Source organism: Myotis yumanensis, unplaced genomic scaffold (genome assembly GCF_028538775.1).
Source record: "Myotis yumanensis isolate MYYU_CA2020_CCGP unplaced genomic scaffold, mMyoYum1.0.hap1 SCAF_11, whole genome shotgun sequence".
Classification (NCBI taxonomy): Eukaryota; Metazoa; Chordata; class Mammalia; order Chiroptera; family Vespertilionidae; genus Myotis; species Myotis yumanensis.
In genome coordinates, this window is record NW_027223762.1 from 26,064,652 (window position 1) to 26,353,009 (window position 288,358).

Sequence of the window (288,358 nt, forward strand, 5' to 3'; positions counted from 1 at the left end):
GCTTATTCCCTCTTCAGGCACAAGGCAGAGTTCTTCCCCCTGAGGATGCTGTAGGACAGCCACTGCTGCTCTTTGTGCCACTTCCAGGGCCTACCTCCCCCCTCCAACCCCCCAGTCCTGTGGAGACACTATCAGCGGTTCTCAACCTGTGGGTCGCGACCCCTTTGGCGGTCGAACGACCCTTTCACAGGGGTCGCCTAAGACCATCCTGCATATCAGATATTTCCATTATGATTCATAACAGTAGCAACATTAATGAAGTAGCAACGAAAATAATTTTATGGTTGGGTCACAGCATGAGGAACTGTATTTAAAGGGCCAGAAGGTTGAGAACCACTGCACTAGGTAGTGCCATTTTCAGAGCAGTAATATTTTAACTGCAGCAATTTAATTTGGCCTAAATTCACTCAACATTACAATGTGTCTAGCACTCTGCAAGAGTTTATGAGCTATGATCCCTGCAGATAAGTGGCTTTCCATCTGGCTAGGAAACACAAAGTCAGTGCACCAAACTGGATAAGGATTCCATATAGGAGCGTAGGTCTTTGGGGATGAGAAGACAAGAATGGGCTGGAGGAGTTGGGAAGGCTTCATGGAGAAGCTGGTGTAGTTTTACTGAGTTTCTAGGCACAGGTAGACATCAAATGTGCAGGGATAATTAAGGGAGAGGCTGATATGGGAAGAGGGATCCTACTGTACACATATCCTGAACAAGCAGGACACTCACTGGAATGAATGTATTGGGAAGTGTAAGATGAAGATGGGTGGTAGATTGGCACATTAAAGAGTTCACTGTCTTGTGGCTACAGGGAGCCATGGTAGATTCTTGAATGAGGCAGAGATGTGATAAAAAGCATTGTTCTGGGAAGATAATTTTGGGTAGAGGAGTATGTAATGGTCTAAGAGAGAATGCAATTGTAATATTAGTCAAGGAGTTGATTGGTGGCTCTGGCCGCTATCCTGGGAGCCCAGTTCTGGGTCTGTCCTGGTTCTTTGGCCTGATGAAAATCCTTTATCTTGGGTTGGGTTCCCCTGGTACAATATGAACTCAGCTCAATACACATTTATTCAGACACTTCTTTGTTTGCAATTAGCCTCTGTAGTTAGGCTCTGTAGAGGATATGAAAATAATCAGGACAGGGACCTTCATTTCAAGAAGATTGTAATCTCCTAAAGAGCTGTGCTCCTGGCTGCTGGGTCCTGGCCCTGTGCCAGCCAGGTTTAAGAATTGTCGGTCTATTCTAAATCTATTCATTTATCTATTCTCTGAATCCCTTACTGTGCACAAAACTTATTAAAGGTACTGAGGGGAATTTAAGTCACTAAAAAAATCTCTTCCTGATTTCATGAGCCTCAGAGTCTATATGGAGAAACCTGTGGGCTTGGAATGAGAAAATTAACAATTATCTGTTAAATTATGAGATCTCTAAGTGAAATAGAAGCCAACGCAGGAAGAGAACATTGCGATGAGAAAGGCCAGATGGAGCGGGTGAGACTTCATCTAGCAAGAGGTTAGAATGTGCCCAGAGTAGCACAGTCTAGTAGTAATATGATGAGAGCCACAGATGCCGTTTTAAGTTTTGTAGTAGCCACATTTAAAAAGTAAAAAGAAACCAGTGAAATTAATTTCAATATGTCTTATTTAACCCAATACATCCAAAGAATTATCATTTCAACATGTACTCAATATAAAATTATGAATAAGATATTTTATTCTCTTTTGATATTAATGTTGAGGTCCAGTGTGTATTTTATATATCCTACACATCCCCACCTGGGCCAGCCACATTTCAAATGCTCTGTAGCCACAAGGATTGGACAGCATAGGAGGTGAGTGGATGAGCAATTCCACGCAGCCATTGTTAAAAGACCAACTGAGCCCTATTCAACATTTTAAGAGTTTATTTGAGCAAAACTTTAAATAGAATAGGGCAGCACCAAACTGGAAGTGGTTAGGAGCCCTGTGCTGACAGGAGCCATGGGAAAGGCTTATATAAAGTGTGGAAGCAAAGAAAGGAAATTATTTGATTGGCATAGTTTAAAGTGTAGGTGGTTGTTTTGATGGGTTGTTCTGCACTTAGATTTTGGTTTGATTACATAAGCCACCAATGGCACGAGAGCCACACCTGTCTATTAGCTCTACATGTATGGTCTGGAGGGCGGGGCCTTGGGGAGTGGGCTAGGTGGGCAGAGGGAGGTCTTGGAAAAGTCCTGGGCCTGAGGAAGCGGACATGCTGTAGGAAACTGAGGAATAAAAATAAGTGCAAGTTCCAGGACTTATAGACTTGGTGCAGGCAGGTCCCCACATTTTCTGACACAACAAACAAATTCTAAATGGCTCTGGGAGAAAAGAGGCCCTAAATAGGAATTTCATTTCCAGAGAAAGGGGAGTCCTTAAAACTGTCTGAATAGAAAATAAGGTTATCATTATGCCTTATCATTAGAAGAGAGAAGAATATTAAAAGGACTCAGTTCGGCTTGAATAAAAAAGATAAATTTCAAGTAAACGGGCATACAGTTTATCCATGACTGGATTTGCTGTAATAAAGTCAGCGAGGGAATAAGCTGGGTGATTTACAGGGAGCCTGCTTCTGTAAAATTTACAAACTGCTGTGATAAAATGTCACATTTTATGATGCATTCCACCCAGGCTGTATATATAAAGGGCACTGCAATGGAAAAGTTGCAAAAACAAAGCAGTAGCCTGGCTCCCCAGCTGACTCTGTCTGCTTTTCCAGCAGAATTGGGGATTTATGGAGAGATGACCTAGCCACTCGCCTTTTACGGTTGTGGATTGCAAACTGCCGGTGAAATGGCATCATTTCCTTCAGTTTTTATTTTGCCGCCTCAGGGAATGCTCTCAATAATTTAGACGAGGAAAGCTTGCAGGGGAGGAAAGGTGGGATGAGGGAGGAAACGACCCCTGAGTCCAGGGGTTCTCAATCCAGCGTAGAAGGCAGGTGTGCCCATGAGTGATGTAACACAAATGTAGCAGGTGTGAATTTTTAATACAACCTGTGTCATAAACCTTTACTCTTCTAGGTCAAATTTTATCTGCTCTGAGTCTCCATCTGCCTGTTGGGTGGCAGATTCTCAGTCATTATTGGGGTTCCCTATCTATGAATCCTGGGCTAACTGGATACCCCAAACAGGGAGGGGCTAGCCAGCAGTTTTCAACCTGTGGGTCGCGACCCCTGAAAATACATCCTGCATAACAGATTTTTACATTAAGATTCATAACAGTAGTAAAATTACAGTTATGAAGTAGCAACGAAAATAATTTTATGGTTGGGGGTCACCACAACATGAGGAACTGAAAGGGTCATGGCATTAGGAAGGTTGAGAACCACTGGCGACCCTTGGGACATGTGTTTCCATTTTCACATTGGCTTTTTGCCTACACAGTGGACCTGTACAAAGTGATCCTATCTCTCTGCCTCCCAGTCCTGGTGCTGTGGGGAAGTCACAGAGATGCCCCTCTTGTACCTCCCCCAGTGACCTCATCCAACAGCCCCCACTCTCCTGTCCCCCGACCCATCCAAGGCACTGCCTCTTAGGCCATTGGCATCTCTCCTTAACCCCTGCCTCAAAGGAAACAATATTCCTCAAACTGTTAGCTTCTCTCTCCCCCTCTCAGCTTCATATCCATGCTTCCCCTTCAGCAACCCAGCCCAGTCTTCCTCAATGGGTCTGAAATATAAATTTTGTTTGTGTGTGTGTGTCTGTGTGCATGTGTGCGCATGTATGAGTGCATAAATTTCAACTTGAATCTTGGGGAAAAAAGCAATGTTGGCTCCTTTGTCCTGAGGTGGATGAGAAGAAAATAATATTCACACCAGTAACTCGCTCAATAATTTCATACACTAGGTAGACAAGGGTATATGCTCTAATGGGATTAGCAAAGGGCCTTGGGCTATCAAGGGAGAGAGAGATTACTGTGAACTGGGAGGGCTCCAAGGAAGAGGTGAGATTTGACCAGAGCTGTGAAGGATGGAGAGGTTTGCTCTGAAGGCAAGGTCATTGCAGGTGAAGGGGAAAGCTTGAGCCAGGCCTGCAGTGGGGGGTGGAACCAGGGGGAGAATATTTGGTTTGTGTGTGTGTGAAGTGGAAGGTGGGGAGGAAACAGTGGGGCTAGGGTTTGGAAAGTGAAAGAGGGGTTGGTGGCTGTTGTGGAGGGTGCTAGCTGTGTGAAAAATAACATGGTATATTAAGTACTTAAGTTCATCCTTGGCGGTTCTCAAGTAGTGGAAATAATTTAGCTTATAAAACTGGATGTGTGGGTGAAAACAAGAATGCTTTCTTGATAAATGCCACGGATAAAGAAAATCCAGGCTGTCAGGTAAGGTAAATTGTTCAGAACCAAGGCTTAACCAGCAGGAACATACAAGGAATTTCTTGGTTACATCTGCTTGGTATATATGGTGCTGAGTGGCAGGGGGACCTGCAGGGACTGTTGACCTAGCTTTTGAGGGAATAGAGCTGCTGGTTCAAACTTCCCCTGAGATATGAACCTTTTAGCTGGAGGAGGAAAGCCTCAGTTTCCTTGTCCCACTCTTCCTTGGTCAGAAGGTGCCTGGGGAAATGGCCAGAGAGTAGCCTGGACAAGTCCCCTTTGTGTAATCACAATTGGCTACATCTGGGAAGGGTCCCAAATCCAGACTATTGGGCAGCCCTTCTATGTCTTGGTTCCCTGCATTCAAGTTGTCAGGCTTTGGAAACTGTCCACTAAGGATTTGTCACTTGCAAAAGATATATCTCCCAGATTAAGAGCTTAACTCGATTTCATTCTGGGAATTGAACAAGAATTGACCATAATTTAGCTTATAAAATTGTAGTTTAATGAAAGTATAAGACAACAGGCCTGGAAGAGGCTTTTCACTATCATAAGATGAGAGTTTCTATGGGCTGTTCTGACAGATTTACTGTTGTTTTAACTTAATAAGCTATTTCTGTTTTAGCGTTGTTATTGTTTCCGTGGTTATAGGACACTCTGTATTGTTTTATTGTATTATCCTCCCCCTCAGTTTTATGGTGGCATTTTTCTCTTTGCTTAGCTTGTAAATAGACACATTTCCTCTGATCCTCCCAACTCTTCCAGGCGCATGTAAAACAGAGCAGTTTGTCAGTACATGGGGTGGAATTTGGCCTGGCCCATCCTTTCTTTCTTCCTTCCGGCTCATAAGGGCAGGCTTCTCTTGAAGTCAATATCCTCTTCCCAAATTGTTTTCATTTCTTTCCTCACGCCATCCAAATAAAATCACATTTATATAGTCTTGTGCTTATAAAGCATTTCTAGCTGTAAAATCTGTTGTCAGGTGTGATTCTAGGAGTCGTTCTGGTATTTTTAGGACCTGTGCCTAGCGTGGCTAAGAAGTGCCAAGCCTGCTAACTGAGGTTGAACTTCTTGATTACTTAAATTCCAGGAGAGTATTTTTACTATTATTATTCATATTCTTTTTTTCCTGCTCTCTCAGCACCAGCATTCTTAGCTTCAGGTGACCAACTGATTTATCACCAATATTTTAATTTTAGCCAGTTCTGCTATTTCTTTGAGCCCTAAGTCAGCATCCCAAGTCTCGGCATCATAAATCCGAGAGGAGAAGGTATAGAGCATGGGCCCAGGCACCAAAACAGCTGGTTATGACTCATAGTAATTATTTTGTAAGCACAGAATTGAATTTGCACTAAAAACCAGTCTCCCCGGCCAAGGCTAAAGCAGGTTTCCGGCAATGGTAATGGATCCCAGACAATAAAGAGCTACCCAAAATTTTGAGGAGGGGACAGATATAGTTAATGTATTGTTTTATGAAGTATTTACTGAGGTTTTGAGATACTTCCGGTCTGCAACTGTGTTTTACTTATCCTTGTGTCGCTAGTACAGAACTCAGCACTGAACATCTGGAGGCATGAACACTTTGAGTATTGTTAATGAATAAATGAATGAATATGTGCATGGCACTGATGGTAGAGAGGAGAAATAAGAGGCTGGGAGCATTTTCAAAAGGCCTTTGTAATAGTGTGATAAAGTGACATGGGAGGAAAAAAAAACTGATTTTAAGTTTATTATTAAAACTTGGAAGAATGGAAATAGTAACTATTTAAAAATAAAGAAGTTAGGTAAGGGAGCTGGAATGAGGTGGGAGAGGACACGTCAGCATTTGTGTAGGCATGCTGGGACTGAAGTGCTCCTCGGGCATCCAGATGAACACACAGAGCAGGCAGCTAGAGAAAGATGGGAGATCAGGACAGAGATCAGGGATGGGGGTGAGGATGCTGAAGTTCTCTTCTAATAGGTACTGTTTTCTGTGGGAGAAAATTAGCTATCTGAAGGAGTGCAAAGAAGATTTTTTTAAAAGTCAGAAAAATATGACTTCATGAGAAACCATGGAGTTCTTACATGGGGCTGATGGGTTAGTATAAATGTGCTTCCATGATATAGACAGCTAAATTAGTAATGGTACCATTTCCGATGCTATATACCACTCCCAATGACTACTGTTTAAAAATTCTTCTTTCTGCAAGCAAAGGATGAATCTTCATATGTGATATAGAGATCCACCCATTTATCCACCCGCCCACACACTCATCCATGTCTATCTCCATCCATGCATCCTTCCGTCTATTAGTACTTAGCCACCCATTCTCTGACCCAGGATCTCTCCAACACACATGGGATGGCTATTCTAGGATAAGCTAAGCAACAGAGACTTTGCAGCACCACTAATAAATCTTAACACCCAGTTGCTATTAAAGTGAAATTTTATTTGGAGCAAAATTGGTAAGCATCCTTAAACCCCTAAAATTGATTTTTGGACCTTTCCCCTCTTACTTCTGCAGCCCATGGGGAAATAATGCTGAAGGAGGATATCAGAGCCTTCAGAGATTAGATGTCAGCTCTGAAAATGTTTCATCAGCCTTAGCATTGTGCTGCAGGCACTCTCCTCTTTCTTCTGTCCCTCAGCAATTCCATACTTCCTACTTTGTACCTTGGGTCTAGAATTTGATCATCTTCTTGTTCTTAGGAAATATAGTTATTGGTATCTTTAATATGGGGGGTGATCTGCAAGAAGAGAGTACAATTTGGGTGGGGGTGGTAAGGTGTGTTGTTTTGTGGATAGTTTTTATTCCAGACCCTGGAAAGCGTAATATAGAAAATGTATAGGAATGGAGTCATCAAAGGAACAGGAGGAGAAAACTATTACTTTGGTCTGGGATGGTGGGAGGTCCTTCTCTATCCTTTTCTTCTTACTCCTTTTTCCCCCTACTCTCCTCTTCTACTCCTCTCTGTTTGAGTGAAATCACTGACTCACTCTAGCTCAGTTTTCTTAGGAGTTCAGGGTGATCTATATCCTATCTTTGGTGGGGATGAGGGTTTGGCCAGCTTAGTCTCCATTTCACCTGTGCCCTTGGTCCCTGTCCTGTCACACTAATAAGGGAAGGTCAGGATGCTCAATGCCTATAGCAGGATAGAAAACTCACCTCTCCCCTCCTTATAAGTAATTTTAAGAAACCATTCATGAGGGAAAATTCTGTAAGGGTCATGTCTGCTCTCAGTCTGCCCACATGTGTTTTCCAGTAGCATCAACCTCTCACCACGTCTACTCCCTTTTCCTTCTGCTCCAGATCATACAAAATGTAATACCCACAACTTGTGGTGCTCTTGTGGGAATTTCTCCTTTTGTAACCACTTCTCCCTCTCAAACCCTCATGTTACCATCTCAGTGAAGCTCCTGCCCAAGCCTGGTTTTCTTAGATGATACCTTGGTCTCTAGTCCAACCTCCCCCACCAACAACAAAAAGCTTAAAATAGCTTAGAATAACATCAATAATCCCAGAATTCCATTCTCTGATGATCCTTTTGCAGCTGGCCACCTGTGACTAGTTGGGGGGTGGGGGATATCTTTACTTTATAGAAGGGACTTGGAGTGAGATACTTGGCCTTGAAAGGTTAATAGGCACTGTGGTTGGCTCATGGGGAGATATTTGGGGTAGAAGCTCTTCCTAGAGCTCCTTCAGGCTCTCTGTGATGCCTACTCTGGCAAGGCTGGTCTTTGCACAAGTCAAAGTGGTTAACAACATGGTTTTTGGAATTGAACAAACTGGATTTGAATCTGGCTCTGTCAGTTCCCATCTGTCAGTGACTTTAGATATTTTCTTTTACTTATCTAAGCCTCTGTTTCCACATTAGCAAAATGCTGATGGTACCTACTCATAGGGCTGATGTGAGGGTAAGTGGAAAAGTAACAGTAGTTATTGACGTATGGACACTTAGTGTGTACCATGAACCAGTTTAAGTGAGTTCTATGGGAATTACATCATTTAATCCTTACAACAACTGTATTATTTCATTTGGTAGCTGAGACTCAGAGATGGCTAAGTAACTTGACCAAGGTCACACAGTTAGCAAGTGGCAGAGTTGAGTGTGACTGAGAGTATGATTTCGTAGTCATGCTCTTAACCAGTTCACCACACTACTTTCTAGATTATGAAGGTTCATTCAGCCTCATAATCTGGTTAGCACTCAGTAATTGTCAACTATTATCATACAAACATTGCCCCTAAAGCCTAAATTTATTCGGCTCTTTTCCTCATTTATTCACTTACTCAGTTTCTAGAATGTCTAAGCTCCGTGGGCAGGGATGGGATTTTTGCCTGCTTTATTTACTATTGTACCCCCAGTTCCTAGGACAGTGCTTCATATAGAATATGCATTCAATAAATTTGTAAACAAGTGCATCCATTCATTCATCCATCATCTATTTACAAAGGTGTATTGAGCACCTACTATGTTCCAGACTCTGTGCCAGATGCTGGGATAGGAGAGAGTCTCTGGCCTCAGGGAGCTCATAGTCTAGGCAAGTGAACCAATAACTCAGTTTTAATATGAGGTATATACTGGTGTTACCAAGTGCCTGGGTGAATGAAGAGGACAGATCTCTTTTCATTTGGGATCTGCCTAATTTTTATTTAGTGTTGCCACCTGTTACCTCTCCAAGTCAGTGAATTCCTGTCTATTAGAGTAAACTTATATTCAGCTGGATGAGGTAAAAGGAGGAGCAGGCAGGGGAGGGGCTGGAAGTGTTTTGCTCTGCAGGCTGTGTACTGCACAACTCTAGGGGGGATGGTAGACTCCAAAGAGGATAGTGCCATCATAGTTGTGCAGTGTAGTGGGCCTATGACAGCTGCCTTTAAAGTCATCTCTGAATCATTTCACCAGGAGCTTGGGAGATGGACATGATTTAGATTAAGCCTCCGAGACCACCTCCCAATGCATATTTTTCTTGGTCCCAGTGAACTATTTGGAGAGCCAGGACACAGTCCAATAAGCAGTGTGAACAAATTGCATTGTTAAAGGAATGAATTTCATTGGGATCCCATTGCTATTTTAACCTAGTTAGGCCCGGGCCACTGACATCTTTGACGTCACCAGAACCATAACAATGACCTCCATGTTTCTTTTTATACAACCTTGGGCCCCTTTTATTTGCCACATACCCTCCATTCAATACCATTGTAGGCTAACAAGGTAGGCTGTACATCTAGCCCTTGGCAACCTTGTGGAATTGAAATGAGAAGTTTTGTTTCCTTAACAAGTTTTCTCATGATTCCGCGGATGTCTCCTACTGGAGTTTGGGGGAAGCTTCTAAAACTCAGTACCCTGGGCTGCCAGGGACTCAATACCAGGAGGACCCTGGGGCATTAGCAGAAGACTTTGGAAAACAACAGTGCTTGCCCCCAAAGGGAGGAGGATATTCCAGTAATGGGATTTCAGTCTTGCTGACTAGACAGACTGTGCCCTTTACATTAGAGCTTATAGACTTGTCCTGTTTCTGGGCATGGAGCTTCTCATTAGATTCATACCTGATCCCTCCTCCCAGGATCTAATGCCACCATACAGGGCTTTAAGGTAAACTCAAAGTTTGACCCTCTCCATGGAAAATTGTTTCCTGTCTTCTGTCTTGGGACTGTAAAGGTCAGAATTTCTGGGTATGGTAAAAAATTAAGCTCTAGACTTGGCTCTGCCACTCATTGCCTATGTACATTTTGGACAAGTAAAAAATAGAGTCCCTTTCTGGGTCACAATTTCTCCATCTATAAATGGTATCATCACATAACGTAGGAGGAGGTCCTCCTCTTAGAGCTCTTATTATGATAAAACTAGATAATGAATGAGAAGGTATTTGAAATACTATTTGTGCTATAGGAATGTGAATATTGTTTCATGTTTGCTATTTAGCATAGTTTGGCTTGATCCCTGGGGCTTCTGGACAGAAACAGGTGTAGTTTCCTGACACAAAGGTCTGAGCCACATCCCATGGCAATGTAGACCATGGCATGAAGTACATCTTGAGTTTCCTTTGGAATAAAAAATAATGACCTTTCATTAAATCTGGATTTCTAATGGTCCATATTAGAGTGATACTGGCTTCTGTAAGAAATAAAATCCCTAAGTATCAGTAGCTTAAAATTGTTTCCTGTCTTCTGTCTTGGGGAATGCAGCTTAAAATGCCAGATATTTATTTCTCACTCATTCACTGTGTTTGCTGTCTGGGGGTGGGTTTTCTCCTTGCATTGTTTAGAGACCCAGGCTTCTTCTATCCACTGGATTCACCATCCCCTTAGGGTAGTGGTTTTCTATCTTGGCTGATCACTAGAATCACCTTGGAACTTTAAAAACTGACAACAGAATCCCATCCCAAGATTCTGATTAAATTGGTTTCTGGTGTGACCCTCATGCTGGAATTTTTCCTTTAAAGCCTCAGATGATTCTAATGTGTAGCTAATGAACCACCAGCACATTTTGGCGTCCTCTATTTTTGACCATAAGAAGAAGAAAGAAACACAGAAGAGGGCGCATTTATGTCTGAAAAACCTCGGCTCATTTTTGGTGGACATTGCTTCCGCTCACATTCCATCGGCAAGAGAGGTGGGCCACCCCGAGTGCAAGGTAGGCTGTGAGATACCGTCCCAGGTCGGGTGCTGTTCCCAGCAACGGCTGTGTATAGAAGGGGAGCATTTTGGTCGGTCATTTATCTGTGTTCCAGGGGCTGACAGGTTAACGTCCCCAGACTTGACCTGGGACATGAAGCTTGGAGCTGTTGTCAATTCCAAGAGCCTTTCCTGGAGGTTGGGAGTGAAATGGGAAGACCTAATTGTCTTGGGTTTGGGAGCCGTGGTCACCCAGATTTTTGTGTCCAGTCTGGTATTAGTGGATAGTTGACTGTTGTAATAAAGAGCGCCAACTTTGTAGGCAGGCAAACGTGGTTAAAATCTTCAATTATTGCTTACTTAACTTGTGATTTGGGGCATGTTAATTATCAGCCATAACCTTCACTTTTCTGAAATGTAAAATATATATAATTACATCTGTGTTGAAAGGTTTTTTAATAATACAGAAATGCCTACCTTGCCTTAAATAAGATAATGTCTGTTATGGTGCTGGAAAACGGACAGTCACAGGGCAGGGGTGGGAACACTATAGAATCTTCTCACTGGCAGGAGGAGGAGGGGCTCTCTGACATGGCTGGCAACCAGGGAGTGAGGAGAGAGGTTGTGTTTCACTGCTGACTGAGAAACAGCTTCAGGAACACAGTCCCCTGGTCAGGTTGAATAATAGGTTTCTAACCTCTTGGAAAGTTGAGAATCAGGCTCCTCTTCTCAGTCCAGGGGCATCAAGTGATGAACTGCCACCTCTTTTCTCGACATCTCCCTGGTCCTAATTTCTTCCAGTAAGGAGACCCTACTCCTGAGGTCCTAAGCTGCTTGGGTGAGGGGGTCCCTTTAAGAAACAGGAATGTTTCATCAGGGCCCCAGCTCATCTGCATCCTGGCTGGAGCCATCCCGCTAGGGTTGCTGCAGCTGCTGCCTGGCTGTTGATAAGGGAAGATGGCAGAGATAGCAGGAAGCCTTCTCCTAGTGCCTGCTAATAGCTGGGTGCAGATAACACAGCCTGTCATTTCCTAGTGTGGAGTGTGACAAGACTGGCTTTATGGGACTCAAATTAATTGTGTCTGGTGTGTGGGCCAGGGTGAGGCAGTGGCAGTGGGAGGAGAGAAAGGCTGGGGCAGGACTGTGAAATGGACAAAGGACATTTGGGGAGAGGGGAGCTTTTCCATTTTCTCTCCCCATGGCACTTTCCTCTTCAGCTACCCAGCACTTTTGGATTTCCCCACATGACCTGGATGAGGAGGGGCTGAGGTTACCCCAAGATCTTCAGGATGATTACCTCCTAGAATTCCAAGACTGTGAAGATGAAGGGCTACTGTCTGCCAGCCGATGCCAAGCAGACAGCAGCAGGACTGCATCATTATCCATACCCCTGGGGGGAAATCCTGCACACTTTATGGTTTATCTTATGGGGTCCTTAAACCTTCATCTTTTTGTTTCTCCTGGAATACAAGAATCTGCAGGTGAAGCTTCTGTGGTCCCTTATACATATAGCTGAAAATGACATCAAACCCTTAGTGTGTGCAGTGCACGGTGCTTGACACTTTTTCTAGCGATGGTTCAAGCTTCACAGTGGACAGTTCAGGGTATCTATTTTTATCCTATTTTTACAGATGAAAAAATAGGCCTGGAGGAGGTATGGGAGAGCCCAGGGTCATGCAGCTTGTTAAGAGGTGCTGGACTGTGGCTTCAAAGCTGCCTCCTCCCTGCTCTGATCCCCAGCAGGTTTTCTGAAACACCTTTATAGATGAACAGTGAATTATTATAAGAAACGGGATGCTATTTTATGAGGCAGAATTTTACGGTCTCAAGTCTAAACATATCATCCTAAATCCTTTGGGGAAAAATATTCTGTAGCAGTCATTAGAAAATTGAACCCTAAGGTCCCAACATGCCTACTCTGTCCCCTTGGCCTGAGATGGCTATTCCTAGATGAGACCCATAATTTGCTACAGTTTTCAGCAAGTCTGCTCTCATTTCCCCCCACCTTCTGACCAACAAATACTAAACAGTTTCACTTTGTGTGTTTTCTAAATTATGTTCTCAGCCAGGTTTAAGATGGGACTCAACCAAAATGATGGGGTGTGGTGGCTGTGTGAGCCCTCTGAGATGGAAAGATTGGGATTTCTGGAGAGCATATTCAATATTATAATTACTTTTTTTGTAATAGTCATGGTCCGTAAATTGTGATAATTTTAATACTACCGGCATGCATAAAATGTCTCTGTTTATAAGAAAGAAGCATAAGTTAGAATTTGAAGAAATATAGTAATTCATAATAAGGTGTGAATGATGAACATAAAATGCCTGACCTTTTACAGAATAATTTAATTTTAACATGTGGCTATGACAAAGGAATGATGAGATTTCTACTGTGGAGCAGGTCAATGAAAAAAATGAGGGAGCCAGAGGATTTCTGAGAAGCACCCAAAATCATACTCCACAGAGCCCAAGGAGTTTGAAAGAATATTAGGGAGATTACAGTCATTGGTTCCCCTCTTTTAAAAAAATATGTTTTTATTGATTTCAGAGAGAGAGGAAGGGAGAGGGGTAGAGAGATGGAAACATTGATGAGAGAGAAACATCTGTTGGCTGCCTCCTACTGGCAACCCAGGCATGTGCCCTGACCAGGAATCGAACTGGTGACCTCTTAGTTCATGGGTCAATACTCAACCACTGAGCCACACTGGCTTGGCAGTTCCCCCTCTTGACCCTCCACGTGGTAACTCTTTCTCCATGAACGCTCCTTAGAAAACTGCTGTCAGGTGGCATGTGTTTGTGGTGGGAATTGGAGGGGCTGGTGGTAATGAAGAGCTCTGGAGACCAGACTGTAGATATATATGTATTTTAAAAAATGTATGCCCAGTATGTTCAAGAAGCAGGACTTGTGTGAGAAAGAGAATACCACATTACTTACGTTTAGATTTAATTCAGTGGGGAACTCTTTCTCTGCCTCTGGAGGAAAATTCTGGCAAGCTCCTTAGGAAATACAGTCCAATGGACTCAATCAGTTAGTTACACAGACTCAATTCAGAAATTAGAATACCCAGTCATATATATATATGACAATGAAAAAAATGAGGGAGCCAGAGGATTTAATATATATATATATTAAAGCCCTGAACTTGACCAGCATAAAACATTCCCTTGCCTCACCCCAATACTGGACCTGCCTCACTCTGGAAGTTTTCCAAGTGGGAATGGGGGCCTTGTCTTTTGCTTCTCCTTTGCCTCCTCATCCCCCCACCTTGTTTGCTGCTAATTGGATCCCTCAGGGGTTGGTGTGAGTAGAGGTGAGGGTATAGGACAGTTTTTATTGGGTGACTGTGTTCTTTCTGGGGACTTGGAAAGTAATTAAAATGGTCTTTCTCTGTTGAGGACTCTGTAGGCTCTTTGGGTTTCCCTGCTGGGCTCTGTCCTGCTATTTTGGGTATTCCCTTGGGATTCCTTCCTCAGCTCCTGGACATGGATACACTTTCAGCCTTTCAGCTGAGGTCTCCTCATTTTTATAGGCACCCATGATGATCTTATGACAGTTTTCTTTCCTGGGTGGCACACATGTAGCTCATGGGGAGAGCTCCCATGTTCCTTGGAAGTACAAACTTGTCCAGGACAGCAGCCACTCTCAGCTCCCACCAAGCAGTGGCTCTTTTCTCAACTTCTACATTTCCTGAGCAGAAGTCAGACCTCAGAATTAATAATATTCATGCTCCCATGGTTTTAGCATAATGAGATGCTGTCCTTTCTATTGGAGTGCAGGTTGTTCTTTTTTGGAATTGCAGTTTCCTAAAAGCAGCCTGGATTAGCGAGCAAGAGGCTGGGAGAAGGAAACCTGCGAAACAACAATCCTGTTTAGGAACTATGTTTGACTCCCAGTTTCTCTGTCCCCACACTCTCATCCTCATCTACCATCTTGTTAATATTTATAGTTGCAGTTTGCTGCTTCAATAGCAAAAGCCAGACATGCTCACAGATTGCCTCAGAAAGAAAACTCAATTTAGAAAGGCTTATTCACTAAGGATTTATTAGCTCTTCACACTCTGGAAGCCTGAGTTTTATTTTGACTCAGAGTTAGTTGTGCACCCAAACCAGCTGAATAATTCCACTCTGGAGACAGCAGGCCAGTTGAAGATAAGAGCTTTTCATCTGCCAGAAGCTTCCCCTTTGGCCTATGGAACTGTGTGTGTGTGTGTGTGTGTGTGTGTGTGTGTGGCAGAACTGGGGGAAATCCTGTCCCCAGGCATGCCCCTCCTTACAGACCAAGCCAGATGGTAGGGTAGAGGTAGGACAGACATTTCTACAAATTCCTTGTCCAAGAAGATTAAAGTAAACTATTCAGGTAGTGTAAGCTCTATATGTGGTCAGAGGTTAGAAAAAGGAGAAAAGGTCCCAGTTGAAGAATTAAATACGAATCGGAGTCAGCCTTCCCCAGGTGATCTTAAGGGGCCAGATAACTGTGTGTTAAAAAGTAAGAGCTGGATATGACCTTCCAAAACTCAATCAGGAAGAATAAAAAATCTGAATAGTCTGATAACTAGTGAGGAAATCGAAGCAATAATCAAAAGACTTCCAGCAAACAAAAGCCCTGGCCAGACGACTTTACAGGGGAGTTTTACCAAACATTCAAAGAAGAACTAAAACCTATCCTCCTCAGACTATTCCAAAAAATTTAAGAGGAAGGAACACTTCCAAGCTTTTTCTATGAAGCCAGCAATACCCTAATACCAAAACCAGATAAAGACACTATAAAGAAAGAGAATTACAAGCCACTATCTCTGATGAACATAGATGCAAAGATACTTAACAAAATCCTAGCAAATCTGATCCAACATTACATTAGAAAGATCATACACCATGACCAAGTGGGATTTATTCCAGGGATGCAAGGATGGTACAATATCTGCAAATCAATAAATGTGATGCATCACATAAACAAATTGAGATGTAAAAATCACATAATCATATCAATTGATGCAGAAAAAGCATTTTACAAAACCTAATACCCTTTCTTGATAAAAACTCTCAGCAAAGTAGGAACAGAGGGATCATACCTCAACATAATAAAAGTCTTATATGACAAACCTACAGCCAACATCATACTCAATAGGCAAAAACTAAAACCACTTCCCCTAAAAACAGGAACAGGACAGGGATGCTCACTCTTACCACTCCTGTTTGACATAGTACTGGAAGTGCTAGCCATAGCGATCAGACAAGAAGAAGAAATAAAAGACATCCAAATTGGAAAAGGAGAAGTAAAACTGTCATTATTCACAGATGACATGATATTGTATATAGAAAACCCTAATGACTCCATAAAAAAACGACTAGATTTAATAAATGAATTCAGCAATGTAGAAGGATACAAAATTAACACCCAGAAATCTATGGCTTTTTTTAGACACCAATAAAGAACTCACAGAAAGAGAAACACACAAACAAAAATCCCATTTACCATTGTACCAAAAAAGTTAAGATACCTAGTAATAAACCTAACTGAAAAGGTAAAGGACCTGTACTCAGAAAACTACGGGACATTGAAAAAAGATAGAGGAGGACATAACAAATGGAAGAATATACCGTGTTCATGGTTTAGTAGAATCAACATCATTAAAATGTCTATACTACCCAAAGTAATCTCTAGATTTAATGCAATCCCCATTAAAATACCAATGGCATATTTCACAGACCTAGAACAAACTTTCCAAAAATTCATATGGAATAAAAAAAGACCCCGAATAGTCACAGCAATCTTGAGAAAGGAGAACAAAGTTGGAGGGATCACAATATCAGATATCAAACTATATTACAAAGCCACTGTTCTCAAAACTGCATGGTACTGGCACAAGAACAAACATATAGACCAATGGAACAGAACAGAGAACCCAGAAATCGACCCAAGCTATTATGCTCAATTAATACTTGACAAAGGAGACAAGAGCATACAATGGAGTTAAGACAGTCTCTTCAATAAATGTTGTTGGGAAAATTGGACAGATACATGCAAAAAAATGGAACTAGATCACCAACTTACACCATACACAAAAATAAACTCAAAATGGATAAAGGACTTAAGGTAAGATGGGAAACCATAAAAATCTTAGAAGAATCCATAGGCAGCAAAATATCAGACATATGTTGTAGCAATATCTTTACCAATACAGCTCCTAGGGCAATGGAAACTAAGGAGAAAATAAACAAATGGGACTACATCAAAATAAGAAAGCTCTGCACATCAAAAGAAATCAATAAAACAATAAGAAAGCCCACTGCATGGGAGGACATATTTGCCAATGTTATATCTGATAGGGCCTAATCTCCAAAATTTATAGGGAACTCATACATCCTAACAAAAGGAAGATAATGCAATAAAAAAAATGGGCAAAGAACGTAATAGACACTTTTCAAAAGTGGACATACAGAAGGCCAAGAGACATATGAAAAGATGCTCAAAGTCACTAATCATCTGAGAGATGCAAATAAAAACAACAATGAGATACCATCTCACACCTGTCAGATTGGCTGTTGTCAACACATCAACAAACGACAAGTGCTGGTGAGGATGTGGAGAAAAAGGAACCCTCATGCACTGCTGGTGGGAATGCAGAATAGTGTGGCCACTGTGGAAAACAGTCTGGAGTTTCCTCAAAAAATTAAAAATAGAACTCCCATTTGACCCAGTGATCAGACTTCTAGGAATATATCCCAAGAAATCAGAAACACCAATCAGAAAGAACATATGCACCCCTATGTTCATAGCAGCACAATTTACAATGCTAAGATTTGGAAACAGCCTAAGTGCCCATCAGCAGATGAGTGGATTAAAAAGCGGTGGTACATCTACACAATGTGATACTATGCTGCTATAAAAAAGAAGGAACTTTTACCATTTGCAACAGCATGGATAGACCTGGAGAGCATTATGCTAAGCAAAATAAGCCAGTCAGAGCAAGATAAATATCACATAATCTCCTTCATATGTGGGATATAATGAACAACATAAACTGATGAACAAAAATAGATCCAGAGACAGAGAAGCATCGAACAGACTGTCAAACTTCAGAGGGAAGGCATGGGAGGGGGGTAAGAGATCAAAGGACTTGTATGCATGCATATAAGAGTAACCAATGGACACAGACAGTAGGGGGGTGAGGACACGTGCTGGGGGGTGGGGGTGGCAGGGGAGAGGTCAATGGGGGAAAAAGGAGACATATGTAATACTATATGTAATACTTTTAAAAATAAAGAATTAAAAAAGTAAGAGCTTGTGTTCATAACAGGACTGCTCAGGGTGCACTGGGCTAGTCAGGGAAGGCTCCATGTTGAGACAGGATGTTAACTGGCCTGCAAGCATGGGTTTCATTTGCACAGGCAAAGAGGATGGGGAAACACTTCATGTGAGGACTGTTAGAAAGACTTCTCTTTGCTTTGGATTTGAGCCATGACTTGTCTGCCACTGAAAGGTAAAGCTATAGATTTCAGAGCTATGCTCAGTTTTAGCTGCATATGTCTATACCAGTGATGGCGAACCTATGACACGTGTGTCAGAGGTGACACATGAACTCATTTTTTTTTGGTTGATTTTTCTTTGTTAAATGGAATTTACATATATAAAATAAATATCAAAAATATGTCTTTGTTTTACTATGGTTGCAAATATCAAAAAATTTCTATATGTGACATGGCATCAGAGTTAAGTTAGGGTTTTTCAAAATGCTGACATGCCGAGCTCAAAAGGTTCACCATCACTGGTCTATACCAAGTATCTTATATAATAAAAGCTTAATATGCTAAGTGTCTGATCATCTGGTCGGCCATTCAACCAATCAAAGAGTAATATGCTAAGGCCACTTATCTGCTCACTATGACATGCACTGACCACCAGGGGACAGACACTCTGACCAGTAGGTTAACTTGCTGCCGGGGTCTGGACCGTCAGGACTAAATGAGAAGAGGCAGACACACCCTGGAGCCCTCCTGTGGTCCCTTCCTGGCTGGCCAACCTCCTGCATCCCTCCCCAGGCCCGATCGTGCACCAGTGGGATCCCTTGGCCTGGCCTGCGCCCTCTCGCAATCCAGGCTGAGGGACCTCTCCTACCCGCCACCCCCCGCCCCCCGCATGATTTTCGAGCACTGGGCCTCTAGTTTTGGAATATAAGGGGAAAAAAGGAATAATCAGAAAGCTGTGTCTATCTCCCCCCACTCCCATAAGGCTTAATGACTGAGTAACTAACACAGGTTCAAGGGAAAAGAAAAGTTGTAAGTTATGCATGTCTTTAGTAACTACCATTTCAGGTATTCCCTACATTTTGGGGGAGTGCTTTAACAATCTGAAAAACATCCACACATATGGAAGAAGTCAGATCCAAAGACCCCTAGGGACAAAGCGGGGAGCCTGGCATGAATCCTGTGACTGTCACTCTGTAGGAGGGACAGCAGGGGCATACCCTGGCCAGAATCGATTTTGAGTAATTGTTTTGTGAAAATTGAGGTTGCTGATGTGGCAAAGCCAGGAGAGAAAGGGAGGGAGATGTTGGGAGGGAGCATTGTGTGAAGTTGGCACTCTGAGAAGTCCCTGAAAAGAGGAGGGAGAGGCAGAGCCAACAACGGGAGGTTACTCTGTGGAAGCAATCAGTCTTGCATCTCTATTATGATATGATAGAATAATCAATATCAAGATTCAGGATATTAAGAAAAGGTTAAAAATGTACCTTTTTTCTGTTTAATAAATCAGGGAAGAATTATAGAAAGTTTTCTCTAAAAATTGGTCAACAAGTTCCCTCTCCTGGGGTCTTCTTGTGTTAACAGCCCTCAGCTATTGTGTCATTTGATCATCAGAGCTTGGTGAAATGTTCGAATTCTGTTTTATCTCTAGGGAAACAGGCACAGAGATAAAAGGTAATTTGCTTATTGTCACACAGCTAGTGAGTAGCTGAGGAAGGTGTTCGAACCTACTCCCTAGGGGCCATGTAGCTCACAGCACATTTACGTAGGAAACTCGTTTTTCAGTAATGCACATGACAGAAGTTTTGTTTTATTCTGTGGGTCTGCTGTCAGGCTGCTTGAAATAAAACCATCTGAGGACAGCACTGGCTTGGTTTAATGCAGTGGTTTTCAACCTTCTGGCTCTTTAAAGACTGTTCCTCATGTTGTGACCCAACCATAAAATTATTTTCATTGCTACTTCATAACTGTAATGTTGCTACTGTTTTGAATTGTAATGTAAATATCTGAGATGCAGGATGGTCTTAGGTGACCCCTGTGAAAGGGTCGTTTGACTGTCAAAGGGGTCGCTACCCACAGGTTAGAACCACTGGTTTAATGGGAAGAATCAGTGCCTTGTGCCATCTGATAGTTACTAAAATGTTTCCCAAGGATAGAAAGAGGATGAGATATGATAATTCATAAATAGCACCTTGCACATAAGAATTCACTGTGTTATCTATCATGATGATAATGATGGTGGTAATGAAGATGATTAAACAGCCTCTGCCCAAAAGGATTTCCTCTGACAGACTCTTGATTTCTGCAAAATAATTGGCTAACTAGGATAGATTGTCATCTTTGCATTATTTATTATGAAGCATTTATGAAATGGAGATGGAACAGTGTCTGGTGCTCAGAGCCTTACCTCCACATTCTACTGCTTCCTAGTGGTGCTCCAGGGCTCTCGTTCTATCCAACAGAGGACAAACGGAATTTTATTTTTCTTTTAGTAAATGAGAAGCACTAGAGAGATGTTCTTCTCCTCTCAGAGCTCAGATAACTTGCTGAATGATCTTGTGGAGATTTTCCTTAGGATTACACCCAGGCTCTCCTGTGGAGCGACTAGTGTTCTCTTAGCTAATTAATGATCTTGCTCTCCTTTTGCATGTCCGAGGCCCCTCTTCCCTTGACCTTTCACCCCGCCACTCTCTTTCATATAAGAACATCAGAGGAGAAATTAATTACCAAGTAAATAATACTAAAAGCAATTGCTAGAGAACTTGAGGATTTGTCCTTTAGCTGAGATACTCGGGTTGGCTTCTTGGAGGACATGGCCCCTGAACTGGTGAAGCCTGAACTTGTCCTTAAGGCAGATACATGCAGGCTGTGTGACCTTAGTAGGTTACTTAGTCTTTCTGTGACTCAGTTTCCTCATTTGTAAAATTGGGATAATAATAATACCTACCTCATAAGATGGTTGTAAGGATTAAGTTGGTACATCTTACATGTTGAAAACAGTGCCTGGCATCTAGTAAGTGTTATCGAATAAATATTAGCTATTTTTATTGAAGGCTGGGGGCATTTGGATAGGCAGAGAGGAGGAGCCAGATCTCAGAGGCAGGAGAAAGAATTCAGGTCAAATTTATGCTCCCTCCCAGCCAAGGCTGGAGGCCTGATTCATCCCAGTTCACTAGTGACACGGCCACGGGCAAAACATTTATCCCTTGACTTACCTGAAGGCCTACATGATGCTCCCTGGGTGGCTGTGACCGGAAAACCAGTGTCCTGAAGAGCATAACTTGCTCTTTGGGAATACATGTGGGCCTGGGGAAATGCTGGGCCTGAGGGGGTGACATTTTGTTTCTTACAGGAAACATGGCTTGTTGGAAATTCACAAGACTTGCCTGCTCAGCTTCACTAAAAGGCGCCCCTGAGCCTAGCTGTTGATGCACATTTGAGATTTACAGGGAAGACTTGGTCTGACCCGAGGTTGCAGCTGTTCTTAAGGCATTTATCGATCACCTTCAGTGTGCCACGTTTCTGCATTTACAGAGCTCACAATTTATTAGGTGACACAGTCAAGTAAAGAGGCAATTACATTGTAGTGTGATGGATGCGTTTATGGGGGAGGCATAGGGCACCATGGGAGCAAGTGGGAGGAAACAGCTAATCCAGTCCAGGACTGTGAAAGATGGGACATGTAGATGCAGCCCCAGTGGAGCAGGAGGAATCAGCCTAGAACAGTGGGGCTGGAGGTGAGGGGGAGAGTGTGGGATGGAGAGGGCACACCTGAGGGGCTGTGTGTACTGACCTGCTGATATGGCCCAAGGTTAATATTGCATATGTGTGAGCACGTGTACATGTATGTAAGGGGGGAAGAACAATGGGATGGCGGGGTGTGGGGGAGAAACAAGTTTCGATAGTAAAGAGAGACCTGATTTGGATTAGGAAGAATCCAGTTTTTGCAATATTTTACTGGCTGACTTTAGGCAACTCACTCATCTGTATAGAACTTAATTTCTACATCTGTAGAATGGAGGTAACATAAATTTGGTTTGTTTCCCAAGGCTATTTCACAATAATAGATATGAAAGGGCATACAGTATTATATACTTTTAAGGAATTATCATTGTCATCTTATGGTTTCACTTAGGAAGGCTACCACTGGGGTTATGTGAAAGTGAGTGATTAGAATCATCATCATGAACAACAGCTTTAATACTTTCAATGCTGTTATTAGAAGCAGAGAAATGGAGCCACTCTTTATGGTGCTGGATGGTGTTAGCCTATTTATTATCAGAGTAAATACTCACCTATGTTGTCCATCTCCCTGTTCCATAGCCATTCCCCACTTACATATGCTCAAAGAGTGGTGCCTACAGAATATTCAGAAAAGATGGAGACTCTGTCTGCCTAAATCTCAGTTACAGAACATCAATTCTGGCTGTTACTTTTCCATTTACAGTGATTACTTGGTCAGATGGCTCAGATGATGGTGGGAATATTGTGGACAGTGATAATATGATGCAGCAGAGAACTTCTCAGCTGAGAGGTGATGGGGAGGACTTCAGAGACAGGCTTCAGGGATCAGGTATCAAGGCTGCAATCTGGGGGTCAGAAAAAGCAAGTAGTCTGCTATCCCATCCCAATTTCAAGGGCAATGTGACCTTCACAAGTTACTTTTCTTCCTGTAGCTGTTTTATTTTTTAAAGAAGCAGGAGATAATAATAGGATTGATTTCATAGAGTTGTGAGAATTATTAGGTAAAATCATGACATACCAATATACAATGAATATGTGACAAAGATTTTATGTAACTTATTAATTAACAAGGGAACCAGTAAGATGATATCATGGGCTTAAAGGGAAATTCAAAGAACCACATACGATATAGGCAATGATGCCACAATGAAGTTAAAAATAGGTGCAAACTGAATTTTTCCATAAAGCAATAATAAATTGCATTCCACTGGGCATATTTCATTTGCATTTCAATGGACAAAGTTATTGTATTAGTTATTATTAGTTTTCTACATCTTACAGAGTTATAGAATAGCTCAAAAAATCACATCTCAGATTATACCTAGATTTCCATCAGAGACACCCAGTAACCGTTTTTGTCCATTTCAAAGTCTTTCTCACAGTTTCCCGCACTTAATTAGAGATGGTCCATACAGAGTGCTTGACAAAGAGTAGATATTCAATACCTGCTAGTTATCATAAAAATCACTGGAGTTAATAGAAGTAATAAAAATTGTTTACACTGCTGGCAGAGTTTTCTTCTTGAAGTAGTTTTGGTCATGATACTCCTCAAAAACTTTCAGTGACTCATCATTGTCTCTAAAATAAATTCCACACAGCTGGGCATTTAAATTTCTCTGATATGTGCTCATCCAAATTGCCAGTCAATTTCTTATCCTTGACTTCCTACCAGGCCCTCCATGATGTCTGGAATTTCACCATATGGGATCAAACTCTTGGATACTGAAGACTTGGAGGTCTCTAAGTACTTTCTCTCAAGGTTAGGATTTTGCCTGGAGATGATCTGGCAGCAACATAGTTGTTCTGGTTGACAAGTGTATTAGTCTGTTTAGGCTACTTTAACAAAATATCACAGGCTGGGTGACTTAAGCCACAGATGTTTGTTTTCTTACCATTCTGGAGGCTTGAAGTCCACAGTCCAGCTGATTCAGTGTCAAGCCTCTTCCGGGCTTGTAGATAGCCACCTTCTCTCTGTGTCCTCACTTAGCTCTTCCTCTGTGGGAAAGGAGGGAGGGAGAAGTCTCTTTCTCTTCTTATAAAGTCACTATCCTATTGGGTTAGGACCTTGCCCTTAGGACCTTTAGGGAAATAATGAAGGTTAAAAAGGTCATATCTCAAAATACTGTTACTTTGGGAAGTAGGGCTTCAACATTTTAGGGGGAGACAGTCTAGTCCAGCGGTTCTCAACCTGTGGGTCGCGACCCCTTTGGCGGTCGAACGACCCTTTCACAGGGGTCGCCTAAGACCATCCTGCATATCAGATATTTACATTATGATTCATAACAGTAGCAACATTACAGTTATGAAGTAGCAACAAAAATAATTTTATGGTTGGGTCACAACATGAGGAACTGTATTTAAAGGGCCAGAAGGTTGAGAACCGCTGGTCTAGTCCATAACAGCAAGGCTCAAGAAAACAGAGGGTGATAAAAAGAAAAAAAGGTGACTGGAAGTCTGGCTTCATTATGACACAAACCTGTTTTGCTGAGTTTTCTTGTGGTAAGACCAGGGCAGCTCTCACCAGGAGGACTCTGCGTTTAACTCCCAAATCCCAGAACCCCAGCCCTGGGAAAGATGGTGGGTGGGTGGGGTTCCATTTTGCCACTCTCTCAGCCTCCAGTGGGTGTCTGAGTTAAACTAAACATCCAGGACAGCTGCCTGGGTGTGGTTGAGATTTTTACTGGGAAGAAAACACCCCCAAATGCTACCAGATCCTCTAAGAATGCTTAAGATTATGTAGTTTGCTTTTTTGAATGGCTAAGACATGTGATTTTCTTCAAAGTTTTTTTTTTTAATCCTCACATGTTTATTTTAAAGAAGTTTCCCTTGGATAACACTTTTTAAAAACGTTATAGGGCATAATTTGGTTTATTCACAATAGTCCAGTCCATCTTGATGCTAATAGGTAAAAAAAATTGCAGAATATCCATATGATTTTTAGGTAACCAAACACCCAGGATTAGCTAATGAAGTTTTCATTTTAGAAAAAGTATTATTTTTCAAAGTGTGTTATACCAAACTTGATGACCAAGGTTTACAGAAAGACATCTGGTAATTTTAGGAGCAATTCCAGGGTAGGTACTATGATATGAAATTGTCTGCTGAGATGGTGGATATCACTTTCTATTACGGTTTATTTTCTGGGAGCCACTAGGGACGAGAGTGTTAAGTGAGTTGGGACCGTGAGACAGAGAGATAAAGAAAGAAAATGACCACCTGGATTTGTAGCTTAACAAACCAGAGCTTTTCACTAACTAGCTCTGTGACACTTGGTAAGTCCCTTAATTTTCCAGGCCATAGTTCCCTTATCTATACAATGAATGTTGACAACTGCTAAGGTTCTGTATTAGAATAGCTTTAGCTGTTGTAACAAACTCTACAATTCCAGTGGCTTAATCCATTAGAAGTAAACATACTTAAAAATATAAAAGTACTTTTGATTGTGAAGATTTTTCTTTTAAAATATTTTTAAAAGATATGTTTTTATTGATTTTAGAGAGAGGAAGAAAGAGGGGGAGATAGAGATAGAAACATCAATGATAGAAGAGAATCATTGATCAGCTGCCTCCTGCATACCCCACACTGGGGATCAAGCCCGAAACCTGGGCATGTGTCTTGACTGGGAATGGAACCGTGACCTCCTGGTTCATGGGTTGACACTCAACCACTGAACCACACTAGCAGGGCTGAAGTTTTTTCTTTTTAAAAATAGACTTTTAAAACTGAAGTATAACCACATTAAAATGCACACATAAAAAGTTTCTACCTCTGCCCCAACTGGTTTGGCTAAGTGGATAGAGCGTCGGCCTATGGACCGAAGGGTCCTGGGTTCGATTCCAGTCAAGGGCATGTACCTTGGTTGCGGGCACATCCCCAGTACTGGGTGTGCAGGAGGCAACTGATCAATGTTTCTCTCTCATTGATGTTTCTAGCTCTCTATCCCTTTCCCTTCCTCTCTGTAAAAAAATCATTAAAATATATTTTTTAAAAAAGATTGTAGCTCAAGTTATTTAAAAAAGTGGACACCCAAATAGCCAGCACTCAGGGACACCATTTATAGTCCTCCTCTCACGACCCCCTCTAAGTTACTCACAGCCACTACCACTCTGACTTCTAATACCATCATTTTGCCTTTTTTATCATTATTTTATATAAATGGAATTATATAGTATGTATGCTTTTGTGTGTGGCTTCTCTGAGGTATTCAGTTGTAAGATTCATATGTTATTGCATGTAGTAATAGTTCATGAATTTTGATTGCTTCATGATATAAATATACCAAACTATGTCTATCCTTTGTTGATGGATATTTGGGTTATTATGCATTATGCCGCTATGAAGATTTTTATACATTGTTTTTTTTTTTTTGTGTGTGTGTGTGTGTGTGTATATATATATATATATATTTCTATTAATATATTTTTTAAAATTTTATACTTGACAAATACTACCAGTTTTTCAAGTGGTTGTACAAGCTTATACTTTTACCATCAGGATATAAATGTTTTCATTGATTCTAATTCTCACCAACACTTGATATTGTTAATCTGTTTAATTTTAGCTGTTTTCATGGGAATGAAATCTCATGTTCTCAACTTTAATTTTGCTAAAGATTTATGAGGGTAAGCAACTTTTCATATGTTTATTAACCATTTGGATATCTTTTTGTTAAGTGACTATTTAAGTTCCTTACTTATTTTTATATTGGGTTGTGTTTCTATTTATTGAATTGTAGGTGTTCCTTATCCTCTCTAGCTATGATCTTTTAGTCAGCCTGTGCCACTGTATTTACCTCTATTTTCTTATTCCCCATTTTTTCTTTCATCTTTATTTATTCTCTCTCTAGTTTTCTTTGGTTTGATTTTATTAATTTATTGAGTTGGAAGTACTTTAATTGTTCAAGAGATTAATCCACCACAAAAGCCCTCTTCAATATCAGGACCAGATCTGGCCCCACTGGTACAAGCTGAAATTCCATGCTGAAGTGACCGTGTCCGTGTTACTGTGAGGTTTGTGTGTCTCACCAAACTCTGAGCTTCACAAGAGATCTGGGATAATGTCTGTTTTGCTCTAAGCATAGGACCTGGCAGAGAGTAAGTGTTCTATAAATTCTCATTAAACTGTTGAATAATCTGAAGAGACAGGAGATCAGTCCGACAGCAGGTGGGTTGTGGTATCCAAGGGGCAGAGAGAGAACTGAATAGACAAATGTGGAAAATGGCTACAACTGGTTCCTCCTGTTGGAGCAATGATGCTTTATAGCTACAGTGAGGGCTTAAACATTGTTGTGGAACCCATTGGTACCAGAATCTTTGTGCTCTGTATACTTTTTGAGTAGACATTGAATTTGGTTGGGAACCCATTCTGGGATAGCAGCAATATGCATGTAATGAAGAACACTTTGCAATGTGCATGTAATGAAGGACACTTTGCAATGTGCATGTAATGAAGGACACTTTGCAATGTGCATGTAATGAAGGGCACTTTGCAATGTGCATGTGATGAAGGACACTTTGCAATGTGCATGTGATGAAGGACACTTTGCAATGTGCATGTGATGAAGGACACTTTGCAATGTGCATGTGATGAAGGACACTTTGCAATGTGCATGTAATGAAGGTCAAGGTGGGAAAACACCTCATTTGCATGTGGGTAGCACTGTTTGCATCTACTTGGAAGCATCCTTACGTGTTCCTCCTCTTCTCCCCTCCACATCCCCCAAATATGGACTAAGTGTAATTCTGACTTACTACAGAGGGGGCTCTATGTTGCCATGGTGAGGACAGGGCTTTGTAAAATTCTGTGTTATATGCTGTAACTGGGGTCAGAGGTTCCCTGAAGAACAAATAGGCTTGCTTGAAGAAAATGAATACATTTAAAAATAACAAGCTGGTAATTCACTTTCTCATCTTATCAGGTTGTCAGGAAATTTGTGTGTGTTGTGTGTGTTTTTATAATTTGAAAAGCATATCTGAATCTTTCTTGTCAGAATTGATTATTTTGGGACTTTAAAAAGCAATACACTCAATCAGGGAGCAAAACTGTGGAAAATCCTGACTTGAAAGCAGATGGTGAGATTTCTTACTCATTTGGCTCTCAGGGAATCTGGGCACATTGTTGGTGTTCCAGAAAGCAGGGTAATGTCTTTAGGTCTCTGTGTCAATTTATCTTCTCTGGAGAAGGACACAAGAGGAAAATGTAAGCAAGGTTTATCTAAATCTCTACATGCTGCCAGCTCCAGAAGTTGGTGGCCTGACATTAGCTTTTGGATCTTGACATCAGAGAAATAAATCTTGATAAGATGGGTTCAGACACTAGGAGGGGACCTCTAAGACCAGGGACCTGACCTTATTTTACAGATGAGGAAACTGAGTGAGACCTGGAGAAATGAATTGACTTGCTCAAGGTGACACAGTTAATTAGTGGTGGAGGTAGGATATGATTACTCAAGCCACTCAAATGTTTATTTTCATACAAGTCACTAGGAGATCATGTTAAAAATGTAGATTCAGATTCAGGGGGCTGGAGACATGGCCTGAGATTCTGCATTTTAAAATCTTAATTGTTGAAAGTATTACATAGGTCCTCCTCCCCACCCCCCACCCCCCAGTAGCCTCTTGAGAATCTGCATTCTTACATGCTCCAGGTGATACTGATGGTACTGTTTCTTGGGCAACACTGATTTATTAAGTAGCTGGGACCTAATCCTAAGCCATTCCTGAATACCTCCTTCAGAGAGAATGATGGGTTAAGGCATGGAAGGATGCTCATGAGCACTCAGTCAAGGTGGGCTCTCATAGATGGCATGCGAAGGTGATCTCACTGAACAAGGATGTCCAGTAAGGTCAGTGAAGCAAGGTCTGGTTTATGAGGCTCTGACTCTTCAGATGAATTTTTTTCCTTCACTCTTTTCTTGCTTCTCCCATAGGAATAGGATCTTGGGAATATGGGATACTGTTAATCATGTAAAAGACTTTATAATGGCAATAAGAAATTACTGGGTACCCTATGGAATTCTAGGTCTTGTCTAGCATACTCACCTGCATTATCTGATTCTATAGTGGTCTAGTCCTATTATCTTTGAAGTACTTTTTTAACCTAAAAGTTGTAGAACTCTAAGTATAATACAAATGATCCCTGTCTATAGAAATGCAAGTAAAATTTGTCCCATATTATGCATGATTACTGCCATGTGGATATTGACTACATCTATTTGTAAATGCATTTCAGTTTTCCTGTGTCTACACGTGTGTGTTCTTTGAATTCTCCCTTGAATTGATTGTATCATTGTACTAGTTCCCTCATTACCTAATGATTTAAATGAAATATTTGGCACATTTAGTTTATATTTTTGCAAAAGGTATGATTTTTATCCTTATAAAAGTATTGTTCTTCAAAAATCACTGATTATTTGGTTAAGTATCTTCTCTAAAAGAGGTAAGATTGAATCTACTCTTTAATGCGAGCATTTAGGATCTTAATTGTCAACATTTATATAACACTTAGCATCATACCCTTTTGCGGAGATTTAAAGGATCTCAAGTTACTGATGAAGCTCAGGGAGGTAAGGAAACGTGCCCAGGCCCACACGGCGAAGATCTAGCGGAGCCAGGAGTTATCTTTTCCTCATATCACCTTTTAGTTATTTGTGTATTTATATGACCCAAGTCTTCACCATTGTCTAGCCAGTGAGTCAGTCAAAGGTTAGATAATTAAATTTTGGGAGAGGGCCTGTTGGAACTGGTGCCCTTTGCCTCTTTGATGGATACTTCTGGAAAGGGGCCGAGGAAATGTGAAGGTTTGTGCCTTGTTATGGATAAGTTCAGGTATTCCATTATTCACCCCAAGCCTGTTGCCTACAAAGATACAGAGAATGTCAATTAAAGGTCTCTCTGTAGCTAAATGGCTCAGCGTCAATGCAGATGAGCATGGTTATGGTGACAATGATGATAGTGGTAAAAATCCTTGGAAGGAGCACTTGCTTTGGAGTCAAATTGACCCAAGTTTGAATTCTGATCTGTCATTTACAAAATGTCCTACCCTTGAAGAGTTGCTTCACCTCCCTGGATTTTTTTTTTTAATCTGTAAAATTGGGTAGCACAATTTTTTAGGCAAGGAATTCATTTATTGATTTTTTTTGAGAGAGAGAAATTTGTTGTTCCAATTATTTATGCATTTCATTCATTGATTGATTCTTATATGTGTCCTTACTGAGAATGGAACTCACAACCTTGGCACATTGGGATGATGCTCTAACTAACACAGATGGAGAAAGCAGGACTCTGCTGGCCTGGAGAGGACCTTGGGTGTCCAGCTAAGCAGTTAGGGCTTGATGCAGTACATGAGAACCAACCCCTGGTGAGTCTTGAGCAGAGCAATGAGTGATATTCTGTGTAAGTCTGGACATTGCCTTCTGGAGCTTCTCCATGGGCTCTATTTGTTGCTGTTGAGCTCCATGCATCTCTCGTGGAGGTCACAGATGCTGCATGCTGCTCTGATGCTGACTCAGAGGTGTCCTCTAAGGAGTTTCGAGGAGGAGGCTGCTGGGGGAAGGGATCACAATTTGAATGCCTCATGGAGGCAGCTCTTCCAGATTTCTGCATTACATGCTTCCTTCTCTGCATATCTCTGCTTCTGATTGTGTTGAACAGGAAGATGTTACCTGCACTTTTTCATCATGAATCTGTTTAATTATCATTCTTTTGCTCTCTGGGGCCTCAATTTAATGAAAAGGCATAATTTTGACTGCTAAGAAGTTGAGCTTTGCTGCTCTAATCAATATATTTCATTACCATTGTCATGTCTACAGAAGCCTCTTGATAATGGAATTGCATATGAACCCTTTATGAGGATTTTGACAAACTTCCATTCAAAACCAAGGCAGTCTCAATGGCTTAGGGACTGGCTGCCATGAGCCTTGGTGAAAGGAATGAAGCAACTTTGCTTTTTATGGATGCATAACTGCCGAGGGCTCGCATCAGGGCAGGTATGCAGTACAGCGGGCAGACCATCAGGCCTGTGGACACATTCATCAGCAAGTGAAGTGGGAGACATTGAGCCTGGAGCAAGGGGAGATAGGAAACACATGAACCACCTGGGAGGGGAGATGAGAGGCCCTTTATGGAGATGAGATGCAGACTGCAACTGACAAATACACTGATGGGAGCCAAGCCAGGGCAGCTGCCAGTCCCTAGAGTGACCAATAGGATAATAAGCATTAAAATATACCTTTGGTATATATACTATTTCATTTTTATCCTCATAACAACCCTGAAAGTTTGATGTTACTATTCTGATTTTAATAACAGATCTGGTACTAAATCCTGGTCTTTCTGAGGACAAAGGTGGAACTCTCGGCTGCATGGCACTGCCTCTCTCTCTAGGAAGACATTTCTAAGAAGAAGGTCTTTTAGCTTGAGGTGAAACTGTTGTAACCTTAGGATTGAGATGAATCCCATGAAATGATGAGTAGTACTTCCAATACAGGCATACCTCGCTTTATTGCACTTAGCTTTGTTGCTCTTCAAAAATGTTGCTTTTTAAAAAAAAAAAAATAAATTCAAGTCAAGACCCACCAGCAGCAAAAGGATTACAATTTGCTTTATTGCGATACTTGCTTTATTGTGGTGGTCTGGAACTCACAATATCCCCGAGGTATGCCTGTAATCTATTTCCATGGGATATTGAGGAAATGAATTGGGTCCTGTTAGTTGGGGTCAGTCTTCCAGTTGAAATGGAGTGCTGATTTTGAATGTGGATAGTGATGAACACTCAGTCCAGTCCCCATGGGTGGATACCTGGATGCTAGGAAGACAGTTCTAAAAATGAAGACTGGATGAGTTATGTCACCAAATTCACAAACTTTATCATTAGTGGTAAAAGGCATCCTTTCTTGGGGACTTATGTATCAATATTACATAAAGTTCAGGGAGTGGGATTCTTCCCTGTCTTTTTGGATAGTGTGGTGGGACTTCAGAGTATTTAGGGTGCCAATGAATTCTGCCAAGATGAGCAACAGCTCTTTCCACATCTGGATTGGCCATTTTGGCACAGAAATCAATCAAATGCTCGCACAAAGAAGGCTTGGGAAGGGTACTTGTCAATACAGAAATGCTAGACCTTGTCAGGAGAAATTGAATAACGTTTTTAATGGGGAAAAATATTACAGGGTCCCTTCAATGGATTACTAGGTGTTGTATAGTGCCCCCTTCTGGATTATCAGATCTTCTTGTGGTGTGCATCTTTTGCTGTCTGAACCTACATCATTTCAGTGGTCCTGATTGCCTATATGTGTCTGCTCTTGATTCTCCGTTGGTTTTCTCATTAATAAGTTAAATAATATTTTTCATACAGGTTCCATCTTATATTTGTACCAGAGTCATGCTGTTATCTTTTAAAAAAATTATTCTTTAATAGCTTGTTTTAAGTGTTTAGCAAAAATACCCATATCTCACTTATGATGGGTCAAATGGATTCACAAACAAGAGTACAGCCTTTCCTGCATCAATTCTGCTAAGGGGAGGGGGAGAAGCAGGCCTGGCTTTGCTTGTTCAGTTTTTTCTCTGCCCTTTTTGAATCAGTGTTCTGCCGCTGCTGGGTAGATTTTATAGACTGTTGTGATGTGGTTGAGTGGAAGGTAAAGTGATGAGGGAAGCAAGAGGCTTTGGATGGAGCTGGGAGAAGAGATTTTTGAAAGGTTGGGATTAGGGAGGCAGGTCCTCGATAACTACAGGTATGAGGAAAGTGGACGGGGGAGGAAAGAAACTTCACAAGATACATTCCCATCCCCATTCACAGTATTTGAGAAACACAAGCACAGTCATTTTGGAAACACATTTCAGTTTACCAGACTATGACTCTTTAAGAGTGACCTCTCTCTGAGGAGTCCTCTGGGTCAGTGATGGTTTTGTAGATTTTACACCAACAAACTTGCTATTGGCCATGGTAACACTTAGGAAGACATGTCCACAGGGCACTTTAGTATAAACAGGTATTTTTAACCAGAAAATGAACCTGGTTTCAACTTGAAAGTTATAGTGTGAAGTCTCAGTACAATCTAGAAAACAACCCTATTGTTTTTCCTTTTGTTCTATTCCTAATTTCCCATTTCCCTCTCATTTTCAGTAGTGGTCTTGGTTAATATTGCAGTGTACCAGCAAATTCTGAATGTTTGTTGTTGCTTGAAGTCCATATGATTGCTGATTTTTACTGGCCATACCTAACTTGCTATGGGTAACAAGAGCAATTTTGTCCTTTTCTTGGACTAACCAAGAATAAGTGACTAGGCCAACAGTTTTTTCTCGCAAGTCTTCCAGCCCTCCAGAAAAATTGACCCAAACAGAAAAATTTCTAAGAGATGCTGGAATGAATGACATATTATCCTTAGGTCCCCTTTCCATCTTTGTGCCAGTCTCTGTGCTTTCCTTCTTGACAACATACTGGGGACCATGTGTTAGACTTTTGACAAATAACTGCAACAAAGGCAAAGAGGGACCTTGCTGGTCATCAGAAGTAGCTGGAGGTAGTACCTTCCTATCACACATGGCATTTCTGTTGTAACAAGTATTCTTTTGTTATGATGAAACTAGAGGCCCGATGCATGAAATTCATGCAAGAGTAGGCCTTCGCAGCCACGCTGCCTGGATCCCTCCCTTGCAGCCAGAGGTGGCTTCCTGGACCCTTCCCTTGCAGCCACAGGGGGGCTGCAGCCCTGGCTTTGTCCCAGAAAGATGTCTGGAAGGACATCCAATCTAGTTAGCATATTATACTTTTATTATTATGGATATGTGAATTTGGTAATAATCTCCTTAGACCTGCTTCATATCTGTAAATTGATGGGCTGGACTAGGTGATGTCTAAGCTATTTGTGAGCTTTTTCATATTCTAAGAGCCCATAGATTTTAGGCATAAACAATAGGTGGTGATGGTCTTCCTCACATCTCTTCATTTTACCACAGCCCACTGCAATTCTGGCCTTGGTCTTGAATTGTCTGTTTACTAGAGAATCAGATTAACTGGAGTGAGCAGTGCTTCCTCCTTGAATATTTTGGCTAATTAAGGCTTCTCTATAAAGGACACCACTTGACTGACAAAATCTCTCCCAGGCCCTGAATGGAAATGTGGGTGCACATGAAGGCATGGCAGGTCAAGACAAGTAGAGTCTAGTGGAATTGATGACAAGTGATGGAACCAGCCATTGATAACACTGGTCAATTTCCTAGTGATTCTGGGGATAGCTTAGGAACTCCATAGATCCAAAAGAAAAGACTAAGTAGAATGGGATGGGAGAGGAGAGGGTTCAGAAAGAAGGCAAACAAAAGTGCTAATGGCTGAAAGACAGAATTAGTTGGAACCAACAATCAAGGACAATTTTGGGTCCCTCATATGTCTTGTTTCAGTCTCACAGGTTGGCTCTACACACCTGAAACCTGAGGGAAAGGCAAGATCTCAGTCACCTGGAACAGGATGACACAATTTCCATTCCTAAGCCCTATGGTGGTCACTGAAAAATACCTCCCAGGCATTGAGCTGTATAAATGTTGTTTAAGAACTAACAGTTATTTCCAGGTGATAAAAGAATTGTCTTTCTTTAGTTATTGTTCTATCATCTCCAACTCATGAAAGGCCTTAGGTTTTCAAGAGCACTCACATGATTGTCTCCCCAGTAATAGAGGTTATGTCCTCTTCTGTTGTGATGGTGACAGAACATTTTAGGAACATCCACTCCCTTCTGGCTTCTCCACCTATACTGTTTGTTGTGGGGGAAAGTCTAGGTCTGACTTTCTTTGCCCATTTTCTCACATTAAATTCTCTTGAAAGTTTGCTCCAAATAATTTATATGAAGAGTAAAAATCCTGTGCTAATGGATCAATATGGTCGAGTTTCTCTCTGGTTTTGCCTGGAGACACTTTTGTACCACTTTCTGGGAGAATCGAAGTTTAGCTGCTCCAGGAGGTTCAGGCTTTTAGAAACACTTGCCTTCCCCTTTAGTCTTACTTTTCCTGTTTCTTCCCAGTACTGGCAGGACCTGCTCTTAATTTGGTTGCCACTCATTATTCTGCCAGACTACCCTTCCAAAACACATTTGTACCATTGCATAGATTTCTCTTGCAGCAGATTTTTTGCAGCAGAAAGTAGGGGGTGGGGTGTAGGAGGGTAGAAGGAGGTGACCACTTGCCTCTTCATGGTTTTCTTCCATGTTCTGCAGATGATAGAGAAACCACATAACTTATCTAAAATGGGGACGCTTTTTGAGTGTGACTGTTGATAATTAGTTATTGATAACAAGAAGAAACCAGGGCACCCCAGATGAACAGGGGTGGCCACACACCAATGCACCAGGAATACTTAGGCCCCAGGCCTCTGTTGTCATTCTGGCTGTCTGGAACGTCCTTCCCTTACCTCCCGCTGCTTAGCTCCTATTCACTCATTCTTCAGGTATTGATTGGTTTTGATAATGACATTTCTTCCATGAAGACTTCCCTGGGTTAGATGCGCTGCTTTTAGAACTTTCCTTCCCCATCGAAACCATCATGCCGTATTGTAATTTCCTGTTTACAGCTCTCTCTCTCCCTCATGAGTATGCACCTGGGGCTCAGGGCTGGACACTGTTTACCTTGTCTCTGCAGCACCTAGCTCGGTGATCATGGCTCAGTCATTATTTATTGAATGCTACCCTGATTTTCCTCCCTCTCACCCTTTTCTGGTACCTTGGGCCTTCAGTATCTTCTGCAAATACTGCAGAAGAATGGCCTCTATCTAGTTTAGTTTTGGCTTCTTATTTTTGCTATTCCACGTCCTCTGATTTTCCTGTTTGCCTTTTCCACTTCCATCAAGCTCATCCTCTTCTCCTCTCTGCGCCCTGGCTCTCAGTGTCCTGTGTCCAACAGCTTACTTTCTCTTCTCATTTCCCCCCAGTTTAAAACAGTGTGTAAGGCTAGTGTGTGGCTCCTTCTGTGAAAATTCAGCCCAAAAATAGAAGTCTCTGAGCTCCATGATTTCAGAGGAAGAGCAATGGGAGTCCAGGCCTTGCCATCTTGGGCCTTTGCTTCAGTTTTGAGTTGGCAGCAAATCACTTTGAGCAGAACTGCAGGTTTGTAAGTCTTAACCTCTGCCACTTTCCCTCTTTGGTCTGGTCCTTGTGATGGCAGTAGGCTTGAAGTAGGATTGCTGCTGGGATGATTTCTATTGACAACACTAAACTTCTTTGGAATCTTCCAGTATTCTAGATTTGAGAAATAGGTACATTGTTCTTGCTCTTCTTGGGCACCAATAGCCGCAGATCTACTTCCCAGGGAAAGGCATCTTGCTTGGCACAGATGTTCCTCAAAGAAGATGAGGCTAAGTTGGAAAGGAGACTATGCTGTAGTAATTTAACTATTTTCCCTATGCTGCCCTTTTAGGTTTCACTTCCTTCCTTAGTTGTCCTCCCTGTGTCCTGTGCATCTCTCCTCAGTTCCCCATTTGGTAGTTTGTAATCTACCATAGTGAGAGTATTTACATCATAGCAATTGGTGAACTCGGCAAACTTAGAGATCAAGGTGTGTGTGTGTGTGTGTGTGTGCATGAACTTGCCTTGTTATTAAATTAAATGTTTAGCAGCACCCCCATTGGCTAAGGCATCACAATCCTAGCTCTGTACTGTCTATCATGGTAGTAGTTACTAGCCATTGTGGCTATTTACATTTAAATTAAAATAAATAAAATTAAGAATTCAGTTCCTCAGTCTTCCTAGCCACATTTTAAAGGCTCAATAACATGAGACTAGTGACTGCTGCATGGGTCCATGCAGATATAGACCATTCCTGCCATCACAGAGGGTTCTGTTGGTCAGCCCTGACCAGCTTTTCTGTTCCTGTTGGGCATTTGGTGTCATGGTTCAATATGAGAGATTAGGATTAGAATCAGGTATTTGTAGTCCACAGGACACACCAGCCAAAGGTAGCTTAAACTGGAGTCTGTAGATCAGTGGTCAGTAAACTTTTTCTGTAAAGGCCAAATGGTCTCCTACCATTATTCAGTTTGGCAAAAGCACACATAGGCAATACATGAAAAAACCAAGAGTGTCTATGTTCCAATAAAACTTTGTTCACAAAAACAAGAAATAGGCCAGATTTGGCCCAGAGGCCGAGGATTGTCAACCCCTGACCTATTTAGCCATCTAGTTTTACTCATGAAACTTACAGATATATTTGGAAAATTTGACATGGGTACATTTTAGAGTTTCCAAATTCACTCTATTTTTAAAACTTTAATGGGCAAAATTTTAAACAGACATAAACGAAAAAGAACAGTATATTGAATCCCCATATACCCATCACCCAGTTTCACCAACTGTCAATATAAAGCAAATCTATCTTGATATCCCCCTCATGTGTACGTTCTTAATGTATGAGAACACTGTGTCACAATGCAAAGCTATTTCAAAAATAATTTGATAAAATAGCATATTTTTTAATCTATGAAAGCCAAACTTTGGATATTTTCAAAAGCAATCTGATCTGACAGTATTTGATTATCATCAGTGACTCCTGGGAAGCAGGCATTCTAAACTCACACTTTAGAATGTCAGTGGCTCTCCCCACCTTGGTGGTGCGAGGCAGGATTGCACATCGCGGATTTGCTTGGAGGATGAAAAATGAAACAGGCTGCAGGAAGCATGCAGCAGAATACCTCTGCATCTGGGCACTCTCACAGCCCCTGGGCTGTTCCTTAACGAGCCCAGTGCCTGTCACCAGGGAGTGACACGGGCAGGCAACAGAGTTGGTGTGAACGCAACAACTGTAAAAATGCAAAAAAAAAAAAAAAAAGTAAAAAAGGAATGGTGTGTGCTGTGCATGGCATTTCATATGTTCATTTTTTTTGGTTTAAAATGGTGTATTGAATGTTTGCCTTTAACGCCATTTTACTTGGTTTGCCCCACTACAGTGAATGTAGAAGTTTTTAGACATATTTCCCTTAAATAGCTCCTAAGTGGGGTCTATTTCTACTTTTATTTTGTATTTCTGGTCTGTGAAAAAAATCATTTAATAAAGGGAACCAGCCAAAACTGGTTTGGCTCAGTGGATAGAGCGTTGGCCTGCAGACTCAGGGGTACCAGGTTCGATTCCGGTCAGGGGCATGTACCTGGGTTGCGGGCACGTCCCCAGTGGGAGATGTGCAGGAGGCAGCTGATCGATGTTTCTAACTCTCTATCTCTCTCCCTTCCTCTCTGTGGAAAATCAATAAAATATATTAAAAAAAAAAATAAAAAAAAAGAAAGGGAACTGACTTTGGGGAAAAAATGCAGAACCCTTTCTCGTCCCTGCTCCTTTGCCTCCCTCGCCCTTCTCTATGCCTCTTTTCTGCTGTGAGAGGTTTCAAGGATGGACTTCCTTTTAGTGAAGAATCAAAGTTAGCATGAAAAGGACCTCCATGAGCATGTAGTTCAACTCTCACTAAGAGTGATGAAGTGATGAAGCAAAGGGCTCAGAGAAGTGAAGTGACTTACTCAAGGTCACTTAGCCAGAGCGACAGCAGGGTCTGCAGCTGAGCCTCCTGATGCCCAGTTAAGATTGGGAAGAAAGCCCTGACCAGTTTGGCTCTGGATAGAGCGTCGGCCTGCGGACTGAAAGGTCCCAGGTTCGATTCTGGCCAAGGCCATGTACCTTGGTTGCGGGCACATCCCCAGTAGGAGGTGTGCAAGAGGCAGCTGATCGATGTTTCTAACTCTCTATCCCTCTCCCTTCCTCTCTGTAAAAAATCAATAAAATATATTAAAAAAAAAAAGATTGGGAAGAAAAAGATGCAGAGGAGGGGAGGCCTGTTCCAAATTGCCACTGTTTCTTTCCCTGTCTGAGTTTTAACTATTTAAAATAAAATGACTTTATTTTTCAGAGCAGTTTTTTTTAGAGCAACTGCATCACAGCAAAATTTAGCAGGAAGTGCAGAGAATTTTCCACATGGCCTATGACTCCACACCTGCACAGCCTCCTGTACTATTAACACCCCTCACCAGGGAGGGCCATTTGTTACTGCCGATGAGCCTGCACTGACACTTCATCATCACCCAGAGTCCATAGTTCACATTAGGTTCACTCTTGGTGTTGTACATTCTATGCGTTTGGACAAATGTAAAATGACATGTATCTGCCGTTATAGGATAGTTTCACTGCTCTAAAAGTCCTCTGTGCTCTGCCTATTCATTGCTCCCTAGCCCATGAAAACCACTGATTTTTTTTTAACTGTCGTCATAGTTTTGCCTCTTTTGGAATGCCATATGGTTGGAATCAAACAATACTAAGTCTTTTCAAATTGGCTTCTTTCACTTAATAATATTCATTTAAGGTTCTTTTTTTTTTTTTTTTTTATTGCTTAAAGCATTACAAAGGGTATTACATATGTGTCCTTTTTTCCCCCCCCACCCATTTAAGGTTCTTAATATAGTTTTTAATATTATCTAACTCAGCATTTCCTCAATGGATGTTTCATGGATGGTCCCTAAGCCTCTAGTCTAGGTGAAAAAGTGATCCCTGGTCAATTAGGTTGGAAAGCCTGAGTACCCTCTCCTTCTTAGGGACGTCAAGTTCACATTGGCATTATTAACATTGTTTACCCCACTCTTTGCCTCAGAGATTTTCCCAGTAAGAGCTATTAGTTCCTTGACACAGGATATGGTCCATGAAACCCCTTTATATCCCAGGCCCTTGTCTTACTCCCTCTACTTCTGTTTTGATTTCTCCTCAGAGGCAATAGCTCATTATGTTATCTTAAACTCTTCCAATGGCAATACTACCAGAAAGTACTTCATAAAGCAATATGTTAGCAGTACCCCATGTTCTATGCCAATTTTAACTATTTACCTGTTGCTGTGGTAACAACATAAACAGCCAAACAATTTATAACACAAACCAGCGGGTAGCACTAAAGTTTCTTTTAATAAATTCATCGTTGTCTTGGGAAACCTGGGCACACTGATGGTATGTTAATTTAAGATCTTGGAGGAATTATGAAATGATTCAAGGCAGAGTCAGTGGCTGCAAAGTTACCAGTGATTTATGTTTTTGGAGTAGATTCATGTGTTTGTCTATTCATATTGCATAGTCATCTTAGTATGTGTCAAACAAGCTAACATTGGAAACTGGCCAATATCTCAATTTTGTGCAAGTATGACCCTGGTATGGGTATTTCTGTTTCAGTTTGATAACTGATTTATTCCTCCCTCTGTTATCTAATGCTGGGACTCTATGTGGGGACTCTATGTCCTGTCTTGGCAGCTGCCCCAGTCCTGTTATGTCATGCCCCCGAGGGCATCTTTCCTTCTGTCTGCATTATCTTCTTCATCTTTATTGAGAAACACTCAACTCTCAAGATCACCCAGCTCAAGAGTCTCTGGTAAAGCTTTGCTTGACTCCTGTCCATTTCTTCCCATAGAACTTTATGTGAACTTTTATTATAACTCTCATCTCTCTCACTGGTCCACAGATCCTTGTCATGCTAGTCTGCAAATGTCTTGAGGGTAATCACAATGTCATATTGCTCTACCCTGGAAACCAGACCCATGTGGCACATAGTAGGCATGCTATAAATACTTGCTCAATGAAAGAAAGAATGAATCACTCAAGTATATAAAGACTTAAGTATTGGCAATTAATACTGAAAATATGAACAAACACAAATCTTGTTGATTGCTTCTTAGGTTCAATGAGTATCAGTTTGATGGGCTGAAACTCTCTAGTAAAGACTATAAACATAATTTAGACTTTTAGGTTTCCAACTAAATGATCAAAACAGGCATCCACTACTAATTTGCCTCCTGGTAACAAAAGCTGGTTGTTTCACAGCCTTTGACCTGTCAAGGCACAGGTACAATTTTTGCCTAATTGATTCTATCCACTCTGAGACGTTTAGAAGTTGTTTCTTAATTTATGAAAATAATGTTAAAGTTAAGAAAGAGTTTGAGGGTTAGGGAAACAATATAGACTTTTGCTTTTCCACTTTTTCCCATCAACTATGTACAACTTCAATTTTTTTTTTTATTACAGGTCACTTAAGATAGGTAGAGTAGAATAACTAAAAAAACTAAAGATCTGAGATAATGATAGAGATCTTGTTTTGTTGAATCAAGGTGGCAGGATGAAAATGTTTTTTTTCTTTATGCCTTTCCTCATCCCCCATATTTGTTTATTTTCTCTTTTCCTATAGTAAGATATAAACCCCATCTGAACAAGGCTGCTATCTCATTTGGTTCTGGCTGTAGTCTTAGAACCTAATAAATGGTGCACATTAGATTTTCAAAAAACATATGTAGAATGAATAATATTTGAAATTATATTTGAATGATGTGGCCAGAGTGGAAGAGAATGAGAACCTGGATCAGAGTAATGGCCTTGGGAAAGGCAGGAAGGGATGCTGAGAGATCAGTGCAGATACAAAAATGACTTCCCCTGGAATTGATTACGTGAGAGCACTTTGGGAAAGGATGGAGTTAAAGTAGCAACAAAGTATGGAGCCCCCTGGATTGAAATGGTGAACAAAGAGCAGTTGAGTTTGGAGGGGAAGTTGCCAATCTCTGATTTAGGCATGTTGAGTTTGAAATTCCAGTGAGAGATACTCAGTAGGCAGTTGAAAATATGAAACGAGAGCATAGAGGAAAAGTCAGGATAGTTGAAGCCACAAATGTGATAGATTGTCAAGATAAAGTGAAATAAATGAAAAGAGAAGGAGCCCCAAGTTAGATCTCTGAGGAATATATACCTTGAGAGGCATGGGAAGGGGGGTACTAAATATTGGAAGTGTGATCAGAGAGGTGGGCATATAATCAAGAAAGTGAAGGTCAAGGAATTAAAGATAGGAAAGAGTCTTAGGAAAAGCTCTTGGTCAATGATGCTAATGGCTGTAGAGAAGCTCATAATATTTAAGACAGAAAAAAAGAATTTGACATTTAAAACATTTTGTTTAATATAAAGATAGTACATTCTTTTTAAAAATAAATCATTTAAAAAAATTTTCAATTACAGTTGACATGTAATATTAGTTTCATGTGTATACCCCAGTGACTAGACATTATATAACTTACTAAATGATCATCCTGATAAATCTCATAGTAATCTAACACCATACATAGTTATTAGAATATTACTGACTAAGATAGTAGATTCTATGGAATAGAGAGTTGTGAGCAAAAGTGAGATTGCTAGAGGATTGTTTTTTTAAAAAAATATATTTTATTGATTTTTTACAGAGAGGAAGGGAGAGGGATAGAGAGTTAGAAACATCGATGAGAGAAAAACATCGATCATCTGTCCCCTGCACACTCCCCACCAGGGATGTGCCCGCAACCAAGGTACACGCCCTTGACCGGAATCGAACCTGGGACCCTTGAGTCCCAGGCCAATGCTCTATCCACTGAGCCAAACCGGTTAGGGCATTAGAGGATTGTTTAATACTTATCTAACACACCTCATATTATTATTTAAGCCTATAGTAGGTGTTCAATAAATTTTTTAGAGTAGAATCAGAATTTACTTTATTTTTCTTCTTCTTTTTTTTTTTAATGAAGTAGCCATTTTTGCTCTTCTCAATTTTCAGTACTTGCTAGATTCTTAGGAAGTTGCTGAGACCGTACAGCTCTTTAGTGAAGTTGAATCTAGCACTGATCTCAAGTTGTGTTTATCAACAATTATCTGCCATGTGATTTGTATGTAGTATTTCCTTGATGTGTCCTCAAGCTCTAGGCTGCTAATAGCAATCTGCTGATAGGATAGATCATTATCTATATGTGAGTCTTAGTAAATGCCTAAATCACAAAATAATTTTAAAATCACTTTATGTTTTATATAACTGGAAATTTCTTATTTCCTTTTTAAATTGTTTTTGGAAGTCTTGTGGAAATTACTGCTGGGCTGGGAGGTTGGTGTGGGAATAGGGCAAAGGGGAGCTTAGAAGGTCAAGATATGCTGTGTAGCCAGCAGTGAGTGGCTTTTACCACTAGATGGTGATCTTGCACTGATGAATTGCCCATTAACTAAGGGTGGCAGAGTCAATTACAGGTGGTTGAAACCCACCACAATGAAATAGAGAAGCATTTTTGATGTTGTGAAATCAAATGGTTGTTGAGATTTGAAGTAATAAAAATTGAGGAATATCAGTGTCCTCCCAACTCTTTGCAGACTTTGACGAATTGAGAATACTTGAGCATCTGGCTAAAAACCTACAATGTAGGAAATGGGAATATTGTTTTAGGAAGCATAAAACCTGCATTTTTGTTCAGTTGTTGCCATTTGCTTGTGATATTTTTGGCAAGCCACTTAACTTCTAGGGGCCTCAGTTGCTTCATCTGTAAAAGGGGAAATGATAATACCTAACTTGTCAAAGACTGGGCCAGTTTCCTCCAAGAGCTTTTCCTGTTTTACCAGTGAAGGAAAAAAAGAGGTTGAGCTTTAACACCTCTGAAAGGAGAAAAAAGAAGGGATTAAAGAATCTTGGTTAGTCATTGTCTACTTTGTAACTTTGTTATTTGGTCAGGTGGATAGAAGCTTTGTTAATGCTTCTCTCATTGCGAGAGCCATGGGTATGAGTTTTTGCCACAGGCTGGGCATAGGGAAGGGAAGAGAGGTAAAGGCTGAAATGGAAAAAGTTCTATACTGGTATTGTGGTATGTGTGTATGTGTCTGCATATGGATCTGCTCAGGTCCAGAACCAAGAAAGGAGGATAAATAGAAAGAGAAAATGCTCATTATTTCTGGGAATTACTGATTGGTCAAGAATTCTGTTATCTTATTTGTTTGTTTGTTTCTTAGAGAGGGAGGAAGGGAGAAAGAGAGAAACATCAATGTGGGGGATATACATCGATAAGTTGCTTCCCATACACATCCTGACCATGGATCAAACCCACAACCTAGGCAAGTGCTCTGACTGGGAGGCGAACCCATAACCCTCTGGTACATGGGATGATGCTCCAATCAACTGTGCCACACTGGTCAGGGCCATTCTCAGTTACCTTGAATCCTCATAACCTGTGATAATGATGGTCTTGTGTCTCTACTTCACAGTTGAGGGATTTTGGGGAAAGTCTTGTGATACTCTATATATTTAAAGATTTATTTTTAATTTCATCATCAATATAATAATGACAGCATTTTTATTTCATGCTTACTCACAGGGCCTTGTATGAGGAACACTTCAGACATTTATCCAGAAGTGGTTTGGGTTTTAAATAGATACTGTTTTGTTAGAAGAAAATAATGCCTCTACCAGGCAAATTTCTGGGAGAAAAAAGAAGTCATGGCTGCTTTTCTTAGTTTTCTATAGAATGCTATGCAAATAACTCTCTCTCTCTCTCTCTCTCTCTCTCTCTCTCTCTCTCTCTCTCTTCATTCTCTCCCTCCCTCTCTAAGAAACAAACAAACAAATAAATAAGATAACTGAGAATTCTGATAATAAATAAATAAGATAACTGAGAAAAGGAACTGGATTCTATCCTCTGTGATTCAGGATTTCCATAATTGAGCCATGGAGAGTGTCTTGCTCTCTCTCAGAGTAATTTGTGTTAACCCAGAATTCATTGAAGGAATTGAATTGTAGCCTTTCTCATATGAGAATCTCTGAAGACTCTTTATCCTAGCCATTGTCTATATCTTTTTATTGGAACTGAACAAATAAATTAGACAAAGATTTGCTATCAGAGAGGGAAAGGAACAGATAAAGAACTATGAAAGTTTGAAAAGATACATTAAGAGAAACGGTGAATTAGATGAGGGCAGGCACTGTGTCCTACAGGATATATTTCTGTGATTGTCTACTTAGTCCTCTCAGGAGTTACTGCCTTTGAGCAATTGTTGAAAGTAGTCAAATATTCTCTCTCTAGTGCTCCTGGTGAGCTTTGATTAAATTATATAGATTCTGAAATTCTCTCTTTGTTCTGAGGATGGTCAGAAAAGCTTTATAGCCTGAGCTGGGAGCAGGCATGTAACCTAGCTCTACACTCAGTCATACAGTGTGTTTTTAACAATTTCTCTTACCAAAGTTTTATTGTGTAGCCTTAATATACCTGGAGTCCCTTGGCACTGTCTTTCAGTGATGTTGTCTTTCTTCTCTGAACCTAACAATAGAGATGTCACAGGATAAAAATGATTGTTGGATTTCAACCGTTTTCATTAACTAAGGCTAAAACTGTGAGGACCCTAGGGAGATAAATGTGTTTGGCTGCCCAGGTGGGAGAAATGATGGACTAGAAAGGAAGAAGACCAGGGATATCCAAGGGATTGGCTGGCAGAGAGATTTCTAATGGGTCCTTTCTCCTCTGGTGATGTGAGCAGGCAAGCAGCAGGACCAAGCAGAAGTGGCAGTACCAAGGTAGTGTGAGGGCAGCTCCAGAGCCAAAGTGAGAAGCCAGTAGCTGCAATACCTCTATACACCATGAGCTTTCCCTTATCCTGTATTCTCCTTCCATCCAGTGGGCTAGGCATGATACCATAGCTAGGCTATGCTTATGAGAACACTAGAGGCCTGGTGCATGAATTCGTGCATGAGTGGGGTCCCTCGGCTTGGCCTGTGATTGGGGCCAACTGGGGCCATCTTGCCCAGTGGTGGTGGGGGGGGGGTGAGGAGGATGCGGGGTGGGGGTGGGGTGGGGGGAGGTGGTGATTGGCTGTGGGAGTGCACTGACCACCAGGGGGCAGCTTCTGCGTTGAGAGCCTCCGCTGGTGGTCAGTGCACGTCATAGCGACCAGCTGACCAGTCTTAAAGGTTACTTAGGCTTTTATATACACTGAGTGGCCAGATTATTATGACCACCTGACATTTGTAGGCAAATTAGCTATAATTTCACGCTGAAGTTGCTAGAGGGCCAGACCATTATAAATAGGGAAGCAGGTTGTTTACCATGACAGTAGAAGTGATTTTTTTCTGAAGACATGGGTAAACAACGTGATTTAACAGCCTTTGAACATGGGATATATTTGAACGTGAGTGGCAAGATCATTATGACCACCCCATCAGTACTTCGGTGGGCCACCTTTTGCCTTCAGTACTGCAGTGATTCTTCTTGGCATTGACTCCACGAGATGTTGAAAGGTGATGCGAGGAATCTGACACCATGCCTGATGAATAGCACTGTCCAGTTCTGTGAGATTTGATGGTTGTGGAACCAGCTGCCTGATGGCTCTTTTAACTTCATCCCACAAATGCTCAATTGGATTGAGATCTGGTGATTGTGGGGGCCACCTAAGCAAGGTAAAGTCTCCCTCATGTTCTTCAAACCACTCCTGCACAATATGAGCACCATGGCATGGCGCATTGTCTTGTTGGAAGAAGCCATCTCCATTGGGATACGCCATCAACATGATAGGATGAACTTGATCAGCAATGATACTTAGGTATGTTGTGTTATTCAGACGTTGTTCCACACGAATTAAAGGGCCCAAATCATGTCAGGAAAACATGCCCCAAACCATAACACTGCCCCCACCAGCTTGAAGGGTTATACTCATGCATGTGGGGTGCATGCTTTCATGCTGTTTCCGCCAAATTCTCACTCTGCCATCTGCATGATGCAATCTGGAAATGTGATTCATTGGACCACATGACTTTTTTCCAATGATCGACTGTCCAATCCTTGTGTTCCTGTGCAAATTGGAGACGTTTTATCTTGGTAACTGCAGACAGCAAAGGTGTTAGAACAGGCCTTCAGCTTCCATATCCCATACGATGCAGTGTATGGCTAATTTGCCTACAAACGTCAGGTGGTCATAATAACCTGGCCACTCACGTTCAAATATATCCCATGTTTAAAGGCTGTTAAATCGCGTTGTTTACCCATATCTTCAGAAAAAAATCACTTCTACTGTCATGGTAAACAACCTGCTTCCCTATTTATAATGGTCTGGCCCTCTAGCAACTTCAGCGTGAAATTATAGCTAATTTGCCTACAAACGTCAGGTGGTCATAATAATCTGGCCATTCTGTATATATAGATACTTGGAGATGAGGTGAATGGTCAGGGGAGTACATGGTGATAATCAGGGGATGGCTGAATTCAGATTGCAACCTTTGAGACTTTCTACCTTGAAGACCATCCTTCTTTAACTCACCCGTAGAACAAGCAAAGCCTAAGTTTGTTGTTGTTTTTTTTTTTTTAAATATACTCTTATTAATTTCAGAGAGGAAGGGAGAGGGAGAGAGAGATAGAAACATCAATGATGAGAGAGAATAATTGATTGCTGCCTCCTGCGCGCCCCCATTGGGGATTGAGCCTGCAACCTGGGCACATGTCCTTGATTGAAATAGAACCTGGAACCCTTCAGTCCATAGGCCAATGCTCTATCCACTGAGCCAAACCAGCTAGGGCAAAGCCTAAGTTTTTACATCTCTCCTGAGTAGACATTATTTGCAAAGCAGTTGATAATTCTAAGGGAATGAAAGATGAACTTACAAAGAAAAAATTGGTGAGACATGTGAGGAGTAAATGTTCTCTGAAATAAATTTAACACAATAAGCTAAACCACAGGAAACTGAATGAACAATAATTTAGCAAATAAACATAGTGATTATCTTTTAAGATAAAGGAGGATATTGAAAAAATAAAACAGAGGGAAACAAATAGGAAGAGAAACCAATTGGAGATATTACACACCTAAATATAATTGTTGAAATAAAGAATTCAGTGGATTGGCTACATATGAGAATGGATCCAGCCAAAGAACATATTAGACTAAAATGTTGAAACAGGAATTTTCTCAGAAAGTGTTGGAAAAGGATGACAAGATGGCAAGTTGAGAGATGCAAAGGACTGAAGTAGAAGTATAAATTTCCCTCAACAGAATCATAGAAGAAAATACCTTTAACTGGAAAGATACAGAGAGTGTTGTGTAGAAGAGGTGACTTCAGGCAGAGATGTGCCAGGGACAGTAAAAGATATCAAAGAAAAAGAAAATTCTGAAATATTTCAAAGATGAAAAGCACATTACCCATAGGAATAAGAAAATCTTATTATAACCATACTTTATATAACTATACATATATACTTTATATACTTACTAGATGCCCAGTGCATGAAATTCATGCACGGGTGCAGTCCCTAGTCCTGGCCGGTGATTGAAACATGAGCATCTGGTGTGAAAGTCAGGTCCCAGCTGACCTCTGGGCAGCACATGGACTCCTTAGGCCTTCGTGTGCCCCCCTCCGCCTAGTCACGGTGCCTGAGTCCCCACTCGGAGATGCGGTGAGTGTGGCCGGATGCCGTGGGCTGGGGCGCAGAGTGGGCCTCTGGGCTGCCCAGCAGCGCTGCATGTAAGCCGAGCGGGCAGCATGCTCTCTCCTGGCCGGCCTCACAGACCGGCTCCTGTGCGAATCCTGTGATCCCTGTGGCTCACTCAAAAGAGGCCGCGTGGGTGTGGGGTGGGCTCTTTGTGGGTGCCCAGCACCTGAGCGAGGGGGCTTCCCTGGCACGTGAGCCCTGGCGTCCCGGGGGCGGGGTGAGTAGTAGGGGGAGTGAAAGTGAGCTCGGAGGACACCCTGCATTCTCACCACACCTCTGCCCCCATTACCCCTGCCCCCAGGTAGCCAGTGAAAGGTCACAGCGCATCGGTGATGCCGCCATGTTCCATGCCACTCCCTGGTGGTTAGTGCACGTCATAGCGAGTGGTTGAACTTCTGGTCGAGGGGACACTTTGCATATTAGGCTTTTATTATCTAGGATATGTTTAATCAACAGCTGTACTTGATATGGGAAAGCAGTGAATCAATATCTTCAAAGTGTTGAAGAAAATTAGAATTTTATAATGAGCAAAACTATTATTTAAATGTGAGGTTGAAATACAGATATTTTGAGGCATACGACATCTCATAGTAATGACATCTGTGTAAACACCACACAAAACAGACAGCTTCCATCACTATTCAAAGTACCCCTTTCAGTCAAAACCTTACCCCAAGACAAGCATTTTGGATTTCAGTCACCATGTTGTGGACCAACATTTGCGAGAATAAGACCACCGACTCCAATTAGGTCTTAAACAGCAAGTGAGGATTTATTGAGCTGGCCAGCGACTACAGTTACAGCACCCTGCCGAAGCAAAGGCTGAACTTCAGTGCCTATTACAGGAGTTACATTTTATTATTAAATTCTGTGGAGGCCCAGAGAAAAACGTGTCTTTCAAATTCTGGACCCCCAATATGAAGGAAACTCTCTTTATTTATACTTTTTCCAGTCCTTTGTCTCCCAAATTTGGAATGAGACTTCCGGGCCTTCTGAGAAAGAAGGCCTGCGTGCTAGGAAGGGGCCATGAGACCATATCTCAAGGCCTGGCCTGATGTCAGTACCTTCCTATATATGTGTTTTAGGAACAGACAACACAGCATGACCCATCTGGCCAAAGCACCAGATATGCAGCCCAGCACAACCACACATTAATTTTGCTTATTTTTAAACTTCATATAAATGGAATCCTATGGAATTTGGTCTTTTGTGTCTGGCTTCATTAACTTCATGTAATGTTTTTGAGATTCACCAGTGTATGGTATGGTATTTCTACGGCTGAGTAATATTCCATTGTTTAAATATACCAAAATTTATTTATCCATTCACCTTTTGATGTACATTTGCATTTGGAAATGTTTTTGGTTTTTATGAATAAGGCTACTATGTACATATTTTTTTATGATGTATTTTTTTTTTTTCTGATGCAAAGGCATAAGAGTCTTTATTCGAGCTAGCTCGGCTCCCCCACCTTGCCAACGCAGCGACAGGAAGCAGAGAGAGAGATAACTCTGTGTGGAGACCGGTTATATAGGGGGAGTTGGAGGAAGGGGAGGAGAAAGGACTGTGCTCTGCCGATTGGCCAGGCACAAGTCTGTGTCTTGTTCCTGGGTGTGGCTAGCAGAGGCTTAGACTTCCGGGAAGAAGCTCCTTGCCAAGCATGTGGCCAAGGTAAGATGGAGCACTTACCCTGGGGCAAGGTGGAGGGCGTAGCCCTTACCCTGGGGCAAGGTGGAGGGCCTAGCCCTTACCCTGGGGCAAGGTGGAGGGCCTAGCCCTCGCCCTTTCATTCCCCCCTTTGTCTTGGAACTTCCGGCTCAATCATGAGACGGACTGCTTTTCTATTCCACCGTTGCTAGAGGCCCGTACTGGGCATATCTTAACAAATGGTCTGGTGGAAGGGAAAGAAACCATTTTAGCTTTAACAACTTCTATTGAAATAGGATTTTTCTTCTTAAAATTCCTCCATGGCTATCAAAAAGCCAAATCAAGATTAATTTATCTACTGTCCTGATGTTTGCATAAACACAACAAGAATGGTAACTGACTACCTTTGCTGGAATCTCATGGTTGAATCTTAATGTGCCCCGTAGGGCCAGGAAGCTGCGCCACCCAGCTGCCATCAGGCCCGCCTGCAGTATCTGCTGAGTTAGGTGAATCCCTCACCTGTAGCAACTCCACCTGAGCCCACGCTCTAGGCTTTAAGCCCATCTCAGTAGCCTTCCTACTTGTTGCGGCCCAGAGTGTGTGGGGGTTCCGCAGGAACGCAGAGGCATCCCTACTGCTCCCCTTCTACTCTTACCAACCGCCAATAATGGTAGGGCATGGGCCTGACGCTCCAGCGCCAGCCATCTTCAGGGCTTCCAAGCAGGATACCAGGCATTCTTCGTGGCATTTTTACTGGCTTCAAGTCTTTAGAGCTCAGACAGGGCTCTTTAAAACATGATACTCCAGTCAAAGTTTTCCATTAATAAAACCACTATTAGGAACCAGTCTTATTGAATCTATGCAAAGAAATGTATTGCCATGACTTGTTTAGCATTGCCAATATTTCAGAGGAATTATGTAAGGAGAAAAACATACTGATCTGCTCTAAGATTTTCTGATTTTTCCTTGCCAATTCCTTTTCATGGAGTTATAACAAAACAGTAACTGTTGCCATTAAACTTTCTTTCTATGCATAACCATGCCTTAGACCTTCTATTCCAAACAGGCCTTTCCCAGCTTTCTACAGTTGAGGTTTGTACTACCCCTGACATGGGCATGGTTACGCAGGCCTGCAAGACAATATACAGGCTGCCAACCATCAACTGTCTCCCAACAGAGACCAAAACCTGATGGGCACCCTTCCCTGCCCAGTTGGGCACCTGCCCTCTTGGCAGCCAGACACCCTCTACTCTTGGGGTTCACCCCACACAGTCCCCTTCCAGGACAGTCAACATACATTCAAACCTGCAAGAGAATCAAAGGTCAATATAACATATCAATACAATGAAACATAATATTGGCATCATGGCCGCTTCAGGCAGCCAAATCCTACTAAAGTCTATTCTTGATCTTCCTATAAATTGTCCTTGTCTCTTTGGAGCCATGTCCATGAAGATGCAGGCATCATCTAAGTCTATTACACAGTATTGTGGAGGCTCCCGGCAGCAGGAGTGATCGCGAGCAATGTTACCAGCATCAGGCAGGTCGAGCACGCCGTAGCTTGAGCTTGAGCGGGTGGCGTTGATCTCGATTGACGCTCCATTTGGTGACGAAGTCTTCCCGGATCACGGATGGGTCCGCTGACCAGACATGAGTGTGATGGACCCAGGTTGCTACGCCGTCTACCTTGAGAGCGGTGGGGGTCGTCAGCACCACAGTGTAGGGACCCTTCCAACGTGGTTCGAGGGTCTCCTGGCGGTGCCTTCTGTCGTAGACCCAATCTCCTGGTCTGTGCTGATGAGGAGTTGGGGTTGGGCTGGTCTCGTACAGATTCTAGGGCCCGTTGCCTTCCTTTCACAGGCAGGGGGAGGGCCCATGAAATCTCTGCCCTGAGGAACTGTGAGCCCCACCCTTAAATATCCCAATCAGACTAGAAAATCCACAAATACCTTTTAAATCTACCCCAGAATTTCAAAATCACAACCCAGCACAGAATATCACATAGCAAATCAAAGTTCTCAGCAAACAAACAGACAGAGATGTTTACTAGTTAGGCGGGCCGATTCCACCTCTGACAGAGAGCAAGCGCCCTTAGGGAAAGATCCCAGCGGCCGCTCAGGGTACTTTGCTATCGGTCAGAGCACTCAGCCTCAAAGAAATCAAGCCTGTGGTTGTTTTTTTTTTTTTTTTAGACACAAACAGAAATTTCACTAGCTAAACAATTTTCAATAAAGACAGATAACATTTCCCATTAAAAACTTTGAATCACCACAGGAGAAAACAAAACAAAACAGGAATAAACAAAAACACTTTTACACAGGCGCGTGCCACATTTACAGCACAAAATACCAACAGATAACCTAGTTTGATTAACATATTATCTAGAGCCCGTGGGTAACCTGGGTTAAACTTAGGCATGTTATCTAAATTACAGTCCTGGGTCTCCAGAACACTGAGTTGATAAGTTAACTGGAGCCCTCTGATCCTGGGACAGCTATGCCGTCCCTCCCAGGCAAAGGAAAAATGTGCCCTCTAAGCCCAGTATGAAACCAGTTTCTACCTGAAATAATACTTTAGAAATTGGATTACTGCTATCAGTCCCTTTTAAGACTTTGACATAAGTTATTTAACTTTTGTTTAGGGAGGGAACATATAACCTTTAATTGCCCTTAGTTTAAGGAAAGCAGGGTTTTCTAGATTTAAGAGATTAGCTTAAAAATAGTATTAAATAAATCCGTGAGGCAAGCACACTTCCTGCCCCATAAAACTCCACCTTAAAGCTCCACCCTTGACTAAATCAGAGGGAGGGGCCTTTGCTATTTCAAGATGGCGGCCCCCAGGGGAGCGGCAAGTCATGCGGCTGCCAAGTCATGCAGCCCAAAATGGTGGCTGTCTACACTTTTTTTTTGCAAATCAGGACCAATAAGCAAAGGCATTTAGTTACCAGAATTACACAAATTTTCCCAATTCAATCTGAACCTTAAACTTTTAGCTGGCAAGTCAAAATATTCAGCATTTCTCAATCAGTCTAGAATCTAGCTAGCATCCTTTTTTTTTTTTTTCCTTTGGGTAAATGATCAGTCTTGGGCTCCATCCTGCACATCTGCAAAGAGACTCTAGCTCAAAACTCTATCCAAAATCGGACAGTGCGCGCATTAGTTTTAAGCCAGCTTTTCTCTCTACACATGCACAGAAATCCCAGACGCATTTACTTGGGGAGGGGGTGACCTGTTTTCACAGATCCTCACTCAGATGCCCACCTGACCGAAGTCGTGGAGCCACACAAAAGGGGGGGAGAGGGCAGACCCCCTCCCTCCACACTCACACACTTTCACCAGACATTCACGCAGAGTTTAAACAATAATAACTTCCCAACTCCTGAGGGAGCTCTAGAGCCTCCCCCAATCTCCTTGAAATGATCAATCACAATACCCAAAGGAGCAGTCTGAGTCCGTCCCATAACATCCGTCCAGTAAGTCCACAGAAAACAGAAAAACACAGACACAGACAAACAGAGGGCCCCAAAGAACAGCCTTCCAACTCCATGGAAGCAACTAGACGATGGCCTTACGCCAAACCGGCGGGAGCGACCCGCCTCGTCTCAGATTCTCAGATTGAGGGGGTTCCTACAGACCTTCCGACTCCGCGGAAGCAAAACTACACCCCTCCAGATGGAGGGTCGAGGCGTCCCCCGACTCCTCCCGCCCTTGATCCCCCTGTGCGTCCACTTAGATCATTGCGGGCGATTACAGATTTCAGAAGTGAGCTCACACAGAACAGATACAGAACAAGTCCCTGAACAGAGGCAGTAGAAAACTGCCTAGGAATGCTTCTCTTCTACCTTTTTTAAAAGATAGGCCAGATTCGAACCCTTAGCCAGTCTGAGTTTTGACGGTGAGTACCATCTAGAAGCCATTCCTCCAGATACAGGAAAAGTCCCTTAGAGATAACATATATCACACAGAACAGAATACACAACACACAGACACTTACCGCGGCCAGTCAGACTCTACGGATTGGGGGGGGTCCCTCAATGGTTTTGGGGATCCCAGACGAGCCCCCAAATGTTATGCCCAGATTTCAGGATCCCCAAGAAACCACATCAGGGAGCCAGCCAGTCCGATGCAAAAGCATAAGAGTCTTTATTCGAGCTAGCTCGGCTCCCCCACCTTGCCGACGCAGCGACAGGAAGCAGAGAGAGGATTATGATGTATTTTTAAAAAATTCTTTGATATCCTTTACTGTTTTCCTCTTATTTATTGGATTGTTTATCTTTTTATTGTTCATTTGTAGGAGTTCTTTTATTCTGGATATGAATCCTTTGTCAGAGATATGTATTGAGAATATTCTGTTATTATTGGCTTTATATATTTATGTGCTAAGCTGTTGGGTACATAAATATTTACAATTGTTATATATCCTTGATGGATTGACCCCTTTGAAATGCCCTTCGTTGTCTCTTTTGACCCTTTTCAGCTTAGTGTATTTTGTCTCTTGTGAATATAGTTACTTCTATCTTTGGGTTGCCATTTACTTGAAAAACCTTTTTTTGCATCCCTTCACTCTTAGTCGGTGTGTATCCTCAAAGCTAATGTGAATTTCTTGTAAGCAGCATATTGTTGGACTTTTTCCAGTCCATTTAGCCATTCTGTCTTTTGGAGAATTTAATTTATTTATGTTTAAAGAAATTATTGGTAGTAAGGACTTACTATTGCCATTTTGTTTATTGTTTTCTGACTGTTCTATAGAGCCTTTGTTCCTTGCTCCTTAACTTGACTTGTAGTGTTCTGCTTTGACTACTTTATCATAATCCGTTGTATCTACTGCAGGTTTTTCCTTTGTGGTTACCATGAGGCTTGCATAAAATATCTTATTTTTGTAACATCTTATTTTAAGCTGATAACAGCTTAACTTCTTTAGCATATAGAAACATTATACTTCTCTCCCCATTACATTTTAGGTTATTGATGTTATAATTTATATGTTTTTATATTGTGTGTCCAATAAAAATTATTGTAGTTATTATTTTTATTTTTTATTGGTTAATAAGATCATATAGGTTTCAAGTATACATTTCTGTGATACATGATCTATATATTGCATTGTGTGCTCACCCCCAAAGTCAAATCATCTTCTGTCACCATATATTTGCCGTTATTTTTAATACATTTTTTTTTTAACTTTTAAACTAATTTTAAGTAAACGATGCACCACCATAACAATGCTAAAGAATCTGACTTTGGCTATGTATTTACCATCACCAGTGAGTTTTACACACATACATGCCCGTGTTTTTATGATGTTAATTAGCATCTTTTTATTTCCTCTTGAAGAATGCCTTTGGCATTTCTTGTAAGGTAGGTCTAGTTGTGACAAATTCTCACACAGATGGAATTATATGTTCCCTGGTCTGTTTCCTGAGATAGTCTCTATAGGGAAATGAAGACATTTTACTCATTTTTATAATCCTGCTGCCTAGCACAGTACTTGCTCCTGAGTAGGTGCTTAATTAACATATGCTAAATGAAAAATTGTTGTTTGAGCTGAGTTTTTAAAAAACATAGTTTTTATTGATTTCAGAGAGTAAGGGAGAGGCAGATAGAAACATCAATGATGAGAGAGAATCATTGATTGGCTGCCTCCCGAATACCCCCTACTGGGGATCGAGCTGCAATCTGGGTTTGTGCCCTGACCTGACTGGGAATAGAACCGTGACCTCCTGGATCAAAGGTCAACGCTCAACCACTGAGCCATGCCAGCTGGGCTGAGCTGAGTTTTTGAGTTTTTATAGATGAGGTGGGCTTATTAGGCAGGCGGATACAGGGTGGGTCTTCTAGGTAGGTGGCATAGCAAGTGCAAAGGCATGACAGCCTGAAAGACAGGCAGGTTACAGGAGAAAAGGTTGCATTGAGAAAGGTGATAGAACAGTGAGGGAGCCAGGGAGCAGATTTTTGAAGGGGAAAACATCTGGGATGGGACAATTTTTGGAAATTCTAAGATCAGGCCGCATGTTACCAAAGTCCATGAAGGTGTAAGGCACTGGGAATGAGTAAGCCAAAGAATTGTGAAGCTGAGGTCTAGGCTGGGGGATCCATGCGGATGCTGAAGTCACCATGAAGGTGCAGAACTGGGGAATGAGGTGTAGACAGAGGTTTTAATAAATACCTTTTGTCTGGGGTTTTACAATGTGGTGGAATTCTCCTAGGACAGAGCAGGGTAGACATGGATGTATCTGCCAAATGAAAGTGACAATACTGGCCTGTGAACTGAGAAGGAATAGGCTGATTTTTAGGTCTTTTCGATTCAACAGCCCCTGGAAAACTGTTCCCAAAGGTGTGATGAGAAGGATGAGTCTCCCTTTGAGTCACAACCACCTTCCTGTTACCTCCTAACTGGATCTGGCTTTACCTGGAGGCTGCCATGGTGGGGAGATGGCATGTTGGAGGGACTTGCTGTGCCTGGTTTGTCTCAATGTCAGCATTGGGTTTTCCTGCCTCTGGCTTCCTTGATGGGCCCACAAGAGATGGGAGACCTCATGCTCTCACAGGCTAAGAGTGACTGTGGGCAAGAGAAGCATTTGGGATCCTGCAAACCTTCCTCTCCCCTGCCATTCTCCCCACTGCCCCCCCATCCCCTCACTGCTATGTGGATGCTATTGTGATTGCAATTTGTATATTGAAGGATTATTATATGAACTTTGTATGGTTGGTCTAAAAATACAAAGCACTTCATCTAGGGGGGAAAGCTGCCTGGGAAACCTTGACTAGTTTCTCAGTAGTGGGGATGGGAGGGCACCAATTCATCTCTACTCCTCATGCAGACCATCATGAACACCTGCAGGACTCAGGACTGGGTGCCAGTGGAGGTACTGGCCCCCTGCTCCTCCCTTCCCTTCCCATTCTAATCCCATCCTGCATGCATGGGGGCTGCACCTCTGGGCTCCATCAACACCCTGCAAACAGTGATCCTGGGGGTGTGCACATTGGGGGTGTGGCTCACTGTAGGGAGGACAAGGCAGACCCTGAGTATTTTGGCAGGAGATTTCGGGACCACAAGTATCAGCGTGTTCAATGCAGGCTGGGTGGTCATGTCCCCTGGGCATTGTGGCTGCTGGGCTCCCTAGCTGCGGGTGGGGCATGGCCGAAGTAGGGCCTCATAGTGATGTCTTGGGCAGGTCTAAGGGCACTTCTGACCTCGTAGTGTTTCATTTGTGAGATGACTGATGATGGCAGAGAAAGGGCTCTGGCCACTTTTCATACAAATGGGCCCTTATAGGGATGAGCAAAAATACACTTAAAGGTTATGCCCTTCTTGAGGAAATACCTTAGAGTGTTCAAACTCCTTCTTATGGACCTTGGCCCACAGCCAAGTTTCGCCTGTGACTTAGGGCTCTCCTGGGTTAGAGTGCACTTCATGGACTTTTACTCTCCCCCTGGCTTCTGCTGAGCTCAGCTGCAGGCCAGCCAGGGTGGCCCTGTTAGGATCAGGAGGAGAAATGGTGTTGCAGGGAATTAATAAAAATCCTGCTCACCTGAGTGCCGTACTGTGCTCCATTTTCCTTGTTCATCTGATTAACATCACACCATCGTGGCTTCCCTGGGACCTTTCTCTCACTGGCTGTGTGAGAACACAGTAGCCGTCAGCAGCTGGGCTACTCCTGATGCCAGAGGTGTCTGACATGGCCACTGCCCTTCATTCATGCTAAGACTGGTGTTTCCAGTATCTCTGCTATTATGTACCTCCAGCAAGGGGACAGTAGGCAACTTAAATTCTAATCTTGCTGTGCCTCCTGTTAGCTGCATGGCCCTGGATAGGTCACTAAACCTCTAAATGTGATTTCTTCTCTCATAACAAGAGAATCTTTCTTCCTCACAGGAACATTTTAAAGATCTAATGAGCCAGTGCAAGTCAAAGTCTTCTAGAATGTGTAAAGCCCATTGAAATTTAGGAGATTATTATCACTGTGGTGTGAATCATTTATCATTTCCCTTGCAAAGTGACAGCTCTGCAGGAGAGCAGCTTTGCTATGGGGAGGGTGGAGAGATGATGAGGATGAAAGAGGGGCTGGGGAATCCAGAAGGAGGAGGAGGAGGAGAAGGAGGTGCAACAGCTGTTAAAGGAAATGAAAAGTGACTAGAATTCAAGATCTCCTAGTGTTCAGTCAGTACTAGGCTAGGAGATCTATACACATAGGCTCAATTCTTACTTAGTATGAACTTTCAGATATTTTTCTACCACGTCACCTTCACCTTTTTAGAAGTAATAAAAATAATCTGGCTCTCTGTAATATTTTTTGGCCTTGTCCCTTACTATTTTCTCTTATCCCCTTTTCTATGCTCCAGCCACATTGACCTTATTTTTCTACAACATAACACGCTTAGCTTAGCCTGAAGGCTTTTGCGCTTGCTGTCCCCTCTGTCCGGAACATCCTTTTCTCTGTCCACATGTCTCACTTTCCATTTCCTTCCTGTCTTTAGTCAAAGGTCACCTTTTCAGGGAGGCCTTTAGTTATCTCCTGACATTTCATATGGTATCTTGCTTCCCTGATTTGTGTTTTGTCATTAGCACTTGTCACTGTCTAGCATTCAATGCATTTGATTGATTTAGCTCATATGTCCTCTGTAACCTCTACTAGAATGTAAACTCCATGAGGGTAGAATTTTGTCTGATTATTTACCATTTTATTTCCAGTGACTGGAAATATGCTTGGCTTCGAGTAGGCAATCAATAATATTGATTGAATGAGTGAATGAATGGAAAACATTGCTGGGTTTCTTCACAGCTTTTGATTTTGGTAAGTGGTCACCAGTGATATAATTTATCACAATTCAAAATGCTAAGCAGTATGTCTTTTGAATGGACTCCCTTCTACAAATAAGTTGGCTCTTGAATTTTGATATAAAAGCTGTCCACTGAAATACATAGAAAATAAGCTGCCGGAAGCACTCCAGACATCCTAGGAAGCAGGGCTTAACAAGCCAGCCTGACTGACCCCCAGCCCAAGGTGGGTCAGTTCAATGTGGACGGAGGTCCTCTTGGGCCATTTCCTGAAGGAGCACTACCTTGACTTATTAGGTATGGGGGAGCCTGGGCTGAAAGAAGCTCATGCTGTACTTGAAAAAGATGGAAGGGATAATTTTATTGGGATTTCTGCAGGGATGTGGCCTATAGAGTGTTCCCATCACTTTATAGGCAGTGTGCCCTAATTGGTATTTTTCAAGTTTTTTCCTTCCTCTTCTTCCTCTCCCCTCACCCACTTAATGGAAATCAGGAACATATAGCTCTTTGGTAGATTTATTTTTCAAAAACAGGAACCCTGCACTATAGCTTCTGCTATTTATGAGACAACTAAAAACCTTCTGTACCCAAATCTCATCTTTACTCAGATCATTGATACCTGGAAGTTTAAATGACCCTAGCTAATGATACGTGGGGGAGAATTGCCTGAAAATTCTCCAAATGCAGAGCTGAAAGTGCTTTTGCATCTTATTACATGGAAACTATCACTAGAAATAAGATGCTTTTTATGATATTTTTCTCCCTTTATCTTTGTTTAATAAGAAATGCCTCAAGATTCTGTGTTGTAAACAGAAGAAAAGGAAGCAAGAGAACACAGATAGAGCACTCTTATAAACTTTGGAATTTAGTGCATTTTGAGGCCTATTATCCAAGAACAGAATGCTCAGGGACTGTGGGTAATGCTATTGGAGAAAATATAATGTTATGAAGACTTTGGGTCTTCATGAAAAGGATCAAGTTGTCCTTACATTATCTGATGTCTGAAGTGAGGAGGCTTTAAGGACCTTCAGAAATATTTTTCCATTACTCATTCTTTAAACTAGATCCCAGGGACCCAGACCATGGTGTGTGGAGCCCTGGGAAGTCTAAAACATCATGGTAGGAGCAGTGGACCTTTCTTCTGGTGTCTAAGACAGAGCCTTTTCAATGTTCTGAGTTGAAATCTTTGCCATAAATTGAAAGGTTTTTAAGACCAAGATAGGCAAGTAGTAGCCCAAAGAGACACAATCAGGGCCTGGCTCCCTTCCACATTGCTCCTTTCTTTAATTTCTCTTGCCCTTCTGTCTCTCTTCTCCTCATGTCTCCCCTCTTTCTGTCCTAATGCATTTCTTTTATTTGTGACTTATTTTTTCTTTTCTTTCTCCTTTTACATTGTGCCTCGAACAGGACATTTCTTGGCCAGTGTCTGATTCCAGTGGTTGCATTCAGATCTGAGCAACTTTCAGAGTTTGTTCTAGGGAGGACTTGAACAGACCAACATGGGGAGGAGGAGAACAGATCAACCCTGGGGAGGAGAACAGACCAACCCTCCCCTATACCCTGGGGAGGACTACAGGGTATAGGTAGAGGGGGAGAGGAGAGAGGGATGAGGACATAAAATGTGAGGTGTGAAGGTGCCATGTGCACCCTGACCTTGAACCCCCTGGGCTTCCTCCCATGGGAGAGGATTTGGATTTACTCAGGTTGGAGGCTGGGATTGCTGACCCAACAATGGGTGGTCATGAGGAAATACCTTAGAGTGCCCTTCCACCTTGCTGGCTGGCAGAGACATCCTTCTCCTATAGAGGCAAAATGTGACAGAGCTTTGTTTTGCCATCTCTCTTGCAGCCAGGGCAGGAATCTTAGATAATGGGTAGGGAGAAATTTTTCCTGAGGGTTTCTAGGAAGAAATTTATTCCCTTTAAAATGACAGATGCATGGAAGGAAAGACCTCCCTTCTTTGTTACTGAACTTGGTCATGCCTACATGTGGCATCTAGAATTGCTATAGAAACCTTGCTATCACCACCAGGGAATCATGGCTGAAGACTCCATGGGTTCTGGGTCCTTGAGACCACTGAGTTTCCCATACAAGTCTGGAGCATCTCATGTCACTGGCCTCATTGTTTCAGCCATTTTTAGTTGGAGTCTGCTTCTTGTGGCTGAAAGCATTTGATGACAATCAGCAAGCACAATCTCATGGTTGGCTTTATTTTGTGCTTTTAGTTCCTTTCTTTAATATATTCAATAGACAAAACATCCCATATATTTGTCTTGTTTCTCCAATGCCCCTTATTATCCAAATGCTGAAAGTTCATTCCTTCCCTGTCTTTATAAACTTTACTGATAAAATACTTTATGAGCCCAAAGCTTGTGGCCATCATACTAGAATAAAAAATATCAGTTTCAACAGTTTTGTCTTTTGCTCTTCTAATGAATGCTAAATAATGTTGGTCTAAATAAGGCAGAGTGTCACTTCTGGTAGATCTGTCACATCTTGGTGATACAAGTGCAGAAGGGCTTTTCCTCTTGTTTTATTCCTCCCTTCATGTCTTCCTTCCAGAAACACGGTCTGAAAGTTTCCCTATGTTTAACACATGGAGCCCTAGTGTTTAACTCCATGATGAAGACCCCCCCAGATTTAAAAAATATATATATTTTATTGACTTTTTACAGAGAGGAAGGGAGAGGGATAGAGAGTTTGAAACATCGATGAGAGAGAAACATCAATCAGCTGCCTCCTGCACACCTCCCACTGGGAATGTGCCCACAACCAAGGTACATGCCCTTGACCAGAATTGAACCTGGGACCCTTCAGTCTGCAGGCTGATGCTCTATCCACTGAGCCAAACCGGCTAGGGCAAGACCCCCCCCCCCCCCCCCCCCCCCCCAGATTTTGCAGAATACTTTTATCATCAAGATTAGAGGCAATATGCCCTAACCAGTTTGGCTCAGTGGATAGAGCATCGGCCTGCGGACTGAAGGTTCGATTCCAGTCAAGGGCATGTACCTTGGTTGCGGGCACATCCCCAGTGGGAGGTGTGCAGGAGGCAGCTGATTGATGTTTCTCTCTCATCGATGTTTCTAACTCTCTATCCCTCTCCCTTCCTCTCTGTAAAAAAATCAATAAAATATATTTTTAAAAAAGATTAGAGGCAATAAGAACAAAAATGTGGCTCAGTTTGACCTTGTGGGGTTTCATATCATGCTTATAATTTCCTGAATGATCATGATCTTCCCTTTGTGACTGCTTGCCCTGTGGACTTCACTCTCCAGCATCAGACGTGGAGAGGACATCCTTATAAAGGCTGCTTAATCAATCCCCACAAGTATAAGCCAATTCCCTGTAACATATACAGGGTGTCCCTAAATCATGTATATACATTCTAACAGCTCATAGCTCAATTTTGACAATGAAATGTATTTTAACAAACACTGCCTTTATAATTATTTAAAGTGCATATACATTTTTTGGGGGACACCTTGTATATACCTGTGCATGCATGACTGGTTCTGCTTCTTTAGTTGAACCCTGATTGGTAGAATATAGAACCTAGTCCAGGAGTCAGAGAACTTGAAGGAGGATCCAGGGTAAGGTGGAGCAATTGCTGGCCCAGCTGCTGGGGCATTGCAATGAGCTGAATCAGCAAATCAGCAATAAACTGTATGAATGACCAAATGGCTGCTTCATCCTTGTTGTTCTCCTGTTTTTCCAAGAATCCTCCCAGTGGCCCACCCTAGAAGGAAACATAAGGCAGGGAATTCTGGGAAATGTAGTTCAGCCTATCCAATTTGATACATTACAAAGCCATCATGTGAGTTCTCAATACATATTTGTTGAATGAATGAATGAATAAATGAATATTGTGTTGCTGCTTTTGGAAGTTTTCTGGTTGTCAGAACACCTAATCCTGGCTCTACCTCTTACAAGCCAAGCAATTTTGAACAAGTCACTTAATCCTTTGAGTCACTTAACCCCTTGATTTCCTCATCTGAAAAACTCCAAGAATAACCCATGTTCTGCCTATTTAATGGGACTTTTATAGGGATCAGTTGAGGTGGTCTGAACAAAAGCACTGTGAACATTACAAAGTGCAAAAGAAATGTGATTTTGTAGTATTGTATTATTTTAATTATTAATGTTGTTATTAATACTTCAGCTTCCTAATATATCATATGGAGTTAACAGTTCCCAACTAATTTACCTGTTAGGTAAGCAAGGAAAATAAAGTTAGATGAAGTATGTGGAAACACTCTGTCAGCTATTCCATGGCATAGTTTCCAGATGCAAGACAATTATCATTCCACACTTGGTTATATTTACACATTGTTTTATTTCTGGGCTAAATGGCTTAGAGGGACAAGTGTGTAATTGGAGCCATTGGTGACCCTGGGAACTGTAGGGCAGTGGCCATTCCTTGGATGGGAGTTGTGGGCACTGGATGAGTTTTCTGTCCTGTAAATCTGGGCTTGCATTTCATAGCAGCCGAACTTGCTCAGCAGAATGAAGAAATCCCTGCGGAAGTTCTTGGTGAAGATGGCATAGAGGAAAGGGTTTGCACAGGAGTTGATGGGGTAGAACAGGACCAGCAGGATCTTTGACTTGGACACGGTGATGAGGGGCACTTTGAGGGAGGCAGAGATGGCAAAGAAGGAGATGGGTGCCATGCAGAGGAAGTCTGTGAAGATGAGCACGGCCATGCGCTTGGCAATTTTGGTATCACTAGAGGAGGACACGATGTTGGGGTTCCTTACTGTGAGATAGATGTGAATGTAGCAGCCACAGATCACCACAAAGGCCAGGACATTGAGCACAAGGAGGGACAGAACATACAGCTGTGACAAGGGGCTGTCAATATCCATGGGCAGGCAGATGCTCACCTTCATGTAGCTGCTAATGCCAAAGATGGGGAAGAGGGCAACTGCAAAAGCGAAGATCCAGCCTCCCAGCATGACGCTGGCAGCATGGCGGAGCTGCACCCGACATTCCAGCTGCATGGCATGGGTGATGGTGTGCCATCTTTCCAGAGTGATGGCTATTAGCGTGTAGACTGAGAGCTCGCTGGCAAAGACAGTGAAAAAACCGGCAGCGTCACAGCCTGCTCCAGTTTGCCAATCAATGGCATAGTTGTGGTACTGGCTTTTGGTGTGGATATCGACAGATGCTATGAGCAGCAGGTAGATTCCAATGCAGAGATCAGCAAAGGCCAGGTTGCACATTAGGAACCGGGGGACTGTGAGTTTGTATTGGCTGGTAATCAGAATCACCAGCACCACAATGTTCCCAGTGATGGCCAGGATGCTAATAAACCATATCAAGATTCTGAGAATATCATACCCCATGATATCTTCACATGGATTGAATGCATCTGGCTTAGGAGAGCAAGTCACGTCAACCACTTCACTGCATAAGCCATAGTCAAATTCACTGTACATCATGTCAAACCCTTTGGTGTAACTGGACTCATCGTCTTCTGCCAAAGAGATTCTCTGACCCCTAGCCTGAGTCATACCATCAACTTCTTGCCTTAAAATAGATTTGTTGCAAATTGGATGACGCTCAGAACTAGAAAAAAACACAAAGGAATAGAATCAGCATCCTGGATCCAAAATGGCAAATATATCACTGTCTTTGCATAGGGTAGGGATGATGGGGTTTCTTTCTGAGATTTCCCCCCTTTCTACCAGTCTGTCTGCCCTTGAGGCTGAGATCAAGGGTTAATGCTGCTTACTGTAAATGAGCAGAACAACTCGTGTATATATTCCTAGAGTTAGATGGCCCACTGGGGAAACCATCTGGCCACAACCTGAATGTGGGGAGGAAGGCGCCTGGGACTCGCTAAGCCTTTGCTGTTAAGTGCAAATAATTTACAGGTCTCATATCAACTCTACTTCTTCCCTCCCCCATCTCCATTCAGCTATCTTTTAATATGCCCGAGTAGTGTCTATTCCCATTCCTGTACTCTGTACTCAGGTCGCTGGGAGATCTGGACAGTTTTCTGACTCAAATGAGAACATACTTGCTTCTTTTATCTACAGAAATTGAAGGATCTGTCTGTGGTTAGTTCCCAGCCAGCCCCTGTCCCTGGCTCCTTGATACTTAGGGTATTGGGAGACCTGCTAATTTGCTTGAAATGTTACTGAGGCTCCTATTATTATCTCACTCTCCAGGGGCCACAGTAGGTTTCAGACATGCATTTGTCCACAGAGTAAACCTGGCTCTCTCATATTAAATTGTTCCCTAGTGAATGCATCAAAGAGCAAATGCAGGTTGCAAGGGCCCCTGATTTATCCCAAGATTGAAGTCATCTCCTGGGAGCTGGCTCTTCTTTGGCTCACTTTTCAGTCTCAGTTTTCCTTTTATACCCAAATGTACAAGAGGCCTTGTCAACAGAATAAGGGGACTTTCATAAGTGATGTGAATGATAGCCAGATCATAAATATTCTACCCAGACAGGTGAATTGCACAGGTAGAGACAGAGAGGGTAACAGTTCTGTTTTGAAGTGAAGGCTTTAAAGGAATGGGGATGTTTCACACTGGGTCTCTTTTATGATGGAACTGGGGGACTTTGAGTTTGTATTGGCTGGTAATCAGAATCACCAGCACTATGCTGTTCCCTAACTCCCTCCCTCCCAAAGGGACAAGCTCACAGCAATGTAAATGACTGCCTTTCTCTCAAACCTTAAACATAGTTTCATGTGAGCGGGAAGCGAGTGTTAAAATTCTTCAAAGAACCTCATAAGAAGGAGAGAATGGCTGAGGGAGTGGAGGAAGTAGAAATACCATTTGACAGTCAAGGGTGAGTGCAGCCAAGTGTCCCAACCTGCAAAGACTGACTCCCCCCTAATGTCTAGGAGCAGGGTTGTTAGGGAGAATCCTTTCCTCTCTTTTCTTCCTCTGAGAAGTGAGTTGGTTTGCCAGGAAATCATTTTCTCTTGGCCCAAAGGACTCTCTCTTTTTTGGTTGTTGTTAGAGACTGTGCCATCTTTTGTTTTAGAGAGTAATAGGGCTTCTCACATCAGTCATGGATTGCACAAAGGGGGCTACACAGTTAACATACATGTAATTGAAAATGCACAGAAATCTTTTGTTTTAGTCAGAGATCTTACAAGAAAGGCGATGCAAGCTCAGATAGGCATAGAGGGGACAAGAGAATACTCTGTGGTCTTTATTCTAACTTCTGACTCCCAAACCCTGTCACAGCTGTCATTGGATCAGTGACAACACAATATACGAACAGAAAGTAAGTAATCTGGTGCTTGTAGACTCTAATCTGTTCATTGGAACAAATCTGGCTTAACCATCTAGAGACAGCCTTCACTTCCTGGGGCTGATGTTGGATTCTGGGAAGATTCTTACTGTTGATACCACTACCAATGCATTTTAAATATTGATGCTTTCATTTCCCCAAATAGAAGTGACCCAATAACATGAGTGCAGAAAAAGTAAACAATGCATATCTCTGAGAAAAGAGTAAAAACAAAGATGGAAACGAGGGAAATAATATCTTGCCCCTGCAGTCCCTTTGCAAATTCTAAGAATCAGAGAGTTGGGAATTCAGTTTAGGGTCGGTTGAGAAAGTGGTACTCTCAGACCCTGATAAATCAATGAACAGATATTTGGGAAGTGCATGGTGGGGTGGCCCAGAGCCTGAGCTTTGGAGACACATAGACCAGAGGGTTTGGATCTGAGTTTGGTTGGTGCTGGTCAAGTTATTTACTGTCTCTGAGCCCCAGTTTCTGTCTCTGTGGGAAAGGAATAGAAATAGCACTGTTACCTTTGTGAGAATTAAATGAGATAAAGGTGCAAAGCATTACAGTGCCTGGCAGTGAGCCCTCAGCAAGTATCAGCAGTAAGAAGACAGATGATCATGGCTACTATCATGTTGGGGTCTAGGCCCTCTGTGCGCACTTAGAGGCATATGTCATTGTGCATCAGTTTAAAAGCTAGCTGTGAAGAAAAGGCCTATATACGAGAGAAATTAAATAATAACAAAATAACAGTGCAAGCTAGTATAACTATGACAAGGAACCAACTGGTTCAGTGACAGATGAGGGGTGTGGTTAACAAAGTCTTTCAGTGAGAGTCCAGGAAGGCCACTGACCAAAACCTCACAGTCATGAGGGCCTAATATTTACACTTTGGGCATTTCCAAATGAGGACTGGAAGAACAATTTCATCCTACAACTTTGAACTCGAATCTTATTACCAAACTACACCTAATATGGTATACAATGAAATGACACCATTAAAAATATCCTGTGGTTATCTTCTGAATAGCATAACTACTTTGTTTTTGTGTGTGTAAATGTGTCAATTAAAGACTAAACACCCACAGCTATTTTCCTTTGTTTTGGCATTTTTTTAAGAAGAGGCATGGGCCTCTCCTTTGCTGTACCCGATGGGCCCTGATGGCAAGTTACCATAGGGACCTAGAAAGGGTGAGAGCTGGGTGGTCTGGAGGGACCAGGGAAGGCTCCCAGTGATGGAACAGTGCAAGGCCGCCCTGGAGATTTCTGGTTGGGAGAGCCCCGAAGCTACATGTACACTATAGCAGGTGGCAAGACCAGAGGAGTAGGAGCAACACAGTAGATAATATATATTCCTGTGGCATATTGGCACGGGGCCCAACAGCATACCATGTGCTGTGCTTGCAGCGATCTTAATATCCTTTGAGATTTCTCCCGAGAGGCCTTCAGCTCCAGGATTTTGGCAGTGAATTGGTATATTTCTTGCCCTGGCTAGAACAACTCTTGTGTGGAATATAAAAGAGGCGAGCCTCCTGCCTCAGCCCAAGCCCTTAAGAATTTTAGTCATTTGGAAGAAAATCTTTGGCCCTTGAGCTAATTGGTGAGGAGTGTCCAGTACTGGATTGTTTCCCAGTGAATTTGCATGCAAATTCTGAAAAGGGATCCCTTTCCTGAAAATCTTTCAGATGGGTCTGAGGGTGAACCTCTATTTACTTCAAAACCACTTTAAGATGTTTTGTTTGTAGTTTTTGTTTGTTTTGTTTTGTTTTGCTTTTGAGCAGGAGATATGTCTACATGAGCAGGTCAATGCATGTTAAAAGTTGCATAATAGAGGACACTGCATTAAACAGTGAAATAACAGCACCAGAAAGCTGTATCAGTGCTGGGATACCATATTAGAATGGTGACAAGGCATCACGTGATTGAGTGTAGTGCATGGTGTGGATTGTATCGGTTCAGGGGTGGGTGAGAGCCCAGAGAACTCCTGGTATCCCATAATTCTATCTCCAGTGGATCCTTTGAATGTCTGGAACATGTGCAAGCTACATAATATTCCCTCTTCACTCTCTCCAGATCCTGCCAATGATTATTTCATTTTTTTGTGTGTGTCCAGTCATCTTCTGGGACATGGCTCTATTGGGATCACTTTCTTTAATCTGACCAACCTTGAAAGCCAAATGAACAGATGTCCCAAACTTTGTTCTCCCTGTGAGGTGCTAAAAGCCAAAGATGGATTAGAGAGGCTTAGCGTGGTTGGGATGTGCCATGGATGTGTGTGCATCAGTCTCTGGTGTGGTCTTTATGCTTCTTCCCTCCAAAGTTGACTTTGGTGGTTCCTGGGACACTTATGGGGCAAAGAGTTGGGACTTGAAGAATAAATCCATATTTAGAGGAAAAAGGGAAGAAATATTAATTTAGCATCAGCCATGTGTTAGGCACTACACTTGGTGTTTTTCATGTTATCTCATTTAACATTTGGTAGGTAGTCTACCATGGGGGTAGCCTTCTTCCATGAGCCCATTTTCAGAGAAACTAGAAACCTTCCACAATACCGAGGCTTTGATCTAGAATATGTCTAAGGGCTTTCATCAGGAAGATCTCGCTTCTAGTGGATTCTCTTAATGCCACAGGTACATAGAAGTTGTGGACCAACTTCTGCATTGGAGAACTCCCAAGCAAGGCTCAAGGGGTGGACAGGAGAAGACTCACATTTGCTGTCTCCAGTTTGCAAAGGCACAGCAGTGGCTGGGGTAGGTGAGGCTGGCCTCCGTGAGTGCAACAAGCTTTTCTAGACTGGGAAGCTTTTTTAAGTTGTAAGTCGACCTGGCCCGCAGCTTCTTAAGATTTTCTAAGCCATAGCTAGGCAGGGAATGGATCCTGGTTCTTGAAATATCTCTAAAAAGAGAAAAAGTAAACATAACCTGATTACCATGGGTCTAAAATTTTCTGCTCCATTAACAGGCAAAATAGCAGACACAGCAGTGATCCTCTTACATGGGTGAGGAGGGAGACTCCAATTCATCCAACATACCTCAGTCAGATCAATATTCTGTTAACAGGAATTTGGTTCAGTAGAAGCCCTGACCCTTGTGTTTGTGGTAGGAGGACTTAAGTAACAGGACACATTGAATTCTGAATATACTTTCATCCTGGCTGATCTGGGGCTTAGATGTAGCCCTCTCCCTTTCTACAGTCTATAGAACAGACCAACAAATTTGCATAGAAGTGAGGGATTCTGATAATCTCCTTCCCACGGTAAAACCAGCTTAAAAATAGTTCTGATAAGCTGGGGTGGAATCTATGGCCAAATATCAGAAAAGGGTGAGAAGAGAATACACTGTAAGGGGAAGAGGAGTCTGGTGGGTGGTAGAGACGCCCTCAGCACAAAGTCAAAATGGCAGTGACTTGCCTGCATATGTACCCTGCCCCTCTACCTTTCAGATTTGTGGCCTTGCTCAAATGTCACTTCTCCATGTTTCAATGTCCTCAGCTATAAAATAGGAATGATAATAATCATATCTACCTCTGAAGGTTGTTGTGAGAATTAAATGAGCTAAATAAAATACATGAAGAACTTCCTGGGCAAAAGACAGCACGTGGCTGGCAGCTATTATCCATAAATTAATCAATCTCTCTTTCTCTCTCACACATCACATGATCAGAGACAAAACAGCAAGATTTCTGAAACACAAAATTGTGAACAAAGTGGAACGATTTAAGCTACTAAGTTTTAGGGTAGTTTTTATGCAGCAGTGGCAACCCACAGCACACTCCCATTGAAGTCTCTGTGATTCCATCATCTTGATCAGTTGTACCAGTTGTAGAAGTATTTTTCCTTGAAAGCCACGAGGAGCACAATAGCATTAGGTTTGTATGCTTTCTGCCTCTCTCACCACTTACTATCTTTTGCTTTATAAAGTAGCTCTTTGTATTTGCATTTTATCTCTCCTAGAGGGAAGAGGGTTCCTTGCATTCCAAACAGTGCCTTTCACATTGCAAGCACCCAGGAAATGGTTGTTTTGTTTGAAGATAGGCTGGGGAGTAACACTGAAGGATTGGGGAAGGGAATAAATAGATCACCCCAGCCAACGGTGATGTCTTCTAACCTCTAGCAATTACAAAGAATCTTGTACCTTGTATTATCTCTTCTATGCTTTCATATTGTTTGACTTTTCATGTATATTTGTTTTGTCTCCTCAGCCAGACTTCAGATGCTCTAAGAGCAGGGATTATTAAGATATTTTTGTGTTCTACATCATATCTGGCACATGGCTGTGCTCATGAAATCTACTCAATAGATACTTGTCTGAGAGCAGAGATGCCTCAGCATCATAATAACAATGAGAGGCTGGAGCAAGTCTTACAGGGGAGCAATTTAAAAAAAAGAAATATGCAACATAGACTGAGAGAGGAAATCTGGATTTAAAGGGAGCTTAGCAAAAGGGTGTTTCTGCAGCAGGCAGCTGTTTGTGACTGACAGCATCAAAGGCACCAGGAAAGGAGCAACCTTGCGCAAAGTTTACAAGGAGATAGAATAAACAGGATAATGTGTGGGGTGGGTTGACGTGAATGCAATCCAATGCCTTGGTGTTTGATTGGGAACCTATTAGGGAAGCTCTGGTGCCTTTCTGTCTGCTCAGTGTTCTGGAGTCAGCTGATTCCTCCTTTTCACAGCTGCAGAATCTGTGAGCTGCTGTCATTTGCACCAGGTGGCTTTGTTGCCGTGAGACTAAGGCATCTTGTCAAAGTCCTGGCACCCAGATCCTCTCCTGGTTGATGTTGAAAGGAGGGAATGGTTGGTAGACACTTCGAGAGTTTGATAAAGCAAAAGACTTTAGTAAAAGTGGTTCCTGGGTGGTTGGGAAATAAAAGTGTTTGTAGATGTGTTTGCTTAAAGGTTACTGGAGACTTGCTGAAGTTAGCAGACATGGAAACTTTCAAGACTTCTACATTTTGGACTGGCAGAGAAATATTTCTCTGGTTTCTCCACGGAGTAAGAAAAGTTCATAGAAATTTATGTCAGCAGTGATAAGGATAAGAGGATACTGTTCCGTGTGATTTGACACTTAGCAACAGATACTATTCACACACACACACACACACACACACACACAAATACAAACACATGGGCACACAGACACACACAGTCCATTCCCTGGCTATGATTCTTCCATGTGGCCTGGAAATATAATGTTAGGTTTTAATTCCTGTGTAAAAGCACTTTCCACTCTTAGGATGCAAATATCCCTGGGGGAGTAACAAAATAAGACATAATCAGTTATTCACATCTCATGGAAGTAGGTTATTATGATTATAGGATAAGGTAGGCTTGTTGAGAGGCCCAGAGCACAAAGTGTGGCAGTGAGAGGTTTTCAGAAGGATTATTCTGGGCAACCAAGATTATTCTGGATGAAAGGGGGGGGGGACCACAGGATGGGATTTGAACCTTGAAAGCCAGGTATCAGAGTTTAGAATTTATATAAGCAGAAGAATGGCTTATTGAAAGCTGTGTTTTTATAAGATTAATCTTGAGAACCTTGAGCCTGGCACATAGTAGGTGCTCATAAATACTTGTTAAATGAGTCAGAAGGAGAAAGGATTGAAGATAGGAAGGAGACGAAGGCTGATGCAGAAGTTTAGGCATAAGCTAAGAGCTCACCTTCCCACACACTGTCACTTCATCTATTAAAAGTCACTGTATCACATGACAGAGATTTATTGGACACCTGCTATGTTACTATAACCTGTGACAATTTCTGCAGAGCTTATTGTTCTGGGCAGTGACATTTGTCCCTCTGCAGGATACTTCAGTGCAGGTACTATTTGTTTTTAAGTCCCTCTGTCCCCTACACCTAACATAGTATCAGACACATAGTAGGTGCTCAATCAACATCTACTACATGTATAACCTGTAAGACCTAATATGCTTAATGAATAGTTGAGAATGTTTGCTTTATTGCTGACATTTATAGGGATGGTGGGCTGGGCAAGGGGACAGGGGTAGTCTTGGGTGGGCTGGTGTTTTTAATCCTCGTCTTCCTGGTTGGTTTAACGGCTGCAGTCATAAGATGCCATTCTGGTTAACATTTCAGCACATGCTATGTTCTGGCAGTGACTGGTTTTGAGAATTTAAATCCTGACATGTACCAATGGGAGTATTCATGAATGATGGCTGGCACTGAAGAGATTTAGTAATCCTAAACTGTTTCAACATTGTTAGGATTCTTGATTTTGAGATGTGAAGTGGAGAGGGAGACAGCAGTCAGTAATAAGACGCTGAGTCAGGAGAGGCAGGAGTTAAATTGTGCTCTGTGCCCCGTTTAATAAAGTGTGTTATAGCTAGCGCCACAAATTTGATTTGAACAATTTCTATTTTTCCCAGCAAAGATGTTATTATAGGTCAATCATTTCCATAAGTGCCAGCACATTTCTGGTGTGTACTACACTGACAGATGGTTAGAAGACCTCTCTTTCATGATCCCAGGCGGAATGAAAAGGCAATTTACTGTCTATAGGACTGTGGGTACACTGGTAATGGAAGAGAATCATTCTTATACAAATAACTCAGTGTTTGAATCTCAACTATCAAATGAATCTGAACTATAGCCAAATCAATTTGATAAACTATCAGAATATGATTGTATTGGCTCCAGCTTGCAAAGGTAATGCATTAAAATTTTCCCACAGGAAACTGTTTCCTAAAGAAACAGCAATTGCTTGATTGCTTAAGAAAACAAACTTGAGTGAGTTCAGAATATCAGGTGAAAACTCAGATGGCCACTGGTGTTCAAGGTCAAGACTCATGAGGGGGAAATCAGGATGCTAGGCTGCTCCTCTGAAACCCGATGCAGCTTGTCTGTGTGCCCCTGGCTTTCTCTGAATCTATTTCTCTTTGCAATGGAACATCTTGCCCTTGTACCCTCGGGTGTCCAGAGGCTCCCTGTTTTACACTCAACTAACATTTTTGCCTTCAGGAAAGGAGTTCTCATTGTTTGGGTGCCCTCCCCGGAACTCCCTTAGGATTCCTTGCACGTGCCTGCGGTTGGGGAGGCAGATTCACACCGCTGGCTCACGGAAGAGAATGTATAGAAACAGGGCGAGGCTTCTCAAGCCCCAGCATTGGTGCAAAGGCAGTGGTTCTGTGCTGTGAGGACCAGCAATGTCAGCTGGGAAGTTCTCAGAGCTGCAGTTTCTCAAACTGTCCTCCCCCTCTAGCCCTTATTTGCTGAATCAAAAACTCTGGGTGTGGGGATCGGCTCTCGAGGCTTTCCCCAGCGCGCCGGGTGAGTCTGATGCATGGTCAAATTTAGAGCCACTGCTTGAGGGCAGTTGTGCACCATCTCACTGCTGAGATGGCTCATAGCTGAGCTCTACTTTAGGAATTGCCCTTGTTTGACTTACCCAAGATTTGGCTCCTACCCAGGGACAGCCTACACCCTGTAACTGCTGATGAAGAGGACTGGCCCCTTGCCTTAATCCAGTACAACTTTGAAGGGCCATCTTAACTCCAGAGCTCCCCATGGGATCAGCTGAGGCCTCTATTGCAAATGGATTGCTGTCAACTTCCCTCTTCGCCTGAATTTTCTTCCATCAATCACTTCCCAGTAAACCCCCTGCATGCAAATATCCATATCACAGTCTCATTGGCAGGGAGAGGAATCTGACCCAAGGCACAGTCCCAGCACTAGCCTGGGTGGCATCTCCTGTGGGCTGAGCAGTCTGTGCACACTCCTTCTCCTACCCATCAACCCACAGCACCTGGAGTGGGAAGGTCTTCTGCACATACCTTACCAAGTAGCTCCCAGGCCAGGGTTTAGCTTGGGTTGGCACATCTGATTGCACAAGTAGAAGATGGGAAAGGCCATAGTCCCAGGTCAGCAAGCAGAGAGGCTGGAAAGACATCTGAGGACTAACCTGAAAGCCCCAGAATGGGAGCCTTGATGTTAAGGTGATCAATCTTCTTCCCTCTAAAGGGAGGAGAAGGACACTAGCAATTACTATAGGATAGGCGGGGATCTTGGCCAGGATCTTGCATATATATGCTCATGCATTGAGATTGAAAGGTGGAGGAATGCAGTATCACTCTCTACCCTTTTAAGTCATGGCAAGTGCTCATAGTTCCTTTGGATTTTCTGTAAATTTCATTTACTTCTTTTTGGCCAGGTATATTCCTGTGGTAAAAGGGGTGAAAAATGGGCCTGTAACTTGAGGACCCTCCACAGCTGCCTGTGGTGGTGACATCCCTTTTCTTGCCAGCCGTGTGGTCAGGCAGCGGGTGGGCTCTGACATGTTCTCCATCAGACCCCCTGAGGGCACACACTGCGCACACTGTGCCTCAGCCTGGGACCAGCTTGCACAGCCACAGGAGACAGTCTTCTGTGCTGTGTGTATGTTCTTGGGCTGGGAGCCTGGTATTTATAATGATTCTCTCCCCTGTTTTAGTTTGCAGCCAATGGCAGGGGCCTTATCTAATTAGACATATTTATGTACTTGAGGCAACATGAGATTGTGGGAATACATGGCACGTGAGGCAGAAGACCTAGTTTCTGGTCCAAGCCCTGTGGCTTACGGTGGCAGTGTGATCTCTAGCAGGTCACTTCCCAGGATAACGAGCTAGTTGGGGAATCTGTCCAACTTGAATGTTCTTGGTAGCAGTCAGTGGTGAAGGTGCTATGACTTAATAGTGCACCTGGTACAGGTGACATATGGAAACCTATCCTTCCTATCACAGGTATGTTCGGCCATTACAGAGGGAGGTACCTATTTAGGAACATTCAAGCCCCTTAGGAATTTTAGCTATGTGAATTGACAAACTGCTTTTCTGGCTGTCAGAGATGTCCAGAGCACTTTCTCTAAGTTTATTTATCTTCCGAGTATGCTAAGAATAGGAAACATTAATTAAGCATTACAAGTTCTAAGTACTTTGTGTAATTGAGCCCATGGACTATGCCCGGCACTCTTTATTTGTTATGCTCTTTCCTATTTGGTGTTAATAGCATGCATCATGGCCTGATGTATTGTTATATGCTTAGTTAGGGTCTGACTGGCCATTATGAGAATATAAGCTTTCTGTGAGAAGGAGCTTTCTTTTATCTCCTGCACTATATATGGTGTATGGCGCAGGGCTGGTTCTTAACATCCACCTGTTCAACGAGTGAATATATAAATATGCACATACACACATTTATGTACATATATGATATTGTTAAGCCTCCAATAGTATTAGGAATAAGGTATTACATAGTTTTTGCCACTTTATTTTGGTGAGGAAATGACAGCTTGCAGAGGGGAAGGAACTGGCTTTAAACCCAGGTAGTCTGTCTGGCACCTCCCCTTTCATCATGCTCACACTTCTTCCTTTTGCTTATATTTCTTTGAACTTTTTTTCTTCAAAGAGGCAGAGTCTCTTGTACTGGTTACAACACATCCTTTGTCATCAATATCAACCATTTTATGAATTTCTGCTTCACCCTATAGGGCAGTGATGGCGAACCTTTTGAGCTCTGCGTGTCAGCATTTTGAAAAACCCTAACTTAACTCTGGTGCTGTGTCATATAGAGAAACTTTTTGATATTTGCAACCATAGTAAAACAAAGACTTATATTTTTGATATTTATTTTATATATTTAAATGCCATTTAACAGAGAAAAATCAACCAAAAAAATGAGTTCGCGTGTCACCTCTGACACGCATGTCATAGGTTCGCCATCACTGCTATAGGGTCTAGTGTTATTTGTAAACCCACTAAGCCCAATAGGGAAAAGAACCTAGAAGATACATAAGTTCCAGCCAGAAGAAGAATATAAGCTTTTTGGTGAAAATGAAAGTGATGTTGATAGGTGATAGGTAGGAAACCACACATAGTATATTATACTGACTGCTGAATAAGAGGTATACTGGTAGACGAGTGGCTCCCAGATGCTCACTGACCTTAGACAGCTATATAGTATCACCTAGAAAACCTTTAGATTTATTCATGTGTTTATCTGTTTTTTTTTTTTTCTCATTATTTCTTCTTGTATCTGACTCCTTCCTTCTGGGTTCCTTTTTTCTTCCTATAGTAAATTCATCAGTAGGTGTAGTAGGTCTTGCTTAGAGCCCTGGAAAACACATTTTCTAAAAGCTCTTGCAGATTTTGGTCCTTGCAGCCATGAAGGCTGTGGGAGTCACAGAAGGAAGAATTCACTGTTGGCTGAGGGAAGGGGTAAGAATTAGGATGACCCTGTGGAAGGGCAGAGGCAGATGAGAAGAGAATAAGGAAAGTCACTCCTGGAGGGAGAGAGGGAGATGTGGAAGCAACAATAGAGACAAAGGTGCTGATGCAGGACTATGAGGCACTGAATGAATCCCAGGAGATCTGGAATTGAGGTAGTGAGGATTAAAAAATGGAAGTGTGTGTATGTCTCACCGGGTGAGGAAAACTTCTGTGCATTGAGAGTAAGGAAAGAATGTGTGTTCCCTTCCAGGGAAGAGGAATCTGGCAGAGTGGTTAGGAGTCTGTACTGAGTCAGACCAGTTTGGTGTTAAACTCCTGCTCTAAAATTTTGCAACTGTGGATGAGTTAGTTAACCCCTCCAGGGAAGCCAGATTTTCCTTCTCTAAAATGAGACTAGAAGCTTCTACTGCAGAGGTTATTAAAAGGATTAAATTAGAAAAGGCATCTTAAACATTTAAAACACCGTCTGGGACTTGGTAAGTGCTCCTTACATGTTGTTATTTCACTGAAAGTTAGAATGTGGACCAGCCCTAAATTGTCCCTATATTTTGCAGATGACAGACCAAAATTGACCTGGATTGCCAGCCCTATCTTGAAGCTTTTATGAATTGGAGAAAGTTGACTTCTAACTTATTTTTACACGCTGATCTCTCATGCATAGTAATGGGACAAGCTACTCACAGAATGACTGGTCCAGAGGCTCCCTGGAAAACATCATTAGGCAATTCTTCCAAATTGTTGTTGTCACTTAGATTCCTAGGGATGGAGTGGAGGAAAGAAGAAGGGAAACACAAAGCCACATAAACATCACTGTTCTAAGAGCCATTTCCCTCTCAATGGCCTGGAAGAATAGTCAAGGGCTACTTACAGCTCATCTAGTTGGGTTCCATTGAATGCACAGCTGTGGATTTCTTCAATCCCATTCTTACTCAGCCATCTGAAATAAAAGACCCATTAAAAAACCAATAATGTCAGATGCAAACAATACAAGGTTTCATAATTGGAAGCACTGGGGCAAGGTCAGACAGTGCAGGTTAGTGACAGAAATACAATGCCACCCTAAGGCTTGGGGATGGGGTGGATGGGAGACTGATTTATCACCGCATAACCTTTTGAAATGTTTGACATTCGCATTGTGTGCATGTATTACCTATTCATAGAAATAAATGAAATTTGATTTTGAAAAGGCACACTTAGGCATAGCAGCCTGGATCCTGTAAGGTCTTGGCACACATCATTTGCGTGCAGAGATGATGCCATGGGGGAGCTGATGGAAATCCTCCTCCTGAAGGACAGAAATCAAACAACGATTGAACAACTGTTTATAAGACAGCGAACATTTTGTATCACCTTTCTCTAAGGCCTTAAGCCTCTTACCCATGCTCACCCACAGCAGCACGCCTGGCTGTCATCACAAAGTGATCTAATTAAGCTGTCACACAACCTGAACATCTCCTGTAACCCATAGGGACCTGGTTATTGGAGGTTTGTGGAGGTGGCTCTGGGTTAAGCCAGAAAGGAAGAGAAATCAATTACAGAGACTGTGGGTTGTGGCGAGGCGAGGTGGTGTGAGTGAGCATGGAGGAGGCTGGATGTGGAACGGGCATCCTGACTGTACAAAGAAGGTCAGTGAGCAGGTTTCCCTGGACAGGGAGCCTAGGGACACCTTGGGCCATCAGGTCTGCATTGCTGTGTTCCTGGGTGGATCTGGAGACAAAACTGAAATCCAAGGGCGGGAGAGCTTAGCCCAAAGAGCCTCTGACCACCTGCTTTTGATGTGCTGTCAGGTTCTTTTCCCTGTGGGGCTTAGTGGGTTTACAAATAACACTGTTCTCAAGCTGGCCCAGAGAAGCTCCTGCATACTCGGGACGCTAGCTTCTAGACTGCAATGGATTGCTATAAGGTGCCGAAAATCACAGAACAAATATGATCTTTTTCTTCCTCCTGGAAGCCAGTTTAGCTGAAAAATCCAGACCTGAGCAAGATAAATCTTTTACATTAGCATTCAATTGGTGGCTTCTGATGGTTTAGGAGTAGCAATGCACCTCTCCCCACATCCTGCCAGCCCATCCCCTACCCAGGAGAAAGCCTGGCCCAGGCACATCCAGCCTCCTGACTTCTTTGTCAGCCTCTCCCAGGGAGTGAGAGTTGCTGGAGCAGCTGCCCCTACCTGTGGGATCCCTAGGGGTTTTTTGGATCAAACACAGGAGTCAGCAAACTTTTTATGTCAAGGGCCAGTTAGTAAACTTTAGGTTTTGTGGGCCAAGAGGCAAAATGGGGATTACTACATAGATACATTATAATATTCACTTATAAAATAATTTCCACAAAATTTTTGACCAAATTTAAAATATAATAGTAATAATTGAGTACATTTTTTTGGGGGGGGGGGTATAGGTTTACTATTAAGAATAGTAATTGCTTCTTTCCATGGGGATAGCATTTGGCTTAATGTAGGTTAGATGTAATTGCTTCTATTATCAAAATGTTCACTTGTAGAAACCAGCCTTAGCTCATGGGCCATGGTTGGCTGACCTTTAATCTAACACAGGGCTGTGTAAATCCAAATGGGCTCCATCTGTTTTTCTGTAGAATAGATATTATTTTCTGAACACATATGTCCTACAAATGGATGTCACTATGAATAAATAATACACAGACAAATTTAAAAGAATGATTACATTTAAAGTAGCCCTTTTGTCTTTATGTATTATCTTAATCAACAGATACCATTATATGGGGTGGGGATGGTGGTGGTGTTATTTTTTATGTCAACAGTGAATCATCATACAAAAAACAAACTGTGTCTAGCACTCCTACCCTGGGGTTTACGTTAGGCTGTCGACTCTCAAACAACACAGAGAAGACAACATTTATTAACTACATTCTTAGTCTCTTAAGAGAAGTATTGCTGGTTTTAAAATAAGATGATGATGATGATGATAGCAACGATGATGACAGCAATGATGACAACCTGGACAGAGCATCAGCTAAAGACTAACCAAATCATGGTGTCCCTAGAGTGTTCACTCAGTAGAGGGTTAGGAGGCTCCAGAAACAAAGTTTGTCTTCAGCCTACAGAGTCAAGGTGCTGGCCCATGGAACTTCATTGAGAGGCAAGCAGGTGAGATGGAAGCCAATGAGGAAGGAAGGAAATTCACCTGGAGTGAGCCTGTCCTGTGGTCAGGGTTGCTGGGAACTGGCATGCATGTAACCTTATTTTATTTTTTTTCTGAATTATGCCAGTCTGCTGATTGGCCATAACTAGGTACTTTCTCCATTCAAACCCTCGGGTTGTAGGAGCAGATGGTGGTGGGGAAGGACTCGGAGGCCTCCACACGGTAGGCTTTTACTGCTGTTTCCCCCAAGGCACTAGTCAACTGACAATCCTTCATTATTGGATATATATTTATAGGTATATATATCTATATATATCAGTATATATATCTATATCTATAATAATAAAAGCATAATATGCTAATTAGACTGGACAGCTGAATGACCTTCCGGATATTATTCCGGACATCCTTCCAGATGAAGCTGCAGTGGTGGGGGCCGAGGCAGAGGCAGTTAGGGGTGATCAGGCAGGCAGGTGAGCGGTTAGGAACCAGCGGTCCTAGATTGTGAGAGGGTGCAAGCCAGACTGAGGGGCCCCCCCACCCCCATGCACGAATTTCGTGCACCGGGCCTCTAGTCTATATCTATATCTATATCTATATCTATATCTATATCTATATCTATATCTATCTATCTGAATAGGGCCTCAGGATTTTGAAAAATGCCAATGCACTGAGAACTTTTTCACTCATCAATGCCATTTGTCATGCATTTTTTTTCTGCGTGTACTTGGATGTCCCTGGTGGGAGGAAGTGCTTCTGTGTCCAGTCATGGCACCCAAACTAAGAACAAGTGGCATCTTAAGCTGTGTTGAGTATGGATCTTCTGATTCTATTATTTGTGGACTAAGAACCATCTGAAGTAAGAAAAATGGATTTTGTTCTCACAAATGTGACTTTATCCTTAGAGACATATCTGATAAGTTATAATTCTTTGGAAAGGAAAGTATGTTCTGAATTCTGAGGAACCACAGTGCCCATGAATAGGAGTTGGGAAAGAACAGTTACATTATGCACATTTCTTTTGTAGGTTTGGGTTTGCAAGGATCCTTCATAAATTCTTATTCCCTCAGGTTCTTTGCCTCCACTTGGGGAGAGGTAAAGCTAAAAGGGCTAGGATACTTTGCCTTCTGTCTTAGGTTCTAGACAAAAAAGATATATGTTAATGTGCAAAACTGTGAGAATGACAGCCCACTCCTGCTTAATTATATCTTTTCTAGAAAGATATTCTATTGATAAATTTGCCATATTATAATATTAACTAATTTTGAATTACTGAGTTTAAAAATAATACATATGCTTAGAGCAAGATTTAAAGAAATGCCAACAGCCAGGCACAACTGGTTACATTGGTCACTAATCCTCTCCCTCTGTACTGTGGCCCAGGAATCCTTTTTCTGTCGTGTTTGTGTTACACGCAATGGGCAGGTACTCATTAGTTTCCAAAAGCTCCTTTTACCTTTTTCTTGTTTAACCTCCATGGTCTTGATGATTCTGCTTGCTCTGCTTACCCTTTGCTCTGCCTAACCCCACTCATCTTTTAAAGCCCAACTGGACACAACCTCCTTTCTCAACCTTCTTTTCCTCATTTTAACTTTTCCTTCAACCTTCACATCACAGGCCAATCAGAACAAAATTTCCTTCTTTATTCTTAGAATAGTTGCTTTTACTTTGCATGTCTTTTATTCTGTTTGTATTTTAGTTAATTTCTTTTGCTTTCCCATTCTCTCATACTTGCCACACCTTCATCAACTCATTCCAACACACACACACTCACACTCACACACACACACACACAAATTCCAATTACCAAGAACATATTAAGTCAAAGGATTAAGTATTATTCATCTATAATTTTTATTCTAATACTGTGTACTCTGAATATATGCCTTTGATTTTATTTTTTTCCTTCTCACATCCAATTCCTCTGCTAGTCTCTTTCAAACCCTTTCCTTTTTTCTCGAATTAACTTATATCAAATACTGTGCTTAGCTTTATTCTTAAGTATGTGCTTATCTCTACTATTTCTCCCTCTCCCTCTCCTTCTCCCTCTCCCTCTCCCTCTTCCTCTCCCTCTCCCTCTCCCTCTTCCTCTCCCTCTCCCTCTCCCTCTCCCTCTCCCTCTCTCCCTCCCTCCCTCCCTCCCTCCCTCCCTCCCTCCCTCCCTCCCTCCCTCCCCAGCTGGTCATATTATTGTTTTGAAAAGGATGAAAATTCTTTCCAGACTGAAACTTACCTTTTGTACACATTGGCATATTAAAAACGCACGTATATATTTTTAAAATAATACAACAATGTGTGAAATAGAAAGATAAAATGCTTTCCTTACAGATGTAATTGCAGTTACTGGTTCCCTAAAAGTCATCTGTTCATCTGACTTCCAAGGATCTCACAAACACTTGGGGAGCCCCTAGTGCCGTATTTCTTGGCCGTCTGGGGAAGTGGCTACACTGCCACTCAGGCTCCTGGCACAGAATATTAGAAGGTAGTTCACTAATGACACAAAGTGCATTCAGAACTTTCCCAGAAGTCAGAGGGAATAACTCAAGCTCATTAAAAAAACGTGATTGTTCCAAGAAAATGAGAAGTCATCTTATGCTCAGCGTGGGGCTGAACGAAGCTGCTTCGCATAGTTCTCAGGGAAGATTCATATCTTCCTGGATTCAGCCTCCTTCCTGTCTTTTTCTTTCAGCAACAAAAGCCTTGCCAGGCAATAACTAGCTTTATTGATGCGTGAGCTATTCTGTCCTTCGGAACAGATGTTGCATCACAGGAGACCATCATTCAAAGAGCAATTTTAAATACTTGAATCACACCACAGCTTCATACATTATTAACACGATTCCATGTTGTGATTCTGAAATGCAAAGATGGGCCATGAGAGAAAAACACAGAACCAGGGAGAAATTTAAATGGTGAGATGCCAAAGTTACCCAGACGAAAAAGGAGTATCCTGTTATGAGAGAGATGATTAAATGAAAAACCAAATGGTCCTCCACTGGATTTTGTTTTTCTCTACTTACAGAATTAGGCTTTCAAAACTCAGTCCCATGAAAGAATTTCTTCCCACTGTGTGGATGTGTATATTGTCTTGAACATCTCTAGAAGAAAGTGCAGATGGATTAGATGTTTAGTTAGCTCCACTCATGTGACCTTTCGACTTTTAGTTACTTGGCATAACGTAGTCTTTAGCTGAGGTAATGTTTCAATCATTATATCTGAACAATGATGAGTTCTAAGTTTGGGAAATAAATGACATCTAAGTTATCTTTAGTATATTAGTTATTAACAATGGAATTATATACATGTAAGACGTTCTCTTTGAAAGTTTTCTCAGCTAATTTCACTGTGTTAAGGTCCTAACATTTATTGTTCTTGTCTCCACAGCTGGTGTCTGCTCAAATATGACAAAACACCTAAGCTGACCTTTCAGCTCCATCCCAAACTCCTCCATTCACCTTAGTTGGGCCTTCATCTTCCTCCCACCTCCACCCCCTTCTTATGCCAGTTTCCTATCTTCTGTTCTCCTGGGGCCACAGGAAAATGTTATCATTGGTTTTTCTCTCCTGAACAAAAGTCTGGAGAAAGTCTCATTTTTCTGTCCTCCCTGTGGGGTCTGATCTAACATATAAACGTAGAAGTAGTAAATTGCTCAGAATAATCTGAGAAATTTTGGGAGATTCTCTGTCTTTCTTTGTCCCTCCCAATCTCCATTTCCCATCCTTCCTCCTTAGCTGCTTATGTCCCCCCCGCCACCCTACCATTTCCATTTCCTTCTGGGTCTGTTCAGATTCTTACAACTTCACATTATACATTGCCTTTCTCCTCCTCTTTCAAAATCAGGTGCCTTGAGAAAAGGCAAATACATTATGTCACTAATATAGTTTGAATTTGTTTGTCAGGTGGTTTCTTTAATCCTGGAGCAGCATGGGCATTCTGGGGGCAAGAAGAGAGGATGGTGGAAGACAGGGACGTTTCAGGGGAAACCATATACCAGGCACTAAATAGCGAAGGCAGGAGAGACTGCTTGGTTTGCTACAAGCCGGCTCTGTTGACACCTGTCTTATTGAGGAGCCTGCTGACTTCCTCCAGACTGAGCTTAGAGGCCTTTAGGTAAAACCAAGGCCACTCGCTTTTTGCCTTCCTATCTCTGCTCAGCCAAAACAACATATTGGAAGATGCAGACTACACAATGCATATTACAGGCCCAGAGGCTGATGGGCAAGACAGCTCCCGAGTAAAGTGTTGGTAACCGCTCAAGGAGAAACTTACAGTAGAACCTTTTGGAGAGATTGAATCTTGTGAACAGTTGGAAAGTGCTTAATACCCGTGTTGGATATTAACCTAGAGAGAGAGAGAAAATGAGAATGAGGTAAAATAAAACTGGCTATTTTATTTTATTATTTTTTTTATTCTTTTTAAAAAAATATTATAATAAGTATTACAAAGGGTATTACATATGTGTCCTTCCCCCACCCCCCGCCCTTGACAATCCCCTGCTCTCCCTTATCCCCCAGTGTCTTATGTCCATTAGTTATGCTTATATGCATGCATACAAGTCCTTCGGTTGATCTCTTACTCCCCTCCCTTCTGCCCCCCAACCCTCTCTGGCCTTCCCACTGCAGTTTGACAATCAGTTTGAGGCAGCTCTGCCTCTGTATCTATTATTGTTCAAAAGTTTGTAATGGTCTTTATTATCCATGAATGAGTGAGATCATGTGGTATTTTTCCTTCATTGACTGGCTTATTTCACTTAGCATAATGCTCTCCAGTTCCATCCATGCCGTTGCAAATGGTAAGAGTTCCTTCTTTTTTACAGCAGCATAGTATTCCATCGTGTAGATGTACCACAGTTTTCTAATCCATTCATCTACTGATGGGCACTTAGGCTGTTTCCAGATCTTAGCTATGGTGAATTGTGCTGCTATGAACATATGGGTGCACATATCCTTTCTGATTGGTGTTTCTGGTTTCTTGGGATATATTCCTAGAAGTGGGATCACAGGGTCAAATGGGAGTTCCATTTCCAGCTTTTTGAGGAAACTCCATACTGTCTTCCATAGTGGCTGTACCAGTCTGCATTCCCACCAAAACTGGCTATTTTAACAATTGCTAAAGTATAAGCTTTTTATGTTTAAAATATTAATTTTGAGCTATTAGAAAAACATACCAGAAAATCCCATAATAGATATGAATCATGCTTAAATTTTCTATTTTAAGGTTTTAACTAAGGCCTAGTGAGCTATTGATTCTTTAGAGAAGAGAAACGTGCACCTCAGGCACACAGGGTCTAGTATGCCACAATGCAGACGTTTTTTTTTTTAAGATTAAGAAGTCAGTACGATCCAAAAGATTAACCAAAGAACTTATATGCATATATGCATAACCAATGGGCACAGACAATAGTATGGTGAAGGCCTGGGGTGGGGGGCAAGTATGGGCCACAAGGAGTCAATGGGGAAAAAAGGGACATCTGTAGTATTTTCAACAATAATGATTAAAACCAAACCAAAGCGTGCGATTTTCAACTAGATAACAAAATTTTCCCAAATCATTTTTTGTTTCTAATCTTATCATATTCTTTGAAAAACTGTCTCTTCTCCATTCCAAATTACTCGGTTGAGATTAGAGCATGAGTTCCATGCCTCTCCACAGCAGAGTATGCATGTAACTGTCTCCTGGGAAAAGGTTGGAGTCTGGTTAGAGTCAAGTCCATTGAGAGACAGTCCGTGAATTTCTACAGCTGAAATTGCAGAGCTAGTATATACTTGATAATATGAGTTCAGAGAGTTTGATTTGGGGGGAATGAAACAGGGAGGGAGGAAAGATAAGTAATACCAGGATAAGGTATTGAGTTGGCCACCACAATTGGTGACTGGTACTTAATGCCAAGGACTTGATTTAGAAGTTTTCAAAAAGGATCTCAGAACTGTTGCTCTGAATAAGGGACAAGGGAAAGCATTTATCTATAGACTACTATTTCCTGTTGGTCCAATGTGTCCTGATGGTCTTAACTCTCTGCTTCTGCCTCGCACACTGAGAGTGCCCAGTGAGTTCCTACTGGGTATCTTAGAGTGGTATGAAAGAGTGGTAATCCCCAGGATAGAGTGGTATATAAGGCCAGCCTGGGTGCTGTTCAGTTGTACCTGCATTGAGCTGGTTGACATTTGGGTGGAGCTGGGTGCCACAGCAGTGGTGAAGAAGGTTTTCAAGTGGCATCTGAGAGTTGTCTGACACTGTTCCTCAGCGTTTCCCTCACTCTTGTGAGTTACTCAGAATCCTTCCCATACCTCCCCACTCCCATTTACCTTTCCTGTGTGTGGCTTCCTGAGCCAGAGTTGGTCATGATTGCTTCAGTCTAAAGAACCTTCACTGGTGCTCTCATCATTGTGAAGGATTGTGTCTTTGGGGGCTTATGGTTTTAGAGTAGTCTTTGGTGTCTTGTTCTCTGTATTTAAAGAGTCAGGGAATTCTTCCTATGGGCTCCCTGTAATGGTTCTCAACTCTTTTGGTCCCTCTTCATTCCCAATTATCTATATGGAACCCATCTTGGTCAATTCTTCTTTTGATTATGTACTTCAGCCACCCTTGAGATGGTCTTCCAATGCTTTTTATTTGGGGGAAGGGATTGTTAACATGCTATACCTAGCACCTGCGAATTTATTTCTGTTCCTGAAATTTTGCCTTTTCTAAAATGTCATATCAGTACAATTATATATTGTGAAATTTTTGAATCTGGCTCCTTTCACATAGTATAACTCACTTGAGATTCTTCCATGTTGTGGTGTGTTCATTGCATTTTATTGTTGAGTAGTAGTCCATTGCATTGATATACCATAGTTTATCCATTCACCTTCATCATGAAAGCACATAGATTGTTTCTACTTTTTGTGGTTATATAATAAAAGCTTTTTTAAACATTTGGGTACTGTGGGAGGAGGGAGGGGAGGGAAGGAAAATATTTTTATTGGGTAAATAACTGTGAGTGGGATTTCTGGCTAGTATGGTAAGTGAATGATTAACTTTGTTAGAAACTGCCAAACTGATCTCCAAAGTGGCTGTACCATTTTGCTTTCCTACCAGCAATGTATAAGAGTTCTAATTGTTTTATATCCTTTGGTTGTTTTAAAAAATATATTCTTTGAATATAAAAGTAAAATCTATTTATAGTGAGACTTATGGAAAAATTTGGGAACATCTTCAGAAGAAAGTAAAAATCATCTCTAGTTTCACTACTGAGAGATAACTTCTGTTAACCTTTGGAGTTTGATGTGTCATCCAGAACAATTAGCTTTCATGGTTGCTTTCTATAACCTCTGCGATTCTACTCATTCCCAACAGAAACATTGCCATAACTAAATACCTACTAGCTTGGCACAGTCCTACTCCACATTTGTTATTTAATCATAGCAGCCTTTTATTTTTAGATCTCTTCTCATGTGTCTATGCAACATTCCCTTAATGAAACATCAAAACAAGGATCACATTTAATATTTTCTGACAATCTATTAAATCTGTGTGTAGATTTGGAATGCATTATGTGTTCATAAAATATTGAGTTAATTGGTTGATGTTTCAAAGATGTTTCTTGCTTTTTTTCACCAAGAATGTATCAAAATCCTAGTTAACATACTTGTCAGGTATCACTGCTACTTGGAGTAATTAATCTTAAACAGAGGCAGGGAGGTTTGGAGGTCAGGGATCAGGAGAACCAACATGCCAACTCTGGCCTAAACTGGACACAAGCCATTTCATATCTCTGGACTGGAAAGGTAGTGGACTGAGTAATATCAAGTTAGACACCTCTCTGCCCTGTTTTACATCCTGCCTGGTTTCCTGCCTCCTGTCTCACACTTTCATAACTGGGCCCATTTAACTCATACTCAGCTCAAACTTGGCTCAGTCTCCATGGAAACCAGACTCCTTAGCAATCAAGGGGAATTTAATGAGCCCAAGGGCAGGATTTTAAAGAGTTCATTCCTATTAGCCTGGCTGCATATTCTGTTTTGACCTAATATTCTGGTTTAACAATTGGGCCCTGGTCCTATTCTCAAGGCAAGTAGCAGAGCCTCAAAGCTAGCAGTTCTGGTGCTAAAGGATTGGGTTCAAGTCCTGGCTATACCACTTTTTAAGATGTATGGCCTTAAGGGGATACCTGAAGCTTTTAGCTCCTTCACCTTGTATCCAGGGAAATGATAAATTTACCCTACAGGAGAACTTAGCACCACATCCAAGGTCATGCTCCAGCCTTATATTCCATTTGCCATAACTGAGACCCTTCTGATATCCGTGTTCCCCTAGGAGCATGACCTTGCTTTTCCTTAGTTCTTTTGGGTACTGCAATGCTGTTTCTAGATCTGGTTCTTCATTGTCTCCGTGGGCCTTCCATGATGCCTGAGTGGTCTGGCTTGCTATCTGCTGCCTGATGCTCCTTGTGTCTTTTTGGAACCACTGGAAGCCACAGCTAAGTCTCCCAGATTCTTCCTTCCTCTTTTCTCTAACTTTTTCCTCTTTCTTCTGTTAAACCTGCCTGGATCCATCTTTTTCTGTCTGATTCTGTTTAGTCTCTGGGTCCTGATCATATCATCACCTAGAGGTTTGTTGGCCTTCTCAAGGGCAATTACTACAAAGACTTGACAAAATTGAAAGTGATTTACACATTTTTAAAACAAACATACAAGTGATACAAATTTATTGACTTTTTCTGTGATGACAAATGGCTGTCAAATAGTGTTAAAAGACAGATATTTTCAAATTAGACATTTTATTTGTATCTTTAAGTGAAAGGTGATATATCAATGAGGAGGAATAAAATAGCATTTGAAAGAAATAGGTGGCATAGAAAGCATTTTTAAAAATGCATGGAAATCGTTAATTTATTGCTGAAAATAATGCATGTCATCATTTATGAACACTTTTGCATATTTTTAAAAACAAGGAAATACAACTTTGTAACCTATTTAAGTTTTTATTAGGTTTTGCATACTTTCATGAGAATTATAAAAGTGTACATCTTATGGATTGTTGGTAAGAACATCTGATTGACATTAGGAAAGAAAATATACTAGCTAACTTTCATAAAAATATTTGAATAAAAGTTTAGGAGTTGAACACTAAGCATGAGTCAAGGATGCAGCTATAGGCTTGCATTCCATTGTATCTACTTATTTCAGTGAAGTTTTGTTCTCAGCTTTGACAGCCATTGAAATCTAGTATTGATATGACCTGTGAATTGCTTTTCTCAGTGTTAAACAAAGGATCCTATATAATAAAAGCCTAATATGCTAAGCATCAGGTCGTCCAGTTGTCCATTCAATCAATCAAAGCATACTAAGTGTCTGGTTGCCCGTTCAACCAATCAAAGCATAATATGCTAATGATATGCTAAGGCTGCTCAATTGCTCGCTATGACATGTACTGACCACCAGGGGGCAGATGCTCCAACTGGTAGGTTAGCTTGCTGCTGGGGTCTGGCCAATCAGGACTGAGCGAGATGGGCCGGACATGCCCTGGAGCCCTCCCGCATCCCTCCCAAGTCCTGATTGTGCACCAGTGGGGTCCCTTGACCTGGCCTGCACCCTCTTGCAATTTGAGCTGAGGTTCCCCCCCCCCCCCCCCCCCCCCCCGCCAAGTGCAAATTTCGTGCACTGGGCCTCTAGTTAAAAATTAATGAAGCACATCCTATGACATTGATTTCTTTAAAGTCTTGTTATTTTAACAAATGTAGTGAAAGTAAAATAGGCTTTTTGTGCCATATAAAATGGCATATGAGGCAAGATGTAAATGTAAAAGCATATTATTTAATTCATTTTTATTTATACTTTACAATATTATTTTTGTGTATATTTTGTAATGCACACATTTATACTGCAATTGCATGTGCATCTGCTTATAAATAAATACAATTATTTTGGGACAAGTTTTCTTTCTTTTTTTTTTTTTGGCTGATGGGGTAAGGAATCAAGACTATATTGTCCAATGCATAGGATGTTTTGCTTGGGAAGATAAGCCTGAGATTCTGAAGGGCTGCCAGGAGGAAATGGTAATAGATTTGTGCTGCGATGCTCTGAAAAGTAGGATTAATAATAATAATGGCCAACATTTATTGAACACTTCCTCTGCACCAGGCACCGTGCCACACACTTAACATTGATTATTTTATTTATTCCTCTCCTTTACCTTAGGAGACAGGTATCATTACCATCCTCATATCAGAGTGGAGTGGGCCCAGCTGAGTGAGCTCAGGTATTTTTGGATGGCCCCCTTTAGATTACAGCCTGGAGCGGTAAGGTCAGAGGCTCTGAAAAACTTCTCTGTAGTTGTACAGAACACATTAGTCACAGGATGAGATCCCTACTCCTAGCCCAACCATTAACCTCTACACATACCATGTCCGGGTAAAAAGAAACCATGTTCTTTAATGGCCAACCAAATCAAAAGGAAACGAAACTGAAGATGAACCTTTGATAAAAGGTGTGTTTTTTAATGCACAAAAAGGAGTTTGTGTTGGGCTATTTTGCAGCTCTCACTATTGGTTGTTTGTTCTTTCAGCTTGGGGCATGCTACCGGATCCCTTTGGGGCTAGGGCGATCTCAGTGTATCAGGATGTCAAAGTCCGAGTTTTCCTTGACACACCAAACTATGAGAGGTGCTACATTCCAGGTTTCTGGCATCCAGTTGCACAGTTTTTAACCGCTCATTCCTATTGGACATGAAAACAGTATAGAGACCTTGTGAGAAGGGTTTCAGGAGACAACTGTGAATTTGCCCTTCCCGCCATGGGGAAAGGTGGGAGCTGCTTCACTTGGGTTGAGAGAAGTACTTTAAGAAGACCAGGTGGCAAGGTGCATGGCTGTCCCCTCCTGTTTGGGGGGCCCAGTGACCAGTATCTGACTTGGGCCCAAGCAAGAGGCTGGCTAAAGTGGCAATAGCTAGGCCGGGATCGGCAAACCGAGGCTCGCGAGCCACATGCGGCTCTTTGGCCCCTTGAGTATGGCTCTTCCACAAAATACCAAGTGCGGGCATGCACGTACAGTGCAATTGAAACTTCGTGGCCCATGCACAGAAGTAGGTATTTTGTGGAAGAGCCGATATTTTGTGGAAGAACCACACTCAAGGGGCCAAAGAGCCGCATGTGGTTCATGAGCCACGGTTTGCCGAGCCGCAGTTTGCCGACCACTGGAGTGGACTGCTATTTAGAAAGTAACCGGAGTCCTAGGACCCAGTCACAGTTCTGACCCAGCCTCTAACAAGGAAAGACTGGAAAATAACCTTGCTTCATATTTGTGTAGCATATATGACCCACAGAGTTATTTTAGAGTACCTCATCTGACTTCACAGTGAGTTTCTAAGATGAGCAGAATTATGATTTGCACCTTATAGAGAAGGGAGGCAATGCTCACAGAGAGTAAATGAATCGCCCAAATGTCTAGACTTGAACAAGAAAGAATAACAGTTAATGCTTACCAGTGCCCTTGCTTCCATATTAGGCACCATTGTAAATGTCTTTCCTATAATAAAGTCATTTAATTTTGCCCACAACTCACGAGGCAGGTCTTATTAGCTCCATTTTGTCTATGAGGAAACGGAGGCTTAGAGTTTCAGTTACCTTGTCTCTTAGAAGGTGGAAGAAAAAATCTAGGCATTCTGGTTCCCATGCCTCTTGCTGATTTCTTTCCATTATACCACATTGGCCAACAAGGACTTTCAAAACCTAAAGATCTCTTCGGGTTAGACCTATGCTAACAGAGCGTTGCCAAATGCTACTCTTTTGAGACCTTCCTGGATGCTGATGTAAGAATAACTTTAATCAAACTATTAATTCGTGGTAAGCAGTTACTTTTAAATTACATAGGGGAGTTGCAGAAGAGTTAATATTTTAAACAGTTTGCACACCCTTCCCCAAACTCATTTCTAACATTAATTATTTAGAAAGCTACTTCTTAGGTATATTTCAATTTAGCCTGTGTAGGTGCTCACAGGTCCTAAATGGCAAACGTGAATGAAGTGTCAACATTGTGCTCAGAACACTGGGTCCACTTGCATAGGCGTCATCCATACCCTATGCCTCTCCAGGTATGTGGTGCTGAGAGCAGGACGTACTGGGTGGGAGTCAGACATTCCTGCCTTCAGTTCTCGGTTCTATCAAATACATAATCTCCGAGTTTCAAAAAAATCCTCATTTGTGAATCAGGGAAAATACAGGCCTCACTGTTTTTGGAAGACTGGGAGATGAGATGAATTGTGTGAATGAGATACCTGGTATAGGGTCTGCCATTTAGTAAGTAGATGCTCAACAAGTACTATTTTCCCTGCCCTCCTGCCCCAAGATCATTTCTTAAGTCCATTCTGTGAGTGTGGGCAATTCAGTCATCTCCAAACCTCAAGTTTCCCATCTGTAAAATGGAGCCATCCATAAATATCTCACAGGGCTTTTAAAAGTCTACATAGGTTAATACAAAGTGAAAGTACTTCCTAAATTATGATTCTGTTCCCTATCCCTACACCACCCAGCAATGCTTCGAGTGATTAGTAGGGCTTGCACTCATTTGCTGTTTTGAACTTTTAAAGTTCTCCCACTCTGACTCATCTCCTCCCTTTCTTACATCAGCTTGAAGGACAGAGGGTCATTCTTTTTCTCTCCACTTCACTCAAGGCCCAAAGAAGCCTGGTTCCTTGCTTACAAGTTCTCACAAGCAAGGGGCAGGACTGAGACCTGGGTGTGTGGCTCTCCTGTAAGAAGAGCTTCTCCTGGTGTCCTGCCCAGTGAATCTGTGTTCTGGTGGCTGCTGTGGTTTGGCTCTTGTCTAGAGAGACTGTGCTGGGTGAGCTTTGTGAGAGAGGCTGCTGCCTAATTTCTTCCCATGCACGTCTCCCAAACATCCTGCTCCCTCTTCCTAGCACTACTATCTTTGAATCCCCAACTCATCGCCTCTAGAACTAGACATTATTTGTGGGGTGTTTGGTGTGGGTGAGCTCATGATTAAACGGCAGCAGATTGTACAATGTCTGCTGGAGATGAAAATTCTCTTCCTTAGAGCATTTGCTGCTGCAGTGTTCACATGCTGTAATGCCCCAAGATATTTCTCTAAAAACAGCAGCTGCTACCCTCCACCACCCAAATAGAAAGGTTCAACCCGAACACGTTCCCATTGAGGGCCCCCTGTGTGGGGCTGACCTGTGGCAGACCCTGTACTGTGACATAGCTTTGGCTTTAGATTAGAGGTCAGTGGAATCAGGTGGTGACTTCTGTCACTTCATTGCTCTCAGTCCTGAGCCAGCTGGACCGCATTCCTCCTGCAGCCGGGCCATGGAGAAGACAGAACACATCTTCCCAGATGGACAGACTGACTTTGGGAGCATTCGGCTAGAATATGCCTGTGTTCACACCCATTGTGAAGGGTAAAGCAGAGGAGATGAATGAGGGCAGAGAGGAAAATAATGGGTCCCTCAATAAGTGTGGCAGAGGATTTGAGAACAGGTGCACGAGAGGTCTAGATCACAGCCAGGATCCTCTGGAAGAAAAACATGAGTAGTTGAGGGCCTTTTTTGTGCCTGGCACTGGGGATATAGAGATGAAGAAAACCTGGTCCTGACCCTGGAGTGGCACAGAATCTGGTAACTGGAGTTGACACCCTCCCCCCTCTCATTGTCCAGCCTACCCCTGCTGCCCACTGTACTTCCCAGCCTCCTCTGGCCCATCTCTGCTTTAGAGTCTGCCTTCATCCCTACAGAGATGTGGTTGATAGTTCCTGTATTCGCTCTAAATCTTAGTGTGTGGCCTCTCCCAGGGATAACTGTAAATCTAAAAGGGCCTGGAAGGACAATAAAGCCATAGAAAACTCCCAACATGGAGGCTGCAGTGGTGGAAGAAGCAGCAGCAGTTTATTTTCCATGGGGGCTGGGATTCTCCTGACGCCCCTTTGGATCCTGCTCACTAAGCTGTCTTCCCTCCTGCCTGTGCCTGAGGCAGGCGCCCAGGATTTGTGATTTGCCTCTCTAATGCCCGCCAGGGGCTGTCTGCCTCCTAAGCCTCACCTCCACATGCGGGACCTCTATGGCCCTGCTGGGGCTGGCTGTGCTCATCCGTAAGGGACGGAAGTGGCAGGGGTTCATCCTACCATCCCTTTAGTTCCAGGAGTTGAGCTTTGGAGAGTAATTGGGAGCTGGTTTAATGTGCCCATAGGATCTCAGCTAGAATCCTGGAGAGGAGCCTGATCTGGGAAATAGTGATCTACAAGATGCTGGATCCTCCTGTCTCGGGGAGGGGCTTTCTCCTTCCATACTGGGTCTGAATACGCTGAACTCAGGACAGACAGCGACACTGGGAGTCCCGGGTTGATGAAGATGACAATTAGACACAAGCCTTAAAGAGGTCATCGAGGTTGTAGAGTCCATTTTCCTCATCTGACTAACCTCATGAAACATATTCTGTTACTTCCATTTTGCAGATGAAGAAACTGAGACTTAAAGGGTTTAATCCATCATTGTCTGGGGGTGATACTAGCAATGAGGAAGAAATTGGGCTGATTTTACACAGCTAATCTGAGACTCCTTTCTCTCTGAGCCTTCTCTAGACTTGTCCTTATATCTGATTTCTGTTGATGACAGAGACAGATCTTATTTCAAAATAATTGAGCTGAGGATACACCTACCTCATAAGAAGGTGTAGCCTGAGAAAATATAATTCAGAGACTCTGCAGGTGGGTGGAGTAGATGGTTACCTATATGCTATATGAGTGGCTCCTGTAGGGACTTATCTCTCTCTCTCAGAGCCCCTTGCCTGGGAGTCTATCATGATCAGTTCTCGGGCTTAGCATTGCTTTTTCCAGGCTTCTTTTTTAAAAATATAAAATCCCCTGGAAAGAATATCAAGACCTGGACATATTGATGTGAGTTAACGGATCAAATAATTATCTTGCAGATGGAAAGGACCTGGTCTTCTTGCAGGAGAAGGCACACTGGGCAGGTTAGAGGAACAAGGATGAGAAGTTACTGGCATAAAAATGTCACCTTCTTTCAGACCAGGCCCTCTGAGGAGAGGAGGTCCTGTTCTCCTTGAACTGACATGCTCAGGCTAAAATCTGGCCCTGAACTTTAATGTTCCAGAAGGGAAATCTGGCCGTATTTTCCTGGAGTTGACAATGGCAGGCAAAGTTGGCTGTACTAGATAGATTACTGATAAAAGAAGCAATTGTATAATTTCCATTGTGCCCTAACATCCTTGTAGTCATGACAACATGTTTAGATACTTATAATGCTGACAACCAGGGAGGTGGCTAATAATTTCTTCCCAATCATCACAGTCCCTGTGTAAGATGACTTCTGGCCCAGACTGAATTCTTGATGAGTGCTGTCTGCAGGATGATTCTGTGTGGAAAACACTGGGGTTTACGAGATGTGAGTGGGCAAAAATCACTGCAGTCACTTGGTCCATGTCTCACATAGAGGTGAATCATATACCATTGATAGTTGTGCGGAAATGTGTCTCCCATTACCTTTCTATTTCTCCAGATGCCACCATTAATGTACCCCTAGATTATGGCCACTTCCTCTAAGCAGGACTCCCTTGAGTGTGTCTATACCCTGCCAGTAGTCAATCCACAGCCCAAGTCACTGTCACCTTGCCACTCTTCTACTCAAGAATCTCTATGGCTTTCTCTTTCCTTTTGAATTAGACCTAAACGCCTCTGCCTTAATGTTTTTCCAATCTTACCAAACCCAATCTATCCAAATATAGTCATACTTCTTTCTCTCCAGTGAACACCTTTAAAAAAATCTTTATTGTTGAAAACACTACATATGTCCCATTTTTATCCCCTCCAGCCTGCCCCCACCCCAGGTCTTCACCACCCTATTGTCTCTGTCCCTGGGTTATGCATATATATATATGCATACCTTTTTAGTTGGGACCCAGTTTCTCCCCATCCTCTGCCTATTTCATAATGGTTCTTTCACATTTTTGTTTTTACTCAACTATTTTTTCCACAGGAAGTTTCTCCTTCCTTACTATCTTTTAAAATTTTGCCTATCCTTCAAATTGCAGCTAAGTTCACTTTATTCCCAAGAAGCTTTTTCTAATGAGTCCACCCAAGGCATTGGGTTAGTACTCTTGTCTATTACCAGTACCACACAGCTCTACAGATGTGTTATTATTTTCAGGGGTTAATGGTTGATAGTCTTTTCCCCACAGAAGACTGTGTTCCTTGAGGTGAGCCAGAGCTGTCTACAGATGTCTGCTGTATCTCTCACAAGGCCCTCCATCCTTTCTCAACACCCTTTCTAAGGCATCACTCTCCGCTTTCTTTGCTTTATTTTTCATTATACCACTTTCACCACATGACATTATCTAGCATTATTTATCTCCTCAAACAGTAAGCTCCATAAGGGTAGGGGCTCCATTTGCCTTGTCATCTTTTGTACACCCAACATCCACAACAAAGCCTCGGATGTACTATGACTTCAATAAATGAACGTTGACTGAACAAATGAGTTTGCATTCATTGGCCAATTCACATCCAAAATGATGCAGAAATGGCGAGGCACCAACCCTTTCCACCATGTGTGTGGCTGCCATAACATGTAAAATTTAACTCCAGTATATATCCTTTCCAAGCAATCATAGAAAGTGTTGCTGAATAGCTAATGTTTCAGAGTAATACAGTCTGTAGGGGCACTGCACATTCCTTTCAGAAGAGCCCACTGACCAGGGACCACAGGCAAGGCTAGCTTACTTCTATAAAATGCATATATTCTCTTACTGTGCTGATTACTCTTTGGATTGCTGTGAGGTTTAAATGCAATAAAGTATGATTTTTAAAAAGCATTAAATTGTAAATCAACATAAACATGGGAAGCATTAGCTAACCAGCTGGCAGTGTGAAGAACTGAACTTTATTTTGATGGAGATGGTAAGAGAGATTGTGGACCACAAGGTTGGAAATAACAGTACAAGGAAGTTAAGAGCCCTCCATTAGAACTCTGCAGGATAATGTACTGTTGTTTGTTCGAAGGATGTTTATGGATATCTCAGGAATTTAGTAAGAAGTATGCCTTTATCCTTAGAAAAATACAAATGATGTATTTCCATGTTTGAATGCGGATCAGTGGATTCAATCTAAAAGAAACAGTTAAAGAGGCCTTCAAAATCTTATAAATATTGGAAAGGGAAGGAGATACCACCATCATCACCATGATTATCATTGAATTAATCCCTACAACAGTCTCAAAAGGTAGGTATTATTATTCCTTTAAGAAGAGGAGAGAACTAAGGTACAAAGAGATGAAGTTCCTTACAGGGGCTCCCTTAGCTAATAAATCACAGGGCCAGGAATTTAATAAGAATTGCTAACATTTACTGAGAATTTTCTAAATGTCAGTCATTCTTCCAAGTACTTCATTTAATGCAGTCCAAGGATGCAGACAGTGCTATTCCCAAGTTAAAGAAAGTAAGACTGAGACTTAGAGAAGTTAAGCCAATTATCCAAAGTCACACAACTAGCAAGGACAGAAGCTGACACCTGGCCCAGACAGGTGGCAGTGGAACCTGTGTGCTTCCTTGCTACTGTATACTACCTCCCAGTCCCTGCCCTTTGTGCCTTTGCCATGCAATGTCCAACAAATGCTTTTATAACAAGAAAAGTTACTTTCATTATCCTCACAAACCAAATGAAAGAGGAATGCAGGAAAGACAGAGAGGAACTTAGGGGCAGGAAAGAAATAGCGTGAATTGCTGAGGTGAGTCCCAGTGAAAAAATCTCCAGGAATTATCCCCAACTGGAGAAAGCAGAGGGCGTGTTTGCTCTTAGCAGATATCCTAAGGAGGTCTGACAGGCCCACATGTGAGTGGAAGGTGATCATCAGTTAGATGGGGCCTACTAGTGTGTGTGAAGGGTTTGCTAAGATGGGATTATGGTTTATTGAGTAGCAAAAAGCAACATCCAGCTGCCTGAGAATTACATTGACAGGATGCAAAGGCAAGAGAATATTGTATGAACCTTATTTATAAATCAATAGGTAATCTTTCATACACAAAAGGTCAACTTCAGGAAGGTGGAGTGATAAAGAGAGAAACATTGCCTGCAAGTACAATATTGATGTAAAAAAAAAATTCACCCAGGTGAATTCCTTGATATATATTCCTTTAGTCAAAGTACATTTCTTTATTCATGAGTGTTTTCCCTAACCACTTTGGGTTCCTCAGTGAAGTATGAAGGCAGTGATGAAGAATACTGATTTCTGGTTGTCTTGAACGCTGTGCCATAAAATGATCAACATCAAATGGAAGAAAAACATTTCTCAGTGTGTGTGTGCAGCAATTAGGATGCTCAAGTCAAATGACAACTCAACCTTACGCCTTCTAATTTCCTGCTTTGGTGGCTGTAATGATAGGCATTTATCCTGGCTTAAGGAAATAACTCCTCAGTTCTACTGGTCCCTCTGATTTCTTCATCCATTTTGTGTGTGTGTGTTTTCCTTTTCTTTTAGCATGTATTTCATCATCCAAAAGAATATCTGAAATCGTTGCTGTCTACCTCTGCCTGGTTGCTGGATGGTAAAGTTATTTATGACTTCTGCTCAGACACTAAGTGTGGAAGGAAGCTTAACTGGGCTTTGTTTCCATGATATAAGCTTTCAGAGTAGAGGACCAACCATGAATTTAGGTGATTCCTCGTTGCAGTTGGGAAAAGACTTCTGAATCTTGAATAGATATATTGCTAATGTCTTTGGATTCGTAGGGTCACTGGATGCCACATCCTGGGGAGGAGTGTGCAGATGGGAAAGGCCCACCTTGGGAAATAAGTGAAAAAGGCTTAAGATGAACAACCCTTTGTCTCACCTTCCTGATGCAGATTTGCGTGGCAGTGGATGTGACAGACTTTTGGACACTGTAGAATTATGTAAGGATTTTTTTTTGGAGCAGTCATGGAAGATCCTTTGACAATGACAGAACTCCAAACTGCTTACTAACTCTTTTCTCTTCCCAGTTAGAAAGCACATTTTAAATGCTCTGTGAACAATATTCTCCTCTCAGGAAAGGATGGAGCTGGAGTCGGTCACCTCCAGCTTTGTCTGAATGTGATAGGGAGCCAGATGGGAATGGGGAGTACTCAACACCTCAATGTGAGAAAAGGACACCAAGGAGAGGCTGGATGCGATGACAGATGACACAGATTTCAGCCTCTTCCAGAGTCAAAGTCACACCTTTGTCCTCTGAGTTCTGCCAAAGTTTCCTCCTCTTCTATGCCCACATCCTTCCTAGTTCCTCCCCAGACCCAAGCCCCTAGAGAAAAGGCCAAGGGTCCTTGTTAATAAGAAGGAATGGTGCTGGCCACAAGTGGGGGACAATATTGGGGTCAAATTCTGCATCAGTGATTGTTTTTTAAAAATGTTATTTTGCAATGACTCTTTTTTTTTTAAATATATTTTTATTGATTTTTTACAGACAGGAAGGGAGAGGGATAGAGAGTTAGAAATATCGATGTGAGAGAAACATCGATCAGCTGCCTCTTGCACACCTCCTACTGGGGATGTGCCCGCAACCAAGGTACATGCCCTTGACCGGAATCGAACCTGGGACCCTTGAGTCCGAAGGCTGACGCTCCATTCACTGAGCCAAACCGGTTAGGGCTGCAATGATTCTTTTTTTTAAATTTTTATTAATTCCTCACCTAAGAATATGTTTTTATTGGGAGAGAGAGAGACAGAGAGAGAGAGAGAGAGAGAGAGAGAGAGAGAGATAGAGATCAATTGCTTCCTATAGACACCCTGATCAGGGATTGAACCTGCAACTAGGTATGTGCCCTGAGCAGGAACTGAACCCACAGCCTTTTGGCGGATGGGAAGACACTCCAACAAACTGAGCCACCTGGCCAAGGCTGCAATGATTCTTCATCTCTTTATTCATCTGCTCCCAGTCTACCATTTTCACTGTTATTCATGCTATTATTATCATGGGCTATGGAATATGTGTGTGAGGGGGTGATTTTCTTCTTGGGTTTATCCTCTGTAGCAGTGCTTTTCACTAGCCATATGTGATAGTATGTAAACTTGGGTGCCCCTTTGCATGTCCTAGGGCACTCTTGCTGTTATTGAAGGGTCTGTGCCTCCCAGATTTCAATCAGACTTTTCTAGGAGAAAAGAGAGAAGGAGAGAGGGATAGTAGTTGGGAAGTAAAGGAGGAGGGAAAATGAAATGAAAGAAACTGGGTAACAGGCACTAATTTATATTTATATAGTTCTTTACAGTTTGTATACTGAAAAACAATTTTGCAAAATGTTTTTGCAGGCATAGTCTTTTTTCTTATTTTTTTAAAAATATATTTTATTGATTTTTTACAGAGAGGAAGGGAGAGAGACAGAGAGCTAGAAACATTGATGAGAGAGAAACATCAATCAGCCGCCTCCTGCACATCTCCCACTGGGGATGTGCCCGCAACCCAGGCACATGCCCCCGACCGGAATCGAACCTGGGACCCTTCAGTCCGCAGGCCGACACTCCATCCACTGAGCCAAACCGGTTTCGGCAGTTGCAGGCATAGTCTTATTTGGTTTTCACAACCACCCAATTTACAGATAAGGAAACAAAGTCTTAGAAAAGGTAATAGGCAGTCTAGCTAATAAATATCTGGAATCTAGTCCTTCTGAGTATATATATTTTCTATACTGCTTAGGCATGTCCCAAAGTTCTCATTTTGAACTCATTCCAAACACTCTAGGTAAAAGCTAACGGTCTTAGCTTTTCAATACTTAACTATTCAACACTTACAGGGATTTCCCTGAGGATGGACTTGTAGACTACGGTTGATCAGAAATAATCATTCTACAAATAATAGTATATTTTAAAATGTCTTTTGAGAACTTTTTAGTATAAAATATTTTGTAAAAAACGTTTTCATATATAAATCTCACTTGAGACTCATGAGAGCCATGTACATCCCAGAAGTGCAGTGACTGGCCCAAGAGTAAGTGGTATGGTCAGGATTAAGCCCTAGATTTTCTGAGTTTAAGACCCATACCTTATTTGTTAATCCACATTTCCTCCACTTCTGTGGATAATCTAGGCTAGCCTCTGCAGAGAGTATAACAAAGTCCATTTTGGGAGCCTACACTCCCAACTCTGAAACTAGAAGTGACCATAACCCTAACTCTGAGCAGGACTGCCTATATAATTGATGGGGTTCAGTGCAACATGAAAATGCAGGCCCCCTTGTTCACAAATGTTTCTTTTAAGACAAAGCAGCAGAGAACTAAACCTAGTCTGAGGTTCTCAGAGTGTGGGGCCCTTTTGAGCACAGGGCCCTGTGCAGCTGCACAGGTTTTGTGCCAACCAAGCAAGTCCTCCAACTGACAATTAACTCATAAGTGGATGACCTTGTTTTTTTTTTTTTGTTTGTTTGTTTTTTTTCTCAGATCCAGGTCATATGAACTCTCTTCTGTGAAACTGTTTATTCCTTCAGTCAGTCTCCATTCACTATGGCACATAATGGCCTAGTGTTCCTTAGTATACCTACTAACTCCAGTTCTTATAGATCAAAATTTAGTAGCTAATATGTATTGAGCATTTACTATGTGACAGATACTGTGCAAAACTTTGTATGCACTTTAAATTGATTGCCAACATGGCCTCAATTCTGTCATTCCATGTGTTCACATACCTGGTGTTGTGACTTCAGCTTTTCCCATCAAGAAGAAGAGTCTGTTTCTGCCCCTCTTGAACCTGGGCTGGTCTCGAATTGCTTTGGCTCATAAAATTCACCAGAAGAGATGGTGTGCTAGTTCAGGGGTTAAGTCTCAAGAGGCTTGAAAGCTTCAGCTCTCTCTCCTGGAATCCTAGGCTGCCATGAGGACAAGCCTGTGCTAGCCTGCTGGAAATGAGCACCACTCGGAGGAGAGCTGTCATTTCAACTGAGACCATCCAGATCAGCCAGCCTCCCGCTGACCTGCCAACTATCTGCAGATGCATGAGTGAGCTAAGCTGAGGTCGGGAAAACAAGAGTCCTGTCAGCAGCACCATTCCTCTGATCAACTCACAGGTGAGAGAGGATAAATAGTTGTTGCTTTAAAACTCTTTCTTATAGGGTAGTTGGTTATGCATCATGATTATTTAATAAGTAACAGATTTATTATTTCTATTCTCTCAACAAGGAAACAAGCTTGTCTGAGATAAATAATGGGCCTAGAAAAAGTTTGCTCTGTAGCCCAAATTCTTGTCTGCTATTTTGTGGGGCCACGTCATAGCATCCAGGGCTCTGTCAAGCCCTTGGCTAATTTAAAAGCCATTTAAAGTAGAAGAAGCAGTATTTTTGCTGATGGGGGCAAGCCCGAGGGATGGAGCTCAAACACCAGGAATCTCTGCTGATCAATACCATGTCTATTATTAACCAAAACTTACGAAATCAAACACTGTAATCTGTCAAAGAAAAAAAAATGCATATATGCAGAACAGAGGAGATGATGTCTTTGAGGTCGAGGTGGCAAGGTAAGTGCTAGCAGAAATTTTGGCTGCATCGCATTAACACTAAATTAAGACTGAGTTCTGCAAGAGGTCTGTGTGACAGCCCATTAATGCAAATGGCATTCCTTGTGATGTCTGTTTTAGTAAATGAAAACAAAATGCAATTATATTAGTGAAATTCACTCATTAAACTCAACTAAAGTTCACCAGCAAGTGTCTCTCCACCTCCACTTCTGCCTCACATCTTTGATAAAAAAACAACTGCTTCCCAGAGTAGCAAGTGGACATTTTGCTAAAAGAGTATTACACACACTTTGATCATAGAAGGGGCACCAGAATACAGGAGTTCTTACAAGTATCGGAGGTTGGGCAGGTTCTGGAAGGCATCAGGGTCGATGTACAGCAGGTTGTTGGCCTTTTCAATTCTTCTGTAAAAGAACATGAACATAATCTCAACAGTAAGGAACATTGTAGTATTTTTCACATTATGCAGAATATATCAAAGTCACCCATCCACCCATCCATCCATCCATCCATCCATCCATTTATCCATCTATTGTTTCAATAAAAATTGAGCACACATGCAGTGCCTTTTACTATGCTAACCCACACAAACTAAATATTAACTCTGTCCTGTTTAACTCTCATCACCAAAGTCCTCCTGGTATGTCCATTAGAGGCAAACAAAGCCCTGGCTGGGTGGGTCATTTTCACCCTGAGCACAGCTGAGTCTTTTACCAGTAAGGATCTCCCAGAGTGTGAGGATGCTAAGAAGATAGGGATGAGACCAATATGGGGAATGGAGCTTTTGTATGGTCAGCAGACAAAAGATAAGGGGATGGAAAACAACAAAATGGGGTGGAGAACAAAAGAGTGAAGAGGCAAAGGAAGACAAAGATTGGGGGCAAACAATGGGCATCTCTGGTTTCAACCCTGAAATCTGAGCAGACAGTAGCTGCAGATATGCCAGTGATTCTCTTCCTGCTATAGACTGAGGCTGCTCCCTTGCGGCTGGTGGGAGGTGGTGACTTTTCCAGGTTGGCCTGTGCCATGGCCTGATCAATAGTTTGGAGGTGAGCATGTTCGCATTTGTATTCCTACAGAGAAGTTGCCATTTCCTCATCTTGCTGGATCAATGTATATTTGCAGAGATGCTCTGTGTTAATTACTTCCTCCCTGTTTCATTAGCTTTTATGTTGTAGTAGCATGTAGCTACCCAGATCCAAGTACCAGGTAATTTATCATTTTAAGTACAGTCAGTGCTACATGGGGGTGAGCACCTCTCCATGTAGGAAAGAGCTGTCCCATTAGCTCTACTACCATTGCATAGGGGGATGTCTGCTTGACCCTGCTCAGAGGGCTGTCTGCTGTGTGGTTCATTTCTCTGATATTTCCTGTGGGTTCTGAGACTCTGATCATGTCTCCTTTTCCCACTAGGGGAAGGAGAGGCCAAGCAGAGAGGAGAAAGGATGGAGCAGGAGGGCAATGGGAAGAGGAAGGGAAGGCAGCAGTTGCAGAGGATTGATGACAATGAAGGAGAAAGAGGGTGGGGGGGCTGAGTGGGTGGTAGGAAGGAAAAGGGAGGGAGAGTCTGCCAAAATGGACAGACTGAGTGTCTGTCTTTCCCAAACAAAGTGTGTGTGTATGTGTGTGTGTATTACATGCTGGTCATTAGAGAACATATATGTATGTATATGTTTATTCCCTACTGATACTTGGCAAATACTTAATACTTTTTAAAAAGGCACAAGAGTCGAGAGTTTTATGTTCAAGTTCTTATCCTCCTGTGGATTTTGCTGGGTGACTCTAGCTAAGCCTCATAACTTCTCTGTGCCTTTCATCACTCATCTGTAAAATTAGAAGAGTGATTCATTGGCTTTCTTACCTGTGTTTCATGAAAATTTTGTGATATGTTAATGTATACACCATAGATGAAACCTTTGCAGTGGCATTAGTTGAGAGCCGTTTAATATAATATCTTTCTTGGAGATTCCAAGTGTATATCCTCATATTACAGGTTCTGAGAAGTTTTCCTATAGTAAGTGAATCTAGATTGATTTTCCCAATGTTTCCTAGTCTTATTTGACCATATAATCTCCCATTCTTTTTTAAACACAAAAAATTCCTGAGTGTTTAATGATATGCAGTCTACTTTGGAAAATTCTGGAGTAGACCATTTCTAAAGTGTCTGCTAGCCTATGATTCTGTGAAGTAATTTATGGTCATTATATGAAACAGAAGTGGATCTGTGTGAGTACTGACATATTGTAACCTAGAATGTCAACAAGAGAAAGGAAATTTGATTGGAAGAGTAGGGGAAGCAAGAATCATTGACACACTCACGACAGTTGATGTGTTAGATCTAATTTACATTTATCATATCATACATTTGTCACAGTGATATTATGAGGCATGCAATTATATTGTTCCCATTTTATAGATAAAACTAAGGCTCAGAATGATTTTGTATCTTGGCCAAAGTGTTTTTTGTGATTATATGATATAGGCAAGTATTCAGACTAGTACTACTCATCTTCAACTATTGGCTTTTGACTGTGGAATAACTTTGAATGAGAGGATGAGGTGGAGATACTTGCTGGCAGTCTCAGGGCCAAGTTCTTGGGTTTACTATGCAAACAACTCTGGGAGTAGGGGAAATGGGGTATGACTAGGTTCTGGATTGGTGCCTGGACACAGGCAGAGTGCCCTTTGGGCTGACTTTCATCTTAAAATGAAATTATAGTATGGATATGAGGACAGAGCAGAGCCGGGAATAGAAGCAGACTTTCAGGTGATGGTCAAGAACAGTCATGAGCAAACCCCATAGGTTCTTGCTTACATTTCATGTAATTTGGGCAGATTGGAGAACACATTCGCCTCTATCACTTCCAAGACATCATTCTGTGAGATCTCTCTGTGAAGAAAGATGTATAATTCAAGTCAGTTCAGTTATACTCCATAAATGGACTCAGGGCTTAGCATAGAGGCTGGTGGTTAGGATGATTCATGAGACTCACAGAACACTTTTCTGCCCTCCATGAAGTCAGCTGTAATAAAACGAAAATATTAGATGCTAATACTTGCAGAACAATGGGAGAACAAACCCTAGACAATGCCTCACTTTACAGGCTTTTCAATCAATAGATGTAGCGACTGAGTCTGCAGAGGGAAAGAGCCTTGCTTAAAGATATTTAGGGAATGTGTAGGATGAGAACAAACTTTAAGTTACCTCCACTGGGGGTTGGTTAACTTTTTCTATAGGGCCAGGGAGTAAATATTATTTGGTTCAGCAGACCATTTGGTCTCAGTTGCAACTGCTCAACTGATAATTTAGGGCAAAAGTAGTCATAGCTAACACGTAAATGAGCATGGCTGTATCCCAATAAAATCTATACTAATAAAAGGGTAATATGCTAATTAGACTGGGAGACCTTCCGGACGTCCTTCCGGACAAAGCCATGGTGGCGTGGCTGAGGCAGAGGTGGTTAGGGGCAATCAGGCCAGCGGGGGGGGGGGGGGGGGAGGTTGCGGGTGATCAGGCCAGCAGGGGGGGCAGTTGGGGGTGAGCAGGCTGGCAAGGAGGCAGTTGGGGGCACGCAGGCCAGCAAGGGAGGGCAGTTGGGGGTGAGAAGGCCGGTGGGGGAGGGCAGTTGGGGGTGAGCAGGTCAGCAGGCAGAGTGGTTAGGGACGATCAGGCAGGCAGGCAGGTGAGCAGTTAGGAGCCAGTGGTCCCAGGTTGTGAGAGGGATGTCTGACTGCCAGTTTAGGATGTCTTAAACCGGCAGTCAGACATCCCCTGAGGGGTCCCAGATTGGAGAGGAACAGCCCCTCTCTCACCCCCCATGCACAAATTTCATGCACCAGGACACTAGTATTATTTATAAAGACAACTGGCAGGTTGCACTTAGTGCCATGGGCTGTATTCAGTGACCCTGCCCTAGACCATGGAGTTAACTTCTTCAGTCTGCTGACCTGGTTGTGGGAGATGAGAACCTTAATTCAGTGTCTTTTAAATAAACATGGACTTAAATCCTTCCCTGGTCAAGTCATTACCCAAGTGGGGGTTGCTGTTTCAAGGTCTTTGGCATTAATGTTGTCTTAGCATAAAATACCCCCCAAAGATCATTTAGCCCCAGTTTCTTTCCTCCTGGAGTAATTTGAGGGCAGTGGAGAATGTAGTCCACTGTGCAAAAGCCTAGAGTTTGTGAAGAGAGAGGGTGGCTTAATCAGTTAACTTTTATAAAGTGGCTCACAGATGAAACATACTATTAGGCCTCCCAAGGAAGACCTGCATTCAGTTCCAAAGCCAAAGCTGATTGTCTCTGGAAATCTCAAGGCAGCATGCATTCAAATTGGCTGAGGAAGAAGCCTGTTTGCTGGCCTGTTTAACTGAAGAGCTCAAAAAAGGCCCTTGATCAAGGGACCAGCGTGGAGGGCAGGACAGGAGACCACCTTGTGGGAGAGGGGAAGTATAACTGTGAACAGCAGCCACCTCAGTGAGGGGGGGCTGGTGACATCTGGGGCTTGTCACCTCAGTGAAGATAGGGTCATTTATCACTAGGCCCCATGAGAGAGGAGACATTTTATGAGAGAAAAGTGCTTATTCTAGGATAGCATCTTCTATGATTCATTTGGTAAATTTAAGTCTTCACAGCTTTTACAGTTGAACATAGATAAGGTGTGTGTGTGTGTGTGTGTGTGTGTGTGTGTGTTTAATAGAACACGTTGGATATTGGCCATTTATCTTGCTCCTCTGTCCTGCAGATAGAAGGGCACTTTTAGGAGAAGTGGAAGATTTGCACAGGAAGAGAATAAGGCATGGGGGAAAGAACTAGACAACAGAGGGAGTTTAAGTGTAAATAAAGTCATATTTTCTGAAAGTTATTTTCAGGTTCACTTACAGTTATCAATAGGTTGGTCACCGCTTGTGGTCATATCTCAGTCTAATAATGGCCCAAAGGTAGGCATTTCTCTTTAAAAGATAACTAAAAATTAATAGAACAAACAAGCGAAGAAACACTTCTAAATTAATTCAGAAGGAAGTTCACATTTTATGGCCTCACCTTGAAGGATAGGAGGGGGTATAGGGGTTGGGTGGGGTTGGAGGAGCCTTTGGCTGGATGAGCATTGTGGGGAGGTGAACAGTGTGCTGTAGTGGGAAAGTACCTCACTGAGAACAGTCCAACCTAGTTTTGTTTCTAGTTATTTCTATTATCATTTATTAAGTGTCTTCTATTTACCAACATTCTACATGCTTTCTCTCCCATCCTTTGAACATGCCCATGAAGTCAGCATTTTGATCTCTATGTTAATAAAGAGCCCTGCCTGGATGCAGAACCGTTTTCTTGTATGTACCCTGCCTCCTGGGCCACGTTGGGCCTAATATTTCCACTCCTATATCTTTACTCAAGAGAAATAAAAATTTATGCACTTTCAAAGACTTGTACACAAATGCCCATAGCCGCTTTATTTGTAATAGTCCCAAACCGGAAGCAACCCAATTGTATAAACTATGGAATATTCATGCGATGGAATACTGCTCGTCGATAAAATGGAACAAACTGCTGATACAACATCATTGAATCTTTAAAAAATTATGCTGAGTGAAAGAATGCAGACATAAAAGAATGCATACTGTATGATTCCATTTCTATGTGGTTCTAAAACAGGAAAAACCAATCTGCAGTGAGGGAAACCAGGGTAATTGTTGCCTGAGGCCTCAATAGAGGTTGCTGACAGGGCAGAGGCACAGGAACTTTCTGGGGTGATGAAAATATTCTGTGTTAAGGTTGGGGAGGTACCAACATGGGTGTGTGTATATATATGTGTCTAACTTATTGAACTTTAAACTTAAAATGGGTACATATATTTTATTGTATATAAAATATACTTTAATGTTATTTGAAAAATGCCTTCTTAATAAGGAAGAAGACTAAAACTCCATTTTTGTTTGTTTCATTTTGAGGACTGAATTAAGAAAATAATGGGAGAATCTTAGTCATGTTGTCAGGCCAGATGTGGTATTCAAATCCTAGTTCTATTTTGGTGATTCTATGTTAGCTTCTTTCCCAACTTGGCTGTCTTTCCCCCCCATCCCACATCTGGAAATTGAAGAGTTGGACTGGATCAGAGTTTCTCAGCTCTGGCTGCGCTTTAGAATCTTCTGATGGACCTTTATAAATTCCAACGCCTGGGTCCACACCAGAGAGTTGGATTTGTTTGGTCTGGGGTTTGACTCTGGTGTTGTTTTTTTCTCCCTTTAATTCTCCAAGCAATGGTGAGTCTAATGCGCATGAAGGATTGAGACCTGCTGGACGAGATGGCCAAAAGGTCCTTTTAGATCTATGATTTCTGTCTTAAAACTTGCTTCAGGACAAGGGACAATTTTTCCCTGTCTGCTAAGACAATAAATTAAATAAACAAGGTTCCTGGAGTACAAGATAATGAGACTAAATAGAAGTAAGAGAAACCTGGAGATAGAACCTGGAGACAGGAGTAAATAGAACAGGTATGAGTTAGATTAATTTTTTCATAAGTAAGAAAGTTTCAACCAGAAGTCACAACACTGCAAATGTGTAGCAAGAGCTGTGGAAAATATGTAGTAACACCTTACATTTAGTTAGTTAATTAACAATATATATTTTTAATGTATAGCTTCCCTTCATTTTCAGTGCACCTGTGTATGTTAGAGTTAGTGCAGCCAATACCATCTCCAGGTAGATTAACAGGTGACCTGGGTTGGCTAAGATCACACAATTGTGGGGATCACTCAACTGGTCTTTGAAGGGAGGATGTGGAATCTTTCCATCCAAAGAACTTACCTAATTAAGAAATCATTCTTTGTCTCAAATGATTCTGTTAAGAATATTCTTTGCAGTTGTGACAAATCATTACAATTGGCACAATTCAAAGTGTGATGGTGTTTCCTAAAAGTTAGAGGTAAAGGTTCATGAGAGAGGAGAGCTCTAGGGTTGGGATAGATCTCAAAGTGGCCCAGTGGTCTGTATGGTAAAACAATTTTTTAATAATAATATTAAAATAGAAATTTTCATTCTCATTCTGTGAGCATATTATGGGACCTTACTTGATGTGTGATATGGCAACAGCTATAACACAGAAGCAGACATGAGAATGCATCTGTCTTCTGTTAAGCCAGATGTTTAAAATATTTGCAAATATGTGAAACCATGGTACTCTTCTTACTAATAAATTTTGAAAAGGTGGTTATTTTGCCTGAAAACTGTTATTTATATCAATATGTAGGAATTTATTGTTTTTAAATGAACTAACAAATTATTTTCCGAATTTAATTTTTAGTATTGTAAAAGTCAGTAGCTATAACTCATATAAGTAAATCTCTTTGCTGTCCTTAATAAGTGATAAGCGTATATAGAGATCCTGAGACCAAAAGGTTTTGGAACTGTCCATGGTAGACACTGAATGCTGCTCTTATTGAGCGAGGGGTCCTGACCCTTGGAAGTTTATTTCCTGAGATGAGGCTCTCATCTTCTATGACAGTGCTTTGCAATTGTTCGTGTACATGTGAATCACCTGGGGATCTTGTTAAAATTCAGATTCCCAGGGGAAGGGCCTGAGGTTCTGCGTTTCTAGTACCTCAGGTAAAGGGATCATGCTAGTATTGAGATCACACTTTGGACTGCAAGGCTCTTTAGAAGAAAGGTTAATAACACCCCACCAGATCTTTCTCCCAAACACAGACATAGGAGAAGGTATGAAAAGAATGATAGAGGAGTGAAAATCTACTTAAGAGGAATGAAGAACTTGATTTTAAGAACCCCAAATCCTTTCTGAAAAGCTTTCCCTTACACTCTCATCATTAAAGTTTTCCTACCCATTTTCACAAGACTTCTTTAATTTCTCAGTTAAAGCAATTCACACATTGTGTTGTCATTGCTTTTCAGGAGTGGTGGTAGTGGCATTGTTTAACTCCCCAACCTGCTTTGTGTTTCTGGATGGTATCTTATCTGTCTATCTTTGTATCTCCAGCATCTAGTGGTAAGTTGGCATGTAATAGGTACTCAACAAATGTTTAGTGGATGGTTGGATAGTTGAAGGAAAAGTAGTCTTTGAGTTCTGATAATGGCACCCACAAAAACTGTAAAGATGAAGTTTGTCTTCGGTATTTATTTACCCTCTTTTCTCTAGGCAACATGCCCAAGTCTGGCAAAAGGTGGCAAGGTTAGCTTGTCTGTGAGATAGGCTTTTGTCCCAGTGGTTTTTACATTTAATACAGCATGCAATGGGCACATGTATTTTTGGTCTGCAGTACTGATGATGTCTGGATGCCTTTAGCTCTACTTATCTAGGTCCCAGATGAGGTCATTGAATTCATAAAACACCTGTATACTATACTAGAGGCCCAGTGCATTAATATTCGTGCACTGGAGGGGTGGGGTCCCTCAGCCCGGCCTGCCTCCTCTCACAGTTCAGGAGCTCTCAGGGGCAGGAGGTGACCAGGAGATCAGGGGAAGGTGATTCCCCCATTACACCTCTGCTGCTGCCACTGCCAGCAGCGCAAGTCTCAGCCGGCCCTGGTTACCTGAGCCTTGGGTGGCCCTGGGTGGCTGGGCAGCCGCCATCCGAGGCTTGCCTGCGCTTCAGGCCCACCCTGGGCATCTGGGGGGCTGAGGGTGGGTCCGGCTGCACCATACACCTGCCACTCTCCCCCCCACCCCTGCTGGGCTGAAAGGACTGTGGGACTCTGGCGAGGCTGAGGGGACTGGGTGCCGCCATCTTGTGGCTATGGGCACCTCCATCTTTGTGATGGTGTGACAGTCAATTTGCATATTCTCTCTTTATTAGATAGGCTTTTCCCTCTAAAACCACTCTAGATGTCAGCATTTCTCAAGCTCTGTTTTAGTATCCCTCAACCTTGTCCTGTTAGTACCTTTTGTTGATGCCTCACATGTCATTGGAAGAGGTTGCCTTGTTAGACCAGGTCTGTAGCTGCCAAAGTCATATTCTACTACATGTTCTGCAAACCCTTCATGGACAGCTAGGCTGGGCAGGTTTATTTTCCTCTTCCAGTTCCTCCCCTCCCTAATCACAGATGCAGCCAACAGCTCCATCTGTCATCCCTCTTGGCTCAGTGGCCCAACCCAAGCTTTAAATCCTAGGGTCATCTCTGACTACTCTTTAATATTGAATATATCCTAAATCCTCTCAATTACTTTTTTCAGTATTTCTTGCAAATGTCTCTTTATTTCCCACCATCATTATCGTAATAATGGCTCTTTGTAATTTCCGTTAGACAAGAAGTCCTTAACTGATGACTCAGGAGAGGTTTGAGTGGGCCATGAGTCATCTTCTTTCAAACAATTAAGTGTTCTGATGATTTAATTAAAATTTGGAGTAGATTCAAGGTGATGTATGTAATGTGCAAGAAAATAAAAATGGAGTGGCTACTGGAGAAAAGGGTGGAGTAGAAGGTGATGACCTAAGAGTTTATCTCTGTCTGGATACAGGAGTGTATCTAATACCTACAATTGGGTGCCATGCGTATGATTGTTGTTTGGGAAAGCAAATGGAATTAAAAGAGAGGGATAAAAAGTGAAGGAGGGAGAAAGAGCAGGAGGGAAAGGGAAAGAGATTTTCTGGAGGTAGAATGGTATTAAAGTTAGAAGTTAGAAAAAGTAGACAATTCCTTTATTACTGTGTGTATGCATCTCAGAAATTGTTTAAACATTAATTCATTGAGTTCTAAGTAATGGAAGACAAAGGGTTGGGAAGGTCATAAGGGAGTGGACACTGTGTGTAGAGAAGAAAGGGAAGAGACTTTGATTGGGTTCCTTGGCTTCAGTGTGGTCTGCCAGAAAGAACAACATTTTAACCATGGGGACTACTAAATCCATTAGCACACAGACCCTTGGAGGTGTTCATATTAAGGAATTTGAATCTTCCACTCTCTTCACTGCAGCAATGTAGAGCTGCATGAGGAGACAAGGACTCCCAAGTGGCAGGAGGAAGTCTTTCATCACTTTAGCAAATCACTGAAGCTCTCTGAGATCCATTTCCTCTGTGAGATACTGCTAAGACCCTGTCTCTCAGTACATTGTATACGCCATCCTCTGTAGTTGGCGGGGCTATTGATGACCATATGAATAATGCATGCCATGCAGGAGGAACCAAAGCACACAGTGTTATGCAAAGGTTATGCTGCTTACTATTATTTTTATTACATCACTGGAGCCAGGAGATGTAGGTTCTAGTCTCAACTCTGCCACTAATTAACCACTCTCCTTGAGTCAAATCAGTTACCTTTGCTGGGCCTTTGTTCTTCATCTATAAAACAACACTATTGATTCAGATAATCTTATGGGTTCCTTCTAGCCCTAGAATTCCATGATTTTAATTATTTCTGTGATTCTGTTATTTAAAGACAGCCAGCCACATGGTTGGCAGTTCTCCATGACAGCCAGCTTTCATTTCTAACAAGCTGGGATGAAGGCAGGGGCTCTGTGAAGCATCCTTCTTAAGGCACCACACCTGTTCTCTTAGGAGCAGCTCTGTGGGCAGACCCATGAAGGAGCAGCAGCAGGGTATCCAGCAAGGGCCATTCTCCCTGAGTCCTGGACATGGTAAAAAACTACCCCTGGCCTGGGTCATCTTTCTCCTTAAGGTTTTTATTGTCAGCTTAAAGAGGGCTGCATTGAGCTCCCTGTAAGCCAGTGTTGATTTATTCCTTGTCATCTATCCCAAGCTTCTTTACCAAAGAAACACCAAATGTGTGTAGACATGGCAGTTATTGTGGGCTTTCCTGTCCACTTCTGTCACCCCACAGCACCCAAAAATCTTCCTTAATAATCTCTCTGGGATCTGTTGCGCCTTTTTGCTACCCTTGGCACACCTGTAACATGACCCCCTCCCTCCCCCAATTGGCTTTCATCCTCCTCCCAGCCTCTGTTTTCACTCTGTAATACATAATTACTCTGTCTTTTATGCTCCTTCATTTTCCACCCCATTAACTCTGATTCTCGGCACAAAAGTGCCCCCTTTATGGGCTGCAATGAGGGAACAACAAGGAAATCACATTTGGCCATTTCTGAATTTGAGTCACATCGATTGTTTTCTTTTCCTCTTTGGAATGCTTGAGAGTAGCACCCTCATAAGCACCCTGCATGCAGAGCTGTTATCCATTCTGTTCTTTGCTACGTTTTCTGAATTTCTTTGAATTTAGAAATTCAGGGGCCTATTTTCACTGACTCCATAATCCCTTTCTGAGCAGTACATTTACCTATCTCACCCCAAATGGTAATCCAAAGCCCTACTCCAGGCTCTTTTTTGCTTCACATTGGTCCTGAGAATGTCCTTGTTTTTACAGCAAAGAGAACTATAGGTCAGGAAAAAGAAAGATGGTTTTTAAAAAGAGCTTCCTATTTTATGAGACTTTGCAACTACCTGGAGAAAAATGCAGTAATTCTAGAAAGTAAGGAGGAGACTGGATTCTCTGCCAACACGAGTCTTTGATTGAGCTGGTCAAGGCCACCCAAGATGTTGGGAACCAGTTCAGTTTATGTCCAGGCCTTTTCTGTGCCTTAGAAACCTTTGTTTAAACAATTACTTAGAAAGAAGCAAAACAGCCCGGCTGGTGTGACTCAGCGGTTGAGTGTCAACCTTTGAACCAGGAGGTCACTGGTTCGATTCCCAGTCAGGGCACATGCCCAGGTTGCAGCCTTAATCCCCAGTGGGGGGCATGCAGGAGGCAGCTGATCAATGATTCTCTCTCATCATTGATGTTTCTATCCTTCTCTCCCTCTCCCTTCCTCTCTGATATCAATAAAAATATATTTAAAAAGAAAGAAAGAAGCAAAACAATGAATGGTGGAGTTGTTCCTGTTGAGGTCTGGGGTGTTGGCTGCATGGGGCAGAAGAGAACCGAGATCTCCTTCCTCACTTAAGGAGCTTTGAGGGGCTCTTCTGTACCCCTAGGCATGTGTGCAATTTAATTGTGAAATACACATTTGTGTTTTACTAAAATAATTTCAGATCATGAAGATCCTGTTAGGAAGACATCTTTTAGGAAAAGTTATCTTGTTTTGTGATGCCCCTGAAAAGAGAATTTCCTGGTATCGGCACAAGAAGGAAGGGATTTTAGTAGCTATCTTCTAGTTACTTTCCTACTCATGCCTCCTCTCCTCTCTTCAGATAAAGTAACAGATAAATTAACAAAAGCACAAGAAACTGTATTTATGTGAAAAAATAATAACGGAGCTGGTCTAGCTTAAAACGTTCCTTATTTATGATGATAAGAGTGAATTTTTACTTATCCAAACAAGTTCCGTTACATGGGTCTCCCTGCTGGAGTTGTAGAAACAATACTCAAAGCTAGCCGACTTCCAGGAAAGGGGCTATCTGTGTTCTAAGCCAGACAATAGAACTAGCCTTGCAGACCCCAACAAGCTGTGTGAAACAGGTAAAGTTATTTAACCTCTCTGAGCCTCATATCTGAAATGAGGACACTAGTATTTACCTTGTTAAATAATTACATTTTAAGTATCTGAAGCTTAGTAAGTGTTAAAGAAATTGTTTTTTTAGTACCATAGTTGTTATTTTTTTCTAGAGTCTAGTGACTATAAATTCCTTAGGGCTAAGGAATTTGTTATATTTCTAACTTGTCATCCGTGCACCAAGCAGGCACTCTGTAACTGTGTGCTGAATGGACACATGGCATCTGCAGGGCTTGAAGTCCTGTAAATATGTTTTTATTGATTTTAGAGAGAGTGGAAGGGAGAGACAGATAGAAACACTGATGAGAGAGAAACATCCATATTGATCGGCTGTCTCCTGCATGCCCCTTATTGAGGATCGAGCCAGCAACCTTGGCATATACCCTGATCAGGAATTGAATCTGTGACCTCTTACTGCATGGGGCGATGCTCAGCCACTGAGCAACACCAGCTAGGCTCCTTTGTCTTATATTGATTAAAGTAAACATTTGCTTTGCCCTCACACCTGAGTAGTGGAGCAGGAAGGAAACCCATTCCAATACTAAGGCTCAACCTTTAAAGTTTTCTCCAAGGAGAATTCTCTAATCCTCTAGAATCAAGACATTTGCCTTCCTCTGAGCTTCCCTAGCACACTCCTTGTGTCTTTACCAGTGTATTTAATCATAGTTGGACTAACAGTCATGCTGGCTATGCTTCCTTCCAGTCCTAAGCCCCTTAGGGCTGGAACTGTGGCCAGTGTTGAATTCTCAATAGAACAAATCCATTACATCACACCATGCAGGCTTTAAATTTTATTGAGTTGGAAGGAAGAGGTATTAACAATGAAAGCCTTAGCATTTTTGGTACCAAATCTCAAATTACTTTTCAGGTCTCTTATTCAGTCATATTCAACAGAATACAATTTCTGCCTTTAAGATGCTTCTAATAAGAAATTGCTCTTTAGTCTTTTCCATTGAGACTGATTTTCAAGGCTTCCTGTTGATTGACTAAATTAATGAAAGAAGCAAAAGCTGTTATCAGTGAAAATGATAATGCACAGAAAGGTATGGTAATTTACGTAAAGTCACACAGCAAGTGAAAGGTAGAGAAGCAGAACCTGGGTCTGTCAACTTCCATGCTGATGTTCTTCCAAGCACACAATGCAGCATCCTGACACTATGGATCCTTATATCTAACTTTAGGTTATGAGTAGCCACCTCCTTCCTGCTTGTTCATGATACATTTTCTTTATTTTTTTTTCTAAAAATGTAAGTATTTGGAGGAAAAGAAAAACATTCTGACCAAATGGTAGAAATTCTGGGACCAATTTATTATATCAAATCCTGATTTAGATTTCAGAATTCATTTGAATAGATTAGTTTCACAACTTGTATATCTAATTATGTTTTCCTATGTCACCAACTACAAGCAATTTCCCTTCTTTTAGGATTATTGTATCTTTAAATGTAAGGCATAAAACACAGGAATTACCATAGCAACTTGCTTTTCCAATTAGACTGCAATCGCTGACAATCAATATGATTAGACAAGGTCAGTGACAGAGTAAGCCCCATAGTCTTTCAAGAGAGCTAGGGAGGTGCAAAGACAATGAAGAAATGAGAAGACTATTGGAAAATATCTCCCCAGAGTTGAGAGTGAGTCTTTTATTGCTTGCTGCTTGTATAACCTAAAGATGGGTCTTATAGTGGCAACAGTTTATAACCTGCCAGCAAGAACTGGGGAATGGAGGCTGAGAGATGTTCAGTTGAGGTTGGTTTTTCTTTCCTCTAGTCCCCAAACACTTTACAAAACTAAGGACTAAAAATCACCGAGTTGAAAGTGAGGATAAATAGTAGCTGAAAGGGTTGATAATGATGAGTCAAACTCAGGGAGCTATTTTCAGCTTGAGTAGGGAATGAAGGTATTTGAGAGGAAATGCAATGGGATGGTCCTTAACCAAGTTTGCCTGGTGGGGGGCTAGGTGAGTTGAGTGTAGCTCCAGGCATCATAGGGAGCTTAATTAGCCTCTAATCCTGCATCATCCGAGCTTCTTTCAGGGGCTTCCACTTCCTTCCCTCCCTGTTCTGATCTCAGCTTTACAGGAAATCTCACACCAGTGCCAGTGTCTGACAACTGGTTAAATCTGATTGAGGTGGGTGGGGATTACATGTCAATAGGGAGCAACGCTTTAACAAAAGAGTTGTTATGAATATTGGACACACAGGAACAGATAGTAGAAGTACTTTTGGAGCCTTTGGATCTTTCTGGAGACCCTTAACTCACATCTTTGATCTACCATGATTTCATAACAGGCTGGTTAAAAATGAGCTCCAGCTCTTCACCCACTCACAAGAAAGAGGAAAATGAAGTAATTGTTCCAGCAGCTGAACTGTGGGTGTCTCTTAGACACAATGCAACACCATGGAAAGCAAACACAAAGCCATGCTCCCTGGGAGCATTTGTGTTAAGGAGGCAAGACCTGGAGTCTGGAGGGCTCAAATGACTGACATCCATGTGATTAACTTTCTGCCTGATACTCCTGCTCCCAATCTCCCCTTCCCCAGCCACTCTCTGCCTAGTGACTGAGTGGGAGGAGGCCAGTTAAGAGAGGGGAGAGGCTGAGAGATGGAGCTTCTGAAAGTTGGGGAGATCAGGCTTTGGAATATTGCTCAACCCCTAACAGGATCCTGAATAGTTAAGGAAAGCTGCCCTGCTCCCCTGTGGCTAACATTCTCAGATCTCTCTCCTCTAGCAGGGTTTCTGTGGCCATTGAGACACCATTAGAGCACAGTCGTGTGTTCAAGATCAGCAGCTGTCATCTAGTTTTAGCTTTCCACTTGCTTATCAGTAATATACATATTTATAGATATGTATATATATTTATACACTTGTAGGGCTGAAACTTGGGGAAAGTTGCTTTTGGTGTCCTCAGCATCTTGTTTCTGCAACTCCTTCCTGCCTTTCTATCATTTCTTTTTCCTTGAGATGCTCGGTAGCTTCCAGCAGCCCAGTTTGTCAAGGTAGAAGGTAATCTAAAGTGCATCTTCTATTTACATAATTGGTTACCTCCATCTGTCATCCTGTTTTCAAAGGAGAGCCAGGAGAGGATGGTATACTATCATAGACAATAAAACATTGATGTTGAGAGTTCTGGCTGGTATGGAAGTCTGATATGTTGGCCTCTCTACCTTTAGAACCATACCAATGCTGGATGAAATAGATCAAACATTTAAAAAATACTTAGTCAGTTTGGAAACTATGACAGTGACTCTATCCCCAACCTGATCAGAATGATGAATATATACTGAAGCCGGAGGACCAAGGAACAATTCTAATGAGCTTAATGGTCAGGTTTGAAGTTTCAAAACCATTTGGATCTTTCCAACTTGCAGATCTGTATTTATCTGAGAGGAGCTAGAGCTGAACCACCCGCATAAAGTCAGGAGTCAGGAAAGGCTCCATATTAATGAGATGGGGGCTCCAAAACTCCCCTTAGTGACTAGGGAAACATCAAAGAAACAGCCTAGGCCCCAGGTGGGAACAGTCACCTGCAAGTAGTAGTAACACTGGGCTGGTGACACATGATGATGTTGGTTGAGAATTCACACCATCACTGGGTACAGTAACCTCAAGCCATGGAATTAATGGAAAGATCATCACTAAACTGGAGAATATGAAAATGCTCCACAGCAGCAAACGAGAAGCTGTCTATTAGGATGTTTCTATACCCAGAGCATGGGATTCTCACTGAACATATCTCATAGATCCTAAGATAGGCTGAGGGAAAATGCTGCAAATCATACAAGGAAATACTACACCAGAGAGAATATTTATGCCTTAATGACTAGGGGTTAAAATAAGACTACAAGAGATTTAAAAATAAGTATTTTTCAAATGCTCAAAGTAATAAAGGAAGATATAGGAATCACAAGATAAAATAGAAAACTGTGAAAAGGAACAGATTTATAAAAAATATTCATGGAAAATGCTGATATAATAATTTGCATTCAAGATAATTAAACTCAATAAATGGATTGAAAAAATGATAAGGTGAGTAGAACATGTAACTTCTGGAAGAGTAGAGAAGAAGAAAGGGAGACTAAAAAAAGCATAATGGTGACATTTCAAGCATTCATGGGAAAGGTTTTACTATGGCATATTTATATGTTACTTAATATGTGTAGGTGCTGAGTGCCAAATGTCTTCTGAAGGATCACAAGTTTATTTCCATAAGGCCCTTGTATATTTCCTAAATGTAAGTCTAAAGCAAAGTTTTAACACATGCATAGACCAGAGTGGCATTGCCCCAGGTTATTGTGGTGTAGCAAGTACAGTGTACATGCTGCTGCAGCCAGCAGGTTCTTTATCTCGGAGGAAGCCGCTGCAGGTGCCTCTGGGGGCTTTTTACACCCTTGTTTCCTGGTCAGTTTTAAAGGAGCCCAATGTCTCGTTTTTCTTGTGTTGCCAGGCTTGGATTCCAGAGACTGGTTGTCTTTTACTTTGATTTCCCTCTAACAATATTCAAGACCCTTTGACAATAAAGATAACGAATTCACAGAACCTTTCAGAGAGGCCCCTGTCTCACAGGGCTTCCCAGACTCAGCCTCCTGGGAGGATTCAGAGGAACACAAAAAGGAAAGTGATGCTCTACTCTCTCGTTTTCTGTCCAAGACTAACAAAGAGTGTACCTTCGTCACGTCATACAAATGTCTCTGCTGGGATTTTTTCAGCACTCTGCAAGGCTTTCGGTTTGAACTAGAGGAGACATGTTCCTTGCAGACTCCTTCTTTTTCCCCAAATGATACCTGATCCCTATGTTTATCATTTTCCTGAATTAGGGATCCTTGCCCTTGTCTTTTAACACTTCAATAGCTATCAGTATTCTCTAAAACATCGTGTCAGCATGTAGTTATATGAAATAATTAGAATACAAAAGAGCAATAAGGTGGTGAAGACCTGGGGAGTGGGGGTGGGTAGGGGCTGGGCGGAGATGGGTAAAGGCGGGGAATTGGGAGACATCTGTAATACTGTCAACAATAAAAACAAAGAGCATGCATAATAGAATCTCATTTTGATTTCTTAAAACCGTGTATCAGCAGAAAAGGAATTGTGAAAGGCTGTTCACCAAAATGTTAGCAGCGGATATCTCATTGTGGAATTATATAAAACCATCATTTTTTAAAAAGCTTTCTGCATTGTTTGTTTTTCCTACAGCAAGCATGTATTGCTTTTATAGTCATAAAAATTCCTATCTTAATTACGAAAAACAAAACCAAACCCATTTCCATCAGGGACAGTATTTCTGGCTCCACAGTCTGGGCGAGTTGCTAGGTTGTTACAGGAAGGCAGACATTGCTGTGCCAGGACACGGTGCCCTGTGAAACAGTATTCACCATGTTTTGGGGAGCCACTTAGAAAACAGAGTTGTTGTTCACTTTGTGTTTCCTATTCAAGTGCATTTGGATTTATTTGAGGAACAGGCCCAGGGAAGTGCTGCAGAGGTGGGCATGGTGATAGTGTGGCTTGGTAGTCCAAAGTGGAATTTGAGATTGTTGTCGACTGTTGTCCCTCAGACCAGGGAGCAAGTATTCTTGGAAGAGGCTCTCCTGATCCCTTGCCCTGCTCTCATTGTTCTCCCCATCACTACTTCAAACTTGCCATCTTACTCTTTCTATAAGGTACTTGATCTTTTTCAAAAGATTAAGAATCTAAAATCCACGAGGGTGAGGATCTCTGTCTGATTTGGTCACTGTTGTCTCTCCAGTGTCTAGTAAACAGTAGGTGCCCAGTAAGTGTATACCGCGGGAGGAAATGCATGTTACATGTTTATGTGTGTAGGGAGAGAGGCATGGGGATTAGTGTGAATAGAAATGAGAAGGCAAGAAAGGGGAGAGCATGGATGTGGGCCCATGAGGAGTTAAATCTGGGTAGCAGGTGGGTCCTTGTAAATGAATAGTAGCAAACAAAGTTGGATGGTTGAGCTGGGGAGAAATGATAATAAAGAGACTTGAAAATAAGACAGGAAAGAATCAAAATAAGGAGTGAGCACATTCAGGGGATGTGCTGAAAGCAATAACATTATGTCAGGCCTCAAGCATTGATATAGGGGGAAGAGTCTCTCACCCCGATTAAAGGAGAAGTGGATACTGATACAAAATTCAGAATAGAAATGAGCTCAATGGTTTTTTTCATTGTCTGTCTGTGATAATATTACCTTAGTCAAACATTCAGGGTTTAAAGGCTGTGCCTTTGGAATCATTTCAAATTCAAGCCACCTGACAATGCAAGATAGCTATACTCGTGCAGAAACAGAACATTTAAGGAGATACCGACTTTTTACTTTAGGCTTCTCTGAAATTCTAATTAAATGAAACTGAGCTGTGCCTCCTGCTTAGCTCTAATTTTTTTCATACAGTGCATTTGAAAGCCACCCCCCCAATGCATATATATTGGAGCATTTTGGTGGGGCTCATTTGTGATGAGCATGGGTAGAAATGGAATTCACTCAGTATAAAATGTTTACATACTACAGTGAGCATGCCTTGGCTGTTTCTGAAAAAGGAGAGCACACTTTTTTGCTTAGTCCAGATTCTCAGGGCGACATGTCACAGAACTCCGCTGGCCATGCAGAAAATCTAACTTATACGAGCAAACAGAGCTGCAATTAGGGTGGGCAGAGCTGAGACCCTCTCTTTCCAGAACTGTGCATATCTCTTATTAAGAATTATTTTGGTCCTCATGTTATCTTTGATTGCTGACCTTGGAGGATTAGAAATATATTTCTGGGTTATTCGAAGGAAGATTCAAAATAGGGTTGCTCAGAAACCTTGGAAGCAATTTACTAGAGTTGACAGTGAGTCTGGTCTGAGGAGTTTCCTTGAGATCCTTCCTAAGATCCTTTCCTTACTATCCCCTTGACCCCCTTGCGTGAAGGGAAGTCGATAGGGTCTTCCAGCCTCAGACAGAGCTTCCTTCTGGTGTCATTATGAGACATTTACTTTTAAGAAGTGAAGAGGAAGAAGACACTGGAGAAATGGTGCCGTGATAGTGGCTTAACAGGACTTTCACCATCCTCCCTCCACATACATAGCAATTCATTTTGGAAGTATTCCAGGGACATAGGCAAGGCAAGTGCACATTCTTCATATCATATTTTATACTCTAGAATCTAGAGCTGGTGCTTTTGAAACTTGACCTTCCCAAATTTTGCCCAGTGGTCTAATTTTGGGGCATTTAACCTATGGCTCAAAGGTGACCATCTACCTCTGTGTTTAAGAATTCTTTGGAGTGAGACTCAGACCAGATTTGATGTTGATGGGGGAATGAGATTTTAAATGCCAAAGACAGGATGATAGAATAATAGTGGAGAGACACCATAACCTGAAAAAAGGATAGTCAGAGCAGTGTGGTAAGTCTCAGTAGGGGGCCAGGGGAAATCTGGCTAGGGTGGGAGTCGAAATTCACAAATGGCTTTGATTAAGGGCTGAAAAATTCACTGCCATCAACATTTTCTCCTCTACATAGGATGGGCACAGAATCCACACGTGCTTGTCACTGTATCTTTTGAAGTCCTTCAAAGGACATCGTTTTGCTTTTAATCATACATTAGTGAATGTTGGAACAGCAATTTCCCTTTTTTATGGCTTTCAATGTGACATATTAAGCTCTAAAGAGCCAAATGTGTCTCTAAGTTTGGCATGCCTAGACTCCAGTGGCAGGAGCCAGGAGCGCAAATGGGTTAGGACCAAAGGAAGGGAGATGATGAGGAAGGACCAAGGAAATGGAATATTTAGTTCAATCAAATCCTGTCATTTGCATTGTTTAAGGATTGCCAAGAGGCAGAGGCCAGCTGTAGTGTTGTGTCACCTGTAAACTCACTGAGTAGACAGCTTATTTTTTTATCTTGACATCGACAACACTTTATGAAAAAACAAAAAAGGTGGAATATAGGAGATCTTAGAGCATTTTTAAAAGCATACCAACACCTCATATTTCTATGATGAAGAAAACTAAACATTCACTTGACTTTCTCTAGAGGTCAGGAAAATACTATTGTTGTTCATTGGTAGAAGAATCTGTCCCTTTATGACTTCAGCCCTACTGGGTTTGGGGGGACACTGAGGAATTTTACTGTGCTCAGGAAGGGAAAACACTTCCTGTACTAAGAGATCTGGTTGCACCAGCCTATCTCAGGCATGGTTTGCCATTTTTACTGTGCTTCTGACTCGATGTGGTCATGGCATGTTTTTATTATTTACTCAGTGTATTAAATCTATGAGAGCAGAGAAATTGGGCAGTTTGGGCCCTGAAATGAATTTTGCATGTGCCCAGATTTGACTGTGTAATTAGGCTGAGGTAAGTGGACATATGTAAATCTCCCATTTCCTTTGGTTCTTCATAAGCCCAGTCTAAGGGACATCTATGCCATGGAGAGAGCTGACCTCCTAAACAAGAGTTCCCCCAAATCAATGACACTAAACCATTTTAAATGTAATTTGATTCTGCCTATGTACACAGGCCAGTATACTATCAGGACAATAATGGACAAGCTCCTAGCATCTTACCTATAGAATCATGGGTGGGTCATTAAAGGAGTCAATACCCGGGTGGATTCAGGTAGTTATCTTAGACCATGGAGCTTTTCTTTCTACTATCATTTGATCTATCAGAGCTTCGTGGAAGCCCCAGGTGCGTAATGTGATGGAAGGACAAGGGCTGTGGGAGCCTGGGTACCTCTTTAGGAAGACCTCGGATTCTCATTATGATTTTGCTTCTGTTTCATTAATAACTGCCACTCAGAACACTTTCCCCTCTCCCCTTTGCAAAACCTTCTGTGCTCCACACTGATCAAACTCCCACCTCTTTGAGCTGCTTTCCACACCCTGAGGTCTGGACAGTAATATTTAGAGGTTTCTAATGTTCTGATGTGTGTTCTCTGTTTCACACAAATTCCTCTTATTTCTATAACTACATTACAAACTTCTTGGGGGTTACATCCAAATCCCATCTTTTCTTTCAGCTCCTAATATGCAAGACAAAAAGACAAATGATAGATTGTTAAAAGCAACTAAGGAACTTCTCATAAGAATGAACCTGAGAGTTTGCGATGTGCTGTTCTTTCTGATTATCTAGGTGTAAGCCATGGGGGAGATTCACACTTCCAGTTGGTGAGGAGCACCTATTCTGTTTATTACCATTCCCTCCAGGAACCCTCTCACCCTCCTACCTTCCCTCATTCATTTTATACACCACACTTAAAATTGGAGGCATAACCTTGTTCAAGAATGTGCAAAACAGGAACTCGGTAATGAACTCTTGTTGCTGCTATAAACTTGATGGATGGCTTGGGGAGGAAGGGCATTAAACAGCAATCTCAGTCCAGTGATTAGCTCTGTGGCATTCCTCCTTTGGAGCTCATGCAGAACAGCATAGCTTTCATTCTGCTCTAGGTTTCCAGTGAGCTTCATTGGGTGTGCCAGGAATGTCTCTGGATCTGGGCTGGAGGAGGAAGGAGCCAAGAAGGTCTTTCTATTTCCAGCATTCCCACTGCCTTCCTTCATCTCACTTCTCCCAACCCTCCTAACTCACAAACCCAGCTGTGCTTGATCTGGATAAAACCTTATTTGCTTCCCTCTGACCGTTGCCCACCTCAAACTGCCAGGACATAAATGCATATATGTAGTCTCCTACATTTTGCCTGAAATATAGAAATCCTGGCACAAGGAGTGCTCAGGTTCAATTTGCCCAGATGAACCATATACTGGGTTAGCTCTTGAAATAGTTGCATGTGAATTGCATTTTCCATGTCTGGCTGTATTTCCAGAGCACCGTCAGAGGGGCTTTCAGGATCTGAGACAATACTTTAATAGTGACTAGTTATACTAAAAACTGAGGACTATTTTAACAATAGAATGTGATCTGACAATGAGAAAGAGAGTGAGAACACCTTTTCCCATTATCATTTGGTTATAACAATGGGGCACAAGTTTATGCATTTGTCCTGTGCTTTTCTCTAATTGTTTCATGTGTATTTTATCAACAACTACTTTGGCAGGGTGTGTGAGCCATTTATCTCAGATCCTTCACTACACAGCTCCTTACACAGGAGCAGTATTTTTTAGATTTGGTCACTCCTATGGACCATGGACCAGCAGTGCTGGTTGCACCTGGGAGCTGGTTAGCATTGCAAAATCTCAGGTTCCACTCAGATTTCCTCAGTCAGACTCTCTTTATTAGTTAGCTGCCCACATGGCTTGTATGCACATAAGATTTGAGATGCCATGATGGAGGAGACACTTAGCAAGAACTCATAAAATGCTCATTGCACTTAACCAAAAGAAAAATTCTCTCTTGCAAAGATGAAATTCTGTGTCTTGACTAAGAAGTTCTGGATGAATCTACATGTTACTTGAATGTTAATTCCAAGGGGAGGCAGAGAGAAGTAGGCAAAAACATGAACAAAATAAGCCAATAAATATGGTTGACTTAGAAAGGAAACTTCCATTAAAATGATGTTTTGATAAGATAGTTTGGACCAATTTTTAGTAATAGATACACCCTTTTGGAGCATTTCCTCTTAGGGATGAAAAAGGCCAGTTTTGGATTTTCACTGCTTGGATCAGACATTCATCCACTTCCAGGACATCAAGATTTAGTAGGAAGTATGAGAAATGCTGAGCAAAAACACCTGCATGTGAAGTTATATACTTGTTGGAAATATTTGTTGCCTTTTCTTCTGATTTGGATAGTCTGTGACTATCTGTACTGATGCAACTGTAAGACTTTGAAGGTGTAACTTCTCTTTAATAAGTGAGTGGCAGTACTGCAAAAAGCAAAGCACTACATGGAGAACATGCACGGGATGTGGCATTAGAGGAATCCCACCTCCATGACTTCCTAGATGTTGATCTCGACCACTTACCCAACTTCTCTGAACTTTATGTCCTCACCTGTGAGGTGAGCACAGATACCTGCCCCAGCTGCCACTGAAGGACTGGTGAGCTAATAGGTATAGGAGGCATTTTGAAATCATAAAATAGGAAACCAATGCAAAGATATTCATACTACTGTTACTACTACAAATAAAATGGACGATAACTTTGTAAATTTGCATTTCTGTATATCCTACTTCTCTCCATTAGAGAGCAATATTACCACCCTCCTATGTTACATATCATCTTGACCTTGGTGCTACATTCAGAGATACTACAGAATAATAGATTACTGTGTGCACATTGGAATCAGAATGCCTCGGTTCTAATCCTGGCTTCATCACTTATTAGGTACGTGATATTGGGCAAGTCATACAATCTGTATGGTTTCAATGCCCTCACCGTAAAATCAGGATGATAAGATTATGATAGTTAAATAAGGTAAAACATGTAAAGTGGCTTATCTCAGTTTCTGGCAAATAATCACTCAGTAAATGACAGCTGTGATTATTCACTAGCATGGGAACTCTTTAGAGCAGGACCGTGTATCTTTATCTTTATTGCCCAGAACATCTAGTGATAATGTTCTAGGCACTTACGCTTCCTCAAATCATTCCCTTACCTGATTAACACATATTTTGCGGCTCAAGGAGGATTTGTGGAATTATTGACTGATGGATGGATTCTGCTTCTCTGAGTTTGCTTGGTCTGTCTTGGAGTTGCTCACAAATAGAACAGAACAAACACAACAGCACATACACTAGTGAGAAGGAGGTGTCCCTGGCTTGAGAAAGCTCATTAACACTACAAGCCTCATCCTCACAGATGTTCAGGGAGTGATGGAAGTCACAATCATTTACTCTGTGAACCCTGATAAATCATTTGATGGACTTGCCCATGTCATCCATCAGCCTGCACTTGTCTTGAGTACTTGACTGAAGTCTATAAATCTGCTCCCTTTAAAAAGCCCCAACAGGCAATCTCTGATTTGGCCTCGTTTTCTTGAAGTTAGCGTGGAACTTCTCTCTGTAGGATTTTGTTTTGTTTTGTTTTGTTTTGTTATGGAACTTGGTGCTGACCTAAACCAACCACCCTTCCCCCCCGGCCACCAAAGCAAATGTCTGTTTTACTAAATGGAAAGTCACACCTTAAGTGTCTTACTTGATTGGACTGAGAAGTTTTATGTACATATGGACTGAGAAGCAGGAAAGGTAAAATATAAAGGAAGGTGTAAGGGGCACATTTTAAATAAGTACACAAAGACTGACACCTCAATTTTTTACATTCAGAAAAAAAAAGCACCACCTAAGTTCTCCACATGTAAAGCGCCACTTTACATGCTTTACCTTATTTAACTATCATAATCTTATCATCCTGATTTTACGGTGAGGGCATTGAAATCATATGGGTTGTATGACTTGCCCAACATCACGTACCTAATAAGTCAGTCAGATGGAGAGGGAGCCTGTCCTCAGTAGATGGGAACTGGAAGGCACTGATGTCAGTGCGATTACGGGACGCTCATCTTCCTCCAGTTTCCGTTTGTGTCCACATGGACTTTGTGGTCCAAAAAAATAAGTCCAATCCAGGTATGGTTTTTCATTCATGAAAGCAAATCTCCTTAAGCACATGTGCCACATTAACGGAAATCCCACCAGAAGCGATTCAGTTCTTTGAAATTGTCATTCCCCCCTTCGTGTCTTTTTCCAAAGGCAAATTGTATTGGAGGAGCCAATTCATGAACTCCTTAGAATTTAATGCCAACACGGTCTTCAAATGCTGATATTTTTACTGGGAAAAAAGAATGAAGAAGAATATTTTTAAAAATGTTGAGAGCCTGGTTTGGGGAAGAGTTCTGAACGGTTGGGAAAGGACCCAAGCTGACAGACCTGCGAACTCTGCCCACCATCCCCCTTCCAGGGTGCCCAGCCCTGTGTGCTGCTTCGGAGGGACATGAGGAGAGAGAAAGGCAAGGGCAGTAGTCAGTGTGCGGTTGAGCTGAGACACCATGAAGGGGAAGCAGAGCTAATGTGCTCTTTTTATTATTCATACCTTGTTTTTATATGCACTTTTAACTTTTTGAAGCGCGCTCACATCCAAGTGCAAATTACATGTTTATGAAGCACTTGGCATCAACAATTGCTATCTCTGTGCCCAGATTATTTCAGAATCTCAGGCCCACTGGGGTTGTTAACTTCCACTTTATTCATTTAGGCTCCTCTGGCATGGGTCCCTCACTCTTATGCCTTTCCTCTCTGCCTGTTTAACTTCTGGAATGGTCTGAACTATAAAAACACATCTCTGATCATTTGATTTCCACGCAAGCTGACCAGGGTTGATCTGAGCACCATAAGAGAAGTTTATGAAGTGTAAGATTCAGGTATTTTATTTGTTAGGGGGTGGGCAGGCAAGTGGGTCCATATTCTATTTGTGTCTTTTACTGTTTAAGGCATCTTATTAAGTCATAAACGACCCAGATGGATGTGGTCATGATGGGCATTGGCTAAATGAGGAAATAAAAATGAATAGTTTGTGCATCGATTGGAGCTTGCTTTTAGATTGCATCTTTTTTATTTTAATACCATTCTATTAAAACACACACACACACACACACACACACACACACACACACACACAAAATCTAGCAAGAGTCTCCAGGGCAGAGCCAGAAGGCTATTTTTAACTTGAGTATTATGCTGCCTTAATTGTATCTTCTTTGAGTAGACAAAAACAGTGAGTTACTGGCAGAGGGGGAAAAAAAAGGCCAGTTCATATTCTGGTATATCTGTGAGCCCCAACAAACATCTGAAGGTCTCTCCCACAGCTTGCCTTGTCAAGAAAGGTCGGAAGGGTAAGCATAGCTGAAGCAGAAGTCTTAAAAGGAGCTGTTGCATGGCTGTTGATTAGAAAATGGAAGATTGCATTTGATGGCAATTCAGAAAAGCCTTGTCTGAGTAATCTGTCAGGTCTTGCCTCCTGGAAGCCTTAGCTGCTGAATGAAAGGCACTAAGTAGAGGTCACCAGGACCATGAATGCCATGGAGCATCAAGTGGCCAAGAAGGTAGAGGGTCTTAGAGATGGAACATGTAAAAGCATCTATGCTTTCCTCATCAAGTGATTATCTACAATATGTACATTTTTATTGCTATAAGCTTGCTAGTTCACAGTGCACGCTATGGACTCAATATTTGCTTCCCCCCTTCCAATTTATATGTTGAAGCCCTAATTTTTAATGGGCTGATGTTTGGAGGTGGGGACTTTGGGAAGTAATAGGACGAGGTCATGGGAGTAGAACGGTCATGATGAGATTGGTGCTCATATAAGGGGATAAAGAGATCAGAGCTCTCTCTCATCTGTGTGGGGATATAGCAAGAAGGCAGTTGTCTATCAACCAAGGTGTTGGTTCTCACCAGAACCTAACCATGCTGGCATTCTGGTCTTGGACTTCTAGTCTCCAGAAATGTAAAATGTAAGTGTCTGCTATGTGAGCCACCCAGTCTGGTATTTCAGTATAGCAGCTGGAGCAGACTAAGACAGTGGAGCTCTTGTATTTTTCCTGTAATCCTATCTAGCAAAGGAAATCCTACACTATCTTTATGGATAAAGCATAAGGGGTTGAGATGTGGAGAGTTATAAGGAATATAGTGTTGGAAGCATTCATACCATCACTAGATCTCAAGAATCTGTTTTCCCTATCAGACTCACCCTCCCCTACCCATCACACAAAAAGAAATCAAAGTAGAAACAAACAAGCAAAAACCCAAGCATAAAAATACACACCTAATACATTATTCTCTTTTTGAGCTGAGTAGCTATTAGATATTGTAAAGTTTATTTTAAGGACCCACATAGAAACAGTTGAAACCAGGAGACTTAATGGAAACACTAAAACCACATCAATCCAAAATGTGACAAGAAAACAGCTTCTTGTGTTTTTTGGCGAAGCAATAAATACAGTAAAACTACTTATTTTCAGAATATTTATGGAGAACAGAAATGAGGTAAGGACTTTCACTTCTAGACACTAACTCATGTTTGTTTGACCTGGGTCAATAATGACAACTTAATTGGCCAAATTCTTACATTTCCCAACTGCTGACTAAGTTCATTTGCAACTTAAAACAGGCATCTCAGTTTGCAAACCCTTGGACTAAAGCCAGTCTGATCCCAAGCTTTACCCAGAAATGAGTTGGCACACTGGAACTTGAAAGCAAAAATGTAAATCAGATCATTCATGTGGTTGTTGAAAATAACTCATTTAATTTCTATCATTAACGATGATATTTGAGCATGCCCCATGGCCATGTGCTCATGGCCACACCCCAGCGTCTTCTTTGGCCTTATCTCCTACCACCCTCCCTTTTTTTAAAATTCTCCAACTACATCATATAGACACACTGCACAAGTTCATGAACGTTGTTTCTGTGAATTGGATTCAGACTTAAACATTATCCATCTCAGTAGCTTTAACTCAGGATATTTGTTAGAATCACCAAGGCAGCTTTAAAAAATGATCGATATTTGGCCCCACCCTAGACAAGTGGGATTTAAAAATCCATGGAAAAGGTAGGCCTGTGGTTTATTTTAAAAGCTACCTACGGGATTTTGAAGTGCAACCTGAGATGAGAACCACTGAACCTTGTTATCCTTTTGAGGCCCAGGGACTCGAATCCCCTCTTCCCATTCAGAGTCTAACTGTCCCAACACTGGCCCCCAGGTTTATACTAGGAGTCTGTAGAATTATCAGCCTCTACCTCTTGCTTTGCTATTCCAGTAAGTAGGACTCAAAGTTCCTTTCCCCATTAATTCTCAGAGTCACAGAAGGCCGGGGTAGGAATGTACCCACCCCTACATTATCTAACAGGAGGTGCTCAAGGAGGCAAAGTGGATTGGAACCCACATTTTCTAGCACTGTCACCATTATGGTTTTAGTTACCCGGTTTATGTCCTTTCCTTTTATCTGTGCTGAATGAGGTCCACGGATTGAGAATTTGGAGGATCCTCAACTTTTTTAGTGTGCTTGCAAGTTCTCATCCAATAAATCTTTCTTTATAAGTCCCTCTGTTAACTTTTCTTTCCCCTGTGATTTGGGAGTGGAGGCTGGAGTGTCAGACTAGTATTCTCATTTTTATATGCAAGTAAATCACTTGATTATATTTTTTGTCCTTATGTTATCATGAATATTTCAAATGAATTTTATATGGTTCATATTTATGGTTTGGGAGCTATTTCACATTTTGGCTCATTGCGGTCTCATCTGCATATACGTATCTCAGCTGATGTTGATTGGTCTCATTTACATATTCATCATGCTCCTATTTTCAAAGATATTTTGTTATATACTGGCTTTTCATCCCTCTCCAGTGTTATAATAGCATGGTAGGTATGTTTTTAAATTGCTCTCATTTCCATACATAATTTTCCTGGTTACCATAAATCACCACATTGTCACCTAGTTCCCCTACCCTATTCAGTGTAATCTTCACACTTTATACCAAGCTGACATAAGGCTCCGAAGTAATTAAAGTCAATGTAAACAGTTTACGGTGCACTTTGCAAAGCCACTTCACGTTGCAGAGTTTAATGATTTCCTTTTCCCCCAGCCGGTCCCAAAGCAGCGAAGAGGTTTGAGATAGTGATGCTGATGAAAGCTAAGGTGTGAACCGTGATTATTTCATTTCCGATGGTGACACTCCTGCCCCAGTTCTACCAAAAAGACTCCTTTCCCTTTTGAATTCAGGCAGAGGGGAGTGGGTTAAGCTGGGTTAATGAAAGAAGGAGAGTCGTCAGCATGGGCAGGGGCAGAGTCATTGGATTCTTTCAATCACTCTAGCAGGAGGAAGAGGGCAGAATCAAATTCTTCAAATCCCCATCCACCCTGCCCATAGAGACCCTTCTCTTCTGGATGAGAACAGGACTAGTTTTCTTTAGACCTTAGTTGTTTGCCCAATCACTGGCACCTACTCGCCACTATTTCTCCAGCAATGACATCAGTTTTTGTCTGTGGATCTCCCTCCCTGACTCCAAGTCCATGTGGTTGGGGTAGATGCATTCAATTCTAAGAATGGAGCCTGTTTACCCAGGCACAGCCAATTGGAATATCACATTCTCTTAGCTGCTGTGTTTGGTCCAGGGATGGTTATGTGATCTAAGCAAGTCATACCAATCTACAGGTCTTTTGGCATGGAGCAAGAAAAGTTCAGCTCTGTCCTTCTGAATAGAACCCAAGATGCGAAGGCAGAACTGGGGCTGCTTGTATTGCCACTAGTGGTGGGGCTGGTGACGGAAATCAACATAATGGCAGGAGACCTGAGAGAGGCACAGAGGCCAAGTCCTAAGGACACTGAACCTGAATAGGGATGTTTCTGAAGCCATTCTTCCTCTCTGACCGTCAAGTTAAATGAGCCATTAAATTCCCTTTTTTCTCCCTTAAGCCTGTTTGAGGTTTATTTCCTTTTGCCTCTTACAACAAAAGGAATCCTAACAAATGCAAAGTTTGTACCACTTATTTTGCACATATTAGCTTGTACATTTTTTGTCCTGGGTTATATTTTAAACTCTAACTATATAAATGTCTAGAATAGATCATAGTAGATTCTCAGCCAGTGTTCAAATGCCTCTAAATTTCTACATTATTTATCATGATTATTCATACTATTTAGTATTTTCTTTTTATATCTGGATATCTTGTCTCTCCAACTAATTATATTTGTTTATTCATTCATTTTTTATTCATACATTTATCAGTTATTTATTCTATTTAATCTGTGTGAGGCACCATGGATTCAATATCAAGTGAAAGCAAAAATGTCCTTGTGCTCATGGAAATTTTAGTCTAATAGGGGAGTTAGAAATTAATTAAATTATCACCTAAATATGTACAAAATTGCTAAAATGATAGTCAGCACATAAAGACCAGTGATGCTATGAGTGTATGGTATGAGTTATCCTCATTGGGAGGTGAGGGAGGTGGGAAAGTGACTCTGGTGTGGGGATCTGAAGGATAGGAGGAGCCAACTAACTTCAGACACTCCAGTCAGAGGGCAGAGAGTGTGCCAAGCAAGGGCCTTGGTTGGAAGCACAACACAGTACATTTTATGAACTAGAAAGGGGCTAGTAGAGCAAAGGAGAGAATGGGAGAGGTCCAGTTTCTTCCTCCCACCCTCCTTCCCTCCGTCCCTCCTCTCCTCTCCTCTCCTCTCCTCTCCTCTCCTCTCCTCTCCTCTCCTCTCCTCTCCTCTCCTCTCCTCTCCTCTCCCCTTCCTTCCTGTCCTTCCTTCCTTCCTTCCTTCCTTCCTTCCTTCCTTCCTTCCTTCCTTCCTTCCTTCCTTCCTTCTTTCTTTCTTTCTTTCTTTCTTTCTTTCTTTCTTTCTTTCTTTCTTTCTTTCTTTCTTTCTAGAACAATGGTAAGGCATGGAGGGAAAGCATGTGTGTGTGTGTGGTGTGTGTGGGGCAGTCAGGTGTGGAAGGTGACATGATTCGATATGAATTCAGAAAATATCACTCTGCTTGCTCTGTAGAGAATGAATTGACTGAGGGGAGAGCATGCTGATGGAAGCTGGAGAGGCAATAAGTAGATAAGAGGTATAGTAAGGAGTTAAAAGCAATAGGACTTGTTGTACTTTAATACAAAGTTAAGAACAATCAAGGGATCTGGAAAAACTTGAAAATTCTGAATATAATCCTATAAATATGCTATTAATACTCCGAACATTTTAGGCAGAGGGACAGCATTTACATAAGCCCACATTATTTCATATTTCCTTCCTCCCTTTTTTCCTTCCTTCCTCCCTTCCTTCCTTCCTTCCTTCCTTCCTTCCTTCCTTCCTTCCTTCCTTCTTCCACCTGCTACTATTTTTTAATCCCTCTATGTGCCAGCCATCACATTCTAAATAGGTAATATTATTTCTGGGAATGAAAATGCTTGGGAAATGGCACATTTTCCTACCTGGTGAAAGTGTGTGATACAATGCATTTGCCGGAGGCTTATGACTAAATCCACAGTAATAAGGGTCCCTTCCAGTTTCTTCTGCAAGTGAGTTTGAGCCGTGCAGGTCTGGCAGCAGAGTGGTGGGGAGACTGAAGCTAGGACAGGCATGGCAGCCTCATGCAGAAGGCTATGTAAGTTGATGAGACTTTGGATCTAATGGCAGCAGGAGTGAGAGGAGGGCATTCTGGGGATTATTTTGTGGGGGAGTAAATAGGATCCGAGGAGCACCTGGATATGAGGGACAGAGGGGCCTGAGTCAAGGAAGGCAGGATTTCCTTGCTTTGGAGTCTGGGCAGATGGTGATATTATTCTCTGGGCTGCATGGGAAGATGAGAAATTTAAGGAGAGAGGTAATGTGCACATATTGAATTTGAGGCACTTTCCGTTTACTTAGGTGTGGATATTTTGGAGGTTTTCCATTTCAAAACAAAAATTACGGTCTCAGAAGAGGGGTGGGGTTAAAGATGAAGGTTAAGGAGCCATGATAGTATGACATTCTTTGATGAATAATGATTTAGGGATATGACTATAAAAAAAGAAAAATGGCCAAAAATGGATCCCCAGAATATCTGAACTTGGAGGAACAAGAAAGATGGAGAGATGGCTTATGGAGTAGTCTGGGAAGGTAAGAGGGCAGGCAGAAGGGTGTGATGTCACTGAAATTAAAAGGGGGAAGAACATTAAGAATGGCATGAATGGTCAGTGAAATCTATTTCAGTGCATGTAAGTTAAGTACCAGGAAGACCAAGTAGAAGTAATTAGATCAGCCAGTTATGGTATTGTTAGGGACTTTACTAGAATAATAGTATTAGGTAATCGGTGGCCACCTTGCACATGGGCAGCCTATGGAGTGATTGAAAAGAAAGAAGAGGGAGGCAGTGAATATAGGTGCTTTTTCTAAAGAGTGGTAGTGATGGGAGGAGAGGGGAAGGTAGCAGGGAAGGAAGGCAGAATTTATACAGAAAACTTCCCTCCTTCTTTTAAATAAGGATAGGTGAACCTTGGCCACATGTTGAAATTAATGAAAGGAATTTTATGACTTGTGGAGAGGGTGGTATTGGAGAGGAAGTCAATATTTATTAAGTTCAGGAAACTGGATAAAAACTGAATGAAGAAGAAAAACATAGGGGATAGATCTGGAAAGGAGATGAGAACTCATAGAGAAGGGGAGACAATGAATGAGGTGAGCACAGAGATGGAAGGGCACAATCAGTGTATTCAGAGTTCAATTTGGTGCCAGTCTCTCTACTAGGTAGTGTTTTTGAGGCCTTAGGACATAAAAGGTGTTGGAAAAAATAAGATCACTATAATTTTAATTTTTGTGTACTCACTGTGCTAGTTCAGGCTGATTAATAAAGACACGAGGCAGAGATGGACAAGCTGCAGCTGAGGAAGTTGAGGAGTTTCTGAGCTAGCTGCCCCGTCTCTGAAATCATTGCTATGTCAGCTCAGCTCAACCATTTAGATCACCACAGAGAGGTCTTGTCTGAGGCTGAACGTCCAATTAGCGGTCAGTCACATTGCTGATTGAATTTTATTAAGGTGGATTATTTGTGATGTCTGATATTCCTGTATTTTAGAATAATTTTGATTCAATTATGGGGCAATCATCTGGTCTATGTTAATTTCAGGCAGGGCAATAGTAATCCATCAGGAACACACCTTGAGCCAAAAGCTCGCCAAGTCTATTGCTTTCCTGTTTCCCTTGGGGAGCTCTGCTCAGACGAGTGCCCCACCTCCCAATTCCTGTGAGTGTTGAATGTCTTCAAGAAGGTAAATCCTGAAGACTGAAGGTCTTAAACTGGGCTCTCACCCACCCGGAGGGTGCTTGCACTGAGAAATTAGAGATCACATAAACCATCTCCCCCTTATAGAACGCCTCCTTTAGTGCCCAGGTGAGGAAATCAAGGCCCTGAAAGATACAGTGACTTAATTGAGGTTACACAGTAAGTTAGTATTAAAACTAACATCCAATCCCAGGATGCTGACCACTCCCCTCTAAGCAGGTGGTTTAATAATAACTACCTGCTTTGTGTTTCTTTCACTCATGGGTTTCTCTCTCTTTCCCTCAAACCTCAGTAAATATTCTTCTTAAAGGAGTGGTGGGGTGAGAGAAAGAGCCAAGAGGAAAAATTGAATGGCTTCAGGAAGGAGAAGCACATGTCACCTGGAGGGTGGCTTTCATTCCCTTTGTGTGATCTGTTTATCTGTTGCTGTGTTTATTGGCCCTTAAGTCCTGAAATCCGGCTGCCATTACAGTGAAGAACACATTTCCCGGCTCTACTGTTCGCCATTTTGGGAAAATCCCTACATAAACTAACCCAATCAGAAGTGAATGTTTGCATTAATGAAGGAGTTTTCTCTTTTCAAAGGAAATCTCCCCCAGTGCTGTAAACCTTCCCAGTACTTTTAAATGTTTATGTATCAATTACCACTTGTCATCGTGGCTTGGAAACAGGAAGCCTAGCACAGCTCTAAAGCACAAATGTTAGGCGCTGCTGTCAATTAAACATTAGTCACAAATGATAGAAGGTTTCCTGAAGAAGAATGATGTCAGCAGAGAAAACGGACTTTTGTTCATGAAAATTCCACTCACAAGTACTTTGGAAGCAGCGCCTTATAGAAGAAAGCAGTGAGGATTCTTGGATTGCTTGTGTTCATTTCAATGCCCCACTCGGAAAGATTCCACATTACTGTTTGGGAGCTGTGACACGTAAATAAAATGGGAGGCAGTGTGGAGGGTTTTCTGGCTTCTAAGCATAGGGTATCCCACTAGATGTGATCTGAGGCTGCTGCCCATAGCCCGCTGGTGGCCTTCACACACGGTATTGTCAGGTACGTACATTTTCTCCAGGTCCCCAAATCCAGAAAATGCTCCTTTTGGGATGACTCGAAGCTTGGTGAGAACAAACCTCCTGAAAAGAGAGTGGACATAAAATATCACAGCCTATCCATTCATAAATAAGTGTCTAATGTATTATTATCAGCTAACAGCAAACATGCACTAAGTGTTTGCCATGTAATGGTGGTTGAAATTGCTTTTACATGGTCTCTCTTCATCTTCACCACACAGCAGTGAAGCAGTGATGCAGGCACTATTGTTATCCCCATTTTGCATAAAAGGGAACTGAGGTTTAGGGAGGTTAAAACAGTTGCCCAGGGTCACACAGCTCATGGTAGAGCCGGATATGAACCTTGCTTGTCACCACTATTCCATATTGCCTACCGTAGCCCTCCTCTACTCCAACCCTGAATACCTCTTCCCTTTTTGTCATTCGTAGCTGACCTTGCAAAGAGACAATGAACCCAATAGTAGAAGGCATATTTTAAGAATTTTCATTGCCTGTACTTGTATTAAGTGTTTAAAACTTAACATAATTAAATCCTTTCTGAAGATGGAAAGTCTTGATTTCCATTTCCTGAAAGGCTTTAAACTAGATAAATTGAAGGTATTTCCACTAAAAATAGCCTAGATTTCTTATGTAACATATAAAAAAATATTGTTCTAAATGCATAGCTGAGCTTGCAAGAATATATGAGAAATCTCCAGGGGTCCAACTGAAAACCTGAGCAATGAATACAAAGCAGAATACTAAGAGGGTAAACTGAAGCCAAAGTGTAGGGGAAGGGCAGTTTTTCTGGACTTTTTAGACAAAGGATTTGTGTTTTGATAGAAAACTGGTACATGAGATGAAACATGGAAGAGGGATGCAAAGATCCATTTCTTTCATCTGTCTGTGCATTCTCTCTCTCTCATGCATTTTAGAAAGAAAGGTACAGAAGATGGATGACAATTTTCAATGAAATATAATCTGGAAATTTTTCATAATTTATAAAAGACATAAATCCTCAGATTCAGAAATCTCAACAAAGCCCAGGACAGGAACAAAAATAAATCCACTGCCAGATATCTATTAGTTAAAACTGTAGACAATAAAAATATTTTAAATGCAAACAGAGAGTAAAAGATATATCATCATCAAATTAAAAATTAGAAAACTTGTAAACATATCTTCAGACTTATTAGAGAAAATAATTGCCAATTTAGAGTACTATATCACAAAATGTTTATTTTCAAATGTGATGCTAAAGACACAGTTAGAAAAATTTAATTAGCCACAACCACAAAGTTTTAGCAAAAGACTTCTTTTATAAATAAGAAAAATTAATTCAGTGGGGAAGAACAAAAAGCAAGAAGGAATACTGAACAAAGAAATTAGTGCTCCTTATTGAATAGGTGGGTTTTCATAATCATTGGAAAACTTACCTACTTAATAAGAAATACTAACAGGATATTGACTAAGAACTAGGTCACAAACAAATTGGTATCAAACAAATCACTTTTTTGACAATGATGCAATTTAATTACTTTGAAATCAACAAGAAAATAAAATGAACTCCCCCCTCCCCACCCCAACACATGTGCACCCAATGGGAAAACCTAAACCAAAACAAAATAAACATCCATTTAAATGATAAGGGTCAAAGGAGAAATTACAGTAAAAATTAGGAATTACTTGGAATTTAATTAAAATGCAACATATAAAACTTATGGGTTGTAGCTTAACTGTTACTTATAGAGAAATTTGTAGTTCTATTATACCAGAAAAAGGAAAAAGATGGAAAATTAATGAGCTACACTTCCATAGGAAACTAGTGAAAGAACAGCAGAATCCTGGAGACAGAAAATTATAAATCCATTATGTATTTATTCCATTTATGGCCAGAACTTAAGGTGCAAACTCAAAAGCAGTTTAATAAGAAAATTGATTAAATGACAAACTGTTGATAAAAATGTTTTGAGAAGATAAACACTCAGCTAAACTTAATTTGATACATAGAGTTTAAGTTCAATCTATACTAAACGTGGTATTTCACAATTATAAGGTTAAGTTTCTACATAAATTTATGCTAAGATGGGTAAAGAAACTTTCTTGTAATATTGAAAATTTTATTACAATAGTTTCAAGGACTCTTGATTTAGAAATCTAACATTAAAAATGATTGTTATAAAAAAGTAACATTACTTGAATGTTTCTTAAAGAAAACAGTTTATCACTTAAAGTTGCAAACCCGACCTATCATGGAAGGCTTTAACCAGAAACTTTCTGATAATTAATTTGTTATGTCTTTATTAATTTAACTATAATTAATTAAAATAAAATGTGTGTGCAAATTTTTTAAAAATAACATTAGTAAAGGCAAAAGAAAAAAGGAACTTTATTCTTAGTGAATTTTCATTTTAGAAATAAAGTAAATGAATCTAACAGATTAACTTAAAGCACAGTGCAAAGTTTAAGTATGCCTTGAGAGAAGAAATCTAAAGAAAGTGAAGAGAAAAAATAATCAAGATAAGAGTAGAAATTAATTAAAAACAATGAAGTGTATCAACAAAATAAAAAGCTAATTCTTTGGAAAGATTAATAGAATAAAAACATGTTAACTTTAAGCAAGAAAATAACAACAATAAAACAGTGAGAAACATGAAATGTGACACTTAACTACCAGTATAATGGGTTTTAAATGAGAGAAACCTAGGAACAATTTTATAACATTAGATTTGAAAAAATCAGACAATATGGATAATTTTCTTAGAAATACATATTTAACCAAAACTGACTCAAGAAGATATAGAAAAATTTAATAGATCTATAAACATTAACAAATTGGGTTGGTGGTTTAAAAGCTACCCAGCATAAAACAAGGTCAGCATCATCTGATTTAAAAAGTAAATTCTACCTCTTTAAAATAATAGAAAATCTCAATCTTACACAAACTATTCCAGAGACTAGCAAAAGAAAATACTCTCCAACCCATTTTATGTGGCTGGTGTAACATCAGTAACAAAGCCAGACAGACAACAAAAGAATGAAAATAGTTAAGTCAATCTCACTTATTAATATAAATAGAAAAATCTGAAATAATATAGTGCCAATATATATCCAATAGAGGTAACAAATAACACATCATCACCAGTTTCGGTTTGTCCAAGAATTCAAGGGTTGTTAAATATCAGAAAACTGTATTAAAGAAAATTTCCACATATCAGGAATTAAGAGAGAAAAGCCACATGATTTTCTTAAGAGTCACAGAAAATGTATTTGATAAAAACAAAAACCCATTCATGATAAAAACTTTTGACAGATAAGGAGAAGGGGGAGTGTTCTTAATCTGTTAAAGAATTAAGTCTATCAACCGTTACAATAAATATACTCAATGGTGAAATATTAGACACATTCCATTAAAATTAGGAATGAGGCAGGGATGTATGCCATTACATATTTCTTTAATGTTGTGCTAGATATCTTGTCTACACAGTAAAAGAAGAAAAATATATGTTAGGATTTTTTATTTTATTTTTTTAAAATATATTTTAATGATTTTTGACAGAGAGGAAGGGAGAGAGATAGAGAGCTAGAAACATCGATGAGAGAGAAACATTGATCAGCTGCCTCCTGCACACTCCCCACTGGGGATGTGCCCGCAACCTAGGTACATGCCCTTGACCAGAATCAAACCCGGGACCTTTCAGTCCGCAGGCCGACGCTCTATCCACTGAGCCAAACCTGTTTCGGCTAGGATTTTTTATTTTAAAACTGTCATTACTTATAGGTAACATGATTGTCTGTACAACAAAGAAACTTTATTCTTAAAATAATCTAAGATTATTATTAGAACTAATAAGAAAGTCTAGTAAAGTATCTGGCTTTATAATTAGTACACAAAATAATTTGCATTCTTTTAATATTTTAAAGTTTATCAGTTACAATAACCACAAAACTTATACAATAAGACATTAAGAAAACAAGACAGTAATTTATGGAGCAAGCATAATCAAATATTTAATTTAAAGGCATTAAGAAAAGCCCTGAACAAACAAAAATAGCACATTCTAAATGGGAAGTCTCAATATTGTGAAGATATCTATTTTAATCAATATTAATACATAAATTAAATGCAAGACCCATCTAAGGCCCAATATTTTTTGTTTTTTGATATGTGTGCATAGAAATTGACTAGCTGATGGATATTCAGATGGAAGAATAGCCCAAACAATTTTGAAGTAGTAAAACAATATTGGGGAAATTATAGGTGAGGTAATATGATTTTTATGAAGTTATAGTGATTAAGATGCTGTGGTAATGACAGGATTAAGAAATAGATCAATGGAAGAAAATAAATAACACAGAAATAGACTATAAAAGATAGGAAATGGCAAATGACCAGGTAGCATTAAAAATCAATGGAGAAAAATATGGACTAATCAATAAGGGATACTATTGTTTATCCTAGTGGAAAAATAACATAAGATCCTTCTTTGTTACCACATTAAAAATCTCCCTTCTAGGTTTACTACAGATCTAAATGGGAAAAAGCAAAACATTAAAACTTTTAAATAAAATACAATATTCTGTTTAGAAGACTGTGTTTAAAAAGACACAAAAAACTGCACACCAAAATTGGAAAGAAAATTTCCAATACACTTGACTATATTAAACTTAAATTTTCTGTAAAGCAAAGATACATGAAGTAATTGATAAGATGAGATATAGACTTGGGAAAGATATTTACAACACATACAACTAAAAAAGTGTTATCACCCGGAACTTTACAAAGTAACAACACAAATATACATACAACCCTGTAGAAAATTGGCAAAAGATGTGAACAGTCAATTTACATAAGAGAAAATGCAAATGTCCAATAAACATATGAAAAGATGCTCAAATTCACTAGTAACCAGGAGAATGTAAATTTAAACATTAATTAGATGCCATTACATGCCATCTCACTGGCAAACATTAAAAGGAAAACTTCATAATAACAATACTGCAGAGGTAGAGGAACAAGGGGACATTTTCTATACTCTTGATGGAAAGGTAAACTGCTACATGTACTCTGAATAGCCGTTTGGCAATATGTATTAAAACTGAAGGTACAAATGCTCTTGGACCCAGTTATTTCCATGTCTCTGCCATATGTGCATCTGGAGGCAGGTAAAAGATTAATCACTGCAACATCATTTGTAATAGTAAAAAAACTGGAAACAATTACTGATGAATAAGCAAATGAATAAGTAGTAATAAACTGACACAATGCCAAATTATAAAGCGATGAAGAGGAATGAACTGAGTCGAGCTGCATGCAGCAATGTGGATAAATTCCCAAAGCATAATGTTGAGAGAGAAAAAAGTTTGGTGAGATGTATACAATATGTACAGAATGATATGATTTTTATAAAGGTTAACAACCTGCCACATAAAACAGTATATTGTTTTGCACGAGTCATCTTTTTATTCTGTATTTTAATGTTTTGATACCTTGGGGCTTTGTGTCTTTGGAGGAACTCTTCCTCCCAGGGCTAATTCTTAGAGTTGGCTCACGATTGGCCTGTGAGGGTGCCTTTCATCTGCAAAACAGCCAATCTGAACTCTGCATGCCCTGCCACCTACCTTCTGGAGCCCTTACTCTCTGGGCCACTATTCCTCTGTCCCAATCACCCCTATAGGAGAGTCCCTACACCCCATAGTCTGCTGAAATTATTCAAACTAGCCAATTCTAAACTTGTTTTCCCTCTTTTTTTTTCTGTTCATTTAAATGGAGGCCAAAATAATGACTCCTGCCATGTTTTCCTGTGGCTCCCTCTGCTTCCTGACTGACCCTGGTGCTTCCCCATGTACCCCTCCTTGGCGTGGTATGCACTCTTCTCTTAGATCTGTGAGTGTAACAAACTATCTTTCAGTAGCATTAGCCTTCTGATCTGTTGGCCTCACTGTAACAGCATAATAATAAAGCTTATATATTAAAACATGTGTAGTGATGCATATATATTTATGGAAAGGAAAATTCTACACCAAAATCATCATAGTGCTCACCTCCGTGGCAGGAAGAAAAAGAGTGGTAAACAACTATATCTATAGTATTTTCTACTTTTTATTATTCTATATACTTTGTGCTTGAAATATTTCATAATTAATTTCTCAAGATTGAAATTCTCACCAGGCCATATCCCAAGCATCACTTATTTATTTGTTTCTTTTTAAACAGAGAGAGAGAGAGAGAAAGAGAGAGAGAGCGAGCTATTTAGAAGTGGCTTCATACCCTTCTTGTCAGATGGCACCTTTACTCCACTGGGGAAGGTGGGATAAAGTGCCTGGGCGATTTCTGTAAAAAATGTACAACTTATCAAGCTGGCTGTGAAAATAAATGTTTTGTTTACTATTGCAAGTTACTTAATATCTCTTCCCTGGTAAATGAGGTGGGTGGGAGTTACTGTTTCTTTCCTGAAATTGGGAAGCTTTAGGATCCCTTGAATGTGTCTGTTAGAAGCAGTTCATATCTTGGGCAGTCCATTCACCCTTGGCCAAATTCAATTTCCCTTTTTGGCTTAAAGGAGAATAGTTTTAAAAATCCCATAAAAAGCTTCTGGCCACCTGGCAAACAGCCAATATTCTTTCTGAGAAAGCTGCCTTTTTATGATGGCCCAAGTGTAAATGACACTGGGCTCTGTGGTCTTTGAATTTCACACAAGTTTAAAAATTAGAGTGAGAACAGCTTGGCAAAAGATATGCAAAAAAGAAATTGATCATCTTCCTGACCTCAAAATGCCAAGAGTTTTTTGAGCTTCACACTTTTAGGTCAAACTCACCCTAATCAACTTCCTGGAAATGTGTGTATGAAAACTATCCAAATAGGTGGATTGAACTAAATAAGTAAATCATCCAGAAAAAAATAAAGATTTTAAATAACTTGATTTGGCTATTTACCATGACCCAGCAGATGACTACCTACTGTCAAAATCATTTGGACATCCAATTGTTTGCATTTTTCTTGTTGTTATACATGGGTCTTGAAGCCTGTGGGGCAGGGAATAGCAGGAAAGAGGTACCAAGGTAGGAAGAGGTGGCTTCTATATACAATTTGACTTGAAATTAAACTTAAAAACAAAAGTTTTCCACATTTTGGCATGGGTCTTAACTGTTTAGAACAATTAAACAGATGTGTTCCTTACTTTAATGTGAGTGTAGTTAGCATTCGCCCGTTAGCACACATTTAGGCTGTATACACAAATGCCAAGGATGCGTTGGTGGTTGCGAAGTCTCCCTTGAGGGACAGACGTGTCAATGTTCTTTGTCTCCCCTCTTCCATGGTGTGGGGTGGGCACTTGTCCCTCACCGTAAGCCAAATGTGGGAGGTATTAGGAGAACAAATTAAAGGGGTTGACACGCATTTCTTGCAATTTGGGGAGATATAGAGACTGAAACATGACGAGGCTGACCTCTAAAGGTCAGAAGTGGCCAGCTGCTTTAGGTGAGAGCTGTTTTTCCATAGACAAAGGTGTGGGTTTCCCAGGAGCCAAATCTGGACCTTGCAGAAGAGAGCTGGACTGCTTAGCCTGAGGAAAATGGACTTATTTTGATAATGAACTGACCCCAAAGAGAGCTTGTGGGGAGTGGACTGCTAGAAGCCCGGGGCAGGGGAATCAATCTCCGGGGAGTACAGGTGGAGGTCTCAGTGTGAGGAATCCCGAGGAGCCCATGCGTCACACCAGAGGGTCCCAAAGCCAGAGGGCCACTGTACCAGCAGCGTTCCCTCCAGTGCCTTTACCTCTAGTCTCTCTCCTTCCTGGGCCCAACCCAGGTGAGGCCAGAGTCAGCAGCAACTGGGGAAGGAGGTGGAATAAGAACGAGAGAAGAAACTGTTCCTTCCTTACCAGTTGTAGATTTTTGAGTCCGAAGCAGGCCCAAGCAGTGGAATAGGGAAGTTTTAAATCAGAGGAGAGTGGACATTTAATAATAGATAACAGTGGCCTTTCATTACATTTATGAGTCTGGAACAGTTATGCCTGCCCCATATTTCATCTGGGGTGGGGGAAAATGCGTCAACAGAGTAGGCTTGCCTGGCAGTGGTAGTAAAGCAAGTGATTTGCTTGCTCTACCCTACTAAATCCATCTTGATCAGTGTGCTATGATTTCTGAGTTGGTCACCCTTTGTAATGCTTTGTCTCTGAGAGAAAAAGTATTATGAACATAATGGGAGAATGAATGGAAGGAAAGGCATGGCAAGCATTCGTATGCCTATTTTCTCCCCTGTTATTTAGTTCTTATTACATGGGCTGTTGAGGAATTTAGAACAGGGAGGGTAATTTGGCTTTACCTTTTGGCATCGTTTAGGATTTCCGGAAACATTTGCAAGTCAGGAGCTCAGCCACATGGATTGTCTACCTGCTACCAGAATGGCTAGAGAGGGGTGGTCCAATTGTGTAGATGTTGTTTCCATTAGACCATCTACTCAACTAAATTTTTGGATAATCTGTTCTATGTAGACACTGGCACAAGCTATTGCGTCAACTTATAATGCCAGGATGTTTCATTTAGGAGGGAAAGTTTATGTTTACAAGAGAGAAACTCATGAGGCAGGTGCCACTCAGAGCCCAGCTCCAATGACATCTCACTGTGCCCTGAGCCTCCACGATTTCCCCTCCACAACCTTTCCAGAGTGGCGATTCCTCACTTTTATCATCTTCCAGGGAACAGGGCTTTCTAATAGCTCTTTTGAATCTGCTTTCCTTTTATTTCCAGTTATGTCCCCTTATCTCAACATCTGTCCTGGGCTGAGGAAAGCAATGTAGGCACTAATGCTAACTGTATATCACTGCTGACTTTATCTCTTCCTTTGTACAACCTTTATATCAAGGTTGTGGAGGCTTTCATTCCCGACTCCCCCATCCCTTGTTTGCACTGAGTGGCTCTGGAATTACTCTCTATACCACATCATGTCACTTATTCACATTCATTTTATCACCTGTTCACATTCATCTTCTGACCTGAATCTGATACCTGATTTATAACCCATTTATATAAAAGCTCAGCATGAAGAAGCAACATAGTGAAGAGGAAAGATCACCAGGGTAAAAAATTAGAAATCTGGGCTCTATGCTGGCTCTGCTACTAGGTATGTAAGTGATTGGGAAAAGTCAAGCCCCATCTGTGGAGTGAGGAGGTTGGACCAGATGATCTCTAAGGTCCTATCAGATAAACTTTACAATGTGTTATATAGTAGAATCCTCTTCAAGTGCTCTCCCATTTCAGTCATATTCTGTTTAAAGCAAAAGAGATAATTTTATGTTGAGTGCTCACCACAGAATGAAAACCATCTTAAGGGATTACTGAATAATAGTTAGCCCTTCTTTTTCTCTAGTAAAGGTCAAAATCACTTGAGCCTACCCTTTCCTCTCCATCCCTCTGCCACCACCCAGGCCAGATCTCATTCCCTCATGTCTGCAGCCTTGGTTATAACTTGCTAGCAGATCCTCCTCTTCTGGTCTCTATTGTCCAGTCTGTCTCATCTACCATGATCAGAGTGCTCTTCCTAACACTGCTTGCCTTGACACTCTCCTACTCAAAAGTAAGACAAGGCAAAAGAAAAAAAAAAAGACATAAATAGGCCTCTTCAATTGCTCACCATTGCCTTTAGAAGTCTTAACTCATTTGTCTTCCATTTGAGGCACTCCATAATCTACCTCCACTTCCTTTTCAGTGAAATGTTCTATTACTTCCTGTGACTAAATTCAAACTAGCCACACCCTAACCATTAATAAATGGCTTGTGTTATATATGTACTAAAATCCTACAGGTCTGTGTACTATCTTCTGAGTATATGGAATCTATCTATATAAAACCCTAATATGCAAATTGACTGAACAGCAAAATAACCAGTGGAACAACCAGTCGCTATGATGTGCACTGACCACCAGGGGGCAGACACTCAATGCAGGAGCTGTCCCCAGCTCACAGGCAGGCCCCAATAGGTGGCAGCAGCAGGGGGCGAGGCTGGTGAGTGGGCGGTGCCAGGCCAGCCAAGGCCATGAGAGTGGGGGGTCCTCAATCGTCCCACTGGTCGCCCCACAGAGGGAGGCGACTGACGGCAGAAGCGGGGGACAGGGCTAGCAAGTGGGCAGCACCAGGCCAAGCCAAATCTCCTTCCATCTAAAAAACAAAATAAACTAACAAACATAATAGAAACAGACTTAATAGATACAGAGAACAGACTGACAGCTGTCAGAGGGGAGGAGGTAGGGGGCTGCGTGAAAAAGGTGAAGGGATTAAACAAAACAAAAAACTTCATAGACAGACAACAGTATGGTGATTACAGAGCCAAAGAGGGATGGGGAGGTAAAGAGGTTGTAAGGGGGATAAATGGTGATGGAAGGAGGGCTGCCCTTACTCTTATTCTGTCAGAGTGAATAAACAGGATTCCACTTTAATGATTCACCAGGGTCTCAGACAGCATCTGATACAATGGCAAACATATTATGCCTCTAAAGCAGTTCTTTTGGTCCTCTCAGTTAATGTCAACCCGATTTTACTGTGATATTTATTGACAGCATTTAGCTCAAGATGCAATAATAAAAGGCGACTGTCACATAAAGGTCAGTTTAGAGCTGCTTTTGCTAAGATGTGAGAGGATTAACCAGGGATACACTTCCTTCTAGAATCTATGGGGTCTGGCTGACTATGACAGTCAGTGAAAATGAAACACAGGAACACCACAGGAAAAGCTGATCACTGCACCATGCACCAAAGATAAATTTAAGTATTTCGTAATGCACTTAAAACTAATTTCCGTTTTCTATTTAGAAGCTCCACACGTTTAATCAGAAAGCATATGCCTTGAATAATTATCTTTTACTGACTGTGTAAAATGCAAATGTTGAATGTTCAAATGAACTCTGTTAGAGACAAGAACAAATGCATAGAACCATTTAAAATAGATTCAGAGAAAAAGGAACAGGACGGTGCTCAGAATGCAATCCTATATCTAAATTCACTCCCAAGATAATAAATATGTTATTTAATATAGGGTTTTGAAGAATGAATTATTTAATCTTCAAGGCAATAACCTGATGATATCTATACCTAATCTTTAAGAGCAACATGTATTTTGACAGGGAAAAATCCCTGAAAAATTTAATTTCCTCTGTGGGGATGACAAGAAAGCATTATTTAGCATTGTGTGTTTTTTTTAATAAGAACTAGAGATTTCACCAAAAATCAAGATAAATACCTATGCTTTGCATCAAAAGAACATAAAATAATATTAAGCTCACATTGTGCTTCTCTAGATACTAACTTCTAACCCAGAGCAGATTCTGAATAAATAGTTCACATGTTATAGAAACAAAGCAATTGTCTACAATATTTAATTGGTAGATATAAATAGCAATGGTCAATAGAAATACAGGGACCCTTCATTACAAATGCTGAAATTTATAAATGATAATGCCTAGAGTAATGGTGTGTGGCAAAGTGCAGCTTTGCGGGAATGATAGAATAGTATTGATACCTTGCATTTAACAGAGAGCTTGTCTCCAATTTCCAGAACATGGAGATACATTTCATGTTACTCTAAAAATAAAACCTGTATCTTGACTTTTGACATTTTCTGTTTTGAAAACACTCATTGGTTGAAGCAATAGATGTTCCTGTTAAACAGGGCCTTTACACTAATTTTAGACTAAAACGTGGTGGTGAGGAGCCGAGTCGCAGGTGGTGGGGTGCAGATCTGCACAGTCTCGGCCAGGCTTTTCTAGCTCTGAACTATGCAAAACACACAGATTCTAGCTTGTAGGGGCACTGGTCACTGGACAGGGGCTTGACCTTGGCTAAGAGGAAGAAAGAGTGGGGAAAATGAACTAACATTTAGTGAGGACCTATTATGTACAGCCATAGTTCAAAGTTGTTTATCACACAACTTCACTTTTAGTTCTCAATGCAGTGTAATAAAGTGTATCTTTTAGAACTAACATACAATAAAATTGAGTGTGTGTGTGTGTGTGTATACAATTCTATGAGTTCTATGAGTTTAGCACATGCATAGATTCATGTAACCCCTACCACCACAATTGGGATACAGAACAGTGTCATCACCATAAAATTCCCTATGCCACAACTTTGAAATCACACTGACCCGCCCAATTTTAAGCCCTGGTAACCACTGATCTGTGTTCTGTTGCTGTAATTCTGCCTTTCCAAAATGTTATATAAATGGTATTACACAATATATAACCTTTGAGACTGGCTTTTTTCAGTCAGTATAGTTCACTTGAGATTTATCTATTTTGTTGTGTAGGCCAATAGCTTTTTCTTTCCTGTTGTTGAGTAGTAATTTATTGTATAGAATACACTACAGTTTACTCATTCACCCATTGTAAGATATTTGGGTTGTTTCACTTTGGGGTAATTTTGAATAGGGCTACAATAAACACTGATACGCAGGTTTTTGTGTGAATGTTTCTTTTCATTTTTTTTAGGGTAAATACTTAGTACTGAAATCAGAGGGTTATAAGTACCTGCCAAATTGTTTTCCAAAACAGCTTTACCATTTTGCATTCTCTCTAACTGTATATGAGAATTCAGGTGCACTGCATCCTTGTCAGCACTTGGTAGTATCAGTTTTGTTTTGTTGTTGTTTTTGGCTATCCTAATAGGTGTACAGTTTTATCACATTGAGGTTTTAATTATATTCTTTTTTTAATATATTTTATTGATTTTTTACAGAGAGGAAGGGAGAGGGACAGAGAGTTAGAAACATCGATGAGAGAGAAACATCGATCAGCTGCCTCCTGCACACTCCCCACTGGAGATGTGCCCGCAACCAAGGTACATGCCCTTGCCCGGAATCGAACCTGGGACCCTTCAGTCTGCAGGCCGACGCTCTATCCACTGAGCCAAGCCAGTTAGGGCTTAATTATATTCTTAATGGCTACTGATGTTGAGCATATCTTCATGTGCTTATTTGTCATCCTTATATCTTCTTCGGTGAAATGTCTAAGTCTTTACCCTGACTTTTTTGTTGTTGCTTTCTTTCTGTTGAGTTCTGAGAGCTCTGGATACATATCCTTCTTAGATATGTGGCTTAAAAAGATTTTCTCCCAATTTGTAGTTTGTCTTTACTCTCTTAACAGTATTTTACATGGAGCAAAAGTTTTTAATTTTGATAAAGTCCAATTTATCAATTGTTTCTTTAATGTCATTTCTAAAAACTCTGCCTAACTCCAGGTCATAGAAATTTTCTCCAATGTTTTCTTCTCATAATTTTATAATTTTATGTTGCACATTTAGATTTATGATCCATATTGGGTTTGGGTTAATTTTTTAATAAAAGTGTGAAGTTTAGGTCAAGGTTCTTTCTCTCTCTCTTTTTCATTTTTGCATATGCGCCAACACTATTTGTTTAAAGATGATTATTTTCCATTGAGTTGCTTTTGCACTTTTGTAAAAAATCAGTTAGCCATAATCGTGTGGATCTATTTCTGGACTCTTTATTCTGTTTCATTAATCTATGTGTCTATCTCTTTGCCAATGCCATATTTTTCTTGATTACTGTAGTAGTATAGTAAATCTTAAAACTGGATAATGTGAATTCTTTTTCAAATTTATTTTGGTTATTTTAATTTCTTTGCCTTTTCATGTAAATGTCAGAACAAGCTCTAATCTGTAACTACAAAAAAATCCTGCTGTGATTTTGATTGGAATTGTGTTAACTTATAGATCAATTTGGGGAGAATTGACATTTTAAATGTATTACATTTTCCAATTATAAATACAATATAGTATATCTCATCATTTATTTAGGCCTTCTTTTGATTTCTTTCATCAGCATTTGTAGCTTACAGGATATAAATTTTGTTTCTATTTTATGGATTTATACCTAAGTATTTTAAAACTTTTTGAGCCATTGCAAATAGTATTGGATTTTATTTTTGCTTTCTCATTGTTCATTGTCAATTTGAAGTAAAAATAATTTTTACTTGTTGACCTTGCATCATGACAAGCTGATCCTAAAATTCATATAGCAAAAACTAGATATGGATAGTGCAAAAGAAGAAAGCTGTGGTCTAATATCCCTCATGAACAGACATAAAAATCTTTAGCAACATACTACAAATCAAATCCAGCAACATATAATAAGAATTACATACAATGAGCAAGTGGTATATATCCCAAGAATGCAAGACTGCTTTAATATTTTAAATTCAAACAATGCAGCAGTCCTGGCCAGTGTGACTCAGTTGGTTGGGTGTCGTCCCATGCATCAGAAGGTTGCTGGTTTGGTTCCTGACTCAGGAAGACATGTGAACCATTGAGGATTTCTAGGAAAGGGCTGATACTGAAATGTTGGCATGGCTCTTCTAATAATTTGTCAGGTTCTTTTTCCTACAGAAATTAAAGGATCATAAATCAACCCAGCCTCACATCAAAAAATAGGATGGGCAAATCTCTCACAAATTGGTTGCAAGACAAGATTTAGAAACAAAGGAAGGCCTGCTTCAGGTAGGACCATAAAGGCCCCCTTCTGCCCACCTTTTCCAAAGCTGAAAACTTGCAGCCCCTCTGACTAGACGTGGACCTCAGCACTCATCGTAGGTAGTGCCTAATATCTCAGCTCGTCATAGGTTGAAGGTAACATCTCAGAGCAGAGGGCACATTGTGAGATGGCGTCCCCACAGAACTGGTGGTCTACCTCTAATGGGTGGCTCATCAGCAGAGAGGCCCTGCTCCTGTCTTGTTAAGTGAGGGTGAAAGTAGAGTTGGGGGGGTGGGTAGCAGAAATCTCTACGCCAGTGACTCTGGATATTAATGAAATAATTTATATATATATAAGGCTAAGCAACCGTCTGACCAACCGACCAATCTCCCATGGTCCCTCCCCAGCTGGCCGGTAGGTATGACATGCACTGACCACCAGGGGCAGATGCTCAACACAGGAGCTGCCAAGCAACAGCAACTTTGCAGAGTGCCCTCTCGCACTCTGGGCTCCCTCAGGGGATGTCAGACTGCTGGTTTCAGCCTGATCCCCACAGGCCAGGCCGAGGGACCCCACCTGCCATAGGGACCCCGCTCACTCTGCAGATGCCCTTTGAGCCCCAGTGCTGCGCCAGGTGTGGCCGGCTGGGGAGGGACCATGGGAGATTGGCTCCAGGGTGTGTCCTGCTCATCTTGCCCAGTCCCGCCCCTCCCACCACCTTTTAATTAATTTCCTTTTAATGTGCACGAATCGGTGCACCGGGCCACTACTAGTAGTAATCTACATAAGGTCCAGGGTTTCTTTCTCATGATGTGGCAGATCAGACATAAGAAAGCCCATACCATTCCTTGCTTTGGATGAAATTTGGAATAAAAAGAGATCAACTTACAGCAGGGCAAGTAGAGGACACCAACAGCTATATTTTCTTCCCTTTTACTGTGATTTGAGTGACACAGAAGGAATTCACCATTACCATTGTGATTTCAGTTTGTAAATGTTTGGGGGAGATGACAATATCAGTGATCATGCCAGAGAGAATAGTTCTATATAATAAAAGGCTAATATGCAAATCAACCAAACAGTGGAACTACCGGTTGCTATGATGTGCATTGACCACCAGGGGACAGATGCTCAATGCAGGAGCTGCCCCCTGGTGGTCAGTGTGCTCCCACAAGGGGAGCACCACTCAGCCAGAAGCCAGGCTCATGGCTGGCGAGCACAGCGATGGTGCTAAGGACCCCTTGGGGGATGTCCTACTGCTGGCTTAGAAGCCGGCAGCTGGATATCCCCCGGGGGGTCCCAGACTGTGAGAGGGCGCAGGCTGGGCTGAGGGAACCCCCCCTCCCCAGTGCAAGAATGTTGTGCACTGAGCCTCTAGTGTTAAAATAAAATAAAATGAGACCAGGCTTGATGATCCCTTTAACAGAAAAAAAACAGTTAAACCACATAAGTGAAACTTAATCTAGCACATTTCATGAATGTAAGAGAGACTTAACTTAGGTTATTTCTTGTAAGTGCTTTTGATAAATCATAAGTGAAACTGAAGTCATCTTCCTAAAATGATATAAGATAATCAGTTTTAACCAATCCCCTGCTGTCTTGAAACCCTCATTGTATTAACCAATCATTGTAAAGGTTAATCAGTGTCTTCATTTTCACTTTGTAAGCCATCCTGTAGCATCCTCCCTCTGAGAGTCATACCATTCACAGGTTTGAATTATCCCTGTGTGTGAACAGTTTGTTTCTTGCTTAATAAAATATTAATATCAATAAAGCTCTCTGAGTTTTCTTTTGACAATAGAAAAGGTCATTATGTAGCAAACCCTCACATGGAGGAAGATTAAAGTAGATTTAATCTTTGCAAAATGCTGACCCTGACCCCAGTGACCCCTCAGAGAACGGGATGGTCCTTGAAGCTGGCAAATTGCATTTCTCCAGCATCCCAGAAGGCTGGTCAGACGAACAGGCACACCTTGACCTTCTGGTTGACTGTTGCCATTTCCCTGCAGTACAGACAGAGACTTGCTTTGTATTGAGTAGGAACCAGTTGTGCTATGGAGAGGCCCCCAGAGCCAGAATTCTTTGTGAAGAAGGGTAAGGGTAGAAACATGGCGGTGCTTTTGTTTAGCCAGAGTTTATAATAATTCACCTTGGAAAGTTGCTCTGAGAGCCATTCTGCTTCCATTCTCTTTCATATCCATCAAGATTTTTCTTTTACATAGAAGGGAACGCTAAGAAAGAGAAATGTTTCTGTTCTTTGCATTCTAGTCAATCTGTAATTTTGATAGAAGCAAGTTGATTTACAGAGTTAATAAGGGAAAAACAGTTTTTAGAGAGATATATTTTGTTCCCAAGGGCCAGTGGGATAGTATGATAAGGGACTGGAGGATGCCATGAATGTGAAGACTCAGTTGCTTCACATGGCTCTTTCTTTTTGGAAGGAATAGGGCAGATAGAGAAGGATGCAGTCATCCCACCCACCCACCCAGGCAATCTAGCTGGTCCAGCCCTGCCTGGCCCTGAGATGCCCGAAGCTCCTCTGGGTGTGTGGCAGGGGGAGGAGGAAGATGGAGTAGATAGGAGAACAGATCTCCAAAACTATGTGGGGCATGTGGAGGGTGAAAAGGATTTGGCAGTGGAGACTTCAGAAGTAAAGTTCAGTGAATCCAGGTAATAGATAGAAATATTTGTTTTGAGTAAAAAAATTAATAGATACTAAGACTTTGGGGGAAAGGGTTCAAGCCATCAATCCTGGACAGGGTAATTGCAAGGGATGAGCATTTGGGGCCAGTCACACTTGATGCTTCTCAAAGAAACATAACACAATACTTAAAGATTGAGTGTAGTTTAACCAAGGTAATTTGGTTTATCTGAATATCAGGAATGGTCTTAAAGAGCAAAAAAGGTCAGCCTGCACTGAAAGAGCAAGGGTAGTTTCCTTGGTGGTGGTGGTGGTGGTGGTGATGGTGGTGGTGGTGGTGGTGGTGGTGGTGGTGTTGTGGTGTATGTGTGTGGGGGGCCAGGGATGTGGGGGGCTCGGGGGGAGTGAGACCTCTTTCCTAAGTTCAGTGAAAACACTATGGTCCCAAGAAAGCTTACTTAAGGTCACTTCATGCATTAGAAGACCAAATGCCTCCCCTTCTGTGCTTAAAAGCAGAAGTTGGCAATTACATTTCAAAAGTCAGGAAGCTGAGAAGAAAAACTAAGTGGAAAAGATTTAATTGAGAAAAACAGTTGAAGTTTCTGCTTCTTCAGAAAGACCAGGCTCTGCAAACTAACTCTCATCAATGTGTCTGTTGGTTCTCACTCCCCAAATGTCCCATCTCAATCTCAACACTGATACACTTAGTCTTTCAGAACAAAGCACCTCTGTCTTTGTAAGCTATGCACCCCTGCCATCCAGCTGGGAGCTGCAGGACTCAAGGTCACCAGTCAGATAAACAAAGCTCAGATACGTCTGGATGTACTGACCTTAATTCACCTTGTGGGGATGGTAAGTTCTTCCAAGTGGAAATGAGAGTTGAATGCTGACTTAGAAGCGGTTCGTGGCAAGCTGAGGGTACCCCCTCCTTCTGTCATTCAGCAAAGCTAGACCTTACCTCGAAAGTGAACTGCATGGCCTTAAGCAAATCAGTTAATCCACCCAGACCTCAGTTTTCTTTTCTGTAAAGTGGGTATATGATCATCTGCTCTGCCTTCTGACTAAGTTATTAGGAAGGTCAAATGAAGCCATTTTTGGTAACTACTAAATACCATGTGGTTGTTAGAGATTTCAAGGATGTGAAGATAAGGCTCTCTCCCTACCCATCTCCCTTTATGAGTGTCTAGGCCTGAATGGTAGGATCAGCCCCCAGCCAAATGATAAAATTGGCTTTTATCATTGAATCTTGTCTTCCCTTGTTTTCATTCTTCCCTATGCACCCGCATCCCTATTCTTGAGCCAACCACAAGAACGCTCTCTCTTTTTCCCTCATGCTTCAATCCTGGCTCTCCAGACATCTCTGATGCAGTCATTGACTCCTTGGTGTAAATGTGTCATTGCACATCTTCCTGGAGTATGTGTGGTCTATCATAAGTAGCCCCAGAAGGAAAGGCACTGTATTTTATTCATCTGGTGTCTTGAAAATAATAGCTGTTCAATGAGTACATATTGAACAATAATTGCTCCAGCTATGATTGTACAAGAGAAACCTGATTGACAATGGTTAATCAAAAAATTCTTAACAATCACTGTCTTTTATTGGAAATGTACTATGCGGCAAGAACTACTGGTATATGGGGGTGGGGGGCTTTACATACCTACTTTGTAGTTCTCTTGATAACCCCACAAAGCAAGAACAGCTATCCACTGAAATTGGGGTTGAGAGAGGCAAGGTGACTTTACCAAGTTTACACAATTATTCAGCAGAAGAGATGAGTTTCAGGGAAGGCATTTCTGACTACAAAGATGGATCCCTTTCTTTTCTCCCACCGTGGCTTTGAAATGCATATTGAGATACATGTTGAGTACACAATCCTTACCTGGACACATCAGTACATATCAATATTTGAGTGTATTTACCTTCCAACTCTCACATGCCTTTTGTCTCCTTAGCCCTTGCTTTGGTCTATACGTGTAAACCAAACCTAGCTTAGAATGTTGGCATCTTGAGATCTAGTTATAAAGTAGGCAGAGGGCTGGGGAGGCTCATTAAGTGTTGACTATGTTCCATCTATAATTCTATGCCAAGAATCTATCATGTAACAGCTGGGTATGGAGGGTTTCAGAAATGAAAGCAAAACAGAGTGAGGCATACTGCAGAGGGAGAGTAATTTGGGTCTGCTTTTGAGAACATTGAGAGTGAGCTGGAATGGAAGGGCAAGTTCTGGCCTAAGGTGAAGGTAACTGTGATGAGGGGATATACTCCAGAGAAAGTTAAAAGGGACAAAAGTTTAGATAACTAACTATATACTGAGTGGCCAGATTATTATGACCACCTGACGTTTGTAGGCAAATTAGCCATACACTACATCGTATGGGATATGGAAGCCGAAGGCCTGTTCAAACACCTTTGCTGTCTGCAGTTACCAAGATAAACCTTCTCCAATTCACACAGAAACACAAGGATTAGACAGTCGAGCATTGGAAAAAATCATGTGGTCTGATGAATCACATTTCTAGTTGCATCATGCAGATGGCAGAGTGAGAATCTGGCGGAAACAGCATGAAAGCATGCACCCCACATGCATGAGTACAACCCTTCAAGCTGGTGGGGGCAGTGTTATGGTTTGGGGCATGTTTTCCTGACATGATTTGGGCCCTTTAATTCATGTGGAACAACGTCTGAATAATACAACATACCTAAGTATCATTGCTGATCAAGTTCATCCTATCATGTTGATGGCATATCCCAGTGGAGATGGCTTCTTCCAACAAGACAATGTGCCATGGCATGGTGCTCATATTGTGCAGGAGTGGTTTCAAGACCATGAGGGAGACTTTACCTTGCTTAAGTGGCCCCCACAATCACCAGATCTCAAATCCAATTGAGCATTTGTGGGACGAAGTTAAAAGAGCCATCAGGCAGCTGGTTGCACAACCATCAAATCTCACAGAACTGGACAGTGCTATTCATCAGGCATGGTGTCAGATTCCTCGCATCACCTTTCAACATCTCGTGGAGTCAATGCCAAGAAGAATCACTGCAGTACTGAAGGCAAAAGGTGGCCCAACGAAGTACTGATGGGGTGATCATAATAATCTGGCCGGTCATAATAATCTGGCCACTCAGTGTATATGGAGCATTGAAGGGTCATTCACACATCCATTCCAGAAATATTTATAACCTAATATGTGCCAAATGGACAGTTAGAACCAAATGGACAGTTAGAAAAGTTGGGAAAAGGAGGGGAAATAGGGCAACTGCAGTTTGGGGTATGAGAGCTGGTCAAATAAAGAGAAAACCACCTGCCATGGAAAGCATCCTGCACTGGTCACACCCGGCACAGCTCAATATCACTTCTAAGCAGCCCTCTGTAATCCCTCAGAAATTGCTTTCTTTCCACACGAAGGGAAGATGTAAAGCAACTCTGCCACATTAAGAAAATTAAATTTCAAATTAGAAAAAAGATATGATATCCTATATAATAAAAGCCTAATATGCAATCAACTGAACGGCAGAACGACGGTCGCTATGATACGCACTGACCACCAGGGGGAAGATGCTAAATGCAGGAGCTGCCTGCAGGCCCCAGACCAGCCAAGGCGGGTGCCAGTGCCCCCTACCCCCCATGCACAAATTTTGTGCACCGGGCCTCTAGTCCTTCAATAATGATTAAAAAATTTCCACTTCTTCTAGGAAATTAAGACAAGGCTGTTTAGGTGGGACCAGAGTTGAGGAGTAAGAAAAATAAGCAGTCTAGGGGAGCAGGGCCATCAAGGTGGCCGGCCCAGGGGAAGTGCCTGAAGTCACAACAAGAGTAGGCCAGGAAGGTACATTTGAGAGCAAGATTTGGATGTTGATGGTTTGCACACTGAGTCACTCAAGACTTCATGTTTACATGTGGTCTGCACCCTTTATATTTAATACATCATTGCCAAGTAATAATAGCCAACAGTAACTTAATGCTCACTCCCTGCCAGGCATGGTTCTATGTGCTTTACCTTTATAACTCAGCTTATTCTTTCAATAACTGTAGTGTAGGAACAGTCTCCATTCTCATTTCATAGGTGAGAAAACTGAGGCACAGAGCAGATATATTTTGGGAAGTGACAGACTCACGATTTGAACATAAGCCATCTGGCCCTAATGCTGATTCATTATCACTTAATAGATTGCCTCTGCTCATTAAATTCCTCAATAGAACTCTTCTGTGAAGAGTACTTGTCTTGTAAATCATTTATTTCTAGGTAGATATATGACTTTCACTAATATTCCATAAAAGTAAATTAGCTGACACAATTCAAGAAAAATGGAATAGGCAGAGGTTCAACATAATAGTTAATTTTTAGCTGATTGCATCTTTGGCACCATCATTGGGTTTTAAGCCCCTCAAGGATCGTGGGTTCTATTTTCTCTGTCTTCCTTACAACAGGTGGTATAGAACTTTGCATAGAGCAGGTGATTGCAAATGCCTATCAGTCAATTCCGCCTCCCCACATTTAAAAAATTCGTACAGTTTCCAACCATACCAGGTTATGTCTGAGTTCCTTCTTGTGCTACCCTCCCACCGTGCGGACGTTTGGACTGGAGATCGCTGCCCAGCCAGAGACAACATTTCCAGCCCCCTTGCAACATGGTGGGCTGTTTGGAATTCTGGCGATGGAATCAGTGGACGAGCTACCCAGCCAGGGACTTGGCTGGAAGGAGATAAAAATTTTTGTCATGTAAGCCACTGTGATTTGTCAAGGTTGTTTGTTATAGCACTTAGCTTTATGAACACACAATGATTATGAATACACAGTGATTCCTTTACATAAAAAAGGGGGGACTCCTGAGTCTTGCTTCACACATGCCTTTGGCTATGTAACTTGACTGTGGGCAGACCCCCCCTGGGACTTGTTTTTGACTTAATTAGTTGTCGCCATCTTGTCCTCATTGAAACATTATGATGCGCGTGAGAGCCCATGTTCTGAATGTAGGAGAGATGGTAGCCCCAGAACCTTCTTTGACAGACACAGGGCCATTGTACAACCAACCATCATTTCCTTCCTTCCCAGTGCCTCCTCTGCCTCCTGTTCTTTTTCAGCTGGTCCTGTGAGGAAAATTGGCGAGGACAAGTTTTGTTTTAATCCACTGTCCATTCTTCTCCTCAGGTGTTTTTGCTTTTGGTCTTTGAATGCAGACTGATCATAGTTTTTGCTGAAAGAATAATCCTCAGTGTGCAGCTCAGCTGGTTACTCTGTTTCTCTGGTCGGCTGGGGAAAGTATTATTAGACGATTTCTCTTCTCTCCAAGGGGAAAGAGACAGTGATTTGTTCCTCTGTTCAGGTCTCAAAAGAAGGTGAAAAATATCATTTTCTGGTGGCTTTTGTGTCTGAGCGCCCCGACAGTGGAGGAGGCAGCTGTCATTGCCCAGGATGGCAGGTTTATTGATTGGGATCATGTATGAGGAAGCCTCTCCCACAGACACCCTGCAGCTACTGCTCTCCTTGCCTCCCAGCCCATGACCATAAGGAGCTTTCATGGGGGCGCCAGGAAGCACAACAGGACAGTTGGCCGGGAAATCTCCATATTCCGTATGCATTCTGCAATGCATCTATTTTTTTTTCTACTTAGTAATTACTTTTTACACTGAAACAGTCCGTCCTCTTTACAAAATGATTCCACATGGATCAGCCCATGGGATTCTCCCAACATCTTGGTGAAGCAAGTGGGGGAAGGCAATTTCCCCCTAAATTATAGAAGAGGAAACCGAGGAAAGGCAGTTGACACAAGGATACTCAGCTTCCAAGTGATAGGGTAGCAACTAGAATCCCCTACATATTCTTTTCACCTAAAGTGTTACTTCCCATGGAAAGCAAGATTAAGGCCTTGGTTATGTGTGTGAGCTTCTTGTAATTGAAGTCCTCAAGTTCAGCAAAGAGAAAAATCCCATTCTAATAATTACATTTCTGCTCACAAAACTTTAAATAGATATGACCAAGGGGCTTCAGGATAATGTATATGTATTGTGATAAGAAGGTGAGGTTGACTAAGAGAAATGTCACTTTTTTTCTGGTAAAATTCATTTGAATATATTTATCAATGAGATGATTATGTCTTGGATTTTCTTTAAAATAACACAGTGAGGAGGTTTTTGAGAAGGTGGTGGACATAGATGAAACAAGATTGGCGATTTATTGATAATTGGTGAAGCTGAGTCTTGAGACACTGGGGTTATTATGTTACTTTTTGCACATTTCTGAATATTTTTTAAAACCTTATAACAGAATTCTAGACATATAAAGATACACTGATAGATGGAGAAATCTTCAAGCAGAAGTAGCAGACTACTGGGTGACATATACAAGAGAGCATTGGATGCTGTTGTTGTGAACAATGCTTTATTTAGATTTTTAAGTTGCATCAAGATATTTAGATGAGCTGGTCATGCTGTATATTGAATGATGCATTAAGGCAAAATGAGATCCAGTCTTGAAAACTTTTATTGCTGAGACAAATCCCAAATGTCTTTTTGGGAGAAAGCATTTGGGGCAGGGTGGGGCAGAAGAGGAAGAAGAAAAGCCCACAGGACTATGAAAGGGAAGGGAAAGGAAAGGGTCAGCTGATAGACCATGTTTGAGCAACAGGAAGGATCCCAGGGAGACAGGACAGTGCTCTGGGAGCTGTGACCTAAAACGTGAAAATGGATACGCTGTGGGAAGAGTGCCCTTTACCACCAGCCTTAGCTACCGGTGACCTTTAGGAGATGCCAATGCCTCCAGATGTGTGAGGCTCATAGCTCCCAGAGCCAGTTCTGCCTGACAGGGCCAAGGCATTGTAACACATTGCTTATCCTGCTGGCAAAACACTGGTTGGGAAACTGTGCAGATGGCCTTATGTGGCTCTACAAATCTGGTTGGTGCTGGGGTGAGAGGCTAAGCCCAAGAAAGCTATATTCTCAGCTCCCATGAGTTCTTGTCTCCTCGGCGTGGATTTTAAAAGGATGATTATGTATGAAAACAGTTCATCCAGCAACATCTCCACCTTATGTTCTGGGAAGCTGTGGATTTACACAGACAGGGAGAGAGCTGATGTTAGCTCAGCAGGTTAGGAGAGGAGATTTAAATAAAAAAACATTCAAGGCTTTTTTTGTTTTCCCTTGGCCCAAATGCATTTTTCCCCTTTAAGTCAAGGATAACTAAGGAGAGCCTGTAAGAACGTGAGTTTGTTTATCTACCCCCATCCCAAGAATAACTATTTTTAATGGAATTGAATTGTTCTATTAGAGACCTGGCTTCTGGTTTCCTATTGCGACAGTGACATTTTGTGGAAGTGGTTTCTGAACTAAAACTGAGCAGAAAGGGACCCCAGAATGTACTGAAGGAGGTTTGGAGCCCAGATACACCGGCTCCGACAGAGATGCCAGACTTGTTGGCAGCAAATTCTGCCTTTGCCTTGATTACATACAAAGAGCCTTAGTTATCTCACACCCATTATCTCCTGTCATACTCAAGTGACCTGTGAGTTGTTTCAAAGGAACTTATTACTCCCATTCAGAAGATGGAACAGTTAAGGCTTAGAGAGAAAGGCAGTGTCAGTCAAAAGCACATTTCCCCAGACTCAGATCATACCGCTGTCCCCTCAGCAGGATGGTTATGCTCCCGTGCCTCTCTCGCTACAGACCTGCTCTCCAGCAAACTCATCCTTCTACTTCCCTCTGTGGTTACCAGAGGGTGACACAGAGTCCACTGTGTGGATGAATAACTTTGGAGTCCCAGCACCACCCCATCGCCAGTGTAGCCACCTGCACCTAAGCTTTGCTGCATCTCAGATCACAGAGCTGAGTGTTATCTAAATGTTAAATAAGGCAATTAGGGAACAATTAATTCTGCGTCCTGGGAAGCCCCTGTGGACTCTTACATTTATTCTTGACCAAGACAATATTCTCTTAATGCATCGCTTTAATATAAGGTGTCAGAGCCAGCGGGCTAGATTTTCCTTTGTGGATAAACTACAGTTGTGCCTTTGGGGAAGCACAGTGAGAAGGTCTGCACATTAACTTGGAGTCCCCCGTTCAATCTGTATCTGAAATACTTAACAGCTGTGTGACCTTGGGTGCGTGAGTTACTGCTTCTAAGTCTCTGTTGCCACAGTTAAGAAAAATAATGAGAGTAAGAAGCCTATAGGCCTACCATGGTCCTCAAAATGGGCAATACATGTGAAAATATCTTAGAAAATATCATCAAGATAATGGGAACAATCACAATACTTTTATATTATTGAAGAAGAAGTTTAGATGGTTTCTCTCTCACTCTGCCTTGGGAAGACTGAGGCAACCTGAATTCAAATAAAAGAAGAAATCGTAGGTGGAGGGAGCATCTACATATATAAAACCCTAATGTGCAAATAGATTGAACAGCAGAACAACCGAACAACCGGTCACTATGATGTGTGCTGACCACCAGGGGGCGCACGTGAAACATGGTGGGCGTTGGCTGCAGTGGGATGGTGTAGCAGGTGAGCAGCGGTGCCAGACCAAGGTGGGGTGCTGGTCGCTGTCATTGGGGCGAGCCTCTGGTGGTTACTGAAAATACTTTGCTCCCGCACACCGCAGTCCTGCCCAGTGCTCACACCTGATGCTGGCTCCAGCCCCGCTTGCACCCGATGCTGGTGCTGGAGCTGCCGCTCGCACCTGCTGCCAGTGCCTGGTGCCAACCCCGATCGCCCCTCAGGGCTTCTCCACCTCCCCCTGCTCCTGAGGGGTGATCAGGGCTGGCAGCTGCCTCTCACACCTGCTGCCAGGAATGGCCTTGCTTGCACCCACAGCTGACACCGAAACCGCTGCTTGCACCGCTGCCAGTGCCCTGCATCAGTCTGATTGCTCAGTGCTGCTGCTAGCGGGTGCAAGTGGTGGCTGCCAGCCCCGATCGCCTCTGAGGGCTTCTCCATCTATCCCTGCTCCTGAGGAGTGATCGGGGCAGCAGTGCCGCTCACACCTGCTGACAGCCCTGGCACCAATAGCTCCACACCATAAGCGGATGTGAGTGGGGCCGGTGCTGTCAGTGAGTGGGAGTAAAGGTGGTGAGAGCGAGGCTGCCAGTAGACAGGGGACCAGGGGCTACGGCGGGAGGGGCCGGGTGAGCGCATGGAGGATGGGCTGAGACCCGTCCCTATGTCCACCGCAGCCTCGCAGCCTATAGTTCCTTTCAAGGTGCACAAATTTATGCACTGGGCCCCTAGTTAATAACATATTAGGCTCAGAGCTGAATACTGCTGCAATGATGGTTCAAGCCTTTGAGTGTGGTAAAGACAATGTGACATGAGGGGATATAAGCTACCTTATCTGTAAAAGGTAAGAAGGTACGGAAAAAAGTATTATTACCTAATGCTAAAATACAAAGTACTAGAATTTGGTTTAAGTCATTTGGTTGAAAAGTTCGTTTGGCCTCATTCCTCTCCTTAGAGAATAATCCTAAGACCAGTTCTAGGGAACAGGATGTACAAGGACAGCAGCTGGCTCCCTGAAACCCCGAAGTGGTGAGTGGAGAACCCCTTAGTTATAGGAAGAGGGAAGATAGAAAGACTTGACCACAGGATCCAACCAGAACATCTGTAGGGATGAGAACAGAGAGAGATTGTTACAGTTGGATGGACCTCACTAGACCCAACACTTCATACATGTGGGACATCACAATCCCTGATATTTATTATTAGCTCACACCAAAGTCAAAGAGCATATGTGTTGAGCACCTTCTATGTGCCAGACATGATTCCAGCTTTGTGAGAAGAGAGAGAACAGATTGGCATGGTCCTGATACATAAAGACTATGCAATCTAGTAGAGTGATCATTGTAATTTGGGTTAAGTGTTAGGGTGAAAACAAACATGGGGCTGTTGCTGAGAAGTTGAAGATAATGACAAGGAAAAGCTTCTCGTGGAGATGTTTGGTTTTAGGGAATCATTAGTAATGGAGCTGAGATTTGAACCTAGGGGCCACCTGCATTCCAGTAGGGCATGCTGCTAGAGACACAGTCCCCTCAACTCAAGTCATAAATTATCTTACAAAAGGGTAAAGAAACTGCGCTCATGATCTGCCCTTACTGCAACATTAGTAAGAGTTAGCATTTGCTGCAAAGTTTTCTTCACTCACCCGGCTGATTTATGGCGCAGCTGGGGTTATGTCACTCATGGTGCCAGGTTCTGGGGCTGAAACAGAATACTTAACAGTGGCTGCTCTCACGACTCAGTCTAGGGCTACGAAAAAACTTATTTGGTGTGATATTTGCCATAATTCAGTACAGGGGTGGCTATAGGACCCCAGAAAACAGGACAGCCTTTGGGGTCCTAGAGATTTCTGAGATGAGGAAAACCCTGGAGATGTGTTTGTATTAGAATAAAACATGTAGCCAGGCCTACTTTGGGTGTGGTAGCATTTTGTTCCAAGGCCACAAATAAGAGGAAAGGGCATTTCTCAGGAATTGTAGCAAAATCATCATGGGTAGAACAGAAAGGTGAGGAGTTTGTAAGAGCTGCATCTGTATGTGAGCAAAATTCAAGTCAGGAGGGCTCTTCTTAAGCCATATTGGGAATTTGGGCTTTGTCCCCAAGGGAAGTAGGGAGCCCTGAGAGGTGTTAAGTAGGGGGGTGAAATGAACAAACTTGAGTTTCAGACGTTTCTTCTGCTGCTATCTGGAGATGGGTGGGAGGGATGAGACTGAGGCAGGACGATCAGTTCAAAGGTTCTACAAACATGGTGAGATTAAGGGTTTGACTTTAGTGTTAGATGGATCAGGATCTCAGTCTTTGCTTTGCTACGTATAAGCCAAAACTGAACTTCAGTTTTCCTCTCTCTACAATGAGGATAAAAATAATACTTCCGAATAAGGATGTTGTTCATTTCACCCCTCCTGCTTAACATCTCTCAGGGCTCCCTACTTTCCTTGGGGACAAAGCCCAAATTCCCCAATATGGCTTAAATGAGATAATTTGGATGCATGGACAGTCCTTAGCACAATACCTAACACAGTGGTGGCGAAACTATGACACACATGTCAGAGGTGACACGCGAACTCATTTTTTGTTGTTGATTTTTCTTTGTTAAATGGCATTTAAATATATAAAATGAATATCAAAAATATAAGTCTTTGTTTTACTATGGTTGCAAATATAAAAAAATTTCTATAAGTGACACGGCACCAAAGTTAAGTTAGGGTTTTCAAAATGCTGACACGCCGAGCTCAAAAGGTTCGCCATCACTGACCTAACACATACTTAAGTACTTGATACATGATAGTTGAAAATGCTAGAATTTTTCATAACCCCCAACTATGTCAGCAATAGCCTTTTCTACACCCACATTTTGCTACCATACTTCTTAGAGCAATGCTCTTAGTTCAAGGTTCCGGCCTCCTTCCCCCGTATCTGCTTTGTTGGCTTTAATTAGATGCCAAAACGCAAACAAGGGAGCATTCCCCTGCCCTATTCTGTTTCTGCCTGAGACTTTGATAAGGGTGGAAACATTTTAGTTCAGCTAGCTCTAAGAAGAAGAAAAACACGGGAGAAAGGGGAGCTTGGAAGAGGGGAAGGCTTCTTTTCCTTCTTCATCTACCACTATGTAAAACATGGCCTGGAATTTATTGAGAACCAACCATTGTTAGCTAGGATTGTTGTCACTGGCTTGGTCAGAGGTTGGAGGCCAACAGCCCTAAAGCAGACCAAGGACAAAGGTTCAAAGGAGAGATCTATTTCTGTTTCAGATTTAAAAAAAATTACTGAGGGCAACTATGGCATATGCAGCTTCCATGTCTAATACCGATCCTCCTAGGTTTCTAGGATGTGCCTTCCAAACCAAAGCAACCCCCTCACTCCCCATCACACACACCTTTGCATCTCTCCTGTGCCATGAGTGGCAGTGAGGGAACTTCTCTACTGAATGAGACATTCCAGCTAACATCTTCCATCTGATAGGGCTTACTCGGGTTCCCTGAGAATCTGCTCCATAATGGTTGATGGGAGACAAAGAGGAAGCAAAAGAAAATCGGTTTATACATGGATAATCATTTTACCCTTTCCTCTCTCTGGAATTCAATCTGACTAGCAGCTTCTCTGTTTACCTGAGCAGAGGACTAATCAGGGTTCTAAAGAGTAGGGTTTTATTACTCTTACTGGAAGCATTGAACAATGCAGCTGAAGAGGAAGAAAAATAAAGGTTCAGTAATATCAAGAGCCCAATAAATATGTTAAAGTGAGTTGGGTTGAGTATAGCACCAGGGAGACATATTTTAACCTCCTCACTTGTGTCTATTTCTCAGATTTCTTTCCATGTGTGCCTCTAGCTCCACCTTCATTGTTTATGTCCCTGATCATTCTTGAAAGTGAAGTATTTTACCCCAACTTTTCCACCTGATATTATGTTATCATTTTTATTGACTTCCATGGGTTCTATTTTCATCACAGCGATGCTCACACATTATAGCAAAGAGGTAGGGAACCCAGTGAAGGGAGTTATGGGATTATCTTAGGGAAATGTGAGGTGGAACCAAGTTTAATCATTTAGAAAACATTGATGCACATTGGACTAGGAACTAGGGTGAGGTACAGATGTATGGGATCCAGATAACTTTAACACGTAGAGATTTAGAAGTGTTTGGGTCTAGCTGATAAGTAGGTGTGGCCAAGAGCTGTGGGGCATCTCTTTGAAAATGTTCATTTGCTGGATTGGTGAGGAGAGGATGACCCCTAGGAACAGGATTTGTGTGTGGAGCAAAGTTGGCACAGGGAAAACCCAGAATGCCTAACACTTCCCAAGGCTGAGGTCTGTGTCTGAGTGCCCTGCAGGAAGTTGAGGGAGCTCTATGGGGTGTGAGGGGGGTTAGAAGTGCAGGGGAATTGAATATTGGGGAAAGATGGAGGTGGGCTTGGGGTGTGTCAGGGAAACAGCCAGTGCAGGGGATCTGGTGAATGGCTGGCTGAATGGGACCAAATGATGGTGGCTTTTCAGAGACGTAGATGGCTACCGCTTTGTGCTCTCGGTGCAGACTTCCATCCTCTAAGTCAAGATGAGAATGGAATTCATTGTGACGCAAAATTTGGGGGGAATGTAACTAATGTAACTTGAGGATGAAACGAATGAATTCTGGTTTCTGCCGTTGGACAGGTGTCTTTTGTAGTTAACTGACACTTTAACATAAGTCAGGGGAAAATTGGTCACCAGTTACATCATGGACAGATTAAACAGACTTCCTGAGCCTGTCTTCTGCACTGAGAGGCAGTAATACGAGCTGTTCTAAATGGGCTCATCACAACTGCTGACCCATAGTAAATATTGGTTTCCTTTCCACTTTCTTCCACATTTTTAAGTTCTAAATCAACATTATACTCAGTGTAAGTCAATTGGGTATTAGAATAGGAGAGCACCCTGGTTGGTGTGCTCAGTGGTTAGAGCCTTGGCCCAAGCACCAAAGGGTCTCGGGTTTGATTCCGTCAAGGGCAGGTATCTGAGTTGCTGTTAGGCTCCCCACCCTCAGTCAGGGTGCATGCAGGAGGCAATCAGTAGATGTGTCTCTCTCACATGGATGTTTCTCTCTCTCTTCCCTCCCCCTTCCACTCTCCTGAAAAGCAATGGAAAAAATATCCTCATGTGATATTAACAAACAAACAAACAAATAAATAAAAAAGAGCATGAAAGCAAAATGCATTGCAATGTACCAAGAGGAAAAGTGAATTTGAGTTTTTCTTCTTGGCTTAATAAATGAGCAGGAACGAGAAGTCCTTTAGAGACTTCCAGAGGGCAAATGATAGTGAATCAAGTCATTCTACTTTGCATGGTTGTCCTTTGAAGGAAGACTTGCTGGAGTATTAGGTAAATTGCTTTGGTGAAGTTCTTGTGTGTTGGGGTACAGGTGGCACTATTTATTAACATCTATGTGCCAGATACCGTGCTGAGGGATTTATATGAACTAGCTTTAGTCTTCACAGCAACCTTGGACCTAGATTCTGTTTTCATCATTTATAAAGTATGTACCTTTGGACAAATCACCTGATCTTCCATTTCTTCATCAGTACAAAATAATAATAATTATAATTTCTCATCAGTACAGTGCAGAATAATACCCTTTACCTTACTGCCATGGTCTGAGTGTTTGTGTCTTTCTAAATTTCATATGTTGAAATCCTAATGTCTAAATGATGGTATTTGGAAGTGGAATCTTGGGGAAATGACTAGGTCATGAAGGTGGAGCCCTCATGAATGGGGCTAATGCTCTAATAAAATAGGCCCCAAAGAGCTGCCCCACCATCTCCCCCATGGGAAGACAGTGAGGAGCGGCTGTCTATCAACCAGAAAACAGGCTCTCATCAAACACCAAATCTACTAGTGACTTGATCTTAGGCTTCCCAGACTCCAGACTGTTAGCAATAAATTTCTTTTGTCTCTAAGTCACCTGTCTATGGTATCTGGTATAGCAGTCCAAAAGGAATAAGACACTTACACATTATAAGAACCAAATGCCTGTCAAAGTGTTTTGAAAACTGCCAAGTACTTTGTAAATGTTTATTGCTCTGAATTAAAAGAGCTGTCAGAAACAGAAATCAGGCCTGTTTTGATGTCTCTAAAAACCCCGCACCCTGTGTGCATTGCAATACTAGTAGCTGAGAGCGGTGCAGGAAGGGGACTCATCACTTTTTGGCTCTCAACTACATTCTAGGCATTCTGTGAAGGCTTCTGCATGCCTGCCTGGGGTCCTACATAATTTAACCTCCGTTACCTTCGAGTTCCCATTTGGAACACCTCCATGCATGTGACTAAAGCTCAGGGGCAGAGCTACATGCATAGTAACCTAAGCTCCAGCTTTGAAGTCCATCATGGTAGATTGGGGACCACCACATCAAAATCCCCAAGTCTTTCATTTTTAACAACAAAGATTGTATTTTCTTAAAAAAGAATATATCCATAAGGTAGCATCTTTTCTCTGCCTAATCTTTCATGATCTGTGTCTTCAGGAAAAACACACACCAAAAACACCACATTATTTATTTTGAACATGATGCCTTTCCAGCTATTTATTTATTTATTTATTTATTTATTTATGAAAATTGTCATCCAAAGCACTTTGATTAAACCTCCTTTTGTGTTTCCCCTCCACGATGCCTGCTCACTCAGGCCATACACACGCCACTGCAAATTGCCCCTAACTAGAGAAACAGCCCTTGCGGTAGCTTATTTTCTTTTATACACTTCCTGGTGCTTTCAAAATCCTGGCAGGAGAGTTGAACTTTTTACTTTCTCAGCTTTGAGGTGAAATATGCTTTGCCTAAAGCACACTCTGAGCATTTTTCTTTGTACCCTCAAGATAGAAAGAAAGAACTGAAAACAGACTGACAGGCCAGTGGGCATGTTCTTGGCTTGCACGGAAATGAACTGGTGCCTTATTAATTTTTCTGTCAGGGGTCAGGGTGGCCCTGGAATCCTCTAGGAATGGATCCACAGGGTTGCTATAAGCTTGTGAACCAGAGAACCAACTTCCATGGTTATAGCAGTTGGGTCTTCTTTGACTTGTCTCTTGTTCTCAACCTCCATTACCCCAAAGCCCGATTGCTTCTTCCTTGGAAAATTCCCTTGGATCCACCCTGTTCTCCATTTCTAGTTTTATTCTGGTCAAGAGTCTTGTTCACTTCATAACTGAATAGACTATAATAGTCCTCACTCTATCTCTGTTTCACCCCTGTTTCACCAGTTTCTTCCCTTTCTAATTTGCCTTGGACAATTACCTTCAAGCAAATGCTCCAAAAACATGACTTCTCACTCCTGCTCCAGGGCCTACAATGGTTTTCCATTGCCTGCTGTATTAAATATTCAATCCTCTGCCTCACGTTCAAAGTCCTTCCTGGTGGAGAAGGCTCTTCTGATAAATACTAGGGTCTAAAATCTTGGGTTCCATTCTTGGCTTTGCCAAACCCTGAATCTGAGTGTTTAGAATGGTGGCCTCACCTCTCTGCTATAAAGACCGAGAAGCAATTGCCTCACATCTTTGGATTCAACTTCTACCTTTATAAAATGAAACATATAGTAAATATATTGGGGTCAATTTGCCTAATTTATAATTCTTTTCTCTAAGAGCTGTAATAGTCCCCTCTCCTTACTTCCCTCTGTACATCTCTTCCTTTGCCCTCCCTTATTATTATTTTTTTGATTTTAGAAACGTCTAGAACATGAAGAATTTAAGTGACATATTTACTTGAGTTATATAGACTCTAGCTTCCCATATTATGTCTGTAAAGTGCTTTGAAAGGAACCATGCCCTCCCAGCAAGGTTCAGATGTCAGAGACCTCCATCCAGAGTTCTCCAGGGGAAAGGGTGCCGAGAGGGAAAGAGGATTGGATAGAAGCACTGGGACTTTGCTAAGGGAAGGGACAAAGCAGACAGGTGGAGAGTGTTGATAAAATGAACAGACCCAGCACTGGAGAGAGGGTTCTCTCTGCAACATCATTAGAGAAGAGAGTACATGGCCATGTTCACTGCTAGAGGGAACTTGTTTAACTATTAGAAGGCATTTTAAAATAAATGTTATTTTCTATATTTAAGAAAGATTTATTTATTTATTCATTCATTCATTCATTCCTCACCTGAGGATATGTTTTTATTGATCTGTAGAGAGAGTGGAAGGGAAGGGTGAGAGAAAAAGAGACATTGATGTGAGAGAGAAACACTGATCATTTGCCTCCAGTGTGCACCCTGACCAGGGATCAAACCCACAACCTAAGTATGCACCCTGGCCAGGAATGGAACCCACAACCTTTTTGGTGCATGGGACGATACTCCAACCTACTGAACCACCTGACCAGAAGGCATTTTTTCAAAAGCTAATCCTAAATTATAATGTAATGCTTCAGAAGCTCTTGAGTTTTAAGTATAAGTTTGTAGTGTGCTATTCTAATGGCAAGCGTTAGAGCTAGGCAAAAGTTTAGGCTGGGTGGCATCAGAAAACAAGAATGTAATTAAATATCCAAATCACAATCTTTAGACTATAGAATTATTTTTTTAAGAGGATAAAAATCAGACTTCCTTAGGTAATCTGTCTTATACTTTTTACCTCCCCCTGTTCCCCTGCTGTGTTTCTCCAGCATTCTTCCCCCATCCTGGGAAAGGTAACTCCATTTTTGTTCAGGTTATAACCCTCTCAGCATCTTTGACACAATTTTCCCTCACAGCCCAAATTTAGTTTGTCAGTGATCTTGCTGTCTCTACCTTCCAAATATGCCCAGAATCTGACCCCTTTGCATCATCTCCACTGTTATCACCTTCATATGAGCCATAATCTTTCAAATGGGATTATTGTGAGAGCTTCCTAATTAATCTTCCTGCTTCTCTCTTGACATCCTTCAGTCTATTCTCAACAATAATTCTGTTAAAGCTTAAATCAGATGACATACCTCCCTTGCCTTCCCATCTCACCCTGAACAGAAGCCAGGGTCCTTACAGGGATACTGACTCTTCATCACTTGCACACGTCACTATGACTCTCGAAGCTTATTTTATACTATGCCAGTGATGGCGAACCTTTTGAGCTCGGCGTGTCAGCATTTTGAAAACCCTAACTTAACTCTGGTGCCATGTAACATATAGAAATTTTTTGATATTTGCAACCATAGTAAAACAAAGATTTATATTTTTGATATTTATTTTATATATTTAAATGCCATTTAACAAAGAAAAATTAACCAAAAAAAATGAGTTCACGTGTCAGAGGTGACATAGGTTCGCCATCACTGTACTATGCCCTTTCTCCTCATCCATTCGGTCACTCTGACTTCTTTGCTGTTCCTTGTGGGTGCAGACCTGTTCCTGCCTCAGAGTATTTGCTCTTGCCATTTCCTCTCCCATCTTTAGGACTTTACTTAATTAGTTCCTTCTCAGAAGGGCTTCCTGGCTGAAATGTTTACCATCTCTGATATTTCCCTTTCCATGTTTTATCTTATTTTTTTTTTTTTTTGGTAGTGTATATCACCATATAGCACAGTGGTTCCCAACCTTTTTTTTGGCCATGTCCTACCTAAGATCTCTAAAATCCTGATGCCTCCCTTGTGACACATAATTCTTATTATTCAAAAAGTGAACTCCTATTCACGTGGAGGAAATCTAAAAGGCCATTAACTTGGTCTAAGCAAGCTTCCAAAGAGCATGACATCCATGAAAGAGAAAAATTAACAAAAGGACAGTGGAAGTACTAAGGAAGAAATTGTTAAAAAATATGAAGTGATATGAAAAAATAGCAAATAAAGTTTCAGAACATATAATAGAGAACTGAAATGCATAAATATGTCACAACATTTATTTATATACTGCGTATGTTTATAAGAAATGCAAAAAACTCACTTTTAATAACCCATTCTCGAATTTTCCCCCTTAAAAATCAAATTGCCCCCCTGTCGGGTGTGTGCCCCACGTTGGGAACCACTGATCTAGCATATTATATATCTTATTTATATTTTATGTTCATTATTGGTCATCTGCTATAGAATATAAGCTCCATAAGAACTTATCATCTTTCTCTGCAGTCTGTTTTGTTCTCTGCTGTATTTCTAGCACATAGAGCTGTCTCTGGCACACAGTAGGCAATCCATAAGTATTTGTCAAATGAATGAACAAATGAATGAATGAATGAATTGGTGCTCAGCAATCATTGCCTTTTTAAAAAAAAATATATTTTATTGATTTTTTATAGAGAGGAAGGGAGAGGGATAGAGAGTTAAAAACATCGATGAGAGAGAAACATGGATCAGCTGCCTCCTGCACACCCCCCCACTGGGGATGTGCCTGCAACCAAGGTACATGCCCTTGACTGGAATTGAACCTGGGACCCTTGAGTTCGCAGGCCGATGCTCTATCCACGGAGCCAAACCGGTCAGGGCTCATTGCCTTCTTTTTTCTAGGAAATGCCATTCAATTTCTTGAGGAATTTTAAAGCCATCTTGTGCCTCAACTTGTAAAATTGTTGATTTTAAATATGGGAGTTGGAAAAGGAAAGCCAGGAATGATCATACACATATATTTGGAGTGGCCCTTACTCCCCAGTCTTGCCACTAGCTGTGGGAATGGAATGTCAGTTGCTAACAGACATAAAAACTAGGAAACTGCAGAAGGCTGGTGAGCTTGTTAACCTCTGCTCTTCCTCTCCCAGAGCAGGGTCTAGAGGGCAAACTCTCAATAAAAAGACAATGAGTCCTTTCACTTGCTCCTGCTGCCACTTAATAATGACAAGTCAAAATAAAGAGGCTGGCAAATAAATGCAGGATTTTCACTGCACATGTGAGATTCCTAGAGTCACACTTGACAAAGCTGCAAAGGGTCTCTGGAAGTGGTAGACTGGAAAGGCCAGTGACTAGACATGCTACTGTATCGATTATTCAATGGTTGAATGACTTCGGTCACGGTGTGTTAGCGGGGCTCAACTATTCCTTCTGCCTAGTGGGGATGGAAGTGACTTTGGAGATCATTATGTTTAGTTCTGTCACATGGTGTAGGAGTAAGCTGTGGGCCAGGTATGTTAGGCTCTCTTGGGATTGAAACCAGAACCCAGGTCTTCTCTTTTCTAGCTCTGGGAGCATTGGACTGTGCTGTTTGGCCTCCTTGCCCCTAGGACACACTCTCACTAGGTGGAATGTAAGGGCTACTGCAGGCCTGGCTCATGAGGAGGCATCCATCCTACGTGCTTTCAGAGAGAAAGATTGTCTTCTTTGTCAAGCTGGCATAGAAAGGGTGATGAACCAAGGGTGGGTTTGAGCAGACACAGGGGAAGGAAAGGGAAGTGGGAAAAGGCAGAGAATAATGATCCTGGGTGAAAAAGAGGCCTGAGGTTTGCCCGGCCAGTGTGGCCCAGTAGTTGAGCATCGATCCATGAACCAGGAGGTTCGATTCCCAGTCAGGGCACATGCCCAGGTTGCTGGCTCGATCCCCAGGCAGTCAATCGATGATTCTCTCTCATCATTGATGTTTCTCTCTCTCTCCCTTTCCTTTCCTCTCTCTGAAATCAATTAAAAAACACTTTAAATTTTTTTAAAAAAGAATCCTGAGATGGCACAAATCATTGAAATATCTGCATAATAAAAGAGTAACAAGAAACGTGCATCATGGAAAAAAAGAAGGAATGAGAAATGAAATGAAACTCTATACACACTTAAGTTTCCTTTATTCATTAAAGATTGATATTCAATAATGTCTTTATTCCTTCTAGAATAATGTCTTTATTCCTTTATTGCTTCTCTCTCAAGAAGGACCACCACAACACCACACACACACACACACACACACACACACACACACTTCTTCATCTTCCCTTATCTAAATTAATCAAGGTGCAGGTGCAGGTCTACTGCCATCCACACCATGAAGCCTTCCTTCTCTGATCCATCCTTAATCCACAAATGCTGCCTCTGGCACCTGCCTCCTCTGAATTCCCACAAGACATGTCTCTTGTGGCTTCTGTGATTCATGCATGGCTTGATCCCATGCTAGTCTTTCAGCTTCCTCAACTCAGATCTCTTTCTGATCCATCCTTCTGTGCTGCACAGTAACTACCACAATGCATGCTCAAAGGATATTTGTTGAGTGAATGAGTTAATGAATGGGAAATTTTTCTTAGAGTAACAGTAATAAAATGATGAGTATTTATAAGGGATAATATATACACACATGAACAAATGGAACAATGGATGAGAAAATGTCTTGAAAAATATTGCACTAAGAAAGTTATAATGTATACAAAAAATAAAAAAGGAACATAAAATCAGGAGAAAAGACAAAACAAAAGAGTGATAGGAATCTCAATCTTAAAGTGTGTTGGGGCTTGGGGAAATTCTAAGATCTACAAAAAAGACTTTCCTTCTACATTTCGGGCAAGAAGAAAAGTTAGAGTTGCTCAACCTGTTGCTACTGTGACACTCACAGATGACAAGAGAACCCAGAGTCCCCTTACTGCTATTTGACTTCTACCTTCTTAATTAGGGAAAATAGTCCTGGAAATTGTTGATTAGTCGTTTGTCATATTGGAGATGAAATTCAATATAAGAGAAGAGAGAGGAAAGGAAGAGCTAGCTGCTTCCATTGAGCTTCTACTTCCATATACAGATGAGTGGCATTTTAAGGCTCGGGAAAAACTTGGATCAATGGAGAAGAAATGCCTTCATCTTTGAAGAACAGGATGACTGGAGAGTAACAAGTAATGCCAGAAAACATCAATCCTATTAATAATTTTTCTAAAATTTTGCAACTGATAGTTTAGGAATATTTACAAAACAATGGAAAGAAACAGATACATAAAACTAAAAATTCCTAGAAACTAGCTTGAATTCATTAAGAGCATGACACAACAATCCTAACTTCACACCCTCATCCCAGATGGTGGTATGAATATTCCAGATAATTTATCTGTTTCCTTATTGCCACTCATGTATTTCAAACTGATCTTAAACTTATGTCTCAAATTATAATTTTCTCTTCACACTTTCCCTTCCCTGCCAATCTGCTCCTCACATAGCCCAGTAAATAAATGATACTGCCATCCATTGGGTATCTCATGTCAGAGCTGGGATTATCCTGCAACTTGCCTCTCCCTCACACCATAGGTCAAGTCCATCATTAACCCCTGGGGATTCTGAGCCATCCCTTGCCTCCCTGCCTCCACAGCCATCCCAGATAGCCCGATTACTGTCTGACTCCTAGTGAGTAGGGACTGATAAGTTACTTCCCAAAACGTATGGAATGACTTCTATGTACTCAGGATGCTAAAGAGCTCAGATCTTCAGAACAAGAATAGTCAATAATTAGAGTCATTTTGTGGTTCTGATTCTAATAGGATGACCAGACCACCTCTATGTGCAAAGTTTAGAGGCAGTCAATTACTACTCATTGATGGGAGCAACACATTCAGTGGTGGGCAGGCCTTTGGGTACAAAGACTGAGAGACAATACCATCAAGATTTCTGGTCATTCTGCAAGTAAGGGCATATAGCACAGTGTCTAGCACTGACTGGGGCCTTCAAGTCCCAAGACATCAGTGAACATTTTCAACATTATGGAGCTATGTTATGGAATACGAAGGATAGGTAAATATGAGTTATGTGTTTTTTACAAAGCCTGTATGGCATTCCCAGAAATTAGAACCCCTACACCCATATAAAGCTCTGTATAAGACCCTATCAGGCCTAACTTCAGGAAACCAAGATATATGACATATAAATATTTTAAAATGTTTAAGTCAAGGAAACTGGGACAGTTTTATAATTTCAAGTCCTCAACGGGGGGGGGAGGGGGGGGGGGGGCCTTTCTTCTGTTTCCCAATTTCCTTAATATTTATTCTCCTTTAAAAAATTCTCATTTAAGGTATGTTATGATCTCTTCCTCCACTGCCCATGATGTCTTGAAAGGGTTAAGAGCAATATCTTGGGGTCTTGCTTCTTGGGTCCAAATCCTGGATGTGCCACAGGGGCAAGTTACTTAATTGTGTTATGCAGGGGTGCTTATCTGAAGGCGAGGATCACAGTGCAGCCTGCCCTGAGGGGTTGCCTTGAGGAATAAGTGAGCAGATAAAAGTGAAGCACTTCGAGCTGGTCCTGACACATGGTGTGTACTCAGTCCACGCAAGCCCAGTTATATATTTGTCTGTATTGCTTCTATGTCTGGAGTCTGCTCTGCTTCCATTTTGCTATCTGCCCTTGGGAAACCATGTAACCTCTGTTTCCTCCTCAACTGCCAGGCGGGCCTGGACTCCCCGATCATCCCAAGTTCTGGCCTTGCTTGGCTGGTGAATGTGACACTGCCCTTCCCTCTGGTTTCATGATAGCTACTGTCAGTCCAGAGAAGCTCAGTTCAGTTCAGTTCAGTTCAGTTCAATCCAGTCCAATCCAATTCAATTTAACTCATCTATTCCGTTTAGTGCAAGTCATTCATTTCATTTATTCACAAACATCTCCTGAGGTCCAAGACATGCATAATACTTACCAGACATAAGACAGAAAGGAGGCATGGGGATCTTTGTTTTTGAGATTCTTAACAAATCTGAATGCTTTCTATAGATAGCTTCACAATTTTTTTTCCAAGTGGAGAGAAAATAAGACAGTCTCTATCCTCTTAGGGGTTTAAAGGACTTTTCCTTTAAACAATCTTGAGGAAAACAACATCTAGGCAGCTGCTAGAAAATGCAATTCGATGTCTAAGTGGTTCTAATTATTCCCTGCTCAAGGGGGCGGTTTCTAAAGGCCGGCTAATCTTCCCAGAGGCTGCAGCAGACAATATTCCACTTAGGTGAAAACAAGAGGGTGGCCAGTCCAAACAACAGCAAAATAAACAAAGCCCCAATTATAATTAGAGGGAGGTAGACTGGGCTGTTCTGTTTAGTCCGAAGAAATTGATTTCCCCTGGAGTGTCACTTACACCATAATGATTATTGGACTGGAGAAAACAGAGTAATACAGAAAACAAAATTAGATGGGTTGCAGATCAGTAGTTGATCTTGACTGCTCTCGCCTTGAAGGCAGAGTCAGAAAAAATATAATCAATGGGGAGGCAGGATATTTGAAAAATTTCTGATATTTATTGTTCTGTACTCATCTCATTTTTTTTTACTCGTTTCTTTTGAAAAGCAAGGTGTGTTAGGGAATCAACAAACAAAAATGGTGGTAAGTGTAGGTTAATTCTAGGAAAAGTTATCTAGATCTAATGGAGTCTGCTTACTGTGTCAAAGAGGAAACTAACTCAATGTTTAAGTAACTTTCTCTGAAGGAATTATTTCAGAAACATGTAGCTTTAGATCCGAAGCTCTTCTAGGCATAATATGATCTCAGCTGGTCCCTGCTCCAGGCAATTAAAGCAAATAAATGAATAAAAATAATTCTATTTGAAAAGACTTAGAGTGACTTAAATAATTTGTATTTCTTCACTGCAAACTCAGGCTGGGTTTAGGTTGTTCTACATTCAGTCATAGAGATGTTTAAAGCCATGTATTGCAGCCCATTCATTTCTCTGAATTACACTAAAAGAGAACCACTTTTTTCCCCCTGCTAGATAAACTTTCTTGAATTTGAAGATCTGGAATAAAAATGTTATAATTTCTTAAACTCTCACCTAAGTGCTATACTTGGCACAGTTGTAAAAATGAAATTGATAATCCAGAAACAATAATATTTTCTTTAGGAGAAAAAGTGATTTCTTTGATTTATTGTTATTTGGCTCTCCAGGTCTTCTTTCTAACTACTATGCATTCTCCCTCATTACCATGTATTTAAATCTTTTTTTTTTTTCTATCCAGCACATGTCATACCTTTTCAAGAAAGTGCCCTACGTTTATTCTCAAGTGTAGGTACCTCTCCCTTTAGAGAACTTCTAAGGTACTCAAATTTTGTTCTGCACATCCTATCCTTATCATGTTAGCACATGATGACTTGAAAAGCCTTATCCTCTCTTTCTGTGTCTGTGTATTTCTGCCCATTCTCTTCCTCTACATTAACATAGTCTGTGTGTCGGGGCTGCGCCTTTGGCCCTTACATCTCAGCAATAGCTGAACACAGAGTCAGCATTTCATAAAGGTGTGTTGCCTGTAGTAGCTTGTGGCTGATGTGCTGCTTTGTTTAGGGTCTCAATGATTTTCCTGTGAAGATGCTGAACTCAGGACTTCGACATTACTTTTGGCTTATTTCCAGCTGGTACAAGTACATGCTCTCTGTTGCTGAAATCACTTCCATCGAATGGCCAGGACTGTAAACACACAGGGAGAGGTCATTCTGTCTCTATCCTGCTCAGGAGAAAATAAATCTGTCCTCTGATCTAACAAAACAAAGCAGCCTTGGAAAGCACCCTTTCCATTGAAATTTCATTTCCCTCCGTTTTACTCTCCGTATCACAACGTTTAAGAAACTGTTATGCCTGCCAAGAAGAGTAATCAGTGGCCTTATTTTGTAGGTGATAAAGCCATTATCAGTCACCAGACCAATATTTAGGACATACATACTGAATTATTTAAAACTAATAATGCACATGAAGAATGTTAAAGTAAAAATGGGAGAAAAACGTCATTGTAGTAACTTTTATTTCCTCTTTGCTTGCCCAACTGTCCTCTCATGTTCAAGGGCACACCCATAACTTCAGACATGATAACTCTAAGTAGCAGACTGCTTTGCTGCTTTCAGCCTCCCCCACTACCCGCCCCCCCCCCTTTTTTTTTTTTTTGCCTGGTCAAAACCATGGCCTTGGGACTGACTTTCAGCATGACTTTGTGAGGAGCTATGCTGACCTGTTCTGTAGTGAGACTGGTGAAAATTATAAATATAAAGCCAAATAAACAAACAATATTCAAAGCCTCTGGAAATGGTCCTAAGCGCAAAAAGCAAACAAGGAAAGAGCTATTAAAACAACAACAACAAAAAGACCCCAAACTATGAAAATCCATAAAAAAAGGCAAGAATATTTAGTAATTTAAACCAAGACCGTGGCCCACCTCTCCCATCCACCCAACTCCAGATGGCTGCAGCTAAGAATAGGGCTTCCTTTCCTTCCAGGTTCCAGCCGGAGTGCTTTCTCCCAGGATGAGCAGGACTTGAAAATTTCTCACTCTGCCTCCAGCTGCCTATTGCTGTGGCTAGTCCCTGGGCAAATGCTTTCTCACCAAGCCACACTTGGGTGCATAGAGGCTTTATGGGGTGCAGCTTGATGAGAGTACTGGGTCCCAGTAACTCTTGCTTGGGTATATGAGGTGGTAGTTTAATGACAGAAGAGTCAAGCCCAGAGGATTTCAGGCTGTTACCTTAACCTCCACCAAGTGCTTAGCTCCCAGAATAAGGGTCTTAGTAGTTTGTTAATGAATCCACTTCTGGCTCCAGAGCCTTGGTTGAGATCTTGCCCAGGGAGAGAAGCCGACGATACACATTTATTCACTTCCCAAAGGAACTCTATTTGCAACAGGGCATGGAGATGTTTAAGCATAAGAGCACTCTTAAGAGCAGTACCGAAGAACTTGTATGCATGTATGCATAATCCATGGACACAGACAATAGGATGGTGAAGGCCTGGGGTAGGGGGCGGTGGTGGGCTATAAGAGGTCAATGGGGGGAAAAAGGGGACATATGTAATACTTTCAATGATAAAGATTAAAAAAAAGAAAAAAATAAAGACTCAAACATGACTGTTGGGGGAAAAAGAGCAGTAGAAATGTGGATCTAATGCACATCGAATGTAGGCCGGCTGGTTTACAGGAGAGAACTGGAAAAAAAAACAGCTAGAAGCCTCCCCTCCCCCCCCCCCCCCCCCCCATCAGAACAAACATCAAGTACTGACCTCAGAAATGACCTCCTCAAAGGATCTACAATTTGATTGGATTTGTTTGTAAAGGATTTATGCTCCCAGGGGATTGTTGGAAATAATAGCATAGTCTGTCTAAGCAGTGAAGTTTAACATGTGGATGTGGTCAGAAAAAGAATGAAAGAGCCTTATTAGGACGGTTCTCCCAGAGTGATTGTGGATATTTTCAAAGCTGTGCCTCTGGAAGAGGGGAGAGCAACTTCAGAGGCTCTCACTAATATTATTCCGTTAGCCATAAAACAAGTAACAGTAACAAGTCATGAGGGGGAACCAGTACCCAGAATGCTGTAATATATTATCTAAACTGTTTCTAGCAAAAGATCGAGACATGCAAGGAAATAGGAAAATATGACCCATACACTAAAAAATACAGCAGACAGCAGAAACTGCCTGTGAGAGTGACCAAATGTCAGATTTAACAGAAAACTATTAGTAGATTTGAACTTGCAGGAGAAAAAAATTAGTAAAATTAAAAATAGATTAATAGAGCCTATGCAAGCCAAATGATAGAAGAAAAATGGAGAGAGCCTCAGAAAGTAAGGGGATAAAACAAGGGTGGGGAAACTTTTTTCTGTCAAGGGCTATTAGGATATTTATAACATTTTGTAGAACATACAACATTATCAACTTAAAAATTAGCCTGCTATTTTGGTCAAATATTTAATTAACTCACCCCTACTGCCTTGGCAGGACCAGACCAAATGATTTTACAGGCCTTATCTGGCCCATGTGCAGAATGCTCCCTGCCCTGGAAGCATTAGAGGTGGTGGTGGTTGAGGACAGGGAGCCATTGCCTGTGTTTTGTTGCAGTTGTGATATATGTTTTATCACCAAGCTTGCCATAGAAGCTTGGAAATTGAGGATTTAAAGTTTTTGGCTTTGGAAATAGATGATAGACAATACTTTCAATTATTCACATGACCTTAGACAAATCATCTTACTGGAACTCATTTCCTATTCCTAAAACAAGTAAGGTTAGGGGGGAAATGTATGTTCACTCAAGTTCATCCAGCAAACAATTCTGTGATTTAAAGAACAAAGCAGGTTCACACAGGTGAAGACTTGGCCCACATAGAATTATAAAATTTATGTCTACAACATATTTGGGGTTGTATATAATACCTTTCTCAACCCTTTAGTTCCTATGGATATATGTGGAGACCCATTTGTGAAAGCATATTTTTGGTTAACTACATCTCACTAAATCACAGTTTCCTAGTGTGTTCTGTGGAACACTTATGGGGTCTATAAAATTGGAATGCCTCGGAGAGCCTTGAATATGTTATGGCATTGTGAATCTCTAGAACAGCGGTATAACATGCAGCATTTTCCAAACCTATTTGATCATGGAAGATCTTTTAAACATTTACTTTTCCCAGAGGGTCTTATGAAACTAAGGTTGTGAGGAATACACTTTTACAAATGTTAAAGGACTAGACTTTAAGAGCTTAAGATATTTATCCTCCAAGAGGGTTTTATACATGTTTCGACTTAAAAGTCTTAGAAATTAGGGAAATCTTTAAAGCTTCATGGTTTAATTTATTAATGGTGGTATTGTGACAAATAACAGGGGCCATATTTGGGGGCAACTGAGCCAATCATATCACACAGGAAGTTGGTAACTAGTTAGAGTAGCCTTGGGCCAGATTTTAAATCATATCCAAAATGAGAAAACAAAGATACGTCATCAGGGTTCATCTAATTATGTGAGGATCATTTAGGGAGGATCTACAAAGATCCCACGCCTCCATCAAATGCTCCACGTTCTCATGGTAGTCACTGCTGCTAAGCCTCCACACCTGCAGAAGATCCGCTACTCGGCATCCTGAGAGCTAAGTATGACTGGGGAACCATCTTCATCGGAAATGTGAAGGACAACAGAGAGTTGGAACCAGCCCTTCCAACTGCCTCCTCCATAGGCACACATATCACTCAAATTTCTCTTCAGGATTATTAGACAGCTCCTGGTTATTTTTCAATTTATCACTGGAAGTGGCCATTGATATTTATTTTTCAGCCCTCCTTCTATTTATTCATGACTCCACTCACACATTTTCTGTCTTTCTCTGTCCTCCTTATTGAGTAGTTATTGAGTAACCAATCCTGCTTGGTCTGAGAGAGGGAGGCAGTGCTACCCCTCAGAGAGCCTACTGTATTTGAGAGACAAGATCATGCATGTTTTGTACTGTGGATGACTATAGCATTGTGAATATTTAAGCTCAGATGAAGAGCTTAGATCTTTGCTTTAGGAGTTCAGAGGACAGGGAGATCCTCTTTCCCTTTCTTCACAGTTAATAAAAAAGAAATAGGCTTTAAAAATGTTTTTCCTTAATTTTTAATTACAGTTGGCATTTAATATTATATTCATTTCAGGTGTGCAGCATAGTGGTTAGACATTTATATAACTTAGGAAGCGATGCCCCTGATAACACTAGGCATTTTTAAATCAGGTATATCAGGTAATTCAATTTCAATTCTGACACTGTGTGGGCTAGTTCTTTGGATTTCATTTTTCTTCTTTCTTAAAACTGGAAGAATAATAGCTACAGTGCAAGACAACTGGGCAAAATACTGTAAGAAGCATAAAGCATGGTGATATAGTAGGACTTAATAGATATTTGTTACATTCAATCTTCTAGTTCCTATTTGCTTGAAAGGCCCTTCCTTTCATTCATTCAATTTATGTATGTATTGAGCAATTTACTTTGTGTAAGGAACTATTTTACATGCTAGAATCCATGACGTCATAAAACTTCAGTTCTAGCTTTTAGCAGGGGGAAATAAATAGGAAAACAACATGAAAATATTCAAATTGCTGTAAGTTTAAGGAAGAAAAGGGTCATATGTTAGAGCAGTGGAAATGCTGCTATCATGGAGTGGACAGTGGGAGGCGGGCAGGAGGCAGCCAATCAATGATTCTCTCATCCTTACACTGAGTGGCCAGATTATTATGATCACCCCATCAGTGCAATGAAGTGAATTAGTTATGCAAATAATAATAATAATAATAATAATAAAACCTTGAGAGTATTTGCTTAGGAAGTTTTCAATATTCAGTATTTTTGGATGTGTCAATGAAGTACTGATGGGGTGGTCATAATAATCTGGCCACTCAGTGTATGTTTCTATCTCTCGGTCCTTCTCCCTTCCTCTCTGAAATCAATAAAACTATATTTTAAAAAAGAGACAGTCATAAGTCCCATTCAGAGCAGTCAGGCACATGGTCCTCTTCACCTGAGCAAAACACCAAAGGTTTCTTTTTTTTAAAGAAAGTGGAATAGAGCGTTTCCAGACTAGAGGATGCCAGAGACCACTTAAGACTGCTGGATACTGAGACCTCCCCCCTACCCCTTTTTCCCACTCACCAGAATGCTGGCAGTTAGGGCTTCACCCTCCATATAGGAGTTTGGAAGAATCTTTTCCAGGGAATTTGACCAGCCCAAGAGGGAAGATCTATACACTGACAGAGTGATTCCCCAATCCATAGCCTTGTCGTTTCTTTCTGTTGCTGTTTTTGTTTTTCTTTCTCCTGAATCTTACCCGAGCTACTTTATAATTATCGCTATTATAACTGTTTGTTCTCTTTCCTCTTTTCTCTAGTATTTGTGTGGGGGAATCAGATGCCATTCCAAGACTGTATGTGCTTATTGAAGGAACACAGATTTTCACAATCAGGGGCCTGATAAGCAATTTTGCTCTTGTATGCAGGATTTCAGATGACCTCTTTGTTGCTCCTCATAATCCTTACACTTGCTTCCCTTGCCTTTTAAATTCTTTATTTTTAATTTAAAGGGTGTTTTGGTTGCATTTTCTGCTGCCCCCTCCTCCCATCCTCTCTGAGCCCAATATATATACTTTTTGAAATGTTACACTGCTTACCCACAAAACAAATACCAGTTAAATGAAAGTTACTTCATTTTGTGCCCTGACCAGAAATTAGTCTTGGTGGGAATATGGCAAGGGTTAGGGCCTGCCTGTTGATACTTGCTCAGGCTGCGATCTGCTGATGGAGAACGATCATTCTTGTGCACTCAATTCTTTTTTAAATTCTAAACATAGCCATACAAAAATACCATAGTTTGAAATTTAAAAGAGGAAAATTACTGATGAGTTCGAGAGCATGCAATCATTCTGTATTAGTGTCCCCTTTATGTCAAAGTAGACATTTTTAAAGCCTGTCCTCTTCAGAAGAGATATCTAGGTTTTGTTAAGGCTAATGGTGTGATTACCAGATGCCGGGGATGGCCTCAGCTGCTCTGGGGGGAAACTGGCATACACAATCCATTGACATGTAAGCGCCCTTTGCTCTCCCTCTGCAAGATCCGCATCATGGTATTCCTGAGCACAAGGACTTTAGGAAAAATTATGAGTCTGGCAAAGAAACAGCATAGCCTAAGTTTCCTTCTTTGGTGCTTCCACCCATCCCTGTATTATTATAATTTGAAAACTTCTAGTCAAACTTAAATAATTGGACATCTGGCAGTTTAGCCCTATCTTAAATTTGCTGATGTTCATTCGTCATTCTGTTTTATTTCAGCTTGGTGTTCTCATTAAAAAATAGAGCAGGGATTTTCTGACCTTTCAAAGTGACCCTAGTAGCTCCTGAAATCAACCTTTGGCATAAGGTCAAATCTTGATAGGACAGGCAGACACCTGTCTTCTCATCAGCTCTCTTCTGGCATCAAGCAGGCATGCGTCTTCTTTCACTCGGCATGCATGTCTTTCAATGCTCAGACTATGATTTCAGAATGCACAAAGCAACTTGCAATTACTTGTCAAATGAGTGGTACGGATAATGACCCTTCTGGGTTCTGAGGCGGGATTTTGATTGTTGTGGGTAACAGTGAGGAAAAACATTATTGTCATTACCTGTGTGATGTTCTTCATTTTTTAGCAACTTTGTGAGAGCAGGCACTGTGCCTCTCCTATTGATTCTTCTCTCCCAAATGCCCAGTGCAGTGCCTTGTACAAATATAATCAATAAATATTTGCTGTTGAAAGAAACGTCATAAAAAGTGAGCGGCTTTACTCGTCTCAAAAAACAACAATGTCGGGGTAAGAGAATGCATTTCAGGTTGGAGAAAATAATAGTATTGGGGTAGGGGAATATAAGACATATTAGGCAGTTGGGGAATAGAAAATAGTGCATAGAGCAAAGGGTTGAAAGAATGGGAGATGAGAGAGGACAGGAGAGTTCATTTGAGGCCAAAACGTAGAGAACCTTAATGCCAAATCTTGAACTTTTGTCCTGAATCTGGGCATTGGAGCCCACAGAGGAATTAGACAAGAGCTCAAAGCAGGAGCTGGCGGGGGCGGGGTGGGGGGAGACCGAGTAAGGAGGAAGGGGCGGGAAGAACGGACAGAGACCAGTTCAGAACTGTTACCATGAGATGATGAAGAGAGCATAAGTGGAGGCAATCCTGTCTTCTAGGGATTTAATCCCGTCTTCTGATGGATGATTTAGTAGACTTTCTTAGAAGGAACAGAATATTTTAAATTGGAGCCACACTTGAAAATCTAGTGCTCAAGGCTGTGGTCCTTCCATTTAAGGGGCCTTTCTTTTTTATTCCCTTCTTATTCCAGGAGGATTCTGAATGAAGCATTCCATGGGCTCCCATCAGCCTTTGTTTGTTTAGTTACAAAGTCAAATTCTAAAACCCCTTGCTTAACAGAACTGTCTATTAAGACGGAGAGAACCCTTCTCACCAGCCCCCTTCCTTTCCCAACACCCACATCTGAATTCACAGTAGTTTAGGAATTGCATACCCCCTGGAGTCTGAAGCTTAGAAAAAGACTATTGATTCTGAGAAGTTTGGTGCCTAAAGATGTTTGTGAAATCAAAGCATTTTAGAGTTGAAGGAAACCTGAGCATCGTTGTATTTCAACTTTTCACCTATCTACTGATGGATTTTCTGTTTCATGTCCTCAATTGATCTTTTTGTTTCATTGAAATTTAGCTGAACTTTTTGGGTCCATGTTTCTTAGAGGTTTTCATCAAGCTTGGCATTAAGGAGATACAAACAGTTGGCTAATGCTGTGCATTCTCCACTATTTCTGACACAGGAATACGTGATGGCTGTGTTGGCTCTTACTGAAACAGGTCTGGGAGAAGGGATGAAAAAAGGTGGACTCAGGTCACTTCTAAGACTAAAAATATAATTGAGTTTAAGTTTATGGCAAGAGTCTCATTGCTTTATTCAAATATTTCTTGTACACCCCTTGAGGATTTTTGGAGCAGTTGGCATATTCCATATGAAAGAACAAGATAATAGCATGTTCAGGTCAGAGACACAAAACATCCTCCAAGATACTTCAGGGAGAGGTCAGATTCAGAACAAACATCCAAATCTCATTATAATCAGATCCTAAGCAATTAAAAATAATTATGTACTCTTCTTCCTAACTGACCTTGTGGGATGTATATGCCAGAATCTAGTCTAAATAAAGCTAAATTGGAGAGTCTATGTCTAGCAGGTTTAAAAAAAAAGAGTTCAGCCCAATCATCCACAGTGACTAGATAACACAGTTAGTGACTTTGGAGAAGGATAATCAATTATGCTAAGTCAAATAATCCAGTCAGAGAAAGAAAACTACCATATGATACCATTCATATGTGGAAACAAATGAACAAAATAAACTAACAAACAAAATAGAAACAGATTCACAGATTCAGAGAACAGACTGACAGCTGTCAGAGGGGAGGGAGATTGGAGGGTGGTTGAAAAAAGTGAAGGGATTAAGCAAAAAACAAAACAGAACTCATAGACACATATAACAGTATGGTGATTACCAGAGGGAAAGGGACATGAGGGCAGGTAGAAGAGGGTAAAGGGGGAATAGATGGTGATGAAAGGAGACTTGACTTTTGGTGGTGAACACACAATACAGTATCCAGATGATGTATTATAGAATTGTACCCCTGAAACCTATATAATTTTATTAACCAATGTCACCGCAATATATTTTTAAAAAGTTAAATAAATTTCCCACTTGTGGCCAAGATGTCCTGCTTTTGAAGCTTAGGGTTCTTTGGTAGAGGACTTGGGTGAGGAAGGACAGCACTCACCTTTAGGTAAACCAGGGGATTTTATCATCACCAAGCAAGTGCACTTCTGAGCTATCAAATCCCTACTCTTCAATTTCTGATAATGACTCTGTAAATTATAGCTCTTAGCCAATTTTCAGGGTAAAAGTTCATCTTCTCCTTTAAAGCATTCTGTCCCTGAAATATAATTTCTACCTTTTCCTTTCAAGGTACTGCATCCTATAGCTATTACTTGAGTCAGTTTTCTGATTCCTCTGCAGTGAATATGAGCCTCCCGTACCCCCAGCCAAATTAACTTCCAAATGTTGGACATAGACATACAATTTCTCACAAAAGTAGATGCAGGATTTTGTTTTGAGAGAAAGGCTTATTTCAAGCATTAGTATGACAATGGTGCTGTTTGTTTCTTTCGGAGACATATCTAAACAAGGCAGTGGGAGTCCCCAGATATGGGCACCCAGGGCAACCTGCACAATGGGGTGTTTGTTTTTGATATCCAAACAGAATTACAATATTCAAAGCGCATCTGGGGAGCACAGGAAACCTAACATTCAGGGTTTGGAATTTGACCCTAATTGAAAAAATTATATTTCTTTGAACATTTCTGCCTGGTTTAAGGTGACTTTGTTTTGGCAATTTTATCCATCCTTTTAATATTCTTTGTAGGTATGGAGGGGCAGGTACTATTACTTAAGAGAACTGAGTGATATGCCTAGAATATAGAATATTCAACTTTTTAAATTAGGAACCTTGTTTCAAGTCTATGTATCTCTCTTTCTAAATAAATTAATGGATCATCAAATAACATAGAGTCACTTTCTTAAAACAAACACATAAAAAAGCAAGGAAACTATCAAATCCTATAGTAGTTCACCACAGGGAGAACAATAATCATCTTCTATATATATAAAAGCCTAAGTGACCATTTGACCATTCGACCAGTAGCTTTGATGCACACTGACCACCAGGGGACAGACGCTCAATGCACAGGCATGGAAACATGGAACAGACTGATGAATATTAGAGGGAAGGGGGGAGGTGGGAGGGTGAGAAGAGATTAACTAAAGATCTTATATGCATACTAAAGGCCCGGTGCATGGGTTTATGCACTGGTGGGGTCCCTCGGCCTGGCCTGTGGGGATCAGGCTGAAACCAGCAGTCTGACATCCCCCGAGGGGTCCTGGATTGTGAGAAGGTGCAGACCAGGCTGAGGGACCCCACTGGTGCACGAATTCGTGCACTAGGCCTCTAGTCTCTTACAAGATTCTTTTTGTCAGTACTGAGGAGCAGAGCAAATAAACAGATGTAATTTCCCCTTATTTATTGTATCATTTGTTCTACGCGTAATTGAGGGCCAGAATAACACACTGCATTGAACCAGGCACCATAAGGAGTACAAAGAAAATGTTCACTGCTGTTGAGAAAACAAGATGCACATGAAAAGTTATGTGCAAAGCAAGATTGTGCGATGAACAGCACAGATTAAATAAAGATGGAAGTGGTCAGGGAAGATTTCATGAAAGAGGCAACCTTTGAGTAAGACTATGATAAGTAGGTTGTATTTCAAGAGGCAAAGAAGAAATTGAGGGTAGTGTAAGCAGCAGGCATACATAGACATAGGGAGGAGAAATGCACAAGTGGGCTTGAGAGCAAGTATGTATCAGTCTTACAGAGTAGTTGGTTCCTATGAGAATGGTGAGAGGTAAAGTAAAAAAGGTGAGCCATTGAAGGATTTTGTACTTGGGAATCATAACATGGCAGCAATGGTGTTTTATGGAGAGAGATGGATGACAGTGTGCAGATGGGTTTGGAGAAGAGAGAGATTGGTAGGAAGGAGATAAAACAGGAAATTATCATACAATCAAGGCTTTAGAAGTCCAGGATCCCAGAAAAGATGATGGCAATGAATCACTCCTAGTAGTATGAAGGGAGTTTGATTCAATATGGGCAATCAGGAAAGTGAAACTTGCATGATGAGATTTAAGCCATCACTATTCAACAAATGAGATTGTCAGGGTAGTTTTAGCAGGTTTGTAATCCATTGTTTTATTGTCCCTTTCATCAACTCAGAACAAGTAACACCTAGTTCCATCATGGCCATCATCTGTATTTCAGAGCTAGCTCCTTCAGGAGAGCACAGCACCTCCTTACCCAGCTACTGCTCGGGCACAAAACAATGAAAACCCAGCCAAGAGTCCATCACTAGCAGTTACTGAGCACTGACTTAGGAGTTAGGAGGCATGGGCTACAATTCAGAGTTTGCAAGGAGTTTGTTCCAGTGGCTGGGGTTGAATAGATCCCAAGTGGATCAGCCTTTCCCAAAGTATGTTCTGCAGAATATTCATTCTTAGATAAAGATGCTCTTAGAGAAAAGGATTCCACAATTAAACAAGCATCAAAAACTCTTTTGCAAGCATCAAAAACTCTTTTTCCCTCTTGGAGGTCACAGAACTTATTGGCATAGCAAAGGCTCCCCTAGTAGGCACAGAACACTAATACATCCTGTAGAACTAAGGACCTACAAAGGAAAGATGAAACTAGGCACACTCTTAAAACTATATGGTTTTTTTTTTTTATTGATTTCAGAGAAAGGGAGAGGGAGATAGAAACTTGAATGATGAGAGAGAATCATTGATCATCTGCTTCCTGTATACTCCCTACTGGGGATCAAGCTCACAACCCAGGCATGTTCCCTGATCAGGATTCGAACTGTGACCTCCTGGTTCGTAGGTGTATGCTCAACCACTGAGCCACACCAGCCAGGCTAAACTAGGCACACTGTAAAGCTCCTCACTAAATAATACTCTATGGTAACAGGATATTAAGAATCATCTAAACAAAGACAACAAGATAAAGAATAGGGCAGAGGAAGAAAATAGAAATGGAAAATATAATTAAGGTAATTAGAAGTGCTGGTCAGTTGAGATTGTAGTGAGATAGAGGAACTTTCTGTGAAGAGAGTTGTCGATACTGGCAGTTTACAATATAATCTCAGTACAGGTCTCCCTTTGCTGAGAAAGACCATCAGTGGACCCTTTTCTCCTCTTAGTATTGTGGTCATTGAACCCTGATAAATAAAAAGTTAGCTGTATCCACAGTGTCACTTAGAGTTAAAATTTCAGATTTTAAATAGGTTTTCCACATTCTCCTTAGGAATTCTACCTCTAGGAAGAATAAAGCAAGATCAAAGGGTCCTTTCTAGGTTCATTGACTGCCTCCAGGTAAAATTTCTAGAATAAGTCAGACATCAAAATTCCTTTGACTATGGTCAGAATGAAACCCGCTCCCTGAGTTCTTGAAAGCTATTGAAAGCCTGAAGGAAAACATTTTCTTAGAAAGAAAATGCACACAAAATAAGTGTTTCAGCCACTAGGAGAAGGAGAAGGTTATTTTTAAGTAAGTGGGAGACTATAAACTATCTCGGAGTTATGAAGATCTTTACATAAATTTTCCAAAGCATTTCCATATCTATTGACTCATTTGATCATCATGAACGCTCTCTGTGGTAAGTGTTTTTTTCCTAGGATTTTACAGATGACAACAGCAACCACCACCACCACCACCACCACCACCTGAGAGACATTGTGCTAGGCGTTTTATTTACCTGGTTTCACTTAATCCCCATAGCAACTCTGGAGGACACAATTTCCATTGTACAGCCAAGAACCCACTTGATAGAGCAAAAAACAATCTAGATGCTACACTCTATCATCTCTGACTTGTCAGAACCAATTAAAGACCCACCTGTGAATATTACCTTAGAACTCCCTCTATTCCTAACCCTGCTCACCTAGTTTAGTACTTTCTTTGTGGTGCCATGTTCTCTCAGGCTGCTGAAACCCTACTGAAGCCAGTCATATGTAACCACTCTCATCTATAGTCTAAATCAGCCTGAGGGCCAAATATAGCCTGCCCCCTGCTTTTCTAAGGCCCATCAGCTAAGGATGTTTTTCACCTTTTTACATGATTGAAAAAAATAAAAAAATAATACTTTGTGACTTGTGAGAATGATATGAAATTCAAATTTCAGTGTCTATAAATAAGGTTTTGTTGCAGCACAGTCATGCTAATTCATTTACATTTTGTCTGAGGCAGCTTGCCTACAACTATGGCAGAGCTGAGTAGTTGCACCAGAGACTGACTGGCCTGTAAAACCTAAAATATTTATCTGACGCTCTGTCTCTTTATGGGAAAAAAACCCGACAGCGGAACCAACTTCCGGAATGACCAGTGGGCAGGGCTGCGAGGCAGCTGGGGCTGCGAGGGCTGAGCCCCTTGTGTGTGTGTGTGTGTGTGTGTGTGTGTGTGTGTGTGTATTTATATTTCAGAGAGAGGAAGAGAAAGGAAGAGAGATAAACATGAATGATGAGAGAGAATCATTGATCAGCTGCATCCTACACACCCCCTACTGGGGATTAAGCTTGAAACCTGGGCATGTGTCCCAACCAGGAATCGAACCATGACCTCTTGGATCATGGGTTAATGCTCAATCACTGAGCCACACCAGCCAGGATGGACACTTTTTTTTAAAGAAGAGGGAGTGAAAGGAGTCAGAAGACTTTCACTGTACACACACACACAGAGGAGATATAAATTGGCTTAAGTTTGATTCCCAGCTCTGCCATCTGGGAGCTGCAAGGGTGATTGTGCTCAAGTTACTGAATGAACTTTTCTGTTCCTTAGTTTGCCTCATTTGAACAATGGAGCCATAATACCAAATTTGCAGTTCTATTATGAAGTTTTAATGAAGTAGTATGTGTAAAGCATGAAGCAAATAATAGGGGCCCCTCAGTAAATGAATCCACCTGCCTGTTGATGATACTTTTGTGTGCTTTTGCTGTTGATATCAGCATGTGTAGATTGTAAGGTATTAGAAATCTTTAGCAATACCTGGAAGGTATATAAAATGAGACCACTGCAAGGTGGATGGAATCGGATAGGATGAAAATGTACAAGGTAAAATTAGGAGGGGTTCCCCCCGGGGAACCTGACTGACAATGACGCTTTGACAAGTTGATAGATTAAGCAATTGCCATCCTGGAAGCCCATCAACCTCCACCTGATGTGATCATCATTAAAGTCAATACCCAAACTTGGAAGACTGCAGGGTGAATTAGAAAGACTTAGTTGAACAAGCCACTTCATCTTTCTTCTACCAGTGTTCCAGATAACCCTGGTCCAGTCCTTTTAAGGAAGCAAAAATAATTGCTCTTTCATCCTACCACAATGTCTGAGTTCTAGTTCACTTGGCAATTGATCTGCTCTTTATCAGATTAACAAACTGACCTGAAAAATATCCCCAAATAATTTTCTTTTTTTTGGTCTAACTGCCAAAGTAACATTTATCTTCCTTTCCTCAATACATCTTGCTGAGAAGATTGCCAATCTGAACCCCAGAATGGTTCAACTCATGCCCTACTAATGAGTGTGCAGAGGAAAGAATCCTCTCAAGATTAGGTATCTGGGAGGACTACTTTAGTCCTCAAAGCTTTCAAACAACCATACTCATCCCTCAGGTGGGGAAAATGCCAATAACAGGCAAGCACTCTCTTCCCCTTCATCGTTTTAGCACCTTTGGGCACTGTTACGTACCCCTAAGTAAGGGGTTGACCATGGGTTAGCTTTTGTCAAGAGTGTGACATTTGTTTCTACTGTTCTGTTGGACACATCCTCTTTTACAATCTCTTTCCTCAGTTGCAAGCTCTTGGGCAGAGACATGTAGTTACTCATTTATATCTTAGTATGAATTTTTAAAAAAATCCTTTCCCTGCTCCTCTCACACTAACTCATATACACACACTCCCTGAGGTTTGGGGTTTGGGGATGAATTTTATTCTTTCCTTTTCTTTCCACTATGCCTCCTTTCCTTTCTGTTTTCGATGCAGAATTTTTTTAAAAATATTCTCTTTGTTTTGTTTTATTTTTTCCATTTGCCTTTTTTTTTGTTTTCTCTTTTTTATCCCTATTTTTAGTTATTCTCTTCTTGTAAAAAGATATCATAAAGCAGATAGTCTAGTAAAGAAGGGAGTTTTGGATAGAGGAGCATCACCCCAAATTAAACCTCATTAGGGGCTCTCTGCTTTATTAACTGGTTGTCACTATTTGACCCACAGGAAAAACATAGGAAGAAGTGGAGAAGAGACAGGAGACATGGAAATGGTTGTGTATTTGGGTGTGTGTGTGGGTATAATTTTTAGTGTTCACAACAATCCAACCAAGCAGGTTGGATTAAAACTACTTTAGAAGCAACAAACCGAGGCTCAAAGGGGGTTAAGTAATTGTTCAAAGTCATAGAAGCAAGTGACTTCTTATAGGAGCTCAGGTACATGGGCCATCTCCTGTGCTTATTATTACCTAGTAAACCAGACTGACTTTTCCATAATCAGGACTAGCTGTCTCATCTGAAGCAGTGTAGCCAAAACACAGAGCAGACCAGTTATTTTCCCTGCACTGCAGCTTTCTCTGCATAGGAACTGAGGACTTGGGTTGTCAAGGGAAAAAGTAGCAGCAGGACCAACCAAGTTTGTGACCATTTGTCCCTGAGTGAAACTCAGAAATACAACACCAATGTGTTTGAGTGAACTGAAGAGATGCCCACCTTCTGCAATAAAGCAAGAGTCATCCATAGCTTTAGGGGGGGAGGGCGGGGAACCAGGTTTGAAACAGGCTTCCAGAATAGTGGCTTCTGTTTAAAATCCTTGTACTAAAAACACCAAGGATATCTATAATCTCTGAGCTACAAGTTGCCAGTTCTCAGGGGAAGCAATAATCTTTCTCTAATGTAGACAGACATGGGATTTCGGGAGGAGAAAGCAGCAGTAGAATATGAGTCAAAAGGCCTGATTTCTAGTTTTGGCTCTGCCTCAACTCATTGTGAGACTTTGGGCAATTCTCTTGACTCTTCAGACCCCAGATATCTCATTTGCAAAATAAAGAGATAGAGTTACATTATATTGAAGTTCTTGTCCAACCTTGTCTGTCTATTTTCTCTTGAAACAGTTCAGTAAAAATCTAAAGTTGTGAATCATATATTTTCAACTGTATGAAAGATTATCCTGTCTCTCTTTCCCTCTCCAGCTTGTTTTTCTCTTCTCTCTCCCTTTCTTCACACCCCTTCCCCTGTCTCCTCCATCCCTCTTTCTCCCCAGGAAGCAGAATCTCAGTTCGGGGATTATTTGCTCCTGCCTCCAAAGCAACAAAGGCCCTTGTATTCTTGAATTCAGTGTCCTCAGGAGACTCACATTGTATATACCACTTAAATCAAAGCTGTCTTCCTGCCTCTAATTCCTAGGTCTTCTAAGTTTCTACTTTTTCTTAGTTTTTCTTTTCCACCAAAGAAAGTATGGAACCCAAGAGCAGATATGTTGAAAAGACATTCAGGTTTCCGCATGACTCTTCCCAGGCAAACACCGTGACCAACGCTCACCAAAATCCTTGGAGAGACACAGGGCGCGAGTGTTAAGATGGGGGAGTTTGTTTTATTCAAGCATTCAGAAATATTTCAGCTCAGCAGTTATCAGCCGAATGTGAAAATAATACCAGCACCCAACACACAAATGCCTGCAGTGGCAGTTCCCGCAGCCTCTGATACTCACAGTTCAACCGCGTTCCTGGGGAGGTCAGGGGGAATCTCTGTCACCTCGCTGTCCTGGCAGAGGAAAACCCTGTTAGAGCAGTGACAGATCCGATGATGACATCCTGAGCCCAAGCTCAGGAAGGCCAGCAAGGAGACCAGGAGCAAGGCCATGCTTATTTATCCATCCACCTGCTTTCCTCCTGCATTTGCAGAGAAAAATCTCTACAGATTTCAGAGGCTCCACTCAGCGCCCTTATGAGATCTGCCTCCAGGGTCACATGACCCAAGGGATGCTTTTTTTTTCGTCACTCCAGGAGAATAGCAAAAGTCCTGTGTGCCCCAGTATTTTGGGAGCAAAATAAGCTATTCCCTCATTCTTCTTAATTGGGTTTCTTACACCCTGGTCCAAGGAAGATAGCAAGTAGAACTTCAGTGCATGTCTGGCATAGGCTACATTATTTCACTGTAGAAGTGTCCCTGCTGGTCACCATTCTTTTCTCAACAGAGTGACATGATGACTTTCTCCAAAAAGAGACACAACTTACAATGTGCCACTAAGAGTGAACTGTGGGGACTTATTCCAGTCTTGGCGTCAATGTCTTCCTCCAGCCCACTTGATATAACAGCAGAACTTCTGTGGTAGTCACTGGTCCTCTTTCCTCCTGTAATTAATGACCCGAGATGGTGTTGCTCAGAAGACAAGCTGCTAGTGTGCCCCAGGACAATCCGATCTCAGGAGGTGGGAGGCACTTCTGAGAGGGTTATCCCAGAGGTAATTGACCAATCTAAGGGACCTAAGGAATGGGCTGTTTTTAGTGGAGATTTGGTAAATGCTGGCAGTCCACGCCTATTGCACATTCTTTCTGACTTCTTTACACACTTTACACACTGCCTTCTGGAAGTTGACACCAATGAATTTACTTAATCTGTGCTCTTAATTTAGTTTTAAATGTTCCCTGTGGGTGACAATCCTGGCTCTTTTGTTGGCATTCACAATCTCCTTGATGGTGAGGGATCTGAGGAACGTTTGGCAACACTCAGTAAAGTGGTCTGCTACTTTCAACTCCAGAATCTATGAAGATTGAAAGGCAGAATATTCTCTAAGATCCTGCCTACAATCTGTCACTTGCTAAAATAAATTTCAGCATTATACTTAGGTAATTAGTTGCATAAAATTGAGTTATGAGAAACTGCTACATATGTAAATATCAATTATTCTCCTCCCCTCTCCCCTAATTTACCCAGGAATAATGACATGTCATGAATCAATTAAATTATCAATAAGGGGGAAACAGGAGCAAATAAATTTTAGGATAAAGTTGCCTTTGTAGACACTGTTGGAAAGCTTTACAAAGCATTGCTGATGACCCAATATAATATCTCTAAAGATAATGCTTAAAATAATTGAGGATAGCTATTTTCTGTAATATGCTGATAAATGTTTGGTAATCAGCTTTTCAGAAAAAGTTCTTATTTGTGGCATTTGTACATTTCCATGGTGTAAATTCTCCTGTCATAGTGTATATCAAACTACCAATGTGATGTCAACCAGCTTGTCAAATTCCTGCACATTTACCAGTCTGCATTTGGGAGCTGGTAAGAGCTGGACCTACCACCGGCTCATTTGTGCCTCTCGAATCATCATCTCATTTGTCTAGGACTCAGTGGTTGGCAAACTCATTAGTCAACAGAGCCAAATATCAACAGTACATTGATTGAAATTTCTTTTGAGAGCCAAATTTTTTAAACTTAAACTATATAGGTAGGTACATTGTTATTAACTTAATTAGGGTACTCCTAAACTGGCCTTTGCTAAAAACGTCCTCAATCTGATTGAGGTATGTTCGCTGAGGTCGATCCCTTCCAACTCTTCCATGCTCAACTCCTGCATGAATCTCGCACGCCTCCCCCGCACTGTGTATCCGGGGCCCGCCTGCACCGCGTCTCCTGTTGCCCGACCGACAGACACCCCCCACTTCTTCTAACACCACTTCTTCAAAATAGACTCGCCCAGGCCGAAAACCGACTTCTGCGCATGGGCCACAAAGTTTCAATCACACTGTACTTGCGTGCCCGCACGTGGTATTTTGTGGAAGAGCCACACTCAAGGGGCCAAAGAGCCGCATGTGGCTCGCGAGCCGTGGTTTGCCGACCACTGGTCTAGGTAATATCCAATTTCTTCCACCATTTCTTATCTGACAGAGCTTTGCTAGTTCTCCAGTTTATCTGGAGCTTCACTTTAGAACAATATCCAACATGGGCTGCTTTAGCTCAATGGTTGAAGCCTAAAATGTCGTTGTGGGTTGTTTCACACCACTGTGAGTTCTAGGAGCTTTGTGAGAGTTTGGCCGGAAAGACACTGCGTGGGCTGTAAACATATATGGGTGCTCTCAGAAGCAGTTGCACACTTCTCCTGCAGGGCAGAGAAATGACTACTCCCACTGTAATCAGAGAATCGGGCAGAGCAATTGTGGCGACTGTTTGGCACTGAGATTGGATACAGAAGGGAGAAAACTTTCTCTAATATAAAAGGGAATCAGATGTGGAAAATGAGACTCTAACTACTTTCCAAGAGATTCATGGTGATAAACCTGAATTAGACATCTTATTACTGAGTGTTCAGTCCTGAAAAATTGTGTGGCTACAGATCTGTTTTATCCCCTGTGTATCTTCCACCTGACCATCATCCTTTTGATTCTGTTACTAGCTTCCCTTACCTTTTTTCATTTATTCTGTTTCATGAAGAGCTTTCTTATGAGGCCATTTGCTCAGACTTCCCTGTAGATTTCCTAGAGATTAAAAAAAAAAGAATTATGCAAACATCAGGTGATGGTGAGTATGATTGTTATCTTAGGAATTCTCTTGGGAACGTATAATTTAGGAGTTCAAGGTTCCTTTAAGCTTCCTGATTTCATAAATTAAAGTTTGTTTCTCAGACCTCAAGATGAGGTAGGAGCATGTACTTGCACCACTGGAGGGTGAAGTGCAACTTTTATTTCAGGGACTCCGATGGTCTCACACAACTGTGTACAGCTCTTCATTATGGAAGATTTGTCACAGGTCAGAAATTTGAAATGGCTTATAAATAAATGTGAAAAATTAATTTCCAAGCCAATTTTCCTTTCAGGGCAGTCATGTAAAAATAGGGCCTCTGGGGTCAGTGGGAGAACACCCTGTGTTTGCTGGCTGGGCAGAAAGCTTTCCTAATGATAGAGCAAGTAGCCACATCTATCTTTTTTTTAATTTTTAAAAATAAAAATGCAATATGATAATTAGGCCAGATGTCCTTCCAGACAAAGCCGGGGCTGCAGGGAAGCCTGAGTCCTGGGTGCCAGAGGGAAGCCGGTGCTGGCAGCAGGGGGAAGGAAGGCCTACTCTTGCATGAATTTCGTGCATTGGGCCTCTAGTAAAGAATAAAATCCTAAAGACTAGAAGACGATTGTTCCTCTCATGTGTTGAATCAGTTAGGTTTTGACACTTTACAACCAACCCCAAATTTTAGTCTTAAAACAACCAGTTGTTTTATTCATGATTCGCAGGGTTAGCAGTTAGGTCTGGGTTCAGTTGAGTGGTCCTGGATTTGGCCCAGGTCACTCATGTGTCTGTGGTCAGCTATTGGGTCAGTTGGGATGTGCTGGTCCGAGATGGCTTCAGCTGGGATGGGTTAGATCTGCGCCACATAATCACTCATCCCCAGGAGGCTAGTTTGGTGCTGTTCACATGGTGGCCTTCCAAGAGGCTCAGAACTGGCAAACTATAACTTCTATTGGAATCTGTTGGTCACACCAAGTCACAAGTCTGATCAGACTCAAGGGCTGGGGACACAGACACTGCCTCTTGATGAGAGGAACACAACAGCTAAGAGGAATGCAATGGCTAAGTGGTGCACTCACATAGGTCTAAATAATTGAAGCCACTTTTCCAACATTTACTGCAGGTGCATAAGCATTCAGAGAGGACATCGTTGTCATTGCTAGGTATTTTTATCCTGTTTTTCTTGTTGTTTTCCAAAGTACAAGTTAGGCCAACTAATAGAGATGCTGACAATGATAATGTTAAAGATTCATTTTCAGCCTTTAGTAGTGTGTTCCATTATTAACTGAGCATCTTGCTACCCCAGGAGGAAAAATAATGTAGGCTGGTCTTTTTAAAACTATCTATAATAATAAAAGCATGATATGCTAATCAGATCAGACAGGCGAACAACCTTCTGGATGAAGCCGGGGGTGTGAGGGCCAAGGCAAGCCACCGTGGCTGTGAGAGCCAACCCCTTGCACAAATTGTGTGCATCAGGCCTCTAGTGATGTTATAAAATGGCCAAAGATATATATTCTCCATTCATAAATTCATATTTTGTATCCTTATATTTATTTTTTTAAACAAATTCTTTTTCTCTTTTTATACATTATTATGCTGTAATTTTAGCTGTTCATGTGAATCTAATGTACCCTTGCTAAAATATTATAGACCTTAATGTAGTATACTGTAAGACTTATGGCAGGAATAAAAATTCCTTATGATATGACAAGAGCATAAAAATCTAGCTTCTGAATTTTTTAGTAAAATATGATAATTTTTCATTTCAAGCAGCATTCTGGAATCCTCTCAACTCCAGCATATCATTCCTTCCTTTGCTGGCCTATGGAGTAGGTAATGCAGACCATCAGCTGTGTAGTGCCTTGAAGGATGCTCCTCTGGACCACGTCCCCATCACTCTGAATACTGTCACGTGCTCTCAGTCTCCACTGCCAGTGCCCAATAAACTTATCCTCACTGGGTCAAGCACTCATAAAAAAAGCCTAAATAAAGCCCAACATAAAAAAAATAAGCATAACAGGAACTATATTTAGTATTATAATATTATCCAATTATAGTTTCTGTTATGCTTATTTTTTATGTTAGGCTTTGTTTATTGCTATTTTGTTGTTCTATCATATAATTAGTAGGGAGAACTTAGATGGGGCATTACCTATGAGCCTAGCACACCAGCTCCACAACCAGTCATATGTGGCCTGATGGGCCATAGCACACTTTTTGCATATTGAGACAGGACAGTCATTTTGGCCGTAATGTTAATGAACCCTCTTGGGTTGGGGTGTGTATGAACTAAACACCTCCACCAGTGACCCTGCACTAGCGCTCAGGATGGATGCCAGTGATGAGTGCTTGACCCGATGAGGGTAAGGTTATTGGGCACTGCCAGTGGAGGCTGAGAGCACGGACAGTATTCAGAGTGATGGGGATGTGGTCCAGAGGAGCATCCTTCAAGACACCACCCAGCTGATGGTCTGCATTACCTATTCTTGCAGACCAGCAAAGGGAGGAGTGGTATGCTGGAGTTGGGAGACCCAGGCCCTGGTCATAGCTTTGTCACTACTGTGGCATCTCAGGAGATTTTTAATCACCTGGAAGTCAGTTTCCTCTTCTCTAAAATGTGAATTCACACAGTTAGCATACAAGGCTCTCGTGAAGACAGAATGAGATGCACGTGTAAAAGCACATGAGAGACTGGTATGAACGTGATATTCTTCTCATTGTTCTTGTGAAAGGAAAAAGTAAACTACTCATCCTGGAAGAGTGACTCTTCTTAATGACAGTTTTCCAGTTTGCTTATGGAACTGATATGTGGACAACTTCGGTCACATGATTGTTCCAAACTGCCTGCCACTGGCCATGCCTGAGCCAGGTATCGTAAACCATTGGTACAGGTCCATTCACTGACCCTGTCTCTCCTCTTACCAGGGGTGGGCAAACTTTTTGACTTGAGGGCCACAATGGGTTCTTAAACTGGACTGGAGGGCCGGAACAAAAGCATGGATGGAGTGTTTGTGTGAACTAATATAAATTCAAAGTAAACATCATTACATAAAAGGGTACGGTCTTTTTTTTTTTTTTTTTTTTTTAGTTTTATTCATTTCAAAAGGGCCGGATCCGGCCCGTGGGCCGTAGTTTGCCCACGGCTGTCTTAGACCCTTTCTCCCACTCAGGACATGAGGAGTTCAAGGCTGACCTGTGTGGGCAGAGACATGATGTACCCTCCCTGCCTTGTCCTTGACCACTTTATGAAGTCCACAGCCAAATTTATATAAAAAAAATGTTACTCTGAAGACTGTTAGGTGAAGGAAGGCATTTTTGTAAGCTTGATGGGCAATTGGGTGATGCTTTTGAGCAAACAAAGTGGGTTTTGAAATTCTTGTGCTAGTGTAATTTCTCAGAAAGAGACACAGAAAGTCTCAAGCTCTTTAAAAACAAAATAGAGATCATCCAAATCACATCTGAGTCATTGGCTCTCTGTTTTGTTGCCCAACATTTCCAGGTTTCAGACTAAGTGGAGATTGAGAGGGAGCAGGTCTGGGAGTTGGAGTGCACTGATATGAAGGCAGGGGCTAGGGGAAGTGTGGTGGTGGTTTGATCATGGGAAGTTTCATAGAAATTCAAGACAAATGAATGTTCTCAGGAATGCTTGTATTAAAGCCAGTATTAATATAAACCAACACCTGATATCAGCCAAAAAGTTTAGCACCAGGAGTTGGTGAGTACCAAAGTCTAGGAATCTGCCCTTTGCCTTGAGGAGCTTAAACATTTTGTTATGACAACATAACTACAGCATATGACGTTCTTTACTTCATAGGAATATAAATGAGAATTAATGTATTGCATTATAGTTAATTACAAGCTATATATGCCATAATGCTTGAGGAACCATTGGCTTATAAGCCAAGTCTCCATAGCAGTAAAATTAAAGTAGATTTGGCATTTTTCTGACTTATCTGGTTCTTGTACCCACTAGACCTCTCAATAGTATACATACGTATTTTAAATATGTATATAAATGTTAAATATGTATACATATGCAGTATATACACATATTCAAATCAAATAGCACCTTGGGGTGGGGTATCTATTTATGAAAGCATGAATTTCAGTTGCCAGCAACACAGCACTGGAAACTGAAAACCCAAGGTCTATTTTCTGTTTTTATTCTTCGGAATGAGGAAAAGTAATGCCAACATTCCATTATTTATGAACATAGTTAAAGAAAAGAGAAGTAGTGAAATTTCACAGCTTTCAAAGAATAATTTATTTTGACTCCACATAGGGCCTCATGCCTTTGCCTCACAAGACGTCCCCTTCCCTGTGGATGCTGGGGCAACCCTGGTGCCTTGATGCCTTGTAGGGCCAGGGGAAGAGCCGGCAGGACCAGCCAGGAGTGTGCACCGGGCTTGAGAGGCATTTGATTAACTGCTCAGCAATGAACTGAAGGACGGCTTTGTGCCTTGCACTCTGAAACACTGGGTGCTGTGGGCAAACTGAGGTATAAAGTGAAGACTGTCCTCAAGGGATTTGCTGGCACCCAGGACCCGTGGGAGGGAGGCTATACAAATAGGGGCCCTGTACAAGATATGGAGAGTCTTGTTCTGAATTCAGATTTAGGCTAAGAAAACAGCTTCCATTTATCTTGTGCTAACTTTGCACTAGAGCCCAGCTTAAATGCTTTACTTACCTAATCTCTGATCCTTATACCAATGCTGCAAGGCAACTCTGATTATCCTCATTTTGTGGATGGAAAACCTGAGGCTTAGAGAGGTAGAGTGAATCAGCCCAGGTCACATAGCCGGTAACTGTTTAGCCCAGAATTCAAATACAAGTGCCAGGGCTCCAAAGCCAGCACCCCTCTGTGTAGGTGCAGCACTGCCTTGGGACGCTGGGCAGCCAGGAGAGGGGACCAACGGGAAGTGGCTGGCTGAGGCTGGGTGACTGGCTGGCAGAGGAGAGAGCCCCTCCCTCTGTTGTCTTTGTGACCCTGGAGGTGGTGGTCCCTTATTTGTTTCTGCTGAATGGTCTTGCTGAGTCACTCCAATCTTACTGTGGCCAAATAACCTGCATCCATGTGCTTTTTGTCTTTTTATTTTTGTGGCTCTGACTTAGCTGGAAATAGTTTAGTTTAATGTTAGTTTTTACAGTAAGTTTTAAAAGAAAACATGTAATGTATCATGTACATTAGGATACTTATGAGTAAAAGGAGACCCTGTTAGTAATTATGCCAGCACTATCTTGGGCACCAGAGTCTTATGATCACCCTACCAGTGTGGGATCAAGGGATCCATTTAACATGGAAATAAGACAAGAACATCTTCAGGACAGGAAGAAGCCAAATGGAAATGAACGTCATCCACTGCAGCAAAGGCTATCTCCTATGTCAGTGGTCGGCAAACTGCGGCTCGCAAGCCACATGCGGCTCTTTGGCCCCTTGAGTGTGGCTCTTCCACAAAATACCACGTGCAGGTGCGCATGTACAGTGCGATTGAAACTTCGTGGCCCATGCTCAGAATTAGGTATTTTGTGGAAGAGCCACACTCAAGGGGCCAAAGAGCCGCATGTGGCTCGCGAGCTGCAGTTTGCCGGCCACTGTATGTGATTTGGGGTGTGCATTTGGGCAACTCAGTCCCCCAACCTGAACTCATCCCATAAGGAGCCAAGGCAGTTCTGATTTCCCATGTCAGAGTGACGTTGTTATGTGGGAACCTCTTGCTTACTGCCAAAGTTAGTGGATTTGGACTGTCCTAACGTATAAGAAGTAAAGAACTTATTCTTGAAGATCTTTTAACACTTTTACCTCAAATTTATAAATTGGCCCATACTAGGAAACATCGGGGTTTCTTTTAACAGGGAATCTAACCAAAGGCATTGCAATAATCTGAAAAATATCACATATTTTGGGTGAGGAGTGGGGAAGGCGGTGGGGAGGGAAGGAAGGGGGAAGGGAGAGAGGGAGCCCAGTCTAGATGTCTTGAAGCCAAGAGATCCAAGAACACCTTCCAGTGACAGTGGACTTCCAGCCCAGGCCACTCCTCTTCTCAGTCCCTGACCCTCTTGTGTTCGTGCTGACACATGGATGTTCGTTCGTGACAGCATCATTGACCAAATGACATGTTGTTTTGTGGTATGTCTAGAAATAAAGAAACATAAAAATGCTTCTTGACAGTATCAGTTTAGATAGTGGCTTCCAGGCCTAAGTCTTTCCGAGGGTAAGAGAAAGATTTCCTTTGTTTAAAACATGAGTGATTTTCATCGCTAATGCCAAAAATGAAAAGTGATGCTCTCTCTGAGGTCAGGTTCCTCAACGATTTCTATCAAACTACCTTTACTGGGCGGACGGGTGGGCAGGGGGGAGAGTTTTCCAGAGAGATCCTCAGTAAAAAACATTTCTTTGGAGTGTCTTATTTTATATTACAAATCCATGCAAATTTTATTTTCTATTTTTATAATACAGCTATTTGATTTACTGACAAATTTTATAAAATACCTTTAATAAGAGGTATATGCAAAGGAATCACTCTTTTATTATGCAGTTTCACATCACTGCTGGCCACAGCCTCCAGTTTGAGAACGAGGGAATAAAACTACCCCACAGCAGCTGGCAGCTGGGAGGAGTTCATTATTTTGGGAATCATTGATTTTCAACCTTTTTCATCTCATGACACACATAAACTAATTACTTAAATTCTGCTGCACACCAAACTCGTCAGAAAATTATATTGTGTATATGTTGAACTTCTACAGTTAAGGGAACCAAGCAGTCTTAGCCCCAGTGATCAGCTAATTTCCCTCATTCACAGAGACCATTTCATTCAAACATAAGAGAGTGTGCTGATCAAGGTCAGCAGCCACCTCAAGAGCAGTCAATTCTGTCTGATTGTTATATGTGGTGAGTCATTTAAAACCTTTCAATAACTTGTCAATACTTGAACAATGTCGAGAGAGAGAGGTGGGAAGAGAAATGGCTTTTTCCAAATCTGACACTTGCTTGGTTTTGCCTCTTCAGTCAGGAATCATGTTTTTCGATTTCTCTGAGTGAACGGTGATCTTTCTTCATGAGACATAATGCATGGAGTGGCTTTCCATCAATCTCTGCTGTAGGAATCCTGGCTGCTGCCATCGGCCCAGGGGACCCAAGGAAGAAGCTAAAGCTACCTTTTCCATGTTGATGGGAAAGAACACAGCGGCTGAAATTCAGAGTACAACCTTCCTCTTCCTTAGTAGTAGATGAAGTTGGTTATGAGATACCCTCTCTGCTCCTTTTTGGCATTCAGTTCACAGAGATTCATTTTTTCATTTGCACACCTCTGATGTTTCAACACATGTTAATTTATTTCTCTTTTGTTATATCCATTCATTTACTGTATAAAGACTGGGATTAACCATAGTTCCCAGGGAGCAACCCCTGCCTCCCAGAGGCCTGTGACTAACTGGCTTCTGCTGGGTCATTGCCCGTTGATTTGGGTTAGCCAATGGCTGGTTACAGAGGAGGAACATTTTGAGGCACCAAGTGCTTTCTTCTTATAACAGGTTACAAACCTGAAATGGCTACTCATACTTTGACCTCCTACTGTTAAAAGGCAATCTTCCCAACTTGCCCACCATCCTCTCATCCTCACAACATACACACAAAGATGACCATCCATTAGAACTTCAAAGGCAGAGGCCATGTTCTATTGGCCTTTGTATCTCCAATTCCAGGTATTGCGCCTGGTACATCCAAATGATAAATGCAGCTGTGGAGCTCAAAATCCTAATTGTGTGTTTCATGACCCAAGTTTTAGGAAAGCCAATTTTTCTCCCAAGTTTATCTTCCAAGAGGGTCCCCAATAAATGCTTACATGTTGCTCAAATGAATCTCGGTAGTTACTTGTTACTTTGCCCACCAACTCAGTTCCAAATCATTGCTGCCCCCAAATGCCACATCGAGTTACCTTATGATTTACTTCTCCATGCTGCTGGCTCCTCCTTTATTAAGGATGACACTGTCTCCTCCATTAGGTCTTCAAAAGCACAGCTAAGGCAGGCTCATTACAGAATGCTATGGGATAATGGAGGGACAGCCCCAAGTTTAATATGCAGGGTCATAAGTAGTGGTCATTCCTGGGACCACCCCCTCTCCCCTCAGGCACTAGTCCCTGAGTCTGGAGAGAGTTTTATCCCCTCTCAAATGCAAACACCCCTCTGTTTCAAGGGAACTCTAGAAAAGGCATTTGAAATAGTCAGCAATATATTTCCCCAAGTTTGGAGTATTCTAGTTTAAATAATGCCATTTGAGGAGCATTAATTATTAATCCTACTTTAGGACAGTTATCTAAATCTTTAAGGGCTCAGGGTGGCTTACGATGAATGGACCCAATTTACCCAGCTAAAAATACGTGAACTTCAGCTTGCACCATCTGCATTCACATTTGTGAGAAAATCAGTGTTCTCCGAGAACTGTCAATTTCTCCCAAACCAAGAAAGTCTATTTCTAAATTATCTAGCAATTCCCAAATAGCTGTTTTTCCATTAAAATAAAATCAAAACATTTAAAGTTTGTCTTCATTGATATTTCATTACATAAGTATCTTTTTAATTAACAAATAAATTTTAGAGACTTGTGATTAAAAAAATTTATTAATGGTTTTTTCCCAAACCAATGGCACATAGAACAAATGGCAATGGCCAGAGAAGTTCATCTAAAATATTGCATCATCATCAGTATTGTTATTGTTTCAGTTCTGTTCACAGAATAAGAGGGTTCTAATATGGGCAAAATGGCTCTTGCTTGAATTGTCCCTTTGTTCTTGTGCTCCTTCCTTCCTCTCCAGTCATAGTAATAACATAGGAGCCCCTGCTGCTACTAAGTGGGTAGATCTGGTACTCAGATGATGTAGTGTGTTTTAATGAGAACAGGATGAACCAGGAGCCAGGAATCATGGGGTTCACATTCTGGATCTGTAACTCCTTCTCTCAGTGATATTGGACAAGTCAATTCTTTGTGCTATAATTTCCTCATCCATTCAAAAAGAGTGATAAAGATTGTCTTCTTATAATGTAAGATGAAACAAGTCAATCTAGGACTCAGGGCTGTTACTTCCCTTACATCAGTACCTCTCATGGATAAACCGGGGTGGTGGAAACAGGAGTCTCTATGTGTGTGGGCGGGGCGTATAGAAACTGGAGCCCTGGCCCCTTTGGCTCAGTGTTTAGAGCATTGGCCTGCACACTGAAGGGTCTTGGGTTCAATTCCCGATCAAGGGCAGGGTTGCAGGGTTGCAGGCTTGATCTACCACCTGGTAGGGGCGCATGCAGGAGGCAACCAATCCATGTGTCTCTCTTACATCAAAGTTTCTCTCTCTCCCATCTCCCTTCTACTTTCTAAAAGCAACAGGAAAAATATTCTTGGGTTAGGATTAAAAAAAGAAGAAGGAACTGGAATGTGGGGCTTCATTTAGGGTCCAGTAGGAAGACCCTGAGAGGTGACTCTAGGACCAGGTTTTTCTAATAGCAGAGAATCCTTGAAAGAGCGGTGCACTCCCTACACACTGGATGCTGGGAAATCAGCAGCCATGGCTCCTATTTCCCAAATTGGATCCCATGGGCAAATTTTCAACAGTCCAAATATCTCCTAAAAGGATTTTTAAGTTTGCGTTGCATTTCAACGGTAATCTGATAAATTAGCAGGCTTATTTTGAATCACTTTAAGATTATCATTCTAAGAACTGCCATACAATCTCCATGTGGACATTTGCACTTGTTTTTATAAATTTAATTTTACTAAGGGAAGATCAAATGACTTCAGGGAGTGATGCACTAATAAAAGTATCAGAGGAAGACATATAATGGGAGATCTGACCTATCAGAGAGCGAAAGGGTCCGTGGCCTATAAGCACATCAGACTCAAAACAATATGCTCCCCAGCAGGCACTCCCAAATTGCACAGACATCCATAGAACCCGCCTTTGAACATGCCAGTCACTGCTCATTCACTGCAAGCATGGCCAAGCACATGAAATGAGACCTGCCTCTGGCAATCAGGGTTATTTAATGAAAATTTTAATAATGCTGCAATCATAACCTTTTCAAGTAAACAAGACAGCATTACACAATTATCAAATGACAATTAAAATTGACACTTGAAGATTGTTTGTTGGCAGTGTTCTGGAAACATGCGAGATCTATTTATTATGAACCTGCAAGCAAAGCTTTGAAATAATTAATAACAAACTTATGCTAACAGGCAATATCTGAATTACTGAAGCCAAAATGCATTTTAAAAAATTACTAAATACAGAACCTAACCTGAGATTCATTTTTCTCTTATTAAAACCCACACTGACAGTCTAGTTTCAGCAGAATAACATCCTTTATATCATTGAATTCGTGTTTTTAATTCTAATTTTATTGGTCTTACAGTGTAGTTATTAAATGTTTTAATATATGTTTGATTTTGGTTTCATAATTTTAGGAGGAGTTTATAGCTAGTTTTATTTTTTTTGCACTTTATAATATTATAATAAAAGTGATTTAAGTAAATACTAGAGGTGAGGTGCACAAAATTATTTTTTCCTTTAAAGAAGTTTGTGCATCATTCAAATTTGGGAGACATTGTTTGTTACAGGATTAAGAGCTTACAGTTCAAAATCAGAGAAACCCGGGTTCAAATATGAGCTCTGGCATTTAAAAAATATAAACTGGAGCATGTTATTTAACCAAATTGTGCTTTATTTTCCTGATTTGTTAAAAGGGTTATAGTAATAATACTTTCATTGTGGTGTTATTATGAGGAATAAATGAAATAATGGCTTTTCAGTATATGGTATTTGGCACATAGTAAATGCTTTAGTAAAAGCCATTATTGCCATCATCACTACCATCATTAATATGATCATCATCATCATTATCATGATCATGATCATTAGTTAAAAAAAACCTCTGGTCCAAAGAACTCAAGAGATGGTAGAGTCCATCAAGGAGATACGAGTTGCTGTAGGGGCAGCACTGGGAGCCGTTGCTGTTGCTGGGAGCACCATCTTTTAAGGATGGCTGGGCTGGAAAAGCCTCAGGAACTCCCAGAGGGAAGTTTCACTAAAATAGTAGCCGGCTACTACCACCATCTCTGGAAGTAGCCAAGGCTGTCAGTCTGGTGAGACCTCGTTGCCTAGAGGTTCCATCCCTCTTTAGCCACCCTGTAGCATGGGTCACCTTGGAGGAGGGAAGCCGCGCTTCAGTTCCTGTTGTCTGAACATTGCTTCCAGAACCTTGACTTGCTCAGCAAGGCTGCCTGACTTGTGTTCTCAGTCACCTCTTGCATCTGGCCCTTTAGTTTTTCTGGTATTGGCTTTTGATTTTGCTTAGATTATGTCTATTGTGACCATTCAAGGGACATTCCAGCCTTATCTATTGTGTTGCCTGGGACCACTGTGGGTTTCTTCAGCTCCCTATAAGAGAAACCGGTTGAAGTGGAATTCTTGGGGTGCATGATGAAAAGATTTCCTGAGGTCCCATGGGAGGATGGGGTTTCATGGAAAGCTTTATTGATGATGTAAAATTAAGGGGGTTCCCCTCCAAGGTCCCATCTCTGTCCTCTCGCCACGGAAGAAGTCCAATGTTGTCTTCATCAGCACCAGAATAAAGGCCACTGCCCATAGTTTCTGCTCCATATTAAAGCACAGTCCAGTCCAGCATCTGGCTAGCTTGGCTTGCATTCCCAGCTGCGGTCCATTGGGTATGGGGACTGCATGGCCATTGGCCATGTGGCTGCTTAAAGCCACATAGCTATGGGGAGAGAACAGGTGAGCACACAGGTGTGTGCTGGTCACAAAGTCAGAGAGAACAAGAGGACAAGTGCAAGAGAGCAAGAAGAGCAAACAGGTACTAGAGAGAGGGAACTTTTTGTGGTTTTTAACTTTCCAAGATTTTGCACACGTCTGATGGGGTCCACCCCCTAGCCAATCCATTGTTCCCCAGGCTGGACTGATAGACAAGCACCTTCCCCCCATTACCCAACTGCATTGTGCATGCGCCCATCTCCTCCTTTGTTCAATCCTTTCCCTCAGTGATCTGCAGGGAGTGATGGGTGATTCCCTGGGGCATGTGAAGCTGTAGCTTCCTGATGAAGCTGCCCAGATTCACCATGCTTATAATGTCTGGTCTCCCTTTGCTCTCTTTCCTTTATTAATTTTAACTAGAAAATTAAGATAATAGAAGGAGTGGGCTGGTGAGAGGATTTTCTAGTGTAAATGATCTTCTTTCTTGTTCTCTTCCTTTTGTGCCTGCAGGTTTGTTGAAATATCTCTAGGAGTCAAAGAACTAACAGAAATCCTGATCAGATTGTCCAGTGGGGTTTCCTCAACTCTAACTTCCCCCTGCAGTTGTTGGATCACAAGTTTTTCAGATTTGGTTCCAACATCTCAGAGCTACTGCTCCTCCAAGTGGGGCAGGGGGTGGACACCAGTGGGTAAAGCTGACCTGGAGCTAAAGGAGACAAAAACCTGTCAGGATAATGAAGGAGAAGAAAAAAGGCAGGCTGTTTCAGCCTCGCAGACCTAACAGAATGTTCACTGTGTGATGATTTTTTAAAAACCATTTGCAAAGCTGGTTGAACTCCCACAGCAAGCCAGGCTGATTCCTTGTCACGTGATCTGCAGAGAGATTTGCTGATCCAGACACCTGGTTAGAGTTGCATTAACATGTAGTACACACACTCCTCTCTTCCAAACCCACAACCCCCTCTGGACAGCTTCCCCTCACCCCTTCTTCTTTTTCCTAGAGCATCTCAAAGCCTTTCTGTGATCCCAGAGAGCATGAATAATTCACTATATATAGCATCAGGCTTCAAAGTATACTTTTAACAAAGTAAAACTGCCTAAAACACCCAATGCTTTGCCTCTGCCTTCATTTTCATTAAGTGGACAGCATCTTTAGAATCATTGCCCACCTTCCTTCCTGGCCACCTTGTTGATTTGATTTCCCTTCCCACCTCTCCCACCTCAATAAAGTAACAGGAGCCCATCCTGTTTTGCCTCAGGCATGTCCCACCCAAGGGTGTGGTTTACACACATACTCGTGATCCATGTAAATGTCATCATTTACATTTTATAGGCCTTCATGATCACAAGAGGAAAGATAATATCTCACCTGCAGTGTCAGCCCAGCTGCATATTCTCCTGACAGATATTGACCACTCACCTGCACCCCTTTAGCATTTATAAAGATTTGGGAAGCACCCTCAGTTTAAGTTTGCATTCCAGCACTGCCATCTTCTAGTTTCCTCATCTGCAAAAGAGGATAACTATCCAGCTGCATGGTGAAAATTTGACTTGAAGCAAAGGCAGCACCCAGTATAGAGAAAGATCTAAATTAGTACATAATTAACTTATTTAATCATTGGCAAGTGTTTATTTGTGACCCAGAGTCTAGGTTAATGTCCTTGTTGCCCCTGACTCCAGCAGTTGCAGGCTTTCCTAACATCAGGTGTTAGAGCTCAGCTCTGATATTCATCAGATTTGAGCTCTAATCCTAGCTTGGCCACTTGACCATGTGACTTTGGACAATTACTTCATCTGTTATCTCTCTTATTTCCTCCTGTGTGCAATGGAGACCGTAAGAGTGCCAACCCAGTTGTTTTTGTAGTGATTAAATAAGATATTGGGTACTAGAAAGTATTTAGTGCAGTGCTTGACACTTGATACATATTTATTTTTAAACTGCAACTTGTATGCATTAAATCTGGCCATTCTCTCCTTCCTCCACAGCTATAGAGCAATGTTGAAAGCTTGTGAAGGGGAAGAGGGAAATGACCATAGGCAAAGTGATCTGGTGTTTTCCAAAACAACCTCTTTATTTTTTCTCATTTTAATATGAAGAATTTAATACATACAATATAACAAATATGTGCTATAAATCAGAATACTAACTTGATCACCCATGAAAACACCATGAAAAATGAAAAATTACCTATAAATCCTTAAAGCTTTTCTGAATTTTTCTGATTCCATTTTCCTCTCTTCCCTCAGAGGTAACCACTGTCTTCCTTTGTCTTTTTTTTCTTCATAATGTTACTGTTAGATCTGATCAAATAATTGAATTGGTATCCCCTCCCTTGGGAATTGGCCTTTAGACAACTTCACAACCAACATTCCCTTTTGCTAATTATTCACCCCTTTTGGCCTTGTGTGTTCCTCCTTCAACGACCCTAACAGTTACCACATGTGTATGTATACCTAAACATATTGTTTACTTTTGCTTTCTCTTGAGTTTTATGAAAGTGATATTATACCGCATATATTCCTGTGAAACTTGTTTTTCTCCTTCAGCATTGTGTGTGACTGCTTTTCCTTCATTTTTGTTGCTGCATAGTGTTCCATTCTCTGAGCAGTCTAATTGATATATGCCAAAAGTATAAAATTTACACTAGGTTTTAAAGATTCAGTACAAAAATGTAAAATACTTAGTTAAGATTTTATATTGATTTTATGTTGATACAGTTCTTTCCCTTTTGGTTCTACATATTTTGGGGTATATTTAGGGCAATACAGATTTAGAATTATTACATCACCGAGGAAAACTAAAACATTTTTCCATTATGGCATGATCTTCAACTCTGGTTTATATATATTTGTCTCTCTCTATCTATCTATATAAAAGGCTAATATGCAAAGTGTCCCCTCAGTAGTTCAACTGACTGGGAGTTCAATCGCTCGCTGTGACGTGTACTGACTACCAGGGAGCGGCATGGAACGAAGAAAGGCCCCTGCTGGCAGCCCCTAGGGACCCTACCTGTGCACGAATTTCATGCACTGGGTCTCTAGTATAAGTATAAATATAAATATATAAATATATATATATATTTGTACATATACACATATGTGTATATATATATATATACATACACACATATGTTTATATAAAATATACTATATATCTACATATGTAAAAAATATATATATTTGTGGGAAAGCCTATTTTAATTAGTAAGTCATAGATACACTAGATACTAGACATATTTGGCTAATATTTGCCTAATATGTTTATTTCATCTTTTTATCCTCTATATTTTTCTGTCTTTATGTTTGAGACATCGAAAGGGCATATATTGATTTTTGTAATTCAATCTGACAGTTCATGCCATTTACTCATAGAGCTCAGTCCATTTTCATTTATTGTAATTTCTGAAACATTTTTATTTTTATCTTATTTTTAAGCTTTTATTTGTCCTACTCTATTTCTATATCTCAGATTTTCCTCCTTTCTTGGTTTCTTTTGACTTGTTTGAGTTTTTTCTCCCTCATTTTATTATCAACCCTCCTCATATTTATTTGGAAGATATATACATACATTACTTCTATTTTTTAGTTTTGAAAATTTAACCTCCATACTTCATACACTTAAGCTTAAATTTAATTGAGTTTTACTCTCCTTCAAAAATATAAAAACCCTAGAATAATTTTCTATTTATCACAAGAAAGAATATAGAAAGAATATATGGACTGTAATGGTAGATATGAGGGATGAAAAGGCCCTTTAGCACTCTCTCTCTTTATCTTTCTTTCTCCCTCTACTCTATTTTTATCCATAGAATTTATTATCTGACTTTATTTATTTATTTATTTTTGCTCATTGCCTGCTTTCCTATACTAACATGCAAATTTCACAGGAGCAAGAATCTTTTATTTTGCTCACTTTTATAAAGATAGTGGATCAAATAGTTCCTGCTTATAGTAAGTGCTTACCAAATATTGTCAAGTGGATGAATGTTTTAATTGTGAACACAAGCTCCAAATTTCCATAATATTCTTAGCTTTTTAATATCCTCTTTGTTTTTAACCTCACGAATTACTTTTATTACTTTAAAATAATATTTATATTATTAATTATTTTTCTAATTTTGTACAGGAATTGTTTGTTTAGTTTAATCCATATGCCTAGCATTTTTTCTACTCCCTTTTTATCCTTAGGGCCATTTTTCTTTTGTCTTTAATATTATCCTTTATAAGCTTTGGTGTAGGTCTGTAGGTGGCAGCCTTACATTTTTTGTTTACAGGAATATATTTTTATTTCATTCTTGTTCTTCAGATATACTTCTTAATAGGATACAAATTTGAATATATTTGAAGGTACTATTTCTTAACTTTTTGCTTTTTTTTCTATCTATCAAAAAATTAGAAGTTAATCTAAATATTACTCTTTGTCCATAGTCTACCTTTTTTTCTATTTTTACTTAAGACCTTCTCTTTATCTTTGGTGTAATGTGATTGCAATGTACCTTAGAATGTAATTTTTAATATTACTTTTCTTGGGGTTTAACGACTTCCTGGGTCTGAGAAATGTTTTTCATTGATTCTGAGAAACCCTACAGCATTATCTCTCTGAATATTATCCACTCCCCATTTTCTCTTTTATTTCCTTCTGCCACAGTACTTAGATGTATGTTGCTCCACTCCCCATGTTCTTAACCTCTCTTTCCTACTTTCAATCTCTCTGTCTTTTTCCTTCATTCTGTACAGTTTCATCCATCAGCTCTCTTCCAGTTACTTGGTCCCTCTATAAATGTGTCTCTTCAGATGTTTAACCCTTCTATTGCACCCCCCCCCCCCCATCATATTTTTCAATTCTAAAAATTCTACCTGAACCTTTATCAAACCAGTTTCTTCATTTTGGGTAGTCTCCTGCTATTTCTCCTATTTTTATTTCATAAGTGAAGTCTCTCTTTGTGTGGTTTCTTTTATTTGTATTTCCTGACTTTCACTTTCTGTAAGAGTGTAAGTGGCCCATGCTGAGGTGTATTTCTCCTGAGGGATGCACTTTGATTCCTCAGGCATCCAGGGGCAGTACTGCAGAACCATGTTGACTTTATTTTTATTTTATTATTTTTAATCTTCCTCCGAGGACATCTTTCCATTGATTTTTAGAGAGAGTAGGAGAGGGAAAGACAGAGAGAAACATTGATGTGAGAGAACCACATCGATGGATTGCTTCCTGCACTCGCCCTAACCAGGGGCAGGGGCCGGGAGGAGCCTGCAACCGAAGTACATGCCCTTGACCAGAATCGAACCCGGGACCCTTTGGTCTGCAGGCCAATGCTCTATCCATTGAGCCAAACAGGCTAGGGACCATGTATATTTTAAATTAAATTCTCAGGTCGAAAAAAGAAAGTATAAATTCAGATCCAAACCCAGATAGATCTCAGGGGATCTAGAGCAAAGAGCATGATACATCCTTATTTTTTGTCTCTACTGAGTGATTATTTTTTTTTTTCTGATCCACCACACATACCCGTTCTTGAGCCCTTCTTTGTGCAGGGTGATTGAAGGCCCAGTGTGCTGCCCTGGGCATGCACAAGCTTAGTTATTCTTCCCTCTCATCTTGACAATATTCCAGCCCAAATGGATCTCTAGATGTGCCTTGGGCATGCAACAGCCACAGTGCTGGCTTATCTCCCCAGACTCACATTCCCATTTCTTCTGAACTTAGAGGAATCCATTTACTTTATTCTTGGTTTATTCATTAATTTATAAAAGTCCTTTAAAAATATAATGGCTAGCCTTTTTAGATTTTTGTAACCAATGTGTTTTAGGATCTTTTCCTTCATTTCTGTGAGTCTGTCCCTTCTGTACCTTTATTCGCTGCTCAATTCACTTCTACAGATCCCAGTCAATCTCAGCTCCTGCACAGTGCACCCCTCTGCCTGGGGTAGGATGTAGCATCCAGAGTTAAGCAATGACTCTTACAATTTTTATTGATTTGTAAGACCTTACTCTACTATAATGTTATAGCAGCCAATGCTCTGGGAAATCAACAGAGATGATTGTTTTTCTCTCCCCAGGTTAAGCTGTGTTTGCTATTTTATTGCAACTCACCTGTGTGTGGCTGAGTCCCTGTGGCAAGGAGTGTACCAAGAGCATCCAAAGGTAGTTGCAAAATCCATATTTTATTGCTCCACAAATAGCTATTCTGAACTTTATCTTTTTTGTCCTCTTCCTTTCTTACTATTAGAAGATTTCCTAGAGTTGTGGGGTTTTAGTAACATTTGGAGTAAGCACTTCCTCAGGTAACCACTGGTCATCACATCCTTTCTGTCTTGGGTCCAGCTTGATGAGGTAATCAGAATGAGGCCAATACTGACCAGAAGGTCATCACGATCAATCTGGCTATTTATCACTAATGAAAGAAGCCCATAGACTAGAAAAAGTGGCCAGAAATGCCTTGGAACATATGTCCATGGATGAAGGCAACAGTAGAAACCACAAGCCTACGTCTCTGCTGTCGGAGACTTGTCTTCAACAGCAGGTATTCAAGGCAAAGCCAGAATCATTAGAAAACCTTCCAGGAAAAGCAAACAAAGACACGTTACCTTAGGCTAGCTATTAACACAGTCTTAGGAAACTGAACTGTGGTTTATTTACTGAGTTCTCCAAAAGATGGTTGGAGATCATTTAGAGGACATGACCCCTGGTTGACCTGTGAGCTGGATCCAGCCACTTGGAGGCCACTCATCTCCTCCCTTGTCCATGCATATTTCACCTGCCATTCATACACTAAGAGCTCTTGCAGGAGCACGGTCGTGAGGGAATAATGTGTTGTTGAGACCATCTGGACATATACTTGACTGAACCCATTTAAGGTCTCTACATAAACTTCCAAGATTCTGGCAAGTGGGTGCAGAGATCTACAGGTCTTGCAAACACCCAAGACAAGCCTCGTAAGTACGTTCCCTTGTGTCTTTGGTCTGCCACTTGTCAATCTGCAGTGGCCGCCTCTTTCTTTGGTCCCTCCTTACTGTCCTTGTATAGGATTTCACCTGGGAGGCTCCCAAGTTTCCAAAACAAGGAAGATCAGTTCCAGAGTTCCTGATCAAGGGTAGTAAAATATTTTACAACTCTGAAGACCATAGAGAGAGGTAGCAGATAAAAGAGTTATAACACGAAGGCAAATAATATTATAATTAGATATTGAACTTAACAGAGAAATTATAAGGATTTCTTATGTTGGGGCAATTTCAATTTTTATCACTGCATTTTAACTTTTATTTGGTTCTTTTCAAATCTGCCTTATTCTTTTCTCACATTTTTATTATTTTATTTCTATAATTATTTGAAAATTCTTATTTTTAGTATACATTTGATAACTCAATTATTTAAAGTTTTGTGGTGATCTGATTCTGCTATTTTTGCTGACTCATTCATAATAGATTGTTAATATTTATTCAATGGAAATTTGAGCCCATTTTAGAGGGTAGTTTTCTGTAGAAATCCTGTGTGATGTGAATTGAGGATATTTCCTCGTGGGGTAGTTTTTAATTTGTTTATGTCAGTCACCTGAGAGATATTATTGGTCTAGGACCAATTATAAGCTAATTCCTTGGCCACCTCTGCAGAGTTCTTTGGGATGGCTCTTGCTGACCTGAGGCAAGAACTTGTCTGTGTGGAAGGAGAGAGAAGCTGGACCAGGGTGCTGTGGAGTCACAAACAAAGTGTGAGGCCAGCTGGAGCCCAATACTTCTATGATGATGTGTTAGCACTTTGACATCTGGAGGAGGTGCCAACAGAAGCCATGACTATGGCTGCATTTGCCATATTTAGTATATATTTTAGGAAGATATTTTGAGGCTATGAAAATATCCCATTTCTCCTTAAAGTTTTATCCACTGTTTTTTAGCAATTTCCTGTGGATTTTGCCTATAGCATTTATCTATCTAGTGACACTTTTATTTTTCTAATTTCTTCTACATTTATTTTTGGAATTTTTCTGATTTGCTCCTTTTTCCTTAATTTATTTGTGTAACCATTCATTTATGTCAATATAGACTTGTACATATTAATTTCATTTTATGTTCCTGGATAGTCTTGTAAATGTGACATGCATATTTTAATCCCATTTTCCATATAAAGAACTTGAGATGTGGAGAATTTTCATGACTGACCCAGGATCACATAGTCACTTGGTTGCAAAACACGATCTGTAATCATTTTCTCAATCTCAGCTCTATTCTGCTTCTGGTTTTACCTGACCCGCCACGCCACTTGCTGCATAGCATGAGTTTAATAAATACTTGGTGAACAAACAGGTGAACAAATGAATGGATGAATGAAACAGTAAACTTAGAGATTCATTTGATAATTAGAGTTGAGTTGCAGTAATCTTATTCTAAGAACACAAAGACATAGAAAATGTGTAGTAGGGAGATGTGAATACCAATCCCCAAAGGAACTTTATTCAGCAGTTAAAAAGGTTTCATCCTGGTTACAAGGTGATTTTGTAGCTTTGGTATTTGTCCAACAGTTCACAATTCATCATAGTTTCCTTTGGCCTGATTTGATTTTAGGAGAGAGTGAAAATATAATTCCTATAAAGGGAACCCAGTGGTTGGTTTATCTGATGATCTACCGTGATCCCAATGTGTTCACAACAGTGCTTCCAGGAATCTGTGAACTCCCCAAAGGCAGAAGTCATGTCAAATTCGCAAACTGGGCACTCAGTTACTGTTCTGAATGTATATCTTGCTTTCTGTGGTTTCTTTTGTGGGAAAATCACATGGCCAGATTTCCTTCATTGAACTGCCATAGATTTAGGATTCTGAGTTATATACAGGAGATGGGGCTTGATCAGGATCAAGAAGGATACTGATAGCAGATGAAAAGGGTTTATTTTTTTAAAAAAAACATTGAACATTAAACCTGGTTTCTTTTATAGTTTTAGTCATGTAAGCTGTTACTAAGACATTACTCTTTAATAGAACCCTTTGATAACCATAAGAGGAAGCCAGCACCCTCCACTACTCTTCCTAATCCTTAAAGGCCCCCTTGGTATGTACAACTGGTCTATGACCCAAGAGCTTCTAAGAGATCATTTAACCATCTGCTATGAGATTATATAACAATAATTCCATTTTCCAGTCCAGATGAAAGCAATCTTATCAACCACACTCTACCAAAATCAAGTAGTTCTGAATTCTGGGGCCTAATATTTGTAATGCTCCACTTCTAATGACTAACTTCTGTTTTTTTAGTAATCTCTACATATGTAATAGAAACCAAACACAAACTGGCTTAAACTACAAGGGTCTTACTGTGCCATTTAAGTGAATGGGTTCACAGAAATAAGAGTACAGCTAAAGGCACCAGGGCAGCTCTGGGACCATCAAGAACAAACAAGGAGTTGACAGTGACATGATCTTTTCCTTGCACATCCATCTCTCAGTTCTAATGGTCTCCATTTCATTTTCTCCTGCTATAGGCAACGATATCCACTGAGGCAGGAGAGCCAAACCCCAGCTCACACTTTTCCTAGTCCATGAACGCAGAGGCAGGGCTTCCCGTTTGTTCCAAATCCACCAGGCACTATGGATACTATGAGGAAAGGTCTGTAGATTGCTGGTCTTGGTCACATGTCCATCCCATTGGCCAGTGAAGCTGGAGGTGATGATAGGAAGCCTTGTGAGGATCACAGGATCCAGTGGGGAAGGAGCAGTTTTCCCAGCAAAGAGAGCAAAGCTTTCCTAGGGAGCGTTCCTAAAATCCCCTGAAGCCACACTGAGCACAGAGCCACCAGCGTCCTGGTCCCCGATTACCTAACACACAATTTTCCTTGCGTTCTTCAGATTGACTTAATTTCTCCTAGACTTCCCAGGCTGAGCTTCATAATGAGGGCTAAGGCGGCTTCCAGTCTTATGACCATTACTGTTCAGTTGCTATTTCAAACAGAAAGTTAGTTTTTCCCAGAACTGGTAACTCAGCTGTTTTATATCATAATGGCATGGAAAAGTGGCAGGCGGACTGTCAAACCTGATGCAAATGGTATTTTATAAAAAGTGCTTTAAATTGGCCGAAGCTGTTTTTAGACTGATCAGTTAAAAAAAATATGTAGGGCATCTTTCTGACTTGCAGAAAACACAGCTCCCAGGAATCTGAGTTTTCATCATGTACTTTGGGAGAGGTTTGTAGGTGGGCACAGGCTTGTCATAAAAAGTAGATGAGGATTTGTTAATGTGGGGATATGTAAATTGGCTTTAGGATGCTCTCAATTAATAGAAAGGGACTTGTGTGCCAAGTAGAGAGAAAGGAAAGAGATAGTGGAATGAATATATTTGCATAACCGGGAGAGATAAGCTTCCTTTTGGTTTCCCCTGTGCTATTCGAAGAGTTGCAGGAATTCTGCCCCTGGGACCCAGAGGCATGGCTCCTTTAGCTCTTGGGGATTATAGTTACTCTCATTTTCACCCGGAATAGAAGAAGCAAGTGGTGTTTTGATCCTTACAAAGGGATTGCAGGAGCAGCAGGTAGCAACTGGGAAAAGTTAAGTGTTCTATGAGGACGCTCTTGAGATTAGACAAGCCAAGAACTTTGGAGTTTGCAGTTTATATTAATATCCAAGCTGTCCAATGCCAGTCTCTTCCTTTCTGCTCAAATCCTACTCTCCAGTCTAGCTGCAGCCACGGTGCTTGCCTCTAGAGCTGACCCTGCTCTAGAGATGTGCTCTGAACAGAATGCCATTGCTGACACTCCTTTCTTGTGAAGTCTGTGGAGTTACACTTTTTGGAGCCCCTATCTTGTACTATCCAGATGAGATGCAAAATATTGAACATGCCTGACCACATTTGGTTCAATGTAAAGTAGATGTTGGAAATTTCTGTGAAATGATGAATATGTGAACAGCTACAAAATTTCCCTCCTGCTCTGGCTGTCAAGGATTCTAAGTGGGTTGTTTCAGTATCTCTCTACTTTCTCCCTGGATTCATTTTATGACTTGGGGGCTGACAAATTGGTGTGGGGCAGAGAGTGATAACAAGAAGGTTTTGAGGGGAGGTTTCAGGTGGTTTTGAGAAGAGACCTGAGGGAAGGTGCAATGTGTACAATTCATGCACTGGAGAAGGAAAGAGATTTTAAGAAGTGTTGCTATTCACTAAAGTTATTTTCATGGTGTTAGGTGTTAGAGAAAAAAATAAAAATTGGGAGCTAAATTATTTTGTATTATTTTGGTTGTATGGCCCATGTTCTTTGACTGCAGTGCCATTCTGGTGCCAAACTATGTGGATAGCATTGTATTTGGTGCAGCCACTGGTCAGTTCCTGTGCATTGTTAGGTATCTGCTCTCAGCCTCCTACAAGACAAACATGAATTGTAGTTAGAGCCCTGGACATATCCACTTAGGAAGATGAAAGACTGGAAAACGTTTTAGAGGTGTTGTTTGTTCACTATGTTGGTTGTTCACTGTAGTGATAGCCATGAGCGCAACAGGAGAGAGGCTCAGGCACACAAGGATTTGAATAGCTCCTGTTTCCTGCTGTAGGTATCTTATCCTTGGCTTTGTGGTGTATCTGAATGCTGGCCTTGACCTTTCTGTACATTATATTCCAGCACTTGTGTTTGCTTCATTCAAGTTCTTCTCCTCTTTTGACCTTGGGCATCTTCCTCAGTTCTGACTCCCTGCCTTTGCTCAGGCTGTCACCCTCATTTGGGGACATCTGCTTACCTTCCCTTTATCTATTTGCACCCTACCCATACTTCAGGGGACATGCAAAGCTCTCATGATCTATTCATGTTCTCAAGTTCACCAGGGTCTTTCTGTGTTTGTTGTACTGCTTTGTCAAGTATTAATTCTTTTATGAAGCTTAGTAATCAGACTCACAAGATTGGAGAGTTGGAGGAACCCTTACAGAATATATCTGATGTTTTCATGATGTAACCAAGATTTCGATGATGCAACTGAGGTTCAGAGACATACTGTTACTGACTTTAGATCACCCACTGGGAATATATAGTAACATGTTTATAAACTGAAAATTTCTATAAAAAGCAGTTGTTTTTGTAGTGGCAGAGTCATGTCTCAGAGCCAAGTCTTTTGGCTCCTTCCTGCTGTATCCATTATACCAAACTGCCTCTATTAAGTTGCTGTTATTCTGGTTAAGCCTTGCCTGCCCAGCTTGAGGTAGAAGATCAAATGTAGCACCCACCACGTACCAGCCACATTCATTACAAACACCCTGTGAGATAATGTATCACACTTAGTTTTACAAATGAGCACACTAAGCCTCATAGAAGTTAAAATGCTTACTCAACACAGAAAGCAATAGAGGCAGCATTCAAATGTAGCTCCGCCTAACTCGGAAGCTCGCATGTCTTCTTTCTCTTTCCTCAGACCATCCTCCTTGAGGCAGAGATGGATTCTTTTTTATTTTATTTCCCTCAACATTGATCTCATCTTTGGCCACAGCATATGATCCATCACAATGTTCTACTTTATTGACAGCTCAGTTTTCCGTGGGAAGTCTCTATAAACTTTGTCTTTTTCGATGAGCAATTTTTAAGGATGATCCATCCCACAAACTCTATTTTCTAGTGAGTCACAATTATTTTTTTGAAAATCATAGCTTAAAAAGAACTTCATACGCTCTGTCTCTCTAGAGAAAAATGTGAGATGTGAGAATTTGGCTGGTGCTTTGAAATCTTCAGTTGAAGCTCACTCAAAATATAAAGAATAATTCATTTTGTTTTTTAATGGGTGACTTCTGCATGGTGATTGACAAGAACAGAAATGGGGTCAGAGGCTGTCACAGCCCAAACTGATCTGCGAAGTTGCTCCCTGCCCCATCTCAAGACTGTAGATGCGACAGCAACTCTGTGGACAGTTCATTGATGACAGTGACCTGAGCACAGTGGGCTTTGTTCAGCTTAAGAGGCTCTCTGATTCCCAGGGTCAGTTTTCTTTCTCTCTCTCAGGGATCCTGTTATTGCGCCTGGCCATTTTTCATAAAATGAGATGTCTCACATGACACCTTACACTGAGGGTGCCCTAGAAAATTATTAATGCTACTATCCTAGGGTAAATCTGTTCTTTAAGAGGGTCAATAGAGGCATTATGCCTTTAAAAAGTAAGTATAATTTAGGATTGTTGGTTATATAAAGGCTGGTGAGAAGCTTGGTTTTGGCTGACTAACTGTAGACATTAAATGGTAAAAGGAGGGAATATATTTTATATTCCTTTCCAATCTACCATAGTACCATTGAGCACTATGTATTGAAAATGGACCCTGGTTTATAATGAGGAGGTAATGACTATGAGCCAAAGAAGTAAAGAGCAAAGGTCCATAGTAAGGGACATTCATCATGAGACCAAAGTAATTTTAAATTATGACCTTTTCTCCTCTGTCCTACTTGCAAGACCTCACTGTAGCTATGGATACCTATCTGACTCTGCCCTTTGCCTCCTAGGAATCACCGCTATTAATTCAGCACAATTCCCACATTCACTGGGCCTCCACACAGCATTCCTTTGTTTTATTTTATTCTTTTTTTTTGCCAACTACTGGAGAGTGATTTTAATTTCAAATGGTAATCTACACATTCAAAAATACCCTCAGGCATACACTACATATAACAAGGTAAACTTCATCCAATTTTACCTGTCACTACCTATATTTTTCCTCTAACGATGTGAGAGTCTATTTGCCAAACGATCGCAGTTTGGACTGTGGTTTTGAATAGTGTCACTGGCAGATGAGTCTATTCAGCCTCTAGGGATGGCATCTCTTGATGTCTCTCCTAATGCCCCCGTGTTTATTCTTTTCACTGCAAGATGCTCACCCATTCATCTAAACTGTCAACTTTCCCAATAACCTGTCTTATGAAATAGCAACCATTGTCTCTCTGTGTCCCCTGAAGACAGAAAGGAAAAAAACAAGTTTTCTGCTTTTGCAGCATCCACCTGCTAAGAGAGAGGTTTTCGACCAGACTACATCTCCATCTGAAGTGGTGTTACAGAACATTGACTAAGTAAAGACAGGGGGCAGTCTGATGGCCAATGCACTCTCCTCCTGTTCATTGAAGGGTCTGTCCCCTTGGCATCTATCACAAACCACTTGTTCCTGCTTACTGTGTTCACTGTAATACCTCGGGTGCTGAGGGGCTCTAGAGCAGTTTAAAACATATTCTTGCCCTTAAGGAGTTGACAATCTAATCCATTCATTCAAGAATAAGTGGAATTACCTATTAAACAACATATTGTGTCAGGCACTAAATGAATGAGATGTGGGATATATCCTTGAGAGATTACTATATCTTAAAATTAGTCTTATATAAAAACACAGCCAATGTCCGGTGCAATAAATGACATAAGAGTATGTTGCAAATGTTTAGCAGCAAGGATTCTCTGGCAGTTTTTCAGGTATACTACATTTTTAATGTACAATGCCAAGCTCATTTGCATTTATTTTTCTATTCCTGTCCTCAATTTTTCTCCTCCTGTTATTTCTTCTTCAAATAATGTCATTCTAGCCAACCCAACTCACAATATTGATTTTTTTCTCTCCACTCTTTTCCCTCCTTCTCCCCAGCCAGGTTTTGTCAAGTCTGTATGATAAATGTCTCACAACATACGCCCTTCCTCTCTCCACTGCTCCCACCCTCTCCTCCAAGGGCATTCCCTTTTCATTTGTAATTTTGGTCCTTACAATAATATCCAAGTGATTGATCTGTATATAGCTGCTTCTTCAGCTAATATATCCTCTGCACTGCTGTCAGACCTATGATTCTGATTTTATTTAGTTATTTTATTTCTTTAACTGTTGATAGGAAAAATGTTCAACGATGTAAGCATGGCATATGGGGACTTACACCAGAGTAGCAAACTCTTTTTCTGTAAGAAAAGAAAATCAGGAGCTATTTTGGGTTGCATGGGCCATATTGTATCTGTCACAACTACTCTTCTTTTCTGAAATAATATTTTATTTTAAATTAAATTATTTTTAAGTTCTTTTTAAAATTATACTTTGAATAGAACCTCATTTCTCAAATTTTCTAATTCTGATATATTGTTTTCAAAACTTCTATAATTTTCTTGATATGTTTTAGCTCGTTTTGAAATGTTGAACTACTATTTGTTTGTTTCCCCCTGTTATACAGGCATGACTTTCTTGCACATCTTCATTTTATATAGGAATTTTGTTCTTTTTTTGTTTCCCCTGTACTGATCTTATTTAGGATTCACCCATGTTCCTCTTTTGTTCTGTTTTAAATGACGTGAACTCCTTTGTACATTCATTGGGAGGGTGGCCAGGTAAATGTTCCAGTTTCAGAGCTTTAGAACCCTCTCGTCTGTTTTCAAAATGTGGACTCTTGCTTTCCAAGGTCTATTTACTCTTTTTCCCATCTTCACTTTTATCTACATGTTCTCTCTCTCTCTCTCTCTCTCTCTCTCTCTCTCTCTCTCTCTCTCTTTTTCTCTCCTGTTCTCCCTATTCTACTTAATTTGCATTCTATACTCAGCAATTTCTCCTCAGAATATTTGTATTTTCTTTCTTGAAGGGAACTTCAGTTAGTATAGTTCACAGTTCTTAGCTCCAGACCACTCCAGCTTCATTTGACTTTATTACCACTGTCCCTTGGCATTTACCCAAGATTTGGAGTTTGCAAAACTTTCTCCAGTTTAGACAGTATTCTTGTATTAACCTGCTGAGATTGCTAGTAATTATCCATAGGTTATTTTGAGGGGCGCATGAACTCAGGTGTCAGGAGTTTCTTTTCCTTCCCTTTACCTACCCTGTACAGTTGCTATTATACAGGTCTTCTAGTTAGTAATTAGAACTCACTTACATGTATTTTGGTGTTCCTGGTGATATCTTGTCACCTCATCTTGTAATAGAAGTGGTCTGTAAACTTTTGGGTTCCTAGTTCATTTGTCTGTTTTTTATGCAGGGATTTGAGGAGACTGGATGTGTATGATGCTGTTGTAGCCCTCTTCCCAGTGTCCTGCCATTTCCTTCGTTCGCTTTTATTTATTTAATTTCTTTATTGATTAAGGTATTACATATGTGTCCTCATCCCCCCATTACTCACTACCCCCCCCCCCCCCCCACTCATGCCCTTACCCCCTGTTGTCTGTGTCCATTGGTTAGGCTTATATGCATGCATACAAGTCCTTTGGTTGATCTCTCACCCTTATCCCCACCCTTCCCTACCTTCCCTCTGAGGTTTGACAGTCTGCTTCTTTCACTTAAAAAAATTTATTGATTTCAGAGAGGAAGGGGAAGGGAGAGAGATATAGAAACATCAGTGATGAGAGGGTATCATTGATCGACTGCTTCCTGCATGCCCCACACTGGGGATTGAGCCTGCAACCAGGCATATACTCTGATCGGGAATCAAACTGTGACCTCCTGGTTCATAGGTTGACACTCAACCACTGAGCCATGCTGGCCAGGCTTCACTGTTTTAATGTGATCCAATATGACTATTCATAATTTTTATTGTCTCATATTTACAGTAAGCCTCAAGATCTTGCTTAGAATATATCTTATTTTCTTTTGTTCTCTTTTCTAGTTTCTAACCCAGATACCTTTCCCAGAGTAAAGTGCTATTATATATAATACTTGATAAGATCTAAATTCCTTATTGAATTTAGTGTTGAAATTCAACACTTCATATTATTCATTTTGTACTTAAATTTTCTCTTTTAGAAAGAATTAAGAAGTCTCCTATAATGTATTTTGCTATCTTTCAATGGAGGCTAAACTGTAGTCTAATAACTATAACAGGAAAACATTGCCAAGTTATACTTTATGGTATATATTAGTGTCTGTAGCTATGTGTTAAGTTTATGAATGACTAAATCACATTCAATAGACAGTTGATGCTGTGAAACATCATGTTTTCTGGCTGATTATCTGGCCCTTACAGCCCATCTTATTTGCAGCAGCGTGTAGATCTGTCAAGCTTCATTGATACCTTCAAGATGGAAGTACTTAATGTTTACATCTTACAGGCCCCTTTAAAAGTACAAAGTGGTGTAATTTAATGTTTTTATATTATAAAACCTTGGGAAATGTGCTATATCCAGTGGATCAGATTATCCATTCTGAATCAGATGCGAATTTACTAGAAGTATGACCTATTGGCATATTGCATTAGTTTTCTGTGGTGCCATAGTTAGTTGGTCAGATGTCTGGGTGGGCAGCACTAGATCATCAGATGAGGTCCAACAAGGGCAAACCCAAGGTGTTGGCCAGTCTACATTCTTACTGGTGGCTCTGGGGAAGAATCTACTTCCACGCTCATTCAGATGGTTGCCTGGATTCAGTTTCCTGCAAGTATAGAATCGAAATTCCTGTGTCCTTGCTGGTCATTAGCCAGGGGCTGGTATTTCTCCTACAGGCTGCCTGAATTCCTTTTCATGCTTTCTAAGTAGCCCTAGACATGGCAGATTGAGTCTTTTCTTGCTTTTAATGTCTCTGGCCTCCACTTACACTGAGTGGCCAGATTATTATGACCGGCCAGATTATTATGACCACCCTATCAGTACTTCATTGACATTTCCCAAAATACTGAATATTGAAAACTTCCTAAGCAAATACTCTCAAGGTTTTATTATTATTATTTGCATAACTAACTCACTTTATTGTACTGATGGGGTGATCATAATAATCTGGCCACTCGGTGTATATTACTTCTCTTTTGCCTCCAGTCAGGAAAAGTCTCTGCTTTTAAGGGCTCATATGATCAGATATGGCCTCCTAGATAATCCAGAAAAATTATCCTACTTTAAGTTTAATAAGATTAGTTAATTTGCAAAGTTCCCCTTGCTATGTAATAGAACGGATTCCATCAATGTGGGCATAGACATCCTTGAAGTACCATTCTGCTTATACATATATTGTTACAATTTTACTTATTAGTGGCTGGAAAATACATTAGGTTAATAGGAGTAATTAAGCAATAACATGAAAATAGCTCTTTTATTTATCATGGTATAAGGATGTCTGCATTACCTCCTTCATAATTCTCCCAGACTTCTTCCTCTTATATTAAAGAGATGGTTAATAGGCATAACTATAGGTAACAAGGGTTAATTTATAGAAGCCGTTCATTGGCCAATGTTATTCACAGAGGCCAGAGACAACTCTAGAAATATAGTTTTCTTACAAAACTTCTTCCATCTCTGTTATTACAAGGATGGAATAAGGAAATCCTCTGGCAAATGACAAGTTTGCTTTTAGCTAACTTAGGGAATAATAATAGTGGTTATGCCCTTAAATTTACTAGGCTATTTGATTAGCTCTTTACAAACATTATCATATTTGACATTCACAACAACTCTGTGAGGTAGATTGTTTTCCCTAGAATATAGATAAGGAGACATTAAGGAGTCAGATGATAAGCCCAAGGCTTATGGGTGGTGGAGCTAAGATTTTAAAAGCCAGGTGCAAAGCCTGTGCTGTTTAGAAAAAAGTAAGTGCTTATCTTTATTAAAGTTACATATGAGAATATTTTACACAGTTATTATATAAGGCTTGTTACCAGAAATAGCAGCCTTCTGCTCTTATCACTTCCATTTTCATCTCCCAACGATAACAGCTTCCAATTATTTTATCAATTTGGTTACCTCCATAGCTCTATACAACATGTGTATGCTATTTCTTGATTTTCCAGTTTTATTATTTATATATTGACTTCTCCCTTTGGAAAATTGGGATTATTTAACTCTCCTTCTGCCTTACCTCACTTCTTTAAAAAAATTCCCATTTTAAAAAATTCTTTCATTTTGAATATCTTTTGGGATAATTTTTTAATCTTTTCTTCTAACTTCTCTATTAAATTTTTAATGCACGCTATCATAGTTTTAATTTACAGAAGTTTTCTTTTTTTCATCTGATTATTACTTTTGGATAGCATAGTATACTCAGTTCTCTAAGTATATAAGTGATATATTCGTATTTTATTATTTTCCCCCCAAGTTCCTTTTCTCTGTTTTGATTTATACTCTTCAAGTTTATGGGAATCACCAGTGTTGTGGGTCAGGCCCTTTCTCTAGAGCTGTTTAGTTTTCTAAGAGTAATAGCATCCTTGGACTTGGTCATGAAAGAGAGCTCCTGGTTGTTGTTAGTGGTGAGAGTATCAAGATTCTGCATGTAGGCTTTTATATTTTTTTGTTTCACATTCCTATTCTTACCAGTGCTTTCTTTCCTCCAAATCAAAGATACTCTGTTGTTGTTTTTTCCCTCTGGAGAATAAATTTCTAGTTTTCTGATGGGGTGGAACCGTCATTAAATCAGAGAGATGATCATGGGGTCCAATGGCTCTGTAACATACTTTGAACCTGTTCTCCCATTTGGAGCCCTATCCACACCCCATGTCAGAGGTGACAGTGGACGCCCCTTTCTAAGCCTTTTGTGGGGTTCTGAGGTATGAACCAAGTTGCTTCTCAGCGTTCTCTCCTTCATTTAAGAATCAGCTTTTTGGGTTTGCCCTTGTGCATCTGCTTGGCAGATTTCATAATGTTGCCTTCTCTCCTTGGCTTTAAGAGAGAATATTATACCTTTTAAATATTGCTTTGCTATCATCTCAGTAGGTCTTGAAAGGGAGCAGAGGTAAACACTTATGCTCACTCTGTCATCTGACAGTTTTCACTGGCACCTGAGCCAACTGTGTTATTTTCCAGATGTGTTGTCTTTTCAGGCCCTACTCAGTCAACACTGGCAGTTTGAATGGTTCATTCAGATGAACAAATAAGAATCCAGGGTAAGAACCATATGAAAGGCCCTTACTTACTCCAGAGCCTGGTAGAATACACTAGTGTTAAGTACAGATTTTCAGATACAACTATCAACACCCACACTTCCTTCCTCCACATCAGCCTTCAGAAACCGTTGTAATGCTGCCACTTATCTCAGCTTAGCAAAGCTCATACAAGGAGTGTGGAAATTGCAGTTGAGTGTTATGGAGGCTCTTTAAGGAACAGATCTAGTGACAAGACTGTCTATGTCTAATTGGGCCTCTTCAAGAAGGAAGAAATCCAATTACCGGAATAAACCCGAGCGTTAAAGCAGGGCATGCAGGTTTTTCTCTCTGGAGTAGCCATGCCTTCGACAAGTTACCAGGGATTCTGAAGGCAGACAGGAATAAATTGGTTACAATAACAGGTGGCAGAAGGTGGCTTGATTGGAGAACCCTTAGTTCTCTTGAATCTGTACTTTTGTTTGAGCTGATGAGCAATTTGATAACTACTCACTAAGCACTGGCTTCAGGGCAGGTGGAGTGTGAGGCTCATGGTATTAGAACTGAAAAGAGATGTGGGGTAGCACCTACCACAGTGCTTGGAACATCTTTGCCCTTAGTAAATATCTATTAAAGTGAAAATATGGGCATTGCTGCCAACTAGCCTGCTCTCTGGATAGCGAGGTAAAGGCAGCATGTGAGAGTGCAGACAGCGGTTCTCAACCTGTGGGTCGCGACCCCTTTGGTGATCGAACGACCCTTTCACAGGGGTCGCCTAAGACCATCCTGCATATCAGATATTTACATTACGACTCATAACAGTAGCAACATTACAGTTATCACTTGGATTGCGGGAAACGAGTTAAGTCGGCTCGCGTGAATTGCGCGTACTCCTCGGGAGCCATCTTTAACTCGGTTCATATAGATTTGCGGTGGAGTGCAGGAAACGTGTAAACTCGGGCCGATTGTAACTGCGTATTACCAAATATTTGTTTGTTTGCCGTTCACAAAGATACCTACCTGCGTATGCGAACCGCCATCTTATATTTTGGCGGGAAATTCACCCGACACCGTAGTGTTATGAAGTAGCAACGAAAATAATTTTATGGTTGGGTCACAACATGAGGAACTGTATTTAAAAGGGCCAGAAGGTTGAGAAACACTGGCATAGAAGAAACAAAGCTTTAAGGTCTGAAAGCTAGAGTAATAATCAGGTGGAAATCAATTACTAACCCAGCTCCCTTCCTATGTGTGCCTGAAAAACTTGACAAGCTGAGGAGAGAGTAATTGCGTGATAAAATTTCACGTAAAATATTCAAGGTACTGAATATCACCTGGTATGGCTAGATTTTTGGCATCCAAAATAATTCTGTGAATGAACACAGGCAAGGAAAATACTTGGATCCTAAATCACTCATACATAACTGACACATTTTTACTTATGTTTTTCAATGAAATGATAATATAAATCTACATCTACCAGGCTTGTAAGTATTATATATAAGGAAATTTTGAATAAAGTGTTCTGACTAGATTATCTGAATTTTTTTCAGTCAAAACCCCACTCTTACAACAGGTTTGAGCAACATTTAAAAATCCAGAGTCCCTTATTTTCAAATATGATGAAGTGGATGTATTCATCCAGTTGTTATTACATGAATACAGTGGTGATCTGGGGCTTAATTTGTAAAACTAATGTAAAGCACTCGAGAAATTTGTACCTCTTGTGATAATTTTAGTCTTGAAAAATATATACCATCCCTCAAAGAGAATGACTTAAATGGTTTTGATCTGTGTGGCAGGTATTGTTGACTGTAGTACATTTCCCTAGGCCTCCATTCAGTTGGGCTGAAGGGAGGCTCTGTCCATAGGAGACCTTCATGGGATCCTGGAAGCCAGGGGGCCAGGAGGAGCCATTCCACTGTGGCTGCACCTCAGGCAGAAGAGCCAGCAGTGCTAGCAGTAGGGTCTTGGCTCTGGTTCGGCACCTTCACTGGCACTAGGAGCAAGTGTCCTCCCTCAAGTTCTTGCAATGGCGCCAGCAGCTTCTTGATCTCTGCTCAATATTACACCTCCCTCTTTTGCTCCTGGGGTACTTCCAGCCCTTTTCTAATTTATATCTTGCATTAAATCTCTCTGTCTCCATAGGCTATGCAGAGTGGTTTCTGTTTATCTTCCTGGGCACTGGCTGATAAAGAACAGAATTTTTATAAAGTAAAATCAGTATTTTTCTCTGCTTTTTGATAAGTGTTTTCTTATTTCTGGATGTTGGCCTGATGTTCTGGTTTCTCTATATCTTGGCTTTCTGAGGGAGATGATTTAGTCTTATTTGGAGGTCATATGTGTAACTACATAGATATTATTTTTGTGTAATCAAATAGTCATCAACCTTATATTATATGAATATAGTACACGTTATCTATCCTTCTGTTGCATGCTATCTATTCAAATATTCTTGCATTAATTATGTATTATAGCATATTGAATTATCCAAAGCCTTAGTGGCTTAAAATAACAATTATTAACTCACAGTTCCTGTAGGTCAGGGATCTGGTGTGATGTAAGTGGGACAGATGTCTCAGGGTCTCTCAAGACTGCAGCCAAGGTAGTGGCAGGTGTTTTGGTCTCAAATTGATGGCTTAACTAGCGGAGGATCGGCTTCCAACATGTTAATGAGATTCAGTTCCTCACGGGCTGTTGAACTGAAGGCCTGAATTCCTCACTGGTTGTTACCTGGAAGCTGCCTTCACTTCCTTGCCATGGTGTTTCTCAGCGAGGGGGCTCACGGCCTGGCATGGTGGCTGGCCATCAAAGAAAGCAGGAGCAAAGAGGGAGAGAATTGAGAGACTGGGGAAAGAGGAGAGAGCGAGAGAGCGAGAAAGAGAGAGAGAGATATGTTTATAATCTAATCTGGGAAGGGACATCCCACCATGTTTTCCATATTCTATTTGGTGGAAGCAAATCACTACAGTGGAACCTCAGTTCTCCAACTAAGTTCATTCCAGAAGGCTGTTTGAGATGCGATTTGTCCGAATCATGTTTTCCCATTAGAAATAATGTAAATTGAATGAATTCATTTCAGAATCCCAAATGTCTCCCTGTTTTAACCTTTCCTTTATACATGTCTATATACATTAGTACATGCCTAATATACAGATTAATCTATAAGTAAAAAACTTCTTTTCTTAAATTTATCAAACCACCTCCTACTAGCCTTAAACAAATCACTCTCAAAACTCTTTCCAGGTGTGCCTTTTAAGAAGTCAGTGTACAGCATCTTTGCTTTTTCACATATCACTGCCTCTGAAATGCTGTCATCACCTGTTTTCCATTTATCCAAATCAACAACAGTTTTTCTCCCTCTTCAGTTGCCTGTGATTTTTTTTCATTGTTTCTTCACACCCTTAGCCTCTTTATGTTTTAGAATTGTGCTAATTGTCCATTTTGCCAGCAACAAAATTAAAACACACACACACACACACACACACACACACACACTCACAGCACAATTTCCTGAGATGTAAACAACAAGAGGTTTAGTGGTAACTGACTGCATCCCCTCCTTTGTGGCCTGGGAGGCACTTTTTGTCATGCTGATGTATCAGCATGAACGGCTTGTCAGGTAGAGAACTGAAGTTTTGTTCAAAGACCCAGACATTTTTTCCATGAACACTTGTCCAGAATGGAATTGTTCGAGATGGGAGACATTCAAAAACCGAGGTTTGACTGTATATCCAGCCCCTACATGAGGGCAGAGGGATCGCACAGGTGAGTGAATACCAGGAAGTGGGGATCATTTTAGAAAGTGTCAACCTATTACTTTCTTAAAGAAACAGTATATTTCTTGGTTTCTGCTTCAGTACTTAGCATAGTGTTGATGAAATTTGGGCTTGGTAGCATAGACAGCCTAATTCTTTAGTTTTAGTGACTAAACATATAAACTTATAAGCAGTAGTGACAGGCAGCCGAACTAATTAAACCACCTCCTTTTCCATGCTGGAATATACACTTATTTCTTGAGACTCCAATTAATATGTTATTAGTTTTTATTTGTATAGTAGAGGCCCGATGCACGAAATTCATGCAAGAGTAGGCCTTCCTTCCCCCAGCTGCCGGCATTGACTTCCCTCTGGCACCCGGGACCTGGGCTTCCCTTGCAGCCCCGGCTTCGTCCAGAAGGACGTATGGAAGGATGTCCAGTCTAATTAGCATATTATGTTTTTATTATTATAGATTATGTAAAATCACCAAATAAATCACTTTAGATATTACTGGTTTACCTGAGAGCTTTTCTTTAGTTATAGAGAACTTTGAGATCTGCAGGGCAATCTCCACCTGGAATTCATCCTGTAATGGCCACAGAAATGGAAAATGCGCCACCTGTGAACTTTCAGGTAAATCGATCCCTGTTTCCAGTGGGTGTGAAAATGTCTACCTTTAATGAGATATTTCAAAATTGCATCATGCTTGCACTTCAGTCTCTTCCCTAAATCTTGATAAAAAGCAAAGTGCTCTCTTTGGATAGGGGCAGGTTCCCGTTGTTAAAGATGTTCATATGGCAACCCCGGGCCATCTCTTACAAGTCCTGCTGATGTTTTTATCATCTCAAATATAAAAAAGGGCTTAGAGTGGCTTCGTTCAAACCCTCTCTATGAACAGTCAAAATCCGCCAATAAGTCAGAAAGAGATGCCACTATATAAAGACACAGCAGTTGCATTATTTTCCAGGTAGGGAATGTGTGGGCTATGCTGAACCATATTACATTTGAAGAAGAAAGTTTTCATAAATCTGAGCTATCAGAGCTATCCGCCACAAGTTTCAATGTACACATGAAAATATTTGGTGCAAGGCTTTACATAGTAAGATTTGAAGAGCAATAGCAAAACAACACCCTGGACAAACTACTTCAAGGTTGATCATGTTCTAATTATTTAAGAGCCACTCCTATGGGTGAATTTATTATCCCTTCACATGAATGCCTTTGGAAGGAAAAACATGTCAGTAATTTTCAGAACCCAGTATATTTAGGTAAATTAATCAAATTCTTTCTGTAGGACTGTTGAGAAATGGCAGAAGGTGTTGGAAAGGAGAATAAGGATCACAGGTCAGTTAGGTCCTTGGGAGAGCAGGGGGCACACTGGGGAAGGACGAGGAAACCCCATGAGTCAGGCATTCATTGTGTGCCAGGTTCTGTGTAAAGTATGACATGTGGGCTGTGTAAGTCGATGCCCACATCTCCCCTGCAGGGCTGGAAGGGAGCTGAGATTCAGACTCTGCTCTTTTCATCACACTCTCTCAGAATAATGGCATAAGGTTAGGTGGGAAGACCCAGGAATAGAATTGACAACTTATTTTCTTAAATGTGTACGATATGGTGAAAGAGAAAAGGAGAGAGCCATCCTCCACCAGAAATGAAGCCTGTTACTATCTTTAGAGAGATCATGTTTGGATCAGTTTCTTTTTCCCAAGGAAATTGTTTGTTTGGTTATCTTAGAATGTCTGTCTTGCATGCTCTGGGCCATTTGTCGTAATAGCTTAAGGGAGCTGTGAGGGGCTACATTGGCTTGTGCGCCTCCTTTCTTTCCTGCATCTGTTAGACTCAAATATATCCTCAGAGGCCAAACTAAACAAGAATTGATGTTTATATTAATAACCCAGAAACATGAAGGAAATGGAAAATTGTGTTCAGTGGTCTACATATAAGAAGACAAAGATATGCATCCCATATTTCAGAAAGATTTTAATATGTTTATTTTTCTAAATATTGGTCCCTGAATCCATTAATGTCAACTCATTCCTTGACATGTTACTTAATTTTTAAAAATGGCTCAGAGGTGTTTGGCATGGTTCTTGTCCTCAAGGATTTATACTCTTGTTCATTCAACAAATATCCATTAAGCACCTACTGGATGCCGGGCAGAGGTCTAGAGGCTAGAGATAAAGCAGTGAACAAAATCATGTAGAACAAGAAGACAAAAAAGACATTTTAAAAAGGCCAGTTGTAGTATAAGATTCCCAGTACTGAAGGATACCAGGAAGAAATGAAAACAGGGGAAAGCATACTAGTAGTCTTTGGGGAACTTTGCACTTGGCCAAAAAGAGGCAGAGTTTAATTTCCTGAAGAGTTTAAACTTTAATTTACAACATCTGACTGCTCTTAAAAGTACTATTTGGTCCACATATCTTTCTCCCTAGGATACTGGCCTCCTACCATTTATTCATTCAGTGAATACTTGAGTGCCTGCTATATGCAGAACAGTGGGTTGGGTCTTTTTAATATAATGATGATGAAAAAAGAACAAACTATTCCCCTCATGGGAAGATTTATATGTTTCAAAGTGCTCGAGAGGAAAATAACAAAGGGTTATTTGCAAAATATATATTGAAAGGCCCTCTCTTAGGAAATGACATTCATGCTGGAAACTTGGCTCATAAGAAAGAGGCAGGCAAGTGAAGAAGTGAAAGAGGATTCGGCCCTCAGAAACCAAAAGTGAGGATAAAATCAGCATGTTTAAGAACAGAAACAAGGCCAGGATGGCAGGTGCAATAGGAGCGAGGGTGGCAGTCACATGAGAAGGTAGAGGTAAGCAGGAACCAGATTGCCTTGTAAGCCATAGTAAAGAGTTTGAGTTTTGTTCTAAATGCAAAGGAAGTCACTGATTGGGTTTAAGCAGGGGTAACCCAATTTATGTTTATAATTATCATTTTGGCTGCTTTGTGGAGAATGGATTTGAGGAGGAGAGTAATGAAAGACTGTTAGGAGGCTGGAGCTATAGACATCACAAGTTTTTCACTTGGCAGCACTAACAGATCATATAAGTAAAGTCTGTACTTTTGCCTTCTGGTTAGCTGAAGCACTTTTCTTAAGGTTTGGAGGTAATGCAGCAGCTCGAGTGTCACATGACTTTTCTCTCGGGAATCACTTGGACTCAATAAATGTTCAAAGCCAGTGTTCTGTTTAAGTCACAACAGGGTGTGTTTTTTTCCCTAGATGTTCAATAGTCTCTTTTCTTTTTCCTTTTTTGTTATCTGGTTATTGTTTTCCCATTAGTACTTGATTCTTTCAAGTCATATTTGCTATTCCATGTCCCATCTACTCTCCTACATCCTAGCTCAAACAAGAGGCTCCTCACATTCTCAGTCACTCTAGTCTAGTTAGAAGGTAAATACTGACCACAGTATATACTTTGTACAGAGCAGGAAAAGAAATGGTTCTTATAGGATTAAAGTGATTACATTATGCTTGCCATTTACTGTAACAACATTGAATTCTCTTTAGTAAAGCACTAGAGAGGAATGGTTCATGGTAAACAGCTAAGTGGTGAGAATTCTGGTAGCCAAGGGAGGATGAAGTCAGTGGGTGTTAATGCTAGATATAGCATGGTATCTGTGTTTCCATGTGAATATCTTTGAAAGCTGGACTCTAAACTTGGTGTTATTTTTTTCATTCCAATTCTGCAATATATAGGCAAAATTCTGCAGCATGGGCAAAATGCAGAATGCTGAGTTTATTTTAAACCACTTCATTTAGGTATTATTGGCATTAAAAAGTTGCACATATTATAATGTGTTACAACTTGATGAGTTTGGGGACAAGTGTACACCCATGAAACCATTATTACCATCAAGACCATAAACATATTCATCACATCCCAAAGTTTATTATTATTATTATAAGAACATAACATGAGACCCACCTTTTCCACAAATTTTAATCATACAGTACAGTATTCTAGCTATAGGCACTATGCTAATAATAGATAGACAGAAATTATTTATTTTATATAACTAAATGCTGATTTTTTTAAGGCTACTATATAAAACACTCAGAACAAAAATAGAAATGTAACTCTACTATCTTGCAAATAGAGATGCAAATAAGTAACAGAAATAGATAGCAGGCATTTGCAGTGTAACGTGAAGGAAATCTCTTTAGTGAAAGAATTTTAAAATAATTAATTTCAACTACAGGAGGTATTCTTTGAGTCTGGTATCTGATTATTGCTTTAAAATTTTGGTATACACATATGGTGAACTGGGTAAGACAATAATTTTTGAGAAATGTTGGCTTAACAAGATGTATTTAACTCTCAAGATGCTTTATGTTAACTAACACTTTGCACTCTGGAAAAAAGTTGAAGCTACAGTCTAAGATTTACTTCATCCTGTACAACCTCTCCTTTGTAGATTTCCTCATCCTGTACAACCTCTCCTTTGTAAATTCACCTCATTCAAGCTGACACAGTCTCTCCTGCTTGTCCACACTGACACTTTAGAGCTGATGTGCTCCCCATCTCAAGAGAGTTTGCATTTTAAAACTTTGAAGTAAATGACACTTTCTAGTATACATAATTAGTACAGAATTGCAGGTAAAGGGATAGGAGATATTTGAGAAAAAAAGGTCATTTTCTCCTGCAAAAAAATACTATGTTTGATATCCTGATATTACAATTTCCTTTACCAGAAAAGGCAATTTCAATGCTATTTCTCTCTCAGTGTAATATCTAAGTACTTTTTTCTAAAGCCTCAGTCTCTGGAATGCCCACAAACCTATTAACAGTTAACTTGGGAATGGACTTCTAAAGGTTGATCGGCTCTCATTTCCCAGCCCTAGGGCCAGGACTGAATCAGCAGCATGACAACCTACAAGCAGCTGCAACATCTGGAACAATACCAGAGGGGTAAAGGAAACAATTTCTCATGGCCAGGTTTCAGACTAATTCAAACACAAGCAAATTCAGTCTAATGATAAATTCGCTTTGGCTCTTGCCTTTATGTTGGAGGCATGAAGTCCCTGCCAGGACAACCAGTATGGCTGAAAAGAGAAAGTTAAAACAGCAATTAGATCGTACTAATATGGCTCCAATATAATCCCTCCCTTGGTTTCATGTCTGCCTGCCAGGGCTCTTGGCCACCATCCCAGGGCTTAATTGCATTTTGCAAGTAGTGATACCACACTTGCCACTCTATCTCCCTAACTAATTTCAGACGCAATCCCTATACCCAATTCAGTAAAAAGGAACTGAAATGCCTCTTACAGAAAAATGAACATGTTTTCCAGTTTAAAGAGTGGCTCAATTAAGGGAATAGTTGATTCTGAAGAAGAAAGAATAGGGGATAAAATAGATGGGCAAATCATAGCCTTAAATTCTGGGATCCTCTTTTAGTAAAGTACCAGAGAGGAATGGTTCATGATAATATTGAGATCTTGCCACTGTTTAAAGTTTATATACACTTTCAAGTGGAATGGATTTTAATTGGAATTTGGTCTTGTAGTATCTGAGGGCCAGTGGGGCTTAGTGAAATGAGCACTGGTCCAGTTCTGGAGACACTGACTCTGGGCTAGATGAATTATGTTTTACTCTCACCTATGCTAACTGCTAAATATACGAACCTGGAGTAGCCGCTTGAAAATTTCACATCTCATTTTCTCATCAACATATTGAGAATAAAACAGAAGTTACCCTTATCTAATTTGCAGAATTGATTGTTAAAATACTTGAAGAGTTACAAAATGATGGCTTTAAGGCCTTTTAGTAAAATCAAACTAGTATATATTTCTAGTAAAATAAATGTTTATCATTCACAGTCATCTATAAAATTGAAAGGAAGGCTAGAGGGAGGTAAAGAAAAAGTATGAGTTTTATGGAGAACAACAGCATGGACAAAAGGGGCACATTGGGAATTTTACCTCCTTGAACTAGTTCTAATCAGAATAGGCAAACCCCATTTTCCATTATATGGTAATTTTCCATGATGCTACAGTGCTTGGGAATGGCGCTGCTAGTCCACTATCTATTGAGCATGTATGGTGCACTTAACACTATGTTAGTCATTGTGGGAATTCCAGAACATGCTAGTCTTTCCTTAAGGGGATCTAGCTAAAGAAACCAGACCTAGATATGATTCCAAATAGAGAATCAATAGTTCAAAATCAAGGAGATTTGAAGTCAAACAAGAACAGAACCTCTAGAAAGAGTTAAGAAGGCCATGAGCCTTTGCCTGCAAAGCCAGCTAGTAAACAGAGCTTGCTTTTATGAGCCTAACGAAGACATTTAAGGCTTAGGGTTGGGGAAATGGGTGGGACGCCATTAGATCAATAATAACTCTCAGTAATAAAATTCTACATTGCCTGTTACTATAAGATCCTTGTCATAGGAAGAAAGTCTTATGCTCACTGAGCCCAAAGAACCACAGAGCCTAAAAGAGGTCTTAAATTGATCTTCTTATTTTATTTCAGATAAATTATTAATACCAATAAGTTTTGAGAAATCTCTGGGAAGATTTGACTCTATAGGCTGAACGAAAAAAATAATTAAAAATCAATTATATTTTGAAACATGAAGTTTTGACTTCCAATAGATATAGAGGCATGTTCACCCTATACTATTTGAGATAATGGGAGAGATTTAGGGAGGTAAAATCAAAATTTTAAAGAAGAGTTCCCTGAAATAAGTGTCTACAGGGTAGTCTTATATTGTTTTGGGAATTCTCTCTGCAACTTTTTCCAGAGAAACTAACATTCCTATGAGTAGTATCAATGTCAACTTTTGCAAAGGTAATGCTCATAGTTCCTGTGGTATTCTTAGAGCAAACTCAGCTTGAAGACTGGGTTTGGCAGAAGCAAAAAGGGAACACAATCAGGAAAATAGTTGTTACAAAGCCCATTTACTTTATTGAACTTTATTAATAAGTTTAGAGAAGTCAGATCATGTTCTATAAGTTAGAATGTTGCATAAAATAGTAATCTGGATTTAGTTAATCTGGTTAATGTTTTATTCCTGGTACCTTTGTTTCTTTTAGTTTATCAGGGAAAATAAAAACAAAACTCAAAGCCCTAAAGAATAGAAGTTATGAACAGAAAACACAATCAATTGAATTAGTGTGTGAAAAAAAATCTAGATGCTTACCACATGCCTTAAACCAAAATAAATTCCATATGGGCTGAAATTTTAGATATAAATAACAGAAGCTTGAGAGGACTAGAAGAAAGAACTGAATAATAATTATACTTGGTAAAGGAGAACTGCCTAGGTATATCCCCAAACAAAGCTTCTAAGGGAAAATATTGATAGATTTAATAACAAAATTTTAAAATTTGGTAAGGTTGATAAATCCATAGACCCAATGAAAAGGCAAAGCACAATCTGGAATAATATTTATAATACATCTGACAGATGAAAGACTAATTTGTTTAACATTTAAAGAAATATTATAGATCAGTAAGATATGATGATCTCAATGGAAAAATGAAATCCTATATAATAAAAGCCTAATATGCTGTGTCTGGTCGTCTGGTCATCTGTTCAACCAGTCAATGCATAACATGCTAATAATATGCTAAGGCCGCTCAACTTCTCACTATGACGTGCACTGACCACCAGGGGGCAGACGCTCCGACTGGTAGGTTAGCTTGCTGCTGGGGTCCGGCCAATTGGGACTGAGCGAGACAGGCCAGATACGCCCTGGAGCCCTTCCATGGTCCCTTCCCAGCTGGCCAACTTCCCACATCCCTCCCTGGCCTCAATCGTGCACCGGTGAGGTCCCTCAGCCTGGCCTGCACCTTCTCACAATCCGAGACCCCTCAGGGGATGTTAGAGAGCCATTTTCTGTCTGCTCCCACAGGCCAGGCTTAGGAACCCCACTGGTGCACGAATTCATGCACCGGGTCTCTAGTAATAACATAAGAAAGAATGTTCATCATCACCAGTGATCAAATAAATGCTAATTTTATTACCAATAAAAACATATGTGGCCCAGCCAGCATGGGTCAGTGGTTGAGCATCAACCTATGAACTGGGAGGTCACAGTTCAATCCCTGGTCAGTGCACATGCCTGGGTTACAGGCTTGATCCCCAGAGTGGGGTGTGCAGGAGGCAGCAGATCAATGATTCTCTCTCATCGATGTTTTTATCTCTATCTCCCTCTCTCTCTTCCTCTCTGAAATCAATAATACAAATATATTAAAAAAGAATAACAACATATTTTGACTTTGAGATGATAAATGAAAAATATCCAGTGTTGATAAAAATATGGGCAAAAGACATTCTCATACACTGAACTAGAAACAGTTAATTTTTATTTAATATATACTATGTGTCAGATTCTATTTTACATTTTATGTATATTTTCACATTTAATCTTAACAATTCCATGAAATAAATATAATTATTTTATCTATTTTTCAGATGTAGAAATTAAAACCTATAGGAATTTAGTAAGTTACCAAGTACTTTTACCAAGAGGTTCTTAAGCTGAGATTTGAACCCAGAGATATTCTAAGAGATCCTAGTCTTAGTCATCACTGTAAGGCCACCTCCATTAAAAGGGAATATACATTAAAAATGCCCTTACAGAAGACAATTTGGAAAAAACAATTTAATGACAAAAGTTGTTAAAATGTTCATATGCTTTTGCCCAAGAATTCACTTTTTAGGAATATAATAAATGAAGTGAGAATAATGCAAAATTATATGTGCAATGATATTTATTATAGTATAGTCCAGTGATGGCGAACTTTTGAGCTTGGCGTGTCAGCATTTTGAAAAACCCTAACTTAACTCTGGTGCCGTGTCACATATAGAAATTTTTTGATATTTGCAACCATAGTAAAACAAAGATTTATATTTTTGATATTTATTTTATATATTTAAATGCCATTTAACCAAAAAAAAATTAACCAAAAAAATGAGTTCGCGTGTCACCTCTGACACGCGTGTCATAGGTTCGCCATCACTGGTATAGTCCATACTAAGAATATGATCCTAAATAAAAGATACAGGGAAGGGCAATACAAATTTAAGGGACATATATTGGAATATTATGCATATATTAAAACGACAATGTAAAAATATATTTAGGGTCAAGGAAATATGCATTATTTGAGTTAAAAAAGTCTAGTACAATAGCTTCTATATTTACTTTGTTAACAAGTACTATTGCAAGCTCTTTTAAGGTAATAATTCTTCTCTATAGAGAGCCCTCTATGAACTATTTATGACTGAAATACACAAATATCTCTGTTGTCATGGAGCATATATTCTGGAGACAGACTATAAATAAAAAGGAAAATATATAGCATAGTAGAGGGTAAGGAGAAAAAATAAAGCATATGTGATGTTGGGAGGAGGGTGGCAGTTGACTTTTAGGTGGAGTGACTAGGAAGGACCTCACAATGATGACTTTTTTTTTTCAAACAACACATACCCCATGAGAAATTTGAATTTACAGTCATGAAGTAATTTCCCTGAGGTCTGATACCTGGTTAGTACAAAAGGCAGAACTCAAGCAGCCTAATTCCACTGTGCTATCAATACAAACTTTAGAATTATATTTTGAATTATTAATAGTAATTATTTATGGTGTTGAGACATTAATTCCTTAAAAACTACCATGTTTGTTAATGATTAAGATGCATAGTATCATTTAGTGGTAATGTGTGTGGCCATAATAGCAGTAAAGAAATAGCAGAGTAGCCTATGAGAAGCCTTAACAATTTTGAATGGATGTCAAGGCACCCTAGACATGGCCCACTGCTCTGGCTTCTGCTATAGTTCCTGTGCTTCAGTTCAACACTGATTCTCATATTGACAACTTTTATCCCCAGGTATGGAGTCTTCCAAATGGCTTGTCCTCTGGACTACCTGTGCAATGGCGCCACAATCATTCAAAGCGCTGGATCTCTCCTTTTTACTCCCTGCTCCTCAGGTCCCACATTCAATGAATACGAATCCAATAGGTTTTCCCTCCATCATTTCCTTACACATGTCCTCTTCTTTCCATTGTCATAGTTGTGACACCAGTTTAGGCTTTAATTCTCTCTCTCTCCTCTCACTCCCTCTTCCTCTCTAATCTAGGTATCACCCTAATCTCTCCATAGCCTCACAATTTATCCAGAAGACCACCTTCAGGATAATAGCTGGAATTAGCCTAATCCAATCAGGTCATTCCCCTGATTAAGCACTTTCCATGGACACCCCAATTTCTATTACAGTGAGTGCAAAACTCCTCATCCTGACATCGGTGGCCAGAAGTAACTGACATTGCTTGTTTTATCTTTTACTCCCAAGTATACATGTTTTATAGTCCAGTGATGACAGAGATAGTAATGCTCACCAGATAACCTACTTTATATATTTTTTCCAGCTTTTTGCAGTTAGGCAGACCATACAGCTAGTTATGGTTAACTGGCTGTTAGCAGGCAAGACATGTACCACTCCTGTGCCAGAGCACAGAACAGGTGTGAGTTCTCCAGGCTTCTTTATTCTCCTAAAACAATAGGGGAAGCTGCACATTTCAGATCATGCAGCTACAAAGGAGTAGAATCTGAGTCCCCACTGATCTCTGATGGATACACAGTGTGAGCAAGAAATAAACCTTTGATGTATTGGTGTGTTGTTCTGTTGAGCCATTGGGATTTAGGATTTGTTACCACAACATATCCTAGCTTATTTAAACAAATACATCAAGAGTGGGTGAACTCACCAATTCCCATACCAATTTGCCCTTACCCATATCCTTACCTTTGCCTTTATCTTTCCATTGGGAACTTCTTTCTTTGCATAATCAATTCCCCCATTTCTCATCACATTGCTCTACTTATTTAAATTTTATTCATCCTCCCAGAACCAACTTTGCTTTGCCCTATCAGATATAATTTCTTTTTCCTCTAATCATAAAGAAACTTGGTAGCTACCTTTATGATTGCTCTTCACAAATTCTGTCTCATATTGTAGTTATTAGTATACTTACTTTTACTCTCAATTAGAATAGTGGGCCCTTCTGAGGGTTGAAGTCATATACATCTAACCTGCACAACCCCTAATATCACATAGTTTTCTGGAAAATATTTGTGGAACTGAGTTGAAAACTCAAAATGTGGGATATAGTTTTAAAAATTTCTACCATAATGGCTAACAAAATATTTTTTGGGTATCTGGGGAACTAATTTCTATACAATGATTTTTTAAAGACAAATTCTGTTCTTTTCCTGTATTCATCATTAAATGGCAAACTTTTTTTTTTTTCTCACTGTTGTCCTCTCAAAGCGTAGGACATTGCTTGGCACAAAACTAAGTGCTAGATAATATGTCAATGAATAAGGAACAATTCAGTACATAAAATATCACTGTACTAAAATTGAGTTAGGTAAGATTTAAGAGCCCTCAACATACATGGATGGGCAAAAGCAGGCTGATAATAATAAATATAATAATTAATAAATAATGTAAGAATAAACTGTGTTTTATGCACTCACAACTGTAAGCCTACTTTTGCCCCACCCTGTATAAGATAAGAACATTTTAAAGCTAATAGTAGCTTACTGATAGGGAAAATGAAAAGTAAGTTTTAAAGGTTTCACACTTTGCAAAGGATTCTCATATATATTATCTCTTCATTTGATTGTGATAAGAACTCTCTGAAGTAGGTAGGTATTACCCCTATTTTAGAGATGAAGAAATGAAATCCCAGAAAGGTTAAGTGACTTGTGCAAGGTCAAACAGGTGGTTTAAAATATAGTTCTCAGGTCTCCCTAGTCCTCCTCCTCCACTATTCTTTATTTTATGTTACTGCCTTTTCTTATCTAAGTTTAGGTTGAGGAACACCTTTAGTATCATCATTATGCTTGTGTAATATGTTTTCTTGGCAGCAGCAACTCTATCTGAAGAAGGAGTGTGCGCACACACAGACACATACACACACACAAACACACACACATACATTATTATACAAGCCTCCCCCAGTCTAGGCTAAAATAGAATTAATCCTGTGTTCATTGCTGGTGAATGCTAAATCCTTCCACATGGGTGTTTGTGTTTAAGAATAAGTCAGTATACCCACTCTGTAATTGAATGTCAAGAAATATGAAAATATATTGTTTTATTGCTACTGTTCATTGATTTATTGAAGTGATTTATTGTCAATGGACATGCAGTACAACAAATCACTTTGCTGACACCATCAGCTGCCTTAACTAGGATGTCAGTTCATGACATTAAAGGTAATGGATGGTGATTATTTTACAGTAATGGGTTTAATCAGCGCTTTGAATGACTTAGCAGTCATGTCAGAAAAGAGCCAACTCATCGTTCATCAAGGCAGCATTTTGTTTACCAACATCATCTATAATTCATTTGATTGTTGACAATCATCAGCAAATACCTCTCAGGCAAAGTTTTATCAGTGCTGGAAATGTGCACAGCTGCAGCAGGCTAAGCCACCTCATGTGGTTGCCTCCAAACACTGGTGGGGAGGGATGCCCTTGCCTTTGGCCTTTACAAAGGTGGCTTTCACCGACTGGGCTGCCAGTCTGCTCAACATTCGCATGGATTGGATTTTTTCAGTTTTCATAGCCTCAACCCTCAATTTCATAGGGTCTTCAGTCTCCCACAAAGACTTCAAGTGGAAAGTCTATGAAGATAGGAAGAAGAACCACATGATCTTGTTATTTGAATAAGCTCTACACAGCTGAACACGTGGTCCTGGCTCTGCTACTAGTAGCTTCTAACAGTGGCCTGAGCTGCATCCACTATGGAGGCTCAGATGTGTCTGGGCAGGTTTGGTGATGGGTGGGGAGGATGGGACATAGCAAGTGCCTGTTTTCATAAGAGATTTTAGTTCCATAGGTAAGCTCAACATAAAGCTAGGACCATTTTGGGCCCTTTGAGTATCTCTCATTACTTATCAGAAAGAAAACATTTATATACATGTAACATTTTTACATATAATTTTAGTGAGTTTGCAAACTCTCTGAGGTGTAACTATAGGCAGTAAAGGAGATTGGCTAGAACCTTGGATTCTGGAGGAAGCAGAATACCTGCTTTGCTCATTACCAGTTGTGAGCCTGGAAAACTCCTTTTGGCTTGGATAAGCAGTCTTCTCTCACACAAATCCACCAGAAAGAGGTTAGTCACGGAAGGGGAATCACCACCATTAGGAGACCACCATGTGCCTGTGGCAGTGACAGGAAACAGACATGGACACTGATCCCGGAAGGTGTGGCTGAGATTTCAAAAAGAAAAGAAAAGAAAAGAAAAGAAAAAAGAAAAGGAAGAAAGGAAGAAAGGAAGAAAGGAAGAAAGAAAGAAAGAAAGAAAGAAAGAAAGAAAGAAAGAAAGAAAGAAAGAAAAAGGAAGGAAGGAAGGAAGGAAGGAAGGAAGGAAGGAAGGAAGGAAGGAAGGAAGGAAAGAAAGAAAGAAAGAAAAAAAGAAAGAAAGAAAGAAAGAAAGAAAGAAAGAAAGAAAGAAAGAAAGGAAGGAAGAAAAAGAAAATGTTCCTAAATCCTACTTTGGATTCTAGTGGAAGAAAGTGATGATGCACCTTTTTCCAAAACACAATTGCTTATTTAATAGCATGCATTTTATTAGATAAACATTTCCCCACCTATTTTATCATCTGAAAAAGCCAGGAAATATTCACATTTAAACAACTAGCATAAAAAACAGGAGACTATAAAGGAAACTTTTATTGCTTTTGAAACAACCCCATTTCCTTATATCTCCATAATGCAAGAAGAGCTGTCTGCCTCCACTCTGACTCCAGGAAATATTAATGTATAAGTCTTATCTCTGCCCAACCATCTTCCCTCATTTCCAGATGATAGAAAGGACACTCAGGAAGTAGGTGGAGGGGAAAGAGAAGGGGTCTTCAAAATAAGTTTGTTCAATTTCTGACGAGTAAAAGCGACCACTGCAGATATGTTTCTTCATTTACTAAAATGCCTTCTCACCAGATGCCCTCAGCAGATCTCCAAAATAGGCACACCTGCTCCAAGGCCAGGACTTTCCACTTGAAAGGAGATTCCATCCCCCCAAACATGGTGTTGTTAGAAATAAGGTGAGCCCCCAAATTCTGGGGTCCTGGTAGAACACAAAGCATACTCGGGAGCCAGGCAGCAAGGCAAATACCTTTACTCCTGCAGGAGAGTGTGCAGGCACATGGTCTGGGAGCACATGCACACTGAGCCAGTGGTCTGCTGGGCTTTTTAATCCTGACGCACCTGACCTGTCCCTTACTCTTGATTGGAGGTCAGGCTCACTGTCTTTCACAATTGGCTAATTTAAAGGAAGGGGTTGACCTTGGCCATTTCAAGATGGTGGCCCCCAGGGGAGCTGCAAGTCATGTGAGCCAAAATGGTGGCTGCCAAGTTACAAGGCCCCAAATGGCAGCTCCCTAAACTGTTCTTTGACAGAAAAGATTACTTTTATTCTCACATTGTCACATCTCAGAAGAAATGCCGAGTGGTCATAAGCAAGAAATTTTATATTCTCTATTCTCCTGCTGCAAGGGACAGGATGGAAACTGCTCCTTACCTTTGAAAACCCAAAGGCTCAACTAATTGAAATTTGAAGGCTCAACTATTTGAAATTTAAATAATCTAAGTTTTATGTTCAAGAGCTATATGCAAAGCTCAGAGCTTATGAGAGATTTCAAATATTTGAGTAACTACTGTGTTCATCAGGGACCTGCACGCACATTAGATTGGCCATTGAATGACATTATAAAACTGAACATAACAAGTTGATAATAAAATAAACTACAAAAAAAAGATATCAGTGTGGGCTGAGCTAGTGAGGTAAGGATTTGAGACAAAGTGGGCCTGGAGGAAATGACTGACCACAAAAGGGGTGAGGACAATAGGAATACAGAAAGCACATTAGCAGGGCTTGAAGGATGGGAATGTTCTTGAAGAACAAGGTGACCCTCAGGAATGTAACTTGATTTGGCTACGGAGTGTGTATTTAAATCACTGCCTGAAAGCAGGCTAATATTACTGTAATTTTTGATGAATAGCACATGACTCAAAACGAAATGGATGGGTGAAGTTTAGCAATGTTTTAAAAAAATAGCAATGACAGGGTTGCCAATTTCCTTCTAGAAGAATGAAGGAGAGAAGCAAGATAGTGTTTCTAAGTAGAACTTTTGGTGTGAAATGTGAATCATTCAGACATTTTAACAGCTGTACCAATTTTATATTATTGGGTGGGGAATATCCACAGGTAATTTTATTTGAACTAACTTTGGATATTTATAGAAATAATGCATCCTATATTTGCTCAATGTAGAAAAAAATTTAAGTGCACATTTTAAAAATTAAAAAAAAAAACTTATATGTACACTGTTCTTCCCCCGAAGATCAATTAATGTTTTGGTGTATCTCCTTCAGACTGTGTACGAGAATGGATGTGTGTTAAAATGTGATTATAATGGCACACAATTTGTGGCGAATTATATAAAGTGAGCCCTTACTTAACATTGTTGATAGATTCGTGGAAAATGTGACTTTAAGCAAATGATATATAATGAAACTAATTTTACCATAGTCTAATTGATATGAACAAGGGTTAAGTTCCTACAGCATATTTCTTGTCTGGTCACAAAAAACATCACCAAATTTTAAATAAAGACCCCAAACACTTCTAATATTAAATGCTGATATAAATGTGAGCTATTTATACATTAAGGAAGATGAATAAAAACAAGTAAAATCATGACTTTCCAACCTGCTGATTCCAGGGTCTCAGGTGGCCTGAGCCTATCCCAAAACTCAGGGTGCAAGGTGAGCACCGACCCTGGTCAGGACAGCATTCCATCACAGGGCACCCCCCCTCCCCTGCACCCCACACACTCAGCTCAGGCTGGGATAATATAGACACACCAGCTCACCTAATGAGCACATCTCTGAGATGTGGGAGGAAACCATAGAACCCAAAGAAAACATGTAGGGGTGGGGAGAATGTGCAAACTCCACACAGAATGGTCCAGCTGGGAATAAATTTTTTTCTCATTAATATTATAATGCAACAACATTATTTGAGGACCTGCTGTACACTATGTCTTCTAGTGAGTCATCCCTCCAGGTATGTATATGCCTGGTGTAGTACCTTCCAACACTGACTTTGGAATCAGCCCTGTGACTTTCATTGGCCAATGGGACACTGGGAAGCATGATGCAAGCAGAAGGCTTGGCAGCTAACTGCTCTAGCTTCCTTGAGGATAGAAGATCACATTTATAGAGAAATCCAGTCATCCCACAGGTCCCAGATAGGCGAGTCCCCAGGTGAGCCAGTAGCTGCATTGCATAGCGTTCCTGTCAGTGACCCCAGAAGACTCCAGCAAAGGATTCCTTAGCAAATGAAAGATTAAGAGATGTACTATATTGTTATTTTAAGCCATTACGTGTGGGGGTAAAACTGATGTGGTATTTTGAACTTGATATTTTTACTTAATATGTGGTGAAAATTTCTTCTGTTCCTAAATAGAACTCAAGAATCCTATTTCTAAATGATTTGATTATATTCCACTACACATGTACTATAAGCCATTTAACTAATGCGTTATATAGTTCGCCATGCTCACAATTAATTTTTAATGTTTGATTGGTGACTTCCTAATGTCATTTCCAGTATATATGGTTCAAGGAACGTAAGCTTATTTTAAAACAAGTTTATCTCACTACATTTTAAACTGTTTGAGAACATTAGTCATGAATTAATCAGTCCCCCACCCCCCCACTTAAGCCCTCCTATTTTGTATGGCAAATGGTCAGTGCTCAAAATATTGAATGAAAAAATGAATAAATATTTTATAAATAATTCTGAAAAAATAGTGGTTAATATCCTGTAAATTTCAATATAGTATCTTATCCGGGCAAAAGGTAATGGGCTTTCATGCTTCCTAGAAGCACTGAGAATTGAGTGTTTCTGTTGAATTCAGTGTTCCCACATCAAAACGTATTGTTCCCATGTCCCATTCCCTCAATGTCTTACTGAGAATGAAGGTGACATATAGCTTAGAGTGGAGGTGACAACTTAGTTACCTAATTTGTATTAAGGTGATAGCTTACTATGTTTACCATCCCCAAAGATGTGTATGTTCATGAAGAAATAGTTTGTGTTCCCTCAAATCATACAACATTACCTGTATTCTGACCTTTATGACAAGAAAATACTTTGAGGCAATATTCTGTCTTAGGGTTTTTTGTTTCTGTGGTTCTCTCTGTAAATGAGGATACAAAATAATTGTCTTCTTCAAGAAATTACCATCCTTCATTAAGACTAATCCAATATTCAATTTAGATTTGAATTGAAATGTTTCGGGAAGGCGAAAGAATCAAGATAACACCTTCTTTGTCACATTAACCTCTAGGGCAACTTCCTTCGTATTTTGTTTCCTTTGGATAAGGGGAAGTACATCGCAATCTTCATTTTTTAATTAGATTTTAAAGTCTATTTAATCCCCAGGTTAAAGCATATTATTCACGTTTAACAGAGAAAATTAACAACCTTAGGGATGTCAGCTGCAGGTTGAAACCACAGTTCTGAGCTATTTGGAGAACACCGTCTAGGAGGCACCAACATTTCAAAAGACATTCTTCTTGTTTCAAATGTTGACCCAGAAAACTCTCTTCCTTCATTTCTTTTCATGGTTAACCATTTCCTATATCCACTCATTTTACTTCACTTTCCCCACTGTAACATTCTTCCTTGGGAACGTAGGGGAATGAGAACCAACGTTAATTGAGCACAGCCTGTGGCTCCAAGAAATAGACACATTTATCCCCCTTTTTGCAGCTAACCAGACAGACCTAGATGTACACAGAGGGCAATGGTTGTAGAGCCGGCACTCAGACCTGTCTACACCCACTGTGTGTTATTTCTGAAACTAACAACCAGAAGGCCTAGATTCTAGTCAGGGATTTTGCAATGCTTGTGAGGTCAGGAGCAAATACACGAGGCTCCATTTCCTTATTAGCCCCCAATTTCTATTTTTCTTACCTATTCATAGCAATAACATTATTTTTCTTAACCTATTTCATGGGGTTGATTTGATAATGGTTGGGAATATGTTTTAGAAATGGAAACATCTCATAGAAGTATATTGCATTAGGCCCCAGATTCTGAGTGAATTTAAATAATATGATGACTAGGCCCACATATGAATGAGAAAGAGTAGGGCTCTTTAGAGTGTCCCTTTGAACTCAGCCTCCTGGTCCTTCTTTTCATGGTGACTCGTTGATTTTTCTTTTCTTCCTGCTTCAAAGCTATCTTTGGGATTTTTTAAAAACAGGGCTGAGGCCTAGTCACCAAGAACAATTTTTGAAAGGGAAAAAAATATGACAGCCATGGAGGAGTGGTGTCTTAGAAACACATATATTGAATCTGGTAAGAGAAAATCTGAGATGAATTAGGTGATTTCTAAACTGAGATGGAGAAATTTCTTTTGGTCGGTGATTGTAATTACTGACTTTGCTGTGCGTGTTTAGTGCATCAACGCCCCTTCTGCCCTCTAAACTCTTAGGGACCTTCCCTTTCACAACTTTTATTTCTCTGCAACAGTTTCCTTCCTATGTTCCCATTATCTGAAATACTATTTTTTGTGCCAAAAATTGGACACTCAATGAGAAACATGTTGGCCATCGATTTACATTATGGTCGGTCAATTTATTTTTAGTGGTCCTTTCAAATTCCCATCTACAAAATGAGGCTGTAGTGCCCGCTCAGGTGTCTTCATTCTGAATACTATTGAAAAGGTGTTTGGAAAACTCATGGGTTCCTCTGAATCACACTGATCGCCTACGGTGCCTTTTTGTGATGGCAAATAGTAGTTCAGTGTTCCAGCACTTTTTTTTTTTTTTTTGCCCTCCAGAGGCAATATGCACTTTATAAAATAATGTAATGTTTCTATTAGGTTGAACTGTATGAGATTGCTATATTTGCAGGAAAAAATGACCAAATACCAGCAATTTCATATAGTTCAGCTACTATCTCAGATGATTGTTTTTCTGCATAAATGTTTGCCTTTTAATATGTGGACCACACCATATCCATCCTGCTTCTCTAAAGAGAAGTAATATCATCATTTGTTTTTATTAATCAGTATTATTAAATAATAAGGTTACCTCCTTTGTCTGCAATCTAGAGTGACAGGTAGTTCATTAGATAACACAGTTCAGGGGCCTGACCCAGCTGATAGTCGTGAGGAAGTGCTGCGTTTCCATTTTGCATGTGGACACATGTGCTCTGGGAAAGGAAAAGGTGTGTCACAGACTGTTCTTAGGAATAAAGAGGAAAGGGTGGGGAAGCAGGAATTCGATTGTGGCCTGGGACAGGGACCAGTGAGAGAAGAGATACTGGGAAGATCCAAAGCCTTTTCTCTAGGGAATCACTTTTAGAAATGAGCTTCTGACTGTGGAGAAGATATCCCCTGAGAGCAGGAAGCCTGAACTCTATGAGTTATAGAATCTTTGCCTCCCCAGCCCACCTTACCACTTACTCCAAGTACTATATATATTCTCGTGAATGATAAAAACAAAATTTGGTGATTTCTTAAACTGGGATTTGTAATCTCCATGTTTAAAGTTTATATAGCACACACTTTCTTTCATTAATTTTATTTCTTTCTATAAATTAGTTCTCAAAATTCATGTTAGATGATAGTATTACAGTGCCCACCTGGGTCCCAATATGTCAGTGAAGCCACGCCAAGGTGAGTGGAGTACTTCTGAAGTCAGGGCCGAGGTCCAGCATGGCATCTGTAACCTCTGTCAGGGCAGCAATGGTTTCCACAGTCATTTGTTAAAGGGGAATTCACCATGTGTTACAAAGCAAGGAGCTTGGGAGGCAATTAAATGTTAAACATCCCCCCCTCCCAGTTGCTTATACTATGAATGCTATTGTACTGTTTTTCACTAATGGGCACTGCCTGTGTAGCATTAATGATTATAAAAGAGGTTTCAAACACTTATTGAGAACTTTTTATGTAGCAGGTTTTCTAATAAAGGCACAAACATTTAAGCCTTACAAAATTCTTCCATGCCAGGTACTATTAGTACTTCTATTTTGCCGATGGAGAAATCGAGAGTTTGAGAGGTTAATTAATAAGCCTCAGATCCGGCAATTAGGAAGGGCAGAACCAAGACACAAACCATGATCTGTCCAACAGCCAAGGCAGGTTTTTTTTTTTTTTATGACTTGTGGTTCTACCGCTCTGATTCATTTATAAAAAAGGACAGAAGGAAGAATCCGGCCAGACACTCAAATGGCTTTTGGAAGAGAGATGAGACCTAAGTGCCAACCAGGGAATGTAAGACCAGTGAAATCGCCAAGCACTCCTAGTGTCCATGCACAGGAATAAAGCACCACATTCCTGTAGCCATATTACCAGGTAGCCTGCTCCTCTTATTCCAAATTGACTGCTCATTAATCTACAGGTTGACCCTCTGTTCCTCCACTTGAAACCTTAAATAAAATGGAGATTTACACAAACCTTCATGCTCTTTTGCTTAAAGTTTCAAACACTCACATTCAAATTTAAATAGTACCCAGGCTGGAGTGGCTCAGTTGGTTGAGCATCGTCTTGTGCATCTAAAGGTTTCCAGTTTGAGTCTCGGTCAGGGCACAAACATATCTGGGCTGTGGTTCAATCCCTGGTTGGGGAATGCACGGAAAGCAACCCATCAATGTTCCTCTCTTACATCCATGTTTATCTCTCTCTTTCTCACCCTTTCTCTTTTTCTTTCTCTAAGCATGTCTTTAGGTAAGGATTAGAAACACTTAAAGAGAAGTCCACTGGCCTTCTCTAGCCTAATATTTCTTCTCTTACATTGATTTAGCTCACCCTGGAGATGGAGTTTGAAAGTAGATTAAATAATTTCAGAACCTATGTTACTATGGTGACTCAGGATGGACTGTGAAACAGAGAAGTCAGCCAGTTTGTCCATGTCTTTTATAGAAGCTCAAATGTGATAGAAGGAATGATGTATAGGAAGAAGTGTTATTACAGACACACTGGGAGAAGTGCAGCTCTGCAACTGACCTCCGTCTACTTCAGGTGTGAATAACTGTGGATAAGGTTCAGGTGTGGATAAGTCAGAGCCCTGGCCAGTGTGGCTCAGTTGGTTAGGTGCCATCCACATACAAAATCACTGGTCCGATCCCTGTCAGGGCACAAGCCCATGTTGTGGGCTTGGGTCCTCAGTGAGGGGCATGCAGGAGGCAGCTGATTGATGTTCTGCTTTTACATTCATATTTCTCCTCCCTCTACCTTTCTCTCTCTAAATATCAATAAAAATATTAAAAAAATTTTAAGACATAAGTCAGAGCATGTCAGAAAGCTCTAATTTTGAGTAAAAACAAATTTCTCAAGACTGATCACAAAGCTCTGTGTGCAGCTGCTCTCCCACCGCCATGAGCTCTCCTTCTTCATCCCCAGACACTCCTCCTCTCACTCGCTCTATGTACTCTGGCATCCTCATCGTTCCACAAACACACCAAGCAAACTTGACCTTGGAGCCTTTGCACTGCACTCTCCTTTGCCTGGGAGTTACCTGGCCCCATATTCTCATGGCTTGCTCCCCAACTCCACCCTTTAGGCTTTCAAATGTTGTCTTATTGGAGAAGCTTTCACCCCTCCTCTATCCTTCAAATTCACTATTCCATTTACATTGTTCAATTTTTCTGCATAGAATTGTTCACCACCCGATATGTATTTACTTTTTTTTTTGTCTGTTGGTCCACATAGAATGTAAACTGAGTGAGGGCAGGCACCTTTACTATTACACCCCCAGAACTTAAGAAAGTACCTGGCTCCATGAAAATCTGGTGAATAAAGGAATGAAATCAACAATTGTTTTGCATTAGTCGGAAAAAACTAACAGAAGAAAAAAATGGGTTTATGTATGTGTTTGTGAGTTGGAATGTGCACATTTGTGTATAAGGAGGTGCATGTAGGAATAATTATCTTTGTGTATATGTGAGGGTCTTACATAAACTCAATATGCTTGAGTGACAAGGTTACCACAAGACATCTTTTCTTTTCTGTTCTCTTCTCTGTTATTATCAGAAATCTATTTATGTCTTTGTCTAATGCTTTGTGTGTCTATAATTAGAATTTGTTTTTATGCTTCCATTATTCAGAGGAGAGACAAGGGAGTTTTTTTTCTTAATATTTTGGGTAATGTCTCCCTAAGTCATATATTAGCAGTGATAACTGTTTATCTGGGCTATCCCTCATTCTCATGGCATCTGCATTATTTCTTCTAATCACACTCCCATTACCTTCTAATTATGTAAAATTAAGTTAGATTAGGTATAATTTCTGCTGGTAGCCACAGGGTGGCATTCATGTTCTTTGCCACCACTTTAATGACTGATAGATTACAAGGTCACTTTGAGTAGATAAATAGCCTATAGATCCTTCCCAGTGAGATTCACATTCTGATTTTTCATATTAATACTTGTAAATTGCAGAACTTATTATGCTATCCCACCTGCACCTCATTTTGCTTCCAGCATGTCCAGTCCTTTCCTGCAGGAATCCAAGATGACTCTATCAGGTGGCCTTATTTTAATATTTAACTCAGTCGAAGAGAATCTAATGCAAGCCAGCAGCTGACACCATCTTGGCATTAATTTCAACTCAGCTGTCATGGGAAGACTCTACAGCAGCCTTCAGCATCCAGCTTTGACTGAACACTTGCTGGTAAAGACTAAACTGAATAGAAATTAGGATCATTCACCCCAACAGGTTTGTGCCAGTCTAGGTGGATTCTCCAGACTGCCCTTGAGGCAGTAGAGCCATCTACTTAATATTCAATATGACTTTGGTTATTAAAATAAAACATACACAAGGAAATTTTTACATGGGGAAGATCAGGTCTAATGTAGCATCTGGATTATGTTTTCAAGATGTGGAGTTTATCCCTTCTTTCCTCCCAGTTCCACACCAGAGATGGGCATTCATTCATTCTTCATTCGATAACTCAATTTTATTCATTTAATTAATAGTGATTTCATTTATCATTATACTAGAGGCCCGATGCATGAAATTCATGCAAGGGGCTCGGCCCTCACAGCCATGGTGGCTGCCTCAGCCCTCGCAACCCCAGCTTCTTTGGGAAGGTCATTCAGCTGTCCGGTCTAATTAGCATATTATGCTTTTATCATTTTAGATATTTTATCAATTTATTTTTCAAGTATTATTTTCCTATTTTATTGAAGAGGAAAGTGTGGATTAGCAAGGTTTAGTTGATGGCAATACTGAAAATAAACTATAGAGGTGAAAATATACAGAGAGCTTTTGACGATTTTTTGTTTTTACATCCCCAGTTGGTTTGGGGGTGACACAAACACCTCTTACCTCTAGATGCCCAGTACCTGAAAGGCCTCCATTCTCTCACTATCCCACGTTGGGTTATTTGTAATAGAGGCTTTGCAGACCTTCCTGACTTCAACCTCTTTTCTACTTTGTCTATACTATTATCTTCCCCTTCTGGAATCATCTTATTAAAACTCTAATGTCATTTTTTTCTTACTTAGAAAAGTGGGGTCTCATAAGAAACTCAACTTATTTTTACCTTCCATTGACCCTTAAGAATTAGTTCACTGAAAATTTCTTTCTTCCCCTCTGAAGAAACACCTCAGTGACCCTCATGAATTTTCCAGTGACTCATAGGTAATAGAAAGCCCTATTGTTGCGGTAAGCCACAAATATAAACCCAATGCAGAAAGCAAGATGTCCATTCCAATATATTAAGCAAGACTTTAATCTTCATTTAATGGAAAGATTTCTCCCATTCTCTTGCAGCTGAGCCTTCCTGCCTTCAAGGAGCAAAATGCAATCAGATCCATCCTTTCTGCTTGCTCACCTGTTCTCCTACTTACTAGATGCTGTTACTGATCTTTTTCAGGATTGTGGTGCATGTGAAGAAGAAGGTAGTGGAACAAAAATACTTACTTGTTAGAAGACAGCTTTGCCTTCCAGCTGACTCAAAGATGTATAAAATGACTCTCTTGTGTCAATTGTGGGTTCTTTAGAGGCTCCCTGGCTGGGCCCTCTGACTGTAGCTTCTTTCATTTGGCAATTGACTCCTCTTTGACTGGTTGCTCCTTGTGTCCCTCAACTTCTGGTTTCCTGGTGGTCCACCTCACATATACCCTCTGTTGGAATTTAATTGCCCCTGGAAGCAACCCTGTATTTTATTTTATTATATCTTATTGATTTCAGAGTGGAAGGGAGAGGGAGAGAGAGAGAGAGAGAAACATCAATGATGAGAGAGAATCATTGATCGGCTGACTCCTGCATGCCCCCTACTGGGGATCGAGCGCACAACCCTGGCCTGTGCCCTTGACCAGAATTGAACCTGGGACCCTTCAGTCTGCAGGCTGATGCTCTATCCAATGAACCAAACCGGCTAGGGCTGGAAGCAACCCTTTTGATGCAGGATCACCTTAAGCATGATCCTCAACTCATATTTTTTGCCATAAGTTCCATATCTGATCCCCAACATTCATGGATCTTTGACCATCCCCAAGGGTAATTAGCTCATAGATAAAGAATTCTACTCTGTTATATGAGATGCCTTAGTTAGCCTCCCAACATTCGACTCAGATTAAGTCAGCATTGTTCTTGAACTACAAAGAATGTTCTTCAAACTCTCAAACTCTAGTTTCATAAATCCCTTCTCTGGGCTTTAGAAAATCCACACTTCTGTTGCATTTCTCTTGATACATTTTTGTCTTTCTTGTGAGCCAATTATTTAACTGGCTCTCTGAAATCTACTTTGAAAAATCTACCTCTTTGACAACTCACTTTTGTATTTAATATCTGTTGTTTGGGGCTTCAAATTGAAGCTCCATTGCATATATTTGAAAAATATTATTTAAATTTCAACTTTTGGAACTTTTACTAGTAGATTAGGTAGTTCAGACTGACCATTCTACTGAGGACAAAACATAGACCAATTTTTTTATTTTTTCATCTGCTTTGAGAACTAAGCAATTATTACAATACCATCTTAGAGATCCTAGCATTTGAGGTCCACTTTTGCTGATCAGAAGAGATGTTTAGGAAGAGAAATATCCATTTGGACAGCACTGAAGGGCCAGCAGATTGGATCTGAAGGATAAGAGTTTCCCTGAAAACTTCTTGAAGAGCTGTACCCTAGGTGAAAGGACAAACCTGTAAACCAGCTATTGCATTGCCTGCAGAGTTCTGAGTGCTCCCAGTGACTCAGGGCTTCTCAGGCCCTATAACTGTATGAAGGTGATTCCTAATTGTAGTTTCTACTGGTACTTGGATAAAACAAAGTGGCATCTCCTGTCAAGGAAAATAACATCATTCTAGGCCCGAATTAATTTTATAAATAATTTTAAAGTACAATTTTTTTTTTGGCACAGAATGAAAGAACCAGGTGTCTGTAGGTAAAATGTAAATGAGAAGCAGTAGAAATAAGGAAAATAGAAAACAGGTCCAAAAGATTAGCTATAGGGGGAGAGAGATGGTTGGGGATTGGAAGGAGCTTGTTTAAGATTTATGGGCTGGTAAGAGTCTAGTCTCTGAACTAGGGCTGGTTTCATGGGCATTTGCTTTATAATAATGATTGAGCTGAACATTTATGTGCTTTCTGATATGCGTTTTATTTCGGGACAGAAATAGAGGTTTAAAAAATAAGAAAAGTGTAATTCTGGTTGCTGTACAGAGAGTGGATTTGAAGAGGGAAGCATGGAAACAGGGAGAAATGAAGAATCTACCAGAGTCTATGTGATAGATGATGGTGCTGAACCAACCTGGTGGATAGGGAGATGGAGCGAAGTGGGTGGATTTCAGACACAGTTTGGAGATGGAATTAATAAGAATTTTTAGTAGAATGTATGTGTAGACGGAGTCTTATTCCCTCCAAATAGAAGGTATAAAGAATAACATGTCAGTTTTTAGACTGACTATACAGCAGATTGGGTCATTGATTGAGATGAGGAAGAACAAAAAAAGAAACAATTCCGAATGTAGAAATCAGGAGTTCAGTTTTGAAGTGTACAGAGAAAGACAGTGGGGACCAGGACCAAATCTCAGGGCACTCTGGAGAATGTGGTATCATGGAAAGAAGAAGAAATGAGTGTTTTAAGAAGGAGGTTTAGTTAAGTAAGATGACATCAGAGAAGTGAGTTTTGAATTCGGCAAGATGAAGATTATGAGTAACTGTTGCAAAAGCAATTTTGGTGGAGAGGTAGGTAGAGATATAAGCCTGTTTGAAATGAATCAAAGAGAGGATGGAAGTGAGAAGTCAAGAAAGCAAGAACTAACAACTCTTAAGATGTGTTGCTATGGAACTGAATAAGATAAATAGTGTAGCCACTAGATGGACAACATGGGGTCAAAACATTTTTTTAATAAGGAAGAAACAAAGACCCATTTCTAGATAGATGAGAATAATTCAATAAAAGGAAAATGATGAAGAAGAAAGATAGAATACTTCCAGGGATGTTCTTGAATAGAAAATAAGTTATGGGTTTTACTGAATATCTATTTCATGGCAGGCATTATTCAAGGAACTACTATATGTATTAAGCACTCATTTTCTGCCCTCAAGAACAGCACAGAGTAGTGAGGAGAGATTAGTAAACTAACAACATAGTATGCTGTTAATATACAGGAATGCATGGGATAGTGCTGGAGTACAGAGCTCCCAGGAAAACCTTGAAAAGGTTTTTGGCCTCTAAATATTTCTGAAATTGCAGGAATGTTTGGAAAGAGTGAGGACTTTCTCAAAGAAATGATGCGTAAGGAGTCTTAAAGGATTCATTTAAATCTAACCAGATGTGTGTGGGGGGGATAATATAGTAAAAGTTCCTTAATAAGTTCAACACTGCTCATCTTTCCAGCTTTACCACTTGTCACAGTGTCCCTGCTTCTAAACGTACACATCTGAAGATGCACTCACATCCAAATACCTCCCCTTTGCCTAACATGGCATGCTATTTTATGATGCACATGCTGTTGGTTTCTGTGAAATGCTCTTTCCTTCCTGGTGAATCTCTACACATCTCTCAAGATTCAGTTTAAAAGCCACTTATTCTATAACACCCTTCCTAACTCTATAGGCAAAAGAAATTGTCCTCGTCTGTGCTCCTTGGCACATTGTAAGCACCTCTATTTCATGAGATAATTGTGACTTTTAGGGAGGGAGTTACAAGTATGGATTCTGGTGCCAGGCTCCCTGAGTTAAGCTGTAGCTCTGCCATTTACCAGCTGTGTCATCTTCAACGAGTTCCTCCTTTCCAAAATGGGAGGAATAAAACTAACCGGATGGAGTAGAAGTGAGAGAGAGCTCAAAAAAAAAGGGAGAAGATGCAGAGAATATAAAAGCAAGGGACACCCAAGATGAAAGTTCTGGACTTTGTGGGTTTTCCTGCAGATCTGCCCTGCTCCCCCTGGACCAGCCTCATCCACCTTCCCTGGAGAAGCAACGAATGTACAGGGTGGGGCAAAAGTAGGTTTACAGTGTGAGTAGGCGAAACACAGTTTATTATTTTATTTGTATTTATTCATTATTATATTATTTTCCATATAAACAACTGCAAACCTACTTTTGCCCCACTCTGTACATTTTAGAGGGAAAATTGGCCCTGGTTTCTATCTTCTAAAACATAATTTCATTGACTATGCATTACATGAGATTCTAGAAATGAAACTGGTTTTATTTTTGACAAGATCTTTTTTGTCCTCTGTATTTTTTTAGGTGTACTGTCCACTTTGCCAGTTTGTTCACATAGAACCAACTGAAAATTTATGGCTTATTTAAGTGAGTCTGAGAAGAAGCACAGGTTGTTGTGGGTATGAAATGAGTTTATAATGCAAAACATTTAGAGCAGCATTCGGCATATGAAAAAAACTGCTCAATAAATTTTAGCTCTTATTACTATAATTATATATTTTTTCCTCTATAATGATAAGAATAGACCATCTTTATATTTATTTTTTTGTATCCTGCCACTCTTCTACCACCCAACCAACTTGCCCTTTTATGACATGATGGAGCTCAATAAAGACATACTGGGAAGAATAAATGAATGAGTTTCCCTCCCCTCTCCACAAATGGCTTTATATAGTAAGTCAATTTTCTCGGTATCTCCTTTGGGCTTAGCATACATTTAGACATAAAGCACTCATGGCACAGTGATGTTTGAATGACTTTTTAAGTATTGGCCTCTAAAGATTTCTGAAATTGCAGGAATATCAGGAGAGATGGTGCATTAAGTCCTTAAATATCAGTGTGATTGCTAAAAAAATCAATGGATGGAAGAATAAAACTTCAAGCTCAAAGACTTGAGTTTCCTTCTTTGTTAGGGCTTCCCTTCTCAACACCCCTGACTAATGATCAGTCACTTAAGCTGTACTTAAAGGTAGGCAATCAGGAAACTTCTCTATGGGGAGAGTGCAAACACTGGATGCCAGAGTGGGAGGAGGAGAGAACCAAAGGAGGGGAAGGGACTGAGAAGATGGAAAGAGGGGACACTCAAGACAAAAAGGCCAGATCTTGTAGGTTTGCCTGTGGGTCCTGCCTGCTTTCTCTTGGCCAGCTGTACCCAACTTCCTTAAAGGAAGAGTAATTATCGTGCTGGAGGAAAAACTGGTCTTGATTTCTGTCTTTTGAAATCACAAATGTAACAACAATGACATGTGTATGATTTTAAAAAGAAAACTGGTTTTATTTTTTGACATGGTTCTTTTTGTCCTTTGTTTGTTCTCTCTCTCTCTCTCTCTCTCTCTCTCTCTCTCTCTCTCTCTCTCTCCCTCCCTCCCTCTCCTCTCCCTCCCTCTCCAAGAGCACTGTCCATTATGCCAATTTGTTTCCATGGACACCATTGACACTTCATAGGTTAAGTGAATCTGAGGAGAGGTAGTAGTGATAAATAAAGCTATGACTTGGTCTATAAATAGTACGAGTGCTCTGGACTGCCCATCTTCCACTGTCTAATTACCACTTAGCAAATCCAGTTTACAATAATAAGTTAAAGTACATTGGACGACTTTTTTTTTCTAGCTGTGAGTGATAGGAGGTAGATAAAGGTTTGTCAGTTCCCTATCTCTTTGGATATCATAGTGAAAGTTGTGGCCAATCTAAGCCGAAGAGAACATTCTCAAAGGAATCTATGGATTATTAGTTGGTGTCTGGCCCACACACAGCTGTTAGCACCTGCTCTTCTCAGGGCAGCTATGGCAACTGTTGTTCCTGAAATGATTACAAACAGCAGGGAAGAAAGAGATAGGGATTTTGCCCTGTTCACTGAAGGGGGTGGATGGAGCAGGGAAGAGGTGGTTGCTGAGAGCTACAACAGACAGATGCCAAGAGTAGGAGGCATTGCAGGGGGGCATCTTCATAGCATCCACAACAGAGGAGGCAAAGCAGGGAGAGCAGGAGTGCTGGGGTCCAAAGGAGGTTGGCTCAAAGAAAGAGGGTTTCCCCTGTCTAGACAAGTGTACCTCCTATCCCAGTGATGGCGAACCTTTGAGCTCGGGGTGTCAGCATTTTGAAAAACCCTAACTTAACTCTGGTGCCGTGTCACATATAGAAATTTTTTGATATTTGCAACCATAGTAAAACAAAGACTTATATTTTTGATATTTATTTTCTATATTTAAATGCCATTTAACAAAGAAAAATCAACCAAAAAAATGAATTCGCGTGTCACCTCTGACACACATGTCATAGGTTCACCATCACTGTCCTATCCCATCTCACCCTCTGCCCCTCAATAATGATGACACTTAGATACCATTGCCTGTTGTTTAGGTTTAAACTAGTAGGAAGAATGTGATGAAGGCTGAGATTCATAAGAAATAAAAGACCCAAAGGAATAATGAGGGGCTGGGGGGAGAGGATAGAAATGTAGATACATAGACATTGAGAGCTGGAATTCAAGACTATGTTGAAGGACAAAGCTAAAGCAATAAGTTCTAATGATAAATCTTCTAAGTTCAACTAATGAAAAATTAGTGATTATCCATCTGCCATTTTTTCCAGCATTCTGCTAGGAACAATGGGGAAAAAAATGAAGGTCAAACTTTTCCCTGGAAAATTTACAAGGGGTGAAGGAAAGCTTGACTGTCAAAATAAAATTTATTTATTCAATTCCATAAGTCTTATATGTTGGGGAAGCAAGAATTAAAGCTGAAACAACGGTAGATTATAAATCATAACTTTGGACAAGGCCAACCAGCCCTAGAGAATACAGCCACTCTTGTTGCTATAGATTAGTCCTGGGTTAGTATCAAACTAGGATGTCAAAATGTCCCCTGGTCAAAGCTTTGGGAAATAAAGATGTTGAAGAAAATAGTTAATATTTCTGGTGTGGTTGTGAGCTAACCAGGTTCTCCAGTCTTGAGGCAAACACTTGTACTAAGGCTCAGTTGGGATTTTATCAAAACTGAGAGGTGGCAAAATTGGAGAGCTAAGAAGAGGCTGCTTACCATGCTGGAGCTCTTCTCACCAGCTAGAAGTTCTGACCAGCTGAGTGTGAAAGAGGGTAGACTCTAGAGCAGGGGTGGGCAAACTTTTTGACTCGAGGGCCACAATGGGTTCTTAAACTAGACCGGAGGGCCGGAACAAAAGCATGGATGGAGTGTTTGTGTGAACTAATATAAATTCAAAGTAAACATCATTACGTAAAAGGGTACGGTCTTTTTTTTTTTTTTTTAGTTTTATTCATTTCAAACGGCCGGATCCGGCCCGCGGGCCGTAGTTTGCCCACGGCTGCTCTAGAGAAACCTTGCCTGGCTCCTCTCCTTATATGCACAGATTAGAATCTCTAGAAAGTGTAAAGATGGCACTCTTACAGTTTCAAGTGCTAATATACATACAAATTGATGGAGTGTTTTAAAGGATACTAAAATACTCATCCTATTTATTAATTCCAGTGGCTTGAAATTGTACTGTGATTATATAAGGTAAGGAGCTCAGTATGGAATATTCAAAAAGATAGCTTGGAACCTTGAAATGCATCAATGATGAGGGTTATGAGGTAGAAATAAAAGTCCAATGTAGGCATAAACCTCACCAAGAAGCAAAAGAAACTTCTCAAGAAGGGGCAGGTAAAGGTGGGTGACCCCTTTAAGAAACATAGGAACAAGCCACATGGATAAAATATCCAGTGAATGACATACCCCTCTACAAGATCCTGAGAAACTTGTCTATTGACAGTTTCACCGGCTAGACAGAAGACACGCAAACAGATGAATAGCCAGGTAAATATTACATAAAGCAATTACGCATCAGCTATAAATATGGTGATTTGATGTTCTGTGCCCTCGGGGAAGTGCCGTTAAAATTGGGATAGCAATTCTGATGAGAAGGAAATCAAAACTCAGTGAACCTGGGTTCAGAATTTTAAATATCCCTGGAGACTGGGTCATCATAATAAAGCGCTTTATACCACCATGGAGAATTTTATTTTCCTGTGTCATTTCCATGACGTTTGTATGCAAAGAGGTTAAGATGCTTTTCTGCCTCTTTGTTCCCAGCAGCAAGATTCCTTGGGCTACGATGTCCATTTATGTTACAGTATTTGGCCATGGGCGATCTGGTCTGGTTGCTTTTTTCTTTGCTTGGATACTCTGAAGTAATAATAAGATTAGCTGCAAAAACCCAAACATCTTGACCCCTGTCTTTGCTGAAACTTGTTTTCTAACGTTAGGGAAGTGTAAATTCTGAAGTTGAATCCTGTGCATAGGGAGAGAGAAAACCCCTAAATGCACCGCAGAAAGGTAAATGTCTGCTAGTGATTTATGTTTTCTGCTTTGTAAGCTGTGATAGGAATGTGGTCTTAGATTTGAGGATAAAGTGTATTATCCCAGTGTTTGAAATATATGCCCCCAGTGCAAACTTTCCCCACTCTGAGTTGCTGTAATTTTGATTCACTGTTTTCCTTCCTTTATTTTTGAAAAATCTTTCTTCCCTATTATTATATACCACCCACAGGTGAACAGTGATCCTAGGAAGTGGCTGCCCTCCCTCCATTTTAGTACAGGAAACAAGTAAAGGAAGTGATTCCCATTGGCGTGTGCTTTTATCTCTTGTGAGTTAGTCCAGAACATGTGGGGAGGGCAACTGGGACCCTGGGGTCATGTCCCATTGTACATCCTCTGCTGACTTCTTCCTCAGTATGAAAGCACTCAGGACATGTTTTTACTCGAAAGTACTTTCTTGGTTCCTTATCACTTGTTGGTTTGAGACTAGATTTCTTAGCAGGCATCTGAAGCCCTTGATAACATGGCCCCAACCACACTAACTAAGCCTTACTGTTCCTTTCTATCCACTGATCACTTATCCCTTGAACCACAGCCAGCCCACCACATTTTTATTTCTTTTTGCCTTTGAATATTCCATCTTCTCTTCTTGGAATTCCATTATTTTGCTCTATCATGTCCCTTCCCCAGTTCTTCTTCCTGACCTGCTCATCCTCTAAGATCCAGCTTAAATGTAGAATGCTAATACATACTAAGCACCCAGTAGGAAAAAAAAGAATGAATAATGGGTAGATACTAGTGAAATACAAATATTGGTGAAACAGAACATTGTCTTTGTGAACATGTGCTTCATATTTTTATTTATACAATTTTATTATCTCTATTTTATTACTAGACAAAAAGCAAAAATTTAAATTCAAAAGAAAAATCACGAAGTCCATTCTGTTTGTTAGACCATAGAATTTCAGATTTACATGGTATAGATAATTATTTTGCTCATATATTTCTGCTTTTCAAGCTACCCTAAAATTTAGATGCTTAAAACAAAAATTATTTTACTCAAAATTTTGTGAGTCAGAAATTCAGGAAGGATTTGGCTGAATGCTTGGTCCCTACAGTTGGGAAGTCTCTGCTGAGAGAGTTTCTTTATACATGGTTCTCCTTGACTTGTCTCTTATCTCCATATGACATCTCATCCTGCAGGGACCCTTCAGCTAGATTGGACTTCTCCCATGAGGGTCTCTGAGTACTTACACTTCTTCCCAGATGCTGCCTCCCAAAGGCAAGAAGGCAATGCTGCCAGTTCAGCTAAGAACTATTCCTGGAGCTGGCACTGGTCACTTCCTCCATACTTTATTGGTCAAAGCAGATACAGAGTCCAAATAGATTTGATGGGGTAGAGAAATGGACCCATCTCTTAGTGGGATGTGATTAGATTACATTGAAGAAAAGCATGTGAGATGGAGGATGGTTTGCAGCCATCTTTGGGAAATACAACCTGATGTAATTAGTATATGTTTGACAAATCAGTGCCTGAGACACCTTGTCATAAAAATCAATTCAGAAATATTCAGTGCCTTTCACTGTGATAAGGTTTCATCCGGTGTAAGCTTCATTTTGTAGTCTCTCTGCCATAAAGATGGAATCTCTGAGAAAGAGAAGGAAAACCAAGACTGCTGTCCTTTATCTAGATCATCTGATCATATTTATCTTACCTCACATACTATAGAATCACAAGTGAGAATAAGTTGCACTTCATGTTGGGAGTCCTTACCTTGTAGAACTCATTTCCCCAAAAGATGGCTTTGGGTAAATTCATGGGTAATAGATTCTTTGAGGCTGACAGCATATAGAGCAGGGTGTTCAGCCTATATGTTGTAATCCTATTAGTGGATCATGAAATCAGTTAAGTGGGTTGGGGCCAGTAGTGAAAAATTAAAAAAGAAATCAAATAAAATACAAAGTATTAGTTATACACAGCATAACATATACATAGGTATGTATATGTATAATTTGTGTGTGTATGTGTGTGTAAGAGAGAGAGAGAGAGAGAGAGAGAGAGAGAGAGAATATACTGGATTACAGTGAAAAATATATTTCTAAGTGTGAGCCACAGTAAAAAATATTTTCAAAGCCTCTAAAATAAAGATGTGTGTCCTCTCCTGAACCCTTTCTTGGTGCTACTTTCAAAGGCAAAACCCGGGACTAGGGGGACCATGAGTTTGACACAGCATGGCATTTCTGATGTTCTTATGAAAAATATTTTGTTTGTGGCTCAGAATAACAAACAGCTCAGAGTCCAATAGAAACATCATTTTCTAAGAGAAGAAATTGCTTTACTGACAGTATACAGCAAAACAAAATATCTCACCTCCACAGCCATGCCCTCTGTCACCTATAAAGAGTTTTTACGACTTCTTTTTCTTTTATCTTTTCAAACTTACATTTGGTTGACTAGATTTCCCAAGAACTTAATTCTTCACCTATTCACTGTTTCTGACCCTTGACAGGCTACAAGACATGGTCCCGATTAGATCCTGACGCGCTGAGAAATGCCTAGTTGTGCGCTGACAGCCCCATCGGTTTGCACTGGAAAACTCTCTCTGCCCCAGTCTCATCACAGGTGTGAGGGGTCAGCATAGAGATGTGTTTTTTTTGAGACTCTGATTTTTTATCTACCACACAGCCTCCTTCCCTCTGACACAGTATTTCACCACTCCTGTCATCCATACCTATAAAAACACAATGGTTTATTCCAGTGTCAGTTTTGGACTTTCCAAATCAAACCCCCTGAAAATTATAGTTTGGTATGAACAGTAAATATAGTTTACAAAATGCTTCCCAAATACATCATTTCACTTAATATTCAGAGCAAACTTATGTGCTGGTTTTCATAAATCTTTTCATTTTTGGAGAAGTTGAGGCTCAGAAAGACATAATTGCTTTGCCAGGTCATACATGGAAATTAAGCAGCAGGCCCAATACTTGACTTTGACCCCTAATCCTATACCGTGCTGCCTTTGGTCAGAGTAAAAGTGATTCTCAACTAGCTCTCTGGACTCGCACAATTTTCTTGATTTTATTTTTAAGTTTCTTTCCTGAGGATGCCTTTAGGGCATCCATCCATTTACTGGCCCAGCTCTCAAAATCAGGAAATAGTTCAAATTTTGCCCTACATCTAAAAGTTAATGTCACTGAAAAAAAAAGTGATATAAGGAAAAGTATCCAATGATAGCCAAGGAGAGGTTTTTAATATAGGCATCTCACCTGGCTTGGGTTTGTCAGATTTCCGTACTTCCATTTGGCCCTTGATTTGTGAACATGGCTGTTGAGCCCCCAAAGCATTGGTACATGATTATGAAAAGGACACTTCATACAACACTTCTAGATGTTGTTCTTAGATATGTATGTTCATTTTTTAAAATTATTTTTCAATTAAAGATGACATAAAATATTATATTAGTCTCAGGTGTATACTCCAGTGATTAGACATTTATATAGCTTATCAAGTGATCACCCCAGTAAGTCTAGTACCCATATGACACAATATATAGTTATTACAATATTATTGAGTACATTCCATAGGCTGTACTTTACATCCTCATGACTACTTTAATAACTGGCAATTTGTACTTCCTATTCTCTTTAACCTTTTTTACTCACTCCCTCAATCCCCTTTTATCTGGTGACCACCAATTTGTTTTTGCATTTATGACTTTGTTTCTGTTTAGTTTGTCCATTTATATTGTTTTTTAGATTCCACATATAAGTGAAAGAGTATGGCATTTGTTTTTATCTGTCTGACTTATTTCACTTAGCATAATACCCTCTAGGTTCATCTGTGTTGTCATAAATGGTAAGATTTCATTCTTGTTTTAGTGACTGAATAATATTACACTGGATAGATATACCATTCTTTATCCATCAATCCATTGATGGAAACTTAGGTTGCCTCCATGTCTTGACTAGTATAAATAGTGCTGAGGTGAACATAGGGATGCATATATCTTTTTCTATTAGTGTTGGATTTCTTTGGATAAATACCCAGAAGTGGAATTCCTGGGGTATATGGTAGTTCTAGTTTTAATTTTTTTAGTAATGTCCATAGTGGCTGCACCAGTTTATAATTTATAACCCACCAATAGTGCACAAGGGTTCCCTTTTCTCCATATCCTCTCCAATACTTGTTGATTTGTTGATTATAGCCATTCTGAAGGTGTGAGGTGATATCTTAGTGTGAAAGATGTACATCCTTTAAGGGTATGTAATACCCAAAGAAGAGGTAAAGACTTCAGTTAGACATTTTTGTGTGTGTTGATTTTCTAGGTATCTGAGAATTTGCAGTTTAATATAACCATTGTAAGTTAACAAACAAGGGTTTTTCTGCTGATTATGTGCAATGGGGTGAATTACATCTCCTTAGCTAAGTAACAAGCATAGTTGCAATATAACAAGCTATACAGTATTATTACATACTGCATGCCAGTACTGACTTCCCCTTCTTAACAGAATATTGGTGAAACTCTTATCTCTATGTGACCCAGAAAAATGCCTCACCTTTTATAGACTTCTTTCATGTTCTCTTTTTTTGGGGGGGGATAGGGGGTGGTAATCAGCCTTCCTATTTTTATCTACCGCACCTTCTTATGTGGGTAAAAATAGGAAGGCGTGTACACTAATTACAGGTATAATTCACATGTCCCTCGTCTGAATAGTGTGAGTCTATAAAATAATGACACAGTTACATTGATATCCAAATTACTGTGAGAGCTCCCATCCTGCTTAAGTTCAGGAAGCCTCATCTTTTTGCCGCATTGTTCATCTCCAGAGCCTACTCATACTTGCTTCACAAATCAGCCTGGGCATCTCTTCCTGTCTTAGCCAGCCTCTGGCTCCCAGCTGCCCCTCTGAGCTTCTGCCTGTCACCACTTGCCTTCTTGAGTCTGTCTTCCTTTAGGTGTGCCTGCTCCTTCTGCACCACAATCTCTAGGCTAATGGACATTGCTAGTACCTTTGTTCTGGCCTCCAGAGGGGCCATGGCTTTCTCCTGAGTTACTTCTTCTGAAATATGGCCAGGTCCTCTAACTATTTTAAAGGGAGGTGCCGGGGTTCTTGTTCCGGCATCTAGAAGGGTTCAGCAATCTGGAGAAGGGCTGTGTGGAACTTAATAAAGAGTCCAGAGATGAAGCATAATTTTGAAAGGCATTTGGGGGTCAGAGGAGCCTAGCTAAAGAAACTAAGATCTCCTCAACTCAGGACCCCATGCTTTTTATTAACACAAATTGTCCAGAGGTGAGGCAGAGCTATACACATCAAAGGGTCAGGTTTTGGTATACACAGCATTGTCAGAATGGGGGAATTTGCTTACAGCTGTTCAGGTGTTTGGCCAGTAGGAGGCAATAATATGTAGATTAAGATGCCCTGAGCTGTCTGGCAGCAAGCTATCATCCCTTTTCAGGTTTGGGGAAATGCCCTTGCCACTCCAGATGATTCAGCCCTTGCTGTCATGCTGGAATTGGCTTCCAGCAGGAAGGCACTTCCTAAAGACCATATACCCCAATTGTATTGCAGAGTTTCTTAGTGGACATGTTCCCTGCCTACCTCCCTGATGTTCACCGCAGGACAGGAACAAGCTTACACTATCCCTACTGTCCACCAATTACTAAAGATCTCCAGGGTTCTTTACACTCTAGAATCCAGATCCAGCAGAACTCCCCTGATTCAGAAAAAGAACTGTTGCTGCCTCTAAGAAAAAATGGTTTGCAAATAAACTTTACAAACATTTCCTCCCAGACAAAGAGACTCCTTGCCCAAAAGCTGAACCCCAGAAACACAAACGACTTACATTTTCTTAAATAGAGATTTTTCCTGCTCTGAAAAAATGGTTAAGGCTTGGTCTTTGCTGGATACCCCATTATGCAAAGAATTCTACATCGTGCCATTTGTAATAGCCCAGAAGTTCAAAATCTTCACAACTGTTTAGGCAGTTGTTTATATGTTTGTGACTCTTATAAGTTGAGTATTACAAAGTTGAGAATACCAATTTCCTATAAACCCACTAGTGCTGATCTCCAACAATTTGTATTTTTGAAACCTCATAAATTTTCATTTGATATTATTGTTTACTCACTTCCTACCCCATGTGTACAGCTTCCCCACTCCACACCCTCAATAAGGTATACAACACACTGGCCTCCTTAGGCGAAAGACACATCATTCCTATTCTGTGTCTCTTCCCCCCAAATTCTGGAGCCAGGAGATGAATTGAGGACATGGTTTTCCAGTGCCCCTGTCTGGCTAAAGTTCTGTCCCAGGCCAGGACATGCTTCAGCAAGCCAATGATGTTGCTCAGCTGGATATATTGATCAGATTACCCAAATAATAGAATTGCCAATTCATTTCTGTCAACCTTGCTCCTTGCTCAGGCTGTATGAATTGGAAGGGGTTCAAATTGTCTTCACTAACATTTATTGTGGAGGACAGCTGTCTCTGTAACTTCCAAGATCCTCACTCACCAGCTGAGTTGGAATCCTGGGCCAAAATCCCATATGTACTTACATTAGCTGGTGTCAATTTACTGACAGCTGACATTTTCCCCTGTCAATCATTCATAGAAGCTTTGCCTTTTTGTTTAAGAGGTGGTAGGTCTTGGGAGAGAAAGATGATAGGAATGGATGAGTGCAGAAAAATATTGTGATTCTAAAACTATAAGTAAAAACATGAATTAGAAAGGACTAAACACTTAAGAGCCAGTCTTTTTGGATTCTATTATATTTTCAATATCTTATTCACAGGTGTCTCTCTCTCTCTCCCTCTCTCTCTCTCTCTCTCTCTCTCTCTCCCCTCACTCCCTTTCTACCTTCACACACACCACTAAACATAAATAATAAGGCCACTAAACTTAGCTTTTTAATTTACAGAGAAAATTCAGTATTACCATAATATTCTTACCTGGCATCCATCGAGATTTATATTTGTAGCCTTTGTGAGACTTACTAATATTGTGAGGATTTGATTAGGTAGATTAGAATTCACGAATGTTTAGGCTATTTCTCCCTCCTCCCTCTCTTTTTCCTTCCTTCCTTATTAAAAAAAAAAAGAGTAGCTGAATGCCTACTACACATACAGTACTACCTAAGTTTTTTTGAAGGGTTCCAGAAACATAGTTGAAGCTGTCATTGCTCTCAAGGATGTTCTAACCTGGGAAAATAAAACAAATGCTCTTCTCCCAGCCAGCATGGCTCAGTGGTTGAGCATTGTCCTATGAACCAGGAGGTCATGGTTCAATTCTCGGTCAGGGCACATGCCTGGGTTGTGGGCTCGATCCCCTGTGTGGAGCGTGTAGGAGGCAGCTGATCAATTATTCTCTTTCATTATTGATGTTTTTATCTCTCTCTCTCTCTTCCTCTCTGAAATCAATAAAAATATATATTAAAAAATACAACACAAACAAAAAAGCACACACAAATGCACAGAGCACATTAACTGTTCTATAATTAATTATAATAATATTATATATGTCACAACTCAGACTAGGAACCATTCAATGTCAAAAAGGCAATACAGACTACATGTGTTCAAGAAAAAAAAGAGTTTCAGGGAATATTTCACAAATATGGTGGGACTGTAATAGAACTTTTATGAAAATGTAGAGTTGGAACAAATGGAAATTTAAAGAAATGCATTGCAGGTGGAGAGCAGGGTATCTGTAAAGTTTCCCACTGGTGACCTGCTCAGAGCAGAGTCAATGCCTTTTACCACTGCAGGTCCAGCAAAGGGCCTGGAACTGAGGAGCACGTGGTACATGTTGGGTGAATGCTGAGTGCAAGGGTGAGATTTCAAAGGCTTAAAGGCATCCATACTCAGCCCTTCACCTGAGGCTGCATAGTTTGAGATGGAAGATTTAGGGAATAAAGTGTTTTGTTTTGCTTTGTTTTGTTTTCTTTTGCTTTGCTTTTGAAGTCCATGACAGTCACTGTAGACAGGGGCTATGAGCCACTGTCTGGGAAGAAAATTATTTTAGGGAGACATGGATAATGAAGACAGGGATATTGATTACTCATAACTGACTCAATTACAACCCCCAAACAAGAAGCCACTTTATGGTCCCATGCTCTCCAGTTCTCCTTTCAAGTAAAGTAGATCTCAGTGGTCTGAACGCTCACAAGCTTTTCAATGAATGACATCCTTACTTTCCCTTTCTAAGTGCTTGAAATTAATATATCTTTGAACTTGAAATTAATATATCTTTTATTACAATCAGGAGACCATAAATCAGGTCAAGGTGATTTCTTCATATCCAGTCCAATACCGCAGCTGATGGGTTTGGAAGGAAATGCTATAAAACTCACACCTGTCTAGGTTTTCAACTTTAGAGTGAAAAAAATCTGAAGAAATGACTTTTCAAAATGTCCCATTTCACATAAGATTATGATAGCTGCATAGAAAATAAGGATATTCTCCACCCCTGAAAGTTTTTTGTTCCTTGTGGTGAACTTGGTTCAAATTAGGTGGAAAAATTGTCTTTCATCCTTCCTGCTTGTAAATAGTAATATGTAGTCTGATTGGTTCAGCTGTCAGTAGTTTTATATTTCTTCCACAACAGCAGAGTTACACATATGCCCCAAAGTTTGAGATCTTATTGTTAATTTGCCAGATTTATTGAGTTATTTTTTTTTCACTATACTCTTCAGGAGAAAAAAAAAGAAATCTGATTTCTGATGCAGCTTTAATCTAGAGAATACTGCTGGGAACAAACAGAATTGTAGCCATAAATTCAAAATGCACAAGTGCTGGATTGGGGCTGGGGCTGGAAGGGAGATTTGTTTGGGTCACTTGGACTTAGAAAGCGGCAACCACATTTTCCAATGATAAGGTATACAATATAACAGGCAGCTATAGGAGGGCACGTATGTTAGAGAATTTTAGGACCAATTCCATTCATTCACTTGGATCTACAACAATTATTCGATGAGCTTGATCTCATGTTAATTATGAAGCTTCAAGGCCCTGAGTGCCCAGGGAGTGTACCTTTCTCTGATAAGACTTGGATTGAGAGGCTGCTAATGTCTTCCCAGCCTAAAATCATAGTCAGCTCTCTTCAGTGATGGTGGGTGTGATGGTTACTGTGAAATGAAAAGATGAGTCTAAATCAACAAAACATATTTAGAAAAGAAAAATGCATAGACCAAACGAATCACCAGAGAAAATAAACTATTTAATGTTACTTCTTCCCCAACTTGGCTGGAAGAAGCAGAAAGAAGAGGATACACTCTTTGTTGTCTCTACCAGAGCTCTCTATGAGTCCTAATAGATTGTAGAACCCTCAAAAACGCCATTGACTTTCTAAAGTGTTGCTTTCAGTGGCCTTTTCTAGCGTTGGTTCTTAGTTCACTCATTGAAATGCTCCTGGCCATTTTAAGAAGTCCTAAATTGATGTCAAAGAAGTTGAATTTACAATGTTCATGTCCAGAACATTCTAATGTTAAGTGAAAGTGGGGAAATATCCAGATATTTCTTGGATTGATCTAATTTGTGAAAATCCACTGAGGTCCAGGGTCAAGGATGGTAGGCCTGAGTTCTCCAATCATGGGATGATGAGCATGCTCCCCATTTTCACAAACTGGTTCCCTGAAAGGAATAGAATGGTTCTCATTACTTTGATGACCTCAGAGGCAAACATCTGAGCATCACCCCCCTCCCCACCCCAGATTATTCTTTGCACAAGATTCTCAAGAACCAGACACTCAAGACCCAACTCACAATAAACCCTCAGACCCCTCTTACCAACCTAAGTCTATGGCTTCACTACATCTGCCCAGATAGGATGATTGTTCCTTATGTAAAAAGAAAGTAAAGGGAACCTTATAGGCTCCAAGTATTTTACAAACTTGAGGGAAAAGATAATTCTGTTTTCCAAAAACTATATTAATACTTCCTGGGCCCTTCCTGTCCAGACCTGTGCTAGGTGCTAGTCTATTATTTGTGTGAGACTATGGATGAGCAATGCTGAAAGGATATTAGTATATGACTCAGTTCCTTCTCTCCTGAGCCCAGGTCCAGGGCTTACAACATAGCCAACAACAGAGAATAGTACAAAGCTGAATCTTCTAACACACTTACAGTATGTGGTCCAGAGGAGAAAGGTCACTGATGACTAAAGTTATTAGTAAGTGAGATTGTTACCATGCTTCAGGTCCCAAGGGTGCTTTCAGCCCTCCAGCCTCTTGTGGTTCCTACTTTGGCTCTCTCATTCATGCTTCCAGGCTTGCCTTCAGATTCGTCAAATGATCTGAAAACTAGCTCACAACTGCTATCTTACTCCACTACCTGACATTTTTTTTGGGGGGGGGGGCGGGGGGTTGATTTCAAGGTCCATGTGGGAAACTGTCCAAAAACATTGGATTTCTGGTTTATTAATCTTCTCAGTCAGATCTTCCTAGGTCCTGATATCACAAGACTGTTCTTACTCTAATATCCTAAATCTGAGATCTATGATCACCCAGGGAGCGAGGAGTACAGAGGAAGAAGAGAAGAGGGAGAGACCTCAGCATTCATACATGAAGTAGAGGAGAAAGAGTTAGCAAAGGACAATGGGATAGAAAAAACAAACAAACACAACACAGAAAAACATGATGTCACAGGAAAACAAACCATGGTTTTTAAGAGGGGTCAACTGTGTCAAATGCTATTGAGAGTTTGATTAGGGTAAGGAGAGAAAAATGGCAGTTGGATTTGGAAATATTAATATTATTGGTAATATTAGTAAGTGAAAGTTGGAGCCTGGGAATGGTATCCTAAACAATACATGACTCTGAGTTAATATTCCTGGGAGGTGTCACTGACTGGAGATGGAGGGGAAAGCAGAAAATGAACTGGCTTGTGCACTATTGAGAGTATGACTTGACAAATGGGAGTGATTAATCAACCAGGAAGCAGATTCTGGGAGATTATATGAATTCTCTAGCTAATACCCTAAAAATATCAGGGGGAATTAAGTGGTCTAAGGAGACTAGGAGAACCAAAACAAGGGTCAGTTAGACAGACAGACAGACAGACAGGATCAAACAAGTGTTCTAGCAGGGACTAGAACTGGAGTAACTATGTATTTTCTGAACATATGCTGGGTATTGCTTATTAAATAAAGAGAAGCTGAAGGCTAGATCAAGTGGAGAAAGAAATGTACATACTGAAGAAAGATTTGGGGCTGCTGAGGAACTGAATGCGTCAAAACTAGAGGCTGAAAAGATTTTTTTCACCAAGCAGACCAAACAGATGGAATGCTTGTCATCTTGTTAATTGACCACAGCCCTACCTGTGTTCAGACCTTCAGTAGGCAGATAAGAGGGGTCAGGCAAAGCATTATGTCCAAGACCAGGAGCGTCCCACTCTCTTCTGAATTATAATGCACCCTCAAGTGAAATCTTGCTTTAGATCAATTAACAAATTCTCTAAGCATCTGTAAATGGAGGGGTGATTTACCCAGTGAGTCATAGGAAGCCGTTTATATTTCTCATCTTTCCACTGACCTGCCTACAGTATGATAATTATCAAACTCACCAAACCCAGGACAAAGTTTGCTTGTGATGAGACATATATACATTGCAGTGGAGCTGTGCGCACAGCAGAAGGGAGCTTGAAATAGCTATATCCAGAAAAATTGTGCTGCTGAGGCTCCATCTTTAGCCTCATGCACTATGCCTTTGTTTTAAAAGACACAGAAATCTAAGCAAGGAACTGGAACAACTTGCTCTGGGCTGGTGACAAATCCTGTGGGCTGGTACATGCTAGAGGAGTTGTTATCTCATTGTCAGCTCTCTCCTCTCTCTTTTCTGATGTCAAGACAATTTAGAGACTGTTTTTTAACCTTTGTGATCTTTTATTCAAACATGAATTGAGGACCCACTATGCTGGGTATAGAAAAATAAATTTGGATGACATGGGCTTTGCCCTGGAGGAACTCGCAGTCTGATGAAGGGGACAGATATGTATCAGAGAGTTAAAATAGTTGTAGGTGCTATAACACATGAGTCATGCACTTGGTGGGCATCTCTCTAACCTCCCTTCCACCTGCCCTGTATTGAGGAGTGTGGAAGATCGACCCAAGCCTCTGTGTGGGCTTCATCAATTCTCCCCAGGTTTATGTTTTCACTGGACTCTTTTTAATGTAATAATTTGAATGTGTCATTTGTAACTCTGAAAGGACCTATAGACTGATATGTGTATCTAACATTTAAAAAACCCCACCTTAAGCCATGGGTAAGCCATAAGGCAGGTTGTTAGCAACATTTCACAAATGGATCAAATGAGGCTCTGAGGGTTTAAATAAAGCGTCTGCTTTAGTGCACTTCATAATTATCTGAGAGGCTTGTTAAGCATAGACCAGTACTGGTTTCTATGCCCAGCGTTTTGGATTCAGTAGGTGTGGAATGAGACCATGGGATTGACATTTCTAACGAGTTTCCAGATGATACTTGGAACCACACTTTGAGAACCGAACCATTGCTCTAGTATTTGTTAGTATCTGTCAGAGCTGGGCTATGAGCCCAAGTCTGTCTGCCTATAATAGCTGTGCCCTTTCCACTATACCACACTCTCCCTTGTTATGCAAGTATTGTTCTTAAAGTTTCTTTTAGGGAAGATTAACTTAACAGAAACAACAACAAGTTCATGCTTAACCCATGGACACAGGCAATAGGGTGGTGAAGGCCTGGGGCAGGGAACTGGGCTGGGCTAGAAGGGGTCAATGGGGAAAAAGAGGACATATGTAATACTTTCAACAGTAAAGATTTAATTGAAAAACATAAATAAAAATAAACTAGTTTGTGGTCTTTCAAAGGGCCACCTATAATAATAAAAGCATAATATGCTAATTAGACCAGACATTCTTCTGGATGAAGCCGGGGCTGCAGCCATGGGATGGAGGCAGCCGCTGCGGCTGTGGCTGCGGCTGCAAAGGCCTACTCTTGCACTAATTTCGTGCATCAGGCCTCTAGTAGTATATAAACAGATATACAGTATATCCCCTAGAATAGTGTTTCTGGAAAAATGTTTAGTGGATTAGCACTCCAGAATCAGCTTGAGTGTTTGCTAAGTTGCAGATCCTGGGCTCCATTCCAGATTCCCAGCTCCACTCACTCGGAGGGGATAGATTGGCATCTAGAAAGTGCTTAGTGAATGACTGCTGAGTAAGTATTTGCTCCCCTAATTTCCCATTTTCAGTACAATCACTGGATCTCCTTCCTGTACAGATTCCCTTCTGTCAAGCAAAGTTTGCATTCTCCTGACTCTCATATTCATTGCATTTGTTATCAAGGAAAACTTTCACTGACCACTGGGAAAAAATAGCTGCAATGGAGCAACATCCACAGCATAGGACGAATCATGCCTCACTATTAGTTCAGAATCTGTAGCATCTCAATTCTAGAATAAAGTTAAAATTCCTTCCTTTTCATCCTTAGCCACTATCCCCAGACTACTACTTCCAGAAGTCACTATCAGCCCCATACCCACCTGACTTTACTCCAAAGGGCCTCTGACTGGGCTAGAGAAATGGGCTTTCTGACAACATAAAAACCTGTGCAAAACATAAGGAGTCGGAGCTGACGGCCTCTTCAGAGGATGTCAAGAAATTATGAGTTGTTTCTTTTCTATTTTTTATCCAGTTATAAATATTCCTGCCAGGACCACCACTGCCTTCTTGCTTTTCTCCCTTGAGTGGGCTCTTTCATCTCCTCTTCTTTTCACTCTATTTTTTTTCTCCTGCCTTAAATCTCAATTATTTATTTCCCCCATTCCCATTCAGTGTGTTTTCCTTTGCATAATTGTCTTGAATTATTTTATACTTGTTTTATGTTTTTTCTTGTTCACTCCTTCCCTTTACTTGCTTCTGCTCTAGTGTACCACTAATCCAGTCATTCCTCTTCTTCTTGAACCATAAATCATGGTGGGGGAGAGTGTGTGTGGGCACGAGGCAGGAGAAGGCAGCCCCAGGTGGGTGGGCATGGGAGGAGCATGCATCAGTGACTTGCTTTTAGGAGGTATCAGATTTGATCATTTTTCAGGGAACACAGCAGGCAGCCTGTAATTGGTAATAAAGATGCATCTTTCCATCATTTTTTTGCTAGGCTGTACAGAACTTGGGTTCATTATGTCTGCAGTTTTCAAACTTTTCCACTGATCTTTCCTCCTGGCAGCTCTGGATCAAGCTAAAAGGAAAATAATTTTGTTATTAATACAAATTTTATTCTAACTATTCAATGTTTTCATAGATGTCAGTAGCTAAAAAAAAAGGCTTTCAAAAGGAGGAAACCTTTATACACATAGGCACATACCAATATACATACCCATTTGGATATTTGGGAAAGTTCTGACATTTGATAAGTTAGTCCTATGGTGACCTTCTTTTAAGTACCCCCCCCCCCCCTCAGGAGTCTCTCCATGGAAGGTACCCATTGTCTCTTGTGGTCCTCTTCCTCTAATCTGAAGAAAGAGGATAAAATCATAGGATAAAATCATAAGATATACATGAGAGATTCCTACCAGAAGATTGCAATTAGAGGCATAGAGAGTAGGCCTACCCAAAAGAAAGAACCTTTATCAACAGTTTAGACTTCTGGCAAGATAGTGTGGAAGACACTTTGGGGATAATAACAGGCTGTATTGATATTTCCTAAATCTTTGCTGTTATTTTCTCCTAAACTGAGAAGGAGTCAGACAAACATCTAGTGATGTTCTCTGGTTCTCTGTCAATTGCTACTTAGGCTGCTCTTTGGCCCAACTGTGTTATAGGGATGCTATCTAGTTGGATACTTGTAAAATGAGTGCTTCCAGAAAGCAAGCTTTGTGGAAGGATATGCAGAGTTTACATTTTGTCTGTGGCCACTCAAGTATACATAACTCGTTATTCATGTTCATTCATTCCACCAATATTTTCTCAGTTTCTAAATGCAAAGCAATGGGTATGTGGCATTGAGTGATATAAGATAAAATATGATCTTGTGTCCTTGCATCCATGGTCAAGGAGAATAATATATACCAGTATTTCCCTAATTGTTGTTGCTTTGAAACACTGGAGCCATGTGCTATTAATGAGTATTTGGGGTGAAATAAATGGATTCCAGAGTAAAATCAATGGGGGTAACATTGGGGAAAATAAAGTTAAAAAAAGGTTATGCACTGCAGGATTTCTCAAGTCTTTGATTATGCTAATAGATATTGGCAGTTGTAGGACCAAGTGGGTAGAGTTCTTCCAGACTCTAGCTTGGGAAAGCTGCCTAACTCAGGGTGGAAAAGGGGTTAAGAGCTGTTTTGGGTGAACAGACTAGAGGGTTGTTTTTGTTTGTTTGTTTTTTTCTAGGAAAATCAAGGAATCCACAGAGAATACTGCTTTTAATTGAATCCTAAGGGCTAGGTAGAATTTGGAATTGGGACTTGTGAGGACAAGTTATTTTGAAGAAGGATACCTGAAAAAGAGCAAACGGGTAGAAAACATAACATATGTAAGCGAAAGATTAGGTGAGGTAGCTTGTTGAAGAGTCAACTGTGGTGAATAAGGGCTGGAAAGATAGATTAAATTCAGGAAGATTTGACTCAAATGAAGGAGCTTTTCATTATTTTTTCCACCCAGCAGAAATGACAAGCACTTTCTTTTAGTCTAAAAAAACCCAATAACTTCCCAGAAGCAGTTACCAGCACAGAGTTTGAGACTGGGCAATGGAGAGAGACTCAGTAGGTTGTGTCCTTGAGCAAGATGCTTCACATCACACTTACCCTCTATTTTGTCAAAAAATGGGGGTGACTATATTGACTCCTTGGGTTACTGTCATTAAATGGATGTCTATACAATGTGTTTAGTATACTTCTGATATAGTAATTACTTAATAATTATTAGTTGTTTAGTTACTAGTTTCTGTGACGAGAGGAAAGTATGAGCAAAGACTACAGGTATTCTCAAAAAACATAGAACATTGGTCAATTCTACCTGCTTTGACTAGCATCTGTTAATTCTTGCATTTTTAGATTTCCTGTGCCCCAGATTTCCATCTGTACTTCTACATTTTAAATATGGAAATTTGGTTATTTCAGGCCTCATTTTCTTTGCCTTTGGGGATTTTACTTTTGAAACTATCTACTCTATCCTCAGTCCTCAGTGGGTTTGTGGTAAGTGTCTGACAACTGGTTCTCCTAACTCTCTCTCTCTCTCTCTTTTTCTTTTTCACACATACACACAGCTTATTATGAATTTATTGATATAAAGTATGTGTAGCATACAATTTATGACTAATAGTAATATAAACAGTATTCGTTATTCTAAATTCCATAAAGCCAATTGATTCATATATAATATTTTTGTTGAAATTTTTTTATCTCTAGATAGATTATGGTTGTAACTGATGAATATGAGGAGTTCCAATATGAATATTGGTTGAAATCTTCTTTGCATTAAAGAGAAAGACAAACATAAAACAATGGAGACGTATGACAGAAATTTATTCTTTCTCCAAGGCCTTAAGAAACTTTGTTGTTGAATTAGATAATAGTTTTTTTAATTACCTGACGAATGTTTCCTCAACTTTTTGTGCTATTAATGATGTGACAACTATAGAATGACACACATAAATTTAATATGCATTATTACTGTTTTCTCCATCACTTAAAAAAGTTTAGATAATCAGAAAGACAATCATGCAAAATGGTGGTAGTGTATATACAAAAGGTGCAGTACCTGCCTTTTCAAACTTGAGGTCAATCACCTCAGTAATGTTTGGATCAGTCACCCAGCATGGAAGGCTAGCTACGGACCATGTATCCAGCACTATGTTGGACCTTCTGGAGGACTAAGAAGGAAATTAAGTAATGGCCAACCTTTTGAGATATACTCTTGCCATACTCTGTTCTTTGCTGGGTCAAATGGATTTACTAGTTGTAACCCTAATTTGCAGAATTGAGTTAAGAGACTAGAATTCTTTCCCAAGGGCTCTTCCTTATTCAGAGACTGTTCTAGTGACTTGATCATTTAAGATGAAGTCAAGGGAGGTTTTCTCGAGATATTGGTACTGAAAAAACGTTCTCACCTGGGAGATGCTGGCACAGCCCTTTCTCCCGCATCCCCCTGTGGCTTCTTATATTGAGAAGGAAGAATCTTTTGCTTCAATTTTTCCAGCATAGACCTGCCTCCACCAGTGCCATTTTAATTTGATTCTAGAATACCTCTCAGGCCTACTCGCTTTAGTCTCATCACAGCATGTTCCAGAAACATGATTTTTGGCTCCTATTTTTGCTACCTGGCGTCAGCAATTCTAAAATGAATGCTCTATTTTATAGAGTCACATGATTAAGCACTGGGGAAAGCATCACAACTCTGGTCACCTTGTGTCAAAAGATGCTCTGACAGGTGTCATGCTTCTGACACAAATTTTATGCATTAATTCACCAGCATTACAATTTTGCTTAACGATTAACTTGTATTTCCAATTTATGTTATCAGAATATGTCCTCTCCAGAAAATGTTAATGATAATCCACTATTATCCATTCTTAGTACCTTCTCTAAAATTCTATCAGTAAGTGAAAAACATCTAAGTTTGAGGGCATCCTTTCTCCAATTTGAGAGTTTTAAAAAATAAAAGTGTGAATATCACTCTTTCTATTACTTGTGAGCAAGTGAGGCACAAATGCAGAACCTTTTCAAAGCCATCCTAAAGGGATAGAAAATAAAATTGCTGTATACCAACCACATCTTGCTGAGGTTAGAGTTTACTCTAATTACTGAAAATACTGCCAATTGCATAGGTGTGGCTGTCCACAGCACATTTAAATTATGTTAAGATTAGTGTTCGGGTTCAAATATCTCTATATTTCCTCCCAGACCTGCTTTTTGAAATCATACAGCTGGATATGGGACCAGAGTTTCTAAATTGGCTGTCCTGCTGGGAATTGTTTAAAGGCATATTCCCCTACTCAGACCATTGCCATTACTTTCACTGGAATCCACTGAGCTGACCTGTATCTTTACCCTTTAGAACTTACTTGTGGTTTTCAATTTAAGCTGTTTTTTTCCTTCTTCTTTTCAATCTGTTATTACAAAGGCTTTACTGCAATGTCATTCCAGACTAGTAGTTACTATTTATGTCACGGTCAGCGTGTTGCTGTCCCTCATGTCTTTGGGGCCTTTTCTTTTCTGTGCCCCCACCTCATACAAAGGCAAATGTTATCCCTCATCTTACAGGTTAATGTGGATGGAGGCATCCCATGATCTCACTGGCAGTGCAGTTAGTACCCTCATTGTTTATAGAGGACAGCAGGGACAGGTGTGCTCACCACCACATGCAGGCTTAGAAAATTAGGACAAGTGCATGTTTAATCATTTCCTAGATAAATAGAAATGCTATTTTTTTCAATCATGCCTCTGAGAAGGACTTGCTGAATATTATAAATACAGGTCTGCAATTAACAACTGAAAACTGAGCTACATATTTACTGTATCCTTTCCCCTAAAAAGTCCCTTTGATGGAATATAGCCATCTTTTCAATGACCTTTCTGCTCTTATTTCCTTACTTTCCCCCCTCCCTTGCCTCCTATCCTCTTACCTCCCCTCCCCTCTCCTCCTCTTCCTTTCCCCTTCCTTTCTCTCTTCTTCCCTCCCTCCCTCACTTCCTTCCCACTCCCCTTCCTTCCAGACAAGGAGTGAATTCCCTATTGGCACTGTAGTAAGCTTTAGGTGGAATGGAATCATCTATATAATAAAGAGCTAATATGCTAATTAGACCAAACAGCAGAACGACCGTCCAGACATCCTTCCAGACGACTGTCTGGATGACCTTCCGGATGAAGCTGGGGCTGCAAGGGCTGAGCCCCTTGCACGAATTTCGTGTATCAGGCCTCTAGTTTGTTATAAATGAATATGCCTGAGATTGCCTCTAGGGCCCATAGCTATAGGGGGTGTATATAATTAGGGACAATATTCAATGTTGGAGTCAAGTATTCACTTACCTCTCAGAATGATTTTTCTCTGACCTGTCATATGTGCCCCTTTTTAGGGATAAAGCATTGGCCACTATAAAAGTGCAAAATATTGAACAGTACTTATCTTAAATCTATGTTTCTCTCAATCTTCATAACCAAAACACCATAATTTCTCATCTGTATTATTGTAATAACTTCCTAACTGGTCTCCCTTATTCCTCTGCAACTGATTCTATAATTCATTCTGCAGCTTCTAGACTGAGCATTGATGAACACGAATCAGCTCATATCATGCCATTCATGCTTAGAATAAAACCTAACATTTTATTGTGGTTTACAGAGCTCTGTCTGATCTGGCCCGCATTTACCTCTACCAGCTCATGTCCTTACTTCCCACCTCAGCTCTCTTGCTCCAGCTACATTGGCCTCCTGTCTGTATTTCTAACAAACTAGATCTCAGCTTAAATATCACCTCATCACAGAAGCTTTTCTTGACTACCTTAAATGTATTAGCTGTGTAGTTAACCTTCCTCAATCACCCAGTTTTAATTATCTGCATAACTGTGAGCATTATTTAATTTGTTCTCTGTGTGTGTGTGTGTGTGTGTGTGTGTGTATTTCTTTGTTGTGTATGAACTATTTCCTGGAATGGAACTTGGTGGCATGAAGAAACTTTCCTGTCTTGCTAATATCATCTCCTAGAGTGTTTAAAATGGTTCATGACACATATGGGAGCACTCAATTAATGTTTAGAAAATGAATAAATAAATACATGCAAGACATGCAAATATGCCACATGCAAAAAGAAAGCTGCACACTGACATTTCGCGTGCCCTCACTTCTCTTCTTACCCAGCTAAGATTCCATCTCTAACTGTGCCAAGAGGCAAGGAAGGATTCTTCCCGAGAACCTTACTCCATTGTCCTGCCAATGTCTTGATTTCAGACTTCTGCTCTCTAGAACTGTGAAAGAAAATTCTGTTGGTTTAAGCTATCCAGTCTGTGGTTCTTTGTTATGGAAGTCCTAGGAAGCTAATGCAGTGCATTCGTAATTTTTATAACTATTCCTGGGTTAGCCTCCATGGACATTCACCATACACCACTTCACCAGCAAGCATGGCAATGATTGGTATCCTTGAACCTCACCAACAGAGGGTATTTGTTAAATTTCTGGGTGGCTGTCCTTCTCAGAGGTGATAAATGATACTTCAGTGCTTTAATTTATATTTTCCTTTTCATGAGTGAGTATCTTGTCACATGAAAAACAATTATTAATATCTCTTTTTCTATGAATTCTCTATAACTTTTGCCATTTTTTGTTTGTTACTGTAATTTTTGTTCCAATTTATAATTATTAGTGCTTTGTGATATGTATTACAAATATCTTTTCTAGCTTATCATTTGTCTATTGAAATACCTGCTTGCTAAATTTTTGTTTAGACTAATTTATTAATCTTCTGTGTGGCTTCTGGAATTTGAATCATAGATAGGAAAATTTTCTTCACTCCAAGTTTATAAAGGAACTCACCCATGTTTTCTCAGAACTTCTTTCTTCATCAAAGCAGTTCATTGGAAAACTTCACTTTGGATCCAACTTTATCTTTTTCCATATGGTACACAGTTTATTTCAACACCATTTATTCTTAAAATGTTACCTTTATCATATAATGAATTCTCATATATATTTTGATCTAATTCTGGAAGATCTATTCTGGCTCATTGGCCTGTCTTTCCATTTGTGTGCCAATAAAACCTGTCTTAATTCTGAAGTTTTGTAATATATTTTAATATGTAGGAAGGCTAGTCAATTCTCCACCTACTTTCTCTAATGAACCCTCTGTAATTAAGCCTCCATTCATATTACTTTTTTAAAATTGTTCTTTTCAAGATTTCCAGTGGTCTCCATGTTTTTAAGACAAATGGTAGGTTCTCAGTCCTCATCTAACTAACCCAGTCAGGAATATTTTATATAGTTGTAAAGTCCCTCCTTATTAAAATTCTTTCTTCTTTCTTCAGGAATAGCTTTCTCTTCTTATTTCACTGGTTGCTCCTTCTTAATTTCCCTTGCAGTCTTTTTCATTTCTCTGACCTGTATGTGCCCTGTGTGTTCCATGGCTTAGTCTTGTGACACTTTTCCATCCTCTCCAAATGCATTTTCTAGGTGATCTCATTTAGGAACAGGGTTTTAAATGCCATCTGTATCCTAATGATTACCACATTTTATATTTCTAGCCACGTCCTCTCTCATGAACTCCAGACTCATATGCCCAACTGTTCACTCAACATTTCCCCTTGTACTAAAAATTACTCTCCCCAAAACTGCTTCCCTCTACAAATCTGTTCTTCTTTCAGTTGAACAAACCAAAAATCTTGAAGTAATCCTTAACTCTTCTCTCTTTCGTATACCTCACATCCATTCCACTAGCACATCCTCTGAGCTCTAATTTCAAAATATTTCTGAATCCACCCACTTGTCAACATCTCCACTGTCATGCTCTGGCCCAAGCCCTGGTTATCTCTTGCAAGAATTATAGCAGTATTCTCTTACCTGTTCTCTCTGCTGCTCTTGTAGTCTATTCCTCCCATAGCAATCAGATGGATACTTCATAAGACATGTCAGACCATGTCACTTTTCTGCATAAAACTCTCCATAGGAGTATCCCATCTCACTCAGAGCAAAGGCCAAAGTCTCCATCATGACCCAAAGGCTCTAAACAATGTGATCTCCATGATGAACTCATTTCCTACCACCCTTGCCTATTCTCTCCCAGCTGCAAAGCCTTGCCACTTGCTGTTCTCTAACATTTTATTTCATTAAATTCTCACAACCATGCACTGTGAGGATTAGCATCCTCATTTTGCAGGTAAGAAACTGAAGCATGCAGAGTATAAGGTTCTTTCTAAGTCTGTACAGTTATTCATTAGTGGAAGCAACACTATAATCCAGATCCCTTTGGTGGTTAATTCTATCCTCTTTTTATTATAGACATCACCTGGTTTCCAGTTACACCTCTATTGCTGTGCTATTTGGAGCGTCTCTCTGGGTAACATATCTTGGCTTTAGTTTATTCACCTATGAGGACTTCAGACCAGTGATCTCAAAGTTCCTTACCCACTCAGATGCTTTGTAACTTCATGACTTTGGAAGTAGTGCTCCAAGTGAGAATATTAGTGATTGTGATGAGATGAGGTGTACATAGAGCAAAACCTGGGCAGAAATTATAGAGAGGAAACCTTACTATTTCATAAGTGGGGAGGTGCTGAGGACTTATTTATGGTGACTTCGGGATTTCTTCTAGGCCTGTCCCTCTTTGACTTAGATTATTTCAATTTGGTGTATACATGTGAATAAACCACCCTGTCTTTATAGGGACTCTTCTCACCATCTTAATCAGACAGTCAGATATGGAGACAGGTGAAACTTGCTTTTTCAAAGCTCTCAAGCTCAAAGAACCTTCTATTTTCATCTTTTAAACTTAGGAATTTTCTCTAGCTACTTATCTCCCTAATTCTGCCTACACTCAGGTATACCTATAACCCACTGTCCCCGATCAAACCAGTTAGAGGGTCAGGAGGATTATACTTTTGTTCCTGACTCTAAACATACCTGCCTCCTCCTCACCTGGGGAAGATTGTCCTCAGCTTGTCCAGGATTTATCAGATGGCCATGACATCACTCCTCCTGGATTTAGTTCTGCGCCTGCCATTGTCTTGTGGTGCCGTCTGCTTTGCCAAAGTGAGGGCCTCCTCTCTCCTAAGGCACGACTCTCATGGTCTTGGATGAAGGCCTTCCCCAACTTCCTCCAGTCTTATACCTTTAGTCTCCTACAGTACTGTTCATGTTCCCTATAGGAGCTTAGATAAGTTATCTAGGGACTGGAAGAGAAAAAAGTTGGAGAGAAGATAACATCACTACTCCGTGCTTCTGTGGTAGAAATAAAATTACAACTTTGGGGTGCACAGGAGCGGCCATTGTTCTTTATTGCCTTCCAATCACATTAAATCTGACTCAGAGCCTCATCCCACCTAGATGGCAAGAAATTAAAAGTCAGTTTTCATTTGTGATCCCTCCTTACCCTGCAATAAGCAAGGTTCCATGGTTAGAGATATTACATGATCAAACCTGTACCCAGAGCCACACGGCTGCCGCATACAACTGGTCTGGAGGTGGCATTCTCACAGATGGTGATGTGAGTCAAAACTCTGGAGATGGGCAATTATTTAATAAAACTATACATATAATAATAAAACCACAAATAAAGCAGCAAGGAAATAAATAAATCCGTACCAAGTTGACTCATCATCCCTACTCCCCTTTGAACCCAGTCCAAATGCCCAAGTCTGTTTTTTGTGACCTGCACAGGGTAAATTACACAGTAACATGGGAAAAGAGATTTCTTTGTTATAACATGTCATAACCCAGTTAGTCTTCACACTACCTACCCTAGTAGCTAGGGGCTATTCTTTTCTCCATTTCACAGAGATACAGAAATAAGTGGCTGGGGCAAGTCTACACAGTGGTTAAGTGGCAAGGCCAGGATTTCAGCCAGGCTGCTATGGCCCAGGATCCATGCCCTGAACACATACCACTTTTTGTTCATCTCACCTAAGCCCAAGGTGTCAGAGACCTCATGGCTCCCACTTTACAATAACAGAGCACAGGCAGGGGTGGGTTCTGTTGCTTGCTTGTGATTTCTCAGCTGCGAGAGTGAGAATGGAGCCAGGACCCAAGAGCAGGCCTTTTCAATCCCATCACCCTCACTCTTTATTTCCCTTTAGTCCTTGTCTCCTTCTTGGTTCATCTTTTAAAAAAATAAGATTCTCCGAGGGTAATGGGGCACCCTGACCGTGTTTCCCAGCTTGCTCTTCTATGCAGGGAATGTGAGGTAATGTGAGCAGAGGAGGGTCCCAAAGGGAGGCAGTGACTGAGGTCATCTCTGTCCATGTGTGCTCTGCCATCACCTTATTTCACATTATTTTTAACCAGACACAGACCAACATGATGTAGACACATACGTAAAGGGACAGAGAGGCATCCAATGAGCACACTGAGAGGGAATATTCTGTCTCAAGGCCAGGCTATAAATAAACTGTTTACAGTACACATACCCTCCCTCATCCTGCAGGATCTCAGGAATAGAGGCAGAGTTTAATCATTTCATCCTCTGCAGTGAAGGCCTCTCTGGTTTAATATGCACACACCACAGATTTCAAATGTTGCTGCTGAAATTTAGTCTTCAACAAAAACCTAGCTGTCTCCTTGACTTGAAATGTGTTCCAAAATGTATAATAAAGGTCTATTGAAACCAATAAAGCATCTCTGGAAAATGCTGGTTTAACCCACACAGTCAGTTCCCTTTTTCATAAATTCAATTTGTATTATTTGGTTGAAGAGACTGTTCTCTGAGCCCTGACAGATGCGGGTGCTAAGGCTGACACTCGGCCCAGAGTTTGCATGGAAAAATCTGTGGGAAAAGTCACATAATTGATCTCATTTGTTAGGTATGTCAGGCCCTGCCTGGATCCAGACTCTGCATGCCTCTTCTCCCCACAGCTAAAGGCTGCTGGTCTAACAGTGTGGCCTTTCTCTAATCCCTGGCTTTAAGTAACTCCAGCCTAACTCTGAATGGGCCAGGCGTCGCAGGGGCTTGCCCTCTGGCATGTGCTCCACTGCTCCTGAATACACCCTGCTGT

The 288,358-nt window shown here is 40.8% G+C and overlaps 1 protein-coding gene across 1 annotated transcript; it reads right to left on the minus strand.

The window, feature by feature from the left end:
* Positions 1 to 62,907: 62,907 nt before the first annotated feature.
* On the minus strand, positions 62,908 to 194,054 carry FSHR (follicle stimulating hormone receptor). The gene is made up of 10 exons (XM_070428589.1): positions 193,903 to 194,054; positions 135,824 to 135,895; positions 104,453 to 104,527; positions 101,967 to 102,041; positions 83,431 to 83,502; positions 82,182 to 82,259; positions 76,911 to 76,979; positions 76,724 to 76,798; positions 68,536 to 68,721; positions 62,908 to 64,141 (listed from the first exon to the last, which is right to left on the minus strand). Exons 1-10 carry the CDS (start codon positions 194,052 to 194,054, stop codon positions 62,908 to 62,910), a joined length of 2,088 nt encoding a protein of 695 aa, XP_070284690.1.
* Positions 194,055 to 288,358: the final 94,304 nt, after the last annotated feature.

Excerpts from the sequence above, each read along its gene's own strand:
- FSHR (XM_070428589.1), bottom strand. The coding sequence starts at position 194,054 with ATGGCCTTGCTCCTGGTCTCCTTGCTGGCCTTCCTGAGCTTGGGCTCA. Across the intron at positions 104,528-135,823 it reads TTTGGGGACCTGGAGAAAAT|AGAGATCTCACAGAATGATG; the intron begins GTACGTACCTGA and ends CTTTCTTCACAG. Across the intron at positions 76,980-82,181 it reads AGTTTTGAAAGCCTAATTCT|ATGGCTGAGTAAGAATGGGA; the intron begins GTAAGTAGAGAA and ends CTTTTATTTCAG.